The sequence below is a fragment of the Manis pentadactyla genome, chromosome 10 (genome assembly GCF_030020395.1).
Source record: "Manis pentadactyla isolate mManPen7 chromosome 10, mManPen7.hap1, whole genome shotgun sequence".
Lineage (NCBI taxonomy): Eukaryota > Metazoa > Chordata > Mammalia > Pholidota > Manidae > Manis > Manis pentadactyla.
Genome location: NC_080028.1, coordinates 33,782,036 through 34,070,393, shown reverse-complemented (window position 1 = coordinate 34,070,393; position 288,358 = coordinate 33,782,036). Strand labels below are relative to the sequence as shown.

Sequence of the window (288,358 nt, the reverse complement as noted above, 5' to 3'; positions counted from 1 at the left end):
TGCTGTAGGATGCCCTTTTCTTCTGTTGATGGTGCCCTTACCTGTACAGAAGCTCTTAAGCTTGACATAGTCCCATTTGTTCATTTTTCTTTTCTTTCCCTGGAGAGATATGTTCACGAAGAAGTCGCTCTTGTTTATGTCCAAGATATTTTCGCCTGTCTTTCTCTAAGAGGTTTATGGTTCCTTGGCTTACATTCGGGGGTTCGATCAGTTTTGAATATACTTTTGTGTATGGGGTTAGACAATGATCCATGTTTGCTCCTTTTTTGCAGCCATCACCACCGGCTTTGGAGCTGTGACCCAGCCCACCAGCTGTGGGACCATTACATCCGGGTTTGGCAGCACCATCTCAGCGCCCTTCACATCTATGGTGTCAGCAGGCCCCACTGGCAGTGGCGGACTTGGGACAGGCGTGCCTGCCCCCCACAGCAGCCCTACCACCGGGGCACTTGGCTTTGGGTCAGGGCGGAGTGGGAGAACTGGTCCCAAGAACCCCTTTTGGGGAGCCTTAAAACCGAGCTCCCTGGGTGCAGCTGGCCAGAGCACACCAACTGCTTTCCATGTGGCCAGCATGCCTCAGAACACTCCTGGGTTTGGAGGTGAGTTTTGGAATGGGTTCGGTCTGCAGTGCCAGGCGCTGTCTTAAGTGCTGACACAGTCTCCGCTTTCGGAGCCGTATGCTGTGGTGAAGATTTAGACGTTATCACAAAAGTTATCTGTGAACAGATTCAGGTAACAGTGTAACTCATAACCGGAGGAGCTATTTAGGTATTCAGCTGCAGCCTTTCTGGGACAATAGCAAACTGAGACCATGGCCGCAGTTCCAGGTTTGGGAGCAGGGGCAGCGGCGGGCGGTGAGGACTTTACAGGCACAGGAGCAAAGGCCCAAAGGCAGAGATGAGCTTATGTTTTCGTGAGCAGAGAAGAGCCAGGTGTGGCTAGAGGTTATAAAGGAAAGTGGGATAAACTGACATGAAGAGACAGGCAGAAAGGAAGATCATTCACAGCCTTTTGAAATGTTTTTTTTTCTTGGTATCTATCTACAATTACCTTAAGAACATTGTATTTATTTGGCTTCCCTCTTCACCAAGTACCCCGCACAAACCCCATTAGGGTCACTGTCCATCAGCTTAGTAACATGCTGTAGAATCACTGCTTGTCTTCTGTGTGTAGCCTAGCCATCCCCGTGCCGCCCCACATTATACATGCTTATCATAATGCCCCCTTTCTTTTTCCCTGCCTTTACCCTCCCTTCCCACCCGTCTTCCTCAGTCCCTTTCTCTTTGGTGACTGGTAGTCCATTCATGGGTTCTGTGATTCTGCTGCTGTTTTGTTCCTTCAGTTTTTCCTTTGCTCTTATACTCCCGAGATGAGTGAAATCATTTGGTACTTGTCTTTCTCCGCCTCGTTTATTTCACTGAGCATACCCCCCCTAGCTCCAACCATGTTGTTGCAAATGGTAGGATTCATTTTCTTCTTATGGCTGAATTATATTCCATTTGCATACATTCATCTACTGTTGGACACGTAGGTTGTTTCCATTTCTTGGCTGTTGTAAGTAGTGCTGCGATAAACATAGGGGTACATGTGTCTTTTTCAAAATTAGGCTGCTGTATTCTCAGGGTAAATTCCTAGGAGCGCTATTCCTGGGTCAAATGGTATTTCTGTTTTGAGCTTTTTGAGGAACCTCCACATTGCTTTCCACAATGCTTGAACGAATTTACATTCCCACCAACAGTGTAGGAGGGTTCCCCTCTCTCCACAACCTTGCCAACATTTGTTGTGGTTTGTCTTTTCGATGGTGGCGATCCTTACTGGTGTGAGGTGATATCTCACTGTGGTTTTAATTTTCATTTCTCTGATGACAAGTGGTGTGGTGCATCTTTTCATGTATCTGTTGGCCACCTGAATTTCTTCTTTGGAGAACTCCCTGTTCAGCTCCCCTGCCCACATTTTTATTGGAATATTTGCACTGTGTTTGTTGAGGTGTGTTAGCTCTTGATATATTTTGGATGTCAACCCTTTATTGGATCTGTCATTTATGAATATATTCTCCCATGCTGTAGGATGCCCTTTTCTTCTGTTGATGGTGCCCTTACCTGTACAGAAGCTCTTAAGCTTGACATAGTCCCATTTGTTCATTTTTCTTTTCTTTCCCTGGAGAGATATGTTCACGAAGAAGTCGCTCTTGTTTATGTCCAAGATATTTTCGCCTGTCTTTCTCTAAGAGGTTTATGGTTCCTTGGCTTACATTCGGGGGTTCGATCAGTTTTGAATATACTTTTGTGTATGGGGTTAGACAATGATCCATGTTTGCTCCTTTTTTGCAGCCATCACCACCGGCTTTGGAGCTGTGACCCAGCCCACCAGCTGTGGGACCATTACATCCGGGTTTGGCAGCACCATCTCAGCGCCCTTCACATCTATGGTGTCAGCAGGCCCCACTGGCAGTGGCGGACTTGGGACAGGCGTGCCTGCCCCCCACAGCAGCCCTACCACCGGGGCACTTGGCTTTGGGTCAGGGCGGAGTGGGAGAACTGGTCCCAAGAACCCCTTTTGGGGAGCCTTAAAACCGAGCTCCCTGGGTGCAGCTGGCCAGAGCACACCAACTGCTTTCCATGTGGCCAGCATGCCTCAGAACACTCCTGGGTTTGGAGGTGAGTTTTGGAATGGGTTCGGTCTGCAGTGCCAGGCGCTGTCTTAAGTGCTGACACAGTCTCCGCTTTCGGAGCCGTATGCTGTGGTGAAGATTTAGACGTTATCACAAAAGTTATCTGTGAACAGATTCAGGTAACAGTGTAACTCATAACCGGAGGAGCTATTTAGGTATTCAGCTGCAGCCTTTCTGGGACAATAGCAAACTGAGACCATGGCCGCAGTTCCAGGTTTGGGAGCAGGGGCAGCGGCGGGCGGTGAGGACTTTACAGGCACAGGAGCAAAGGCCCAAAGGCAGAGATGAGCTTATGTTTTCGTGAGCAGAGAAGAGCCAGGTGTGGCTAGAGGTTATAAAGGAAAGTGGGATAAACTGACATGAAGAGACAGGCAGAAAGGAAGATCATTCACAGCCTTTTGAAATGTTTTTTTTTCTTGGTATCTATCTACAATTACCTTAAGAACATTGTATTTATTTGGCTTCCCTCTTCACCAAGTACCCCGCACAAACCCCATTAGGGTCACTGTCCATCAGCTTAGTAACATGCTGTAGAATCACTGCTTGTCTTCTGTGTGTAGCCTAGCCATCCCCGTGCCGCCCCACATTATACATGCTTATCATAATGCCCCCTTTCTTTTTCCCTGCCTTTACCCTCCCTTCCCACCCGTCTTCCTCAGTCCCTTTCTCTTTGGTGACTGGTAGTCCATTCATGGGTTCTGTGATTCTGCTGCTGTTTTGTTCCTTCAGTTTTTCCTTTGCTCTTATACTCCCGAGATGAGTGAAATCATTTGGTACTTGTCTTTCTCCGCCTCGTTTATTTCACTGAGCATACCCCCCCTAGCTCCAACCATGTTGTTGCAAATGGTAGGATTCATTTTCTTCTTATGGCTGAATTATATTCCATTTGCATACATTCATCTACTGTTGGACACGTAGGTTGTTTCCATTTCTTGGCTGTTGTAAGTAGTGCTGCGATAAACATAGGGGTACATGTGTCTTTTTCAAAATTAGGCTGCTGTATTCTCAGGGTAAATTCCTAGGAGCGCTATTCCTGGGTCAAATGGTATTTCTGTTTTGAGCTTTTTGAGGAACCTCCACATTGCTTTCCACAATGCTTGAACGAATTTACATTCCCACCAACAGTGTAGGAGGGTTCCCCTCTCTCCACAACCTTGCCAACATTTGTTGTGGTTTGTCTTTTCGATGGTGGCGATCCTTACTGGTGTGAGGTGATATCTCACTGTGGTTTTAATTTTCATTTCTCTGATGACAAGTGGTGTGGTGCATCTTTTCATGTATCTGTTGGCCACCTGAATTTCTTCTTTGGAGAACTCCCTGTTCAGCTCCCCTGCCCACATTTTTATTGGAATATTTGCACTGTGTTTGTTGAGGTGTGTTAGCTCTTGATATATTTTGGATGTCAACCCTTTATTGGATCTGTCATTTATGAATATATTCTCCCATGCTGTAGGATGCCCTTTTCTTCTGTTGATGGTGCCCTTACCTGTACAGAAGCTCTTAAGCTTAACATAGTCCCATTTGTTCATTTTTCCTTTCTTTCCCTGAAGAGATATGTTCACGAAGAAGTCGCTCTTGTTTATGACCAAGATATTTTCGCCTGTCTTTCTCTAAGAGGTTTATGGTTTCTTGGCTTACATTCGGGGGTTCGATCAGTTTTGAACATACTTTTGTGTATGTGGTTAGACAATGATCCATGTTTGCTCCTTTTTTGCAGCCATCACCTCCGGCTTTGGAGCTGTGACTCAGCCCACCAGCTGTGGGACCAGTACATCCGGGTTTGGCAGCACCATCTCAGCGCCCTTCACATCTATGGTGTCAGCAGGCCCCACTGGCAGTGGCGGACTTGGGACAGGCGTGCCTGCCCCCCACAGCAGCCCTACCACCGCGGCACTTGGCTTTGGGTCAGGGCGGAGTGGGAGAACTGGTCCCAAGAACCCCTTTTGGGGAGCCTTAAAACCGAGCTCCCTGGGTGCAGCTGGCCAGAGCACACCAACTGCTTTCCATGTGGCCAGCACGCCTCAGAACACTCCTGGGTTTGGAGGTGAGTTTTGGAATGGGTTCGGTCTGCAGTGCCAGGCGCTGTCTTAAGTGCTGACACAGTCTCCGCTTTCGGAGCCGTATGCTTTGGTGAAGATTTAGACGTTATCACCAAAGTTATCTGTGAACAGCTTCAGGTAGCAGTGTAACTCATCACCGGAGGAGCTATTTAGGTATTCAGCGACAGCCTTTCTGGGACAATAGCAAACTGAGGCCATGGCCGCAGTTCCAGGTTTGGGAGCAGGGGCAGCGGCGGGCGGTGAGGACTTTACAGGCACAGGAGCAAAGGCCCAAAGGCAGAGATGAGCTTATGTTTTCGTGAGCAGAGAAGAGCCAGGTGTGGCTAGAGGTTATAAAGGAAAGTGGGATAAACTGACATGAAGAGACAGGCAGAAAGGAAGATCATTCACAGCCTTTCAAAATGTTTTTTTTTCTTGGTATCTATCTACAATTACCTTAAGAGCATTGTATTTATTTGGCTTCCCTCTTCACCAAGTACCCCGCACAAACCCCATTAGGGTCACTGTCCATCAGCTTAGTAACATGCTGTAGAATCACTGCTTGTCTTCTGTGTGTAGCCTAGCCATCCCCGTGCCGCCCCACATTATACATGCTAGTCATAATGCCCCCTTTCTTTTTCCCTGCCTTTACCCTCCCTTCCCACCCGTCTTCCTCAGTCCCTTTCTCTTTGGTGACTGGTAGTCCATTCTTGGGTTCTGTGATTCTGCTGCTGTTTTGTTCCTTCAGTTTTTCCTTTGCTCTTATACTCCCGAGATGAGTGAAATCATTTGGTACTTGTCTTTCTCCGCCTCGTTTATTTCACTGAGCATACCCCCCCTAGCTCCAACCATGTTGTTGCAAATGGTAGAATTCATTTTCTTCTTATGGCTGAATTATATTCCATTTGCATACATTCATCTACTGTTGGACACGTAGGTTCTTTCCATTTCTTGGCTGTTGTAAGTAGTGCTGCGATAAACATAGGGGTACATGTGTCTTTTTCAAAATTAGGCTGCTGTATTCTCAGGGTAAATTCCTAGGAGCGCTATTCCTGGGTCAAATGGTATTTCTGTTTTGAGCTTTTTGAGGAACCTCCACATTGCTTTCCACAATGCTTGAACGAATTTACATTCCCACCAACAGTGTAGGAGGGTTCCCCTCTCTCCACAACCTTGCCAACATTTGTTGTGGTTTGTCTTTTCGATGGTGGCGATCCTTACTGGTGTGAGGTGATATCTCACTGTGGTTTTAATTTTCATTTCTCTGATGACAAGTGGTGTGGTGCATCTTTTCATGTATCTGTTGGCCACCTGAATTTCTTCTTTGGAGAACTCCCTGTTCAGCTCCCCTGCCCACATTTTTATTGGAATATTTGCACTTTGTTTGTTGAGGTGTGTTAGCTCTTGATATATTTTGGATGTCAACCCTTTATTGGATCTGTCATTTATGAATATATTCTCCCATGCTGTAGGATGCCCTTTTCTTCTGTTGATGGTGCCCTTACCTGTACAGAAGCTCTTAAGCTTGACATAGTCCCATTTGTTCATTTTTCCTTTCTTTCCCTGGAGAGATATGTTCACGAAGAAGTCGCTCTTGTTTATGTCCAAGATATTTTCGCCTGTCTTTCTCTAAGAGGTTTATGGTTTCTTGGCTTACATTTCGGGGGTTCGATCAGTGTTGAATATACTTTTGTGTATGGGGTTAGACAATGATCCATGTTTGCTCCTTTTTTGCAGCCATCACCACCGGCTTTGGAGCTGTGACCCAGCCCACCAGCTGTGGGACCAGTACATCCGGGTTTGGCAGCACCATCTCAGCGCCCTTCACATCTATGGTGTCAGCAGGCCCCACTGGCAGTGGCGGACTTGGGACAGGCGTGCCTGCCCCCCACAGCAGCCCTACCACCGGGGCACTTGGCTTTGGGTCAGGGCGGAGTGGGAGAACTGGTCCCAAGAACCCCTTTTGGGGAGCCTTAAAACCGAGCTCCCTGGGTGCAGCTGGCCAGAGCACACCAACTGCTTTCCATGTGGCCAGCACGCCTCAGAACACTCCTGGGTTTGCAGGTGAGTTTTGGAATGGGTTCGGTCTGCAGTGCCAGGCGCTGTCTTGAGTGCTGACACAGTCTCCGCTTTCGGAGCCGTATGCTGTGGTGAAGATTTAGACGTTATCACCAAAGTTATCTGTGAACAGCTTCAGGTAGCAGTGTAACTCATCACCGGAAGAGCTATTTAGGTATTCAGCGGCAGACTTTCTGGGACAATAGCAAACTGAGGCCATGGCCGCAGTTCCAGGTTTGGGAGCAGGGGCAGCGGCGGGCGGTGAGGACTTTACAGGCACAGGAGCAAAGGCCCAAAGGCAGAGATGAGCTTATGTTTTCGTGAGCAGAGAAGAGCCAGGTGTGGCTAGAGGTTATAAAGGAAAGTGGGATAAACTGACATGAAGAGACAGGCAGAAAGGAAGATCATTCACAGCCTTTTAAAATGTTTTTTTTTCTTGGTATCTATCTACAATTACCTTAAGAACATTGTATTTATTTGGCTTCCCTCTTCACCAAGTACCCCGCACAAACCCCATTAGGGTCACTGTCCATCAGCTTAGTAACATGCTGTAGAATCACTGCTTGTCTTCTGTGTGTAGCCTAGCCATCCCTGTGCCGCCCCACATTATACATGCTTATCATAATGCCCCCTTTCTTTTTCCCTGCCTTTACCCTCCCTTCCCACCCGTCTTCCTCAGTCCCTTTCTCTTTGGTGACTGGTAGTCCATTCATGGGTTCTGTGATTCTGCTGCTGTTTTGTTCCTTCAGTATTTCCTTTGCTCTTATACTCCCGAGATGAGTGAAATCATTTGGTACTTGTCTTTCTCCGCCTCGTTTATTTCACTGAGCATACCCCCCCTAGCTCCAACCATGTTGTTGCAAATGGTAGGATTCATTTTCTTCTTATGGCTGAATTATATTCCATTTGCATACATTCATCTACTGTTGGACACGTAGGTTGTTTCCATTTCTTGGCTGTTGTAAGTAGTGCTGCGATAAACATAGGGGTACATGTGTCTTTTTCAAAATTAGGCTGCTGTATTCTCAGGGTAAATTCCTAGGAGCGCTATTCCTGGGTCAAATGGTATTTCTGTTTTGAGCTTTTTGAGGAACCTCCACATTGCTTTCCACAATGCTTGAACGAATTTACATTCCCACCAACAGTGTAGGAGGGTTCCCCTCTCTCCACAACCTTGCCAACATTTGTTGTGGTTTGTCTTTTCGATGGTAGCGATCCTTACTGGTGTGAGGTGATATCTCACTGTGGTTTTAATTTTCATTTCTCTGATGACAAGTGGTGTGGTGCATCTTTTCATGTATCTGTTGGCCACCTGAATTTCTTCTTTGGAGAACTCCCTGTTCAGCTCCCCTGCCCACATTTTTATTGGAATATTTGCACTGTGTTTGTTGAGGTGTGTTAGCTCTTGATATATTTTGGATGTCAACCCTTTATTGGATCTGTCATTTATGAATATATTCTCCCATGCTGTAGGATGCCCTTTTCTTCTGTTGATGGTGCCCTTACCTGTACAGAAGCTCTTAAGCTTAACATAGTCCCATTTGTTCATTTTTCCTTTCTTTCCCTGAAGAGATATGTTCACGAAGAAGTCGCTCTTGTTTATGACCAAGATATTTTCGCCTGTCTTTCTCTAAGAGGTTTATGGTTTCTTGGCTTACATTCGGGGGTTCGATCAGTTTTGAACATACTTTTGTGTATGTGGTTAGACAATGATCCATGTTTGCTCCTTTTTTGCAGCCATCACCTCCGGCTTTGGAGCTGTGACCCAGCACACCAGCTGTGGGACCAGTACATCCGGGTTTGGCAGCACCATCTCAGCGCCCTTCACATCTATGGTGTCAGCAGGCCCCACTGGCAGTGGCGGACTTGGGACAGGCGTGCCTGCCCCCCACAGCAGCCCTACCACCGGGGCACTTGGCTTTGGGTCAGGGCGGAGTGGGAGAACTGGTCCCAAGAACCCCTTTTGGGGAGCCTTAAAACCGAGCTCCCTGGGTGCAGCTGGCCAGAGCACACCAACTGCTTTCCATGTGGCCAGCACGCCTCAGAACACTCCTGGGTTTGGAGGTGAGTTTTGGAATGGGTTCGGTCTGCAGTGCCAGGCGCTGTCTTAAGTGCTGACACAGTCTCCGCTTTCGGAGCCGTATGCTTTGGTGAAGATTTAGACGTTATCACCAAAGTTATCTGTGAACAGCTTCAGGTAGCAGTGTAACTCATCACCGGAGGAGCTATTTAGGTATTCAGCGGCAGCCTTTCTGGGACAATAGCAAACTGAGGCCATGGCCGCAGTTCCAGGTTTGGGAGCAGGGGCAGCGGCGGGCGGTGAGGACTTTACAGGCACAGGAGCAAAGGCCCAAAGGCAGAGATGAGCTTATGTTTTCGTGAGCAGAGAAGAGCCAGGTGTGGCTAGAGGTTATAAAGGAAAGTGGGATAAACTGACATGAAGAGACAGGCAGAAAGGAAGATCATTCACAGCCTTTCAAAATGTTTTTTTTTCTTGGTATCTATCTACAATTACCTTAAGAGCATTGTATTTATTTGGCTTCCCTCTTCACCAAGTACCCCGCACAAACCCCATTAGGGTCACTGTCCATCAGCTTAGTAACATGCTGTAGAATCACTGCTTGTCTTCTGTGTGTAGCCTAGCCATCCCCGTGCCGCCCCACATTATACATGCTAGTCATAATGCCCCCTTTCTTTTTCCCTGCCTTTACCCTCCCTTCCCACCCGTCTTCCTCAGTCCCTTTCTCTTTGGTGACTGGTAGTCCATTCTTGGGTTCTGTGATTCTGCTGCTGTTTTGTTCCTTCAGTTTTTCCTTTGCTCTTATACTCCCGAGATGAGTGAAATCATTTGGTACTTGTCTTTCTCCGCCTCGTTTATTTCACTGAGCATACCCCCCCTAGCTCCAACCATGTTGTTGCAAATGGTAGGATTCATTTTCTTCTTATGGCTGAATTATATTCCATTTGCATACATTCATCTACTGTTGGACACGTAGGTTGTTTCCATTTCTTGGCTGTTGTAAGTAGTGCTGCGATAAACATAGGGGTACATGTGTCTTTTTCAAAATTAGGCTGCTGTATTCTCAGGGTAAATTCCTAGGAGCGCTATTCCTGGGTCAAATGGTATTTCTGTTTTGAGCTTTTTGAGGAACCTCCACATTGCTTTCCACAATGCTTGAACGAATTTACATTCCCACCAACAGTGTAGGAGGGTTCCCCTCTCTCCACAACCTTGCCAACATTTGTTGTGGTTTGTCTTTTCGATGGTGGCGATCCTTACTGGTGTGAGGTGATATCTCACTGTGGTTTTAATTTTCATTTCTCTGATGACAAGTGGTGTGTTGCATCTTTTCATGTATCTGTTGGCCACCTGAATTTCTTCTTTGGAGAACTCCCTGTTCAGCTCCCCTGCCCACATTTTTATTGGAATATTTGCACTTTGTTTGTTGAGGTGTGTTAGCTCTTGATATATTTTGGATGTCAACCCTTTATTGGATCTGTCATTTATGAGTATATTCTCCCATGCTGTAGGATGCCCTTTTCTTCTGTTGATGGTGCCCTTACCTGTACAGAAGCTCTTAAGCTTGACATAGTCCCATTTGTTCATTTTTCCTTTCTTTCCCTGGAGAGATATGTTCACGAAGAAGTCGCTCTTGTTTATGTCCAAGATATTTTCGCCTGTCTTTCTCTAAGAGGTTTATGGTTTCTTGGCTTACATTCGGGGTTTCGATCAGTGTTGAATATACTTTTGTGTATGGGGTTAGACAATGATCCATGTTTGCTCCTTTTTGGCAGCCATCACCTCCGGCTTTGGAGCTGTGACCCAGCCCACCAGCTGTGGGACCAGTACATCCGGGTTTGGCAGCACCATCTCAGCGCCCTTCACATCTATGGTGTCAGCAGGCCCCACTGGCAGTGGCGGACTTGGGACAGGCGTGCCTGCCCCCCACAGCAGCCCTACCACCGGGGCACTTGGCTTTGGGTCAGGGCGGAGTGGGAGAACTGGTCCCAAGAACCCCTTTTGGGGAGCCTTAAAACCGAGCTCCCTGGGTGCAGCTGGCCAGAGCACACCAACTGCTTTCCATGTGGCCAGCACGCCTCAGAACACTCCTGGGTTTGGAGGTGAGTTTTGGAATGGGTTCGGTCTGCAGTGCCAGGCGCTGTCTTAAGTGCTGACACAGTCTCCGCTTTCGGAGCCGTATGCTGTGGTAAAGATTTAGACGTTATCACCAAAGTTATCTGTGAACAGCTTCAGGTAGCAGTGTAACTCATCACCGGAAGAGCTATTTAGGTATTCAGCGGCAGCCTTTCTGGGACAATAGCAAACTGAGGCCATGGCCGCAGTTCCAGGTTTGGGAGCAGGGGCAGCGGCGGGCGGTGAGGACTTTACAGGCACAGGAGCAAAGGCCCAAAGGCAGAGATGAGCTTATGTTTTCGTGAGCAGAGAAGAGCCAGGTGTGGCTAGAGGTTATAAAGGAAAGTGGGATAAACTGACATGAAGAGACAGGCAGAAAGGAAGATCATTCACAGCCTTTCAAAATGTTTTTTTTTCTTGGTATCTATCTACAATTACCTTAAGAGCATTGTATTTATTTGGCTTCCCTCTTCACCAAGTACCCCGCACAAACCCCATTAGGGTCACTGTCCATCAGCTTAGTAACATGCTGTAGAATCACTGCTTGTCTTCTGTGTGTAGCCTAGCCATCCCCGTGCCGCCCCACATTATACATGCTAGTCATAATGCCCCCTTTCTTTTTCCCTGCCCTTACCCACCCTTCACACCCGTCTTCCTCAGTCCCTTTCTCTTTCGTGACTGTTAGTCCATTCTTGGGTTCTGTGATTCTGCTGCTGTTTTGTTCCTTCAGTTTTTCCTTTGCTCTTATACTCCCGAGATGAGTGAAATCATTTGGTACTTGTCTTTCTCCGCCTCGTTTATTTCACTGAGCATACCCCCCCTAGCTCCAACCATGTTGTTGCAAATGGTAGGATTCATTTTCTTCTTATGGCTGAATTATATTCCATTTGCATACATTCATCCACTGTTGGACACGTAGGTTGTTTCCATTTCTTGGCTGTTGTAAGTAGTGCTGCGATAAACATAGAGGTACATGTGTCTTTTTCAAAATTAGGCTGCTGTATTCTCAGGGTAAATTCCTAGGAGCGCTATTCCTGGGTCAAATGGTATTTCTGTTTTGAGCTTTTTGAGGAACCTCCATATTGCTTTCCACAATGCTTGAACGAATTTACATTCCCACCAACAGTGTAGGAGGGTTCCCCTCTCTCCACAACCTTGCCAACATTTGTTGTGGTTTGTCTTTTCGATGGTGGCGATCCTTACTGGTGTGAGGTGATATCTCACTGTGGTTTTAATTTTCATTTCTCTGATGACAAGTGGTGTGGTGCATCTTTTCATGTGTCTGTTGGCCACCTGAATTTCTTCTTTGGAGAACTCCCTGTTCAGCTCCCCTGCCCACATTTTTATTGGAATATTTGCACTTTGTTTGTTGAGTTGTGTTAGCTCTTGATATATTTTGGATGTCAACCCTTTATTGGATCTGTCATTTATGAATATATTCTCCCATGCTGTAGGATGCCCTTTTCTTCTGTTGATGGTGCCCTTACCTGTACAGAAGCTCTTTAGCTTGACATAGTCCCATTTGTTCATTTTTCCATTCTTTCCCTGGAGAGATATGTTCACGAAGAAGTCGCTCTTGTTTATGTCCAAGATATTTTCGCCTGTCTTTCTCTAAGAGGTTTATGGTTTCTTGGCTTACATTCGGGGGTTCGATCAGTTTTGAATATACTTTCGTTTATGGGGTTAGACAATGATCCAGGTTTGCTCCTTTTTTGCAGCCATCACCTCCGGCTTTGGAGCTGTGACCCAGCACACCAGCTGTGGGACCAGTACATCCGGGTTTGGCAGCACCATCTCAGCGCCCTTCACATCTATGGTGTCAGCAGGCCCCACTGGCAGTGGGAGCTTTGGGACAAGCGTGCCTGCCCCCCACAGCAGCCCTACCACCGGGGCACTTGGCTTTGGGTCAGGGCGGAGTGGGAGAACTGGTCCCAAGAACCCCTTTTGGGGAGCCTTAAAACCGAGCTCCCTGGGTGCAGCTGGCCAGAGCACACCAACTGCTTTCCATGTGGCCAGCACGCCTCAGAACACTCCTGGGTTTGCAGGTGAGATTTGCAATGGGCTCGGTCTGCAGTGCCAGGTGCCTTCTTTAGTGCTGACACAGTCTCCGCTTTCGGAGCCGTATGCTGTGCTGAAGATTTAGATGTTATCACAAAAGTTATCTGTGAATAGTGTCAGGTAGCAGTGTAACTCATAACCGGAGGAGCTATTTAGGTATTCAGCGGTAGCCTTTCTGCGACAATAGGAAACTGAGGCCATGGCCGCAATTTCAGAGTCTGTACGAGGGACCTCAGCTGGGGTTGAAGACTTTGCAGGCACAGGAACATAGGCGCGAAGAAGAGACCAAGTTGTATTTTCATGAGCAGAGAAGAGCCAGTGTGGCTAGAGGTTTTAAATAAGGAGATGGGATAATATGACATTAAGAAACAGGCAGAAAGGGAGATCATTCACGGATTTTTAAAATGGCTGTTTTTGTTTTTTGGTATCAATCTACAATTACCGTAAGAACATTATGTTTATTTGGCCCCGCCCTTCTCCATGTACCCTGCCCAGTCCCCATTAGAGTCACTGCCCATCGGCATAGTAACATGCTGTAGAATCATTGCTTATCTTCTGTGTGTAGCCTAGCCCTCCCCGTGCGCCCGCACATTATACATGCTAATCATAATGACCCCTTTTTTTTTCCCTGCCCTTACCCTCCCTTCCCACCCATCCTCCTCAGTCTCTTTCTCTTTGGTAACTGTTAGACCATTCTCGGGTTCTGTGATTCTGCTGCTGTTTTGTTCCTTCAGTTTTTCCTTTGCTCTTATACTCCCGAGATGAGTGAAATCACTTGGTACTTGTCTTTCTCCGCCTCGTTTATTTCCCTGAGCATAATCCCCCCTAGCTCCAACCATGTTGTTTCAAATGGTAAGATTCATTTTCTTCTTATGGCTGAATTATATTCCATTGTGTATATGTACCAAATCTGTTTTATCCATTTGTCTACTGATGGACACTTAGTTTGTTTCCATTTCTTGGCTGTTTTGAATAGTGATGCGATAACTATAGGGGTGCATCTGTCTTTTTTCAAACTGGGCAACTGTATTCTTAGGGTAAATTCCTTGGTGTGGAATTCCTTGGTCAAATCGTATTTCTATTTTGACCTTTTTGAGGAACCTCCATATTGCTTTTCACAATGGTTGAACGAATTTACATTCCCACCAACAGGGTAGGAGGGTTCCCCTTTCTCCACAACCTCGCCAATATTTGTTGTTGTTTGTGTTTTGTATGGCGGCGATGCTTCCTGGTGTGAGCTGATATCTCATTGTGGTCTTAATTGGCATTTCTCTGTTGACAGGCGATATTACACATGATTTCATGTGTCTACTGGCCATCTGAATTTCTTCTTTGGAAAACTGTTTAACTCCCATGCCCATTTTTTCATTGGATTATTTTCTTTTTGTTGTGCTCTGTTAGCTCATTATATATTTTCTATGTCGAACCTTAATCAGATCTGTCATTTATGAATATATTCTTCCATTCTGTAGGATGTCCTTTTATTCTTTTGATGGTGTTCTTTACTTTACAGAAGCTTTTAAACTTGAAATAGTCCCATTTGTTCCTTTTTCCTTTTTTTTTTCCCTTGCCTGGTGAGGTACGTTCATGAAGAAGTTGCTCATGTTTATGTCCAAGAGATTTTTGCCTGTCTTTGTCTAAGAGTTTTCTGGTTTCATGGATTACATTCAGGTCTTTGATCCATTTCAAATTTACTTTTGTGTATGGGGTTAGACAATGATCCATGTTTCCTTCTTTTTTGCAGCCATCACCTCGGCCTTTGCAGCTATGACTCTGACCACCAGCAGTGGGAGCAGTAGGTCAGTGGTCGGCAGTACTTCTTTATCACCCATCACGTCCAGGGTGTCAGCAGGTCCCGCTGGCAGTGGGGGTTTTGTGATCAGCATGGCTGCCCCCGACAGCAACTCCACCACTGGGTCATTCGGATTTGGGTCAGGATGGAGTCGGAGAACTGGTCTCAAGAACCCTTTCTGGGGCGCCTTGAATCAGAACTCCCTGGGTGCAGCTGGCCAGAGCACACCCACTCCCATCCACGTGGCCAGCACACCTCAGGACACGTCTGGGATTGCAGGTGAGATTTGGAATGGGCTCAGTCTGCTGTGCCAATCGCTGTTTTAAGTGCTGACACAGTCTCTGCTTTTGGAGCTGTACTGTGTGTTGAAGATTTAGATGTTATCACAGAAGTTATCCATAAACAGCACCAGGTAGCAGTGTAACTCAAGACTGAAGGAGCTATTTAGGTAGACAGCGGCAGCCTTTTAGAGACAGTAGAATGCTGAGTCCATGGCCACTGTTCCAGAGTTGGGAGCAGGGACAGTGGCTGGGGTGAGAACCTTGTAGGCACAGGAGCAAAGGCCCAAAGGCAGAGATGAGCTTATGTTTCCATGAGCAGGCAAGAGCCAGGTGTGGCTACAGGTTTAAAAAGGAAAGTGAGATAAAATGACATTAAGAGACAGGCAGAAAGGAAGATCATTCACAGCCTTTAAAAAACACTTTTTTAATTGTTATCAATCTACAATTACCTTAAGAACATTATGTTTATTTGGCTTCCCCCTTCACCAAGTAACCCACACAAACTCCATCAGAGTCACTGTCCATCAGCGTAGTAACATGCTGTAGAATCACTACTTATCTTCTGTGTGTAGCCTAGCCCTCCCCGTGCCCCCATGTTATACATGCTAAGCATAATGCCCCCTTTCTTTTTCTCTGCCCTTATCCCTCTGTTCCCATCCATCCTCCTCAGTTCCTTTCCTTTTGTAACTGTTAGTCCATTCTTGGATTCTGTGATTCTGCTGCTGTTTTGTTCCTTCAGTTTTTCCTTTGTTCTTATACTCCTCAGATGAGTGAAATCATTTGGTACTTGTATTTCTCCACCTGGCTTATTTCACTGAGCACAATACCCTGTAGTTCCATCCATGTTGTTGCAAATGGTAGGTCTTGTTTTCTTATTATGGCTGAATAATATTCCAGTGTGCATATGTATCACATCTTTTTTATCCATTCATCTACTGATGGACACTTAGGTTGTTTCCATTTCTTGGCTGTTGTAAATAGTGCTGTGATAAACATAGGGGTGCATCTGTCTTTTTCAAAATATAGGGGTGCTGTATTCTTAGAGTAAATTCCTAGGAGTGGAATTCCTTGTTCAAATGGTATTTCTATTTTGAGCTTTTTGAGGAACCTCCATTATGCTTTTCACAATGGTTGAACGAATTTACATTCCCACCAACAGTGTAGTAAGGTTCCCCTTTCACCACAACCTCTCCAACATTTGTTGTTGTTTGTCTTTTGGATGGCGGTGATCCTTCCTGTTGTGAGGTGATATCTCATTGTGGTTTTAATTTTCATTTCTCTGATGACAAGTGATGTGGCGCATCTCTTCATTTGTCTATTGGCCATCGAATTTTCTTCTTTGGAGAACTGTCTGTTCAGCTCCCCTCCCCACGTTTTAATTGCATTATTTGCTTTTTGTTTGTTGAGCTGTGTTAGCTCTTTATATATTTTGGATGTCAACTCTTTATCAGATCTGTCATTTATGAATATATTCTCCCATACTGTAGGATGTCCTTTTCTTATGTTGTTGGTGTTCTTTACTGTTCAGAAGCTTTTAAGCTTGATATAGTACCATTTGTTCATTTTTGCTTTTGTTTCCCTTGCCTGGGGAGATAGGTTCATGAAGATGTCACTCATGTTTATGTCCAAGAGATTTTTGCCTGTTTTTGTCTAAGAGTTTTATGGTTTCATGACTTACATTCAGGTGTCTGATCCATTTCAAATTTACTTTTTTGTATGGGGTTAGACAATGATCCATGTTTCCTCTTTTTTTGCAGCCATCACCTCGGCCTTTGCAGCTATGACCCTGACCACCAGCAGCGGGACCAGTACAACAGGGTTTGGCAGCACCATCTCAGTGCCCTCCAGGTCCAGGGTGTGAGAAGGTCCCGCTGGCAGTGGGGGCTTTAGGATGAGCATGGCGGCCCCGCGACAGCAGCTCCACCACTGGGACATTCAGCTTTGGGTTAGGACGGAGTGGGAGAACTGGTCTCAAGAACCCTTTCTGGGGAGCCTTGAATCCGAACTCCCTGGGTGCAGCTGGCCAGAGCACACCCTCTCCCTTCCACGTGGCCAGCCCACCTCAGAACACGTCTGGGTTTGCAGGTGAGATTCGGAATGGGCTTGGGCTGCAGTGCCAGGCACTGTCTTAAGTGCTGATACAGTCTCTGCTTTCGGAGCCGTATGCTGTGGTGAAGATTTAGATGTTACCACAGAAGTTATCTGTGAACAGTGTCAGGCAGCAGTGTAACTCATAAACTGGAGGAGCTATTTAGGTAGACAGTGGCAGCCTTTTTGAGACAATAGCAAACTGAGGCCATGGCCGCGTTTCTGGAGTTGGGACAACGGACAGCGGCTCGGGGTGAGTACGTTACTGGCACAGGAGCAAAAGCCCGAAGGCAGAGATGAGCTTATGTTTTCATGAGTAGAGAAGAGCCAGGTGTGGCGAGAGGTTATAAAGGGAAGTGGAATAAAATGACATTAAAAGACAGGCAGAAAGGAAGATCATTCATGTCCTTTTAAAATGTTTTTTTTTTTTTTTGGTATCTATGTACAATTACCTTAAGAACATTATGTTTATTTGGCTCCCCTCTTCACCAACTACCCCGCACAAACCCCGTTAGAGTCACTGTCCATCAGCATAGTAACATGCTGTAGAATCACTGCTTGTCTTCTCTGTGTAGCTTAGCCCTCCCCATGCCCCCCCGCATTATACATGCTAATCATAATGCCCCCTTTCGTTTTCCCTGCCCTTATCCCTCCCTTCCCACTCATCCTCCTCAGTCCCTTTCCCTTTGGTAACTGTTAGTCCATTCTTGTTTTCTGTGTTTTTGCTGCTGTTTTGTTCCTTCAGTTTTTCCTTTGCTCTTATACTCCCGAGATGAGTGAAATCATTTGGTACTTGTCTTTCTCCGCCTCGTTTATTTCACTGATCATAAGTCCCTTGAGCTCCATCCATGTTGTTGCAAATGGTAGGATTTGTTTTCTTATAGCTGAATTATATTCCATTGTGTATATGTACCAAATCTGTTTTATCCATTTGTCTACTGATGGACACTTAGTTTGTTTCCATTTCTTGGCTGTTTTGAATAGTGATGCAATAAATATAGGGGTGCATCTGTCTTTTTTCAAACTGGGCAACTGTATTCTTAGGGTAAATTCCTTGGTGTGGAATTCCTGGGTCAAATCGTATTTCTATTTTGACCTTTTTGAGGAACCTCCATATTGCTTTTCACAATGGTTGAACGAATTTACATTCCCACCAACAGGGTAGGAGGGTTCCCCTTTCTCCACAACCTCGCCAATATTTGTTGTTGTTTGTGTTTTGTATGGCGGCGATGCTTCCTGGTGTGAGCTGATATCTCATTGTGGTCTTAATTGGCATTTCTCTGTTGACAGGCGATATTACACATGATTTCATGTGTCTACTGGCCATCTGAATTTCTTCTTTGGAAAACTGTTTAACTCCCATGCCCATTTTTTCATTGGATTATTTTCTTTTTGTTGTGCTCTGTTAGCTCATTATATATTTTCTATGTCGAACCTTAATCAGATCTGTCATTTATGAATATATTCTTCCATTCTGTAGGATGTCCTTTTATTCTTTTGATGGTGTTCTTTACTTTACAGAAGCTTTTAAACTTGAAATAGTCCCATTTGTTCCTTTTTCCTTTTTTTTTTCCCTTGCCTGGTGAGGTACGTTCATGAAGAAGTTGCTCATGTTTATGTCCAAGAGATTTTTGCCTGTCTTTGTCTAAGAGTTTTCTGGTTTCATGGATTACATTCAGGTCTTTGATCCATTTCAAATTTACTTTTGTGTATGGGGTTAGACAATGATCCATGTTTCCTTCTTTTTTGCAGCCATCACCTCGGCCTTTGCAGCTATGACTCTGACCACCAGCAGTGGGAGCAGTAGGTCAGTGGTCGGCAGTACTTCTTTATCACCCATCACGTCCAGGGTGTCAGCAGGTCCCGCTGGCAGTGGGGGTTTTGTGATCAGCATGGCTGCCCCCGACAGCAACTCCACCACTGGGTCATTCGGATTTGGGTCAGGATGGAGTCGGAGAACTGGTCTCAAGAACCCTTTCTGGGGCGCCTTGAATCAGAACTCCCTGGGTGCAGCTGGCCAGAGCACACCCACTCCCATCCACGTGGCCAGCACACCTCAGGACACGTCTGGGATTGCAGGTGAGATTTGGAATGGGCTCAGTCTGCTGTGCCAATCGCTGTTTTAAGTGCTGACACAGTCTCTGCTTTTGGAGCTGTACTGTGTGTTGAAGATTTAGATGTTATCACAGAAGTTATCCATAAACAGCACCAGGTAGCAGTGTAACTCAAGACTGAAGGAGCTATTTAGGTAGACAGCGGCAGCCTTTTAGAGACAGTAGAATGCTGAGTCCATGGCCACTGTTCCAGAGTTGGGAGCAGGGACAGTGGCTGGGGTGAGAACCTTGTAGGCACAGGAGCAAAGGCCCAAAGGCAGAGATGAGCTTATGTTTCCATGAGCAGGCAAGAGCCAGGTGTGGCTACAGGTTTAAAAAGGAAAGTGAGATAAAATGACATTAAGAGACAGGCAGAAAGGAAGATCATTCACAGCCTTTAAAAAACACTTTTTTAATTGTTATCAATCTACAATTACCTTAAGAACATTATGTTTATTTGGCTTCCCCCTTCACCAAGTAACCCACACAAACTCCATCAGAGTCACTGTCCATCAGCGTAGTAACATGCTGTAGAATCACTACTTATCTTCTGTGTGTAGCCTAGCCCTCCCCGTGCCCCCATGTTATACATGCTAAGCATAATGCCCCCTTTCTTTTTCTCTGCCCTTATCCCTCTGTTCCCATCCATCCTCCTCAGTTCCTTTCCTTTTGTAACTGTTAGTCCATTCTTGGATTCTGTGATTCTGCTGCTGTTTTGTTCCTTCAGTTTTTCCTTTGTTCTTATACTCCTCAGATGAGTGAAATCATTTGGTACTTGTATTTCTCCACCTGGCTTATTTCACTGAGCACAATACCCTGTAGTTCCATCCATGTTGTTGCAAATGGTAGGTCTTGTTTTCTTATTATGGCTGAATAATATTCCAGTGTGCATATGTATCACATCTTTTTTATCCATTCATCTACTGATGGACACTTAGGTTGTTTCCATTTCTTGGCTGTTGTAAATAGTGCTGTGATAAACATAGGGGTGCATCTGTCTTTTTCAAAATATAGGGGTGCTGTATTCTTAGAGTAAATTCCTAGGAGTGGAATTCCTTGTTCAAATGGTATTTCTATTTTGAGCTTTTTGAGGAACCTCCATTATGCTTTTCACAATGGTTGAACGAATTTACATTCCCACCAACAGTGTAGTAAGGTTCCCCTTTCACCACAACCTCTCCAACATTTGTTGTTGTTTGTCTTTTGGATGGCGGTGATCCTTCCTGTTGTGAGGTGATATCTCATTGTGGTTTTAATTTTCATTTCTCTGATGACAAGTGATGTGGCGCATCTCTTCATTTGTCTATTGGCCATCGAATTTTCTTCTTTGGAGAACTGTCTGTTCAGCTCCCCTCCCCACGTTTTAATTGCATTATTTGCTTTTTGTTTGTTGAGCTGTGTTAGCTCTTTATATATTTTGGATGTCAACTCTTTATCAGATCTGTCATTTATGAATATATTCTCCCATACTGTAGGATGTCCTTTTCTTATGTTGTTGGTGTTCTTTACTGTTCAGAAGCTTTTAAGCTTGATATAGTACCATTTGTTCATTTTTGCTTTTGTTTCCCTTGCCTGGGGAGATAGGTTCATGAAGATGTCACTCATGTTTATGTCCAAGAGATTTTTGCCTGTTTTTGTCTAAGAGTTTTATGGTTTCATGACTTACATTCAGGTGTCTGATCCATTTCAAATTTACTTTTTTGTATGGGGTTAGACAATGATCCATGTTTCCTCTTTTTTTGCAGCCATCACCTCGGCCTTTGCAGCTATGACCCTGACCACCAGCAGCGGGACCAGTACAACAGGGTTTGGCAGCACCATCTCAGTGCCCTCCAGGTCCAGGGTGTGAGAAGGTCCCGCTGGCAGTGGGGGCTTTAGGATGAGCATGGCGGCCCCGCGACAGCAGCTCCACCACTGGGACATTCAGCTTTGGGTTAGGACGGAGTGGGAGAACTGGTCTCAAGAACCCTTTCTGGGGAGCCTTGAATCCGAACTCCCTGGGTGCAGCTGGCCAGAGCACACCCTCTCCCTTCCACGTGGCCAGCCCACCTCAGAACACGTCTGGGTTTGCAGGTGAGATTCGGAATGGGCTTGGGCTGCAGTGCCAGGCACTGTCTTAAGTGCTGATACAGTCTCTGCTTTCGGAGCCGTATGCTGTGGTGAAGATTTAGATGTTACCACAGAAGTTATCTGTGAACAGTGTCAGGCAGCAGTGTAACTCATAAACTGGAGGAGCTATTTAGGTAGACAGTGGCAGCCTTTCTGAGACAATAGCAAACTGAGGCCATGGCCGCGTTTCTGGAGTTGGGACAACGGACAGCGGCTCGGGGTGAGTACGTTACTGGCACAGGAGCAAAAGCCCGAAGGCAGAGATGAGCTTATGTTTTCATGAGTAGAGAAGAGCCAGGTGTGGCGAGAGGTTATAAAGGGAAGTGGAATAAAATGACATTAAAAGACAGGCAGAAAGGAAGATCATTCATGTCCTTTTAAAATGTTTTTTTTTTTTTTTGGTATCTATGTACAATTACCTTAAGAACATTATGTTTATTTGGCTCCCCTCTTCACCAACTACCCCGCACAAACCCCGTTAGAGTCACTGTCCATCAGCATAGTAACATGCTGTAGAATCACTGCTTGTCTTCTCTGTGTAGCTTAGCCCTCCCCATGCCCCCCCGCATTATACATGCTAATCATAATGCCCCCTTTCGTTTTCCCTGCCCTTATCCCTCCCTTCCCACTCATCCTCCTCAGTCCCTTTCCCTTTGGTAACTGTTAGTCCATTCTTGTTTTCTGTGTTTTTGCTGCTGTTTTGTTCCTTCAGTTTTTCCTTTGCTCTTATACTCCCGAGATGAGTGAAATCATTTGGTACTTGTCTTTCTCCGCCTCGTTTATTTCACTGATCATAAGTCCCTTGAGCTCCATCCATGTTGTTGCAAATGGTAGGATTTGTTTTCTTATAGCTGAATTATATTCCATTGTGTATATGTACCAAATCTGTTTTATCCATTTGTCTACTGATGGACACTTAGTTTGTTTCCATTTCTTGGCTGTTTTGAATAGTGATGCAATAAATATAGGGGTGCATCTGTCTTTTTTCAAACTGGGCAACTGTATTCTTAGGGTAAATTCCTTGGTGTGGAATTCCTGGGTCAAATCGTATTTCTATTTTGACCTTTTTGAGGAACCTCCATATTGCTTTTCACAATGGTTGAACGAATTTACATTCCCACCAACAGTGTAGGAGGGTTCCCTTTCTCCACAACCTCGCCAACATTTGTTGTTGTTTGTGTTTTGTATGGCGGTGATCCTTCCTGGTGTGAGCTCATATCTCACTGTGGTCTTAATTGGCATTTCTCTGATGACAAGCGATATGATGCATGATTTCATGTGTCTACTGGCCATCTGAACTTCTTCTTTGGAGAACTGTCTGTTTAGCTCCCATGCCCGTTTTTTTTTTTTTTTTGTAGATATGTATTTTTTATTGACGGGTAGTTGACACAGTATTACATTAGTTTCAGGTGTACAACACAGTGATTCAACATTTATATACATGATAATTCTAGCTGGCAACTATCACCATACAAAGTTGTTACAATATTTTGTCTATATTCCTTATGCTATACATTACATCCCAGTTACTTATTTATTTTACAATTGGAAGTGAGTACATTTTTTTTTTTGAGTGGGCATCTCTCATATTTATTGATCAAATGGTTGTTAACAACAATAAAATTCTGTATAGGGGAGTCAATGTTCAATGCACAATCATTAATCCAACCCAAGCCTAATTTTCATCAGTCTCCAATCTTCTGAAGCATAACAAACAAGTTCTTACATGAAGAACAAATTCTTACATAGTGAATAAGTTACATGGTGAACAGTACAAGGGCAGTCATCACAGGAACTTTCGGTTTTGCTCATGCATTATGAACTATAAACAATCAGTTCAAATATGAATATTCGTTTGATTTTTATACTTGATTTATATGTGGATACCACATTTCTCTCTTTATTATATTTATTTTTAATAAAATGCTGAAGTGGTAGGTAGATGCAAGGTAAAGGTAGAAAACATAGTTTAGTGTTGTAAGAGAGCAAATGTAGATGATCAGGTGTGCCTGTAGACTATGTGTTAATCCAATCTAGACAAGAGCAATAAAACATCCACATATGCAGAAGATTTCTCTCAGAACAGGGGGGGTCCCGTGCCCATTTTTTAATTGGAATATTTGCTTTTTGTTTGTTGAGCTGTGTTAGCTCATTGTATATTTTGGATGTCAACCCTTAATCAGATCTGTCTTTTATGAATATATTCTCCCATACTGTAGGATGTCTTTTTGTTCTGTTGATGGTGTTCTTTACTTTACAGAAGCTTTTAAGCTTGATATAGTCCCATTTGTTCATTTTTGCTTTTGTTTCCCTTGCAATGGGGAGATACGTTCATGAAGAAGTCACTCATGTTTATGTCCAAGAGATTTTTGCCTGTCTTTGTCTAAGAGTTTTCTGGTTTCATGGCTTACATTCAGGTGTTTGATCCATTTCGAATTTACTTTTGTGTATTGGGTTAGACAATGATCCATGTCTCCTCCTTTTTTGCAGCCATCACCTCGGCCTTTGCTGCTATGACCCTGACCACCAGCAGCGGGACCAGTAGCTCAGTGTTTGGCAGTACTACCTTATCGCCCGTCATGTCCAGGGTGTCAGCAGGTCCCGCTGGCAGTGGGGGTTTTGTGGTCGGCATGGTTCCGCCCCACAGGAGCTCCACCACTGGATCATTCGTATTTGGGTCAGAACGGAGTGGTAGAACTGGTCTCAAGAACCCTTTCTGGGGAGCCTTAAAACCGAGCTCCCTGGGTGCAGCTGGCCAGAGCACACCCACTCCCTTCCACGTGGCCAGCACACCTCAGAACACGTCTGGGTTTGCAGGTGAGATTCGGAATGGGCTTGGCCTGCAGTGCCAGGCACTGTCTTAAGTGCTGACACAGTCTCTGCTTTCGAAGCTGTACTCTGTGGTGAAGATTTAGATGTTATCACAGAAGTTATTCATAAACAGCATCAGGTAGCAGTGTAACTCATGACTGGAGGAGCTATTTAATTAGTCAGTGGCAGCCTTTCTGAGACAATAGCAAACTGAGGTCATGGCTGCAGTTCCAGAGTTGGGAGCAGGGACATTGGCTGTGGCTAACTCCGTTGTAGGCACAGGAGCAAAGGCCCGAAGGCAGAGACAATGTTATATTTTCATGAGCAGAGAAGAGCCATGTGTGGCTAGAGGTTTAAACAGGAAAGTGGGATAAAATGACATTAAGAGACAGGCAGAAGTAAGATCATTCATGGCCTTTAAAAAAATTTTTTTTTTGGTATCTATCTACAATTACCTAAAAAACAGTATGTTTACTTGGCTCCCCTTCACCAAGTATCCCGCACAAACCCCATTAACATCACTGTCCATGAGCGTAGTAAGATGCTGTAGAATCACTGCTTGTCTTCTCTGTGTAGCTGAGCCCTCCCCGTGCCCCCCCACATTATGTGTGCTAATCGTAGTGCCCCGTTTCTTTTTCCCTGCCCTCATCCCTCCCTTCCCATCCATCCTCCTTAGTCCCTTTCCTGTTGGTAACTGTTAGTCCATTCTTGGGTTCTGTGATTCTGCTCCTGTTTTATTCCTTCATTTTTTCCTTTGTTCTTATACTCCCGAGATAAGTGAAATCATTTGGTACTTGTCTTTCTCTGCCTGGCTGATTTCACTGAGCATAATACCGTCTAGCTCCATCCATATTGTTGCAAATGGTAGGACTTGTTTTCTTTTTATGGCTGAATTATATTCCATTGTGCATATGTATCACATCTTTTTTATCTATTCATCTACTGATGGACACTTAGGTTGTTTCCATTTCTTGGCTGTTGTAAATAGTGCTGTGGTAAACATAGGGATGCATCTGTCTTTTTCAAACTGGGTTGCTGCATTCTTAGAGTAAATTCCTAGGAGTGGTATTCCTGGGTCTTATGGTGTTTCTATTTTCAGCTTTTTGAAAAACCTCCATATTGCTTTCCACAATGGTTGAATGAATTTACATTCCCACCAACAGTGTAGGAGCGTTTTCCTTTCTCCACAACCTCACCAACATTTGTTGTTGTTTGTCTTTTGGATGGTGGCGAACCTTACTGGTGTGAGCTGATATCTCATTGTGGTTTTAATTTACATTTCTCTGATGACAAACAATGTGGCCCATCTTTTCATGTGTCTATCAGCCATCCGAATTTCTTCTTTGGAGAACTGTCTGTTCAGCTCCTCTCCCCATGTTTTAATTGCATTATTTGCTTTTTGTTTGTTGAGCTGTGTTAGCTCTTTATATATTTTGGATGTCAACCCTTTATCAGATCTGTCATTTATGAATAAATTCTCCTGTACTGTAGGATGTCTTTTTCTTCTGTTGATGGTGTTCTTTACTGTACAGAAGCTTTTAAGGTTGATATAGTACCATTTGTTCATTTTTGCTTTTGTTTCCCTTCCCTGGGGAGGTACGTTCATGAAGAAGTCACTCATGTTTATGTCCAAGAGGTTTTTGCCTGTTTTTGTCTAAGAGTTTTATGGTTTCATGACTTACATTCAGGTGTCTGATCCATTTCAAATTTACTTTTTTGTATGGGGTTAGACAATGATCCATGTTTCCTCCTTTTTTGCAGCCATCACCTCAGACTTTGGAGCTGTGACACAGACCACCAGCAGTGGGACCAGTAATTCAGTGTTTGGCAGCACTACCTCATCGCCCTTCACGTCTGTTGTGTCAGTGGGCCCTTCTCACAGTGGGGGCTTTGGGATGAGCGTGGCTGCCCCCCACAGCAGCTCCACCACTGGGGCGTTCGGCTTTGGGGAGGACAGAGTGGGAGCACTGGTGGCATGACCCCTTTCTGGAGTGGCTTGATTAAGAACTCTCTGGGTGCAGCTGGCCAGAGCACACCCTTTGCCTTCCACGTGGCCAGCATGCCTCAGAACACGTCTGTGTTTGCACATCAGATTTGGAATGGGCTCGCTGCCGGAGTCCAGCTCCAGCTGACGTGTGGGTCACGAAGGAAAGGACAGCGTCAGCGAGTGAGATCAATGAGGAGACAAAACACCCAATTAAAGTTGTAACATCTCCTGACATCAAGCAGCAGGGTCTTTATTTTTGTATCTTTTTACGGTTTACATAATGTTGAACATTTTTTAAAATTATGAATAATACAATCCTTTTTCTGTCAGTTTACGTAATTTCAGCTTATTACCCTTAATTAAATATCATTATTTCTTCTAATAGTAGCCATTTAACATTTAATTTTTAACTTTCCCCTAGTTAATTCATGTAAGCTACATGCTAGGTGCTAAACAGAAAATGGCGTAAGACAGCATGTGGGTTAAGCATGTAGGCTATGATTTTTACTTTAAGCATGTAAGATTATATAGACTTTTAGATATGTGTCTAAGGTATGTGTCTAAGGCTATATAAAGTTTAAGCAGGTTATATAAAATGCAAGCTATATGTCTTTTGGTTATTAAGTGTAGCTATATTATTAATTAAATCCTATCCTACACATGTGGGTTGAAACTTACATCTAAAATCTAGGGATGGTACTCCTATCACCCATTCCTTAACATTCATATGAATACAATAAAAACACCTTATTCTTTTATAATATTCATTCCACAATTTCAGATGTTTACACCTTTCCTCCTGCATCTACAGGCACCAGGGCCTTGCAGTCCTCTTTATCCTTTATATAATAACTCTAAATCTGCACTTACTACCTTACTATTAATATAGTAATATTTTATAAATTTATCATAAACTTTTATATATGGGATATTTGTCAATATAAATTTTATTTTGCTCATAAATTCTTTCTATGAGGGGGTTATCAGAGGTGTCTTCTAATATTATAAGCAACATAAGTGGGGCCCTGGGCAGTGGGGACTATTAATCTTTATTACTTTGCTGTTTCATATAAGTTTCTTGGGAGAATGGGTTTTTCCATGGCCTAGGTTCCTGTAACTCCTTCTCTGCCAATATTCTAAAGAAATCCCAGTTAGTCATGTTTGAATTGTTACAAAGGGGAGGACAAACTGCATCTAGTTTTAAGAGAGGCCTGGGCTGTTCTGCCTCACTTATTTGTGGCAGTATGCCTGGAACAGTTGGTCCCATAACACTGCTTTCATTTCCGGAATTGCTGCTTTGGTCAATATTTTGGGTTATGTTATTTACTAAAGATGAATAAATGTTAAGTACATAAGATTTCCCATATATGAGCCCAATCACCAACATCATAACTGCAAAAATAAGTGCAGGAATTAGCAGGGGCCAGCTATGAGGTTTCCTGTTTCCAGGATTCCTCCTCGTGCCTGGACCTTGTCAAACAGCATGAGCAGCATGGCCTGCACCATCTACCCCTTTTTTTATTTTTTGCAGCTAATTGAAGCATCTTCAATTTCAAATGGGTTATTCATATTCTTTTGCTCAGCAGTTGGATGAAGACTGGGAAAAGGAGTAGAAGGGAGAGTATAATTAATGCTGACATTCTGAAATTTATAAAAAAGGGAAACCAAGCAGTATGGATAGTATACGGTCACAGGGTAGCCAGGAAAGAATTAGCAACTTTAGGAGCTGTGGCTGAGGATACATGAGTTTCACTAATAGCTCTTATCTTTTTGTGTAAATCGGCCATATTTAAAGAAGTATTAGAATTATCACAAATGCCTAATTAATGATTTTTCACACTGTCCCAAGAAGTTTTGGTGGAATTATACAAGTAGGGAGTCATGCAGATTTATTATACTGACTGTAACATTTGGTGATCAAGCGGGTTTTTAAATTTTGGACTTGATTTTCTACATACAGCAGGGTTTTTTCTAAAACATTAATTCATGCCTCAATTTTTAAATTAATCTGCTCTTGTAAATATAAAGCTACTGAAACATTTTTGCTTAAAGTGTCTACGTGGTTGGGTATGTGGATTTCTTGTACTAAAGCAGTAGTGGATAATGCAAATGAGCTGATGAGTGTAATTAATGCAGTGATTCCTAATAATTAAGGCAGCTACAAACTGCTTTGGATGGCTTAAGGCATGATTAATAAACTGAAGAACTTGTATTTCTGGATCATTATACTAGGGCTCTTTTAAAACTACAGGAAGAATAACATAAGAAGGCTGATGTACAAGCATAAAAACAGTAGGACCGTAAATAGGGTCTCTTTAAGGGCATTAACTTTAGACTTTAATTTTTGGTCAATAATCTTTTGAGTGGCTAAAGCCAATGATACATTTTTAGACAACTAATCAGTAAGCGGCAGTATGGGTCTCTTGTACTAGGGCTGCAGCTGAAAAAGAAAGGGAAGTTGCTAAGGTAATGAGTGCAGCAATACCAAGAATGAAAGTTGCCACAAAACGCTTTCCCAAAGTAAGAGAGTGCTGGTACCACGAAGTGCTTGAAGCCCATAATCATTAAACTACATAGAATTTAAAGCAACAGAAATTATCAAATATGGGGGATGGTGCACAATAAAAATGACTTTTGCATTAGTTTTTACAAAAATACAAGTAGAAAGAGTACAGTTATTACAATTTATAATGAATTTATCTATAATTTTGCTAATATTTATAGATATATAATTTTGAAATAGCAAAAAGGCATATAAAGTTAACAAACAGGCTTGAAATTGATAAACAGCTTTTTTTTGTGGGTCTATGCAGTGTTACTGGTCTGACAGAAGCTACAACTCGCCATAATTCAGACTGTAGGAAAGATTTTTCATTTAGTGATATAGTTAATGTGGGTGGGACCGATGCATAGCAATAAACAGAGTTTTACGAGTAATAGGCAAACCCTGAAGGCTATCTACAGCTTCAGCTTTCTCCGTCAGCTTCTTTATTTGGTCTCAGGTCAGAGGGTCACTTCCTTGAGTTGATCTTGCTAATCGCTGCTGGTGCGGGGGAAAACTTGGTCGCAACTGGCGAGCTTTTCAGGAATCTTGCAGAGCGAGGTTCTATAAATGCTGTGCTAGAAGTTCTTCAAGGTTTTTCTTGGGCGGGGACTTTCACTTCGTCTCAGGAAGTTGTGTGGGGGAGGAGGTGGTGGTTGAGACTTGTCTGATGAGTTTGTCTGGTACCCACACGGGTGTATCTGGGTCCTGTTTAAAAATACAAGCATATCCTTTCCCACAGGTTATTAAAATATCAGGCTCTTTCTATTGCCCTGTAAGCAGGTGTTTTTATTTTGCTAAAGGTTTGGAATTAATTGAAGACAAAAAGCCACAAAATCATTTTCTTTAGTTTACTTAATCTTATGTAACCAATACCTGTTCTGCTAAAATCTATTTCTTTACTAATTTAGGAATAATTAGTGACTATAAATGACAGCAAACTTATAAATGACGATGTTTAAAGATTTGATAAGAGCTTACTATAGGACAGTTGACATAAGAAAATTTGGATACTTTTGTAACATAAAACATTTAGTTATAAGGTTTAGCATTATCTTCTTTGACAGTGTTTTCCAGGTAAATATATATTAGATAAATAAGCCAAATGGGCATAATAATTGACACAGAAGAGTTCATTAAATTAGCCAAGGTCATTCAGCTACTATGTGGAGAGCCAAGATTCAAACCCAAGTAGTATGACTCCAGAGTCTTTGCATTAACACTTGACTTTGAAAATGCAATCAGAGGACGTCAAAGACAAAATCACGCCACAGCAGATAAAAAAAAAATTCACAATGAAACTTGAATAGATCTTTGAATGCTTAGAATACTAAGTGAACTAGGAGCAAGAGTTAGGATACCAAGTGCAGGAGGAATAGCAAGACGATTAGAAGCAAGAAAGCCCAGGGTGAGCAGTCCTGGTATTCTTCTGTTAACAATTATAATAACATTTTTGAGCACTAACTGTATACCAAGAACTTTGCTAAGTGCTTTATATGACTTATTTCATCCATACAATAACATACATAGAGGTAGATACTCTTACTTTTCCAAGTAAGGGTAATCAAAGTTCAGAATGTCAAAGTAACTTGTTTAGGGTCAGAACTGAGACACAAACTCTCAACCATCATATCATATTCCAAGAAAATGAACCCACTGGATGATTTATTAGCATTAAACAGGGTTTATAGCCCTCAGAAAAAGATAATCACAATCATATCATCTTCACCTATTTTCATCTAGCTTGGAAAGCAAGCTGATACAATAAGAATTTAGGAACAGGACATACATAGCCCTGGATTGTCTCCACAGGGAGATAATTCCAAGGAAAAATGTCAGCTTGGAGACATTTCATACTCAGAAGGCATTACCTGGCCTGAAAAAAGTAGGCTCAACCACTCAAGTCACTTTACAAAAATGCAGCAGTGTGTTACTTAACTTTGGATCAGACTTGGTTTTCCCATCTTTATAGTCAATCTTAAGTAAGCAATGTTGTTCCAGAGAAGGAAGCCTTTCAAAAGGGACCATATATTCTCCGCAACACAACTCAAATATTTCTAGAGCATATAGACAGGAGAAATAGTAAAAGTTATTTTGACAAAATGCTCAGAGAAAATATTCTAAAACCACCTCATTCAAAGCACTCTTATTCTCTGTTCCTTCAGCTCTTATTTACTCTGCAATTTCACTTAGCATTTATGAAAAAATTAATATGTAATTTCTCATGAAGTATTTTGAGTATGCAGATTTGATCTCAATAGACTCTAAGCTCTTTAAAGATAGAGCCTATGAATTCTAACCAAGAGAGCACAAATAGAACCATTCCTTCAAGACTGTATTTACAACTAATCAGTTATGAACCACTTCCATAAAATTGCCCATGTCCTAGAAATGACTTATTGGCAAGGACAGGGAGAAAAGGGAACCCTCCTACACTGTTGGTGGGAATGTAAATTGGTGCAAACTGTGAAAAGCAATATGGAGGTGCCTCAAAAAAACTAAAAATAGAATACCATACAATCCAGTAATTTCACTTCTAGGAATTTACCCAAAGAAAACAAAAACTCCTGATTCAAAAAGATATATGCTACACAATGGAATATTACGCAGCCATAAGAAAAAAACAGATCCTACCATTCGCAACAACATGGATGGAGCTAGAGGGTATTATGCTCAGAGAAATAAGCCAAGCGGAGAAAGACAAGTACCAAATGATTTCACTCATATGTGGAGTATAAGAACAAAGGAAAACTGAAGGAACAAAACAGCAGCAGAATCACAAAACCCAAAAATGGACTAATAGTTGCCAAAGGGAAAGGGACTGGGGACGATGGGTGGGAAGGGAGGGATAAGGGCGGGGAAAAAGAAAGAGGGCATTATGATTAGCATGTATAATGTGGTGGGGGACACGGGGAGGGCTGCGCAACACAGAGAAGACAAGTAGTGATTTTACAGCATCTTACTACACAGATGGACAGTGACTGTGAAGAGGTATGTGGGGGGGACTTGGTGAAGGGGGGAACCTAGTAAACATAATGTTCTTTCTGTAAATGTAGATTAATGATACCAAAAAAAACCCAGATATATGCATCCCTATGTTTATTGCCACATTATTTACAATAGCCAAGATATGGAAGCAACATAAGTGTCTGTCAATAGATGAATGGATAAAGAAGTGGTACATATACACAATGGAATATTATTCAGCCATCAAAAGGAAATCCTGCCACTTGCAACGATCTGAATGGACCAAGAGGGTACTTTGCTAAATGAAATAAGCCAGGTGGAGAAAGACAACTACCATATGATTTCACTAATTTGTGGAATATGAAAATAAAACAAAATGAACAGAATGGCAGTAGACGCAGACACTGAGAAGTGACTGGTGGTTACCATGGGGGAGGGAATGGGGTGAGAAAGCGATGGGGATAAAAGGGCACAAAAATTGTCAGTCATAATATCAGCTGATCACAAGAATGGTAGTACAGCATGAAAACTTTGGTTACTGATTCTGTAACATCTTCCTATGTTGACAGATAGTAACCTCACTAGCAGTGGTGAGGATTTAATAATGTGGCTAACTGCTGAACCACTGTGTTGTACACTTAAAACCGATAAAAGATTATATATCAACTATGACTTCAATTCAAATGAAAGTCCACCAAGAAAAATTGCCCATATCTTTAGTCAGCTACAAAATTAGACCCTCACTAGGTAGATGTAACTGAAAAAGGAATATTTTTGAGTTATTTGGGATTTAGACCACATGAAAGAAGTAGAATTTTAGTTGGGCTATAAAATTCCTCATTTGACTGACTGCCTTGTGCCAAGTATGAAAACAGACAAAAACCCTTAATTTTGAAAGTTGTGCAATGGTCGTGTACGTTCCACAACTACATTGTGCAATTGTCACAAACATCTGTTTTTTAAGAAAAGAAAATGAAAACAGAAAACCACTTTGTAGTTCATTTTTGTAAATAGATATTCACTTGACCCATAAGAACATAACAAAAATTGGGGATAATATACTACAAAAGGATATACCTCTTTTTAGACAGGGCAGGTGAACAGAGGGAGAGAAAAATTAAGAAAAGTTGCTATAGAAAGAGATCATTAAGATTTTCTTCTCTTTTCCCTTGAGTTTTGGTTACATGACAGTTTGCATGCTTAGAGATCATTGCTGTTTCCTCCAAGAATTAAACAACAGATTTGTTTTCTTTCCCAAATGAATTGAAATTCAACTTTATAGATAATGACCTAAAGAATTAAGAGCTTTATATATGTCGTTTGTGAGATTGCATTTTGAACTTGTATAATGGTGTTTTCTTTGTATTGTTTCTCATTACTCCAAGTGTGTATGAATTGGACCCACAACTGAATTAGGAATTCTTGGAATCACTATTTCTTCCAAAGAAGAGAGTTGCACACAAAATAAGCAATTATTTTGCACACAAAAATAGGAATTCTGCAATTGCTTGTTAAGAAAAGGAGGAATTAACTCACTTATCAGCACAAGAAACATTTGGCAGCTTCTTTATATGATTTAGCCTTTTCTCCTAGGTATACTTCCAGCCATTTCTTCTTGAGGGTCTTTCCATCCTACCTAGGGCTCACCTCAAAAAGAGGTCTAGGGGCCTTCACGCTCATTAACTTGACAAACAAACCTGGGAGTTCAAGCTTCTCCCTGAGCCTGGGACTTCCTGCCGTAGGGTTAGGAGAGGTGGGGGTAGTTTGGGACGCCATTCTCTGCTTTCAGCAACATCTACCTTTTCCTCTGACTCTTCTTCCAACCCAGGAAACTTTAGCCTCTGCAGTGAGAAACTTTACCTGATCCATCTCAAGGTCTTCTAAGTCTCTTGCTTATTGTTATGTCCTTTTCTGTTTCCTTCAGGGTCAAGATTTGAGGCACACAAGTCTAAGTAAAACCCTTTTTCTTTTTTTTCCCATCTTTTCTCTTTCCTGATGCATTAAAGCCAGACTGTCCTAGTGCAGCCTGAATTGAGATGGAGTGGTAAAGAAGACAAAGAATTATCAGCGGAGAATTAGTGTGAGTATGTGTTTGGTGGGGAAATGAAATCCCTTGTAAATAGGAGGAAACAATTGGATAGAGATCAAATTGGATAGAGATTCCCACTAAGGAGATTGGAACATGAAAGTGGATGTTCAAGGTTCCTGGGATGTGCCTAAAAGTGGTCCACTGTGAGGGGAGGGATTCATTCCATTTCTCTCTCTTCCCTTGGATGGTAAAAAAAGTCATACTAAATCTATAATTTAAACTTACTAGACTTCTCATTGTCTTTGTATCCTCCAACCCGCATATGCAAAGCCCCATATGCCAATACAGTCCTATCCTGTTGCAAGACACAGACGTGAAGCCAACACTTTACTCTTCTAGGAGCTTCAGGAGCTGGGGGTCCTCTGCATTTAGTGAGGACTTCTGAAGGAAGGACTGCGCCCACCAGGCAGCAGTTGTTTGAAATCTTGTACTCACCAGATTTATTTTTCAGTTACTTTATGTGAACTGCTTACCTACTATATAGAGTAGCGGATCTCAAAACCTATTGTGCATAAGAATCTGGAGTATGCCTTTAAAATACAGATTTCCAGGCTCTTCCCCCAGGTACTCTGATTCAGCAATTCTGGGTTAGTACCTTATTTAGCATCTGCATTTTTGTCCAAGTTTCATACTATAAACACTGACTTAGAGATTCTATATCAGTTGTTATTTCATTCTATTTTATTACTAAAGTATATTACCCCAAAATAGTTTTATAATGCACATCAGTGCCCACTATATTATAATTATTATATAAATTATTCATTGCTAATGAGATTATAATTGAAATAACAATTTGTGGTACTTAAGCTGTTATGAATTCATGTCAGTTCGTCATTCTTAATTTTTATCTTATTGCTACCAATGACATTAATTTATAACATATATTTTCTACAAAACACCCTAAATTGTCTTCAGAATGACTTTAATCCTATGCAGGGTCTTAATTTCAAATGCTATTGTTCACTTGAAATGATTATTGATCCCATTCACTTAGCTAGTGCTTTACAGGACATTGTTGTGATTAAGAATAATAATTTACCAATGCTTCATCAGCATGGAATTATACCATTGGTTGCAGCATTTCTCAATTATATAAGTAAAAAGATGAATATTCCTGCATTCTGCCAGCAATTTAGCAAGGTCACTTGAATTTTAATGCTATTTTATACAGGAGCATATCTTCAGAGATAAATGCATGTTTCCAAAAATTCTAGAGTCTGAAGTATAAAAAATATATATATACTTTCTAACAGGCCATCATCATCTTTGGGTGGAAATAAAGTAACTGGAGACTACCAGTGTTATATATACCACAAGTAATAGATGAAGATTAATTCTCTAGGAGAAAATTATTTCTAGAAATTTTTCAACTTTTTTTTCTAGGAAATAAAAAACCCTGTATACCCATTAGGTAAGTATTTTGCCCAATAATATTCCTACTAATAATCTGTGGTCAGTAACACTGAAGAATCAACTTTGAAACAAAAATAAAAAAACAATTGAAGCCAATGAAATCCAAGAGCAGAAAAAAATAAACTTTTGTGATAGAAAAATGTCAAATAACATATTTGAAGAACTAGCTGAATAATATGAATCTAAAGCAAATTAGTTTTATGATTGAACTGAGAAAATATTTTATATTACCATATGTCTTCTTCTAAGTCCAAGAAAATGATCATGACATCTGAGTGTGTCCTATACCGATATTTCCCAGACCATGGGATGAGTTTTCAGAATCTATGTGGGAACGGTGAGGCAGTGTTCATCTGCAGCACGGCATTTTAAAGCATAAATAAAGGCCTTGTGAAATATTCAGCTAACTGCTCTATTCAGATTAATAAACCTTCTGAAAATACTGTGTAGCTTAAGTTTAATAAAATATTTGACTCTCAGAATTAGACACCTTGGAACCATGTTGTATATGCAATACTTCTAAAACAGATTTATGCTGTGTTACTTCATTTCTTTCGAAGTTCTCTTGTTCTGTTTTGTTTTTCTTGGCTTGGTTTTGCTTTGCTTTTCAATTTGGACATATATTATTATTATATTCTCACATGACACAATATAGTTTAGATTTTCACATATCTATAAAAGTTTAAGCCTCAAAACCCCTAACAACTATTTATGGGGTCCACTGTATTTTTTTAATATGAGTGTAATTAATTTAGACATAATGGCTCTGTTTTTGGTCACCTCCTATAGATGGCAAAACCTTCCTATGCCTTTTTGTTCTGTGCTTTAAAAGGAGTAATGATAGAAATTCCTTTAGTTGTTTATGGTAATAAATATGACTGATTAGAAATCTATTAAATTATGCTATAGAATGTGGTTTTAAAACTGCAGCACTTTAAAAACACTGGTCTTTATAATAGAATGGTTTCTCTTGAAAGAGTTGTGTACTGTTTGGAAGGTTCAGAGGTTACTATAAGAGTACTGAGCTCACAATTTATATAGTAATATGTATTAGTTTATAGGTCAGGCTTTAAAATTATAAGGTATTTTTCTGTGTCTTCATTAAATACACACATATGCACACATAATTTCATTACAAGTATGCACATGCATATATATATTTGTTTTACACATGCACACAGTACATTTGTGTTACACATATAATACACATGCATACAATAACACTGTTTATAATATCACTTATTTTTAAATAGAAGTTACAACCTCATCTGTGAGAGTTTGTACATTGCTAAAAATATTTTCTTTTGGCAACAATATGCATATTGATTTTTAAATAAATTTATGTGGTCAAAAACATCCCTCTAGTCTTAATTCAATTTATGAAATTTGAACAAAACTCATGTGCATCCATCTTTAGATCTAATTTCATTACTTTAAAAAATATGTGTGTTGTTTTAGCACTTAAGTGTACTAAGGATCATAAATCTCTACTAACAAATTATGGAAATCACATGCATACTTATACAGACCCTGGCAGATAGTAAGATAAGGGATAATTTTGTAAATTTCATGAAACTTTAAAAGAATTAAGAATTTATCCTGCAACTCATTTTGAAATTCTCGTAGGACTCTAAAATTTGTGATCTTCCTACTTGGATAGAATGTCCTACTTTTTCAGATGTGATTTATTTTAACATGAGACAACATAAATAAGAGTTTTTTAAAAGTCATTTATTCTAAAGTATAATTATGACATTTCATATGTTTTTTAATCCAGATATTTATTATTTTATATAGAGACAAGCATAATTGAGCTAGAGCAGGTTTTTTTCCTCACTTGGTTAAAGAATGGGCCCTTTTCAAGAAAAAGCTTCCAAGAATTCCCATGTAGACAAAAATGATGACTTTATTAGTATATTGTAATACTGTAAACTGTTATAAAGGCTTAGAAATCTTGTAGAGGTATAAATTAAAACTCATTAACAAATTAAAAAAAGAAAACTATAAAACCAATAAAATTCATATTAACAGTATATAACTGGATATTAAAGTTTTTACTAAGCATGTAAACTGGCACTTAACCAAAATTCGAGAGGGAAGAAAATCTTAATGATCTCTTCCTATAGCAACTTTTCCTAATTTTTCTCTCCTTCAGCTCACCTGCCCTGTCTAAAAGGAGGTATATCCCTTTGAAGTATATTATCCCCAATTTTTGTTATGTTCTTGTGGGTCGAGTGGATATCTGACTATTTACAAAGGTCAACTGCAAAGTGGTTTTCTGTTTTCATTTTTTCTTAAAAAACAGAAGTTTGTGACAATTGCACAATGTAGCTGTGGAATGTACACTATGATTGCACAACTTTCAAAATTAAGAGCCATTTCTGTCTGTTTTCATACTCAATACAAGGCAGTCAGTCAAATGAGGATTTTTATAGCCCAACTAAAGTTCTACTTCTTTCACGTGGTCTAAATCCCAAATGACTCAAAGATAATCCTTTTTCAGTTACATCTACCTAGTGAGGGTCTAATTTTGTAGCTGACTAAAGACATGGGCAATTTTTGTTTTGGTGGACTTTCTTTTTAATTCAAGTTATAGTTGATACATGATCATATATTGGTTTCAAGTATATAATACAGTAGTTCAACAGTTACCCACATCATTAAGTACCCCCACTAATGCAGTTACTATAGAAGGATGCAGGATCATTGGCTATATTCTCCAGTACTACTATCCCTGTAACCAACTTATATTATGATTGAGAATTTTTGTGCCCCCTTATCCCCCTCACCCTCCCTCCCTACCCACCCCAACCCCTCCCCAATGCTAACCACCAGTCACTTCTTAATGTCTATGAATCTACTGCTATTTTGTTCAACAAAATTTATTTTTAACAGCAGTAGCATGATTTTATTAAATCAATTTTAAAGGGAACTGAGACTTTAGAGTTTCAAAGCATTTATTTTTCAAATGTTTGCCATATATAAATAATACTTATATTTTATGAATTTTTCAGATTTTTCATTACTTAATTGAATAATGTGTCAGTATTCCCTATTCTAATCACCACATATATAGTATTTTAAATTAGTAAGATTTTCTTTAGAAGTATTCTTTCAAAGTTAAACAAGCTAAAAAATATACATATATATATATTATATATGAGCAAATTATTTATCCCCAGCTTTATTGGGATAAAATTGACATACAGTATTTGTGTAAGCTGAAGAGTTGGTGTTGATTTGATACACGCATATATTACAAAACGATTACCACCATAGTGTCTCCAAGCACCTCCACTATGTCACATTATTACCCTTTCTTTTTTGAGATGAGTTTGAAAAACACTCCTTAATGGAAAGACATTTTGTGTTTGTAAGAATAGAACATTATAATCTAGAATCAGTTCTAACAAATCATCTAACCTCTCTGTACCTCAGTTTTTCTATTTCTCTCATGGGTAGAGTGATAGACATCCTACCTTAGCAAAAGGAGACCATCAAGAAGAAAAATGCCTTGAATTCAATGATATAAAGATTCAAAGAAATGTTTTGTGAATTGAAATGTAAATAATGTAATAATGCAGCTATATTAACTGATGTCTGAGATTTTACCAAGAATCAGATTCTGGCTTTCTTTCATGTTCTATCTCATGAAGCACCACTTCTATCAATTCAATTATTATCGAAAAATAATTAGAGTAATCTGAAGAGAAGAAAATTTTTGACCTAGCTCATCATCTTGTTTCAAAGACATCTTGAACAGACAGCAAATAAAACTTATTCATGGAGATATTCTACTAGTCCACAAAAGTTTCCACTGATAAAACACTGTTATTTCCTTCAGTTGCTTAAAAATTGCTTAGGTTCTTCATTTCCAACTGGAAATTCAAGAAAATTTTCTGAGTGGCATGTATTTATCCTGCATTTAAATAAAAAGTCTGAGATCTATTTATAATTGAATAGAAGGGCAAAAATATAATCTTTGCAGTTGCTTCAAATCCTATAACTCTATTTGATTCTCTTTGCCTCTTTGCCCAGGAGATCATATCCTATCTTCTTAATCTTACGATATTTGGTCAATTCCAATCTTTTGAGTTGTAAAGATAATTTTGTACATTAACTTGTCTTGTCCATGATGAGTCCTATGAAAATTCACTCCAAAGCATATTTTAGTTCCCAAGTTTCCAAAACGAAAAGTGAAATATGAAACAAAGAAAAAATTATCCTATCTACTTTTGATTAATAATTAAAATTTATGTTAAGCAAAGAAGAAATTTCATCTTTCCATCACAGTATAACAGGAAAGAGAATTTGTCATTTTGTCCATAACTCTTTCCTCCTGTTGAGTGTCAGTGATCATTTTGAAATATATAATAGCAGAATATGAATGTGAAATATATTTGTGCTATTGGAAAGAGGGAAACATGCTTTCTCTCAACAGCAGAGGGGAACTTTCAGCAGCAATGTGGTTGTAATGGAGAAAAAAGTGCCACATTGATCTGTTAATAACTGCACTGTGCTTCTGTGAAGGTATTTGTGGTTACGTGAAATAATAGAGAAGAAAAATATGAGTGCAAGTCATTAAAAGTTTTAATGTTTAACAAAAATATTTCTTCTTTTTCCCACTCCTTCATTGAAGAAAACTCTTCCTTCTTCAAGATCTCGTGGGCTAGTCATAGAGCCATAAATTCCTAAGTTATTCCTTTGATAAGAATAGATGTTCTTTCCCTGAATCTTCCTTCTGGACTCTCATTTAATACATTGGGGTTTTGGCTCTGCTTTTCTAAAGTATCATTAGAAAATTTTTCTTTTTAATTTTTTATTAACTCTGGATAACATGTCCCAAAGATGGGGACATAGGATTTAATTCTCCCGTGGCCATTAACTTGCTGGGTGGCCTCAGACCTCAGTCTTCTCATCTACCCAGTGTAAATATTAATACATTATCTTCATAAAGACAGGGAGCTGTGGCCAAATCACCTCCCAAGTTCTTTCTAACTTTTTAACCCCAAGTCATTTCTACCTCTGATTTCTGGGTGCTCTGGGATTCTAAGATATTTCCTGACTACATCAAATTGGTTAAGGCCAACTTTTCAGGGGTACATCTACCCTGTTTTTTGTGGGGTGGGGGTAGGGGGTTAATCTGTTTCTGGGATAAAACCTTCCAGAGTCTCCTTTTGGTTCAGTCCTTCTGTGCATGTTTAATCCAGCTGATTCTGTGCTTCGCCTCCCTAAGTCTGGAGCTTTCCTCAAAAGAAGGTTCTATGAGAGGTCATGGTATCATCAGGTATGAGGGTAAGACACATGCAGTATAATAGCTGTAATTAGTGTTCATGGCTCCAAATTAAGAGGGATACAATACATTCCAAACTAATCTGAGCTTTTTATTAGTGCTGAAAGGAGCAGGGGACGGGGGGAACATGAACAAAAGAAATACACGCACTAAGCAAGAGGTTCCAGAACGTTTCAGTCACCATTACAGGCAACAGACGAAGTAGCTTCTTCCCATACCTTTATTTTTTATGTGTATAAACTGGGGGAAATCACTTAGAAATTATATGAAATTAGGAAAATATTTCTGAGATGTACTCTTAGCCACAATATTGTTTTTCTATGAAAAGATCTCTAATCACAGAACAAGATGAGTCAGAAATAGAGAACATCAAATAGATCAGTGTTTATTTTCTCAGGCTGATACATCAAGGAACACTGGGCAGTGTTTACATTCAGGCACATGACCATCGTGTCAATTCTGGTCTTCCATTCGGATAAACGCATTGTTTCTAGGACCTTCATTCTGTACATTCACCTGAGAAGTTTCTGCTCCTTAAACCTGTGGACATGAGCACTCTCTCTCCTCTCTCTCTCTGTCTAGCTCTAGTTCTAGCTCTTTTTCCAGCTTTATCTCTAGTTCTCTCTCTCCCTCTCATACACCACTCACAACACCCCTAAACCATTAGCATTCTTGCGTGTCTCCTTCCTTCCTACCACTTTACTTTTGCTTCTCAATTTCTATTCTACTCTGTCCCAGAGTCTTTCAACTCAAACCTTTTAAAAAGAGTGCACGTTTTCAGGTTTCCCTGCAGAGCCCAGACTGCCTCTTCCTGCCGTCGTCCTCCCTCCCCACCTAGCAACAGGACTCGCAGAGCCAGGTTCTCGGTTTGAGGACAGCCGCTGCTGCTGCTTGCAGGGCACTCAGGCTGCGTTGAGGAAGCTTCTGGTCCCCGGCGGAACAGGGAAGACGGCCACTCCCGTTTTCCCCGGTTCAGGGCCTGGCTCCATCCCTTCCAGCATTCTGACCCTCTTACCTAGCAGAAACCCACAGGGGTCCAGGTGTTCATGCTACCGCGGCTCCCCAGAGGTCTTCCTACTTCCTCTCTGGAAAAACCACCAGTCTTCCCCATCCCCTTCCACTCCTTCCATCTCACTCCTCAGCAGAGTGGGCCCTCCTTGGATCCCAGGCCCTCAGGCTCCCGACTGCTTCCAGCTTCCAGACTGAATCTGATAAAACTTCTTACTTGTGGTATTTGACGATGAGTTGATTATTCATTTTGCATTTTAATACTGACTCAAAGTCTCTTATCCCTAAAAATGATTGTCCAGCAGACCGGGCACTGAGATGATACTGCGGATGAGACAAGCAACAGACAGCACGTCACATGAGAAGATGTTCACATGACACTTAAAAGATTCTTTATTTGTAAGGCCCATTGGCAGGTATGAACTGCATTATCCCGGTATGGAGAAGGTTTTATACGATGTTGCTGGTGCTAGCACGCTCTTGCATAGAATGAGAATTACTACTGGGAAATGTATTGTTATAAGCATGTGAATAATAGACGACTAATACCGGAAACACCTAGATAAAACATCATCTTTACTACTAAGCATTACTAAACTTTTTTAACAAAAGGAAAACAGAGCGAATAAAGCAAATAATGAATTTCTTCCTTTTCAGAATAGGCCCTAGGAAGAAATAAGATAATTAAGTATAATCAAACATCATCTCTAATTCACAGCTCTCCTTTCTTCTGATAGTATAGGCTTGGGGAATAAAAACCAGGAAGGAGTTTTTCTTGCTGTCACTGAAAAGTGGTCATTAATGGTGGAAATTTCAGACACTGTGGTACAAACAGGAGAAATTCGGGGATCAGCAGAATCCTTTATGGAACCTCAAAGACAAGCCATTTAATCATCAGTGTGGCTGAAAATGATTGTCGTGAACCAGGTTTCCCAGGTAGATGAGTTCTGATGGAAGAGGGATTTCCAGCCGCAGCCAAGCAAACCGAGAAAAGGATCACGTGTTGCTTGTAGCTGTAAGGTACGGACAGCGGAAGGCGGCTTCCTCCGCCTGAGAGCCGACGCAAGGATGCAAACCGCTGGGCGTCCTGGTCAGGAAAGCAAGAGGGAGGGCGTCCTCTCCCTCGGTGCCCCAGAGATGAGCACACCTGGACTTGCTGTTCAGAGAAGGGGAGGAGAAATCAAAGGTTTCTGAGGGGGCTTGTTAGACCTAGACCCTCCTGCAGCACAGACCCAGGGCTGGCGGGAGAGGTCTCAGCCCTCCGGCTGCTAGAGGCAGACAGGAGCTCTTTCCTCAAGGGCGCCAGAAGGCTGCCCGCTGCAACTACAGTCACACCCTTTGGAGTTTTTCCATGTTCTCCTGGGTCTGCAATTCCTAGTGTAGAGAGGAGTAATTTAGTTTAAAATCGTGGGGCTTCTCATCGTACAGACTTCCTAGTCACCATGCCGTGTCGCTAACTCCAAAGACTTAATTGGCCTCCCATGGTTGTCTTCCCTCTAAAATATTTGCCTGTTTCTTGCCTTTTGCCCTCTAGAAACTCTGCTGCTTTGTAAACAACCTCTTCTGAAGCCTCCGTCTCTTGAGGATTATGAAAAATACCATACAAGAAAAATCTGAAAGATGAATGGATTAGATTGAGGTGATATGAAATACTGTATGAAAAAAGTCTGGAAGGAATGTATCAGTCAGGGTTTTCCAGAGAAAGAGACCAACAGCATGTGTGTATGTGTAAAAACGTTTATTGTGATGAACTGGCTCGTGAGATCATGGAGATCGGTGAGTCCGGAATCCGCAGTGCGGGCGGGCAGCCCGGAGACTGAGCAGAGCCGCCGGGGCCTCTGACGTCCCAAGGCGGCCCGCGGGCGAGCGCGTTCCTGCTTGAGGAGGCTGCTCTTTTCCATCCAGGCCTCTGGTGGACTCAGTGAGGCCTACTCCCATCACGGAGGGCAATCTGCTTACTCAAAGTTCATCAGTTTAAGCGTTAATCTCATTTACATACACCCTCCAAGTTGACACTTCAAATTAAACATCACAGTAAAAAAAAAAACAAAGAATAGTTGTTTTTAAAAAATATTTCCTCTTATTTCTTTCCTTTCCTCACCTTAATGGGATGTGGCTTTCCCACCATGAAACTGCTTTCTTTGTACTGTCTTCCATGGAGGCAGCCCTTCCTTGTGCACAGCACGGCCGTGGGACTCAGAGCAATGTCGGCATTCTCCTAGCAGTCTAGTGTCACCTCCGGATGACTTTTCTCCCCCTTGCCCAGAAAGCATCTGCCTTCAGGCTCGTGCTAATAGGTAAGGACACCGATTACCTATTCACATCGTTGTCATTTCCCTACTGGTCAATTTCTCATAGTCATCAAGGGCTCTCATACCCAACTTGCAATATTTCCTCTTCAACTCAATCCGGCCATTCCTGCTGTTGAATTCCGTGCCCATGGTGCTGACTCATCCTTAAATAAAGAGTTTCTTCAACTCCTTGCCTCCTAAGGACTTCACCCCTTCCTCTTCAGCAGTGCAACCCACATCCTAGGCCTGACCTGCCCATGAAGCCCTTCAACAGAATTCAGTATCTTCCCTTTATCTGCATTCCTTTGGTCGCCATAGAAACCCCTTTTGTTGTCAAGTCCTAAGTAAAAGCATCCGGTGGGAAGGACACTTAGTCAAAGAGGCTGAAGCAGGTGGGCAATAGAACAGAGCAAGAATGGAGTAAGCAAGGAAATTTCTACAGATGGGGCTGGGATTACCCTCTGTCCAGTCTTCTACTCACCAATCAGTCCTCCTCACTCCCTCCAAAACACCAATCCAGTGTAATTTCCTACACAAAACACTTTAATGGGTTAGTTGGTAAATCCCAAATCTGGGCCATGCACACAAGGATCTTCACAATGAAAATTCTTCCGAGTCTTCCACATTCAGTGTCCTCACACCTACTCTGCTGCCTATTTAGTGAGAGGCTTTCACACCCATAATTGAACAATGCTCTACCAGACCTCATTTCTTTGCACATTGTTCCCTCGTCTGGAAACTCTTCTGTTTTTATGCTTCTGTTCAAATAGTAAACTATTGCTTATCCTTTAAAACTAAGGCACAGGGATCTTCCTAGGACATATCCTTTCTGAATCCCTCCTTCCCAAGCTGAGAAGAAACTCCTTCCAGGTGCTATACTTCCAGTTTATAAATCACTGTATATTGCAGATTAGTTGTTTGTTTCTAAGTCCATCCTCTTTCCCTTATTCTGAGCTTCCTGAGGGAAAGCTTTGTTTACTATTCAGTCCTCAGCACCCTACCTAGTGGAAGAGGCCTGCTTATTTAAGTCTCCTTAGAGCCGCTGACCACCAACGTGGCCCGGGATGCAGATGCTCCTGGACCACTGGCAGATGCTGTCCTGGACTGACCTGCCCTGTTCCTTCTTCCTCTAGTCCACTGGCTATCTGACTTCTATCTCTTTGCTCTATGGCTCATCTCCCATTATGTGTTTAGAGCAGGACAATAGAACTCAGATCTCTAAGCTGCTTAGGGCAGCAGTTCTAAACCTCTGCATCCCAAATGTGTTGAGTCATAGATCAAAAAGAGAGGAAGGGTTGGAGTCAGAGTGAGCCTGCTGGGGATGCAAAATTAATACCACATGCACAATATGCATGGACCTCAACATAACACTGAGGCAAGCAGCCAGACACACACACAAAATGTGCATGTGTAAACTAACCTATGCTGTTAGAAGTTGGGATAGGGGTTCTTTAGGGATGGAGTAAATTGAAAGGATCACTGCGGAAGGAGGGCATCACTGGGTGCTTATTTCTTGATCCATGTGTTCATTTTGTGAAAATGCATATAGCTGTACAGTTACAATCTGTGGAAAACCATTTTATACTTGGAGAATAGGAAAAAATTTAAAGTCTGACAATGCAAAGATTTATCAAGAATGTGCAAAAATGAGAACTTGTTTTCAGAAGTGTAAATTGGCAAACAAATTTGTGGAAAACAATGTGGCATTATCATGTAAGGCTGAACACATGCATATCCTACAACAATTCCTAAACCAGAGGAGTTCTGGCATATCTGTATCAGATAGCATGCAGAAGACTGTTCACAAAAACACTATTCATAAATTTAAAAAGAAAGAAAAAAGAAAAAAGAAATATTGGGGATGACCCACTGTCGGGGAAATAACTAAATAAATGGCAGCATATCCACACTACAACAGCAGCAAAAATAAAAGAGGTATCATCACATCAACAGAGATTATTTTAGAAAAAAATGCTAAATAAAGACAAGTCACAAAAGATTATATATGATTCGATGTTTATAAAACCTCCTAACAAGCCCTCTTACACTGTTATGGGAATGTAAATTGGTGCAACCATTGTGGAAAGCTATATGGAGGTTCCTCAAAAAACTGAAACTAGAAATAACATTTGACCCAGGAATTCCACTCCTAGGAACTCATGTGAAGAAAACAAGATCCCTGTTTGAAAAGACATGTGGATTCCCATGTTTATTGCAGACCTATTTGCAATAGCCAAGATATGGAAGCAACCTAAGTGTCCATTAGTAGATCAATGGATAAAGAAGATGTGGTGCATATACACAATGGAATATTATTCAGCCATTAAAAGAAAAGAAATCCTGCCATTTGCAACAACATGAATGGATCAGAGGGTATTAGGCTCAGTGAAATAAGCCAGGCCGAGAAAGACAAATACCAAATGATTTTCTTCATTTGTGGAGTATAAAAACAAAGAAAAAGAGAAGGAACAAAATAGTAGTAGACTCATAGACACTGAGAAGGGACTAGTATTTACAAAGGGGGAGGGGTTGGGTAGGGCAAAAGGGTTTAAGGGGCACAATAATTCTCAACCACAATATCGGTTGGTCACAGGGTCAGTAGTACAGCACAGAGAATGTAGTTAATGATTCTGTAACATTTTACTACATTAATGGACAGTGACTGCACTGGAGAGGGTGAGGACTTGATAATATGGGTGAAAGTTGAACCACTGTGCTGTATATTTGAAACCAACATAAGATTGTATATCAATGATACTTAAAAAAAATCCTAACTAGCAAGCAAGTATACACGGTGTGATAAAGCTGTCAAAGAGAGCAGATGCGCAGTAAACACACAACCCAGGACAGCGGCACCCTCTGGGAAAAAGGAGGGAGGTGCAGTTGAGGAGGTGCGTCATCAGATTTATCGATGTCCTAATTCCAAGATTAGGAGGTGGGTTATCTTTGTGCTTTGCAACTTGCCTGTATATTCATTTGGATGTACAGATATTAACCAACAAAAATTTATCTGCGAATTCCTGTTCAGCATGAGCACATGCTCTTACCTGATCTCTTTTCTAAACCCTCATTAAATGAAAACTACTGATGATAATAATAACAAAGGCTTAAAACACACAAAGCAAACAAGAAAAGCCATTAGCTAACAAAAGCTCTCTACCCATTTCAGAGGGACCGAAAGTGGGGGAAGGCGCTGCCAATGAAGCTTGGCAGAGGAGGCTGTAGCGAAATGCATGCAGAAAGGCGCAAAGCTGAGGAGACAGCCCTCCAGATCCCCCAGAGGGACTCTCCTCCCTGGGAAACAGCTGTGGGACAGGCAGGAAGGAGAGGTGGCGTGGAAAGCAGAGGTTCCGTGGCCATCTCTGGGTGTAAGAGTCTACTCCACCTCCCTCACCCCAGGTAGAAAATTCCTGGATGGAAAGGCACACGCTCTGGACAAATGCACTGCTGACTCCCCTCCTTGTGAAGGGGGCCCAGGTTTTAGCCCTGGTTTTGGTGGCCACCCGGATCTCCGTTTTTGGTGTCATTGAGATTCTGTAGCAGGAGACATTGGGCTTCTGTGCTTTTCCCAAGGAATGGCTTCAGCTAAGTCTGTTATCACTTGCCCATCTACTGCCGGGCTTTTAAAAGCATGTTGCTATTTTCTCCTCTCAGTCCTTGTGATTTTGCCCTTTTATTTAAATTTCTTTATCATGATAGGGGTTGGGAGAGCAAGGCTACCAAGAAACTCCTGCAAACTAAGTATTTAGTCCCACATTTAACCAAAAGTCTCTATAACTTTTACAACAAGAAAAATAAGAAATATTCTTAAATTGAATTGAGTTGGGGAGATAAAATATATATGTGCTTGTTTAGTGGGCTGCTACAAACAGAAACACAACGGGAACATTAGGGTATAGCTCATATAGCAAGGATAAGAATCATTTCTTGGAATGCATGTGTTACTTAAAAGTATGGTTCTTATTGTGGGTTGTGAATTTCCTTATTTTCAAGTGTGGAAAGCACTTTATTAAGCACACCTTTGATTAGCTCCCAAAAGCCAGAATAGGGCTGCCAGGTACAGAGACCCTGACTGATACCTGGATCATGGAACTAGAAAGAAAACAGCCAGACACACTCTATATTTCTAAATCAGCTGCTAGGTGCTTATGTATCCCTGTGGGAGTGGTGACAGGGTTCTTTGTGACTTTTCAGTATATCCTTTTGTAAAAATATAACCTATTCTCATAAATAAAGAAATACACACATTTATAAAAGGGCATTTTTTTTTGGTTTGATTTCCTACAGGGTGCCAGGCACTGCCTTAGTGTTTTACTGAGCAAACCAACAACCTGCCCTAAGAAAGAAAATTACTCGTTATTAGAAGTCTAAGGTGGGATGGTGAAAAAACAATGTAGTATGTGGTGATCATATGTTCTGGTGATACCCAAAAGCCAGCAGGACGTTTGCTAGTTTTAACTTTATTGAGGCAAATTCAAGTGAGAATCAAATGAGATCATGCAGGATAAAGTATTTTGAAAATGAGGGGAAAAAAGCAATACAATCTGAATGTAAGCTAAAACCTCACAGCTCTGAGGTCCTCCAGGGTGTGGGGAAAATGAGGACTTTCCTTTCACAAATGAGTTAGAGGGAGTATTTACAGGGTTATATTTATTCTTTCATATTTTGGGATGGGATTCTCAACAACCTCAAAGATTGAAATTTTTCCCAAATGTTAGAAATGCTGAAAGGTCGGCACAGCAAGCCGCAGTTTGTTGCTAAGCCTAGCAAGGTTTTCTGTTCATCAGTTTTATCATTGTCCTTCTGGCTGGGTGATCTTAGACAAATGATGCTTTTGCACCTCAGTTTCCTCATTTGTCATTAAACACATACAGACACATAGAATTATAGACATTGAACCAGATTTCTTCCGGTGCTAACCGGAAGTCTGTGGAATTCCCCCACCAGCCTCCATATGTGGGTCCATTTTCTCCTTGAAATCATTAGTCAAGTCATTTCCATGAACCCATCAGATTTTAACCATGATAGCTGTCCTGAGACATGATCCTTCCCACGACTCCCAGATCAAAAGAGAACAATTTCTACTGGAAAGTATTTCAGTCATGGCACACTGTAATGCTCAAATAACATGAGAAAAACTAATCCACATACTTGGTGAGCTTAGAATAGCTAAACTCTGTGCCTGCGGCAGAAGAGGGACCCTCCCTATGCAGGTAAATTGAGATCCTCAACACCACCACGAACTCCTAAATGCTGAGGTTAGAAATGATGCTTGCGTTGGTTTCTTACATTTGTATAAGGCTATGGGAGACTGCTCTTGACCTCATTTTTTAAAAATCTGTCTGCAAATGGGAGAAGAAACTGAATTATAAAAAATATTGGAAGAACATGTTGGAATTTTTAAAAATAATTTTGCACACTGAAGATTCTTCTAAGCAACAAAGGACCCAACATCTTAAAACATTGATGGATTTAACCCTAAAAAATACTGGATGGAAAAGTATGTGTTTATAGATATACAAAATTAAAATACACTTTAAATATTGCACGATTTTAGTTGTCATCTATACCTCAATTCAGCAGAAAAAAAAAAAGACCAGCAACTGATGGGGAGAAATATTAGCAATGTATTAATAAATACACATTTACTATCTAGAAAATATAAATGGCTCTATGAATAAGAATAAACAAACCAACAGAAAAATGGGCAAAAGATACAATGAAAAGATGGAAAGAAGATAAAGAAACAACCAATAAATAACATATGAAAAGATAGGCAGCTTGGTAAAAAAAAATCATGCAAAAATATTTATTATTGGCCATCAAACAAGCAAAATTTTAAAATAGTTAAAATCAAGTGCTGAGAGATGGGGAAATAGGCATTTAGGCAAGATTGGGTTACATTAAATTGCTACTGCTTACGTGGTGGGCAATTAGTGGTTTCAATGAAAACACGCAATTGTTTTCTTAGACCCAGCAGTTCTACTCCTAAGTATTCAAAAGAACAATTCATACACACACACACACACACACACACACACACACACAAATTATACAAGTATATTTATCTCAGCATCCTCCGAAATAACAAAAAATGTATATAATCTAAAAATAATATATGTAGAATATGTTAAATGAATAAATACATTAAAACATAGAAGTAAATATATATTTCAATATATTTGATATATAAACTTTTAATATTTTATTTAATGAATATAAAAACATATTAACCAAGCTATATATATAGCTCAGTAAATTATGGTACATCTTTATTTGCATATGCAGAGTAGTCACAAGGAATGAGGAAGGTGAAAATATACCTACAGGGAAAGAGCCCCAAGGTAGGCTGGGGCTCTCGCAGAAAGCAAGTCCCATTGTACGCACTTGGTATGAATGCACTGACGTTCATGCACGCACACCAAGGGAGAAATCAAAGTGCATAACTGATTAAGGACATACGTGTATTTCTAGAGGAAGTTCTGAATGGAGCCCCACCTCTGGGTAAGGTGGACAGTAGACAATGAGGCACAGGGGAGGTAGAAAGAACATCATCTCTTTAGGTACCTTTGTAATGATGTATATTTACAAGGAAATGTGTTATTTGCATTATTTTTAAATTTGAAGACAATACAGGAAAGGGAAGCAAGGGACGTAAAACTTCTGCTTGTATCAGGCATCAGAGCATCAGGGTCTATCTGGCCCCCTTAAAAATGATTTATCCTTGAGCAGCCTCACTGCCTTCACCTAGACTTCTTTTAAGAGTAGAGCAGAGGGATTCGTAGCCCAGTCTCTAGAACTGGGCTATTGATTTAAATGCCACTCTACTTACCAGATGTACGGTAACTAGATGTCTCTGTACTTCAGTGTCCTCACGTGTAAAGGGAGGGAATATTAATACCTACTCCACAAAGTTCTTATAAAGATTAAATGCAAAATCCCTTGGAGCAATACTGACATACGGCCAACAATTAATGTTAGTTCTTACTGTGAATACCACTGGGCATCGCCTGTAGGTCTGGTTGAGCATAACATGCAATAGCACTGCTCTTTCCTTGCTTAGCATAACAGGTGGAGAAGACTGTTTTGGAAGCCAAATCCAAGTGTGGGTAGGCCCAGGTAGACAGCACAGCCTCTCACCTTATACAGCTTACAGACCTGTTAGGTAAGGTGCTAAGCCAAAGAGCTGTGGCACCTGCAATGCAGCAAAAGGTTTGCCAGTGTATGTGTGACTTCAAGCGCTTTCAGCATAGTTGGATCTCAGTAATTGTATTGACCAACTTGATAGCATATGCTTGGTAGCATATCTACTGGGGCACAAATTCTGGTTCACAAAGCATGTGATTAATTAGACAAAAGCGTTAATCCTCCACTTTCTCATCCAAGAAAAACGTGGACTGGAATGCCTACTTTGCACTGTTAGAAGGGTTAAAAATAATATTTGTGTAGTGCTAAATAGTGCCTGGAACAAAGTAGGTATTGAGGACATGGTAGCTGTTATTATTATGGTCTGAGTCTATCCATCCAAGATGGTTTGTTTTAAAATTTGGAAAACAATTCAACTTCATGAGTATCACAGTTTGTAAAAAAAACCTTATGACTAAATATGTCTAAACATAGGACTAAGAACCAAGAGTTCTTTCTAATTTTGGCTCTGTTGCCAACTTCTTTAATGCCCTTTGAAAAGTTTTGTAATCAAATGCAATACTTATTAATAATAATAAAGTCTGTAGCCAGAGCACATTCCCTTGCAGTACCACTCACTGTGATCATACCTGAATTACAGTTAAAATTCTTAGACTTCTGTCTTGTGTGCTATGAAGACATTAAGCCGTTAACCTTCTCTGGACTTTCACCTATAACCTTTGGTTTGGTGTAGTTCCTCCGGGTGCTCCATGCCTGGGTCTAGCTGGCCTTCCTGGGTCAGCCCACACTTGAAGTGTCTCTTTATTTGACCTGCTTTGCCAAAGATTTCAGAGAGGTTGGACACGGTGATTCTTATTCCAACTGTACACTGGTTCACTTAAAGAAATCGGAATAGTGATTCCTGTCCTGACACCCCAGTTAGTTATTTGCCTTATATTAACTCCAGCTGACTAAACAACTTACCTTTTCCAAATGACTGCAATGACACCCCCACTCCACCCTCCCACCAGGAAATGTGTCCACCCAGTCTGAACTCCCAAGGCATTTCATCTCTAACCACTTGGGGTACGTATGATTTTCTACTCTACATAATAATGACATATCTCCCCTCTCAGTTTATACATTTCTCAAGGGTTTAAAACTCACATGTTGATAGCCTCACAGGCCTAGTAAAATACCTTATAATAAATTATGGTACAAAAATAAGGAAAAAGGTCTCCTGAGATTTCTTACATCTAGAATAATTTAAAAACTCAAGGCCATGATTTTTCAGTTGTTTAAGAAAATACCAATATAATTAGTTAGTACACTGATGGCTTGCTTTTATCCTGATATTATCCTCTTTGCCATAAGAAAACATTTTCTTTCAAAATAACAAGTTCATAAGACTTAACATTTTACTTCATTGTAATGGGTTAGAGAAAAATCTAAAAATAATGTCCTATTTTGTAAAGTCTTGAAAATTTAATAAGTCTTACATGGTATGGATGCCAGTATGTGCATATATAATATAAATATAGGGCTGGCCCTGGGCAATGTTTTAAAATTCACTACAGTCTCATTTAATCTTTTTATAAAGGAACTTTCTTTGAACATGTACCATATATTATCTTACTCAATCTTCACAACAAATAATTCTAAGAGCAGTTCATTCATGCATCTTTCATTCAATTTAATGAACATGTCTTTCTACCTTACCATACTGTTTTAAGTACTATACTTGTTTTAAGTACATTAGGCAGGGAAAAGATACTCCAGGAGTAGGGTGGCGGAAGGTTCTCATCTTCATGGAGGCTATAAAAGAAAGAACAACAAAACATATAGTAGAATATCAAATAGTGATAAATGTTATCCCCTCACCTCCCTGCAAAAACAAAGCTGCGTAAGTCAAAGGATTTGGGAGTCAGAGAGGGAATAGTTATTTTATGTAAAATGAAAGATGTAACTTATTTTATATAAGACTGAAAGGTGTATTTGAAGAGATATTTGAGCAGATGCCTGAATGAAGGAGGGACAAATCATTCAGAGATCGATCATAAAAACTTGCCTTCTAGGCAAGGGAAATGGAAGTGCTAATGGCCTGAGGTGAGAGCATATTAATATAGTCAGGTGAGGCTGGAAAGTTCGCCAGAGGCCACCACCTGCAGGGCCTCTTAGGTGATAGCAAGAATCTTGAGGATTTCTGCTAAATGTGATAAGAAATTGAAAGGTTCAAAGCAAGGAAATGATATAAAGTAGTCCTCCCTGATCTCTGGTTTCACTTTCTGTTGTTTCAGTTACCCACAGTCAACAGCAGTACGGAAACAGAGATCAGATGGTCAGCAGTAGCCTAACTCTATGTCACAATGCCTGTGTCCTTCCCCCACTTCATCTCTTCACATAGGCATTTCATCATCTCACATCATAACAAGAAGAGAGGTGAGTACAGTACACAATGATATTTTGAAAGACCATTCACATAACTTTATTACAGTACATTATTATATCTGTTCCATTTTATAATTAGTGATACTGTTAATCTCTTACTGTGCCTAATTTATAAATTGAACTTTATCATAGGTATGTAAGTATAGAAAAAATATATAGTGTATGTAGGGTTCAATACTATCCATGGTTTCAGACATCCAGTGGGGGTCTTGGAATGTATCCCCAGTAGATAAGGGGGGACTACTGTAATTTTAATGGCTTCTACACAAAACACCTTAGCTACAGGTTGAAAATACAGTGGAGGCTGGGACAAGAGTGGAGGCAGCACCCTGTTTTGTTTATAGCATTTTAGGTATTGAACTTTATTAAATGCTTTTTCTGCATCTATTGAAGTGATCTATATGGTTTTTCTCCTTTAATTTACTTAATTGGAAATTACATTAAAAGACATATCAATGTATTAACCATCCAAACTTATGTGGATAAACTGTATTTGTTCACAATGATTTTTTAATGCACTCAATTCAATTTCCTTCTATTTTCTTCAGGATGTTTGCTATGTTTATATGCGAGGCAGGACCATAACAATCTTTTCTTACCCAGTACTTACCTGATTTTGTTTCAGGATAATACCAGCCTCATAAATTAGTATTTCTCCTCTTTTACTATGTCTAGAATGATTTTTACAAGGTATAAATGATATATTCATTGGAGATTTGACAAAAGTAGCCTATAAAACAGACTGAAGTATTGGGTTGGAGTAAGATATCAGACTTACCTCAGAAAGATAATGCATTTATTTAATGGTTATTAGCCTACTGTTTCTCTTCAGTCTCTTTTGATAATTTATATTTTTCTAAACTATTTTAAATTTTACCTTAATTTTCAAATTTATTCCCATGAAATTTTAAAAATATTTCATCTGTTTTATCTGTATTATGTCTTGTTTTTCATTATAACACCATCATCTCTGGTGCTTATTTTTTGTTATAGGACCTCTAATCTCTCAAACTAGAAATCTAGACATCATGATTCCTCTTTTTTATTACTCCCTGCAGATATTAGCAAATCCATTGATTTTTTCTTCCAAAATGCATATTGAATTCTCTTTCTCTCTATCTCTGTACCCACCACCTTAGTCATTTCTATCTCTCCTGTTCTACTGCAATAGTCTTTTCACTGGTCTCCCTGCTGCAATCTCACACAACCTCACAACTACTCTCACCTCCCCTCTCTCCTCGTCCTAGTACTCACAGCACTTCAGCCACATTTATTTCATCAGTTCTTAGAATATACAAAATTTTATGAATAATTTCAAAATCAACTGTGGCTCATAGCCAAAGCTTCAGATTTGCACTTATTTTATTAAACCCAGGAAAGAAAACATTTTGGATGAAAATCAAACCATCAAATAAATATACTGAATAATTTCCTAGTTTTCATTTCTAGTAAGAAGACACCAATTTTTTTTTCTGGCAGTAATTTTGGGAGTGGTGTCAGTGGAAATACAAATGACCAAAATTAATTCTTTCAAGCGTTTTGGGAATACAAAGAAGTTTGTCCATTCTTTTTATCCATTTACTCAGCAAACATTCATGTATATATTACTCCATGTCAGGAATACTACCAACATTAAGAATATAAAGATGAGCAAAAGATAGTCTCTATTCTTAAAGAGCTCATTATTTAGCAAGATATACACTAAAAATACACTAAAAGCACAGAAAATTAATTGAGTAAAATTCAAATACACAGAGATGCAAGAAAGGAACTACCAGGGAAAGGAGATAGCTGCAACAAAGACTTTTAAAAGAGCATGAAATTCCATTTGACTGATTTATGAGAGTCATGAAGTAGAGTCAAAAGAAAGAAAATCCAAAGGGCATACTGGTGTCTTTATTACCAGGCAAAGTGGCTTGGGCTACATCCTCAGGTAATATGAAATAATGAAAGATGATATTGGGCTATATTCATCCATAGAATTAGGACCGATCTGAATATGGAGAAAGAAAACGAAGGCAGACTCATAGGAAACACTAAATTGATATAGCTAAGAAACAGCAGGGTCAGATTTAGCAGAGGATTGTGAAAAGAGAAAAGAAAATTATTGAATTCTTCCTTTGTTCTAAAGACTAAGCAAAGCACTGCATACTATCCATGCATCACTGACTCCTCACAAGAAGGAGTTAATCCAAGGGGGTAATTAGTAGTATCCTCTGTTTAGAGAGTAGGAATCTGAGGCCCAAAGGGGTTAAATGACTCACCCAAGGTCACTCAGCTCAAAAAAAAATGGAGCCCTGGTGGAAGCAGAACAAAGAGTCTTGGGAACTGATGGGATGTCAGGGTGAAAAAGAGAGATGAGTAAAAGATGAGGCCTCGGTTGTCGGCCTGACTCATACTGGTGGAAAAGTTACCATGAGTGCGCAAGTCAGGAGGAAGAGCTGGTTTGGGTAGCTAATGAGGGATTCTCTGTTGGACCTGAGTTTATGCTACTGGTGAGAGATCTTGATGGACAAGTCAGGTAGTCTGTTAAATATAGGAATCTGGATCTTAGGGGAATGATCAGCACTGCAGATAGAAATTTAGAAGTTCTGAGTTTCTGTTAAGCTGAAGCTAAAGAGTGAGAACAATGAAATACAGGATGCACAGAGCACAAAAAGAACACTGTTAAGTACAATGTGCTTTTGGCTTGGCAAAAAAAAAAGACATTTTCTTTATACTTTCTCTTCCTAAAATAAGGCAACATTTGAACCTCTGGCAATTATCATTTCATAGTAAAGAGAGCCAGTTGCTGTTTCCTGAGGAAACAGTCTATTTCCTATGGGCTGCAGTCCTCAGCACGCCCTGATTTCCCTGTTAGAGGCACAGGGAAGCATGTACGTGTCTCCACTCCATTCCCCTGGCCTCAAAGTCCTCCTTTTGGCCAAGCCTATTTCAGTGGGGCAAGGCCTGTAGACTGATGGAAATCTGTCTGTCCCCAGATCTTTCCCAACTTCAGTGGCTCTGTTTTTCTTTTTTCTTCCAGAACAATTTGTGGATGTTTTTGAAGCACAAGACAGTATTACTTTTAACTTACTCTTTATTTACTTAGATTTCTCCAAGTGTCCATGGGTGTGGGAGTTAAAAGCTCTGTGATCTTTTGCTGAAAATCTGGGTGACATGCTGTGCATGGGGATGGGGGATGGGGGGAATGGTTGCTTCCATGCAGAGTTGCCCCACCACACCCCTGTCCTTAATCCGAGAGGCCAGCACCATCTCAAAGAAGGGAAGGACTGAGAGCAGCACTTGACTGGATTTACTGTTTTGCACCACTTGGAGATCATCATGTCCTGGAGTTTTGTAGTCTCCCTCTTTCCAGAAATTTCTATAAAAATCCTATATATCTGGTACTACAGGACTAGTGCTTTGCTTGATATGAAAGAAAAGAACAACAACAACAAAAATCCCAGTTATCCATCAGTTTCCTTTTCATATTCTTCTTCTTGCCATCTGATAAAATAAAATCTTGACGTAATTAACTGGCAAACCAGCTATTTTGTTGGCAATAGTGGCAAAACAGAATTACTTAGAACCAGTAACTTCTAAAAGTTTCTATGATTCTCAAAGACAAGTCAACAAAGGTAGTCCCTAGGGCATGTAATTCTAGAAATATGCTGTTCAAAACCAGTACTGCTCTTCAGAAACAAAGTACTAGCTGTATAGCCTTGGGCAAAGTTGTAACCCTTCCTAAACTTTCCTTTCCTTATCTGTACATTGAAAAGAATAATGTATCTTCCAGCTGCTGAGGAGAAAGTATTTAGCAGTAAGTGCTCAGCCAATGATAGCTGTGGTCCCAGGAGTAGGCACTACACAAGGGTGAGCAAGTTTGCCCTCAGGAGTTTGCAGGATAGTAGAATAGATGAGTATTTATGTAGGGGAAATCATAAAACAGTAGGCTAACAGCCACACAGGAAGAGCACACAAGTGCTCTGGGGGGATATTGTAATGCCCAGGGTTTGACCGACTGGTGAATAAGGAAAAGTCCCTGCCTCTCTGAGCTCAAGCTAAAAAGGCCAAGTAAGGCATATATACCTAGTAACCACACTTGAAGACACGAGGTATATAAAGTACCTTAGGGAAGACCCATATGTCATAGAGATTTCTGGTAAAGGAAGACTATCTCACCTTATATGTATGGTTTGTGAGCCAACCATACTTCTAAGGAACACTGTCTAAGAAACCTCAAAACTCATGGAAATCATATTGACATGAATCCTCCTCAGTGCACAGGATACAAAGTTCTCAGCCTCTAATAAGAGATAAGTAGCTCCTATTATTCATTGATTGTCCAATTTGTTGTGCCTACGAATAAAATTCCCATTGAAAAGATACTTGAAGCTGGCACTTAATGATTAGATTCTGGTTTTCAGTATTCTCTCTTTTTTTTTTTTTTTTTTTTTTAGGAGAGCGAGGTACAGGCTTTTATTTAGAGATAAAAGTGAAAGGACAGAGCTCCCAGCTCACGCCAGGAGGGGACAAGAGAGTCCCCATTATTCTCTTTTGAGAAACCCTCAAGTGGTAGGAACAATTCAGTCATGGCAAATTAATTTCCATATCATAATGACAAATTCATCTTTTATCAGCTTAACATTACAAAGTAAATCCTGGCATGGGAATTCCAACCAGAAGGGAGTGCTCTTGAAATATTCAAAATCTCTTGAACAGTGGGATTTTTTTTTCTATTTTCTCACCATTGCAGCTGTGCACATCAGTAGAAATAAGTATCACTCAGTGTGGGTAAAGTTGTAATATTTCCAGAATATCTAGCCTGGCTTTAGTGCAGTCTGCATATCAACAGGCATTCCTCAGGGGTGCAAAATAGTTCATCTCCATATCAATGGGTGATTACCTGGGCAACCAAGGGCTTCTCTGAACCTGAGAGGTGAGGGGGAGGGCTTGCTTGCTTCTGCTGGAGTAGGAGAGAGAGAGAGCCCCAGACTGCAGTTTGTAAGCAATAAACGGGTTTTAAACTTTATTTCTCCCTCTGACTGATTTCGGTTTTAGAGGTATTTTGCCCCAGGATATCCTTTCCCCGGAGTTACACTCAGGGTGTCAGGATTTCACAGCATTCGTGAAGGCAAAAACATTGAATGCTCTGAATCTGTTATTTAGTAAAATAATGATGCTTTCCACAACATAGGAATGACCTCAAAATTCATGTTTCCCTTAAAGAGAAATAAAAATTCCTAAATGAAGACCTTATGTACATTTGAAACTTAATCTGTCAAGTTTATTCATTATGGCTGACATAGGCAATATGTATGTTATTACATTGTGCACTTTTTAGTGGAGAGCTGCAGTACAACTAAACAGCAAAACTGTACAATGAATATGTTTTTGGTGTTTTTGATTTGAGTCAGTTCAATTCAGGAAGCCATCTGTCTGTTGCCTGGCCATAATTCTGGTTTTTCACAGCCAACTGGGCAGACAGAAGGATACTTTGAACTCAAGCCAAATATTTTTGGTGATTTATTGACAGTTTTAACAAGTTCAGTCATGTGAAAAGGTGAAACATTTGGTTAAAGAGAAGCTCCTGCATACCTGTTCTGAGCTGAACTGTATCCCCCCACCCAAATGCATACATTGAAGCCCTGACCCCCAGTACCTCAGAATGTAAATGTACTTACAGAAAAGGACTTTAAAGAGACAATTTAGTTAAAATGTGGTCCCTAGGGTGGGCCCTAATCCAATATGACTGATGTCCTTATATGAAGGGAGAATTTGGACGCAGACCCACAGAGAGGAAAGCCCATGTGAGAAGTCCAGGGAGAGAGGCCTCAGAAGAAACCAAACCTCTGACACCTTGATCTTGGACTTTTTTATGTCTTATGAATTTAAAAATTCTCAGAAAAAAAAATCTCAGAAATACCCATCAAATATATATAATATGTTCCATAGACTTCAATATGCATGTGCATGTATTCGCTGGCCTTCAGAACCAAGTAGGGCTTTTGAAACATACTTTTTTAAACTTATAGCTAATAACCGCTTTCCTAAATATTCACAGTTTTTATTACACATATTTCAAAACTGTTAACTCTGGAAATACCCAAAGATATCAGTTTCTAAACATGCATTAAAAAAGGCAGTTTGTGGGAGGGGGGGAAGGGGTGCTCCAACACATACTTTAACCATCTCAAAAGACATATATGACTGGCTCATAAGTATGAGAGGACACTGGTCTCCCATTAAGGAGTGGCAGCAGGCTGTGTCATTGTGAAAACAGACACCTGCCTGCAAGCTCACATTGTGGCAGAATTCATGATCGGCCATTGGAAGCACGTAGTGGACCTTGTGTTAGCATTAACATATGTGAAATGTAAATGAAGTTTAGGTAGGACTTGAGGCCCTTTGCCTCTGGGAGCTTGAAGTAGTGTATATTTAGATTCATTCCAATTCTGTGACCTGGCAAAGTCTGAACCTTCTCTCTAGATTTCATTATCTTTTCAGAGACTTATTTTCTCATGGCGACTCCTACTTCCAAGTCTTGGCCCGTTCTGTTGATGCAGATGTCAAATAGACCTCTGCCCTGCTCTCTGCATTGAAACCATTTCTAGCAAGCATTTCACAAATCCAAATGGATATATGCAGACCACAGAAAGATGAGCAGTGCTGTGGACCGTTTAGCCTTCAGTCTTCTCACTTCTCTCTCAGGCCTTCTCTGTCTTCATTTCCTTCTCCTTTCTTTGAGGAATAAAGTGAATCCTTCTTTGCTTCATGTATAGCAACTTAGCAACTATTTTTATTGCTTAAGGATGTCCTCAAGGCCTCACTGGCCACAGCAATGACTTATAAAAGTATGTCTTCCATACAAATACTCTGCCCCCCCCTAGGAAAGAATCTGTAGGAAGTTAAAATTTCCTCTCTTTATAAAATATGATCTACACATGACTCAAGTATTTTCAGGCTACTGGTTATCTGCCACATACATCAAACTATGTGCCCATATGTGTTTTCAGTGCTGGAATGTAGTAAAGAAGACAAAGTCTCTGCCATCACAAAGCTCATATTCTGTTGAGGAGGTAGAGGCATGATAGATACCAATCACGTATGTGCGCAAATGCATGTACCGCATAGAATAGCTTTTCACAGTAACCACTCCTATGCAGGCAACAAACCCAGGGAGTGGGGTAGGGGAGTGTGTGTGCTGTCTGTCTGTGGCTGCTACAACGTGGCAAGTGGGAAAACCATTTTCAGAGGAGGTGAGATTTCCACTGAGACAAGAATACTGAGGTGAAGGCAGTCAAGTAAAGAAGGTCTTGGAGGGGTACAGTGAGGGCAGAGGAGACCCCTAGTACAAAGATCTGAAGAAGGGAGTGGGAATGCCATGTCACAAGACAGGGGCAGGACCCTGTGGCTGCACAGCAGTGAGTCAGGGAGGGAGGGAGAAGGGCTGACGAGAGGGGGGCAGGGCCAGAACACCAAGAGCCTTCTGGGCCCCTAGCAAAGAGTTCGAGGTGCACTGAAATTATAATGGAAAGCCGCTGGAAGACTTTGAGAGAAGTGACACAATATGATTGTTATTTTTAAAAATATCACTTCAGTTGCTGTGTGGGGAAAAAACAAAAAATGTATACTGGACATTTGCTAAGAGAGTCCATTGCAGGGGCTCTTACCAACACACACACACACACACACACACACACACACACACACACACACACACACTGGCAAAGTCTGAGATGGATAAATTAATTAGTTTGAGTAGTAATTATTTCACTATATTTATATCAAAACATCATGTTGCATCCTTTATATATATACAATTTATTTTTAAAGTTTTAATGAAAAATAAAATTTGACTCAATAAAGAAAAAAGAATATAGGGGCAATAGCAGAATTCAAGAGACCACTCGGGGGCCTGCTGTAGGATCATCTGGTCAGGGATGGTGGCAGCAGAATTAGCAAGAAGTGGTCAATTTGGGTCACGCTTTTGAGGCGGAGCGTATGGAGCTTGATAGACTGTCCTGTGGTAGGAATGAAGGAGGGACCAGACTCAAGAGTGACTCCAGGGTTTTCCTTATGTAACACAGAGTAGCATGATTGTGGTACATCTCACCCTTGGTATAGCAAAGCAGTAGTTCATTTTCTTACTTAGCCTTCAAATATGCAGAAGACACTGCTTGACGCTACCAGAAAATGCATGCTGGACGTGGCTAGGGGCACATATCTGGTTATTAACGTGCAATATAGAGCATATCCTAACATGAGGCTCGTTCCTGGTCTGGGCAAAGGGACTTGCTCCTTGGGTTTTTTATGGAAATACACATTAGTTGAGAATGACTGAATCCATGCTATGAGACAAGAAATGTATACTTAACTAAATATATATATTTACTAAATGGCTACTTAATACACAGACTACCCTGAATGGTACACAGTGGAGCGCGTGTCACAGAGGAAAGCTCAGTCTCTGTTGGGACGCAGATGCTGCCTGTATCCTCTCTCTTTGTGCATCATCCCCATCCTTCTGATTCCTCTTGTGTTTCATGATGTTTCCACCTTATGAAGATCAGGGTCCTTGTTTTCCACCTGTAATGATGTACTTGCTCAACTTGCTCATTAAAAACAGTCCATTGCATTTCTAATGGTGCTTATTTTCTCCCAACTCCTGGCAAAATCACCAATTTCTTATTATTCAGTACTCACATTATTGATGAGTGAAACTATAATCCAAGCCTTTTACTAGGAAAGCAATCCCCATTTTGGTGCCCCACCTGAAAATGGAATTACCACGTAAACTGAAACACTGACGCTTCCTGGCAGCACATCATTACCTGGCCTCAAGCCTCCACTAGGTAACCCTTTCCTGCGCCTTTAGTGTACCTAGTCACATGAAATATATTGAAAGACATTCTCTTTGTATTTAGCTAAAAATTACTCACACACATACACACACAGAGTTCCAATTCCAATTCGGGGGACTCCTAAATGAAAAAGAGAAATGTACACTGAATATGTATAAACTGGATTTCAGCTGAAAGAGCTGTGGTTATAAAGTGACATAATACTTGCAATAAATGTCTAAAAAATCAGCTGTGAACTCACCTGTGCTGTATGCAAAAACTGCAACTCTGACATGCAAATGTGATCTAACTCATCAGAAATGTCCCCAAAAATATACATATCACTGAGTGCAAACACAGGCTCAGAAGTTTTTTTGCTTCAGCATCCATAAAAAATCTCATTATTGCTGCTTGGGCAATTTACCTCAGATTGTGGTTTACGATTCCTGAAGCAGTTAGCAGGTATTCTGCTTTTTTATTACAAGTTTGTATTATTTATTACAAGTTTGTAATTCTTTAAAACGTTCCATTTCACAAGTTTGTAATTCTGAAATGATGTGCACTGTGTTCTCCGAGAATACAAATCGGGCTGACAGTCATCATCCCATATTTAGACTATCCTGCTGGCTTTATACTCTAAATACTGTCTCTTGGATCACACTGGATCTTGAGGTATAACTGAGGCTCCCTGTGACCTGAGTCAGGGCAACCATCCCAAGTTTATTCTTGACTAAAGAGGAGTTTTAAAATTGTATTTTCATATGTATGACAGGGAAACTTCTCTTCAAATACTTTCCACACCTGTTTGCTAGTACCTATAATTAAGTTATGCCATAAATATAACATCATAACATAATACCATGACATTGTCTTGTCATTCTAGAATTTTTGATACTGGCTAAAGTTTGAATCATTCCAGGCCTGACATTTCAGTAATCTGGGAATGAGATCTAATAAAGAAACAGAACCTAGGACTGAGTCGAGGGACAATATCTAGGACAGCAGATGTGTGTGCGCACATGCACATGTGTGTTTATATGTGCTCAGAATTAGGCTGCTATTTCTGTCTCCAAGTCTCAGTCATCCTTTATTTTGCTGCAATTTTTTATTCTTAAAAATGGTAGAATCAAATAAGCCCAATTTTCCTGTAGAAATGATTTGCACAAAGAAGCTGGAGATAGTTTAATCTAATTGCTAATCATACAGGCTACATGATTTCTCAGGAAAGAAGATAAAAACTAACATTGATAGGCACTGGACATGTCAAGAGCATCACAACTATTATCTTAATTTTCCCAACAACCTTAGAAGGTCATTGTTGTTGTTCCCAATTTAGTGAGAAGCAAAGTAGGCAAGGTCACAGGTCTGTTAGCCACACAGGCAGGACTCAAACCTAAATCCTTCTGATGCATCATCTCGTGTAATTTTCACATTCTATACACAAGTGGGGATCTTCCTTTCTTCCTATACAAGTGTATAGTTAGAGCTCATTTTTGAAGGCAGATAGACCTAGGTTCACATCTTTATTCTTAAAAAAGGAAGAGTCAAATGAGCCCAATTTTTCTGAATGGTGTCTTCTCCATCTGTAATTTCCACCACTGGGTCAAATTCAGAATTAATTGCTGGCTTCTCTTAGTGCTTCTGAAATTGAAGGGCTGGGCATTTTGACATTGTGTCAACTGCTATTTTCATTTATGCTAAAGAAAAATATTTCTTTAAAGAAATTATCATGCTTACAGTGTTTCTGTACACAACAGATTTTTATGTAGTTTATATGTATTTTCTCTGTCAAACTGTGCTTCCTTTATGTCAAATGAGCAGGGCAAGATTAAAGTGCTGGCTCTTGAAGGGACGAACTCTTGGGCTGATAGATCATGAAAATATACACTGCCCCTAAAATTATATGCTCTTCATCTAATGATTTTTAAGTAAATGCTTACTTTTAAGTAAATGCTTACTTCCAAAGAATAGGATCATCAATATGACATAATGCAATAATGACTTATACATAGTAGTAACCATATGCACACATAAATACACACATAATTTATAACTCACAATAACCCTATGAGGAAAGTATTATTATTACCATTTTACAGACACATTAACTTGACCAAGTCACACAGCTAGACAGTGGTGGGGACAGCATTACAAATCAGAGACAAAATGAAGACTTATTCAATTGTTGGTGTTCTACATGGAAAAAATATAGATCTCTACCTTAACAAGGCCCAGCTAGATTAAGATATATATGTAAAATATAGAATTTTACACATTAGAAGAAAATATAGAAATAAATTCATAATACTGGTGGTAAGGAAGATTTTCTTTTATAAAAATCAAAAAGAAAAATGATAAAAACACATTTGATAAATTTTACATCAAAATTAAAAGTGTATAGTCAATAAAAACACATAATCAACATTGAAGTAAGAGACACAAAAGACAGAGGTAACCAAATTCATACACAGAATATTTTTGAAACCTTCAAAAATCTACTAGAAAATGAAGAATAAGCCCACAGAAAATGGACAAAGAATATGAACAGATAATAATCGTAAGAGGAAAACCAAATAGACTAACAAAATACTCAGCTATTTGAAAAATGAAAATTCGAACAAGAATCACCATGAAATTATCAAGAATGGTGATGTTAGCAAGGATGCAGGGAAATGGGAACACTATACATTGCTGGAGAAATAAACTGGAACAAGCATTTTGGATATTGCAATATGGCAATAAAACATTAAAATGGAATTCTAAATATAGGCATATATCCTGGAATGGTTCTTGCATTTATGCTCAAGGAAACTGTAGAAAGCTATTCATGTGTATTGGAAAGCATAATAGAATTTATGACAGCATAACACAAAGGAAAAAGAAAGCCACCTAAATATTCATTAGAAATGAATAAATACCATGACTAATATTCATAAAATAGAATTCTATATAAGTTAAGAGAAATAATCTATTTTTATACATTTTATAAGTGACTTTATTTTATACATATATACATATGTATATATTTATCTTTATACATATTTTTATACATATATATATATATATATCATACCTGTTATCAACATGGAAAATTTCAAAACCTACTCCTCTGTGAAAAAAATAATTCATAGGTCAATGCTGACATTATATATTTCAGATATACTTTCTTTAAAAAGATACAAATGCAAAATTTTATTAATTTTTTTATAGCTATAAAAACAAAAATTGTATTAATTAGAAAGTAAACTTTAAAATATTTGAATTAATTAAGGTAATTGGGGCAAAATAGAAAAGACTAAATATTGGATTAATTAGCATAATTTGGGAAACACAGGTATAACAAAGGATTAATTAAATTCAAGCAACATATCTATGAAAACAAAATATTAATTAGGTAATTAATTTGAATGACTAGATTAACAAAAAAATTCTAAAATTTCAGTGGCTTAACCCAATAATTTTTATTTCTTGCTCATATGACAGTCCAGTGCACATTTTCTTGCCATCATATATTCCTTCATGAAGTGATTCAGTGATTCAGACCCCTGCAATTTTTAAAGTCTGACATCCAAAAAAAAATGAACATCTTTTAGGACCTTGCCCACAGAAGGGAAAAGAGATGTAGAGTGAGCACATCTGCTTCTTAAGAGCTTTGGTAAGAAGTGACTTCAATCATTCCACCGAGGAGAAACAGTCACAAGGCTGCTCCTAGAGAGACGAGGAGTTTGGACACGGAGCCACTGCCTGACAGGCACTTCCTCGGCGGCTCTAAGCTGGGAGAAGGAGAGCGAGAGTGTCAGCAAACAGCCGGCCATATGTAACTCTCCGCATCTAGCGTGCTCCTATAAACAGAAGTGCACCAGAAAGTGGGAGAGAAGGTGAACCCAAGAAGGCTTCATCTTAATCTGTATCATTTTGTAGGAAAAAAAATTGATGTATATCAAATGTAGATGGAGGAACAGCTCCAGGAGCTATCATTGTAGACGGCTTTGCTATAACGTTAACGAGGTGTGGTAGAGATGGAGGGATGTGGCTGAGTCTGTTAGAATTCCTCTTTGCACCCCATTGGTTCTGTGTGGCCCATCAAGTATTTTGTTTATCAAACATTTAATCTTTTCATATTCCTGTGAGTTGCTTCCCTTTTCCTTTGAAGTGTCAAGCCTACCCCCTGGTCCAGGATGAAGTAATCTCCTTCTCCCTCACTGTCTTTGGAACCCATGTCTATACGTAATTAAGCTTTGTTTTTTCTACTGTTAGTCTGTCTCATGTGTCAGTTTGATTCTTAGACCAGCTAGAAGAACCTTGAAGGGGTAGAGGAAATTTCCTCCTCCCCAGCAACATTAAAAAAACTAGCTGTATGGGGCTTCCCAGGTTTACCTTCTAACCTTTTCCTCCAATCCTCTTCCTGGACCTCATGAACTTATTCTTGTCTCTCCTCACAGCAGACCCCTCATTATCCCTGAATATGTAATGAATCTGCTCCTCTTTCCTTTGCTGCTGCTGTTTCCCCTTGCCTCTGGCTTTGCCCATCTCCTGAGGCTCTTCATGCAGTATTTTTTTTGAGGGGGGAGGGATGGGGAGTGGTGTCAAAACCACACCCGATTTTGGGCCTTGATGGCTTGCAGCTAAAAAAATCTTCGTGTCACAGTGGCAAATCTTGGGGCAGCCTGCCATTGGTCCCCACAATGTCAAATGCACACTAAGGGATATGGCACACAGAGATGGTAGAGACTGTGGCTGTGTTTTCTAGCTGGACCCAGCTGTGTGAATTTGGGCTTATCATCTCTGATATTTAATATCTGAACTCTAATTTCTCTACTTGTCAAGTGAGGATAAAATGCAGAATCGAGCTTTAACTTAAAGACACTGTAATAACTATCTAGCAAGTATTTACTATATACAACTGTTGTGCTTTGCATGGATTATCCCAGTTTTTAGAAAATACTGTTATACTTTAGATATTACTATCCATATTTTACCATAGAGGAAACTGAGATAAAATGATTTTCAAGTAAGTGGGTAGAGTATGATTAAAACAAAGATCTGTCTAATCCAAAGTCCATGTTTTTAAGCAGTATACATTTATGTCTGGCACATAATACATGTTCAATAAATGTTAGTTAGAAATAATAGTAGTAGTAGCAATAGTTAGTAGTGGTAATTACAGTTTATACATAGGAAAAGGAAATATAGTGGTGAAAATTGTAGTAACAGTAGTAGTAGTCTACAGAGAAATAAACAAAGGGTTTTTTTGTTATTGTTTTCATAGAAAAAATAGCATGATTATATTTGAATTCTACAACACAACTCTGGAGGACGTATATTTCAAAGATGCATTTAGGGAGAAAGTTTCTAGAGCTTCAAAGGCCATTTATTTAGGAGGTTATTTCATTTATTTAGGAGGTTATCTCCCTCTCTCTCTCTATTCCATTTCTATCTCTATCTCTCTATCTCTTCTTGCACATACACCAAGGAAAGGACCCCGTGAAAACATACCATCTGCAAGCAAGTCAGGAAGAGATCTCACCAAAAACAGAATCAACTGAACCCTGGTCTTGAACTCCCAACTAGGAGAAAACAGATGCTGTTATTTAAGCCACCCAGCTTTGGCAGCCCAAGCAGACAAAGATACATACGAAGGAGTTTGGACCTTGTCGTGTAGGTCAAAACCTTCCAAAGTTCAGTTCCTGGACCATCTGCATTGGGATCTCCCAGAGGCTCTTCCAAATACAGATAACCCACATTCGCTGAATCAGACCCTCTCAGAGTGGGGCCTAGGAATCTGCATTTTTACAAATACAAGGAAGGCAGTGAGGACAGAGAAGAGAAAAAAAACACAAAGGAAATAAGAAATGCCCAGGAAATGGTCTTCACTGGCCACTGTCAATGGCTTCCCCAGAAAGTGGGGCTAACCAGCATGAGACTACATTCAAACTGGAAACCAGACCTCTCTTGCCAGATCTGGGGCCAGGGCTTGGATGCAAGGCATGAATGATAAGGGCAAGCCAGGCCAGCAATAGCTCAATAAACCCTCCCCGCAATGGTGGGGGTTCTGCTGATGGTGACTGTTCCCAAGACAGGCATGAAGGGTGGGGCACAAAGGCTGGCCTGGGCCAGGGCCCAGCTGTGGCTGCCTCTCTGTGCTAAGGGTTGGGGTTCTGAGTCAGCCCCTCAGTAAGGGGCAACAGACTTGGGGAAGAGTGAGCAGTCTTGGCTGGTAAAAGGAAGAGAGCCAAGTCCAGATCTTTCTCCTTTAAATGGCCACATCTTCCCTTTGAGAAATGAATAGAGACATGAGGGGGTCTCCTTAAGTCCCAGCCGATCCTCTGTCAGATGGGAATTCCATGAGATGACCCCCCAGTTCTGCGTTGAACTGTGATTTGGCACGATTTGAGTTGAGCAGGAGTCAGTCAGTTCGAGTCTTTGCAGCACTGGTATTCCACAGGGATGTATGTATTCAAGCCCTGTCTCTGGTATTTCCAAACGAGGAGCCCTGGGTCAATTATGCAACTGTTCTGAATGTCAGTTTCTCTTACCTGTAAAATGGGGATTATATATGACCTACCTCATAAGGTTATTGTGAGGACTAAATGAGATTATGCACGGACAGTGTTTACACAGTACCTGGCACATAGTTGACACTTACTGTCAACAGCTATTATTTTTATTGTTTTGTTGTTGATGATATCATTTTCATAGAATAAGGACTTTCAATAAGGCAGATCTCTGCTTATCCAGTGGGTGTGATACTTTCATCAACTTGCTCAAAAATTCTGAATTTCAGTTTCCTTGTTTTACAAATGGAGGTAATGATTCCAACATGGTAGGCTGTTTCTGAAACCAGTGAGATGATGTATAGAAAGGTGCCTTGCACCCAATCCTAGATCCCACCTTTCAGAAAAGCAAAAGTCCCCATGAATCAGGAATGCCTCCAAATACCTCCACAAGCTTCCATTTCTTCCCCTTGAAATGTGCTTTGGAATTCCTAATACGATGGAATGCTCCCTAGGTAAAAATTGCCTTTCTTGGGGACTTTGTTTCTCAATGTCCCTAAAAAGGTGCCGAAAAAGTACCAAGACAACATGCCCCCAGGCTTAACAAGACACCACTTCATGCTTTTCCACAAATCCCATTCCTTTAACACATGGTGTAATGCTTTTGTAATACTTTCAATAAAAAGACAGCCATAGATCCAGAAAATAAATAAATAACACGATGAAACATGCTGAGTTTGGATTCAGTTATTAGCCTTGCACAATATACATTTAAGTGGCAAAAATCTCCACCAATAACCCGGAAACTAGCTCAACTCGGTCTTCTTTCCAGAGAAACAAAAATTCTCAGCCCTTACCACCACCACCACCTAACCACTTGGACTTATGAGTTGAGCTTCTGAGTTGAGCTTGACTACCCTTCCCTACATGGATAAGTCGCCAAAGATGCAGACAGCTCTAGGAATCTGTGGTGCAGAGAAAGAGGGGGAACACTTTCCAGTTGGAACCACTAGGAGTGTTGAAGCTGTCGGCAGCTAAGAAGCTAAAGAAATTAATTTGCCTCTGTGAAATTGGCACCAGATTTCAAAGGTGTTGATGAATCAGCTGTTCCAGACACCTTTGATCTCCAGGAGGGAATCTGTTTATCTATGGATAAGAGTTGCCTCCAGGTAAAAACTACCCAGGCATCCTGCCCATCTTCTTGGGAGATTTTAGGCTGGCAGTGCCCTCACAGCCCCCAACAGAATCAACCCCAGATGTTCAGCAGTCAAGGTAAAAAAATCAGACTGCTCTTAATGTTCTGCAGTCCTGAGGAATGGGGAACACAGAGCAAAGTAAAGACCATGGCTTCAGAGTCACAGACCTGAGTCCAAACTCTGGATCTGCCACTTCTCAGGTGTGCAAATTATTGAACCTTCTTGAATCGCGATCTTCATATCTGTGAAATGGGAGCATTGCCTTTCATTAAACTGTCCTGAATGTCAGTTTCTCTTACCTGTAAAATGGGGATTATATATGACCTACCTCATAAGGTTATTGTGAGGACTAAATGAGATTATGCATGGACAGTGACCTGGCACATAGTTGACACTTACTGTCAACAGCTATTATTTTTATTGTTTTGTTGTTGATATCATTTTCATAGAATAAGGACTTTCAATAAGGCAGATCTCTGCTTATCCAGTGGGTGTGATACTTTCATCAACTTGCTCAAAAATTTACAAATGGAGGTAATGATTCCAACATGGTAGTTTCTCTTACCTGTAAAATGGGGATTATATATGACCTATTTCATAAGGTTATTGTGAGGACTAAATGAGATTATGCATGGACAGTGTTTACACAGTACCTGGCACATAGTTGACACTTACTGTCAACAGCTATTATTTTTATTGTTTTGTTGTTGATGATATCATTTTCATAGAATAAGGACTTTCATAGAATAAGGATTCATCAGACGTGTGTGTGTGTGTGTGTAATGGCCTTAACTCTGGTTCAAAAATCATGCCAGCCCTTTGCTGTGACAGGCAGCATCACATCACAGAGTGGTGCAAAGCAGTAACCCAAAATGAGATTCTCTTCGAAAAATGCCCCTTTTGGTGTTCATGCTCTTTCCAGAGTCAGAGGGAATAACCAGCGATTTGACTGTTGAAGACCTGTTGGAGCTATTGCCAATATAAGGAAATAAGTACAAATGAAAGGGAGTGAATTGGATTAATTAAGGATATTATCACTTGCTCTGTTTAATTACCTCCTAGCAGCCGTTCCCAAACTGCTGTCAGATGCTAGCATGTATGCCCAGAAATAAAAAAAGGAAGGGTCAAATGATCTCAGGAAATGATCCATCTTTGAGATTCACAATTCATATTAACCTGTGAAAGACTCCTTTGAGTCCAGAAGCCAAGAATCCCATTTAAGTTTGTTACCTTGGGAGGCTGGCTCAGGACTCAGGAAAATATAGGCTTTAATCCGAAAGCTGACCCCAGTGTGGTTATCTTGAGCACCTTCCTTTAACCTCTCTGTGCCTCAGTTTCTTCCTCTGTGAAGTGGGGATAATAAGGGTCATGAGGGTCAAATGGATGACACACACAGCATGGGTCCTATGGATAATTAGGGCTTTAAAGATAATGATGATTTTCCAACCTGCATTGACCATATGTTGGGCAAAGTTTGGACAAAGCAGAGCAAATGGGGAGATGTGAAAAGGAGTGCCTTGCGGGTTAAAGAAGAAGCCCCTTAAGAGTCAGGCTTCTTACCTGTTTGTAGCAGAATATTTGGTGAATAAAGTTCAATACCGACGCCTGTCAGATGCTGGGGCATAGGGGAGTAGACTGAATGTGATCATTGCCACTCAGAACTTAGGGTCACGCAAGTTTCTGTTGAGTTCACAGCTCGTGAGTCGCTGCCAGAAGCCACTGGCCACATGTTCTAGGCAGATGAAAGCCCAGCTTCCTTCCCAGGCTCTGAATACCACAGGCGAAAGCCTTGAAGGCCAACACAGACCCCGAGCTAAGAAACAAAAGGGCCGCCAGCAACCTTGTCTCTGAGCTCATCACTCCAGAGGAACTGATGGTAGCCAGCCCCGCAGAGGACAAACAGCTTGCAGGGCACGTGTGTCTGGTCAAAGCTGGAGGCTTCAGCGCTCATTAGCGCTGGGCTCCTGGGAGCCCGCCAGCCCTGGGGTCTCTCATGGAGTTCGCAAGGCCCAGCGCATTGCCAGAAAGCTGCCTCGGATCCCAGCACAGAACGTGGAAATGTGCTACCTCCTTGGCCCCTGACCACTTAATCAGTAAGAACTTAAGAGAGGGAGAGCGGGAGAGAAAGGCAGGACGGCCTGGCAGTCCCCTAACACAGATCTGTTTCTATAAATACCCACTACCCAATGTGGTGGACGGGCGAGGGATGTTTATCCGGACAGGGAAAGGAGCTCTGGGAAGCAAGGACGAAAAAGGAGGGAAAAGAGAAGGAAACCAGCAGGGAGGAAGTTCAGAGGAAAAGGAGGGCAGGGGTGGGCGGGCTCCGCAGCGGGAGTGGGGGACCCACGCCACGGATCTTCCTTTGTGGCTGCAGCTTCGGCCTCCTCGCCCAAAAGACGGAGGACGGCATCCAGGAGTGGCCACCGGCCAGGGGCGTGGAGACACTCGCTCTTGGACCTCTCCTCTCCCGGCGTCAGAACCGCTCAAGTCCAGTGTTTATGCCCGGGCCCTCCCGCACCCCGTCCCCCGGGCCTCCCTCGGGCTTGGTCTCACCGTGTGGGCTGCGGCGGCAGCGTTGCTGGCCCGGAGAGGCGGCAGGGCGATGGGGGAGGGCGGGCCGGTCCCCACTCCGGTCCGAGGGGCCCCGCGCCGAGCCCCGGGGGAAGACTGAAGCTGATGAATGGCGCTGTCCCCTCCTTGGCCTGGGAACCACGCGCGGGAGGAGACAAAAGAGGGTCAGGGGGGCGTCACCCAGGCCCCGTCGCCCCGCCCCGCCCCTCTGGGCAGCAAACCCCGCTCTCCCTACGACAGATCCCCGACTCTAGAAACCGCCGTCCGGGGGGCCGACGCGGCGCCTGGGACGGGGATCCCCAGCGCGCACCCACGGGCGGGGCTCGGGCAGCTGCAAAGTTCAGTAGGGCCCAAGCGAGAGTTCGCGACCCCGCGGGGGAGCCGCGCTGGGCCGGAGCTCGGAGCCCCACGTTGCAGGCCGGGAAAAGGACTGGACTGCAGAGCGCGACGGCCCAGCCAAGCCCGGGCGGGAGGAGGCCCGGCAGGCTCGGAGGGCTCCACTCGGAGAAGCCTCCCGGCCCGCGTGCAACGATGAGCAGAACCGAGGCGAGGGCGCGCCGTCCGCGCCTCGAGGGTGGCCCGGGGGCGAAAGCGCGGCGCGGGGGCCCCGGCCCTCCTTACCCGTCGGGTAGGCGGCGGGAGCGGCGGCCGAAGGTTTCCTGGTTAACATGGCCGCTGGAGGAGAAAATGCATTTCAGGGCTGCAGTCTCCGCCGCCGCCGCCTCGTCGTCCCTTTCGCGGGTCTCCCGCGCCTCCTCGCCGCCTCGCGTCCGCTACAGCCAGACACACACAGTCCGCTGTATCCCCTCGGCCCGGGCTCGCCGCCGCGAGCCCCGCGCTCTCCTCCTCGCCGCCGCCGCCGTCCTCCTCTTCCTCGGGCGGCTGCAGCAACCCCCGGCCCGAGCACATGCATCGCCCTTCCCTGCGCGCCGCTGGCCTCCCTGATTCCCTCACATAGGGCGCGGAGGAGCGGGCTGCGCCGCCAGGACCCACACGCTCGGAGCCTCCTCCCGTGATCGCGGGCGCCCGGGCGCCCGCGCACACTGGCTTTCTCTCCCGCGCGCGCGCGCGCGCGCAGGGCGAGTCCCGGGAGGACAACCCCGCCTCCACTCCGGGCCACCGCGGGTGCAGGCCCCGCCCCCAGATCCCGCCTCCCCCGCCCAGCCACACACTCGAGTGTACACCCCGCCCGCACCAGGTCTCCCACAGAAGTCCCTCCCCGCGGCCCAATCATCTGCATGGCCACCCCTCCACTCCCCGGAAAACTGCAGCCTCTGCTCGCCCTCTGCCTCCCCCACTCACCCCCCACCCGGCATCTGCATCGCCCACCTTGGCTCCCCTACTAACGACCTTTTCCTCCCCAGCCTCCAGCCCCTGCAGGACCCCTCTTTTTCCCTACCGTGTAAACCTACCGCTCCTCTCCTAGCGAAATCACTGCAAGACCCCTCGTCTTCCATGGGCGCCCCCAAACACAAATTATTGCAGCTTTTCGAACCTAATGGCTGCTCACAAACAATACCACCCTCCTCCCTGGTCCCAGTGGCTCATCCACCCCCAATTTATCATCTCAATAACTTAGTTGTGCAAGAATCACCTCGGTAAGTCAAGTCCAGTAGAGGGCCGCAATGTAGCCCGGTGACCCCGAGTGTAGGCGAAGGAGGGAACTGCCTTCCCACTTCCACCTCCACCTCCACCACGCACACCCACCCCGATTTACTGACACCAAGTGACCGCTCTCCAGTCGCTAGGACAAGGGGAGGCAGAGGTGCGTGTGGACTGCTGCTGGGGAAGCTGCTGGCTGCGGGTTTGTCGTGTATGGCCTTTATTATGTTGAGGTACTTGCCCTGTATAGCCATTTTGTTGAGAGTTTTTATCATGAATGGATGTTGAATTTTGTCGAATGCTTTTTCAGCGTCTATGGAGATGTTCATGTGGTTTTTGTCCTTTTTGTTGATGTGGTGGATGATGTTGATGGATTTTCAAATGTTGTACCATCCTTTCATCCCTAAGTTGAGTCCCACTTGGTCATGGTGTATGATCCTCTTCATGTATTTTTGAATTCAGTTTGCTAATATTTTGTTGAGTATTTTTGCATCTATGTTCATGAGGGATATTGGTCTGTAATTTTCTTTTTTGGTGGGGTCTTTGCCTGGTGTTGGTATTAGTGTGATGCTGGCTTCACAGAATGAGTTTGGAGGTATTCCCTCCTTTTCTGTTTTTTGGAAAACTTTAAGGAGAATGGGTATTATGTCTTCTCTATATGTCTGATAAAATTCCACGGTAAATCCATATGGCCCAGGGGTTTTGCTCTTGGGTAGTTTTTTGATAACTGGTGATGAGTTTTTAATCAATATGAGGAAATCTGACTTATCTGTCACACTGAACTAAAATTATTCCAGCTCAGAAGTAAAATGCATTTTACTTTCCCTGCGTAAACTTATCACAGTAGTCATATAAGAAATTTGATAACTTACCATCAAGCTCTCCCCTTTTTTTGGAATTCTAGTTTAAGTGTATAATCTTTCTTCTTCACATTTTTGATAACTTGTAAATTAAAATAAGAAATAAAAACATACATCTACATAGAGAATCTAGGAATTTTAAATTTCTTTATTAACTTCTTAAGTTATAAACCCACTTAATATCTTATTCTAGCTATGCCAAACTATGATAATAAGTGTCTTATGAAAAAAAGTGTGGGGGTGTTCTTTGACCATATACATTAGAAGATGCGGTACATGTCCAGTTTGAGATAATGTTTTACTTTAGACCTTCTCAACATTTAATATGATACTATGAATCATGATTTTCAAGGGGGAAGGATGTTGGAAATGGAGTTTTTTTTTCAGACCACTTGTTAACCTCTCATAGAATTATGTTTCATGAAAACAGTTTAGAAAACTTGACTTTGGTATTTCATATAGAGAACAGATATTGGAAACTAATGGCTTTTCCAAAGGTCTAGAAATTTGAAATTCTGGTATTTACTTAGAGAATGTAACTTAATCATTCAGGAAATATCTTATCACTTTGTAGACTGAGATTTCTGATATTGCCAAAAGGCAAGTCAACATTTTGATGCACAACAACAATCCAGGGAAAAGGAAGTAGAGTCCATCAGAATGCAACTGTCAGACTACCAGGTGTGTACAGGGTTGGCTCTTCTACTCAGATTTGTTCCTTTTTCCTAAATTTACATTAGATATTGGAGTGATTTCATACCTTCAGTCAGAGGATATATCAAATAGAAGCTCCTGTTATTACTGATTGTATAACCTGATTTGAAAAACTTTTTAATTTGAAATACCATTAAGTACTCTTTAATTTGAAATGCCATGAAATTTCATAACACAGAAAAAGCATTTAAATGCCCACAAAATGCATTGTGCTGGCTGCTCATCAAAGTTGAAGTCGGGGAGGGGAAATACCAAATCTCTCATAACAGTATTTTCTCTTGTATTTATATGTAGCTTTTCACACATTCTCACATTATACATTTATTTAGGATTAAAAAAATGTCCACACCAGTCTAATACCAGAATTCTTTTTTACATATGGGAGTTAAAAAAAAAAACAGTGATATTGCAACTGTTAATTAATTAGATGCCAGATTTGGATTTAGAATGTTTGATTCTGATTCTTTTATAAATTTTTGATCATTCATATTAAAGCAAGGCTAGATTTTTGTAGTCTTTCAAGTACCACACTTTTAAATTTTATTTAGTAAGTTGTGATTTTCTAAATCCATGATAAGTTGCACTGGAAAAACTTGAAACTTACCACAAATATTTGTTTATATTAGGCACAGTGATGAAAAGTTGCTGATTGCCAAGTTGCACCAACACATTGTCTCTCTTCAAGTGAGCGAAGCTACTGCGCTTGGTAAGTTGGAGTCAATCACATCCAAACTGCAGAAGGTGGAGGCCTATAATTTGCGCTTAGAGCAGAAACGATGAGAAAGAACAGGCTCTCTGTTATGCCCGTTCCGAGGGGAGAAACAACAAAACATCTGTCCCAAACAATTCAGTCTCTACGACGACAGTTCAGTGGAGCCTTACCCTTGGCACAAGAGGAGAAGTTCTCTAAAACAATGATTCAGTTACAAAATGACAAACTTAAGATAATGCAAGAAATGAAAAATTCTCAGCAAGAACATAGAAATATGGAGAACAAAGCCATGGAAATGGAATTAAAATTAAAGGGGCTGGAAGAGTTAATAAGCACATTAAAGGATGCCAGGGGAGCCCAGAAGGTACATTGTTTTAGTTCAATATTTCCAAAAGTTATGTAATAATTTTAAGTTCTTAACGTGCCTATATGAAAAATACTTAACATACAATAAAAATTCCAATTATAATTTATTAATTTAGATTCCTGAAATTAGGAGTATTGATGATTTGTATGTCTATTTATAAAAATAAAATGAGATTCTTCTAAGTGATAGTTTTAGTAGAAGTGCTTAGATTTTGTAATATCAAAAAATTTTAAATACCGTGTATATTTATTAAATACTAATTATAATTATTCATAAACATAATATTTATCAGTTGAATTCCACCCTTCATAATAAGATTACCCTTCATAATCTGTTCAAAATTACTTATAAGTAATAGGCCCACAGTTATTTTTCAGTATAATTTAATTTTGCCCTCATTTGGTCAGAGTTAAGCGGAAAAGTTACATATTTACATAAGTACCCAATAAATAGATGAAAGTAAATAAATAAATGAAAGTGAATTTTAGTCATCTCCATTCCAACATAAGGATGTTTTAGGCTAAGCCACCACATATCTTAGAAAAGTCTATGAAATTTCTAAATAAACTGCCATGTGGCTCAATTAAGGAGTTTTATTTCTTTATTATAGGATATCCATTAATTTCAATTTAAATCATTTTAATCAATACAGATATATATTATATATGTAGTATTTACATTTGTATATGTAATTTATACATTTTTAGGTAATCAATTGGCATATGAAAATAGAAGAACTTCATCTTCAAGAGCTTAAACTAAATCGAGAATTAATCAAGGATAAAGAAGAAATAAAATATTTGAATAATATAATTTCTGAATATGACCATACAATCAGCAGTCTAGAGGAAGAAATAAAAATTCCAATTATAATTTATTAATTTAGACTCCTGAAATTAGGAGTATTGATGGTTTGTATGCCTATTTATAAAAATAAAATGAGATTCTTCTAAGCGATAGTTTTAGTAGAAGTGCTTAGATTTTGTAATATCAAAAAATTTTGTACAGCAGAACAAGGTTTCATTTAATATTTATTTTGGTGTTTTGTTGCTAAGATTTTAAAGATAAGAACATCATAGTTAAAGATAACTATGTTATTCCTCTTAGTGAATATATTTCCCATTATTATTGTGTTTGAAATATTGTTTCCTATTTTCCAAAGCTTTCTAAAATTGCATAGCTATGTTGTAATAGTAGTATTAAACTTAAAAGGAATAATGCCCAATTTATTTGGTAAGTTAATTTTTATTTCATTATTGGTTATTTGCCTTCTTCCTGTTACAAGTTACTACTGGCTCTCGCTGATGGAGCAGGAGATGGCAGCTCGGTGCAGCATGAAGTCCATGGGCTTTGGAGGCAGATGAAATTCACTCAGCACGATTGCTTGTCTTAGAAATTTTGTTATTCCTTCTCCGAGAGTTAAGGAGGCAAATAGCTAATACTGAAATACCTGTATTTATGCTCGCACTGCCTTCGGGTCTTAGCTCAAATGCCTTACTTACCACAGAGACAGACCTTCATTAGCCACCAAGTGTATTGCTTACTTGTATACTACATACAGGTAAATCCTACCACCAGGATTCTCCAGGTGGGGATTATCTAGCTTCATTTTTCTCTATAGCACTCATCACCCTCTGACAAACTACATACTTAGTCATTTATTTACTGTTTACCCCACACTAGTATATACGTTCCATGGTCAAAGGGATTTGGTTTTGTTCATTGCTTTGTTTTTATTGCCTAGAATAATGCTTGGCACATGGTACATGTCATTAAATATGTTCTGGATGGGCACATGGATGGACTGACAGTCTGACCCCACATGTGCCTACTTCTGCGATCGTAGGCAAATTACTTCCCCTCTCTGAGTTTTCTTCCCTTTTCTTCCTAAAAGGAGAAGAATGATAGTGACCTCAAAGGGTTTGTTCTGTGATTAAAAATAAGAAATGTATGTAAAAGTTCCTGTTATATGCTAGGTGAGTGTCTGTGTATATGAACAAAAAAAGAACCTTCTCTTTTCAGTTTCATGAAGAAAGGCAAATGGCCTGGGATCAAAGAGAAGTTGTGCTGGAACATCAACTAGACATTTTTGACCGTCAGCAAAATGAAATATTAAGTGCAGCACAAAAGGTATTAATTCAGTAGCATGTACTTTTTTAGAAGTCAGATAGAATTTTAATTAATGTTTTTTATATTTCCAATATAAGTGGTGTTTAACCATGTTTTGTCATACTAGTTGTACAAATTAATATTGTTCTTCTAAATGCTGCAACTGCGTTTTTTTAATGTTGTATCTTAATAGTTTGAAGAGGCTACAGGATCAATGCCAGACCCTAGTTTACCCCTTCCAAATCAACTTGAGATTGCTCTAAGAAAAATTAAGGAGAATGTTCGAGTAATCCTAGAAACACGGGCCACTTGTAAATCACTAGAAGAGGTAATTAGAACAATTTGCACTTTGATCAGTGTATTATTGGGTATGTTTGTGGAATTTTCCAAATATTTTTTAACAAGGGTGAAGTGTAGAATGATGAATCTGTTGGTAATTCCATTCTCCTTTTCCACTCTCCGATAATGTTTCTCATAGCCAATGAAGAAAAGCATGTATAGCTAATTTGAATTTACAACCCATTTAATTACTACTTGTCACTTTTGGGCATTCTGATCAGTAGAAGTGACCTTGAAAGGAAACAAAAAGCATTTATTTGTAGTTTTATGATGTATGTTTTATCCTTATATATTTCTATTTTATTTTGAAGTGTATGTTGTATACTCTGAATCAGTTTTCAGTTCATTCATTTTATGGGTGGCTCAAGCATTAGAAGGAGAGCTAGAAATTACTTCTTAGTTTAATAGAGGTCTTAAATTTGGTTAATAGGTGATCAAATCTGTATTAAAGAGAAAATAATATAAACGAAATATTTTCATTTTAGTTTACATCTAAACATATTAATTGTAAATACATTTAAAAGTAACTTTGCAAGTAAAATTGTACATTTGTAATTAATTGAGGAAACTTAGATTTTCTTCAGTAATTGGAGTATTAGTCATTTATATGAGTTGCCCGAGTTACTTAAAATATTTGTCTTAATCCTTTGAACAGTGAGCATTTTTTCTGTTTTGTTTTAATAAACTTCAGATTTTATAGTAATGATTCATTGTCTTGGACCTAACATTTGAATTTTTATACTCAGCTTACCTTTATGGATGGATTGTTCTTCTAGTGTTGTGGACCAAAATAAAAGTCAATGGACCAAAATAAAATGAATGATTTATTATATTTCTTTTCTAAATCCAGCACTATCAGACATTTCTAGTTTTAAAACTACAAGATCTAAATAAATTACCTTAATTCAATTTCATTTTCATCATAACAATGAAGTTTCTAATGTGTGATAATATTATAAATAAATGAAGTACACATGCAGTAACTGAACTGTCACCCGAGTTTAATCAATTTAACCTTATTTTTTACATCATACTTACAATAGCCAAATAATATTTAATGAAGTGAAACTCCTTTTTTTTTGGTTTATAACTACTCTAAAATTCAGATGAAACTTTTTTGAAAGAAGAAAATATACTTAAATCATTTCTTATGATTTATCTTTGCAGAAACTGAAAGAAAAAGAATCTGCTTTATGGTTAGCAGAGCAAAATATTCTATCAAGAGACAAAGTCATCAGTGAACTGAGGCTTCGATTACCAGCCACTGCAGAACGAGAAAAGCTTATAGCCAAACTAGGCATAAAGGAAGTAGAACCAAAATCACAGTATACATTGAAAATTGCTCATCAGACCATTGCAAACATGCAAGCAAGGTTAAATCAAAAGAAAGAAGTGTTAAAGAAGTATCAACATCTTCTGGAAAAAGCCAGAGAGGTATTATGTTATGCTATTTCATTTATTATGTATTTTAGTCAAATGTCAAATATTATTCTGCCTTGAAGTGGTAGTTCATTTCTTACTTTCAAATCATTCTATCTAGGAATTGTTACTTTCATGTGATTGGATTAGAAATCTGTCAGTAAAACTGGCAGTTTGTGTATGTGTATCTTTCTCTTATGGACTGACTAAACCAGGAAAGCCGTCTTGGTGAGACCATATAATTTTGAAAAATATCAAATTGAGTTTATAGGTAAAGACAGGCAAAGATAAGAAGGAAATCTATCACACTAGTCATCAGTGTAAATCAGATTTGCTAGAACTTTGTGGGGGGAAGGGGAAAAAACATTTAAAACATTTTTTAGAAATAAGTTAAAAGACGATTGGTATTATTCTAGTATTAAAAGTAAATCATGATCAAGGTTGTCAACTTGAACATGTGCTAGAGGAAATGCATACTGGTGTAAATGTATACAGGCAGATAATTGTTCCTTTCCAATCATAGGAATCTTGGAAGATTAAAGATAATAAAATATTTAAGATCTTCAGAATGTGACTATATTTAAATCTTAATTTAAGGTAACAGTTTTCATTTGCTGTAAAACAGGAGCAAAGAGAAATTGTTAAGAAGCACGAGGAAGACCTTCATATTCTTCATCATAAACTAGAACTACAGGCTGATAGTTCACTCAGTAAATTCAAACAAACAGCTCAGGTAAGATCTAATAACTTTATTCAATTCTTTATTGATTTTTGAGACCATATAATAGAAAATTTAACACTCTTGGGTATTTTGTTTTTTGTTTTTGTAGTAGAAGCCACCTACCTTTTGTTGCTGGAATAATCTACAAAACACAACTCTTGTCATTCTTTTCCCTATATCTACAACCTTTATTAGCTCACTGCTGCCTACAAAATCATGTACCTTAGCCATGTACTCAGAGGCTTCCAAGATCTGACCCCATTCTACCTTTTCAAATTCTGCTCATTATATGTTTACCTACATCTAACTGCTTTTTCTGTTCTAAATTCAGGTTACATTTGCCTCTTTAAATCCTTGCCTTCTTTATGTGTGAAATGGCCTATCTTTCATCTCCAGACATGCAAACATTAGCATCGTGGAGTTTTAACTCATTAATTCAGTCAACACTTGTTGATCCTCCACTACATTGAGGTACTTTGGGAATACAAAGAATGAGATCTCTGTGTCCTGTCTTCTTTAAGCCTTCATTGCCCATTAAATCAGTAAATTTTAGATTAGATACTATATTTTGATCATTTGAGGGAACCAAATCAAAATGATGGAGTATGTATGGCATTGAATTTTATATGCTCGTGGCTAACTTACTCATATTTTACAGGATTTAATAAAACAGTCTCCTACTCCAGTTCCTACTAACAAGCATTTTATTCGCCTGGCTGAGATGGAACAGATGGTAGCAGAACAAGATGACTCTCTCTCCTCAATTTGATCAAACTAAAAAAAGTATTTCAAGATTTAGAGAGACAAAAAGAAATCACTGAATTAAAAGTCAGAGATTTGAAAATATCAAATTATGGTAAGTATTAGAAATATAAAAATAGACAAATGGTAATAATGATATAATGAGGATAAATGCATACATTTGCTGTGTTGTGCACTGATCTAAAAAGTTGATGTATATTATTTCATTTTATCCTCAGGACTGCTTAAATAGATTTTATTCTCCCCATTTTTCACATAGGTAACTAGGCCACAGAAAGGCTCAGTAAAATGCCTAAGGGCAGGGTTGTAAGCCATGATTTAAACCTAGTCAATCTAACTAAAAAATCAACCTACATTCTTGTCTAGAATTTTGTTTTTAACATATTTAAACTTTTGCTTCATCATCTGTAAAATGGAAATGATGGTACATACCCTGGGTCTTTCAGAGGGGTTATATGAAGGTCAAATGATACTGTATATGAAAAAATACTTTGCAAATTATAAGGCAACATATAAATGTAAAACTATAGTCTACAACTTTTAACAGTTCTGACACACAACAGAGGTTCAACAAATACTTGTTGAATGAAAAATCAACTATTTTTTTATTAACCATGTGCCAGTAAAAATCACAGCAGCCATTCTTTGTATTAGAGATTCTCAACATTGAATTTATCAGAATGCAGATTGTAAACCTAAAGTAGGCTTATAGTTATGTATTATGTAGTCTTTGTAGAACTCTCTCTCTGAGCTTTTATTTCTTATCTGAAAAAATGAGAAAGTGGTACTACTTGACTGTATAATTCCATTCCAGCTCTGAAGCTCTTATTAGAACCTTTAATTATTTACCCAAGATGCCTCAGACAAAATTAACACTATTTTTGCTTTATTAAGAAGCTGCCCCTTCTAAGAAATTACTTTCTAAAAGAAAAGGGGATTAGCAGTAACATACTATCTTTTTAATCTAGTTTTCCCCATTCTGTTTAACTGTATACCTGAGATGTTACTTTTGGTACCGTAAGTTTCTGTCATGTTTTGGAGTATAGAAGTTGCTTGTGCTTTTGAATTTAATTCCTGGAGGTAAAAAAAATCATCTTTTGAAATTGCCTGCTATGTATAATTATTGCCACATGAAATACTTGAGTAGTTGTTTTATACTTCACCAGATCATTTTAGCCTAAAATCATACTTTTATTCTCTGTGTGCACATTGGTATGCATATTGTAATGTGTCTTTGGAAATTATAGATCTGTGTTTTATTTAGTAAAACCTTATATTTTCCAATTGGATGATTAAAGTGACACGTTTTCACTGTAAGCAACAAGTCTCAGAATCTCCATATTGATAACCTTATTAATGTAGTGTCTATATACACAGTGAACTGGATATAATTCAATGTATCAGACTTACTAACTAAAGCTGATAATATATCCATTTCCATATGTATAGAGACATCTATTACTTATAGATAAAATTCTAATGACTTTGGGACCATAAGCAAACTAGTAATTCATGTGACTTCTGCGGGAGTTTACGTTTTGTCTGCATCACGGCCCTATGGGGTGGTAGTTCTCAAGAGGGAGTTTTGCACTCCTCCCCTGGGGACCTCTGGCAATGTCTGGAAACATTTTTGATGGTCACCACTAGGGGGTGCTGCTGGCACATGGGTAGAAGCAAGGGAGGCTGCTAAACCTGTCAGTGCACAGGACAGCCCTCCCCACAAAGAATTATCCAGTCAAAAATGACAATAGTTTTGGGGTTGAGAAACCATGATGTAGAGGAAGTCACGTCTTGCTGGAGGCAGTAGTTAAAGTGCTATGTTTTGTTCATTCTCTGTGTTGTTTGTCTAGAGTCACAAAATTACTTGATGCAATTATTGCCAAAAAATAGGAGACAGAAACTAGAGGGAAAAAAAGTTATTTTATGTAAGTTTAAGAAAGCTAAGTGAATAATGAATTGTTCTTTTGGATTTGGATCAAGACTTAGTTTGGAAGAATATTTAGGACCAAGCATTTGCTCTTCATAAAATTTATATCAGTCAAAGTGTTAATTGGAGGAACCAGTCTATCAGATCCAAATGTTTTCTTCTATTAGGCTCCAAGAAAACCGTGCAGAGGAAGTGAAAAAAGTGAAAGGAGCAGTAGAGGACTTAAGGTGTCTTCTGTCCCAGTCACAAAAGGAGTCACAGAGTTTAAAATCTGAACTTCAGGCTCAAAAAGAAGCAAATCCCAGAGCTCCAACAACCACAATGCGAAATCTGGTAGATCGACTCAAGAGTTAGCCTTGAAAGAGAAACAGCAAAAAGTAAGTAACATTAGAAAACTAACAACATTTTGGAAATAACGTGTGGGAGATGGCTCTTAAGAGAAGACATGAAACAGATGATAGTGTATCTGTCTGCTTTAATGAAAAGTATGAGTCTTACTTCATGCTGTCAAGCGAGGTCTCAAGATAATTAGTTTAAATAGCCCTATTGGTGGTGATTTTAAATGTGTAGTCCAATTTACCTTTTTGTGTTGTCATCAGTCTGATTTGTGGGTTGTCTGTAGGAAATAAGGGAAAATCTTAACTCTATCTTTCCCCTCTTTTCTACTGAGGTCTTACGATACTACGGCTATTTTGAACAATCTGAATAATTGAACAATTTTGAGCAATTTGGGGTATTAAGAGGGAGATAGGACAGTGGGAAGGAAAGATTTAAGAAGCAAGTCACAGAGATAGTTTGATGAGGAGTTTGTCAGTGGCATTTCTGATTTATTAGTTTTTTAAATTTCTCTCAGTGTTAATATACACAATTGTTTTAAGAAGTGCTTCTATTTTCTCTGTGCTGGCTCATGTTTATTGGCAAATTTTAAGCCTTTTCCAATCCTATAACTTTCATTGTCTACTTAAATTCAATTATACTGAGAAATTCTGATAAATAGTTAAACTTGGATATTTGTAAATAAAACATACCTGTTTTCTGAATTGCAAATTGTTTGATTTGATGCTGAGTTACTATTATCAAGATCTTGAACTGTCACATTCAATTTGGAAAGAATTGAGTGCAATTAGTAAAGGAGATTCATTTGAAAGGGTTGGGTGGTTTGTAAGTTACACCTGATTAAGCACATGGTATTTTAGGAAAATAGTTAAAAGTAATAAAGCATGAGTTGTTTTTTTGTATTACATATTGCTCATATAAAATACCAACTTTTTTTTTTTAATGTATGTATGTTGTAATTTTTAGGCACTTAGTCGAGCACTTTTGGAACTCCGGGCAGAAATGACAGTGGCAGCTGAGGAACGTATTATTTTTGCAACTTCTCAGAAAGAGGCAAATCTTAATGTTCAACAAATTGTTGATTGACATACTAAAGAGCTAAAGGTGAGCACAGGCATTACTATAACAAAATTTCTGACAATTACCATGCAGAGAATCCCCTTTGATATGTAATAATTCTGATAATGAATATTCTGATGAATTATTGGTAGAGAGATACACACATATTCACACACTTTTGAACAATAGCTATCTTTATTGAATTTAGGCACTGATTATCACCTTGAAGATTAGCAAAGGATAGGCCATGATAAGCTACTCTTCCTAATAGAATTAAATTTAAGAAACATATATAGGATTTTTACTTATATGTTAAAAAGTGAGATAGATGTGTAGTTTTTTATTTCTTTAGTCTTATCAGAATTTTCTAATTTTTGCTTGCCCATAATGTTAATTAGCTTTCCTTTCCCCCCACCCCAAAATAGTTTATGGAAATCATGTAGCTCTTGACATATTGGTGACTCTAAAGCCTTTTTTTTTGGAAGTTCTTTACTTTTTGGCAATGCATTTTATAATTTTCTAACCTGATCATTAGATTTGGCGATTAAAATGTTTTTTTATAAAACGTGTATTTCATAATGATTTTCAAATTTGTTTACACAAAGTTTCATATATTATGCAGGAAATAAAAAATTTGCTTTCTATATGTTTTATTTTATTTATAATTTTCATTTGCTCTTATTTTCTTTGTACATGCCTTTCAGCACCATTAAACTGTCTAGAGACTGGGTTTTACTTAGATTTTTTAAGTCTTGCATTGTACCCATCAAGCTTATGAGCATAGTTGACAGGAAAACTCTATTTACTTAATAATATGTTAATACAAATAGCCCTTTGTTGATGTCTCTAACACCTTTCTCTTTGCCTGAAATGTCTTCTGTTGAATTCTTCATATTTCTCAGGTCCTTTTTCTTGAAGTTTTTTTCTGACTTCTCCAGGACAATTTATGTTTTTCTTCTAACTACATTATAATACTACTAATTTCCCTTGAGTGTTATTAGTAATGCTTTAGGCCGGTAATAATTTATGCAACAACATATATTTTAAGTGCTATCATTCCCTTCACTTTACTGTATAGGACAACTAACAACTCCTTTCTAGTGGCTTATGTATACTGTTCAGCATTGCAAGTTCTTGTCTTTGAAAAGTAGGTTAGAAACTACTTCAAGTCAGACATTTTGTTTAATGCCACTCTTATGCTTTGTAGTGTGTAAAACATTGCCTTGTACACCGAAATGTACTTGTTTCTTTACTAAAAATTAAATCAGGCATAATGAAACATTTGCTAATTTGGTAAAATTTTGTTTCTGATTATTTGTTGAAGATGAATTGCTTTAGCCTGTTTCTTGTTTTGTTTACTTCAAGTAGACTTGGTTCATTTGAAATGAAGATGGAAAAATATATATAACATGTGCAGTTTTTTCCTTGTGTTCTTAAAAAAATTAGATTGAAACATTCTTGAATTGAAAGTATTAATGGTATATGTTCTGTATTATATTGCTTTTATCCTTGATATTTGAAGATTCATAAATTAAATATTTATCTTTCATTAGTCACAAATTGAAGACTTAAGTGAAAATCTTTTAAAATTGAAAGAAGCCCTTAAAGCAAGTAAAAACAGAGAAAATTCACTGATAATTTGAATGACTTAACCAATGAACTGACAAAAAAACAAAAAGTCTATAATAAAATGCTTACAGAGAAAGATGGAATTGATCAAGAGAATGATGAACTGAAAAGGCAAATTAAGAGACTGACCAGTGGATTACAGGTACTTTTGTGTTTAATTGTGATCATGTCTGATTGAAAATACATAGGTGGTAGTTTATTCCATTTCTTAATTTTATTTATAGTATTTGCTGAAATTAGCTTTTAAGTCACTTTGATTAAGGTAGCTCATTCTTTTTTGACCTCTATTATATTTGTAGCTTCAGAGTAGCATCTTTAAAACGCAGAAGCAGCTATCATGCTATATTTATATATCAATAGTGTCATTTAGGAAGTATGGTTTAGCTGTAGCCTCAGCAAGCTTCTATAACTGGCATATTTATTGTGTATTTTGTTTAATTTTTTTTTTTTACTTAAGGTATAAAAATACATATTATATTTCAGGGCAAACCTGTGATAGATAATAAACAAAGTCTAATTGAAGAACTCCAAAAGAAAATTAAAAATCTAGAAAGTCTACTGGAAAGAAAGGTGGATAAAGTAGAACTAAAACCTATAAAAGAAAAGGTATGTGAGGAAACATATTGATTAATATGTTTAAGGTAGTGAAAGACTAAGTTAAACGTGTAATTGATAAGCAGATAATTTTTGAGGACCTACTACATACTATACCTGGTACTGGATAATGTAGAGAAGTCTAAGATAAATTTCTGTCCTTTAGGAATTCAGTCTACTTGAGGAGGTACCTATAACACAACTGTCATTCAGAGATACTACAGTATGTCCGTGTCCTCTCCCTGACATCACAGCACCTCCAAACCTTCATACCTTACATATCGAACTTCTCCCCAACGTAATTGTTCACATAGATTGGTGCTTTCAATCTTTGAGAAAGAAAGCTGGGCATTTTTAGTCTTCTACCTTGACCCAAATGTGTCCTTTTTTTAAAAAATGTGTCCTTTTTATCCTTCAATAAACTGGTCTGTTATTTCAGGGTAACAAAATGATTTGGAATATATACAGATTTTGCAATAATAATAATCAACCCACTCATTGATTGATTCTATAATGTGAGAAAAAAATTTTCATATAAACAAACTGTTTCTAAAAGATATTGCTGATAAAAATAATCAGCTCCCCAAAACCCTAAAATTAGCTAAACTTCATACAATTAAATTTGTTGTAAATAATAAACAAAATATTTATCTTGTAGTGAATACCAAAAGTGACCTGGAAAATATTGGTGTTAATAGTAATGTTTGCCCCTGAAGAAAATTGCAGTGGAGGATCTATGGTTAAGAAAAGAATTGATCCTAAAATTTACCCATAAAATATTTAATATCTAAAATAAACATGAAATAGAAAAGAAAATTAACTATCTTTAATGGCAATGAAGAATAAACAGATAAAGGGATTAAAATGTCATAATAGACTATATTCAAAATATCCTTTCCCTATGAAAATTGATCAAGGTCAGTATAATTTTGATTAAAATGCTCACATTTATTTAAGTAGAACCCCAACACATTGCTGTCACAGACTTTGCTGGTGAAAATTGCAAGATCACAATGTCCTTACTCTTTTTTTTTTTTTATAGTCAACAACATTTATTATGATTCACTATTTCATACAAACTGTAATGTAGAAAACAGGTTGGTGTGCACTAAAATATTCTTACAATACAGGCTGATTCACGCTGCTCTGTTCTCATGGGGAGCAGGCTCTCCCCCGCGTCAGGCACAGCAGCTGCACTTGTCTGACACCCCGTTGCAGATGCCGCCCTGGGCACAGTTGGCACAACCCGCAGGACAGCAGGAACAGCAGCTCTTCTTGCAGGAGGTGCATTTGCACTCTTTGCATTTGCAGGAGCCAGCACAGGTGCAGGAGCCACCAGTGGGGTGGGAGTAGTTGGGGTCCATTTCGAGCCGAGGTGTCCTTACTCATCCCGATTGCTTTCTTCACTGCCTCCCTAGTCGGACATAGGCCTCATTGTCGGACAGCAATTCCTAACCCGATGGCTATCAGAATACCTCAATAGCGTTGTGGCCTTGCCTGGACTCCTGACTTCTGTACTTCAGTGTATTTCTCCTTAAAATAAAAATAATACCATTTGCATTGCCAACTTCTCAAAATCATTTTGACAGTCAAATGAAATAATGTGAAAGTCTTTTGTAGGCCATCAAATCCATATCACTGTACAGTATTATTACTAATTAGAAAAAAGAACACAAAGAACAATACTAAAATTAAATTCTGTATATAGGAATCTAGTAAGAATATGCAGTTTTTAAGGTGCTGGGCATTTCTAATTTATGAATGTTTCTATACTCAAAGATGCTTTCATATTGAAATTTCACCAACTTTTTTCTCTGTAAACAATATTTGTAGCCTGTCTACATGAGATTTAAAAAAACCCACCCCCAGGCCCTGCATTCCTTTTTCTTATGCTTCTATACTTTTTCCATAGTCTTGATTACTGTCTCACATACTAACATTTACTTATTTACGTATTCATCTTTTGGACAAAATCTTTGACGGCAGGAAACTTACCTGTTTTGTTTATTTTTGTATCCTTAGTGCCTGGCATGTAGTAGATGTTCAGTATTTTTCGAATGAATGAAAAATTTTAAATACAATAACATTTTAATATCTCTATGGAGGAGGCTATTGGTACAGAAAATATGAGAAGAGAACTTCTCTCCATTCCCCTTCTCCCTTTCTCTTCCCCAGTCTATAACAGATCTTTGACATTTGCCTGTTATTTCTTATTGTTCATTTTAAAATTATTTCAGCCTTGCTTCCATCAGTCTTTCTGCAGACGGCAATGTCAGATGAGACAGAATTGCCCACCCCCTGCAAAGCATTCCATGCCACAGAATATTTACTTACATACCTTATGACCCCAATTAATAGTTACATTTCTGGAAGTTCATAAAATTCCTTTTGTATATTTTGGGAAAAAAGAAGTTAATAACTTTCAAACACTTAAGTTTTTATATATTTTTAAAGGCTACTTGTTAGCTGAACTAAATAAATAAGGTCAAAAAGTTGGCCAGAATTGGAGAAGATAGTTTTGATAGGGCAAGTTATTTGAGTTGGGCAAATGACTTTAAGCTCTGGCTTTTAACCCTTTCAGCCCCGACATTGCCTTATTTAGAGTAAATACAGTGTTTCATAATATCCTCTTTCCTATTCCCCATGAAATTCATGGTTAATATAAACATTACATGCATAATTTCAAAAATATTGTTTGAAATAACCTTAATGAAATAAGAGAAAAATAAAAGGAAAATAACTTGTAAAAATAATAAATATACTCATATGTTTTTTCTTATTTCTGCATGAAAATGCTGTGGCATACTACACTAGAAAACACAATGAAGTAGGCATGTGCATGTACCTTTATGCATGATCATGTGAATTCAGAGCTGCAGTGCAGACTGACACGAATGCACGCTGCTGGCAGCTAGTGTGTCACAATGCCATTGCCAGTTGTAATTTCATCTCCAAAATGGTATGCAGTGGTTGGTATGGTTTTTAGCAAAATGATCTCGACAGTCTTTCCTTCTATAAGGCTGTTTCATTCCTTGAAAATGCAGTATATAGTAAGCCATTAAAAAATTGGTTTGTGGAATGAAGATAAGTTATTTGCTCAGATAACTGAACAGACTTTTTAGTTACATGAATGTCCAGGAGAACATTTGAAGGTTCAGCACATGGGACTGTTCTGCGTTATATGGATTTTTCTTGGTGACTTCATCTCAATTACAATGAACTGGGACCACTACACCTACTAATTCCCTTCTCTGCTTTGTTTGTTTAGCACTTACCACCAGCAAACATACCAAAATTAATTTTCTTGTTTTTTGTCTATATTTTACTTCCTTCTGCTCATCCAACCAACAAAAACTAGACTGTAATATCCATGTAGATAGGGGTTTCTGTCTGGTTTATTCATTGCTTCTGTTCCTGGTGCCTAGAGTAGTACCTGACATATGGTTAGTACTAAACAAATATCTGTTGAATAAGAGAAGTAATGCTCATTGAGATTTGAAGGGGCTGTGATGCTATATGGTGACAAAACTGGTTTATCTATACATACCTATTCTTTGTCTGAAGCTTACTTTAGTCATGATCGCCTGTATTAGAACCTTTATTTAGAGATTCCTAAGGGCATTAATGTTAGTGTGATCTGTTCCCCAGAATTTCTTCTATCAAGTTATAAAATACAGAATCCTTAAGCTAAGTTCCATAGCAAAATGAATATATTTACATATTCTCTAGGAAGTGTTGGTTTACCATTGTCTAGTAAATTATAGTTGATAGATTTAAAATGAAAATAATATTGGTAATTTTCTCCCTCCTTTGTTATTGTTTACAGAGTGCTAGAGAAGAATTAATTAGGTGGGAAGAAGGTAAAAAATGGCAAGCCAAAATAGAGGGAATTTGAAACAAGTTAAAAGAGAAAGAGGGGGAAGTCTGTACTCTAACAAAGCAGTTGAATACTTTGAAGGATCTTTTTGCTAAGTGAGTTTATTTAATGTAAGCCTATGTATAAAGTCTTTAATTGACTTGGAAGTTAAATTGTTTTATTATACTTGATAGTATGAGAAATTTCTTAGCTTTAATTATATATTATCTATGATTCATTTTTTTCTTTAAAATGTGTTTTAAATATATCTTAACAACTTATAAATGGAGTTTTGTAAAATTTTGAAATATGTTAGCTCATAGCAAATACAGAAGGACCCAATTTTTTGCATATTGGTCTTGTTGTGAGTAAGCAGCAGTTTAATAAATTGAATATGCCAAACAATGAATGGTGTATTTTCATGATTCTGTCTCACAGAGCTGATAAAGAGAAACTTACTTTACAGAAGAAACTAAAAACAACTGGTATTACTGTTGACCAAGTTATGGGAGTGCGAGCTTTGGAGTCAGAAAAAGAGTTGGAAGAATTAAAAAGAGAAATTTTGACTTAGAAAACGATGTATCGTATATGAGGTAAGCTATTACACGGAAATACGCTATCCATTATAATGAAGGAACTGGTTGACCCATAGAAACTGACATAATCGCATAATCGTGTTAAGTTTGTGGTCTGTTGCTTGTCTTTTGCCGTGGGAGTTGAGATGTTCCTGGGTTTTTGTATACAATTTTGGATTGTATTCTTGAACTTTTGAATATTATGTCACGAGAGGGGTCTTGGTTAAATGCTGTGGGAAATGTAGATATCTTTGTTTTAGCAGAGGGGTGGTCCGGACAGGTTCAGGTCTCAAGTTCTAACTTGCTATCTGAGATCTGTGGTTCCAACATCAGTTCTGTTTTCAAAACCTTGACAGCGCTCTTTGGATCTGGCTGTGCTCCTTCCCGGTGACAGCCGGCGGCACGAGAGCCGCCCTCTGTGTGTTGGCTCAGTTCTCAAGAGTCTTTGGTACTCTGATTAGGATCAGATCCATACATGCTCAGCCCAAGGGTGAGTCCAGAGGTTTGTAACCAACTCCGTAAGGTTCCTTTCTTGAGCTTCTCCCTTTTTGCCGTCTCCCTGATGCTTCGTTTCCCTAGGGCTTCGGCTTTTGGTACTTCGAATCAAATCGGAGCTTTAGTTACCCTATCCCGTGCACTTCAGCAATTGCACACAGCCCTGCAGCCAAGCAAGCAGCAGAGGGCAGAAAGGGGATGTGGGGGCAGTGGGGGGAGCGGCGGCTACTTTTGCTCTGCCTCCTAACGATCACAGCTCTACCAATCAGAGAGGAAAAAAGAAGGGATTTTTGCACTTTGTATTGTAAGTGCCACTTCTCCTTACTCAACTTTATGGATTCCTTGGAGCTCTCTCCCTTGGTGCTAACACTCACTTTCAGATTTCCAGCAGTGCTGTCTGTGTTCAGGCCAAAAAATACCAGAGGACATTCGCCACCTGTTTGCTCATACTTCACATTCTGGTATTCTTTCCTAGTCTAAAATATTTACTCTTCACAGTCCTCAAATAGCTGCTCCATGCATTTGTGAGATACAGGATTGGAAGTGTTCACTCCACTGTACCTAGAACCAGAACCACCTCTCCTCCCCACCATGTTACTTTAGCAGAGCCTCTGAGATTTTGTGTTGTTTTTCTGTCTCTTTACAAGCTATGTCTTTTCTTATAATCACTGTCATGCAATGCAAAATAAAATCAGAACTAGTAACAATAATTAAAACTATTTATAATTTTGTTTCACTCATTTCTTCCAAGATGAATTTAGATTACTTTTTTATAATGTTACTTCCTCTTCTGTGTGCTTATGAAGTTTGGGATCATGTTAATGATTACTGTCAAAGTCTGGTACCTACATATAATGTTGGACATGAAGATATTTACTATTTAAAATTTATCACACTTTTTTCCTTTATATTAATCTTCAAAAATTACCATTAGTGCTTCTCAATTAAAGTCTATATTTGTGTCAGTGTTAATGTAATGTGAGAATATGTAGTTGAATTCCTTTAAAGGAACACTCATGAGCTTCTAAACTACATTCCGTCTCTTTTCCTTCTAAGTCCTTGTTCCTTAAATCCTTCAGAATTTTCCTTGATGAAGAAAGAAGTGATTGAAGAATTTGTCTTTCTTTTGATATCTATTCATAGTTGCTATCTGATCCCAGTAGTGGCTCCTTCCCTTCCTGATTTTTCTTGATCTAAACATATATTGAAAACAAAACTGAACGCTTTGCAATTTTCACAAGGATCAAAATTCTTTAGTTTGCAGTCCTAATGATTTTAGAGGTTTACTTGCTCTTTTTTTCTAATGTGAGTCTATATGGGTTGAAGTATTTGGAGAAGACTTAATAGAAGAGATTGAACTTATCTTCTCTCTCAGTTCAAGTGTAAATTTTTAAACTTTAAGAATCAGATCTAGATGTTAAAGGGAAGAAGGACATTTCCAGAAAGAGAACCCCTAGCAGAGATGTAGAGGCAAGGGTGAATCTTTCATGTGTGGGTAAGAGTGAATTTAATTGCCTCAATAAAGGTAGACTCTGGCATAATTAGGTTGAATAGTGATGTGCAGGGCCTTGTAGGTCACACAGATGACCACAGACTTGAAGTGACAGATTATGTCACCACTAAGAACTTGAACTTTCTGAGAAGCTTGAGAAGCACATGGATTATATGGAATTATTACATGTTTTAAAAACACTGATGTTTAATTCAGATCTTACACAATTCCATACAAATAGATTAGATGCATGTTTTTTCAAAATGTTAATGTAAACCAAAATTTACTTGTTTACTCCTAATTCAAGAGAGTCCTGCAGTGAATCCTCTGTAGAGGGTCATTTTATAATATAAATAGTCATGTCCTATTTTTATAAAGTTTGTAAGTTTTAGAAAATTTAAAATAGAGTGTTAATAAATACATTGTGTTTTCTTTCTTTCCTATATTTTAATATAGTAAAAACAGTGAAATTTGAAGTTTGACTAGTAAAGAGTCTGTGGTTGTTTATTTTCTAGGACTCACCAAGCTCTTCCTCGAGATTCTGTCATAGAAGAAAAACTCCATGCTTTAGAAAAACAGTTTTCAAAGGATGCATATTCTAGGCCTTCAGTAAGTGTACATCTTTTTTTTTTTTTTTTTTTTTCATTTTTAAGCTCAGAAGTAAAATCAACTTCTGCCTTTATCTGGTCACAAACATTTGATCCCTTTCATTAATGTTAATGCAGTAAACTCAACTTTTATTTTTACCAGGTAGTAATATATGTTGACTTCTTTAATTCTTCTTACATAACAACAGTGAATAGTAAACTTGATTGTTTTGCTTTTGCATAAAACTTCATTACAAATGATTTCTGAAGATTTTAAGTGTAGTTATCATAAGTTTTGCTGTGGTAAGAACATAAAATTAGATAAAAAAAGAAAATAGAGCATTGTTCCCATTCAAACGTGACATGTTTCTAGTTTTTCTTTATAAAGAATCATTATGTAGAATTGTTTGGTATGTCTTACTTTAAAACATTGAGCGTGTATATTTTTGTCTTTTTCCTTTTATCTTTTCATATTTCTTTCCTCTGCTTCAAGCAGAATCTGTTATGTAACACAACTCTTTGTACCCTTGCTACCAGTATTATAAATACAGGCATAATGTTTTTCACAAAAAGAACACTTTACATGGAAACAAACAAAACCCATAAGTGTGTTCAGAATTAAAATATGGGAAGGGAATAGATGCCAATGACAACTTATATCATCAGACATCTAGAAATAGTCTCCGTTGTCACAGTAATGAGGAAAAACACAAAGCAGAAGATAGTGTAGGTCCCACTGAGTTAGATAAATCTGAGGCAAGACCAAACAAAAAATCAAGTCCATTTAGGTCAACAAGTGATACTGGGGCAGATTTTAACTCCAAATTTGAAAATGAACCAAATCCTGAAATTGAGAAAATAATCAAGACTTGTAAAAATAACAGGAACATAAGGACAAGGAGGAGAAAGAGCTAGGCAAGAAAGAGAAAGGGAAGGGGACACAGCTGAAGGTGTGAGTCACAACTGCCACGGGGATCGAGAATGACCTCCTGGGCAGGATCACCGTGATTCTACAACAAGCCACACTTGCTGCTGCGGTGACTGGTGGGCTGAGCGGGAGGCACAGGCAGATTCTGAAGCTCACACGCCAGTCCAGCGAAGCAGTGTGAGTGCACGGCAGTCCTTTGCTTCTTTGTTAGCAGAGTCTTCTTACAGCCAGTAGTATATACGTATGGTGCAAATGGAGATAAACTGTGCAGAATTTGTAAAAAGTATGAACTATTGAAACTTCATCTTTTATTAAGCCCTCATATTTGACTAGTTCCTACAAAATTTATGCTTATACATTTCCTTATTCATTTTAGTAGTGTTTTACCCTTGGTACTCACCTAAAAAGTACTAGATTAGATAACAATAACAAAAATAGGGCACGTTAGAGGTGTTGGTTTTGCTAGAGAAATTCCTACCTCATCTATAAAATCTCACTACAGATAAAATTTCAGTGAAAACATGTTGTGATACTGTGGGACATTCTAAAATAAACTGTTCATCTTTTTGCCTTGTAATGGATATCTTATTTATATTGAGAAAAAGGAGCTTGCATGGGTTGCTATCTATGCTGTGTTAGAATATGTACCTAAGTCTAATTTTCACAGTACCCTGATTTACGTGGGAAGCTTGGAGAGTAAGTAAAATCTCTAGTGATCAAGAAGACGCATAGCCAGAATTTAACTGCAGGTCTGACTTAACAGTTCCTCATGGACATTCCATCAATACACTATTTTTGGTCTGTTTACCTTGCAGGACAGAAGAAGACAAGTTTTCCCCAATTCAAATAAAATAGTAGTTATCTTCTTTTTTATTTATCCTTTCTACTTACACATTCCAGTCACCTAAGTCCTAAAAACATCAACTAAAATCAAACATTTAAAAGTTAAGAGAAGGTGGATGAAAGTGACTTAATTCTTATTTCATTTATTTATCCCAGTTCATAGTGTTTTTCACTTGATAATCAGTAATTGAAAATTTGAGACTTTCACCGTGTGTTATTGTTAACACCCATCCACTAAGAATTTAATTTCTACCTTTTAACAGGATTCCACTTATGTACCAGGATTCCACTTATGTAAAATTCTCATAAAATTCATTATTTAAGAATTTTATTCTTATTACTTCATAGGTAGTTTTATTAGAATTCATTTTCCAGAAATTTGGACAATCTCAACTAATACTTCTAGTTTTGTTTGATGAGACTAAGGGGGGACGGATGATCCATATTTACTTACATAATAACGGCACCCATATTTGTGGGAGGAGAACTGTGTTAAAAAAAATACCCTTATGTGAGCTCATCACAATTACGCTCTTCTGTAAGTGATATTTAATATAATTTATGTCGATCCATCAGTAGTACTCAGGTATTTACCATTTTTTTGTTAAATTAGGTAGCTACCATGTACAGAAGAGATGTGGGAAAGACAGAAGAGCTCAGAGACAGGAAATTACAGATTTCCATGTCTGAAGAGATCTTAAAAACTGTTCCTTCTTGTGGCTTCATTTGTAAGATGCAAAAACTGAGGACCTTACAGGTGGCATAGTTTGCTCAGCATTAACCTAATTGTAGAAGAATCGGAATGTATTTTGAGGTGATTTGACAGAATAAGTAGGGACATATTCCTGCGGTTTACAGATACCAGCACATCCTTTTCTTGCTACTGGGTGTGTGCATATGCACACACATTCCCTCAAACACATAGAAATTGGGTGGATGCGTACAGTGCTTCTAACAGTGTTCTGTTACATTCCCTTGAGTCAGAATCAAATAGCCCAGAATATCTTTATTTCTTAATGTCCTATTTTCTAATTTCTTTAATTTTTTTACCTATATCAGAATGTACAATATTTAACCTACTGCTAATTAAAAAGATGTTGTAGAGCATGTATAAAAAGATGTATTTGTTTGATTTTGTATTTTTAAAACTATAATGTCTGGAGTTACTACCCAAGCCAGTAGAGAGAGAAAGGGACGGGGGAGAAAAAACTTAATCTGTGCTGTGTGCTTTCACTAAATTACTTCATCTGTTGTTCATAACAATCTTATGAGGTAGGTGTCTTCTACCCACTTTACAGAAAAAGTAATCAAGCACAGATTTCCCTTTCAAATAACCTATAGTTTAAAATGAGAAATAAAATTGAACATAAATAATAATCTGAATGTTACTGGATTTCAGAAGCGGGAGTGATTATTTTCATTCAAGGAAGGAGGAAAAGCTTTCTGGAGGAAGGGATTGAGGCAGTGATTGTTGCAGGCTTGTGTATTAGTTTACTAGGTCATCATAACAAAGCGCCATAGATACAGTGGTTTAAACAACAGAAATATATTCTCACAGTTCTGAAAGCCAAAAGTCCAGAATCAAGGTACTGGACGGGATTATTTCTTTAACCTCTGAAGGAAGGTTCTAAAGCCTTCTCCTTGGCGTGTAGATGGGCACCTTCTCCCTTTCTCTTCACATTGTCTCCCCTCCAAGCTGCCTCCATGTCCAAGTTTTTCTCTTGCGTAAGAATACCAGGCATACTGGATTAGGACCCACCGTAATCATCTTATTTTAATTTGGTTTAAAATCTTTAAAAAGGCTCTATTTCCAAATAAAGTCACATTGGAGGTACTGGTGGTTAGGACTTCAACATATGAATTTGTGGGTGGAATGTGGGAATGAGGCATAATAAAATCCTAATAGATAAGTCATACTTTATTTTTGGACTGGAAAAGCCACTATAAATCAGTTTAGTCATTATGAGTACATACGGAAGCATTATTTGTGTGGACATTGTTAAGTCCTACTTGACATTGTTTTTTTTCTTTTAGAATTGAGGTTTTATTTGAGGGTCAGTACACAGACATCTAAATTTGTACACAATTCTTAATGTACATACCAAATATCTAGAAAATCATGTAATTATGATTTTTCACTCAACAGTTATTCCAGTGACTTTCCAGCTTAAACTTTGGAGGCAAGTTTTCCTTAATAGGATATCAAGTACCGTATCTTCAAATATTGATATGCTGTTACATCAGTTTCACTAATTCACGACTTCTTATCATATGCACTACGTATGCAGATTTTTAATCTTTCACAGCACATTAACAAGGTTACTAGGAAAACTGGACTGCCAAGACCAAAGATGTTACACAGTGCACACAATTCTCACAGGAGAGCCAAGATCAAGGAGTGGTTTTCTTTAGGAAACCTACCAGAGACAACACAGGAGTAGAAGTAATTTAAAATGTTCAAGATATATTAAATGCACAACTGACTCCAAATTGCCATTTAGTTTATGTTTATATTACAGAATATAAAAACTACCCCCATTATGGAATGTTAAGCTGACACCCAAGACAATCAAAGCCTCCCATATTCAATACCCCACTATTTTCTGGTTGTACTAAAAAATAAACAACCAGCAAATTTCACCTCTTAAAAAAAAGCATTTACACTTAAAAAATGGGATGAAGTGGGATCCCCTCCTTCTTAAAAATGTTTCTAGAGCTACTAAAAAACTTGCCATTTACAAAATAATTGATAAAAATATTCCTCTGGATTGTACAAGAAGGGAGACAGGGACCACTGATAAGACATGGCATATGATAGTAATCTGACTTGGCTCCTTTCTCTCCTGCTTCATCAGAGGCTGGACTCTCATTTTTAGTTTCTCCGTTTTCTGCGGGTAAATCTTCTTTAGCTTCCTGGTCAGCCACTTCGGCCTGCTTTCCCTTTGCTCCCCTTTTCCCTTTTGTTTGCACTTTCTTGTCTGAAGATTTATCCTTTCCTGCCGCCTTTTTTGGCTTCGTTTCCACTTTTTGCAGGAGCAGGTTTAGCTGACAAGCTGGCCGACCTCGTCTTGGGCTCCTCCTTCGCCGCGCCCTCGGCGGAGCTGACCGTCCTCTTGGGCATCGTGGAGGCGCGGCGGGCGCGTGCCGGGTGCCTGCGGGCCGCGGCGCGCCAAGAGCCTTTGCGAAGCTGGGCCGCCTGGCCGCTGCCGCTCCTCCCGCCGCCCGAGCTGCTGCGGCCCGCCGCGCGGGCGGTGGGAGAACCGGCTTGACATTGTTTTCTTTTTAATTTAAACAAACCCCATTACCGTATCTCCCTGCAAGTTTTATATTCTAACTTATTTATTTTGGTTTGAATTTCTCTAGAGCTCTCCAATTTTCTTATATTTTTCTAAGGAAAAATATTCCCGTTTTTAGCATAGTGTTTACTTATCCAGTATGCCTTATGCCATTTTTATTTATTAAGCCTTAAAAATATTCCTAACTTCATTTTCCTGAAGACTTCAGAAATGGAGTCAGAAGATCATGGTCAAAGAGAACAGGACCTTCAAAAAGAAAACCTGAAGCTGTCATGGGAAAATATTGAACTAAAACTTCAGCTTGAACAAGCAAATAAAGATGTGCCAAGATTAAAGGTACATTTTTAATGTTTTTTAGTTAGTAAATGAACTATTCCATAAAATATTTTTCACTAACTAAACTCATCATAAATTTAAATAGTTGCAAAGGATGTACTTGACCTTTTTTCATTACTGACATTTAACAATAAAAATTTCACTCCAATGACATTTGAATTGCCATAGTGGTTTGATACTCATCATCTATGTAAATAAATATAAGAAAAATAATCTCAATAAAAATTCAAACAGGTCCTAAAATTTGTATGGAAATGCAGAACCAAGAATAGTCAAGACTGCTTCAAAAACAATAAAATGATAGGACTTGTTCAATAAGATATGAAAGCCTAAAAAGTGATAGGCTTTAGGACAATGGCTAAACAAACTGACAGGTGGAACACAATGAAAAGCTGAAAAATATCCTTGCAGAGATGAATACTTGATTTGTAACAGGTAGCATGGTTGAGCAACGAGTAGAGGATGGCCATTTCAGTTAAGGAGGGAAAAATGGACTACTCTTATACTGTATCTAAAAACCAATTCTAGGTATATTAAGCCTAATTTTTAAAGGTTTCAGAAGGTAATAAGGACATAAAAAATTATTAAAGAAAGAATGAGTAAATTTGGATATATTAAAATAAATATTTCCATTCATCAAGCACCATTAAAAGGATAAAAAGATAAGCCACAGAATGAAAAGATATTTTCTTATGTGGTGATACGACCCTAATAAAAGATCTGCACTCAATATTTGAAGAAAAATAAATAGAATAAAAAAACAGAGAACCTACCAATTAAAAGCAATGAAATCAAATTGGTAATCAAAAACTACCTAAGAACAAAATTCCAGAACCAGATGGCTTCACAGCTGAATTTTATCAAACCCTTCTTAAAGTATTCCACAAAGTAGAAGAGGAGGGACTACTTCCAAACTCATTCTATGAGGCCAACATCACTCTAATACCAAAACCAGGCAAAGATACCACAAAAAAAGAAAATTACAGACCAATATCCCTGAAGAACATAGATGCAAAAATCCTCAACAAAACATTAGCAAACTGAATTCAAAAATACATCAAAAAGATCATCCATCATGACCAAGTGAGATTTATTCCAGGGATGCAAGGATGGTGCAATATTCAAAAATCAATCAATATCATACATCAATAAAAAAAAGGTCAAAAATCACATATCATGTCAATAGATGCTGAAAAGTCATTTAAAAAATTCAATATTGATTCATGATAACTCTTAACAAAATAGATATGGGGGTACATACCTCAACATGATAAAGGCCATATACAACAAACCCACAGCCAGCATATTTAATGGCTAAAAGCTTTAACCTTTTCCTCTAAGATTGGGAACAAAACAAGGATGCCCACTCTCATCACTTTTATTCAACATACTACTGGAGGTCCTAGCCACAGCAATCAGAAGACACAAAGAGATAAAAGGCATTGAATTTGGTAAGGAAGAAGTTAAACTCACTATTTGCAGACAATATGATGTTGTACATAGAAAACTCTAAAGAATCCACCAAAAACCTACTAGAACTAGTAACTGAATTCGTTGCAGGATACAAAATCACTACACAGAAATCTGTTGCATTCCTATGTACTAATGATGAACTAGCAGAAAGAAAAATCAAGAAAATAACTCCACTTATAATTTCATCAAAAAGCATAAAATACCTAGGAATAAACCTAACCAAGGAGATGAAAGACCTATACCCTGAAAACAAGATGCTCATGAGAAAAATTAAAGAAGACAACATTAAATGGAAATATAGCCCATGCTTATGGATAGGAAGAATTAATATTGTCAAAATGGCCTTTCTGCCTAAAGCAATGTACAGATTCAATGCAATACCCTATCAAAAAACCAACAGCATTCTTCAATGAACTAGAACAAATAGTTCTAAAGTTCATATGGAACCACAAAAGGCCCTGAAGAGCCAAAGCGATCCTGAGAAGGAAGAATAAAGCTGGGGGGATTATGCTCCCGAACTTCAAGCTCTACTACAAAGCCACAGTAATCAAGACAATTTGGTACTGGCACAAGAACAGACCCATAGATCAATGGAACAGAATAGAGAGCCCAGATATAAACCCACCCATATGGTCCATTAATATATGATAAAAGAGCCATAGATATACAATGGGGAAATGACAGCCTCTTTAACAAATGGCATTGGCAAAACTGGACAGCTACATGTTAAGAGAATGAAACTGGATTATTGACTAACTCCATACACAAAAGTAAACTCGAAATGGATCAAAGACCTGAATTAAGTCATGAAACCATAAAACTCATAGAAGAAAACATAGGCAAAAGTCTCTTGAATATAAACATGGGCAGCTTTTTCCTGAACAATTCTCCTCAGGCAAGGGAAACAAAAGCAAAAATGAACAGATGGCACTACATCAAACTAAAATGCTTCTGTACAGCAAAGGGCACCATCAGCAGAACAAAAAGGCTCCTACAATATGGGAGAATATATTCATAAATGATCTACCCCATAAGGGGTTAGCATCCAAAATATATAAAGAACTCAAGTGCCTCAACAACCAAGAAACAAATAACCCCATTAAAAAATGGGCAGAGAATATGAACAGACACTTCTCCAAAGAAGAAATTCAGATGGCCAACAGGCATATGAAAAGATGTTCCACATTGCTAATTATCAGGGAAATGCAAGTTAAAACCACAATGAGATATTGCCTGACACCAGTTAGGATGGCCATCATCCAACAGACAAGAAACAACAAATTCTGATTAGGATGTGGAGAAAGGGGAACCCTCCTACACTGTTGGTATGAATGTAAATGGGTTCAACTGTTGTGGAAATCAATATGGAGGTTCCTCAAAGAACTAAAAATAGAAATACCATTTAACCCAGTAATTCCACTCCTCAGAATGTATCCAAAGAAAACAAGTTCCCTGATCTGAAAAGACATATGCATCCCTATGTTTATCGGTGCACTATTTGCAATAGCCAAGATATGGAAGCAACCTAAGCGTCCATCAGTAGATGAATGGATAAAGAAGAGGTGGTACATACACACAATGGAATACTATTCAGCCATAAGAAAGAAACAAATCCTACCATTTGCAACAACATGGATGGAGCTGGAGGATATTATGCTCAGTGAAATAAGCCATGTAGAGAAAGACAAATACCAAATAACTGCAAAGCAAAACAAAAGGAACAAAATCACAGTAGACTCAGACACTGAGAAGGGCCTAGTCATTACCAAAGGGAAAGGGTTGGGGAGGGCGTGTTGGGAGGGAGAAGGGGATTAAAGGGCAAAATAATTCACAGAGAACCTGATGGAACAGGTTTCTTTGTGTTGGCACTATTGACATTTGGGGCTGGATATTTCTTTGTCGTACGTATTGCAGGATTTTTAGAAGGATCTTTGGCCTCCACCTACAAGATGCCATTAGCATCTTCCCAGACAAAACTACATTTAGCCATTGCCAAATATGTCCTACTGTGGCAGTGGCAAAATCATCTCTGAGAACCACTGTGATAGAAGTAATATAAAGACAATTCCATTTAAAAATGGGCAAGAATCTGAATTGACATTTCTCAAATATATATAAATGGTCAGTAAACTCATAAAATGATGCTCATTGTCATTAATATTATACAAATGTAAGTTAAAACCACAATGAGACACCATTTCATATGCCCTGGGATGATTTAATCAAAAGGATAACAAGTGTTGATAAGGGCGTGGAGAAACTGGAATCTTCATACATTTCAGGTAGGATGATACAGCTTCTTTGGAAAACAGCCTGGCAGTTCCTCAAAAGGCTACATAGAGTCACCATATGTCCAAGCTATTCCACTCCTGGGTGTATACCTCAGAGATGCAAAACATACATCCACACAGAAGCTTGAACACAGATGTTTGTATCTACATTATAGCAGCCCATAAAGTGGAAACAACCAAGTATCACCCTGTGATGAACAGATAAATTGTGGTATATTTGACTATAAAATGGGATGAAGTATTATTATAGATGACAGCATGGATATAGCTTGAAAATACTATGGTAAGTGGAAAAAATCATGTACAAAAGACCACATACTGTATATGATTCCACTTACATGAAATATCCAGAATAGGCAAATCCATAGAAACTAAGTATATTAGTGCTTGTGTAGGGCTGGGGACACTGGGAAGATATGAAGACTAACTGCTGATGGGTTTGGGTTTCTATGAATGTACTAAAACTTTTCAACTGAACACCTGAATGAGTGAATTGTACGCAAATTGTATCTCAATAAAGCTTTTAAAAATGTGACTCACATTTATTGCTTCAAATATTTAGTGCAGCTTTTCTTTGCAACTGATGATAATTATTGGAAAACACTGAGAATGGCTAAAAAGGTTTGTTTAAAACCATGTCTTCCCTTCAGAGTTTCTTATTAGTGCTCTCGTATCACTGATGTATGAGACTTTCCTTCAAGAGTAATACATTCTTTAACAATAGTTCAGAAATAGAAGAAGCAAATTTTTCAACATAAATTCTTAACTACGACAGTGTATTTGAATTCAGAACATTCCAACATGAATACCACTATTTCTAATACCATGTGAATTCATTTTCTGTCACTGCTGTAATAAATTATCACTAAGCAAGTGGATTCAACACCTCAAGTTTATTGTCTTCTAGTTCTATAGCTTAGAAATTCGGTGCAGATTTGTCTGGATTAAAATTAAGGGCTATATTCCTTCTGGAGACTCTGGGAGGGAGTCTGTTTCCTTGCCTTCTCTAGTTTGTAGAGAACGTCTGTATTCTTGGTTCACGCCCCCTTCCTCTACCTTTGGGGTCAGCAATGAGTAGTAAACTCCTTCTGACACTGCATCACTCTGACCTAGCTTCAATTGTTACATCTCTTTTCCTGGCTTTCTTCCTCTGTTTTTCTTATCCACTTTTAAGGACCCTTTTGATTGGGTCTACCTGAATTATCCAGGATAACCTGCTAATTTTAAGATAGCTGCATCCTTAAATACATCTGCATCCTTAATTTCTCTTTCCCACAGAACCTAGTATAGAAACAGGTTCCAGGGATTAGGACATAGACGTGTTTGGGAGCCATTGTTCTGCCTACCACATCATGATTTTCTACTGGTAGAAATGTCATATAAATCAAGATACTGGAGAAAGCCCTACAAGTTCATGGAAGTTTGATTAAGCAGTAAAGGAAGATTTCTTTTTTGGTCAATGTAGTATAGTAAATTTTGACATGTGTGAAGGGTAGGACTTTTTCTTTGTATATTGGAGGAAAGGCTTTTGTGAACTCAGGTCTGTTCTCAAGCAAACCAATTTTAAAGGAAAAATGTGTGGAAATTGAGAATCTGGAATAGGGTTGATTTATTTCAAATTACTGAGATGGCATATCCACCAAAGGCTTCCTATAACCCAGGACCCTGCTAAGATGATCATTGATTTGGGGCAGTGGTTTCTAAACCTGGCTGATTTCATAATTACTTAAAACATTTAAAAAAATAGTATCAGATTTCCAGGCTTTAATGTAGACCTGCTGAATCAGTAGTTCAGAAGCAAAGACCTGAAAGATGTTTTGAATAATTTCTTTAGTTGGTTCTGATAATTAGCCAGATTTGTTAACTACTGGTTTAGAAAACAATGGGAGCTGAGTTAGCAATAACAGAAGACACAACTGTTCTCTAGCTTTTTCTGTTATTTGCAGGTTGGTTTTGAAGGTTGTAGAACATTTAAGTATAATCTAGGACTTTGGCCAATCTGCAGTGTAGCTAATAGAAGAATGTGAAAATATCATTCTTCTTACTTTCAAGAAATCATCCCCCAAGCCACAGAAAATGAGAACTATTGAATTATTTTTCCTTTTTTGGACATACATATTCTACCATTATAAGCTATGCCTTATGTAAATTTGTCTTTTTAAATTTGTTGTAATGCAACTAGTTATTTTTATATCACAGATCTAATGTAAGAATACAGTAATATCACTTAGCATTTATGTAAAAAATTTGGTCTATTAAATTATGGTTATCATTACCATCTAAAGCCTACGAACTAGCAAATTGTTGACATTTTTTGTAAGTTTGTTTAATAACCTTTCCAAAAATAAGGAGACACATTTTTTAAAACAAATTATGTAGCTAATCAGGAGAACAATGGTTGATCATTGAACATGTGCATAATATGTATCTTGAAAAGCCTGAAATGTTGCATTTTCTTCGTAGGTATTAGACTACAGAAAGAAACTCAGCAAGGAACTCCACCCCCAACCCAGAGTCAGGAACCCCTGAAACCTCAGAGGAATATTTCACTACCCATTCACCATCCTTTAGTTATAAAAACTGAGGAAGAAGAGGAGGAAGATGATGAACAAACTGGTTAGTAAGCCTTTTCTCAGATTTACAATGCACATTAAAAGACCTCACAATATTTCATACGTTTGTTTAACTGTTAGAGGTTCATGATATATAAGGCAGATTTGGGTGTGAAAATGATTTCAATTTTATTAAGTATATTAAAATCATTATGTTCTAATTTATTCTATGTCTACACATGCTTATGCTCTTTTGGACTGGAAGGTTTTTGTATAATAGCTGGGAGACAGATCTCATGTTTAAATATGTACAGTTGTTTACAGGGATACTAATAACCTCTTTTATTTATATATAACTGAACATTGATAAAAGTGATTTATGTATCTTTTATTTATATGTAACTAAATATTAACATATCCTTCTGTCTGATATATGCTTACATCTGTCTCATATTTAATCCTGGAAGTTCTAGATATGCATGGAGTATTTTATAGTTTATAAAGGCTACCGTCTGTATTATCCCAAGGAAACCTTGCCAAATTATAAACAGCATTAGAACCCAGGTCTTCTGCAGCCTAGTGCATCCTATTCTTCCCATATCATCAGAAAACTGTGGTGCCAGAGAAACATGCAGAGAAACATGCAGAAAAGTAGACTCTTCCTTCCTGCCCTTGAACACATCCTGTGGGCTCCAGACCACCATAGCCTCTGTGCTCAGTAATACACAGAACTACTCATTCCTTTATGTTACTGCTGTAGCTCCGCATCCCCCAAACCCACATCCTCCTCCAAAGAACATGATCTCAGCGTGTGAGTCTATCCCTCCTGCTTCTCATCTCACACGCATAATGTGTGATTAGGCATTTCATTTCTCTCAACTGATTCTAATACATGAAAAACAGCAATTAGAAACATTTGCCAGTATGCAAATTACTGATTTTAAAGATAAAAAAAAACCCTAGTAATCCATCCATGAAAACAATATTTGGGATTTTTCATTATGGTTTATAAATTTTTAGATTATTTGGCTTTGGAACAATTTAATTAAAAAATATATCCTATAGATGCATCTAGTTTACGGACAATGACCCCTGAAGAAATTGAAGAACCAAGAGCAATAAAGGAGATATGTTATAAATCTGGTAAGAAATCAAACATTTGTGGATTTTTCTAATATTTGATGTGACAGATATGCTAACCATCACTTTTCTTATGGGAGATTAGGTGAATACTACAGATTTTATACTTCTCCAGATATTTCATCATCAAAAAGCCTAACCTCTACAGCAGAAAAAGAATTAGAAAAGCCTTTGGAAAATGGCAGTGAATTGCAAGAAGGTAAGGGATGACAAGGCAGCGCTTCAAGGTGATTTGTGAAGGATACTCAGTCCAATAGGCTGTGAATTATTTAGTAAGATGTACAGTAGAGTTAAATGACAAGACATCAGAATTGAGAGTGAGAATGAAGTGCTTTTCTCAGATGACCTTAACTTTAACATGAAAAGCTGCTATTAATATAATTATGCTTTCCCAGAGATGCCACAGAATGAGGAGCCTTCATAAACATATGGTGACACTACATTCCATGCAGTAATTCTGTAAATAATTTGCTTTTATGATTACATATTTCTTTGGAAGCAATTCTTCCTGTGTAATAGATGTAGAGTTTTCTGGTTTAGAACCCAATCCAGAATAACATGTGGTATTAGAATTTCATTTCTCTTTTATTCTCATTTTAATAGTTTATTTTATAAGAAAATTATCTAGAGATATATAAGAAAAATGGTGAGACTTATTTAATTACCACAGTTCAATTAGCATTTTTTAGTCAGTAGTAGACACAAATAGTTTTTACTCATTTTCTTTTCATGGTATATAAATAAAAACAAAAGAAGTATCACAATTCATTATATGAAAAGCAAATCAAATAGACTAAATGTATTATGTACAAACTATAGTGTTAGAAGGCTTGAATTTTTAAATTGCCATTTGATAAATTATCCACACATGCAAATCAATTTGCTGACTGCTTTCCTGATAATTAAAACATTTGCCTAAAATTTATGTATTTATAAATCTACTTTTTTCATCATATCACCATGCAAACAACACTTGCATTAACTTTTAGGATTTTACTATCATCATGAATTCTATCACAAACTTATGTAAGCATGTAGTCGTTTCCGGGATGATTTTTTCTTTCTTAAAAAACTTCTAGGGGATGGTCTTACAGTTCCAAAAAAATTTAGCCTATGTGAAAAGCAAGGGGAGATGAAAGCATCATTGGATGGAAAACCAAGGACTGACCTTGCTGCTTTTGAAAATGGAGGTGAGTTAATTTATTACTGGCTGATTCTGAATATATCATCATATTAAAAAGTGAGTTTGAATTTTCTCTCTCATAACTAACTTAGTTTCTTCAAAATCTTTTTGACATTTTTATTGCTGGCTTTGAGTAAGCTCCTTGGGGCCAAGAACTGTATATAATCAATTGCTGTAAATGAATCCCTGCAGTAGACTATCTGGTACATGATGTACATGCCATACATATTTGTAGAAAAAATGATTTTATGTTTAAACAACTGAATGGATGAATAGGGACATGTATTTAAAATTTAGAGATGACTGGAAGTTAATATGCTGGAACAATGAGTCAAATTTAACAAGGTAAACTCACACAAGGATGAACATAAAGTCTTACATTTTATTTAGTTTCAAGATATTCATGGCGGGTTTTCTTAAAATTGGGAAAGAGCTGACATGATAGAGATGGTGAAGAAAAAAGTATTTTTTGTTGGCCACAGAGTTTCAAATGAGTCAGTAACATCTGTCAGCTACCAAATAGCTAAGGTAAATTCACACTGAATTATTAGGAGTAGTATAGGAAGATAATGAAATGTGGTAAGTCATTTAAAGTACTCAACAGAGTCTCTGACAAATAGAAAAATGCTCCATAAACGTGAACTATTATTAGAGCAGTTCCACTGATTTCTGCATAGTGTAGTCCATATTCGGTGTCACTTTTAAAGAAGGCTACTTGAAACATATTTTATGTTAGGAAGGGTAAGTTGTATGGTGAAGGATCTGAAAATTTAGTGTATAAGTAATATTTAAAGCAACTATAGATTTTTATTCTGAAAAACAGAAGACCTTTAAGGAACATAAAAAATGACTTTCATATTTCTGAAGATATTATATGGAAGATAAATTATATTTACTGTATCTCTAAAGGGTGGAAGAAGTAGAAATAAAGATTGTTATACATTAAAGGAAAATGTGCTGACTATGAATTTTCTTGCATATTATCTGTATGCAAGTGTACATATTGAATATTCATATTCAAATTTGCACATGTACTAATCTAAACATATATGATATGAATAGAGATGGGGATGGTATCACTGAGAAGTGTTTGACAAAAGTGGGCAAAAGGGATATTGTAGGGGGTGGATAATCTGTGTTGAAAGATGGTTTTGTACAACTTACTGCCATCACTGCCACTGACAGTAAGGTGTTGTCCTAGGAGGTGACTGCCACGTCCAACAGAGGATCATAGTGCTTGGAGTAGACAAAAATAAAGCTTTACCTGAAAAGAAAGAAATCACCATGTCAAAACGCTCAGATACTAAAGGTAATTAATCATTCTATAATTTTAATCCATTTGTAATTTGAATAGACAAGTTATTCATAAAGTTAGACTGCTTTAGAAACCAATACAAGAGGCAAGGTAATAAATAAAAATATATTACTACTAAATGCACTAAATAGGAGTTAAGAGCCCTAAGGTTCCCTGAATCTGTCCCTAATTGTTTGACAATGGGACTTTTTTTTAGCTTATGTCCTTATCTGAAATACTGGACTGTTGGACTCCATACGAGTCTTGCTAGCTCTGCAGTTCTTAGTTCTCTCAAATGGTAATACCAAGTCCTAACTTTAGTTTCTTTTCCAGCTTCAAATACTCAGTATGACTGAATTTTCTTAGAAAGCTTTTTTTTTAATACTGTGAAGAGTATTAATCTCATGACATCCCCATTTATAATTATTACTAGCTTTGGTTTATTACTAATCAAGAGATATAATAATAAAATACATCTTCTATAGTTCTATACTGCTCTTACTATGCTTACAAAATCCGAGCTGGTACCTCTCTGCTGGGCAGCTAGTCACAGACTAAAAGTATACCAGTCCTGTAACTGAATGGCAGGATGGCTTCACATACTCTCCATTCAAATATTAACCAATTTCACCTACTATTTTCTCCACTGTTAAATAAATGTCCTCAAGAATAGATTAAGGCACTTGTGTCCAAATTATTCTTATGGAAAATTACTTGTAAATCTCTCTTCCTCTTTCTCATTCAGAGATGGGAAAGTCTGCCCAAACCATCAAAAGGAAAAATACAAACAAAAACTCTTACTACACCAATAATGATAGCCACAATCCACATGTGGCTGTGTAAATTTAAGCTAATCGAAATGAAGTAAAATTGAAAAGTTCAGCTCTTCAGTTTGCACTAGCCAAATTCCAAGTGTCAGCATCCACATGTGACTAGTGGCAATCACTTCAGAGAGCACAGGTTTAGAATATTTCCATCATTGTAGAAAGCTCTGTTGGATAGCCCAGCTGTAAGGATAGAATATGTGAAAGTCGTTACATTTTAAATATTTCTGGAACTTTAATTTAAATCAGACCATTTGACGTTAAATTGATCATCTTTTAACACTTTGGAGGGATTAAAAATATTGCCAGAAATATATAATTTACATATTGAAGATAATGGCTGTATTTCTGAATTTTTAATGTTTTGTTAATGACAAGCTTTGGGGACTAAATGTGGTAATTAGGGAATTTCATGGATACATGGTAAAAATTAATATACATACATATTTTTTAAAGAGGTGCATCCATCATATGTTTGAAAGTGAAATTCCAACTGAAACACTTCTACTAATATTGACATTTTATTTTCTTAATTTGCTTTGAAAGATAACAAGGACGATCCTGATCCAGAGTGTTCCCTAACTACCCAATTAGTACCTACAATGCATCTGTTAAATGCTACTGAGAATGTCAGTGTGAAGTGCAGAGTGGATCCCTCTTCAAGTGAGACATTAGCTCTATAATTTTTGGCCTTAGATATATATGTATATGTATATATTTGTCTTACCACGGATTTGTTTTGCTTATTTTAAATAGAATTTTTAAAAAGAAAGAAAAAAGGAAGGTTTGGAAATTATTCAGGATTAAGAATTAAAAACCCAATATTCTTCTACTAACTCTGACAATGAATTATGACAGACATCCTAGTAAATTACATTCTTTCCCACTAGTTTACTTTAGGTGTTAACATTAATAATATGCCAGTTTTTCAGAAGATTCATTAGTATAGCACTTTAAATGTAACCCACAGTGGGTTATATTGGCAGGTTTTTATTATGTTCTGGATTATTTTTCTGGATTTGGCTTCTCCTTGCCATTCAGTACTCTGAGCCACTTCTCTTGACATAATTAAGAATAATGAATCTTCCTTCATTTCCTCTCTCTTTTCCTTCTTTCCCCTCTTTCATTTTATTGAACCCCTGTAATATTCTTGGATCCCAGTTAGGAACCGAAGGGAAGGCCCATGATGGTTTACTCCAAGAAGTCCAGCTTACTTGTTAAAAATATAGTTTCCAAATCCTAGGAGTGGGAGCTTGAGAGTAAGGGTGGAGTATGATATTTGGAGAAGAGGCAGTGAACCCCAGCATCACTGAAGGTTTAACACATACGCTGAAGTAGAGAACTAGGGCAAAGACAGATTGATGAGTCCACTGCAGTGAGCTAATGTCACCACACTGAGAACTTGATGTTCATTTCCTCGGCACAGTAGTTACTTGGGAATGTTCATGATCTCCACACAAAGAGATAACAAAGAATGCCCCTCTCTACCATTGTTTAAGATTCTCTGTAAAACTGTACCTTAGAAATTCATGGAAAATTGAGCATGTACATATACTTTTTGATGTAAATAATGCAAGTAAAATATGAATGATATAGTGATCTTAACACATACAGAATCTGACTCTTCAGTTTTGTTTCACCAAACTATCCATACACCCAAATTCTTAAGATCTCAAAACAATAAGGTAAAATTCACTAGAGGTATTTTGCCTTAAGTCAATTTCTTAAGTAGTGTTCAAAATAACAATTCTAAAACTACTCAAAAACAACATTGGGAATGTAATTGTATGTTCTTTTAAAAGAATCCATTCTTTCCTTTGGAGAAAAGTATTTTTTCCTCTAAGGAATACTACTTATTGGAAGTTTTCTCATCAATCAATTTCCAAGATAGTTTTTTTTTGTACTTAAAATAAATCACCCTTTGTTCTACCAAAAAAAAGTGTTAGGGTGATGCATTATTTTTTTTCTCTTGCTTGACATGTCAATGCACAGACATGTAATTATCACCTCCAGTAGTTTTCAGATGAAAGCATCTCTTAAAAAACTGTAAAAATTTTGTGTCTTCTTTAAGTGTATGATGTCCAGCCAGTGAGGAAGCCTGATTTTAAAGGTGTGAAAAAAAGGAAATGGATTTATGATGAACCAAAGAACTCTCCTGGCCCAGGAATGTAGAGAGGTAAAGTTTCTTTTATATTTGGTATTTTGATAATTTGAAAAGAGATTAAATATGAAATGGTATTTTCTACCTGAAAAACTAATCATGACTGTGCGATGTTATTTTAGATGTCAAACCAACTTCAATAAACTTAGTCTTTTTAGCTTATATTGTCTCCCATTATGCTGTTAAGCACTTAAAAATGCAATGTGTTAATTATGGGTTTGAAATCAGCTTGTTTTTTTTCTTTCACTCCCTTCCCCCTTTCTTTTACAGTGGTACAGGCACCAATTTCCCAAAATAAAATGAGGGACCATCGCAATTATAAAAACAGAAATGCTGAAAATGCATCCTATATCCATGCTCAGAGAGATGCTGTCAAACCTGTCTCGTTGAATGCACCTTCTTACAGCAGGCCCATGAATAGTTCCTACATTAAAGGCAATGTTAACAAGGAACCCAAACCCAACCGCTGTCCTGGTGAGGTTCATTACTTACATAATTTACTCATGTCTATAGTTTGCATCACCATGGAATTTCTGGATGGTCCAACTGACCTTCACTGTTACCCACCTTCTCTTCTTTTTCGAGGCCATCACCACCATAACATCTTAGAAAACTAGTGAAGGGATTTCTTCCATGTGTAGAAATACACGATTTAAAGGATATGGAAGAAAACATGTTGGGTGACATCATTTGTTGTGAACCTCCCTAGAGTTTTGTCTCAGAGCACAGCACTCTGTTCCCCCTGGATAGCTTTACTTCACCCTTAACGATTGTTTTCAAATGGTTGACCTTGTCTTGTTCCACTAACTACATTGTTCAATGATCACTTCATGCTAGTGCTTCAGCTTTTCTTGAGAACCTCATGACTACTTTTGGAAAGGGTTAGTTTGGGGGTTAATGGCAATTATTTTTGACAACGTCTCATCTCTTCCACCATACACAGATTGCTTCTAAATCATTGCCATCACATAACAGGCAAAATCACAGTATGTGTCAGGCAGTACAGGCCTCAAGGGAGGAAAGAACCAAATCTCTTTTTCTTCCTGTCTCACATGAATTTTGCTCTTTTAAAGTTGGGTTGCAAAGTCCACTCAGCTCCCTGTGATATCATGCTTGTATTTTCCTGTGTTCACAGTCTACTCAGGGCAGTTCTGAATGTTGTGTACTTTCTGAAATATAAGTAAAAACTCTGCTTCTTTTAGGTCTTTTCTTTTATAATTTAAATAGAAGTTAGTTTTATGTAAATTGTTTTTCTTCTCCTTGTTTTAGAATAGAATGATGTATGGATTTACATATAAAAATAAGGATACCAATAGGTAAAGCAGGCTTTTCATTTTATTTACTAATTTTAAAAAATCAATTTTATTGTTATTTTACTGTGAGCAGACACCTGTGAAGAATACAATGGCCAGCAGAACTGCCTGGTGCCATTATCTAGATTTGTGTGAAGGTGGCTGCACTTACACTCGCTATTGCTTTTGCACCATTTGTGCAAATGTCAACACGGAAAAATCAAAATAAATTCGTAGGATTATTGTGGACCATTATTTGACAATCACAGCTGTGTGGTAATACTTGAAAACACAAATATATCACTGTTAGTTAACTGTTCAAATACAGAGCCATCAGAGGAAAGTAGACATTTAAAGACCAAGTCAATATATAAATGCTTTGGTTTCCCGGGGCAGAGAGTTCACTGTGGCAGAGCGATTATTGCCATCATGGAGTCACTTCGTGGAAGGAAAGGGACTTTGCCTGTACCTTCCAGGTTGTCCTTCCTTCCTTTCTCCTTTTCTTCCTTCTCTGCTTCCTTCCTCCCAGTTTTTAAAAAAGCTTTTTAAAAATTGTAAAATCATGGCAAAGAAAAGCAATGTAATCTTTCCATTACACCGAGATATCATATTCTCGTCTAGCTTAGCCTCATAGGAGAGAGCCTGATATGAGGAACAAGACAGTTAATTAAGAGATGTGTAACCATGTTCATTGAGAACTTAAATGGTCTTTTAATAAACTCATGTCCCTGATGCCTTAGCTTTGAAAGAGTAACTTTAAAATATTCCTGCACTATGATTTTAAAGTTATAAAATATTCAATTCCAGTCTCCTTTTTTCTCAGATAAATATACGTCATATAATGGTTCAGCCTGGCAGAAAAGAATTCCTTTTTCAAAAACATATTCAAAAACTGAAAAGATAAATACAGGTAAATATTTACTAGTGATTTTAATGCATCATATAATTCTGAAAATGAAAGACAAGTTTTTAAGCTCAAACAACTTATTTTAGAAAATTTAGAAAATTTTCACAATGCATATAAACAAGTACTTGTTTAGATATTCTCTCTACTAGCCATCTTACTTTGTATTGTTGTGTTCGTCTTTGTTCATTTTTATGTGTTATCAGAAATCTTTTAATGTACTTCTCTCCTAGGCTATAAGTATAGCAGTTGCAGCAATTTTATAATACGTTAAGATGCATTCTTTGTTGAACTGCAAAGCAAAGATATAAAACCATATGCTGACCCAAAATATTACAGCCTTACTGTGTCCACCATAGACAAATATGGGCTGGTACACACTGAAAGGGCATCAGAGATGAAGTTTCTAGGCCAGGAGGTTCAGAGCGACTGTGGTCTCCCCCTTGTTGTGCTCTGATCTCCAGGAAGGCGTGGGGACCCTGGGAAGAACCTCAGGGTAGAGGCTTGTAGCAGATCTGACCTCAGGTGGTTCTCTGGCTTAAAAGCTTCTTCTACCTTATCCGGGAGCTGGCTCAATGGCTTTGGGAAGCCACACAGGATAAAATGGTTTCAGTTACTTCTCAGAGAAATGAACCTTTCAGAAAAAGCCCTTGATAGGGAGTCCCTACCTAAATCGATAGCCCAGAACTTTCAGAATCATCTGAAATACATAAGCTCTTGTAAGAGCTTCCCAAAATGAGCCAGAACACATCCAGACTAGAGACTATCCTCTTCCCAAGATAAACTGCTGAAATCTTCTAAAGCATTATTTCTCTAAGCTCTTTGAACTTTAACTGTGAGGCAATATGCAAACTTGTATATATATTTATGTACTGGAGTTAATTGTTTTTCATTTTTCCCATCTGTTCCCAAATCCTATTGTTCTGCAAGAGAACTCTGCTTGTAGCACTATTTGACCGAGTATATTTTCTCTTAATTTTGTGTGGGTTTTAACATGTGGTTGCACTTAGTTTAGGGAGGAAGGAGGTGAAAAGTTGACAAAAATCCTGGATGAAACTGCAAATTGCCAAGCCACATCTTTTTCTTCCATGGTTTCCTTGTGGGTGGGATGGTTTTGGAGAATCAAAGGATGTACACCTCACCCCCAGGTCCCAGTGACAGCTCCTGTCCCATCCCAGATAGTTAAACATGAATTACAGAAGGATTTGGGGGAAGGTGTTGTCACTTCAGAGCATGAAACATGTACCGTCCATGTATGGCACAAGAAAGGGAATGTAACGAGGGATGTCAGCTGACAAAGCTGCTCTTTTCTTTCAACCTGGAAATTACAGAGGAGGGAATGGAAAGGCAGCAGGAGAACAGATCACTGTGGGGCCGCTTATTCAGTACTCATCTCCTCCTCGTCTCTTACCACCTCCAGCTCTGCCAGGTGGCTGGCAGGAAGGTCAATAATAGAATTCCTCTTAAGTTTATAAGAATCAGAGCATAAAAAGGAACTGCGTTGCACTTCCCAGATGCAGTCTAGGGAGAAAAGTTTTAGAGAGAGTTTCTCAATACCAGATGGTGGTGGGTTGGAGGGGAGAGCAGGCTGTGTTGAACATGAGAAGCTTCTTAAGATTTCCAAGTTCCAAGCTTGCTTGCATTATATATTCTCGTGAATTTCAAGTGCAAGTGAGTTCCTGGGAGAGAGGAACAGTGGGTCTATGCAAAGTCTCCTGACTGCGACAACAGGAATGGCATCAGAATGATGCCTTTGCGGTTGGAGCCTATTACAGGGGAGAACTCAGCTGGAATCTCAATAGATTGCTCTGCCAAGGAGTTGATTGGAAACCAAGCCATCATCCATTGGTCAAACCCTTGTTACTTGAAGTATGGTCTGAGGGCCACCAGCAATGACATCCCCTGGAAGCTTGCTAGAAATGTAGAATCTCCATCTAAGATCTGCTGCATCAAAATCTGCATTTTAGCCAGACTCCCACATGATTAGAAAGCATACTATAGTTTGAGAGACCCTAGACTACGTCATCTGGGCCTTGATTCACTAGCACATGACCCAGACCTTGTTGACACCCAAGATTGTCGAGATGATACTCTCTTGTAAGCTATCCCACAGCAGCAACCATTCTCCTCTGTCCCAACCCTAGAAATGAGGGGAGCAGCAAGGAGGTGAGAAAGGGAGAAAAACCCTGAGAGAAAAATTTAAATCTCAGTGTGACTGAAATATAAACCTGAAGTAACTAAGAAATCACTGACGTGGACTAAGTTTATGTACAAAGGACTAGATAAGTTTTCTACATCAGGCAGAATGGGGGGACTAAGAGTTAAGACAGATTAAATAGAGTTATAACAAAATAAAGTTAGTTTCCTTGTTTACCTGTGCTTTAGACTGGGAAATTTGGAATGTCTGAACTCTTATCCTTTCCAACTGGGGTCATCACCAGACTAGAGAAACATTAGCTTGAGTTTCCTCCCTTGTACTTCCTGCTAGGTCAGAGAGATGTCAACACTTCCCAGTGGACAGCTGGACTGCTGGAGAAAGGAGGCAGAAAGCACAAGCTACCACTGGTCTGTTCCTCTAAGGAAAATCTGGGAGCCAAGGCCACAGGAGTAGAAATGGGGAAGATGTTGTTGGATGCTCTGAGAATAACGCACTAGGAGAGCAAAATGTGTCTGTGGGAATCTAGGAAAGGAGCTGAAGGTGTGTAGAGGTGTCATTGTCATTGGCAGCCTTTCCTTGACGTCACATGTCCTTTCTGATAGGGACACAGCTGGTGTGACTGGAGGCATCTGTCTCCATTGGATGGAACATCCATTCCGTTTATTCTGGGTGCCCCATGGTGCAGTATTATACACAGTATTTTTTGCTTTCCTTTCCATCCCTCCATCCAAATTCAAAACACAGCAAGCTTCGGAAAGACGTGCAAATAGCTGAATGGCATTTTGAAAATTTATGAATAAAAACAACAAGCTTAGTTTTTGGTTTGCCTTTAGATTTATGGTATGTAATGGCCAAAGACATATAAAATGTTGGTTACACTGAAGAATGCTGAAGAAGAAAATAATTGAAGTATTTCATGTGTTTTGTTACTAGAGGCAAGAAGAAATGGGAGCAAATAAACCTGGAGGTTGAGAGAAGGGAAAAATGAGAAAAGAGAAAAGTGTCAGACATCATCTGATTTACAATCAAAATGAAAATACAAATAAGATGTTCAAGTACTCCATACTATATAGTGGATAGGCAAAGATAATAAAATGCAAATTCTGAAATAAGACGCAGGAAGTACATTGTGCTTTTTCAAAATGCAAATTACAAACAGCTGCCTGTGTATTTATATAGGTCTGGAATTTATTCAATGCCTTGCCACAAACATTTAATAAAATTTAAAATTTTGACAATTAAAATCATTCTTTAATTGTAAACTGATATTGCACAGATTGAGTAGTAAAATTGTGTCTTTGATCTCTGTTTTGCAATATTCTTTTTGGAAGAGACTTCACATTTTCTTTATAGTAGATTTTTAATCCAGGCCCTCAGCAACAATAATAGATAAAATGTAAACAAATTCAATGAAGTCCCACAGTTACAGATTAGGATGAGTATGTTAGAGGAATTCCAACAGAAATTCACTTTGATGTATTGTAGAAAGAGACTAAGATTGGTTTATTATGCAGGGAAGTTGCAGAACAATGTCTTTTAATGGGCAACTACAAAATCTGTCTGCTGAGCTATGCCCTGTTCAAAACTGAAAAATAAACATTTTTCTGCCATGAAAGCAAAAATTATACAGTCATATTGGAGTAAAGGACTTATTATAGAGAAAAAGTGAATTAATAACAGTGTCCCCAAAGTCTTAGTGTGGTTTTAAGACTTTAATAACTCCAGAAGTATAAATGCTTCCAAATACAAAAGAGACATCATTTGAAAACTTTTCATTTCTTTTGTACTTGCTTAGAATTGTGTAATAGATTTTCATTTAATTTTTGAAATTTCGTCTACAGGGTGACTGAAACAAGAATTTAAAAATGTATTCTTCAAACTTAAAAACAAGTGTGAGAATAATACAAGTAATTAACCTTTCAAATGATGTTTTTCTAAGTTTGTAGCATTACACTTCTGAATTTATTAAAGCCCATAATTTCATTAAGACTTTGAGACACCTGTATTTATATTTGCATGCATCTTGAGTTTACTGGTAGCCTCTTTTTCAGTGTATGTGGGGAGCGGTCAATATTTGTAGAAATATTTTATTTTAAAATATTTTATAAGATGTGAGTCCGGCTTGTGAAGTAATAGGCCATGATTTCTGGCTTCTGATGGTGCCCTGTCTACCCACTTTCAAATACATGGGGGTATGATCATTTTGTTTACACAGACAGAAATGAAAACTGTGTCAGAAAAATATCTTGGTGAGATAGATTTGAGAAAGATGTAAGAAAAGAGCTGAGCTGAAAAGCTGTCTAGATGGAGGCTGATAGGGAACATCCTGTAATTCCATTTAACTAACAGACCTGTGTCCTTCTAAAACTTCACCTTGTGATGAAGAAGAAAGGGTTCTAAGAAGGCAAATAAAGATATCTTTCTTGAAGTACTGACTCGGGGTGTATCTTTATTACATGCAAAATGCTGAAGAATCAATGAGGAATGAGAAAAATCTGAAGGAAGGCTTTAATGTCATTCTTTTGAATGTGAACACATATTGCTCCTGAATAAATGAAAATTTTATTGTGATATACTTTGTCTAGGACCAAGTAGACAATGGCAATGACCAATCCTATTCCTATTACAGTTAAGGGAAAAGTCTATTGGTTGAAATGGTGTAAACTAGTAGCCAAGAAGGAAGAAGAAAACAAAACACAAAATAAGTAAAGATAAAGGATGACAAAGATAAGTGGAAAATAAAAAAAATGTAGTAAGCCAGCAAGAAGGTAGGCCTGCTGACTCCTGAACATAAAAGTAGTACATTTAAACTTAAGTTTATGATGGCAATGGTGGGCAGTTGCTCTTCTGACACAGATAAAAGATTTCAAAGAATTTAACTGATATTTTACTCTTTCCAAAATGTAGCAGTAATAAAAATAAGAACAGAAATAGAACTTCTTGGACATTTAGTATATTAGTTTGCTAAGGCTGCCAAAACAAAGCACCACAAACTGAGTGGCTCAAACAGAAATCTATTGTCACAGAGTTCTGGAGGCTAGAAGTCTAAAAGCAAGGTGTGAGCCAGGTCAGTTCCTTCCGAGGGCTGGGAGGGGAAATCTGCGCTAGACCGCTCTTTTCAGCTTCTGGATCACGGTCTTCTTGTGTGATTGCCTCATGTGATCATCTCTTCATATCATCTTCCCTCTGTGAACTTTTGTGTTAAAATTTCCTCTCTTATAAGGACACAAGTCATATTGGATCAGGCCCCACCCTTAGGACCTCATCTTAATTTGATTGCTTTGTACGGATCCAATCTCCATGTAACATCCCATTCTGAGGTACTGGGGGTTAGGACTGCAACATATGAATTTTGTAGGGACACTTTTATGGTTGTGAGTAGATCTTAATTCTAACACTCCAGTCTCCCTAAGCCTTTGAATCCCTTCATCTGCAGTAAACCAAGGCATGTCTGGCATTACTAGCTTGTACACTTTGGTTAGTGAGCAGTATGGTCAACAAACTAGTCCATATTTAGGCCAACCAACCAAACTGTTAAAGCTCTTTATCACTTTGATAGCTGCAACATTAAAATGTAAAATCTCTGCTAAGTGGGCCCCTATCAACAACTTTGGTCTGATCCAACTTTATGTTCCTTTTGCTACTATCCCACATCTTTAATACCTAGTTACACACATTCCAGGACTTTTGTCTGTAAAAATTGGAAAATTCAAATAGTTTTTTGGAATGTAGTGTACCTCCTCATGGGTCATACTTTGTACCTCACCTTTAGTGGTCAGCTGGGACTTGAGTCTACTTGTAGGTCTATAACTACAGTAATAGCAAAAAGCAGTGGAGGGGGTCAGTCCTGAGGGGAATCAGCTGTTGTCTTGCATGGAAACTGCTTCAGGATTAATTTGAGACAGGGGTGGAGGGACTGCTTCTACTCGGGGTGGAGATGTTAATTCTTCTGGCAAAACAGATTCATCAGAATTTAGGAGCTCAAACATTCCCACGCTTCATGAGTAGCTTTCCCCGCATCCCCAGTCTAACTTTAAGAGGGTGTTCCTTCCCAATCAATGCCCTCCCTTCAACAGTAAATAACTTGCGAGCCTGGCATTTAGATTTGTAATGTAATTTAGTCACTCACACGATGAGATTCTGGTTTTGTTTTTCAGCAACCTCAGTTCTTACCTACAGGAGATACAGGCCTTACTACAGGACAGGCACAGAAGCTTTCAGGTCATTTATGTGATGTGTGAGCTAGGAATTCAAATCCTTGCCCTCATCCATTTCTTTCCTCACTATGTTCAGTGACCTTAGGAACAACCAACCAATCTCATTATATTTGTTAGCTTGACAAAAATGCTCAAAGGTATTAAATACACGGTCAACTAGATCATTGATTCTTCTAAGTGTTTAATTATGAGACCCCAATGGCGATATTTTGTGTATTTCTATTGCTGTGGACTATCAATGCTTTATTTACTACTAGAAATAGTCATTAAATCTAATCGGATTAGACAGTCAATTCCAGAAACCCCACAACCAATTCAGAAGACTCATCCTTAGAGCCACTCTCAAAGTCTGATGGAGGAGGCCAGCAGGCTGGAGACTTAGAAAAGAGTTATGTGTTGAGTTCAAAGACAGTCAGCTGGAAACAAGAAAGAGCTGGTCAGTTTGCTTATGGACAGTAATATGGTGTTTGAATGAGAAGCCCTAAAAAGAGCCTTGAGCCCTGTGGATATGCTAACACACATTGCTGCCTCTCCTATACAACTGTATGTGCAAACCAAAGAGGAGTTATTGAAGCCAGGATATGGTCAGCAGAGCAACATCCTGCAGCCAGTCCCAACCGCACTAAGCCCTGGAAACTTTGTTGACTGGATGTGGCCTTGGACATTCTGAGACATGGACCAGCGATGGCTGGCCATTCTGGCACCTTGAGAACAAGGCCTGGAAGTTGGTCTCTGGTGTGGTCTTGGAGTAACAGCAGAGTGGCCCCTAAAGATCACAGTAGTGTACCTAAAAATGCTGGGAGGTGAGAGCATTTTATGGAGAAGTTTTGTCTTATCTTTATGGCCACTACATTTACCTCCAGGAGCCCTATATATTGACCCATCTGTAACTCTCCCAGGGTGAAAGTCTGGTATACTGGACCAGGACGAAATCCCATCCCTGCCACTGTCCTATCACAGGACCACTCTCCAGCATGCATCCTACCTGATGGGCAATACTTGCCTATTCTGGTGTCATTAAGACATTTATCTTATTGCCCTTAAGGTTATTTTCTTCTACAGTCCTTGCAGCTTGGACCCACCCCCTGGCCGCAGCTGCTGCTTGCTGTCCTGCTCAGAGCTCCCTACTAGTTCAGCTGCAGGTCTCCTCCTGTGGAATGGGGGAGCCATGGACTTAATCTGCACAGGACTTTGAACCTAGCTGAATCCTCCGGTTTAAGGATTATCATGATTTATTTCTGTTTTTATTGTATGTTATTGGTCTAGTTACAGTGCTCCAGTTGTCTCACTCTTTTTTCTCCAGTTTTCCAGCTTTTTAGGGGCTGTTATGGAAGACGGGAACTTAGTAGACTGTATGGCAAGAATTCTGGAGGGGTGGGATGAGGGTAAAATTGCTGTATTTCCAGAATCTCTCATCTGACCTTAGTCCATCTCCATATCAATAAGTGTTTACAAGGGGTGGAGAGAAACTGTTCTCTCCTTAGCCATTTCCATATCAGTAGGTGTTTATGAGCAGCGAGTGGCGAGTGTGCCCCTGGATGGAGAGAAACGGGTGAGCAGGAGTAGCTGAAGGAGAGGCGTGAACCAGGCTTCTTGTTGGCAATAAATGGGTTTCCCCCACTTTAGGTTTTCCCTCAACTGATTTTGGCTTCACTGGTTTCACTGGTTTATTCACCCCATGCTGGGAACATTCTTTCCTCCTGTAACTACACAACCTTAATTCCTTTTTGCCATATGACTCACAGGTTCCAGGGATCAGGATGTGAGCATCTTTGTAGAGACATTTTCCTGCCTACCCCAACTACCTTTATTATGCACAATAAAAATAATAGTTGCTACAATCTAGCAGGCACTATAGCACATGACATGACTCATTTAAGCATTACTACTCTGTCCCTGATGTATGGCAGTGGTGGTACTGCAGATTGGTGGAGAAAGGAGAGGCTATTAAATGTTTTGAGAAATTAAGTATCCAGACAGAAAAAACAAAGAAGACTATGGATCCCTAGTCTCGCACAAAAATTTCAGATGAATCAAACAGCTAAGTGTCACAAAGCTTTAAAATGTACAGAAACTGTGTGTTGAGTGTAATCGTAATTCACAGCATATTTAGAAATGTGCCACTGAATGAAGTTTGATAAGCCTGAAGTAACTGCTCTGCTTGTTAATGTTTGGGTAAATGGAGGAAGGCAGGAAGAGAGAAAGGCAAGCATATTCCACTCCTAAAGTCACATCGGACCTCCTAAATATGCTTCCCAAATTAACAATGGCATGTTTGCAGGAAATTAGACACTAGGCCTCTGGTGCTTATCACTATGGCGCTGTGTGTTTCATGGTATTTCTCACTGAACTCATTATTTCTGGATTGTACATAACTTATTTCACAACTATTGTACATTTTTACCTAAATTCTCTTTTCTTAGCTTTACTTGAGGGACCTAAATTGCTTGTTTTCAACTCTAATCTTAGGATATGTCTATGCTACCTTTAAGTTAAGTTTATTAGTGTAGGGACCAAGGGCATGCCATGCCATGATGTGCCATTGTGACATGAAGATTATTTTGAGCTGAAAAACTGTCAAGGCCCAAAAGACTCAGGAAAATCCTTTGGGCATCCCCCTCCACTCCCAATAACAGAACAAGAAGTTGGAGGGAGGAACTCCTCCAGAAGAACCATCACCAGAGAGCTATATTATAATGTAAACTAGGAGTGATAGGAAGGAACGTGACAGAGTCTGTTAAAATTTCTCTCTGGGCCTCATTGGTTCTGGGTGGCCCAAGAGGTATTTTGTTTACCAAACATTTACTTTTTCATAGTCCTCTGAATTGATTCCCCATTCCTTGATGGGCCCAGTCTCAGACCCCAACTGCCTTCTCCTTGGTTCAGGATGACATAAATACCTCATTCTCTTTCACTATCTTTGCAACCCAAGTGTATGGCTTCCCCATGGATAGATAAATAATTGAACTTTATGGAAGTTGTTTTTTTTTCTCCTATTCATGTCTCATGTCAGTTTGATTCTTGGACGAGCTAGAAGAACCTCGAGGGACAGAGGAAATGTCTTCCTCCCCAGCATTAGAGACAGCCTTTCCTTTGAAAATGATTTTTGGCTCCTCTTACCAGAGGCTGCCATTTGAGTTGGAAATGAAAGTTCTAGCTAGACAGTCTCTTTTTACTTAACAATGTCTTTGTCACAAATTGGAGTCTACAGCCTGGCAAAACTAAAAGCCAAACTTCTACTTTGCTCCTGGCGTAAATTCAAAAGGACAATTTGTACCATTTGTAAACTAATCAAAACAGATCATCCACAGTAAGACTGGGATAACCTTTAGTTCCAATTCAATCTGCTTTGAGTTGGTTTTGGATTGTAGTGTTTGTGGAGATAATTGCCCCTATTGCCAACTTGATGTTTATTCTCTTTCACCCATGGAAAAGGTGCCATTGAACAAATTAAGGGGGATTATCATGAAGAGTAGGTAATTGCCAGTAAGTTCAATAAACTCATATGAGCTTTGGAGCCAGAGGGTATTTTTTAGGCTTCTGTTTTTGTCATTCGCCAGTCATGTTACCTAGGAGGAAATGCTTATTCTCTCGGTGCATAAATTTCCTCATTTGTAATAATAGATTCCTGATAGGGTTGTGATAGGCATTCAAGATTATATATGAATTTCCAAAAGTTCTGTCTGGGACAGGAGTGGTTTTTTGATAAATGATACGTATTATTTTTGAAAAATATCATTGATAATTGAAAATAATTTAAAATTGAAATCATAGAAAAATATTATCACCACTTGCTGATCAATGTAACAGAAATAATGTGATCATTCTCTTAAGACTTAACACGCTATTTAATTTGCATGATAGCAACTAAATATAATAAGATCTGGATGTTTCAACCGGGGCATAGGCTAGAAATACAGTTTAAAGTTGTTTTTGAGAACAGACTGATAATGCTCAGACTTACTTGCTCCTTTTCTATGAGATCTCCTGCTGACTAAGGATACACAAATGTTTCCCTTTCTCACACTTTTGGTTCAGAAACAAATCTATTTCCAATATTTTAATAGGAATAAAATATAAGAACAAAGTAAATTTGATGCATTATATCACTGAAAATTAAATAATAAACCACATGATATAGCAGAATTTAAAAGCTTTTTCATTTAAAAAAAAATCATGATTTAATAATTTATATTCCCCAGGCATGTAGCCCTGGGAAATTTCTAGCCCAGGACATCATAGCTCTGCTTAGAGTCTACCAAATTATTTGCATGAGATTTTTCCACAGGGAAATAACTTTAAATATCCTTCCTCCTGACACCCAGAACTTCTCTTTTCCCTCCATAGCTAGTGAGTTATTATGTTTAAAGCATACAAGATTGGTTAATATCAAATAAATTCATATTCAAAATCCAAATTGTGTCATTGAAAAGGTATATTTAAAATTAAACAGAAAACATTATTTAGTTGGTCGATTTTCTGGCCTATCCAAATTATGCTTATGATGCCGGGGTTCTTGTTTGCAGAGCCGAAGAATGAGCTTCACAAACAGTCAAGGTAGGAGAGCAAGGTACAGGCTTTTATTTAGAGATACAGTGAAAGGACAGAGCTCCCAGCTTACGCCAGGAGGTGACTGGAGAGTCCGTAGTGGTGCGTTGTCTAGGGGGTTTTATAGGCAGTTGAGGATTTTTCGAGAACATGAAAAAAACTTAGGGGTGTGGACTTGTTAAGTGGTCCCTGAATATTTAGAATTAACTTAACACGAGCAACTTCCTCTGATGATTTCTCTCTGACATATCACCATCGTGGTCTGGGAGCATATGAAATAAGGCCACCTGCTCAGCCCCACAAGGTGGGCTAAGGGATTGTTTGCTAAGAAGTAAGTTAGGAATCTCTAACGTCTTAACTTCTTGGGTATTAAAATGCAATCTTATCTTCAAGGTGGAATCCTTCCTGCCTTTTACTGTGTTGTTTATGCCTGGACTTACTTGCTAAATTAGTTGCCCAGTTTGCAAAATCACTTCATCAGATCTGAAGGAGGAAAGACAGCACATAGGCCTGGGCCTTTTAGTATGCTAAAGTGAACCTTACCCATGATTATAAATGGTTAGCATAATAAAACATGTGCTACTCTTCTTTATCTGGGGAACATTAACTGATTTCACTGAAGAATGATTCTAGAGCTCAATATTTAACATAGAGTTTTAGCAGGGGGGTTTCTTTGCATGTAGTTACATTGCTCTGACTGCAAATATCCCGCACTGCCCCCTCTGGAGGCCCTCACCCTACTCTGACTACATCCACGGTCTCTGTCTCACTTACTCTATAGGCCTGAATAGTCAAGGGATAGTTACAATTATTGGGAGAAAATAATTCTATTTATGTAAGTATATATATATTTAATAATCTTCAGACTAACATTGCATTACATAATTTGTGAATTTGAATTTCTGGAATTTATAAACATTAATGTGCTATTATATTAACATATGTTAACATATTAATGTGATATATTAAGGGTAATTTTTTTCAGAAGTGCATAAAATTCAGATTCCACACTTTATAAGCCTTTATCTAGTGTGTGTTGATAAATGTGTAACAAATGGTTTCCAGGAAAAAATAGCTGCAGTTTGTAGCATTGCTTAATTCTGTGTAAAAACTCCCAGCATAGCAGATTTAAAGCTACCAAAGCAAAATCACTGAACACAGAACTGGAAACAAATGCATGGAATTGGCTCTCCTGAGCCTGAAAGAGTTCTCCAGTACATCTGCATATTCATAATAACATAATTTCATGTAATCAAATTGAATTTAACTTAAATTGAGTGCCTATTATGAACTAGCTCCTATTCAAGATATTGGGGATATCTCTCTAATTGTGTATTATTTATGTTGTATGTTTTTGTTTATTTATTACCAGTTTTTACCCTAAGTAAAAGCCTCAGGAATGTAAGGATTTTTTCTTTTTAGTTTATTTTTTATTTCTCTGACCATAAAATGATGCCTGACACATAGCAGATAAGAAATAAAGATATGGGGGGCGGAGCCAAGATGGCGGCATGAGTAGGACAGTGGGAATCTCCTCCCAGAAACATATATATTTTTGAAAATACAACAAATACAACTATCCCTAAAAGAGAGACCAGAAGATACAGGACAACAGCCAGACTACATCCACACCTGCGAGAATCCGGCACTTGGCGAAGGGGGTAAGATACAAGCCCCGGCCCGGTGGGACCCGAGCGCCCCTCACCCCAGCTCCCGGCGGGAGGAGTCGGAGCAGGGAGGGAGAGGGAGCCCAGGTCTGCTACACAGCCAGCCCCAGCCATCCGTACCTGAGGGTGGGGTGCTGGATACTAGGGAAACAGGACAGTAAGACCTGTGAGCGGGTCCCCGCAGCCTGCGCCCCTGGGACAAAGAAAAGCAAGTACTTTTTGAAAGTCTTAAAGGGATAGGGACTCCACTGCTGGACGGAAGCATCCCGGGACACTTAGACCAACACCTGGGAATCCCAGGAAACTCTGGGTGCCCTAAACCCCTGGGCAGCAGTTCTGAGACCCCTCACAGTGATAAACAGCACCCCCTGTCCATTCTCCCTCCAGCGCCCCACTATAGCAGAGCAGCAGCCTGAGGCTGCCACACCCACAGCAAGGGAGCTTCCTCCATAGCAGCTGGGCAAGAAACAGACCCAGACTACATGCAACTGCCCAACACAAGCCACTAGGGGGTCGCCATTGTCCCAGTAAAGAAAGGCCAGGAGCAAGTGGAAAAGGTCTTGGCTCTCCCACATGACAGGCAAGTCAATAGCATACCACTGCATCTATCAACATGAAAAGGCAAAAAAATTTGATCCAGACCAGGCTAACCCAGACACCTTCCACATCCTCTCCTGAGAAGGAATCTGGGGAGGTAGATTTACCCAATCTTCCTGAAAAAGAATTCAAAACAAAAGTCATAACCATGCTGATGGACTTGCAGAGAACTATGCAAGAACTAAGGAGGGAGAATACAGAAATAAAACAATCTCTGGAAGGACTTCAAAGCAGAATGGACGAGATGCAAGAGACCATTAATGGGCTAGAAATCAGAGAACAGGAACGCAGAGAACCTGATGCAGAGAGAGATAAAAGGATCTCCAGGAATGAAAGAATATTAAGAGAACTGTGTGACCAATCCAAAACGAACAATATTCGCACCATAGGAGTACCAGAAGAAGAAAAGAGAAAAAAGGGATAGAAGGTGTCTTTGAAGAAATAATTGCTGAAAACTTCCCCAAACTGGGGGAGGAAATAGTTGCTCAGACCACAGAAATGCACAGAACTCCTATGACAAGGGACCCAAGGAGGGCAACACCAAGACACATAATAATTAAAATGGCAAAGATCAAAGATAAGGACAGAGTAGTAAAGGCAGCCAGAGAGAAAAAAAAGGTCACCTACAAAGGAAAACCCATCAGGCTATCATCAGACTTCTCAACAGAAACCGTACAGGCCAGAAGAGAATGGCATGATATATTTAATGCAATGAAACAGAAGGGCCTTGAACCAAGGATACTGTATCCAGCACGATTATCATTTAAATATGAAGGAGGGATTAAACAATTCCCGGACAAGCAAAAGTTGAGGGAATTTGCCTCCCACAAACCACCTCTACAGGGTATCTTAGAGGGACTGCTCTAGATGGGAACACTCCTAAAAAGAGCACAGAACAAAACACCCAACATATGAAGAATGGAGGAGGAGGAATAAGAATGGAGAGAAATAAAGAATCATCAAACAGTGTTTATAATAGCTCAATAAGCGAGTTAAGTTAGACAGTAAGATAGTAAAGAAGCTAACCTTGACCTTTGGTAACCACAAACTTAAAGCCTGCAATGGCAATAAGTACGTAGCATTCAATAATCACCCTAAATGTAAATGGACTGAATGCACCAATCAAAAGACACAGAGAATGGATAAAAAAGACATAGAATGGATAAAAAAGCAAGAACCATCTATATGCTGCTTACAAGAGACTCACCTCAAACCCAAAGACATGCACAGATTAAAAGTCAAGGGATGGAAAAAGGTATTTCATGCAAACAACAGGGAGAAAAAAGCAGGAGTTGCAATACTAGTATCAGACAAAATAGACTTCAAAACAAAGAAAGTAACAAGAGATAAAGAAGGACATTACATAACGATAAAGGGCTCAGTCCAACAAGAGGATATAACCATTATAAATATATATGCCCCCAGCACAGGAGCACGAACATATGTGAAACAAATACTAACAGAATTAAAGGAGGAAATAGAATGCAATGCATTCATTTTGGGAGACTTCAACATGCCACTCACTCCAAAGGACACATCGACCAGACAGAAAATAAGTAAGGACACAGAGGCACTGAACAACACACTAGAACAGATGGACCTAACAGACATCTACAGAACTCTACATCCAAAAGCAACAGGATACACATTCTTCTCAAGTGCACATGGAACATTCTCCAGAATAGACCACATGCTAGGCCACAAAAAGAGCCTCAGTAAATTCAAAAAGACTGAAATCCTACCAACCAACTTTTCAGACCACAAAGCTATAAAACTAGAAATAAATTGTACAAAGAAAGCAAAAAGGCTCACAAACACATGGAGGCTTAACAACATGCTCCTAAATAATCAATGGATCAAGACCAAATTAAAATGGAGATCCAGCAATATATGGAAACAAATGACAGCAACAACACAAAGCCCCGACTACTGTGGGACGCAGCGAAAGCAGTCTTACGAGGAAAGTATATAGCAATCCAGGCATATTTAAAAAAGGAAGAACAATCCCAAATGAATAGTCTAACGTCACAATTATCGAAAGTGGAAAAAGAAGAACAAATGAGGCCTAAGGTCACCAGAAGGAGGGACATAATAAAGATCAGAGAAGAAATAAATAAAATTGAGAAGAATAAAACAATAGAAAAAATCAATGAAACCAAGAGCTGGTTCTTCGAGAGAATAAACAAAATAGATAAGCCTCTAGCCAGACTTATTAAGAGGAAAAGAGAATCAACACACATCAACAGAATCAGAAACAAGAAAGGAAAAATCATGACAGACCCCACAGAAATACAAAGAATTATTAGAGAATACTATGAAAACCTATATGCTAACAAGCTGGGAAACCTAGGAGAAATGGACAACTTCCTAGAAAAATACAACCTTCCACAACTGACCCAAAAAGAAACAGAAAATCTAAACAGGTCAATTACCAGCAAGGAAATTGAAGCAGTAATCAAAAAACTACCCAAGAACAAAACCCCCGGACCAGATGGATTTACCTCGGAATTTTATCAGACATACAGGGAAGACATAATACCCATTCTCCTTAAAGTTTTCCAAGAAATAGAAGAGGAGGGGATACTCCCAAACTCATTCTATAAAGTCAACATCACCCTAATACCAAAACCAGGCAAAGACCCCACCAAAAAAGAAAACTACATACCAATATCCCTGATGAACATAGATGCAAAAATACTCAACAAAATATTAGCAAACCGAATTCAAAAATACATCAAGAGGATCATACACCATGACAAAGTGGGATTCATCCCAGGGATGCAAGGATGGTACAACATTCGAAAATCCATCAACATCATCTACCACATCAACAAAAAGAAGGACAAAAACCACATGATCATCTCCATAGATGCTGAAAAAGCATTTGAGAAAATTCAACATCCATTCATGATAAAAACTCTCAACAAAATGGGCATAGAGGGCAAGTACCTGAACATAATAAAGGCCATATATGATAAACCCACAGCTAACATCATACTGAACAGCAAGAGGCTGAAAGCTTTTCCTCTGAGATCGGGAACAAGACAGATGCCCACGGATGGAGCTAGAGGGCATTATGCTCAGTGAAATAAGCCAGGTGGAGAAAGACAAGTACCAAATGATTTCACTCATATGTGGAGTATAAGAAAAAAGGAAAACTGAAGGAACAAAACAGTAGCAGAATCACAGAACCCAAGAATGGACTAACAGTTACCAAAGGGAAAGGGACTGAGGAGGAAGGGTGGGAAGGGAGGGATAAGGGCAGGGGAAAAAGAAAGGGGGCATTATGATTAGCATGTATAGTGTGGGGGGGGGGCACGGGGAGGGCTGTGCAACACAGAGAAGACAAGTAGTGATTTTACAGCATCTTACTACGCTGATGGACAGTGACTGTGAAGGGGTATGTGGGAGAGACTCGGTGAAGGGGGGAGCCTAGTACACATAATGTCTTTCATGTAATTGTAGATTAATGATACCAAAGTAAAAAAAAATTGAAAAAAAGAAATAAAGATATGTTGAAGTGAAGGACACAATCTCTGTCTTCAATGAGCTTGAAGTCTATCAGGAAAAGAAACAAATGACTTTTCAAGAAGAAAAACAAATTAGAGCATATTATAATTAATAAGCTTTAGAATTTTCTAAAGGTGAAAATTATAATAAATTCCATAATACTATAATTAATAATCTATCTCTGTACCAACAGCTACATTTTTATTGATGTGTTACTTGTTTGTGATTCTGCAAAGAATAATAGCAATAATGCTGACAGTAATAGAAAGCTTTTATACAGTGCTTATTCCATTGTAGGATATACTGAATAAATTACATATATTATTGAATTTAACTCTCATAACAGTCTTTCAAATATGCACTAATTTTACCTTCCACTTCAGAAATGAGAAGAGTGCGCTACTTCCAAATAGTTTAGTAACTTGCTTAAGTCAAAGGCCGTAAGTGTCAAGCTCTATTTTGAACCTGTCTTTCTGATTCTAGAATCTATATTCTTTTTTTTCATCTTTTACTATCAGTGTTTTTAATGGCCAAATATTTGAATAACCTCAATACTCAAGAATAGGGTCAAACAGATGATGTTCTTTCATATGGTGGAATACAATGGCTGCCACTGACAATCATGATATAGACTCTCTATTCTTAACCTCTATTCAGGTTAACATTAATTTCCCTCTTTTTTGTTTTAAAATGGTCTTTGAGAGTTCACATTTTCATTTTCATGCTTTGCAATGTGCAAATGCAAGATTGGCAATTGGAATTTATTTTTTAAAATAAAAGATGCTCTACCATTGACAACAGGGTTCCCACAAAGTGCTTCAAACTGGCCACAGAATTTGAATGAGATCACTACAGATTGTGAAAGGAGGGAGTCATAAATGATACTTTCCTGAGAGCGTTGGGAGCCCACGGGCTCACTATGAGTAGATATTAATGATGCAGACAAGTATTTTAGGGTCTTGTGGTGGAAAATAGGGTAATTAAACATTTCTTATACTAACTACCGCTGATTCTCTTATCTAGTACCTACACAGTTTTTATATGGTAATTTATTCAATGTCTTCATCTGATTTTTGTAATTGTCATGATTCTGCCTTTTAGTAGTGCATGACTTTTGGCAGGTAAGTGGGGATATTAACAATAAAACCTCATATAGTTGAGAGGAGTAAATAAGATGATTCATGTATTTTAAATAATACCTGGTACATGGTAAGCACTTTCTATATATTAGCTTTTATTATTTTTATTCTGAACATTGGAGAGACCTAAGCTAAGGAAGAATAACCTTTCAGCATTTCTTAAGTTAGGTGACAGAATGCTGAAGTATAGTGCTATAGAGCTTGGAATGGGCTGAGGAGTGGGGTGTAGTCCAGGGCACAGTAAAGATCCTAACCCCCAATATTGTATCTTCTCCTAAATATTCCAGTTAGCCAGCAGTTCACAAGTTTCTCTTTTAAAATATACCCTCATTTTGCTTCAGATGTTCAATTACTCTCATTAGTTACCTTTCTTCCTAAATACCCTTTCAAAATTGTCTTATTTCTTATTACAGCATAATCTTTTATAATAGGAAGTGCATTTTATTCATTGCTATGTCTTACAACATTCCATTTAGTAGATTCCTCACTATAGTCGCTGAATCAGAAATTAAGAGGAAGCAAAGGGAATTGATAAATCTATGAGGTGTGTGTTTCTTCTAATCGAACCTACTTTTTAATTATTGCTTTTCCAATTTTACCTTGTATCTGTCAATGTCTTAGTAAAATCCCATTTGAAATGCATTCACAGACTTATTTCATAGATTATACCAATGAAGTTGCTCAGCCTGTTTAAGTTAGGATCACCAGATTTTAGATAACTGAATTATTAAAGTTAAGACTTAAGGTTTGGCCTCCAATGACACAGAAAGGCATCAGATAGCCACTGATGCTCAATTCATTGTTGTTCTTTCATACAACAAATATTTACTTTAGTACTTCCTCAATACCTGTGCCAAAATGTCAGGGACATAGCAGTCAACAAACCAGGAAAAAAAATCCTGCCTTTGTGGGCTTACATTGTACTGGGGAGAGACAGACAATGAGTATGTAGTAAGTCTTGATGATGAATCCTATGGAGAAGGATGAACAAAGTTAAGGTGGAGAGAAGACTGGGGGATAGAACTTGCTATTCCAGTAAGGGAGGAGAGCTCACTGATAGGGAGGTGTTTTGAACAAAGGTCTGAAGGAAGTGAGGGAGTAGCTCATGAAGATGAACCTTGGGGTCAACACATTCCAGAGGGAGGGAACAGCAAATATCGAGAGCCTAAGGAATTGGGGTGCTTGGTGCTGGTAAAGAAAAATTGCACCTGGCAAAGTTAACCAGGCAACGAAAATTTTATTTGACTATTGTAATGGGGAAGAGAGATTCAACTCAACTCCACAAACAAAGGGCTGGAGACGTTTAAGAGCTGGGTTGGTGGGCATCCTAGGTTCTCAAGCTGAGCAGCACTGGTAATTTGAATAACTATTTGCTCTGGGAGGCTATCTTAGTCCCTAAAGGATGTCTAGCAACATCCCAAGCCTCTAACCACTGAATACCAGTAGCACTTCCCCCTGCTCCCCAAATACCACCCCCAAGTTGTGACAATCGAAGATGTCTCCAGATGTGGCCAATGGTTCTCCTCGGAAAAATCACCCCTGGGTGAGAACCACTTTTCTTTGTTATGAGGACTATAGAATTTAGTAAAAGATACAAATATGGGTCCAGAAAATTAAGGAGGCTGCTCTATAATATTTGGTTGTCACAGATCTTAAAAAAGTCTTTTCTTTTTCGATTGTATGGCACAGGAAAGTCAAATCCCATTTTACCTGTACATGGTTAGGTATGCAATCATTTTTTATGATGTTGCTTCAAGGACACCTACTGTAATCAACTGGGGCCAGATGGCTTGGATTCATGAAATGTACTCAACCACATTGATAATATAATAGCTCCTAAATTCACAGAAAAAACTTTTGAAACTGACAGAGTAGAACTGGCTTATAATTATATAAGGGTTCCAGGGCCTAAATAACAAAAGGAAAAAGAAAAGAAGACTTAGGTTGGAGTTGCTAAAATATCTAGTAATGTATTCTTATTTTTGGACTACTCAAAGCAAGAAGAACTAATGGTTACTGGGTTGGTTTCAATTTTGGAAAATCCTTACATAGACTTATGACTGTTTGGGAGACTCTAATAGTCATTTCAGACTGCCGTAACAAAAATAGAAGACTGGGTAGTCTAAAGAAGAAAGTTATTTCTCACACTTCTGGAGGCTGAAAAATGCAAAATCAAGGTGCTGGCCAATTTGGTTCCTGTTGAGTCCTCCATTGCTGGTTTACAGGTGACTGCCTTCTCTTTGTGTGCCCACATGGCCTTTCTTCCCTATGAGAGAAAAATAGCAAGTTCTTTTGTGTCTCTTCTTATAAGGGCATTAATCACACCATGAGGACCCACCTTTATGATCTCATATAACTCTAATAACCTCCTAAAGGCTCCATCTCAAATACCAACACATTGGGGGTTCATGCTTTAACACAATTTGGGAGAATGCAGCATTCTGTCTGTAACAGGGACTCTGGAGGTACTGAGTTAACACTTTGAAGGATGTGGGCAAATGTCCTAGGTGATCTCAAAAAGGCTTTTTCATAAAGAAGTCATTGAACAACAAAGCTCCCTAATTAGACTGAACTGATTTCTTTTCAGGAAGATACTGGGGACATTAAACCAGAGGCTATTACATTCCCTTGGAGCACAGTTCCATCTCCTGAGATTTAATTCCTGCCTAGTAGATGCAGTGATTCTCAGCATTTGATTTTTTTGTGAGATTCAAATCAAAAGGTAAAGATTTATACCTGGAAGTAATAAAATAATTAAAGAAAAACAAAGGGGACAAAAAAAATGTTAAAGTAAGCCTGCTTAAAAGGTTAAACTACATGCTGTCCATCTGGCTATGTTTGCCCTGTGTTTACTGAAAATAATACCCACAGATGGTATACAATATTATGCATCAGAAAAAAAAATTGAACACAGAAAGTAGAGATTATTCAAAGTCCTATGACACAGAAGCAGGAATTGTGAAAGCTTTTGTAGTCAAGCCAGACCAAGATTTATGTAGATGATGTGGATGAAATCTGTCTGCTTAAAGAAAGAGGTGTTAGTGATTGAAATGGTTTTGGGAAGGTCTGAGTTAATATGATTTGTGGGGAAAATATTTTTTTAAATTTAAGGTCATCATTAAAGATGGTGGCATGAGAGGTAAGACAGAGGCTTCCTCCTAAAACCGCATATAATATGAAAATATAATTAATACAACAAACCCTGAGAGAGCAACAGGAAAGAGGACTGCGCCAGACTGCACACACCTGGAGAAAAGAGCGGACCTCACGGAACAGGGTAACTTACCAAAGCTGTGGCCTGGTGGGGTCCAAGCCATTCCGCCACCCCAGCTCACCGGTGGGAGGAAGAGAAATGGAGTGGGGGAGGGACTGGAGGCCTGGGACTGCTGAACACCTAACTCCAGAGATCTGCTCTGGGAGCACAAACCTACATTTCATGGTGCGTTCATGATACTCTCATGATTACGGGGTTGTAAAGGTAAGACAGGCAGAATTCCTGGAGAGACTTGAGATTCCAGCTGCTTGTGGAAAGCAGGGATCCAGATCTGGCTGCTCTCGGAAAAAGCTTATACCTGTGTGCTCGGCCCACTAGTTCAGGCAGTGGAGACAGGCATAGTAGCCTGGAAGCAGGAAACAGCTCTTTCCTCCCCGCAGGCAGCAATACCACTCCCCTGCGACCCCCAACATTGCTTCAGGGGCTGAGCAGCTCCAGAGAGTAGAGCTTCTGGACACTAGAGGGCGCCATATCCAAATATGAAACACCAAAGGAACCTGGTCCAGAGTAAAATTATTAATACAACTCTCGAGAAAGATTTAAATGACATGGACCTCATGACACTTCCTGAAAGGGAGTTCAAAATAAAAATGATTAACATGCTAATGGAGGTATGGAAAAATATTCAAGAACTCAGGAATGAATTCTGGTCAGAGATCCAATCATTCAAGAGCACAATGGAGGGTATTAAAAGCAGATTGGATTTGGTGGAGGAGATAATAAATGAAATAGAAACTAGAGAACAGGAATACAAAGAAGCTGAGGCACAGAGAGAGAAAAGGATCTCTAAGAATGAAAGAATATCGAGAGATCTGTGTGACCAATCCAAATGGAACAATATTCGCATTACAGGGATACCAGAAGAAGAAGAGAGACAGATATGGATAGAAAGCGTCTTTGAGGAGGTAATTGCTGAAAACTTCCCCAATCTGGGGAAGGACATAGTCTGTCAGGCCATGGAGGTGCACAGATCTCCCAACACAAGAAACCCAAGGAAGACAACACCAAGACATATAGTAATTAACATGGTGAAGGTCAAGGATAAGGACAGACTATTAAAAGCAGCCAGAGGGAGAAATAAGATCACATAGAAAGGAAAGCCCATCAGGCTAACATCAGATTTCTCAACAGAATCATTACAGGCCAGAAGGGAGTGACATGATGTATTTAATGTAATGAAGCAGAAGGACCTGGAACCAAGATTACTTTATCTGGCAAGATTATCATTTAAATTTGAAGAAGGGATTAAACAATTTCCAGATAAGCAAAAGCTGAGAGAACTTACCTCCCACAAACCAACTCTACAGTCTTATTTTGGAGGGAATGCTGCAGATGGAAGTGCTCCTATGGTTTAATAGCTGTCACCAGAGGTAATAAAAACACAGTAAAGAAAGTAGAACAGCTAAATACTAAGCAAATGGAAAATTAAATTAACTATACACAAAATCAAACAAGGGACAGACAAACAGCACAGAATAAGATACTTAATATATTAAGAATGGAGGAGGAAAAAAAAGGAGGAGAAAAAGAAAAGAAGCTTTAGATTGTGTTTGTAATAGCATACTAAGTGAGTTAAGTTAGATTCTTAGATAGTAAGGAAGTTAACCTTGAACCTTTGGTAACCACGAATCTGAAGTCTGCAATGGCAATAAGTACATATCTATCAATAATTACTCTAAATGTAAATGGACTGAATGCACCAATCAAAAGACATAGAGTCACTGAATGGATTAAAAAACAAGACCTATCTATATGCTGCCTACGAGAGACTCACTTTAAACCCAAAGACATATACAGATTAAAAGTGAAGGGATGGAAAAAGATATTTCATGCAACTAATAGAGAGAAAAAAGAAGGACTTGCAGTTCTTGTATCAGACAAAATAGACTTCAAAACAAAGAAAGTCACAAGAGACAAAGGACATTACATAATGATAAAGGGGTCAGTCCAACAAGAAGATATAACCATTGTAAATGTCTATGCTCCCAACACAGGAGCACCTACATATGTGAAACAAATACTAAAAGAATTAAAAGGGCAAATAGAATGCAATGCATTCATTCTAGAGACTTCAACACTCACTAACTCTGAAGGACAGATCAACCAGACAGAAAATAAGTAAGGACACAGAGGCACTGAACAACACATTAGAACAGATGGACCTAACAGACATCTACAGAACTCTACATCCAAAAGTAGCAGAATACACATTCTTCTCAAGTGCACATGGAACATTTTCAAGAATAGATCATATACTAGGACACAAAAAGATCCTCAGTGAATTCAAAAACATTGAAATTGTACCAACCAGTTTCTCAAATCACAAAGGTATGAAACTAGAAAAAAATTACACAAAGAAAATGAAAAATCACACAAACACATGGAGGCTTCACAACATGCTCCTAAAAAAACCAATGGATCACTGACCAAATAAAAACAGAGATCAAGCAACATATGGAGACAAATGACAACAATAATTCAACACCACAAAATCTGTGGGACGCAGCGAAGGACGTGCTAATAGGAAAGTATATTGCAATATAGGCCTACCTCAGGAAAGAAGGACAATACCATACATTTAAGCAATCTAAACTCACAATTAATGAAACTAAAAAAAGAAGAACAAATGAGCCCCAAAGTCAGTAGAAGGAGGGACATAATAAAGATTAGAGTATAAATAAATAAAATCAAGGAGAATAAAACAATAGAAAGAATTAATGAAAGTAAGAGCTGGTTCTTCAAGAAAATAAACAAAATAGATGAGCCCCTAGCCAGACTTATCAAGAAAAAAGAGTCTACATGCATAAACAGAAACAGAAATGAGAAAGGAGAAAAACGGGCATTATGATTAGCACACATGATATAGTGGGGGAGGACATGGGAAAAGGCAGTATATACAGAGAAGACAAGTAGTGATTCCATAGCATCTTACTATGCTGATGGACAATAACTGTAATGGGGTATGTGAGGGGGAGTTGATAATAGGGGGAGTCTAGTAAACTAATGTTCAAGTAATTGTACATTAATGATACCAAAATTAAAAATTAAAAAAAGTAGTAGGATAACAGCCAACATACAAAAATCAGTTGTATGTCTATACATTACCAATGAAAAACCTAAAAAGGAAATTACAAAAGCAGTTCATTACAGCAGCAGCAAAGAGACTAAAATAACCAAAGAAGTGAAAGACTTCTACAATGAAAAGTACAAAACACTGCTGAAAGAAATTGAAGACATAAAGACATGAAGACACATCTCACATTCATGGATTGGAAGATGTGATATTGCTAAGATGTCAGTACTACCCAAAGCAATCTAACAGTCAACCCACTCTCAAAATCCCAATGACTTTTTTTCTGTCATTAGGATTTTGAGAGAGTGTAATTCATATGGAATACAAGGGACCATTGAAGAGCCAAGACAATCTTGAGAGACAAAACTGAAGGACTCACACTAACTGAAATCAGAATAGTGTGGTATTGGCATAATGACAAGCAGATAGGCCAGTGGAATGGAACAGAGACCCCAAAAGTAAGCCCTTGCATATGTGGTCAGATGATTTTTGGGTGCCAAGATCACTCGATGGGGAATGACAGTTTTTCCAACAAGTGGTGCCAGGAAAACTGGATATCCACATGCAAAAGAAGGGATCTTTTCCTAACACAATGTACAAAATTAATTCAAATTTGATCAAAGACCTAAATGTAAGACCTCAAATAATATAACCCATAGAAGGAAAAATCGGAGAAAAGCTTCATGACATTGGATTTGGCAATGATTTCTCGGACATGACACCAGAGGCACAGGCAACAAAAGAAAAAACAGATAAATTTGACTTCATGAAAATGAAAATTTTGTGCATCAAAAGGCACTATGCACAGTGTAAAAAAGAAACCCAACAGAATGAGAGAAAATATTTGAAGATCATATGTCTGATAAGGAATTAATATCAAGATTATATGGAGGACTTCTAAAACAGCCCAATTCAAAGTAAAGGACTTGAGTAGTCATTTCTCCAAGGAAGATACACAAATGGAAATAAGCACATGAGAAGATACTCAACATGACCAATCATTAGGGAAATGAAAATCAAAACTACAATAAGATACCACTGCATACCCATTAGAATGGCTACTAAAAAAAAAAAACCCAAACCCCAGCAAGTGTTTATAGGATGTGGAGAAATTGGAGCCCTTGTGTACTCTTAGTGGAAATGTAAAATGCTACAGCTGCTATGGAAAACTGTATGGTGGTTTCTCAAAAAATTAGAAGTGGAATTTATGTATGGAAAATGGAATCCTATATGTTCAGCAATTTCACTTCTGGGTATATACCCAAAAGAATTGAAAACAGGATCTCCAAGAAACAGTTGTACACCCATGTTCATAGCATGTTTAACAGTAGCTAAAATATGATAGCAAAATATAAATTTTTATACAATAGTGTCCCTGGAATAATACAGATTGATGAATGGATGATCAAAATGTGGTCTGTAGATATAATGGAATGTTATTCAGCTTTAGAAAGGAAGAAAACTCTGCGGTATACTACAAAATGGATAAACCTTGAGGACATTATGCTAAATGAAATGAGTCAGTCACGAAAAGACAAATACTGTATGATTCCACTTACGAGGTCCCTAGAGAAGTTAAAATTATAGACAGAAAGTAGAATAGCTGTTAACAGGGGTTGGAGGAAGTGGAGAATGAGAAGTTATTATTTAATGGGTGTGGCGTTTTAATTTTTCAAGATTAAAGTGTTATGGAGTGCTGGATGCACAGCAATATGAATGTATTTAATCCAACTGAACTGTACATTTAAAAATGCTTAAGATGGGAAACTATGTTATGTGTAATTTACTAAAAAAGAAAAAAAACCCCAAAAAACCGTGCAGGAAACATTTTTCTTAATGGGACACTAAATGCATTCTCTGCAGGGTTAGGAACAGATGACAGTAGTACTGTCAGCATCACTACGCAAAATATATTGGAATCCTGGACTGCATGGGAAGAAACAGAAATAAGAATACCTTAAGAAAATGAACATGGGAAGAAATAGAAAAAAGAATGTCTTGAGAAGAAAAACACCTAGCCAGACTTATCAAGAAAAATAGAGGGTCTACACACATAAACAGAATCAGAAATGACAAAGGAGAAATCACTCTGGACACCATAGAAATACAAAGATTATTAGAGAATACTATTAAAAATTATATGCTAACAAACTGGATAACCTAGAAGAAATGGACAACTTTCTAGAAAAACACAACCTTCCAAGGCTGACCAGGGAAGAAACAGAAAATCTGAACAGACCAATTACCAGTAACAAAATTGAACTGGTTATCAAAAAACTACCTAAGAACAAAATCCCTGGTCCAGATGGCTTCACTGCTGAATTTTATGAAACATTCACTGAAGACCTAATACCCATTCTCCTTAAAGTTTTCCAAAAAATAGAAGAGGAGGGAATACTTCCAAACTTATTCTATGAGGCCAGCATCACTCTAATACCAAAACCAGGCAAAGACACCACAAAAAAAGAAAATTACAGACCAATATCCCTGATGAACATAGATGCAAAAACACTCAACAAATTATTAGAAAACCAAATTCAAAAATACATCAAAAAGAACATCCATCATGATCAAGTAGGATTTATTCCAGGGATGCAAGGATGGAACAACATTCGAAAATCCATCAACATCATCTACCATATCAACAAAAAGAAGGACAACAACTACATGATCATCTCCATACATGCGGAAAAGGCATTTGACATAATTCAACATCCATTCATGATAAAAACTCTCAACAAAATGGGTATAGAGGGCAAGTACCTCAACATTATAATAAAGGCCATATATGACAGACCCACAGCCAACATCATACTGAACAGCGAGAGGCTGAAAGCTTTTCCTTTAAGATCAGGAACAAGACAAGGATGCCCACTCTCCCCACTTCTATTCAACATAGTACTGGAGGTCCTAGCCATGGCAATCTGACAACACAAAGAAATAAAAGGCATCCAGATTGGCAAGGAAGAAGTTAAACTGTCACTATTTGCAGATAATATGGTATTGTACATGAAAAACCCTAAATAATCCACTCCAAAACTGCTAGATCTAATATCTGAATTCAGCAAAGTTGCAGGATACAAAATTAACACACAGAAATCTGTGGCTTTCCTATACGCTAACAATGAACTAATAGAAAGAGAAATCAGGAAAATAATTCCATTCACAACTGCATCAAAAAGAATAAAATACTTAGGAATAAACCTAACCAATGAAGTGAAAGACCTTATATAGCCTGAAAACTGTAAGACACTCTTAAGAGAAATTAAAGAGGACACTAACAAATGGAAACTCATCCCATCATCTTGGCTAGGAAGAATTAATATAGTCAAAATGGCCATTGTGCCCAAAGCAATATACAGATTCGATGCAATCTCTATCAAATTACCAACAGCATTCTTCAATGAACTGGAACAAATAGTTCAAAAATTCATATGGGAACACCAAAGACCCCAAATAGCCAAAGCAATCCTGAGAAGGAAGAATAAAGTGGGGGGGAACTCGCTCCCCAACTTCAAGCTCTACTATAAAGCCACAGTAATCAAGACAGTTTGGTACTGGCACAAGAACAGACCCACAGACCAGTGGAACAGAATAGAGACTCCAGACATTAACCCAAACATATATGGCCAATTAATACATGGTAAAGAAGCCATGGATATACAATGGGGAAATGACAGTCTCTTCAACAGATGGTGTGGGCAAAACTGGACAGCTACATGTAAGAGAATGAAACTGGATCACTGTCTAACCCCTTACACAAAAGTAAATTCGAAATGGATCAAAGACCTGAATGTAAGTCATAAAACCTAAAACTCTTAGAAAAAAACATAGGCAAAAATCTCTCGGACATAAACATGAGCGACTTCTTCATGAACATATCTCTCCAGGCAAGGGAAAAAAAAGCAAAAATGAACAAGTGGGAGTATATCAAGCTGAAAAGCTTCTGTACAGCAAAGGACACCATCAATAGAACAAAAAGGTACCCTACGGTATCGGAGAATATATTCATAAATGACAGATCCGATAAAGGGTTGACATCCAAAATATATAAAGACCCCATGCACCTTAACAAAAAGCAAATAAGCCAATTAAAAAATGGTCAGAGGAGCTGAACAGACACTTCTCCAAAGAAGAAATTCAGATGGCCAAAAGACACATGAAAAGATGCTCCACATTGCTTGTCATCAGAGAAATGCAAATTAAAACCACAATGAGATATCACCTCACACCAATAAGGATGGCTACCATCGAAAAGACAAACAATTGTTGGCGAGAAAGGGGAACCCTCCTACACTGCTGGTGGGAATGTAAATTAGTTCAACCATTGTGGAATTCAGTATGGAGGTTCCTCAAAATGCTCAAAATAGACATACCATTTGACCCAGGAATTCCACTTCTAGAAATTTACCCTAAGAGTGCAGCAGCCCAGTTTGAAAGACAGATGCACCCCTATGTTTATCGCAACACTATTTACAATAGCCAAGAAATGGAAGCAACCTAAGTGTCCATCAGTAGATGAATGGATAAAGAAGATGTGGTACATATACAGAATGGAATAGTATTCAGCCATAAGAAGAAAATAAATCCTACCATTTGCAACAACATGGATGGAGCTAGAGGATATTATGCTCAGCGAAATAAGCCAGGTGGAGAAAGACAAGTACCAAATGATTGCACTCATATGTGGAGTATAAAAACAAAGAAAAACTGAAGGAACAAAACAGCAGAAGAATCACAGAACCCAAGAATGGACTAACAGTTACCAAAGGGAAAGGGACTGGGGAGGATGGGTGGGAAGGGAGGGATAAGGGTGGAAAAAGATAGGGGGCCTTACGATTAGCATGTGTAATGTGGGGGGGGGCATAGGAAGGGATGTGCAACACAGAGAAGACATAGTAATTCTATAGCATCTTACTATGCTGATGGACAGTGACTGTAATGGGGCTTCTGGGGGGGACGTGGTGAAGGGGAGAGTCTAGTAAACATAATATTCTTCATGTAATTATAGATTAATGATAACAAAATAAATAAATAAATAAGGTCATTCATCATGACCAAGTGGGATTTATTCCAGGGATGATAGGATGATATAATATTCAAAAATCAATCAACATCATACACCACATCAACAAAAAGGACAAAAATCACACAATCATCTCAACAGATGCTGAAAAAGCATTTGACAAAATTCAACATCAATTCATGATAAAAATTCTTAACAAAATGGGTATAGAGGGCAAGTATGCCAACATAATAAAGGCCATATATGACAAACCACAGCTAATATCATCCTTAACAGTGAAAAGCTGAAAGCTTTTCCTCTAAGATGGGGAAAAAGAGAAGGATGCCCACTCTCGCCACTCTTATTCAACATAGTACTGGAGGTCCTAGCCATTGCAATCAGACAACACAAAGAAATAAAAGGCATCCAAACTGGTAAGGAATAAGTAAAACTGTTACCGTTTGCAGATGGCATGATATTGTACATAGAAAAACCTAAAGAACCCACTGAAAAACTACAAGAAAAACTGAATTTACCAAAGCTTCAGGATGCAAAATTAATACACAGAAATCATTTGTATTCCTATATACTAACAATGTATGAGCAGAAAGAGAAATCAGGAAAACAACTCCATTTACAATTATATCCAAAAGAATAAAATAATGGGAATAAACCTAACCAAGGAGGTGAAAGACATATACCCTGAAAACTATAAGACATTCTCGAGAAAAATTAAAGAAGACACCAACGAATGGAAATACATCCTGGGCTCAGGGATAGAAGAATTAATCTTGTCAAAATAGCTATCATGCCTAAAGCAATCTGCAGATTCAATGCAATCCCTATCAAAATACCAACAGCATTCTTCAATGAACTAGAACAAATAGTTCTAAAATTCATACGGAACCACAAAAGACCCCGAATAGCCAAAGCAATCCTGAGAAGGAAGAATAAAGCAAGGGGTTATGATCCCTGACTGCAAGGTCTACTACAAAGCCACAACAATCCAAACAATTTGGTACTGGCACAAACAGACCCATAGATCAGTGGAATACAATAGAGAGCCCAGATATAAATCTACACATATATGGTCAATTAATATCCAATAAAGGAGCCATGAATATACAATGGAGAAAAGACAGCCTCTTTAGCAAAGTTAGACAGCAGTATGTAAGAGAATGAAACTGGACAAAATGTTGCTCAAGTAATTGTATATTAATGATACCAAAATAAAAACAACAAAAAAAGAGAATGTCATTGGATTACTGTCTAACTCCATACACAAAGTAAACTTGAAATGGATCAAAGACCTGAATGTAAGTCATGAAACCATAAAACTCTTAGAAGAAAGCATAGGCAAAAATCTCTTGAATATTAACATGGACAACTTTTTTCTGAATACATCTCCTCCAGCAAGGGAAACAAAATAAAAAAATGAACAAATGGGACTACATCATACTAAAAAGCTTCTGTACAGCAAAGGTCACCATCAGCAGAAAAAAAAGGCATCCTACAATATGTGAGACTCTATTCGTAAACTACTTATCTGATAAGGGGTTAACATCCAAAATATATAAAGAACTCAGACGCCTCAACACCTAAAAAAATAATAATAACCCTATTAAAAAATGGGCACAGGATCTGAACAGACCCTTCTCCAAGGAATAAATTCTGATGGCCAACAGGCACATGAAAAGAAAAGATGCTCTACATCGCTAATCACCAGGGAAATGCAAATTAAAACCTTAATGAGATATCACCTCATACGAGTTAGGATGGCCAACACCCAACAGACAAGAAACAACAAATGTTGGCGAGGATGCACAGAAAGGGGAACCCTCCTACACTGCTGATGTGAACGTAAATTAGTTCAATTATTGTGGAAAGCAGTATGGGGGTTCCTCAAAAAAATAAAAATAGGAATACCATTTGATCCAGTCATTCCACTCCTAGGAATATACCTGAAGAAAACAAAATCCCTGATTCAAGAAGACATATGCACCTCTATGTTTATTGCTGTATTATTTACAATAGCCAAGGTATGGAAGCAACCTAAGTGTCCATCAGTTGATGAATGGATAAGGAAGAGGTGGTACATATACACAATGGAATATTATTCAGCCATAAAAAGAAAATAATCCTACCATTTGCAACAACATGGATGGAGCTAGAGGGTATTATGCTCAATGAAATAAGCCAGGCAGAGAAAGACAAGTACAAAATGATTTCATTCATTTGTGGCATATAATAACAAAGCAAAACTGAAGGAACAAAATGGCAGCTGACTCACAAACTGCAAGAAGGGACTAGCGGTTACCAAAGGGAAGGGGTTGGGAAGGTTGGGTGAGAAGGGAGGAAGAAAAGGATTAAGGGGCACTATAATTAACACTTACAATATAGGTAGATCACAGGGAAAGCAGTACAGCAGGGAGAATCAATTAGTGACTCTATATCATCTCACTACACTGACAGACAGTGACTGCAATCGGTTGGGGGGCCGGTGAGGACTTGATAATATGGGTCAATGCTGAAACCACAATCTTGTTTATGTGAAACCTTTATAAAATTGTATACAATGATACTTTATAAATGATATATATATATATATATATATATATATATATATATATATATATATAGTTCTGCTCAGCTTGGAAAGCTAGTCTCTGCTACTTAAGGTCATACTCTGTAGATTAACCTGAACTTCTTAAATGATGATCTCAGGAGGGCAAGTCTTAATGCACAAACCCCTTTCAAGTCTCTGCTTAATGCGTATTTTTTACTATCCATCAAGCAAGGCAAACCTAGAATCAATGTGTAAGAGGTCTCAAGAGTCAAGGTAACAAATTTTTCAAGAGTTTCCAAGTATTTTATGAGAGAAAGGGAGAGGGAGCTAGTTCTTATGCATGTCAAGAGCTCAGTTTTGGAGTCATCCTAAGTTATGTCCAAAAGAGCCACTTGTAAGGGCAGAGGCCAGCAAAGGGGAGAGGGTTACATAAAGGCATAGACAGAGGGAAGCACATTCACAGGGGCTATTACTGTACAATGTAGCACATCATTGTTAAATGTTAGTTGCGGGAATGATAGACTGGATGTTTGTATCCTCCCAAAATTCACGTTAAATTCTAATATGCAATGTGATAGTATTTGGAGGTGGTGCCTTTGGTAGATGATTACGTCATGAGAGCACCACCCTCACCAATGGGATGAGTGTCCTTATAAAAGAGGCATGAGAGAGATCCCTTGCTCCTGCCTTGTGAAGATACAACAAAAAGATACCTTTTGTGAACCTGGAACGGGGCTGTCACCAGACACAGATACTATGGATGCTTTCCTTGATCTTGAACTTCCTAGCCTCCAGAACTGTGAGAAATAGATTCCCATTGTTTATAAACTACCTAATCTAGGGTACTTTATAACCACATGAATAGACTAAAACTGGAAACTTCCAGCTCTTTTTCTAGGCATACAAGCATATTCACAACTATTGTGCCAGACGGGGATTTCAACTCTGGGCAAGTTCACTCTGGATTCACTGAGACAGAGCGACGACAACAGAATGTTGGATGTAAAAGGGTTAATACCAAGCTTTATTCTCACAGTGCCAGGTCGAGTGCTAGAATCACATTTGCAAGTGGCAAGTTTGCAATTCCCCTGAGCTTCTGTCTCTGCCAGCCCAACACAGCACTGGGTGGAGCTCTTATAAAGGCTCATTGCCAACACATGTGCAAGCACATGCCTGTGGGCATTGTATGTGTGCAGTGGGCAAGTAGATTAGGGTCCAGTGAGGATCCTGCCCACAGGAACTTGCATTTTCCCTATAGGAAACACATATTCTGAATAGATGGGATGACTGATTATGTTTGCTTAAAAAAGTGAAACGTCACTAAATATGTGCAAAAAATCCAACTGCAATTGAAAATCACTCATGAGCTATATTACAGAGATCCAGAACTTAATATAATTCCTCAACAGAATTGTACTGAGTGCCCACTTTTTCTAATAATCCAACAGTACAATTGTGGAAAAATTAACCTGTAGAAAAACTACATGGATCTGGGATATTTAGCTTGGAAAGTTAAGTCCTCTCAGTTCAATAATTTCATGATTTTAACTATTTTAATAAAAACCTAATATACTTTATTAAAGTTTGTAAAACTTTGGCCTGCAGCATCTGCAAAGTCTGCATTCACAAGGACAACTCATCTTTCAAGTCTTTCAATGTCCACAGCTTGCTGCACACTGATTTCTCTCCCTGAGAACACAGCAAAATGAAACATTTACTACAAATAGTGGATTTTAAATTTCTCATGGCCATGTTTTGTATTAGATGCTGAAGAAGTAGGTTATCATTCACTTTCTTGATAAGGCAGCAAAAAAGTGAATGGAATATAGGTTGACTGGTACAGAAAACAGATGAAGCAATTATAAAAGTCAAGACTTTCCTGTGAAGTAATTTTAGTCAGATAAAACTGCTCATAAAACCGCAGAGAAGAAAGAATGCAAGTTCAGACAAGTGTTCCAGTAGTGAGGCCATTTATAAAATTGTCACATAAATCCTTTCTCTTGGTAAAAACTGACTCATGCAGAAAATTTGATGAAAAAATAATGGCAAGTTTAAGCAATTTTCTGCAAAATTATATAGTGAGTGACTGAACTTGAGGTAAATTTTATTCAGTTAGCTACAAATATACTACAGTGCATTAGGACTTGTACCATAGATAACTTGTATCCTGCTTATCTCCAGTGTGTAGTGTGATATACAAGCTTAAAAATATTAGAATGAGCAAAAGAAGTAAATTTAAGCAAGATTTTGCATTTAGTCATGACTGTAATGACATATGGGTTACAATCTTACCTTCATTAACTATTAGGAAATTACTTGGTTTCTCTGAACCTGTTTTCACTTCAGAAATGAGAATAAAATTTACCATTTGACCAGGTAACCTGAGTTGCTGGGAATATAAGTGTGAGGGGAGCAAGTGTAGAAAAGACCAATAGTGACAAAACAAAACTAGTAAATGAATAAATGGAAAATAATAGCTATAATGAATGGAAAAACAAGGTGCTGCAACAGATTCCAAAACAGTATGGTTTCAAGTTTTATGTTCAGGTCTTTAATCCATTTTGAGTAGATTTTTATGAGTACTGTAAGATAAAGTCCCAGTTTCATTCCTTTGCGTGTGGCCCTCCAACTATGAAAATAAATAAGCAGTTTTAAACATAGTACATGACATTTTATCCCTACCTTCCCCTGCTAAATAAGGAATATGTAATTCAAATTATTGAGTAAACAAAGTTATATAATAAGAATATATTTACTATAGATAGCAAGACTGAAGAAGCACTTTACAAATAGGGTTCCCAGCATGCCTAGGAGACAGCATAACTGTTAAGAACATGTCTTCCAGCCAGAAAGATCTCTGTTCAATTACACCATTTAAGTTTGAGCACAGCATAAACCCACTCCAATCCTCAGTTTCTTAACTTATTTGGAAAATGAGGACAATATAACCACCTTTTACAATGGATTGTTATGAAGATTTAATGGGATAATTTCAGTGTAGTAATCAAAACAGTATGGTATTGGCATAAACACACACACACACACACACACACACACACACACACACACACACACACACGGGTGGAACAGAATAGAAAGCCTGGAAATAAAAGACCAGAATATATTATGAAGAAAGGCTAGTCTTTCTGATCAATGGAAAACTGGAGGGCCACACGCAAAGGAATGAAATGAAACTGGGACTTTATCTTACAGTACTCATAAAAATCTACTCAAAATGGATTAAAGACCTGAACATAAAACTTGAAACCATAAACTCCTACAAGTAAACACAGGGGTAAGCTCCTTGACATTTGTCTTGACTATGATTTTTTGGGTTTGAAACCAAAAGCAAAGGCTACAAAAGCAAAAATAAACCAGTGGGACTATAGCAAACTGAAAAGCTTTGCACAGCAAAGAAAACCACCAAGAAAATGAAAAAGCAACCTACAGAATGGGAGAATGTATTTGCAAATCATCTTTCTGACAAGGGGTTATTACCCAAAATATATAAAGTACTCACACAACTCAGTAACAAAAAACAATCTAATTTAAAAATGAGCCAAGGATCTGAACATTTGTCAAAAGATGTTCAGATATGCATACAGATGGCTAACATGCACCTGAAAAGATGCTCAAAGTCACTAATCACAGGGAAATGCAAATCAAAACCATAATGACATATTTACCTCATACCTGTCAGAACGGCTATTATCAAAAAGATAAGAAATAACAAGTGTTGGTAAGGATGTGGAGAAAGGGTACCCCTCAGACACTGATGGTAGGAATGTAAACTGGTGCAGCCACTCTGGAAAACAGTATGGAGATGTCTCAAAAAATTAAAACCGTAGCTACCACATTACCCAGCAATTCCACTTCTGGTCATAATCTGAAAGAAACGAAATCACTACCTTGAGATATCTGTACCCCATATTCACTGCAGAATTATTTATAACAGACAAGAAATGGAAATAGCCTCAGTATCCGTCAACAGATGAATGTATAAAGAAAATGTGTGTATATACACAATGAAATATTATTCAACCTTAAAAAAGAATGAAATTGTGCCATTTGCAACAACATGGATGGGCCTTGAGGGGATTATGCTAAGTAAAGTAAGTCAGAGAAAGACAAGACTAGTCCTGGGGATGTAATGTACAGCACGGTAAAAAATAATAATGAACGGTACTTGGATATAATCTCTCAGTAAAGGATTAGAAAAAATCACCATAGTTTCAAATCTGATGAATGTCTTTAAAATATACCTCACAAAATCAGTACTGTTTTTATTTTCTACTGAGCTATTTCTTGTTTTACCCAAACACGTGGTCTGGAGATATCTACTATTTCTTTTTATTTTCAAAAGGAATGTCTACTGTCAATTATATTTTTAAATGCTATAAAAAAAAAAAGGGTAAAGATGAGAGGCGCTTGTCCAAACAGTGGAAAATGTTATTTAGATTTCAAATCTACAGCTTAAGGAAGTTACCTAGTGGCATATTATACTCCAGAACGGCTGAGAACAGAGGGATGAACAACACTTGCACAGGAAGAGCTGCAAACACCTGAGCAGGCACTTTCATGTAAGGACACACTTAGTAACCAAGCAAGTTACAGCACAGGACTGGTGACAATTGAGGCCCCTTCGTCTCTCTCCACTCCCAGCAGTTAGCTGGGACAAATTCTAAACTCTTCTCTCTAGAGCCTTCGCTCTATCCTAGCTCCTCAACCTTAAAGTCCTCCAGTTCACGAAGACAATGGTGCTACAAGAAAGGCAGGCGGTATCGGAGAACGAGATGCCCTCTACTCAATGCTTCATTTACCCCAAACCACGATCTTGGCTGCGCGGCCCCCACTCCACTTATGAAGAGGATTCTGACAGCAAAAAAAAGCTAAAACTTCCCCCGCCCCCTTACAGAGGGGACCCCCTGCAGTACCACTTACAAACGTCTAAGGAGAAGACGGGCTTTTCCCACCTCTACACCGGGACCGAGTCCTTCCGCCCACACGGTCCGAGCTTCTCGAAGCCGGGACCGCTCCCCTCAACTCCACCGCCGCCGCTGACCAGCAGTCCCACCTCACCTGGGAGTTGTATCCTAGGAGACGGCTTAGGGAAACCTCAGGAAGAGCGATCCGGCGGGCGGCGCCTTGGGAGTCGCAGTCATCGTCTACCGCACTCAGGTCACCAGCGGAGACGCGCCTGAGCCCTGCGCCTCCCGCCTCCAGCTCCTTCCCCCAGCGCCCCAGTACGGGCGCAGCCCGCCGCACTGCACGCCGGGACGGCCTCCCTCTTCATTCCAGAGACTTCAGCTCCCAGCATGCACAAGCCTCCAGGGAGAAGTGCACTCTGGGATTTGGAGTCCTCATCCGCGCCTTCTACAGTCTTTGCCACAGAGTACAGGGACCCCGCAGGGTTGTCTAAACGTAAAGCATTATCCACTGTCGTGAACTGCAGGCTCAACTTGCATCCGGGGCCTTTTCCCGGCCTTGGCGGGGTGGTAAATGGGGAGGCCTAGCAGCCGCCGCCGGTATCTTTTGCTCTGGACCAGGTGGCGGGATCTAGGGTTCTGTTGTCACCGCGCTAGGGAGCGGTCAGGCTGGGCGGTGGAGCCGGGCTCGGGGGTTGCAGTAGATGAGACACCGCTGCTGGTTGCCAGACTTGGTGTAGGTAGGTGGATGTTGGTGAGCGGGAGCAGCGAGTTCCTTCCCATGCAGGTTCCTTAAGCCTCAGGGCCCGGTGCGACAGTCCAGCTTCCCCGACGCCTTAGTCTTTGGTCTGCAGTCCGTCTGTCTTCTAGCTTCACCTGTGATTTCCCCGGCCCAACTGCCCTCATTTCAATCGGTAATTACCGTCGTTTAAAATTTTACCCTTAGTTCCAGTTTCTCCGAATGAGGGCTCATTTTCAGCCTTCCAAGGATCCCCGGGCTTGGCACCCTTAGATGTTCGCACGCGTCGGTATGGGGACGTGGATGAGGGGACTCAACCTTAGTTCTGACCTAGATTAGTTTTAGAAAAGAATCCGTCGTTGTTTATTTAGCCAGTACAGTATCTGATGGTTTGTGCTAATTGCTGTAATTTTAATGAGGATTATTTACCCACTTACTGTTATGCGGTTAAGGAGCCATAGCTCTTCGCTAACACCATAGATGTAATATGTAAAAACTGCAGATTGCTGTAAAAACAGTAATGTTTTTACCTTGAAAATGCTAATACCTGCCTGTTTTGTTACAGAAGGTAAAGCACAGTGAAATAATTCAAGATGGTCCCTAATATAAACTGGAAAGAAATCATGAAAGTTGACCCAGATGACCTTTCTTGTCAAGAAGAATTGGCAGATAATTTATTCATTTCCTTATCTAAGGTACTTAATTAATAAATAATGCATAGATATATACATACAACTATGATTAATCTTGTCGCTGAAATCACTGAATGATACAGCTCGCTGAAATCACTGAATGATACAGCTGTAAGAGTTTTTATATTTTGCCTAGGTGTTATTTATAAAATGTAAAATGGTTGCTTTTCTGTTTACTTAGGTGGAAGTAAATGAGCTAAAAAATGAAAGTCAAGAAAATGTGATACACGTTTTCAGAATTACTCAGTCACTAATGAAGGTTTGTATGCAGTAGGTTTTAACAATAGCTTTGACTATTAGAGGAAGTTTCATGAATAATAATCTCTTTTAAAGTACTCTGTAATGTCTAAAGCACCACTCAAAAATAAGATATATTCACACATGGATCATGAGTTGTAGTGTGCAGAACATTGCTAGTTTCTGCTCTAAAGTTCTTTAAAGAATGTGTAGGGGAAACAGAATGGCCTTATGTTTAAAAATAACATAAAGAGGTCCTATGTTAGTTATGTTAATGGTAATCTTGAGGTGGAAATGAAAAATACAGATGACTAACTATATAGATTTGTTAGAAAGGGAAGAGGTTAGGTGTGAGAAGACCTAATAAAGGGCAAAGACTGATGAGTAGCTCTAGGTAAGTAGAAGGCAGTGGTAAAATGTTAAGGAGATTGTAGAGCTGGAGGTTATCATAAATGAAAACTGGGAATAGAAAATATGCTTACTCTTTGCTTTTGAGGAGACAGGTGCATAAAGTTTATAGCAGATTGTGGAGAAAACAGAAGTTGGGTATAATTTGGAATAGCCTTTCAAGGGCTTTAAAGGTGTATCTCAGGGTGTCAGCAATAAGGAGCCACTGAAGTTTTCTGAGCAATAGTTGATATATAACAAAAATATACCTTAAGTAGGTAAAACTAGGTGTGTTAACAGGACAAACTGAAGGGACTTGAAGCTATTGCAATACAATGTTATGAAGGAGGTTAGACATAAAATTATAGACTGTAAGTGACAGAACAGAAAAAAGTGGGAAAGTTGCAATACTAAATATAAGATTTGAGGCATAAAGAGGAATCAAAGATGTTTCAAACTGTTAGGAATCTAGAAATTATATCCTTAAGAAAATTGTCTGTTAATTCAACAAATATTTACTAGAAGTCTTCATGTGTGCCATGCTTTGCAGTCGGTAAGTATTGGGATAGCAAATGAAAAAAATACCTATTTTCATTGTTTACCTTCTAGTATAAAGGCATATTGATACAACCCTTTTTTTAGTTGTTTAGATGAAAGCTCAAGAGGTAGAGCTAGCTTTAGAAGAAGTTGAAAAGGCTGGAGAAGAGCAAGCAAAATTTGGTGGGTACCTTGGGAAAAAAAAGTCTATTGTGATGTTTAATAGTGTGTTCCATTTATTCATTAAGAAATAGAAAATTAGGTTTATCTCTGAAATGTATAGCCTCAATTTATTTTGAAAGATATTTCTAGAGCTCCTATTTCCATGTCCCAAGTATAAAATAGTTATTCTCTCTTATGTTGCCATATTACTATAATCATGATGGGATTTACGAAAAGAATAATTTTATTATCTTGTTGATGTTTATTTAAAAGCTTTTTTTAAGATAGATCTGGGCAATTGAAATATTTGTCTTTTCTTTTTAATAGAAAACCAATTAAAAACTAAAGTAATGAAACTGGAAAATGAACTAGAGGTATGTTCTTTTGTATTCCTTAGGATGTATTGTTACTTGTATGATTTTGAATTAATACTTTAAAATTCTATTATTGGCTAGAGAAGTCACAAGCATGATACTGTGCTCATAATTATTTGTGCAGCATGTATTACATGCCTTCATATACCTTAAATTCTAAGGATTGAGCATCCAATTGTGAACAAAATAAAAACATTCAATAATCTCATGGAGTTTACAGTCTAGAGAAGTAGACAGAAGGAATACTAGTAACTGAGGCTAAGTGGAGGCATGCGGAAACTTGAGGACTAGTGACAGAAGGGTGTGGTAACACAAGTAAGAACAAGTAGCTGTTGAGCATGCCAAGAGCCAAAGTGTGAATGCAGTGGTAAGGAACTGAAAACACTGAGATTCTTGAGATTGTGGGAAGCAAACTAATACAAGTGGATTAGCCTTTGGAAGGAGAAAGGACCTTCCTTTGTAATAGGAAGGGAGGAATAATGGATATGTACAGAGCTTTTATGTTTGTAGGTTTAGTGACTGGAAATTGAGAGGCTGTAGAGAAGGTCATCTAAAACATAAAATAAGAGTTGGTAGATGTATGGTCAAATTTTAAGAAGTCGGGTAAAACTTCAAATATCTTGGGAAATGAGCTAGAAATTAGGAGATCTGGAGTCAGACAAGTTTAGTTCAAATCCTGATTATTTCATTAATTCTATGAACTTAGATGATATTTTTGATTCTCTACTGTGTATCCTGCTCTTGTAGGAAAATACCAACTACTATCAATAAGTATTTACTAAATGAATTATGAAGTTGGATCGATTCTGTTAGCCAGGGAGTTGGAGATATTGGTAAGAAAGTAGTGTATCGATGATTATGAAATCTTTACCAAACAGGCAAGAAAATCAAGATTGGAGAGGTAGGGAGAGATTAGAGAGGAGTAAGGGATCATAGGGCCCTGTGAGGTTAGAATGTTGATATTCCAGAAATAATTGAGAGTATGTTTCTGCTGGAACAAGGACCTGCCTGGTGTGGGCATGGCTGTGGGAGGTTTTAGTGAATTCAATTAATTTTGAGAGGTAATGACTGGGAAGTTGGTAGTTTGTGCTACCAGGAGTAGGGAGGGATTGATCTGATGTGAATATCATGTGAGATTCACAGCAGCTGGAATTTTTGCAGGGTAGTGAAGGAATGATAGCCTCGAAGTTTCAGGTTGTGGTAAATCAGTACCTTCTGTTGACCCTGAGGTCTGTGGGATGCAAAAGAACAAACATCTGCCAATTGAAAGGATTCCAAAGCTATCAGTAGACGAAAGGAGCCAAATTGCAGTTAAGGCAAGGAGATGGAGAGGATGATTCAGCAAAAGGGCTGAGGATATAACAATTTTTCCATGGAAGAGGATTTTCGAGAGCACAGTGGAAAGCTTTGAGAAGGAGGGGAAAGTGAAGTTTTAGTTAATGTAGAGGAGTAAAAGAAATGTAGAGGGAAGAAGTGAGTGTGAGAAAGGTTAGATGAGCAACAGATTTGATGTTTCTGACCATGACTACAAATAACAGGTATATGAAGTAAAATGGATTAATCTGCCACAGGATTTTAATGATAATCTTAGTCTGGGCTGTCCAGTATGGTAACACTAACCACTCGTGCCTATTTACTTTTAAATTCATTACAATTACAATTAAAAATTCCATTGTTTAGTTGCACCAGCCGCATTTCAAGTTCTCTTTAGCCACATATAAATCACGGCTACCATACTGAACACTACAAAGAACATTTCCGTTAACCTAGATAGTTCATCACCTGTGTTCTTAGCCTGGTGCCTGTAGTTCAGTGGCTATAACACAGCCTGAGTGATTGATGGTCAGTTCATAGCTCTGGGGGCCTCAGGAAAACCTTAAGAGGTTGTCAACCTGCTAACTAAAGCTTAAATAACCTAAGTTTTAAAAACAGGTCCTTGAGCTAATCATTTTAAACATCTGATGCTGATTATAATATAAATTTTTAAAATTCATTTTATTACCATTAATCTACAATTACATGAAGAACATTATGGTTACTAGACTCCCCCCTTCACCAAGTCCCCCCCAACAAACCCCATTACAGTTACTGTCCATCAGCATAGTAAGATGCTCTAGACTCCTTGTCTTCTCTGTGTTGTACAGCCCTCCCTAAGCACCCCCCACATTATACATGCTAATCGTAAGGCCCCCTTTCTTTTTCCCTGCCCTTATCCCTCCCTTCCCACACATCCTCCCCAGTCCCTTTCCCTTTTGTAACCATTAGTCCATTCTTGGGTTCTGTGATTCTTCTGCTGTTTTGTTCCTTCAGTTTTTCTTTGTTCTTAAACTCCACATATGAGTGAAATCATTTGGTGCTTGTCTTTCTCCGCCTGGCTTATTTCACTGAGCATAATTCCCTCTAGCTCCAACCATGATGTTGCAAATGGTAGGACCTGTTTTTTTCTTATGGCTGAGTAATATTCCATTGTGTATATGTACCACATCTTCTTTATCCATTCATCTACTGATGGACATTTAGGTTGCTTCCATTTCTTGGCTATTGTAAATAGTGCTGCGATAAAAATAGGGGTGCACCTGTCTTTTTCAAACTGGAGTGCTGCATTCTTTTTTTATTTTGATATTTGTTTATTTATTCATTCATTCATTTATTTATTTATTTTGGTATCATTAATCTACAATTACATGAAGGACATTATGTTTACTAGGCTCCCCCCTTCACCAAGTTCCCCCCACATACCTCTTCACAGTCACTGTCCATCAGTGTAGTAAGATGCTGTAAAATCACTACTTGTCTTCCCTGTGTTGCGCAGCCCTCTCCGTGCCCCCACACACACTATACATGCTAATCGTGATGTCCCCTTTCTTTTTCCCCACCCTTATCCCTCCCTTCCCACCCATCCTCCCCAGTCCCTTTCCCTTTTGTAACTATTGGTCCATTCTTGGGTTCTGTGATTCTGCTGCTGTTTTGTTCCTTCAGTTTTTCTTTTTTCTTATACTCCAGAGATGAGTGAAATCATTTGGTATTTCTCTTTCTCCGCTTGGCTTATTTCACTAAACATAATACCCTCTAGCTCCATCCATGTTGTTACAAATTGTAAGATTTCTTTTCTTATGGCTGAATAATATTCCATTGTGAATATGTACCACATCTTCTTTATCCATTCATCTACTGATGGACACTTAGGTTGCTTCCATATCTTGGCTATTGTAAATAGTGCAGCGATAAACATAGGGGTGCATCTGTCTTTTTCAAACTGGAGTGCTGCATTCTTAGGGTAAATTCCTAGAAGTGGAATTCCTGGGTCAAATGGTAAGTCTATTTTGAGCATTTTGAGGAACCTCCATACTGCTTTCCACAATGGCTGAACTAATTTACATTCCCACCAGCAGTGTAGGAGGGTTCCCCTTTCTCTACAACCTCACCAACATTTGTTGTTGTTTGTCTTTTCGATGGTAGCCATCCTTACTGGTGTGAGGTGATATCTCATTGTGGTTTTAATTTGCATTTCTCTGATAACTAGCGATGTGGAGCATCTTTTCCTGTGTCTGTTGGCCATCTGAAATTTCTTCTTTGGAGAAGTGTCTGTTCAGCTCCTCTGCCCATTTTTTAATTGGATTGTTTGCTTTTTGTTTGTTGAGGTGCGTGAGCTCTTTATATATTTTGGATGTCAACCCTTTATCGGATCTGTCATTTATGAATAAATTCTCCCATACTGTAGGGTACCTTTTTTGTTCTATTGATGGTGTCCTTTGCTGTACAGAAGGTTTACAGCTTCATATAGTCCCACTTGTTCATTTTTGCTTATGTTTTCCTTGCCCAGGGAGATATGTTCGTGAAAAAGTCGCTAATGTTTATGTCCAAGAGATTTTTGCCTATGTTTTTTTCTAAGAGTTTTATGGTTTCATGACTTACATTCAGGTCTTTGATCCATTTTGAATTCACTTTTGTGTGTGGGGTTAGACAGTGATCCAGTTTCATTCTCTTACATGTAGCTGTCCAGTTTTGCCAGCATCATCTGTTGAAGAGACTGTCATTTCCCCATTGTATGTCCATGGCTCCTTCATTGAATATTAACTGACCATATGTGTTTGAGTTAATGTCTGGAGTCTCTAATCTATTCCACTGGTCTGTAGCTCTGTTCTTGTGCCAGTACCAAATTGTCTTGATTATTATGGCTTTGTAGTAGAGCTTGAAGATGGGGAGTGAGATTCCCCCCCATTTTATTCTTCTTTCTCAGGATTGCTTTGGCTATTTGGGGTCTTTGGTGTTTCCATATGAATTTTTGAACTATTTGTTTCAGTCCGTTGAAGAATGTTGCTGGTAATTTGATAGGGATTGCATCAAATCTGTATATTGCTTTGGCCGGGTGGCCACTTTGACGATATTAATTCTTCCTAGCTAAGAGCATGGAATGAGTTTCCATTTGTTAGTGTCCTCTTTAATTTCTCTTAAGAGTGTCTTATAGTTTTCAGGGTATATGTCTTTCACTTCTTTAGTTAGGTTGATTCCTAGGTATTTTATTCTTTTTGATACAGTTGTGACTGGAACTGTTTTCCTGATTTCTCTTTCTATTGGTTCATTGTTAGTGTATAGGAAAGCCACAGATTTCTTTTTATTAATTTTGTATCGTGCAACTTTGCTGTATTCCGATATCAGTTCTAGTAGTTTTGGAGTGGAGTCTTCAGGGTTTTTTATGTACAATATCATGTCATCTGCAAATAGTGACAGTTTAACTTCTTCTTTACCAATCTGGATTCCTTGTATTTCTTTGTTTTGTCTAATTGCCATGGCTAGGACCTCCAGTACTATGTTAAATAACAGTGGGGAGAGTGGGCATCCCTGTCTTGTTCCCGATCTCAGAGGAAAAGTTTTCAGCTTCTCGCTGTTCAGTATGATGTTAGCTGTGGGTTTATCATATATGGCCTTTATTATGTTCAGGTACTTGCCCTCCATACCCGTTTTGCTGAGAGTTTTTATCATGAATGGATGTTGAATTTTGTCGAATGCTTTTTCAGCATCTATGGAGATGATCACGTGGTTTTTGTCCTTTTTGTTGATGTGGTGGGTGATGTTGATGGATTTTCGAATGTTGAACCACACTTGCATCCCTGGGATGAATCCCACTTGGTCATGGTGTATGATCCTCTTGATGTATTTTTAAATTCGGTTTGCTAATATTTTGTTGAGTATTTTTGCATCTACGTTCATCAGGGATATTGGTCTGTAGTTTTCTTTTTTGGTGGTGTCTTTGCCTGGTTTTGGTATTGGGGTGATGTTGGCTTTATAGAATGAGTTTGGGAGTATTCCCTCCTCTTCTATTTTTTGGAAAACTTTAAGGAGAATGGGTATTATGTCTTTTCTGTATGTCTGATAAAATCCCGAGGTGAATCCATCTGGCCCGGGGGTTTTGTTCTTGTGTAGTTTTTTTATTACTGTTTCAATTTCTTTGCTCATAATTGGTTTGTTTAACTTTTGTGTTTCTTCCTTGGTCAGTCTTGGAAGGTTGTATTTTTCTAGGAAGTTGTCCATTTCTTCTAGGTTTTCCAGCTTGTTAGCATATAGGTTTTCATAGTAGTCTTTAATAATTCTTTGTATTTCTGTGGAGTCTGTCATGATTTTTCCATTCTCATTTCTGATTCTGTTGATGTGTGTTGATTCTCTTTTTCTCTTAGTAAGTATGGTTAGAGGCTTATCTATTTTGTTTATTTTCTCAAAGAACCAGCTCTTGGTTTCATTGATTTTTTTCTATTGTTTTATTCTTCTCAATTTTGTTTATTTCTTCTCTGATCTTTATTATGTCCCTCCTTCTGCTGACGTTAGGCCTCATTTGTTCTTCTTTTTCCACTTTCGATAATTGTGATGTTAGACTATTCATTTGGAAGTGTTCTTCCTTCTTTCAGTGTGCCTGGATTGCTATATACTTTCCTCTTAAGACTGCTTTTGCTGCGCCCCACAGAAGTTGGGGCTTTGTGTTGTTGTCATTTGTTTCCATATATTCCTTGATCTCTATTTTAATTTGTTCATTGATCCATTGATTATTTAGGAGCATGTTGTTAAGCCTCCATGTGTTTGTGAGCCTTTTTGTTTTCTTTGTAGAATTTATTTCTAGTTTTATACCTTTGTGGTCTGAAAAGTTGGTTGGTAGAATTTCAGTCTTTTGGAATTTATTGAGGTTCTTTTTGTGGCCTAGTATGTCGTCTATTCTGGAGAATGTTCCATGTGCACTTGAGAAGAATGTGTATCCTGTTGCTTTTGGATGTAGAGTTCTATAGATGTCTATTAGGTCCATCTGTTCTACTGTGTTGTTCAGTGCCTCCATGTCCTTACTTATTTTCTGTCCAGTTGATCTATCCTTTGGGGTGAGTGGCGTGTTGAAGTCTCCTAAAATGAATGCATTGCATTCTATTTCCTCCTTTAGTTCTGTTAGTATTTGTTTCACATATGCTGGTGTTCCTGTGTTGGGTGCATATATATTTATAATGGTTATATCCTCTTGTTGGGCTGAGCCCTTTATCATTATGTAATGTCCTTCTTTATCTCTTGTTACTTTCTTTGTTTTGAAGTCTATTTTGTCTGATACTAGTACTGCAACACCTGCTTTCTTCACCCTGTTGTTTGCATGAAATATCTTTTCCCATCCCTTGAGTTTTAGTCTGTGCATATCTTTGGGTTTGAGGTGAGTTTCTTGTAAGCAGCATATAGATGGTCCTTGCTTTTTTATCCATTCTATTTCTAAGTGTCTTTTGATTGGTGCATTCAGTCCATTTATATTTATGGTGACTATTGAAAGATATGTACTTATTGCCATTGCAGGCTTTAGATTCATGGTTACCAAAGGTCAAGGTTAGCTTCTTTGGTATCTTACTGTCTAACGTAACTCACTTATTGAGCTGTTATAAACACTGTCTGGTGATTCTTTATTTCTCTCCCTTCTTATTCTTCCTCCTCCATTCTTTATATGTTGGTTGTTTTATTCTGTGCTCTTTTGTGTTTCCTTTAACTGCTTTTGTGGGTAGTTGATTTTATTTTTTGCCTTTAGTTGGTATTTGGTTGGTCTGCTTTCTTTGCTGTGATTTTATTTTCTCTGGTGACATCTGTTTAGTCTTAGGAGTGCTCCATGTAGAACTCCCTCTAAAATACCCTGTAGAGGTGGTTTAAGGGAGACAAATTCCCTCAACTTTTGCTTGTCTGAGAATTGTGTAATCCCTCCTTCATATTTAAATGATAATCGTGCTGGATACAGTATTCTTGGTTCAAGGCCCTTCTGTTTCATTGCATTAAATATATCATGGCATTCTCTTGTGGCCTGTAATGTTTCTGTTGAGAAGTCTGATGATAGCCCAATGGGTTTTCCTTTGTAGGTGACCTTTTTCCTCTCTCTAGCTGCCTTTAAACCTCTGTCCTTGTCCTTGAGCTTTGCCATTTTAATTATTATGTGTCTTGGTATTGTCCTCCTTGTTTTCCTTCTGTTGGGAGTTCTGTGTACTTCCGTGGTCTGAGCGACTATTTCCTCCCCTAGTTTGGGGAAGTTTTCTGCAATTATTTCTTCAAAGACACTTTCTATCCCGTTTTCTCTCTCTTCTTCTGGTACCCCTGTAATGCAGATATTGTTCCTTTTGGATTGGTCACACAGTTCTCTTAATATTGTTTCATTCCTGGAGATCCTTTTATCTCTCTCTGCGTCAGCTTCTAAGCGTTCCTGTTCTCTGTTTTCTATTCCGTCAATGGCCTCTTGCATCTTATCCATTCTACTTATAAATCCTTCCAGAGATTGTTTCAGTTCTGTAATCTCCCTCTGGACGTCATCCCTTAGCTCTTATACATTTCTCTGAAGCTCTATCAGCATGGTTATGATCTTTATTTTGAATTATTTTTCAGGAAGACTGCTTAGGTCTATCTCCTTCTCAGGGGTTGACTGTGATTTTTGTCTGCCTCAAATTCTGCCTTTTTATGGTGATAGAGATAGTTTGTGGAGCTGTCGCAAGTGTCGGCTGGAGAATGTCCCTTCTTGTTGGTTTGTGGCCTTTCTCTCCTGGGAGAACAGTGACCTCTAGCAGCTTGTGCTGGGCAGCTGCACGCAGATGGGGCTTCTGCTTCTTGCCCGGCCACTATGGCATTTAGCTCTGCAGTTGCTGTGGGCATGGCCTGCCTCAGGCTGCTGCTCCAATATGGCAGAGGCGCGTTGGAGGGGAAACGGCAGGAGGCTGTTTTGTGAGGGGCCTCCGAGGTGTGCTGCTGCCTAGGAGGTTAGGGCACCCGGAGTTCCCCGGGATTCTCAGCTGCTGGGCTAAGTGTCCCGGGACACTTCCGTCCAGCTGTGGGGTCCCTTTCCCTTTAAGACTTTCAAAAAGCACTCACTTTTCTTTGTCCCAGGGTGCCAGCTGCGGGTCCTGCTCACAGGTCTTACTGTCCTGTTTCCCTAGTTTCCAGCACCCCACGCATGCACTGTGTCTGTGCTCTGGTGCAGATGGCTGGGGCTGTCTATTTAGCAGTCCTGGGTTCCCTCTCCCTCCCTTCTCTGACTCCTCTCCTCCCACTGGGAGCTGGGTGAGGGGCGCTCGGGTCCTGCCAGGCCGTGGCTTGTATCTTACTTCCTTCGCGAGGCCCTGGGTTTTCGCAGGTATGGATGTAGTCTGGCTGCTGTCCTGTGTCTTCTGGTCTCTCTTTTAGGAATAGTTGTATTTGTTGTATTTTCAAAAATATATGTGGTTTTGGGAGGAGATTTCCACTGCTGTACTCACACCGCCATCTTGGCTCTGCCCCTGCTTAGGTAATTTTTAATAAATAATGCTAAGCCATAAAATAAGTTAAAAAAGAGTCCATTTTTTCTCCTATGATATCAAATAATTTGAAAGGAAAAAATACAGTGCCTCTGCTGCCTGTGCTCTGAGCACACACACATTTGGTCTGTCTGGAGTAATGGAGCAGTTCAAGGCAGAGAAGTTTCTTCTCATATAGAAACTGGCCTGAAAGTAGAAGACATCTATTCAGACTCATCTATCTCTCACTGAGTCCCAGCTATAGACCAGATACCATGCTTAGCAGTTTTGCACACCTCATTTTTAATCCTAAAAACAGGGCAGTTTTATGGAGATTTGGGGTCAGATGTCATCCATTACATCTAAATGGGAGTAAATCAGAGAGTTTGGCAATACTCTCCTAGACTGTGGACCATGTCTTACAAACAAGAAAACTGAGAGTATTGGATGGTTCTGCCAGATTCCAAGACAGGTTAGACATGCAAGTGACTTACTGAGGGAATAACAGGCATAGGCAGGGACAGCCTCCCGACTTGTTGCAGGTCTGAGGCCTGTGAGAGAAAAGGAGAAGGGAGGGCAGGGGATCAAGTAAGAAGCATCTAAGGAGGCAGCACTGTTCCAAGGAAAGCAGAGTCAGACTTGGTGGGGAGGGGCCCTCAAACCAAAGATGCCTGCAGAAGGAGTCTTGTGCCCCCAGTGGGTCTGCCTTGACCTCTCTCGGCCCTAGGTTACTGGCTGGGAAGAACCTGCAGGAAGCTTGGCTGGGGTGGACCCTGCACCTGGGGATGGGAGGGGGGGCAGCACATATGTCAATCATGGTCCTGCAACAGGATATCTGAGCAGTGTGTTTCCATGGTTGCCACACTGAGGCATTTGAGAATTAAAATGAATTTTCCTGCTCACCCAGCTTGTTTGGGGGTGACCTCATTCATATTCAGGCTCTTTGGATCCATTTTCCATATGTTTCTCACTGTACCAATCAGATCCCTTATTTGGGGTGGTGTGGAATTATGGAATTTTAGGTGATACAAATTTATCTGTGAAATATTTTATTAAAAAAGAAAATCTCTGTTTAAAGTGTTGCAGTCAGCTCACTTACAAGTTGGGGAGTTTTGCCAAGGACCAGGCTGTCCTGTGTAGAACTTATCCAGGTGTCTGGGTAGGAGCATGAGCCGAAAGAAAACGTGACACATTGGAAAAGGAACCAGCCATCTTCGTACCTCAGGCATCTCTCAGATAGATCACACGTTCCATCTCTCAGATAGATCAGACAGCATCCTGCTCTATGAAACATCTTTTCTGCAGGCTGATGCCATAAGACAATAAAGAGAAATATCAGCTTCTAGCTGTGGTAAAGATAGGCTTTTCTGCCACATTCACCTCCTTTTTCTTCCCTGCTAAGGAGGAAGTTTTGTAGCATGATAAGCCATCGAATTTGTGCTGTCAATGATAGCATAAGAAAGGTTTGTTAAACAGATGCCATCCTCTGGGGAATCCATCCATTCTACAATGGATGAGCACCTACTATGTCCCTGGAAGTGGATATACAGTGTTGAGCACAGGGACAGACAAAGCCCGATTGCCGTGAAGTTTTCCCTCTAAGGAAGAAGAAAGACAATAAGCCACAAACAAATAATACTGATAGCATTAATTACTATGAAGACTATAAAACATTACAAGGGTCTCTAGAGTGTGGAGGAGGGTAGTGGTGCTGAACTAACATGGTCAGGGAAGGCTTGACAGTATGGAAATATAAGAATGGAGGCAGCCATGTGAGGATGCAGAGAGAACATTCCAGGCAGAGGGGAACTTGGTAAAGAAGCGCTCAAAGGCAGGAAAATGTGCTTTGCATTTGAAGCAATGGATTGAAGGTCTGTGAGCCTGGAGCCTGGACAGAGGGTGTCATGGGTCAGAGGCTCAGGTGGGGCCTATGCACATAGGACTTTGGAAACCAAAGTAAAGACTGGATTTTATTCTGGGTGCAACTGGAAATCTCTAGAGAGTTTTAACCAGGGAGTAGGGGTAGGAGTTGATTTACTGCTATTGGGGGGAATGCACTGTGCGAAGCAACAATAGAAACAGAGGGGCTGTTTGGCAGAGATTGCCATGGTCTAGAGGGAGATGATGGCAGCAATGGAGAGGGAGGTGAGATGTGATCAGATTCTAAAAGTCTTTGGCCTACTCTGAAAGAAACTTGTAGACACCAACCCCATCTCTGCAGGGTGGAGGCTGAAATAATGGTGTCACCACCCTGACTACATGGAATGTCCCTTGGGATATCAGTAGGATACAGTCTGGACCTGGCATGGGACAAAGGATCTTAATCAAAAAGAGAGAAAGAAGCCCAAAATATGGCCCCCCTTTGACTGCACAGTTGAAGGGAGATCTGATTCAAAAAACAGCCACCTATTAAACTCCACTTTTTGGACTTGGGCTATGGCTGTACACCCCTGGGGACACAGCAGGACACACTGGTGAGGTCAGGATGCCATATAATGCCAAGAATAGCTAAAGATTACCCAGTGCTGACTATGTAGCAGGTGCTAAGTACTTTACCTCTCATGTAGCTCTCATAACAACCCTATGATGACAGATTATTTTCCCTATTTTATAGATGAGGAAACGGAGGCACAGAAAGCCTAAAGCACTGAACCTGATTACTTTTATTCTGATGGCTCTCTTCTGCTCAATATGAGTGCTGTTTCAAAGACTCCAAGGACATCAGACCCTTGCCCAGCAACTCACGGCTCTCCTGCGTTTAAGGGCACCAAGGCCATTCTGAGAATGCTCTTCTAAGACATACAGCCATGTGCTGGTGCAGCCAACATGGAAGTGAACTCTCTCACTGTGGACATTGACAATAAATCCTATCAGAAGGACCCAACAGAATACCCTAGAAGAGGGTACCTAGGCCTCAACAATCAGAAATCACTGGTTCATTAGTGCTACAGTCCAGCTTGAACCAAAGAAATGTTTATTCTAATGGGAAACACTTAGCAACAAATTCATCCAGCAATTATTTATTGTCTTATTAGGTGCTAGCACTGTACTAGACACAGAAAAGGATAGGAAACAAAGCCACCTCCCGTTTCAAGATTTGTACAAGTCAGAAGGAATAACAACAGGTAGACTGGCTAAAGTTCACAAAACAAGAGAATTAACTCAAAATATGTATGCAGACATTTAACCAGAAAATTGCAGAACATAGAAGAGAAATGTGTTAGCTGAAGAGAAATTAGGATCTAGAATCCATGTGGGCTAGGGCAGTCAGGGAGAGAAGAATTTAGGAGATGAATGGGAGAAATTATTGAGGCCACTAGGAGGAATTTTGAGTCCTTTTAAAGATTCCAGACATTTCACTGGAAAAGGTAGCATCTGGCTATATTACTGCCAGAGGCCATTGTCCTCCTGTGAGGCTGAAAGGCCTTGCCATCTGCTGGATGATACTAATGCTAATACAGGAGCCATTTGCTTATTATGACTTCTGCCCAGGAGGGATGGATTTACCCACAAATCTAATAGCACCTGGAATGGAGTAAGATATGTTCTTGGAAATCTCCCAGGCTGAAGTCTGACTGCTCTTAAGAGCTCTTCATGAGATAGTAGGCAAGAGTTGCTTAGGGATCATTTATCAATAATTGGTGTGTTGGGAGAAGTACAAAACTTCTTTGGCAGAAGGAGGTAAACTAGGAAGAATCTGAGAACCCCAGGGCCCTAATTACCCTTCCCTTTCATCCACCCTGCTTTCCCAGACCTACAAAAGGCCTCCGGTCTTCAATGGTGAAAGAGTCACTTCTGAAGGGAGGAGAGAAAAAGAGGGAAGCATTCTGGTAAAGGCCCCACTCTTCTTTCTGAGTTAGAATTTCTTCTCTAGATCGTATTATAGAAGTGGGGACAATGTTTCCAACGGGCTGTGTTAAAATATTTTCTGTGACAGAGAATGGAGGCTCCAGGAGCCCTTTTGCCGTCTCATTGGCAAAGATTATTATTTCCGTGACACTCTGGAAAGACCGGTGCATCTGGGGTGATAGGAAAGGGAGGGCCAGACGTGGTGGAGTGCCCCCTCATGGTTCCAGCCATTTGGAATAACCAGAGCACACCTCTATCTTTCTGATGAATCAAAACTTTTCTCCCAGTAATAATATTGATTCTTTGCTACTGAAATTGCAAATACTTTTATCCCATTTGCTACTAGCTTCTAGTTCTGCTTATGACCGTTTTTACTTACCAACGGATTTTCAAATAGCCAGCTCTACCAGCCTTGGCCTCTATAGTTTCTACCTTTGGGTTGTACATAAAGAAGCCTTCAATATCCAATATTATAAATCTATATTTCTTCTAATTCTTTAGCACTAATCCATTCTTCTTTTGGGGTATGACATAACAATCTAGTTTTATTTTGTTTTTCCACATAATTAACTGATTTTGCCAGGATGACCTGTGGTTTTATCCATTCCTTCAAATACTTGAAATGCATCTTAATCATACACTAAATATTTTATATACTTGGGTGTGGTAGATTGTAGAATCCCAATCCTGACAAATATTTAAGAGCCCCTCTTATGGAACCCCTCTGCAGGAGAACAGAACATATCCTGTGAACTCAGATGTAGCCTTGTAACTTATGTTGGTCAATGAAATGCAAGCAGGTAAGACATGTATCACTTACGAGCAGGTGGGTTAAGAGCCAGTGAGTGGTGGCTCATCATACTTTTCCAGGTTTGTAACAACACCATCAATGTTTCTAGATAGATCCTCCTCCACGTTCCCAGGTCCCAGGATGAAAGCCACATGGACAAGAGCTCAGCTGAACCATATGGATATATAGCTTATGACCCATATGGACACATAAAGGCAAAAAATATACCTTTATCATAGTAAACTCCTGAGATGTGTTACCATAGCAAAACCCAGTCTATCCTGACTAAGATGTGTTTCTGGCCTCTCTCCTATGCCTACTCTTGTGTCAGTTCTTAATTAGCTAGACCTCATCCAACTAAGACTAAAAAGAAGCATCAACTCTCACCTGAAAGTCCTGGGAAACAAATCAAGAAAACAATGCACCCAAACTGCTTCCTCAAAAGTTTTACATGTTGGTTATTTTCTTCCGACATTCAGCATTCCCGAATGCAGAGTGGCAAGCTGTGGGGATTGAAAAGGAAGGATAAATACTTGGTGAAAAGCAGAAGAGTTGCATTAATGCTTGTCCTTTAGGGTGTAGTGTTATCTTCCCCACACTAATATAAGAGCCCTGACAACAGAGTGGGTCCTCATGGGGTTGCCTGTGTCACCATTTCCCCTGTGAGCATCTCTCTCTGTCCATTGCTCCTTTTGGCCTGACTCAAAGCTCCACGTCAAATGGTAATACTGGGTTTGCAGGAGTGGTGTGGGGAAGTGAAGAATGGAATTTACCTTGGGAAGTGCTGAAAGGTCATAAAGCAGGAAGCCATTAAAATTTTGCCAAAATTCTATTTCTTCCAGCCCATGGATGCTGTTTCTTCCTCATGAGTGCCACCATGTCCAGAGGAACTGCTATGTCAGTTATTCTATAAGGCACTGAACTTTTTCAAAGGCGGTGTTGTGTTTAAACACCACTGGGTCTGGAATAATCGGACACCAAAGCCAGGAGGGATTGTCAGGGAAAGGCTTTCTTTACTGTTCTGCTCTGTCTCGAAGTGACTCTGCCTATGCCCAAAAGGGCAGAGTGTGAATCCTTGCACCTGGGAGATGCCACTGAGGCCCTGGCAAAAGTTCAGGTTTGCATTTCTGAGCTTCAAAACCCTCTTCCTAGCCTCAGAGTCAGCCAGTAACTGATGAATTCTAGTCAGAATCATACTCATGTGTGATAAGAATCCTAACCCTGCTCCTCTGCCCAAATCTTGACATTGAATGGCAGCCAGAATTTGACTCTCTTTTGAGCTTGAGGTCAGGGCAAACTGCACTCTTTCCAAAAGCAAACTACTCCAGCCCTGCCCCAACCCCAGTCACCTCCACAGCTCAGCAGGGATTCCCAGACATATAAATCAGAGCTGGCTGAGTTTAGAGGAAGACAGAGAGCTGGAGAGCACCCAGACAGAGAACTCATACCGAGAACAACCAGTTACCAGCAACAAACATTCCAAGCAACACAGAAACAGGAACCTCCTAAGTCTGGTGCAATTAAGAACAGAAGCAGCTGGAAGAACAAAAAAATTGGTAAAGATTCTAACATAAGGCTACATTTTTGCTATACTGAATATTTGCATTTCCTCCAAATTCCTATGTTGAAAACTTAATCCCTAATGTGATGGTATTTAGGTGGGGCCTTTAGAATATGCTCGGGTTATGAGGGCAGGTCCCTCGGGAATGGGATTAGAGCCCTTACCAAAGAGACCTGAGACACCCCCTGGCCCCTTTAACCATGTGAGGGCACGGCAAAGAGACAGCTGTCTGGGACAGGAATCAGCCTTCTCCAGACACCAAATCTACCAGTAGCCACATCTAGACTTTCCAGACCCAAATCCGAGAGAGATAAATGTTTATAAGCCACCCAGTATATGGTATTTTTGTTATAACAGCCTGAACAGACTAAAACAACTCTGAACACTCGAATGAAGAAATGGAGAATTCTCTGCAGCCGTTATAGGAAGCCTTACCATGAGAAGAGGGCACTGAAAAACTGCTGTGGGGACAGGAAGAGCACATCAGGGAATTAGATGATGATGAAAACTACACCCACTGGATGAAATCAAAGACATTCTTGTCACTGCCTCAGTGAGAAGGAATCCAAAGGAACACACTGCACAGGTCAGTGGTTACCCCTGTGGGCATCCTGAAGGAGCTCTTCAGTAAGCTGTGGTCCTCACTTCACAGCTTACTTCCAGCTGTTCTGAATTAATAAAAATGTATTTTCTTTATAAACTCCCAAGGTAGATAATCCCTTCAGGCCTTTCCTAGATAGGTTTACCCTGCTGCCAAGTGAAGTCAAAATTCCAGCATGCAGACTGGACAGCCGGGTTCACCAGCATGCCTTGCAGAATGTGCTGTAACAAGGCTTGGCCCCCTCTGGGTGCACTAGAAGTTGCACTTCATATCCATCAGGCCCTTTCATCCTCACAATGCTCTCATAAGGCAAGTAGGGTACATATTTTACAGAGAAGGAAACTGAGGCACAGTAAAGGCCAGGGTCCAGGTTGGGAAAGAGCAATGCTTTATCCCTGAAATGGACTCTTGGGCCCTTTCTTTTATCCCTGCTGCCCAATTTGCAAACTCTTCCAGAAAAATACTGTGAATATTCATTGTTCAAACAACAAAGGAAGACATGTCTTAGATACTTTTTAGTATGGCTTCCCAGCTTCTTTGGGGTCTACCCTAGGGCCAGAGATGGCTGTCAGCAGCCATTTATAAAACATGAATGCTTACAGCACTCTGGCCCTGGCCTGTGGGTCCAGGGCAATGCTCTATCCAGTGTAGGACCTTTACAACATATTGCAACAAACAAACAAAACCATGAGAAATCCAGACCAAGGGAGCACTGGATTCTGTTAGGGGTAACCCTCTCAAGCAATTCTTTTTGGACGTGGATCATATACTTCAGTATCCATTCAACTTGTTAAAAAATAGAATTTTATTTTCTTTTAATTTTGCCTTGTTGAACACTTTCTGCAACTTGCAGCCAAAGAACCGTAATTAATAGAACATGATTTTACCAGTGTTTCCCTTCTGGGCCTTAAACCTGTCTTTCCACATAACATCTCTTGCTTTATCCAAATGCAGTTTCCTCTTCATTGATCATTTTCTCTGTATGTCTCTAACAATAGCAAAGTTGGGGTACTTCCTGTTTTGGCCACATTTTCCCTGTACTCACCAACTATTGACCCTCTCAGATGACCATGGAGAAAAATTAGAGGCTGGAGAGGAAAACCACACTAAGGTCCTTAAGAGGGATGAGTGGACTGGCAGAAAGCCAGTGGGATTGTGCAATCCCTGTTAAATTAAGAAACTCCCTGTCAAACTGCCTCAGTTCCTCTGCACACTAAGAAGGTATGAACAGTTTGTCTCCAGCGCATCAGAACCAGCTGGTTGACTCACCTGGCAGGTTAGGTGGGGTCAGTATCCTTAAATCGCCTCTCTTTTGAGTAGAGTTTACAGTTCATATAATAGCAGATCAGCAGGCTGTAGGTAAAATAACGCTCAGAGGAAGAGTATTATGAGCTCCAAGCTTGCAAGTGCAGTTATAAAAAAAAAAAAGTCATCTGTTTAAACTTTAATCCCCACCTTTGCTGGAATTAAGGAGACAAGGATGAACTTTTAGCTGCTCTTGCATTTGATATGGCTGAGTGCAGGGCTGTAAATTAGAAAATAACAAATATTGCTGCTAGGTAGCATTTGCAGCCCCCTGGGGCCTTCCTGGGGCTTTATTGACCACTGCACAGGACTATGTGCAAGGCAGCTCGGCCTGGACACCAGTAAAGGGGAGAGATTTGCACAAGTGCCCAGAGGACTTTGCAAGGAGGCCTTCTCATCTCTAGGTAGTGCCAAGCATGGGTAACCAAGAGGGTATTTTATGAGCCTCCAGTGTCTACTTCAGTGTGGCTAAAGGTGCTCTTAATTAGTTTTCTATTCAGAGGCATTAAATTAACTTTACCTAAAAATATTGCTTACTTCATTCAATGAAGGAAAATTGGATTTAGATTTAGAATCTCTGTACAGATGCAAAATTAGCTGTAAAACCTCACATTTTTACCACAGCATATGGGCAAAGCAAAAATGCAAATGACTTTGCAGTTCTTGATTTGAATATAAGTACTATTGTGTCTGACACCAACATACTTTTCCACTTTTTCAGTTCGAAGTTGAGGAGACAGATGGGAGAGGTAAGGAAATTAGAGTCAGAATTGGCCTCCTCTAGGTCGTTAGTCCCCTCAGGTGGGAATGCATCTCATTTAGGATGGGCCAGTGTCAGAGCCAAGCAGATCAAGGTCTTGCTTTTTCAGTCAAATACATGAAGAGAGAGAAAGATCACTGAGCAGGGAGGCCTGAGACTTTGATAAGCCCTTTCTCATGGGTGAGCCTAAAAAATAAAGGATCTCGAGCCTAGATAATGTCTAAATCTCCTTCCAAGTCTAAATCATGCTTATAAATGACCATTTTCTGTATTATTTCTTATTACCCTAAAATTTAGGGAAAAATTTATCTCACAAAACTCTGCACAGAATCCAAACATAATAAACTCTTATTTATCTAAAATCTAAATACCTTGGAAGTTCAAATAATCAGAACAGTTTTTGTGAAACCAGATAATGTTCACAATAATGGTTGCTATGTTGTACAATGTACTAAATTAGCTTCAGAATCATAAAGAAAAGATTAATTGCTGTTCAGTTTGGTTTTATAAAGAGTGTTCTAATTCTCTTCCAGGGAAATTCTCAGGAATGAGAAACAAATCAGAGCAGGTCAGAAAAGATTAAACAGCCTCCATTATTCCACCAGATTCTGTCACCCTCAACAGAGAGGTTGTGGCTGGCATTGATTTTTTTTTTTCTGATAGTAAGTAAATCTCCTTTTGTTTGCACTTGCCTTGTTCCCATCAGTTATTCTTGGCATCCAGAAAATACATACTTTGTATGTATTTGTTTGTTTGTTTGTTTTACCAGAATCAGAATATTGTCAGGCCAGGAACAAGAAGAAAAGAGTCACTGACAGCTTTATTTCTTGGGATCTTGAAGGACTGACCCAACTTAGGTGAAAAGTTTCCTGAAGTCCAAAATGGTATTAGAAGAAACTTGTTTTGTTATTACAATAGAGAGCTAAGTGCAACATTTAAGATGTTTATCTCGTTCTAGAGATTACACAGCTATCCAGTAAAGACACTCAGAGCGTACCACAGGCTAAGCGCTCAGCAGACACTGAGTACGTGCTGATGGGTGAGACGCTTTCCCATGTTCAAAGCCGTACAGTCTCTGGGGATACAGACAAGCCCGCCCTGGGAAGCATCAGTCCCATGTAACTAGAAGCCCCATGGGGCAAAGGACCCAAAGAGAGGCCTCCTGAGTGTTATTTCCATTCAGCGAAAACTTCAGAGAGAATTTAACTTACTTTTTTTTAAAAAAAGCTCTGATCAAGACCATCAGAGTTAGAGCCAGACAGGCTGGGTTCAAATCCCAGTTTAGCCACTTGCTAACCGAGTGACACTGGGCAACTAACTGAACCTCTCTGTGCCTCATTTTTCCCCTTGTAAAAACCTGCTTCCTAGGGTTGTGAAGATTGAAGTACTTAGACCTAACAGGGGTTCTTAATGATCTCAGATGCTTTAGGTTTTAATGTCTCACCCATTTAACGTCACCTTAACAACTTCAGTGCTCTCGCACATGGCAGAGAATATGAAAGCGAACAGCAAACTCTCGGGAGAGTCAGCTTGGTTTCCTAGCCACCCAGCCCGCCCCCCTGCACGGCTCTACCTTCTGCTCTCCCCAGGGTGCTCTGTCTGCCCCTGTCCTCCTGACCACCTTCTCCCCAGGCTCCCACTCTTTCAGTGTCCTGGTCACCATAGACTCCCCCGTGGAGACTCCTTGACCTTAGGTGGTATTCCCTCTCTGGGGTGCTCCTGAGGACACAACTTGCGTTTGCATACTGCTTTGTACTGCATACTTCTTTTAATCTCCTCGTCTTACTGGATTGTAGATTTCTTGAAGGCAAAGCCATGTCTGGCTCATTTTGATAACACCCACAGTTCTGAGCACAGTGGCCTTCACATGGCTGGTCCTGAATTTGTTTCATAAATAAGAATAGAAGTAAAAACACAAAACCTACAAAAACAGTGAAGTAGAGGGTGGGTGCTGGAATCAGACAGCCTTTAATTCTGGCTCTGTCACTATTTGCTGTGGAATCTTGGACAGTAATTCTTTCTGTTCCCCCATCTCCTCATCAATAAAGAGGAGATAATCACGGTACCTCTCTTATAGGGCTGTTGTAGGATTAAATGAGATAATTGTAAAAGGGCCTAGAAGACAACCTGGCATGTAGTGAGGCTCAGTAACTGTTAACCTTAGCTGTTGCTATCACCTCATCAGCTCCCTCATTATAATTAGCGTGGGCTCTTTTGCTTATAGGGAAACATCTCTCCACCTACTAATGATCCCAAAGGAAAAAAGCGTCTTCTAATGCAGCACAGGAACTAAGTTTGGTGTTTTAGAAACATGTCCACTAAACAAACACTTTAAAATGTCAGCACTTCAGAAAAGTTTGCATCTAAGGAACCATTCTGTTACTACAATCTTTGGAGCACCCATCTGAAGGTGTGGTAAGGGACATTTGATGGCAAGTTCTATTTTCCCTCCATACAGCTAGGGCAAAAAGAGGCAGAGAAACATTTGGCTCCAAGCTAATAGAATCAGTGGCATAGCTCATCTGAAAAGTTTATTCATTCTCAAGCTAATAGAAGTAGAGGCATAGCTTATCTCAAAAATCTAGCCATTCGCTAGCCCACATCCAAACACCAACTGCAGAAGCAAATCGCATTTAGCTGTTTCTTTTAAGTGTTACTTTTAGTAAAAGAGTAGATCATGAAACTGAACCTTAAAAAATCCAAATCTACAGACAGTTAAGATGATGTGATTCAAATATTCAGCATTCTGGTGGTCTTGCTTGTTGAGAGAAGGAGCTTCAAGCATTGTATCATTCAGACATTGATTCAGTCAGGAGACGGAAACTGCATGAGACATTTTCACAGAGAAAGTATAAAAACTTGTTAGCTGGATATTGAAAAAGCAAAAAGGCAAAAAGAGAAGACTATCATAGGAGTTGCAGCAGTAGGAAGCACCTACCTCTCCCAGGCCTGGAGGAACAGAGGGAAGGTGCTGGAATTACTACAGTTTAGAATCAGAAGCTCAGAGGTGGAGCCCATGGGGCCCAAATCAGGCATCTTAGTAGGGGCAGCTGTTTGGCTGAGGCTGGTCTCTCTGAGCCTGGAGAAGGGGCTGCCTGACCCTGGGACACAGATCGCTGAGGAAAGGGTATCAGCTGGCTGCTGCTGACCCCCTGCAGGGTGTGACAAGCTGACTCTGAGCCTTAGAACAGCAGCAGCCCGGCTTCAGCTGCTGCTACTGGAATGAAAGGTGACTCTGGGAACAAGACACTTTGCAAGGCTGACCCGACAAGAGCGGGAAACAAATGCAGAGAAGGAAGTCGCTTCTCCCTCCTCCCACCTTCTAGTCTGTGTCTAGCACATGCAATTAGCAGAGGAGGACCAGAAGCAGCTGGCAAAGCAACAAAGGCCTTTGAAGAGCCAAGTTTGGTTGACATCACCAAATATCAGAGGAAAAGGTAGGTTGGGGGCTAAAGGACAATAACTGGCACGAGTGCCTGGAGGAGGGGAAATTTAAAATATTTTGCTGTGCTCTTATCGTTATTTATACCCTATCTAGTAATGTATCTCTTACCCTTTTCTTGGTTCCTTTTTGCATGCTTTTTTAAAAATCATAACTGAGGTAAGAAAACTGTCCTACCAATCCAAACGTGTGTTTTTATTAGACTTTTAGATTAAAATCAGAGGTTTCTTAAAAAAGGGTGACACCAGAGTTTTAACCCGAAAGTCCTACAAAATTATGATTTATCCACTCTACTTTTTTCATAAATGCTGTTTATCTTCAAGAAAAAAACATTTATTAATCTGTAGTTTAAAAAGATTGAAATGTAACACTGAGAACCTAATGGACTCCATAATGTATCAGTAAATAATTGTAATGAACCACTTTAGTAATGGGAGGTGCTAATGGAATCCACACATCACTAGAAAATTCTTAGTGTTTTTGTCATCAATGTCTTCATTTGAATTGTTACAAAGAATGAATTGTCCAAGACATGAAATCCCTAAGCAAACCTATTAAAACTTGATTTTGTTTTCCTCGGAAGTAACTACGAAGTTACATTCAGATTCAATGGAGACAGAATCTGGGAAATTTAGCCGAAGTATAGTACTCCTAAATGAATCGGAGTGCTGTCAATTTAAAAAGCATGTTAGGAGAGCTATTTTATGTCTACCACTGAACATAACTTTGTGAATTAAGGCTAAAACAAAGTATCTAATTCAAGGAGCCAATAGTTTAATTGAAAATATGTTCCTAGCACATCTCAAAGGGTCAGAGTCTGAGACAGATGGCTGATCACCTCGTGGCAGGGGGCATTTGGGCCCAGCTACAGCCCATCTCCCAGTCCCCCTTGCAGCAACCTGTGGCCCTGTGGTTAATTTCTCTCCAGTGGACTCTGAGAGGCATGGGGTGCCTGTGTCACACAACATCCCACACATGCTCCTCCATGTTTCTCCCTTGCCATAGAGAAAATGGCAGAGACAAAGACCAGAGTAATGTTGGAAAGACACATGTTGAGGACAAGAGAGTGACATCATCCTGAGTTTCTATGTGACTGTACAGAACAAAGACAACTCTCTGCCGCCTCCCCCAGTCCCCAGCCTGGAACTTATTCCCTGGATGGCAGTAGGAGAAATAAACCTTGACTACATTTAAGCTAAAGTATTTTGGGTCCACTTCTTATAGGGTTTTAGCTTAATCTAATTAATACATAGTTGAAAACCAATATATTGTATAGAAGAATTTGAATTGTATTAGAGTTCCTAGATGCGATAAAACCTAATCTGGGTGTTAATTAGTAACAATTGCAAATAATTTAGAGATTTAATGTGCCAGGAACTGTGCCAAGAAACAACATGTACTATCTAATTGTCACAATAGCCCTTTACATTATGTGTTATTGAAACTTAATTTTGCCCGTGAAGTAAGTTTAGAACAGCCATGTATACAGCTACAATGGATGGTAGGCCCATAATCTGAACACATCTACCTCTGTCTATGAAGTCGGTGTATGCTGGTGGGGGCTAGTGTAAAGGAAAGGCATGTAGGTGTGTGTTATGGGGCAGGTTGGGGCTGGGTGTGACAATAGCTGTAGGACTTTTCCTTTCCAGTAATATTCTTATAGAAAAAGAGTTCCCTTTGCTCTCCTGTTCTTCAAGCCAGTCTTGACTTCTGAAATCTGAACTGCTCTTTTTTCCATCAATGCTATGGCAATGGGAGAACCCAGAATAAATTATCTAGGTATTTAGAGCTGAAAAAGGAGCCAAAAACCTAGCCCTCACCAACCAGCATGCCCACTCCCAAACAGGAGCCCAGACAATCTGAGGGACCACTAAATAGAGAGCATAGGGCAATTAAATGGATGACCCTTCCTTTGGAGAAGGAACCCCAGAAGGATCACAGGCTGAGAGGCAGGGATTTGGGCCACAGAACAGAAGAAGAAGCCCAGTCAAAGGCAAATAAATAACCATTGTTCAAGATTACCAACTGCTAGCATTGATAATCAAGAGGTAACTGTAAGTCTTCCTTTTTTTGCATCCAGATGGTCCAGGAGGAATTCAAAGCAAATAAATGCATATACGCCTGGGTATGTCTAAATACATTTATTTCCAAGAACTACTAGGTGTTGAGAAACCATGCAGAGTTTTGAATAGAGGAGGTGGACATCAACTGCAGGTATGGACAGTATTTCCAGTGTTGTCTTTGAGCTAACATGTTTAAAGTGTTAGAACTGGTCTTTTTATTTTTAATGGAGGACATTTATAAGTCATTTCTATTGCAAATGGTTCAGTGGCTCAGACTGACATTCAATAGCTAAATGGAGCCTTCTGCTTAGCCAGCTGTACTCCAAGACACCCCCACTTGAAGCCCTTCCCAGAAGCCTGCAGTTCTCTTTAACCAGCAGTGACAGTCAGAAACCAAAGAGGTTAAGGCCCCTCAAACTGCAAGCACCAAATGCTTTCACTTCGGAAGCATAACAGCAACAGAAACAGTGGGTGTCCTAAGTGCTGTTTGCCAAAAATGCTTGTTCCTGCCTTCCAGGCGTGTGATGGGTGGCACTTCCTGGCCCCTGGGTGGCTAAGTGTGGCTGTGTAACTCATTCTGGCCAGTGAGGTAGGCGCACAGGTGATAGTGCTGCCATCAGTCTGGAGCATTTAACTGCTGGGGCAGGACTCTCCAGACTTCTCGTTCCTCTGTCAGAGCAAGTGGCAAGTTTGAGTCAGTGATTACTCCATGAGAGACATGCACCTTGAGCAATAAATAGCTTTTAATTATTTCACACTGCTGGGATTTTGTAGTTATTTCTTACTCTTACAGTTATTTTTGCAGTATGAGCTCACTTTTCCTGATAGGTAACCATAATTAAATCACATTAAGTGCTCACCCACACCTAACTGTAACCAGAACCCTAACTCTAATCCTAACTGTAACACTGAATCCTAAACTTGACTCTAATTGTAACTGACATTCAATAGCTAAATATTCTTACCCTAAACCTAATGCTAACCTTAACTGTAACTCTAACCTTAAAGGTCACCCATAACCTGGGGCCCAAACCAGAAATCCTGATCCTGAAACCCCAAAATCCTAAAACCGAACCCAAAGACTTACATCTGAACCTGAACCACAACCCTAACCATGACCCCTTACCCTGAATTGAGCCCCTGAACCCGAACCTGAACCACTGAACACTAATCCAAGCCCTAACCCTGAACCCTGAACCTAAACTGTTGAATCTCACCTGGACCCCTGACCCAGACCTTTAGGAATCCAAAGGAACAACCATGTCCTGTTCAAGCCCGGTTGACTATGGTAAAGCAATGCAGCAGAATCATCATTTCATTCTTTAGATCTGCTCTTTTGGTGCATGACTTTCTTGTTAGCCTGACCTTTATGCTCATGATTTCCTTGAGGGACACTGGTATCCACAGAAAGGAAATGGTTCTTGTCAACGAATCTCTATTCCTACAGGATTGGGCTAGAAGCCTGGTAAATTGAACTCTTTTTTCACTTGTGTGGATAAAATGAGACTTCCTGTGGCCAGGATTCTCACCTGGCCGTGGCTGACTGGCTCACTGCACACCTGTGGGCAATACATGGCTGTTGACTCTATGAAAAGAGCTCTTCCCAGTGCTCTGGGCATGACACAGTGGCAGGGCTGCAAGGCTGCAGGAGAGCAGAGCAGAGGCTGGAGTGGTGGCAGCACTGAGGACAGAGGCCCAGAGGATGGCTGTGCAGGATGACTGTGCAGAGAGGCCTGGAGGATGGCTGTGCGGGACAGCTGTGTAGACAGAGGTGCCCAGAGACCGGCTTGCTGCATGCAGACTCGCTCTGCGTGAAGAGGATTTTAGTGACTGACCTGCCACCTGGAAACAAAGTTGGGTATAACCCTTTCAACCCAAAGAGCGTTTTGCTGTCAATTTCTTTGGTCACATTGAATCCATAGCAAACATGCCCGGGGCTGAAACCCATTGGCAAGACAACTTGTGACTGTGGTTCTTCTTTTAACCCCAACCCTAATCCTAACACTCACCATAACCCTAAACCTAAAACCTAGCCCGAACTCTAACGGTAACCATATCCTTGCCTTACACTCAGAACAAAAACTAAACCTACCACTACCCCTACTCCTAATTCCTCAACCTTACCCCCACCTTCACCCACATATAACCATAACCCTAAATCTAAATAAAAAACTTATCGTAACCTTAAACCCAAAACCTAACTCTTATCATAACCATGTTCTCAAACTATACCTCAAAACAAATCCTAAACTTACCCGTACCCTCCACCTTCACCATTACTCTCATCTTCACCTATACTTACCCTAAATATGACTGTAACCATAAACCTACCCTAAACCTAACCATAACCCTAAAAATAGTCATTCACCCTCACCCCTCACCCTCACCTTCACCCACACCTTACCATAACCTGAAACCTAAACCTAACCCCAACCCTAAAACTGAACCTGAAACCTAACTGTAACCATAGCCATATCCTCACGCTACACTTAATCCTAAACCTAATCCTACCCCAACTCTAGCTCTAAGACTAAACCCTCACCCTCACTCACACAGAACCATAACCATTAACCTAACTCTATTGCTAACCCTTACCTTATACCCAAATCCTAACTCTATGCCTAACCATAACTTCATCCTACACCAAACCCTACACCAAACCCTAACCCTAACTCGACACATACCCTTACCTCCTCATCCTCACCCTCATAATTACCCACACACAACCGTAATCCTAAACCTAACTCTAGCCCTAACCGTAACAATAAACACTAACACTAACCTTCAATGTAAACATATCCTCAAACTATACCTAACCCTCAATGTACACCTAATTCTAACCCTAAATCCTAACCCTTCTCTCATCCACACCTCACTCTTAGGCTGACGATAATCTTAACCCTACACATAACCCTAACCCCTCACCCTAACTAAAACCAAAACTATAACTTCATCCTAAACCTTACCCTAAACCTAATCGTGAATGTAATCCTAATCCAGGCCCCAAACCAGACACCCTGAAACTGAAAACCCAAAGTCCTGAAGCCAAACACAAACCCTAATCCTGACTCTTTACCCTCAACCAAGCCCCTGAAGTGGATCCTGAAACCCTGAACCTGAACCCAAACCCTTACATTTGAACATGAACCCAAAACCTAACTCTGACCCATTACCCTGAACCCAAACCAGAACCCCTGAATGTGAATCTGAACCCAAACCCTGAACCCTGAATATTAACTACTGACCCCCACCCGAATCCCTGACCGGTCCTATAGGAATCCAAAGAAATAACCCTGTTTTGTTCAAGCCCCAGTTGCATATGCTAAAGGACTGCAGCACAATCAACATTTATTTCCAACGATCTGCACTTTAGGCATGTGGCTTTCTTGTTAGTCTGACCTTTATGCACATGATTTCCTTGAGGGACACTGAGGAAATGATTCCTGTAGAATGAAGCTCTGCTCCTGAAGGACTGGGCTAGAAGCATGTTGAATTGCACTGTTTTTGTTTTCTGACTGTAATCATAAACGCACCCTACACTTAACCCTAAACCTAACCATAAACCTACCTTTCACCATAACCCCAATCCTAAACCCGAATCTTAACTCTAATGGTAACCATATCATTCCACTACACCCAAGAGGAAACCTAACATTACCCCTAGCCCTACTGCCAATTCCTTACCCTTCCCTCACCTTCACCTACACGTAACCATAATCCGAAACCTAAACTGAACCCTTAACCTAACATTAAGCCCAAAACCTAACTCTAACCACAACCATGTTCTCACCCTACACCTAACAGACACTAACCATACCTGTAATCCCCCACCCTCACCATCACTCTCATCTTCACCACTCCCCATAACCATGACCCTAATCCTAAATACGGCCTTGACCCTAACATTAAACAATACCTTAAGTCCTACTATAACCTGTAATAACTAATCCTCACCCTACACCTAACCCTATCCCTAACCCTGTACACTCACCTTTGCAGCTCAAGCTCACCCTAACATTCACCCACACCTTACTGTAACCCTAAACCTAAACCTAACTCAAACCCTAACACTTAACCCAAAGCCTAACTATATCCATAATCATATTGTAACCCTACACTTAACCCTACATCAAAACCTAATCCTAACCATGGCCACCAAACATAAACCCACAGCTTATCATAACCCTAAATCTAAATCTAACCCAAACCCAAACACTGAATGCAAAGCCTAACTCTATCCATAACCATATCCTCACCCAAAACTTAATCCTAAACCTAACCCTGGCCACTAAATCTAAACCCTCATCCTCACCCTCACCTTCACCCACACTTAACTGTAATTTTAAACCTAATACTAATGCTGACCCGCACCCTTAATCCAAATCCTAACTCTAACCCAAATCAAACCTTCATCCTTACCCTAACTCTTCACCTAACATTAACCCTAACACTACACATACCCCTAAACCCTCACGCTCACCCATATCTTCACCCACACCTAACCATAATAGTAAACGTATCTGTAGTCCTAATGCTAACATTAAATCCTAACCCTTTTACCATAAAGATATCCTCACCTTACACTACACCTAAACCTAACCCAAACCCTAACTTTAGCCACTAACACTCACCCTTCACCCTCACCGTCACTTTCACACACACCTAACTGTAAGCCAAATTCTAAAGCTGATCCTAACCTAATTCTGAATCCTAAGCTGCATGCTAACTGCGACCATATCCTCACCCTACACCTAAAGCTAACCTTAACCCTAATGCTGACCCTAAGGCTAACCCCTCACCCCCACCCACACTCAGTTGGATCTAGAAACTGAAACCTATGTCCAATGCTAACCCTTAGTATAAAGCCTAATCCTAACTCTAACGCTAACCATAGCTCATCCTAAACCTATCCCTAACCCTACCCTTACCCCTAACCTCTCAACCTCACCTTAACCTTCATCCACAGCTAACCATCATCCTAAACCTGAACTGAGCTCTAACCCTAACACTAAGACCTTACTCTAAGTCTAACTGTAGCCATCAACCCATCCTACACTTAATCCTAAACCTAACTATAACATTAAAACCCTGGACACTCACCCTCACCTCACCTTCAACCTTACTGTGACCTGAAACCTAAACCTAACCCTTACCCTAACACTGAAACTGAAACATAACTGTAACCATAACCATATCCTCATCCTACAGTTAACCCTAAACCTAATCCTAATCCTAACTCTGGCCACTAAAACTAAACACTCACATTCAGCCTCACATTTACCCATGCCTAACTGTAATCCTAAACCTTAACCTAACCCCAAACTTAATACTGACCCTAAACCTAAGTCTAACCATAACCATATCCACAGCCTACACCTAACTCTAACTCTAAAACTAAACCTAGTCCCAGCACTAAACCCTCACACTCACTCACACGGAACTTTAACACTTAATCTAACTCTATTGCTAACCCAAACCCTAAACCCAATCCCTAAGTCTTTCCCTAATCATAACTTCATCCTAAAACTAACCCTAACACTAACCACATCTTCCCCCACACAAAATGTAACCCTAACCCTCAATAGAGCCCTAACTCTAACAATACAAACTAACCCTAACTTTAAATGTAACAGTATTCTCAAACTATACCTAACCCTCCACCAAAGCCTAACTCTAACCCTAAAAACTAACCCTTCCCTCACCCACACCTCACTCTTAGGCTATAGATAAATTTAACCCTACAATTAATCCTAACCCCTCACCCTAACTCAAAGTGAAACTATAACTTCACCCTAAGCCTTACCCTAAACCTAATCCTGAATTGAATCCTAATCTGTGCCCCAAACCTGAGACCTAGAAACTGATAAACCAAAGCCCTGAACCCAAACCCAAACCCTAACCCAGAACTGAGCCCCTGAAATGGATCCTGAAGCCCTGAACCCAAACTGAAATATGTACACTTCAACACAATCCCCAACAGTAACACTGACCTCTTACCCTGAACTGACACCCTGAACCCTAACCTTAACCCCTGAATGTGAATCTGAACCCTAACCCTGAACAATAACTGTGGACTCTCACCCGAACCCCTGACCCAGAACTGTAGGAATCCAAAGAAACAACCATGTCTTGTTCAAGCCCCAGTTGCATATGCTAAAGGACTGCAGCAGAATCAACATTTATTTCCAAAGATCTGCTCTTTAGGTGCATAGCTTTCTTGTTAGTCTGACCTTTATACACATGATTTCCTTGAGAGTCACTGGTATCGAGGAAATGAGTCCTGTGGAATGAATCTCTGTTCCTGCAGGACTGGGCTAGAAGCATGGTGAATTGCATTGCTTTTGTTTTCTGACAGTGCTTCTTCTTCTAACCCTAACCCTAACCCTTGCCACCTACCCTAACCCCTCACCCTCACCTTTACCCATACCTAACTTCAACCTTAAGCCTAATCCATACCCTAACCCTAACACTGAACACTAAACCTACCTCTAAGAGTAACCATAATCTCACCCTCCAGCTAATGTTTATCCTAACAGTAACGCTAACCCTTTTCCTCCTAACCTTCACTCTCTCCCTTAGTCACAGAGAACCAGAACCCTAAACTTTACTCTATCCCTAACCCTCACCATGACCTTAAAGCTGTCTGTCACCCCAACAGTAGCTTTAACCTAAACCTAACTCTACACTGACCATACCTGTAACCTTTCCCCAACCCCCACCACATCACTCTCACCTTCAACCATCCCTAATCGTAAACCGCAACCTAAATCTAGCCATAACCCTTACATTAAACGAATCCTAAATCTAAACTTAGCCATATCCTCACCATACACCTAACCCTAACTAATCCTAGCCCCTAACCCTTCTCTTACCCATACCTCACTGTTAGTCAAAAGCAAAAGTGAATCCTACACCTAACGCTAGCCCTAATTCTACCCATACCCCTACATTCTCACCCTCACTCTCATCTTCACCCACAACTAACTGTAATCCTAAACCTAGATCTAGCCCTAACCCTAATATTAAACCCTAACCCTAACTCTAACCATAACCCTGGCCACTAACTCACACTCACCTTCACCCACTCCTAACTGTAACCCTTAACTTAAGCCTTACTCTAACCCTATCATGAAACCCTACATGTAACTCTAATCTTAACCATATGCCACCATTAAATTTAACTCTTGTTTGCATTTCATGGCAATTATTTTATAAGGAGAAAAAAATTGGCATTTGAAATAATTGCATCCCAGATTGTCACTACTTGAGTTGCCAAGTTGCATGAATTTTAACAAAGTTATGTGAAACAAATAACATTGAATCATGTAGTCTGCATTTTCTGCAAGATTTGGGTCTACATTCTTGATCCTGGGCTCCCTGAGTTAGAGTCATACCTTGAATGAAAAAACAGAAACTGGAAATGTTACCTATTTAGCAGGCTTCACATTAGATTAAATAGATTTTACTCCCTGTTCCCTGGTAGTTATATATAATTAAAAAGCACCGAGGAATGTGCGTAAAAGCACAATGAAGTAGTAATCATGTGAACAGTGGTTTATTTTAACTCACTGCTTAGGGGAAGCTGCTTTTATTCAGATCAATTTGTGAAAAGGCCGATGAGAACATGACAGTGAGAGAGAAGGGAGCATGTTCTTTCAAATTGCTCTGCTGAGAAAACACAATTAATGAAACACATCTAATTGCACAAATGCTTCAGAAGGCATTATTACGGAGTACACTTTAAAGGTTGTGCTCCTATGTAATGGCTTCCTCTTGGGGGGAAACCCATCCTATTCAATAAAACACTTTATTGAAGTCAGATTCACTCAGATCGCTGTTATAAAAGAAGACTGAGGTGAGGAGCTCTAACCGTTGGGAGCTGGACCCGGGTGTCATGTTAGTGCCGGGCTGCTCCTCACTGGAGCTTATGCTCCAGAACAAAGACAAGAATGGAGATGCTGACTCTTCGAATCAAGTCACTGATTTGTTAAAAAGCAATGTACTGGGCATCCACTGTGTTAAGATGCTGCCCTTGGTGCTCTGGACACAAAGCATAAGCTCATTAACACTTGCTGGGCATTCATTGTGTTGGGCACCACCTCATTGAATCTCACACCCACTCTGTGGGATCAGGGCTGTTACTGCTATGCTTAGACCAGGTAGGAAATAGGCTTATGTAACACATACAGAATGCTGGATCATGATTTAAGTGTTAAGAAGGAAAATAAGACAACGGAAGGAGGGTAGGAAGAGCTGGGGCTGCATCACTGCAGTAAAGAGGGTGGCTAGGAAATGTCACTAGAAAGGAGGAAGAAAGCCATGGAACCCTCTAGGGAGGGCACTCTAAGCAGAGAGAGGAGCATATGCAGAGGACTTGAGGTGGAAGGATGTGGAAGGGCTGGCAGGAAGGCTGTGTGGCTAGGAGAGAGATGGAAGGAGCAGGGGGTCCATCCGAGAGGCAGGGGGCCAGAGCACGGGGACCCGGGTAGGTCACTGAGGGACTGTGGACTTTAAGTGACAGGGACAGTCCTTGAAGCTGTATGAGCAGAGGAGGGTGATAATGTGACAGCAATAGAACCACTCTAGCTGCTGTGTTGAGAATAGTTGGGATCCTGGTTAGGATGAGGCAGTCCGTGGGGGAGAAGGTGACATGGTCTGGCCCCGGGCCTCAACAGCGGAATGTAAAGATAAGGCCAGATTCTGGATATACTGTATTTTAATGGTAGAACAAGAGGATCTGTGACAGCTCCGATGGGGAGGGGAAGGGGGAGTGGCGTTGGGCTCTGCAGGTCTGTGGCCAGGCTCCAGAGGCACAGAGCGGGTCGTCCTTTACTAAGGAGGGGACAACTGGGGCCACTTCGGAAGCCCAGTTTGAGACATTTAAGTCTGAAATACTCAGGTGACCAAGTGGAGATGTCAAAGAGGCTAACAGTCCTGAGCTAAAGAGATGAACAGAGCTGGCAACATACTTTGGAGCAACATTATCATAAGCACAGAATTTACAGTCAGCGAATGAGGGAGGCCACCAGGGAGATGGCTGTGAGGGAAGCAGATGCCCAAAGACTGAGTTCTGGGCTGCGCCAACCTTCCAAGGTTGAAGATGATGAAGAACCAACAAAGGGGGTCTGAGAGCAGCCACAGAAGCAGGAAGAAAACTGGAGTCCAGACCTTTGATCTGGGGGTCTGCTAGGCTGGAGAAAATAGCATTATTCCAGCTTTGCCTACTTCCATGGTGTTTTGGAATAAAATGAGATGATAAATATGAAATTCTTTATAAAAATGATGCAGCCTTCTATGTTTCTAAAATTCTCAAGGACTTCCCAAGGGTGCATGAAATGAAGCGTATTGACTTTTAAAAATAAGTGTACACACATTTATTATATTGATTTAAGATATATTAATTTAAATAAATCAATCAACCAAAATTATGAGGTAGACCTCTAGGAGTAATAATACATTTAAAAACACAGAAAATTATAAAACCCACCAAGGTTCTTAAACATTGCTGAGGCTCCCTGCATCCTCCAGCCATTTGATCCGTCTTTCAGTGGCTGTGGCAGCTTGAAGAGAAAAATACTTGCCTTTTATGGTACCAGTACCACTTCGGGATTTAACTTCCCATCCCTCTACCAGAGGCTACACAGCTGTCTCTGGACGGTTAGATCCCAAGAAATAAGGCTGTGTCCACATATGTCCTAAAGATAGTGACATCCTAACCCTAATGACTCTTAACCTTGTATGGCGTCTATATACATTCCAGACCTGTTTTTAGGATTGTAATATTTGTGTTTATTGAACTTAGAGCTTATAATGAGTCTGAGTCTTCAGGTAATGGTAATGACAGAAGCAAAAATGCTAGAAATGCCCCATAAGGCAGTTGTCTAGTGCACAGAGAACTTGGAATCAGACTGTCAAGTTCAGATCCTAAGTGGGCACCTATAAAATAGAAATAAGCCTGGGACCTCCCTGCTAGTCTTGTGAGGATTCAGTGAGTTAATATTTGTAAAGCTCTTAGGATGGTGTCTGGCACTTGATGAGTGCTACACAAGGGCCCATTCCATAAGAGGAAATACTCCACACGCACCCACGGTGTGCACGATGTTGGCCTAAGCATGGGAGATACAACAGAGAACAGGACAAACCCGTACAGGGTGGTGGGGGTCTGGAGAGCAAACGAGGAAACAAACACATGGGATAATTCTAGTGTGTGTGAAGCAGTCAACAGAGATACGGTACAGAGAGTGGCTAGGAGTGGAGGGCAGTGAGGAAGGCCTCTGTGAAGGGGGAGTCTGAACCAAGGCCTGGGCACTGCAGAGGCACCAGGCATGTGAGGAGCCAGAGGCAGAGGGTTCCCAGCAGAGAAAACCACAGCAGCAAAGGTGAGGCAGCCAGGAAGGCAAAATACCAACCTGAGCTCAGAAAATGAACCATCTCATTAAATGTGGGAAAGGCATATGAGTGAGACATGCAGGGCCCAATTAAGTCATTCAGGAATCGGGCGGGAACATATCCATGGGGGAGCCTTTCACACCTCTGGTCACAACTCTGAGAATGTATTGATGAAGCATGGATCAAGCTTAATGCTACAAGGTAAGGACGTTTAAATTCTAATGTGACTGACAGGCACATTTTCACAGCAGGACTGAGGACTTTGCCTCCTCCTTCACCCACCCGTCCATCCCCTTATTAACATGTAAATACAATCTTTTTCTGTGTTCTTTGAACCAAGGCTGGACAAGGGACAAGGTAACTTTCCCCTAGTATAAAATGGCCTTTCTGGATGTCTTATTTTGCCCACCCAACTCTGCTGCTAGAATAACCTGGCCCAATCTCTTCTGTCTGAGATTATCCTCAAATTTTAAGTTGATAGCCACCTGGGATCAGGCTTTCTGCCTCAGCCCCCGCGGCCTTTTGGCCTGCACAGCCTGATGGCAGAGCTTTGCCTTTCTGCTGTCCCCAGCCTTTTGCTTTGTTGCACTTTTGACAGCTATGGACCTTGCGGAGAAGACAAACAGGTTTAGTGACCAGTTTGGTCCCAGCGGACCTGCACAGCGGGAACTCACCTCTACCCTGCGATCTAGGGCAGTGCCTGCCTGGGCACAAGGAAGTCAGCCAGGTTCCCAGAGAGCCCAAAGGCCTCCAGTCCAAGCAGATCTGTCAGTCTGCTCACTGAGGGAGCAAAGCTGGCTCCCCCACCATAATTACAGGGTGACTGACTTATCATTCTGAACTTGGGTGCATGGCAAGGGTAGTGTTATTTGTGCCAGTTTCTAGTATTGGGCCAAAAGATGAAATACCATGCTAGTCTGATTGGTTCCAAGAATCCATCTGCACAAACAGAGCTCCTGTATATGCCAATGTGTGTTTGAAGATTATGCCACGTGGCTCAGTGTCTTTGGCAAAGCCCTTTCAAAAGGAAATTACAAATCTTCATATATTCAGAGCCATTTAATAACTGGCAAGCTACTGCCAGCCACCAAAGCTGCTGTCAAATCTACAGAAATATCTTAAAGGATCCATCCTTGTCAGGTTAGTTTTATACCTAAATAAACATACTACAAATGACAGATGCTACATTTTCTCTAAAGGAAAGAAACATTCATTTATCTCTAGCCCTGGCCCATGTCACTGTAAACATGCTAAACCCCAGATCGGAAAAGAATACTTTGTAAAGATTGTGGAAGGCAGTGTGAGACTCTGCCCCAGAAATGGACTGTGGATGGCAGAGGCAGAGATTAGAATTATAGCTCCTCCATCTGACAGCTTCATGTCCTCCAGCAAGTTTCATAACCTCTACAAACCTCAGTTACTCATCTGTGCAATGGGAATTGTACGTTTTTACAGTGAGTGAGTCACCTGCTGTACAAGAGAGGCAGTCAATAAACCAATGTTTCTCAGACTGGCAGGGGTCTCATGAGGAATCCTCTAGATTTGGAAATTCTCTATGAAGCAGTTTTACATTTATGTTTACCTTTCAATCATAATCTTAAAATCAATATAGCCATATTCTAGGTAGTTTGAAAGATCCATTTGGATTAAATTTTAGGGCTCAATTTGGAATCTGAGTTTATGTGTACATTGGCCCAAATGATACTGCTTGAATGGTCATGAGCTAGAGAGAACAGGAGAAAAATAGAGCTGATATAAAGGAAGCAAACATGCCAAGTGAAGGTCCATGGTGTCTGCAGGTTGTGTGCATGTGGTCCTAAGAGTTCAGAAGAGAGAGAAGTGGGAGAACTAAGGGCATGCACGGTACCTGCCCTACAGGCACCAGGAAGGCCACATGCTTGCACCATAGCTGTGAGCCACAATTAAACTCACAGAACAGTGTTTGTCACGTTTAATTAATACCATTATTTTGAATCTTATTTGTTTTAATTAATACTATTATTTTGAATATTATTGGTTTTATAATTTTGTTTCTAACATGTAAAATTGTTTTAATGTCCTGGTAGTTTGCACTAATAAAGAAGTTCACACCTGGTTTTAGGCTTTACATATTTAAGTAAAAATAGAAACAATTGTTATCAACAGTGGATGTTCATTCAAACTTTTTTCCCCCATAGAATGGTTTCAAAGATTCTTCAATCTTCAGAAACCCAGCAATAATTAGTCACTGTTAAAATAATTATGAAGGAAATAAAGAAACTGATGTAAGAAATAAACAGCCTTATGTTATTTTAAGTGCAAAAACAGACTCTATATATTACATAGATATTATGGATAATATTGTGTGGAAAAAATTATGTCCAGGAAAAACAACAACATAACAGGATATTCTAAATAATAATTGTTAGGTGATAAAATTATGAGCAATGTATTTTTTCTACTTTAAAACATTTTGTCTTTCATAGAAATGATTTTCATAATTCTGAAACACGCCTTCAATGGGAGGAGCGCCTCCAGGGTGAGGATGTACCCTGAAACTAACACAGGCTGATTCCAGACCGGCCACTGAAGGGCAGGTAGGGAGACCGGCGCTTCCCAGCATTTCCACCCCAAGCCCCAGCCCCTGGTTCCAACAGATTCTTGTACTGCTCACTAAATACCTCCTTGGTAGCTCCAACAGGTGTGATTTACAGGGCAAGTTTCTCTCTTAAAACACGTTTCCAGGAACTCCAATTCTTTGTAGTACTGCTAAGTTCCAGGAACAGTCTGTGCAGGCGTGAAGGTGGTCTCCCCCGAGGCTTCTCCCTTGGCACGTCCTCTCTGCCCACTCCTTTTCCCACTATGGGGAGATAGGTGTCTACTGGTTTCCTTGTCTTTCTAGCCCCGCTTTTTCTCACCTCTGCCTTCTTTCTGGTGTTCTTCCCCAAGCGGTAGTCATTGCACCACGCCCAGCCAGACGGTTGGTGGCTGCGCTTCCCAGTTCCGTTCCTCCCTTATACTTAACTTTGGAGAGCGTGGTGGGAATTCCTACTTAACGCCAGCTGTACTCTAAGTGCCTAACGCTAGTTACAGTGGGCACACACACGAACACTGTTAAAATACTCAGGCTGCCCCAAAGCACACACATCAGTGTATTTGGAGTTGAGTGCTGGCATTGGTGATTCTAATGTCCAGCTGAGGTTGGGAGCCATCAAATCCGTGGCCCAGACCTGAGGCAATACCGTCAAAGTCTGAGAACACACACTCGGAACCAACTGCCCGAAACTGAAACCTGGCTCCGCCATGGACCTGCTAGCTGCATAACCTCCAGCAATTTAATTGATCCCTTTGACCCTCCGTTCCCTTACTCTCAAGGCGGAGAGGACACTGCTGGTGATATCTACCTCCTAGGGCTGAGGTGGGGATTAAATACTAGCACACCTATGAAGGACTTAGGGCAGGCCAGCATGCATTCAGGCTGGTTCCTCTTACTGATGATTATTATCACTCATCATCTTATAGGCACCTGGCTCAGGGGCACCCAGGTGGCAGCTCCAGGAATGAAGGAACAGGAGTTTTGGTCTTGGGGAAGAGTTGAATCTGCTCTGTTGGATGGAAGTCTGTAGACAGAGGTTGTAAGGTCCTCCTTTTCCTCTGAAACAAGATTTTATGGAAGTTCCTGTCCTGAACAGACGTTTGCTGGTCTCCAGTCCCCACCAGGCACTGCAGCTAAGGACACTTGGGAAGTCGTGTACATCAGCCACACTTGTGTGGACCTCTCCTAAGCAGCCCCATGGAGCTTTAAGCAGTGCCTGACAGGAGGAGCTTTTCATGTAAGCACAAAACCCCATTTCTGCAGCCTTCTCACAGGTGGACCTGATTTCCAAAGGACCTGCAGCCCCCAGAGGCCTTCGACGACCCCCCTCTCCCTCCCCCAGCCCCAGGCTTGTGGGAACCGGGGTGTGTGGCCTGTCAGGATAGGGTTCATTCCCCCTCTGGTTTGCTAACTCTTGCCTTTGAACAAAAGCCCTCCCGCCTGCATGTGCAGCACACCTGCGTGTCTTTGTTTTGATGTGACAGTGTTGATTTAGCATCAGGCCCAGCAGGGGTTGTGGTTACGGCTCTGTGATAAGGGCCTCTGAGCAGCTTTGCGGACTGGAGGAAAATGCCAAGTCGGGTAATGAAAACTGAACCGCCCCGCTCTGTGGCTTAAAAATATCTTTACCAAAATTATGAAAGCACCCCAAAAACAAAACAAAGTAGAAACCATCCCTCTGTCTTGCAGAAGTTTTCCTTCCCCGCCTCGATCCCCAGAAAGCAGTGGGGCCTGTTGGAACAGGTACTCAACTCGCGGTGAGTACGGTTTCCACTGGCGCTTCCCGCACTACCTGCACTCCGCCCCCGCCGCAATGCACTGCCGTCTGTGATCCCTTCCATACGCCCTCGCCTTGCCTATCATGTTGGTGAATCACTGGATTGATGCATACGTAGCCAGTTACGAAGCACCAACTATGCATCGGGTACTGTGGGAAACGGGAGAAGAGAGACGGAAGCAGGCCAGGCACTGTCCCTGGGCGCAAATGTGTGAACAAATAGGTACAACCAGAGGTTTGGTAAATACATGCTGATAACGACGTGCGTCTAGGGGAAAACTGATTTTCACAAATGAGGACCAGTAGTATTTTGTAAAGAAGGTGACTCTGAAATTGAATGTTGAGTGATGACTAGGTGCTTGCCAAGGCTGGGTGGGGTGGAAAGGGTGATGTACAAAGTTTCAACAAAGGCTAAGCTGCAGAGCCTGGTGGGTGAGGAATGGCAGACACTTCCGGGCGCCAGAAACCTAGGTTGTGAGAGGTGTGTGTGTACCAGAGAGAGGCCAGGAGAGAGGAATGCTGTTGGATACCAGAAGAGGTGAAAAGGGAGTAGGGGCCACATCCAAGATGTATGATCTAAAGGAGTTTAGAGCTCCCTACGAACAGAGGAGCCAACGACAACGACCTGTAAGCACAACCCAGTCAGATCTAAGCCACTGGAAAGTTCATGCAAAATAGTTAGTTATACAAATGGCTAGAGATTAGAATAGGTGCTTTGTTTTATTTGCCACCTTCTTTTTTTTTACCTTGTTAGGTAAGAAATCTGCAAGCAGTTGTATAATCCTGTTCTCTTGCTTACTTCTTAAGTGACAGTACTTAAGTTTCAGGACATAAATTTACAAGTTGTTGCTTTGATTTTCAGCCTCCTCTGTGGACCTTCCATTTAGTGCAGATTGAGAAAATGTCATATCCTAAAAGCTTTCAAGATTAATTCCATTGTACTCTTACCACTCCCTTACTCTCCTTCCTGCATCATGCATTTTTCTTCTTTTTTTGTGTACCTTGATTATCATCTGGCAAGCAGAGATTATATCATGAACATTTTATAACCCCATAGTGCCAGCATAGAAGAGGCTATTAATAGCTGAATGACTTAAAACAATATCCCCTCATGCAGTTGCACATGCCTGGCACAGAACAGGTGCATAATTAGAAGAAAGCACATAAGCTATGGAATCAGAAAGTGTAGGGATTTAACCCTGGCTAGGTCACTTGATCATTAGTGGTCCTGGGCAAGTCGTTTCACTCTGAGCCTCAATTTCTCCATTTGTAAAATGGAGCTAATAACATTGTTAAAAGATTTTTTTAAAAAAGATAAAATCATGACTCTCATACAGATATAAAATGAACACATTCTAAAGATTTTATCTAACAGATTAATGTTAAATTGTTTCACAGGAGAAATAAAGGAAGCACAAATTTATATGACATTCAGGAATGTGGAAATGAGTTTACAAATAGAAACTGACTTTTTCTAATGGGGCAGTGAGTGAGAGGAGAAGCCACTTTAATTCCATCCAGTCAGAATATATTTGGGTATCCATAGACCAGAATCTATGCACTGCTATCAGTTATCCGTAACCCACAGAGTAGCATTAAAAGCTGTGAAAGGCTCAGAGTCCCCCCTTAGAAGCAGAATCAGGTAACTTGTAAGAGAACAGCAAGGGAACCTGAATGACTGCTGCCATGGTGCTCGTGTGAAAGTCAGTGGGCCTCGGCTCCCACCAATGTAAAATGATAGTGGTTGAACACGGCTCTGCCATGACCCCTTCCCACTGGAGGCCAGCGTGAGTTCTGTTAAAAGTGGGCATTTGCTTTACCCTGGTTCGAAGTCCTTATTCGAACACAGCTCTCACTGATGAAAACTGGATTTCCACTGTGCCTACTATGACTTTCCAGAAGCACTTTCTTCAAGGGACCAACACCAAGCGATGATGGCACCACTGTTGCTGGCAGTTCAGTTCCTGTGGGAAGCAGACTAGACAGTTTCCTGAACTCACTCCATGTGAAATGATGAGGAAGCACAGATGGAAGCAGAGCTCAGTAGAGTATGTGTGTGCACATGTGTGTGATTAAATAGTGGTAATCAAAACAGTCAACTTAGACGTTCCTTGCATATAGCCAAAATAGTTTTCTGCTGGTAAAAAAGGATGGGATAGGTATAAAAGTTGGGTGTAGTTTGGAACTGTCTCTGCTTTTAGTGTTTTGGATCCCAAAGTGGCTCCACTTGTCTATGTCTTTCCTTTTTCAAAGCCTTTCATTTAAAAATGGTAATAAGGAATCATACAATTTGTACTGAACAGTTGACATATAATAAAGATTGGGTATCTGCACCCAGTTGAGGAATTGAAGTCAAAAGGGTCTGAAATGGTGAAGTCATCCAACAGAAGCTCATTTCTCCCCAAAGTCTGTAGCCATGTACAAAATAAGCAGTTTTAGAGATACTCTGTGTGTGCACTGGTCCTCAGGGTAGGGATCCCAGGTCGCTTCAGGCCTCGGTCCAGACCACATCCCTGTGGTCTCCCATTGCACAACAGAAGCCGACTTTGGCCCATTTAAGGAAAAGAGGGATTTAGTGGCAGGAAATGGAATGGAAGAGGAAACAGAGTTACTCTGGGATCCAGAGAGCAGGAACTAATTCCTAGTGAGCATGATTTCTCGTGGCTCTCAGTGATTTTCCCCCTGCCGTAAGCAAGATTTTCTGAGGAATTCTTTGGCCTAGATTAGCCCCTCAATGGCTACAGGAAGTGAAGCTTATTGACTGGTAGTGCCACCAAAACAGAGCACTATTCAGGGGTGATCAAGGCCCTCAAGGGAGTCCTGATATTACCGAGAGAGGAGGGAATGATGCCGGCAAGCTAAAACCACAAATGTCCACTAAACACACCCACTCGTGGAAGTCTGTATATCATGTGAGTGGGGAAGTCATGGAACCTTATCATGGATCTCAGCTTTAAAAACTGGGTTCTAAAAACCCCTGAGTCTGTCCACTCTGTGGACAATTGTAGGAAGGCAATATTGAAATGCCTTCCTAAACATACTCTATTTCCTGAAAGTATGCTTGCTGTTCGAGGACCTAGAATTAAGGAAAAATTGGAGAACCTGATAGAAAAAATGAGAATGAAGATACCAAAAAGTGTCAAGAAGCAAATAAAGGAGCTGGGAACAGTCCAACTTTTCCCAGGCCTTATCCTCGATTATGTCATCTCCATGTAAAGACGTATCTACTCTTCCACCACGTGATCCACCTGACATGCGTGGGGTCCAGTGACATTACAGCAACTGAAGTCCCAGGGAGGATGATCCAGAGAGACCTGTTATATACAGACTGAAGCCGTCGGGTAGTGAGACTGTAGAACCACGCCTCTTGGCTTGACTTCTGATCTCCCTGAGGCGGGTACAGCACCAGAGAGACCCGTGACAGAGCGCAAGCATCTCCCCCATCTCAGCAGGATGTGGTCTGGACCGAGGCCTGAAGCGGCCTGGGATCCCTACCCTGAGGACCAGCGCACACACAGAGTATCTCTAAAACTTCTTATTTTGTACATGGCTACAAGCTTTGGGGAGAAATGAGCTTCTGTTGGATGACTTCACCATTTCAGACCCTTTTAACTCAATTTCTCAATTGGGTGCAGATACCCTCTAAGGCCCCCTGTGAGTTTTGCCCCTGCCCACTTCCCCAGATGCATCTCAAGCTCCTCTTGCTCTTAATTCTAATCTTTAGCTACATTGGCCTCCTTTCCAACTCTCATCCTTCCTCAGACCTCAAGGCTTCATCATACATTATATGCCCGGCTGATGTGCCCCTCCCCAGCTCTGGCTGATTTCAACTTATTTCTCAGTTCCAGCCTGAACTGTATTCCCCACAGGAATCATCACTGTTCCAAATTAGATCAGGCCCTTACCTGTCAGCCCATACTTGTTTTTCATGGCACTTACCATACTGGTAAATTATCTGTGTGCTGACCTAGTATATCCCTGTCTCCCAAGCCTGATAAACTCTGGAAGGGTACAGGCCAAATCTGTCTCATTCACTTCTAGAAACCCAGAGACAGGCACATGGTAGGTCGTCATTAAATAGACTGAGAGGAGCTATCAAGAACAAAAAGAAGAAATCAGCTAAGGTATTAAATTTAGAGCATGATGTACATGCTAACAAGTGTAGAGGTAGAAACAGATGTAAAACATAAAGTAGAATTGCAGAATATTTTCCATTCTTTCAACCTCAGAAGTGAAGGGAGCCAAGAAAACATAAGGATTGTCGCCAAAGGAGTTAAGGTTTTAGTTAAAGCTAAAAGTTCACGTACAACATTTGGTTGCCCTGGCAACAGAACGAGCATCTTATGATAATGATATTATAATATGAAAGCAAATACAAATAAATTAACAACTTACCAGAAAAGGAGCAGCAAATGGTCTAGTTAGCTTCACCTTTGGGGATAATATGAAGTGAAGTCCTGGAAGGGGCTCCATGCTGCAAAGGACGCTGTCCAAAGCTTGAGTTATGTATAGAGGAACAAGTCATAGAATTTAACAAACCAATTTTAAAATCTATATGAGGAAGCACATAAGGCTATGATCAAACTAAGATGGTTTTAAATAACAGAACAAGATATGATACTTGCCCTGTATGTCAGTTACATTTTAGCACAATTATGTTGTGGAAACTATGATTACAAAACCTCAGTGATTTAGTTTATTATAAAACAGTAAACATTTATTTTGGCCCATTAGTTCATGAGATGGCCAGGCAGTTTTGGTGCTCTAAGCCACGTGAGGCTATTTTGGCTGGGTTCTCTCACAAGGGCAGCTGGCGAGCTGCTGGCACTGATTGGTCTAAGATGGTCTCAGCTTGGATTGACTCTACCCTGCATCATGTATCCTCTCATCCTTCAGCACCTGAGTGAGCTTATTATCATCATAAGGCAGAATTCCAAAAGAGGGAGTGAAAGCATGGAGGGTCTCTGGAAGCCTAGGTTTGGAACTGGCACACTGTTACATTTACCACATTTTATTGGCCAAAACAAGTAGCAGGCCAGTCGGGATCCAAGGGTGGAGAAATAGACTTAACTTCTTGATCCAATGAGCTGTAAAGTTGTATTGCAAATGGCATGGATTCAAGGAGCTCATTAATTATACCCATCAGTGCAATTAGCCTACCATACCAGAAGTCAACTTATTATAAAGCTACAGATAGTAACTAATTCAGTATGCTCTTGGTGTAGATATAAACAGAATAATGATAAAGTATTATGATCCAAAAGGGACTTGTATAATACTAACATATCATGACAGAGGTAGCAGCAAAGATTATCTATGGGGGAAATGATAGACTATTCAACAAATGGTGCTATGACCATATGCTATCTAATGGGGTAAAATGGATCGTTACCTCACATCATATACAAAAATCGACTCCAAGTTTATTAAAGATATAAATGTAAGAAGCAAAACTTTAGAACTTTTAGAAGAAAAGAGGAGAGTATCTCTGCAACTTGAGTGTTGAGAAAGATTTCTTAAACAAACACAGAAAGTTCAAATCATAATAAAAATGTAGATAACTTTGCTTATATTATAATTTATAACTAATATGCAAAGAAATCTCCAAAAAGTGAAAAGTAAATCCCTAGCCTTCGGGAAGATATTTACAAAGCAAAAAGTTGAGTAAAGATTAGTATTGAGAACTAATAAAGAACTTACAAAGTCTGAGAAAAAGATAAACAAATCAGTAGAAAAAAATAAATGAAAATTAATATGCAAAGGAAGAGGCAATTCACAGAGGAGGTAACCTGAATGGCCAATCAGCGTGTAATAAAACCAGTGATCACATTAGTAAATGGCCAAGTGCAAATTAAAACTATAATTAAATATTTCTAACCATTAATTTGGCATGGATGATGTAGTCTGAAAACAAGAGTTAATGTGGAGCCACTGGAACTCTCATACACAGTGAGTAGGAATTGAACTCAGCATAACTACTCTAGATACCAACTTAGCAATACATATTTTGTAAAACCAAACATGCATATACACAACAACCCAACTCTTCTACATATGTGCTAAAGAAAGCTTCTCATACTTTTCTCACTTCAGGCATGAGACTATTTATTGCAGGATTATTTGTAATAGTAAAATGGGAAAAAAATAAGAGGATGCACAAATATATATCGGCATATTCTTACAATGGAACACCATGTTATAGTAAAAGTGAATGAACTAGAGGTAATATATTAACATGGAAAAAGTTCACACACATAATGCTGAAGAAAAACGCAAGTTGCAGGAAGGTATATACAATGATACCAAGTTTAAAGACATGTTAAACCACGTCATATTGTTTAAGAATGCATACATATGTAATAAAAGCATAAAGCTGTGCATGTGAATAATATTTAAGAAATTCAGGATAGTAGTGGTAGCTACCTCTAGAGAGCAGGTGAGGTTATAAAGAAGAGAATTTCATGGGAAAGTTACACAGGAGGTCCCAACTGTATGCATACTGCTACATTTCTTAAGCTGGGTGATGTTAACATGAGTGTTTTTTATATTATTCTCCATATACTATTTGTATGCCCAGTATTTAACTTAAAAAATTAGTAATATTTGAGAGTCTTGCTATGAAAGAGAAAAAGAGGTGATGGGATTGGACAAAGAACTTAACTAACATAAGGATGTTAACTGCTATGTAGACTCATCTATAGGCCTCTTTGCTCCAGCTGCTCTCTCTGGCCCACAGAACTTGTTCTGTAACATTAGAGATAAACAGCAGCAAAAAGATTCCATAATTAAATAAGTTTGAATAGTGCTGGGTTAAACCAAGTGAAATAGAATTCTTTTCTGCAAAATTTGTCAGAGTATTTAAAATGCTGAGGGATGCCATGAATCTCTGAGTAGGAAATAGAGTAAGCAGCCTTTCTCCCAGTTGGGTAACCCTGGAACCATTTCTTCATGCAGCATGTCAGGCTGACAGGTTTCCATGAAATACATTTTTGGAAATGTACCCCCAAAAGTTTCATTTTCCTGCCCTCTGCTTCTATCCCCATGTCTCAGTCTGCCCAGAAATTCCAGTTCCTTTTCAATAATTGTGTCCTTGTCATTTCATTTCTGCTGCTCTGCAGCTCTCCCATGCCTTTGTCTCCCTTTCATGGCATTGTGGAAACAACACTCAATTTGAAATCCTGGCCCCAGTGCTTTTTAGCTGGGGTACCCTGGTTTCGGTGCCTTAGTTTCTATCTACAAAACAGAGGGAATAATAAAATCCCTACCCTTAAGAGCTGTGAGAATTGAGTTCATGCATATAAGATGCTTGATCTTTTTTCGAACTTGTTAAGTGTTGACTGTTATTTGTATTATGGGGGAGAATAATCATTTAGTCTCTTAAGAGACTACTTGGGTAGAGACAATGTTAGTTACTAGGGCTGCCATAACAGCATCGCAAACTGAGTAGCTTAAACAACAAAAAACTATTGTCTCCCAGTTTTGGAGCCTCCCTCCTAGTTTCTGGGCACTGTCTTGGCACTCCTTGGATCTGCTGCATCACCCTGACCCCGTCTTCATCCTCATATGGTGTTCTCCACCTGGGCATGTCTCTGTATTTCCCCCTTTGAGAAGGACACCAGTCATAGGGAATCAGGGGCCCACCCTGCTCCAGGCTGACTTCATCTTAACTAATGCCATTTGCAAGGATCCTTTTTCCAAATGTGGTTACATTCAGAGACAGTGGAGGTTAGGAATTCGACATATGAATTTTTCGGGGGACACAATTCAACCCCCAACAAAGACCAATTAAAAACTTCTATGAAAGTGTGCTGCATTCTTGTTACAAAATGTACAATTCTGTGTTTATCACAAATTCTACATTGTACAGCACCTAGTAACCTACTTCACTGCACACACAGCCAGAACTTGGCATGGCATAGCTTAGACAGTTTTGGGGGACTATGTTAACAGAGCTCCTCCAGGGACTCTTTAAAGTGAATGCCCTGTTCACTTATAAATCTATGCCCAGTAATTGATTGCTTTACCTCTGCTGACAGAGAAGATTCTGTTAAGAGTTATTAGATACGTAGGGTTTGTGTATAACAGGAGCTATAGCACTATACAGAGAAATTAAATAATTCTTGGAGTCAGGGACTTGAGGAAATTTCCCACATTAGCTGGGCTGTTCCATGCTTAAACTGAACAGAGAATCCAGCTTTTCTTATGTGCAGGATTGCATTATGCCCACTGGTCCTAAATACATGTGCCTTCTTAATGGACTACTCAAAATATTTTTCCCCAAGAAGATTCAGAATGACATTGGTCACCTTGAAGCTAGAAAGGCTGTTCAAGTCAAAATGACCTTATTAAACTGAGGCAGCACAGCATGATGGCAAATAGCATGAATTCTGAAGTCTAACTATCTGGGTTTCTGTCTCAGATCTGACTGTAAGATCTTGGGCAAGAGCCTTCAACGTCCTTCATCAAATAAGCAAATAACCACACTCACCTGACAGGGCTGGTATGAGGATTAAATGAGATGATCCATGAAATAGAACAGGGTCTGGAACATAGACTGTGTTCAATAAATGTTAGTGGCCATTACTCTCAATGTTATCACATAACCTTAGAAAAATCCCCTTGAGATAACCTTTCCCTTTTAAAATGTGAAAAGTAAAAATAATACCAACCAACACAACCACTTTCATTTTGGTATATTAACTTACAGTTCCTAGACCCTGGGAGTGTGAATATAATCTTGTATTGTTCTATATTAACGTAAGCAGTTTCTGTGTTCTTACACAGTTGCTCTAAATGGCTTTACGAGACTCAATTGCATTGATACACCAAATATTACCTAATAGTTCTCCTATGGTTTAATATTTAGAGTTTTTGTTTTGTTATTTTAGGTACCACTGACTAATATCACTTTATGCAAACCAATGAATTTTTTCTCATTAGGACAAATTAACCAGGACAGTCTCCCTGAAACCTCAGCCTAAAGGTCTTTGCTTCAGTTTAACCATCCATATCGTTTTGACTTAAATTACCATCCTCACAATCTATGCCTCTGCCTCTCTGTTCCCTAAGCTCTGGTTATGAAAAAGCCAAACCAGCATTCCTGTTTCTTATTCTTCCTCTGCAGTTTCTAGGCTTCCTGTACTGTTCCTTGCTGTGTCATGTCACCCCAGACCTGCTCATCCTTCTCCCACCCTCTTCAAGGAGCTCACATCCTCTTCCAGGGACATAGAACAGGAGGAACACAAACAAGATCAGGGTCATCTGGCAAACTCTGTGCTCGCTTTCTAGGACTGGGCATGTTCTCGGAGCCCAAAAGGGAAACAATATGATTCCTTCTAAAGCATTTTTCCTCCTGTTCTTTGCCAAAGTTCTACTCATCTTTCAACAACCAACTCAAATTCATCAAACTCTAGGCATAGCTCATTGCTCCATCTTTACTGCTCCCAGAGCACTTGCTACATATCTTGGTATTCTTGGTAATTTATAGTGATTGTACCTTGTAGATGCTCAAAAATGCTTCAAAACAGGGATTGCACATTGTAGATGAGAAGTCAGTTGTGGATGGATCTGTGTATGAGAAGTTAAAGAAAAGGCTTAAGTTGCCAATTTTGACAGGATTGGATAGGAGGACAGTGGTGGTGAAGAACAAGGACTTTGGAATAGACCTTGATTTGAATATTAATACAGTATGCTAACTGGGAAACTTGGGAAATGTAAGCCAACCTCTGAGTCTCAGTCTCCTCACCTGCAAAATAGGATGATTTCTGTCAGCAACTTTCCTGAAGGATTAAGAGGTGGATTAAATGGGTTAATAGATATAAAGCACATAAGCACATGGTTTAAGTGTAGCAAAAAAATTGGCCCAAAGTATTGCTCCCACCAGTGGATTTTGTCCCTGGACCCCAGACTCCCACCTCTTAAAATATAAATAGAAGCAGCACCATTAGCTTACCAGGAGGACTGAGTAACGAGTGTTTTCAGTGAGTTTCTGGCATTAGTATCAGTGGGTATATTCTGCTCTGGTCTCACACTCACTCTTGTTTCTTGCTCCCTCTTAGGGGATGCTCATTTAACTAAGGCTGCTAACTGCATGCTTATCTGGCCCTGCTCCAACTCTGGTCCATCCCCAGGCCTTTAACACAGCTGCTTTGTTGCCTGAGATCCATCTCATTTTTTTTGTCTTTTCTTTGAGCTTAAGGTTTTTTCTGCACAGTCCCTTTCGGGGTGTGAATTCAATGTGCCATCTGGAAGGATCGACCTATCAAGTCACCAACAACCATAACTCATTGATCATAACCAATAACTTCAACTAATCTAATAAAACATTATTGGCCCCAAAGAAAGAGTCCTCACCAAGTAGAACTGTTATGAACAGAGGAGGAGGAAGCACAGGGGAGAAAATAGAGATGTGGACGGCCTTCCCTAAATGTAGTCCTGAACAGCAAGAGGGTGTAGACTATGGGCATCTCTCAGGAAAGGAAGGGTATGTACAAATGGGGGAAGGGAAGACAGAGGAAGAATGGTAATCACTTCAGGTTTTGCCAGGCATCAACCTTCCTGTGCCCAGCAACACTCATTTGCTAGGTTGGTGAATGGGCTGCAGGTTCTGAGGAAAGCCAAAGTCACAGGGTCAGATCAAGGTCGCAGGCCTTGGTAGCATGGGCCAGTGCCTGCTAATGACATGCATTGTTATTACAGGCTATCTGACCATCCAAAGGCAAGTGAGGTATGCTCACTGGCCCTAGGGAAGGCTCTTTAAAAACTCAAAGCTTTGCATTTGATTAAGAACCATCAGATAAAGAGGGAGTATTAACGTGTAGAAGGCTGCTAAGGGATAAAACTGAAGCAATGCCAAAGAATTTAATCTAAAAGCAGACACAAAATAAAATCATAACTCTGCTTGGCCCAGATGCCTGAAGCATCTTGAAAGGTGGCATAATTCTGCACCTGAATAATGTTAATCTTGAGTTTGAAAAGAGAGTGAATATAGACAATTCTGAGACTGCTGAAAATCACTTCTTATTACACTTAGGTACTTTAGTAAATCAAACATTTATTAGGAAATTACAAAGTAGACAACATAGTACAAGAAAATAATGATGAAAACAACAGCTAATCTTTACAGCTGACACAAGGCTCTCATATGACAGAGGACACTCATGTTACATGTGTGCAACATGGTACATGGCACAATTTTCTCCTTTAAGGAGCTTACATTCCAGTAACAAAAGAAAGGCATGTACACAATACATTATATAATACACGTTGGATGATGGTAAGAACTATAAGAAAGGTAATAAATTATGATTGTCAGGGAGTAGGCTGCATAAAGGAAGTATAATTTAAAATATACTTTGAACTTTTGATAGGTGGAGGTGTGAGACAGGCACAAAGAAAACATCATGTACAAGGGCAGGAAGTGGAAATTTGCAGCATGTGTTCGAAGAACGGTAGGGAATTCAGGAAGAGTAGGTTGTGGCGGACATCTGTTACTTTTTCTTACTCAATCCCTTCTCTGCATTATGGAAACTCTTCCTTTTGGGGAAACCCATGTACTCTTAAAATCTGCAGACCAACCCGCTCTGCAGAGTCTGTGATCATCACTTGACCCATCATTACCTTCCATTTCCCTGGATGTAGTAATTGCTTCAAAATAGGTACATGACATAAGTTATCCAATGTCCCAAGACTAAATTCTAAGAATTTCTTGGAATTTTAAGAGTCTCTTTCCATGAGAGTGGTAGCTGTAAAGGAGGATGAAAACTTGAACTTTCTAATGGTCCCTCTGAGGAGAGTGCCTGCCCTAGAGAAAGGTCACCTCATTTACACACGTTGGATCCTGTCATGTCTAAAGAAATCTCTCATTTGACTTTTCAGATAGAGAAGACAGCACATTCCCTATTCGTTTACCCAGTTTACATGGTTTTTCACCTGTAACCACAAGAATCATAGTGCATAGCTGAGGACAGATCAGAGAGATCTTTGAGTGTCCTTGACTTCATTCTCTGGTCAACAATATGTCACAGGATGTTTCAGAAAGTGATGGATTTTTGCAATTCCATACCCAAAACAGTGTTTTGAGGAAGTGTTGTAGACAGGGAAACTAGGTAAGCCACTTTTACAAAGGCAGAAAGCCAGGAGTAAGAATTGTTGGCTTTTCTGAATTCTCTTTGTAAGTCCTACAGAATCATCATTGCCACCTTCTCCGAAACCTAGTTTCCTAAGCATTTTTGTAAGCACCTGCGTATGCATTACCTCACTTGATACTCATGCCAACCCTATGAGAAAGGTCCAGTTATTATGATTTAACATGACACCAACTCTACGAGGATGGTCTGGCTATTATCGCCACTCTGCGGAATATAAAATTGAGGCATGAGGAGGTTAACAAATCCCCACTGATCCAAAACTAACCACACGGCAAAACTAGGATTTGGACTTTGGAAGTCAGGTTCTAGAGCCTGTCCTCAAAGAAGACAACTGTCCACACCATGAAGTCTCGCCTGCCACAAATTCTCCTCTCTAGTGGCCTGTCCTCTCTTCCTGCTAGCCTCAAGGTCCATATTTAGAATCACTTCTTTGACCTAGAAAAGGAAGCTGCAGGTGTTGTTTCTAGAATGCCATCAAACTGTTACTTGAGTAGGAGAACAGGATGCTGGCCTTTTCCCATTAAAACATCAACAGAGTCTTAAAGGGCACGGGTAAGTTTTGAAGAACAAAATGTGTGGATGAGTTCAGATATTGGGGCACTACCTGAGGAAATGTCAAGTTTCTCTGGTGTTAGCAGAAGGTCTTCTGGTGTGCAGGTGAAGAAAGAGGGGCCATGCAGAAAGTCTTTGCCTCCTCACAAAAATCCTCTCGCTAAAAATGCTGATTTCTGTGAAAATTCCCCAAAGCACATTCCTGCAAAGCCAGGCTCACATCCGTAACTGGCCCTGGCCTGCATTATTTCAATCCGTCCCTGGCTACAAGGAGATGAAGCTATGCCTCCCAAGTACTGCCACTGTCAAGTATTTCTCTCTGCCAGACCTTCCCACGGCCCCAGACGGTCTAGTTCTTCCTCCCTTGTCATTTCCTAAGGGGGTGGAAGAGAGGAAAGAGTTAGAAAAGAGGCAAGAAGCACAGAATTTGCCAATCCCAGCCCTGGTCCTCACACAACACGTCAAGCAGGGCTGGTCTCAAAGAGACCACAGGTTGGTGATTGGTTGAGACTCAGCCCCATGCCGGTGCCCCCATGCCTGCCCACCTTCCCTCCCACCTCAGGTTACCAGGTGCTCTCACTGCCTTGATCTATGTGATGGAGCACCCATGGAAGGCATGCCCTTCTGGGTCACCGGGGTGATGGCATTGAAGGGAGCACTGGGGGTAGAATTCAAAGGAGGAGGCAGCAAGCTTCTGGCATCATCCATTTATTCACTTGTTAAACAAACATTTATTCAGAACCTATAATACACTAGGGGCTTTTCTTGATGCTGGGGATAGATGGTGAACCACTGTCTTCGTGCAATTTTATTCTGGCGGGGAAGACAAGCGACAAACTAAGCCACGAATATACAAGCTAGTGTTAGATGGCAAAAGGTGCTATGAAGAAAAAAAGTCTGGATACAGGTAGTTAGAGAGTTTAGACTTATAATTTAGGAAGAGTTGTCAGGGAAGCCCACACTGATAAGGGGGCAAAAAACGTGACTGGGGGCCAAGTGAAAGTCAGAGGGAAGATCATAGCAGGCTGAAGCAAAGGGAGAGGCAGAACCGTTTTCCTGGTGAAGCAGACGCCTGCAGCCGGAGCCCGGTGACCAAGCAGTCACTGGGGATAAAGCTACAGAGGGAGCCAGGGGTACGTGAGAACTTGGTCGTGTATTCTCAGGGTGATAGGAAGCCCTTGAGGATTTTGCCTACAAGGGTGGTATGATGTGCTTCCAGGGGTGCTTGAGGTGCAAAGAATGTAGGAAGGCAAGTGAGGAGGCAGGAAGACCAGTTGGGAGGCTCTGCGGAGGTCCAGGTGAGAGAGGAAGGTGGCCTCGGCCAGGGTGATGATGGTAGAGGTGGGGAGAAGTCAAGTTGGAGATACATTTTGAGTTAGAGCCTCAAATCTCATTCTGTGGTTGTGCAGTGGAAACCTCTGGTGGCTGTGTTATTTGCCTTGGCTCACCTCTGCCTTCAGCCATGGCTGCGATAGTTCCCAGGAGCTCCCTCTCACCTGCGGCTACTTCTCCAGGACCGGAGGAGCCCTTTTGGCCTGGAAGCGGCCCACACGGAGTGCAGCCTGGGGGCATTATTACACCAGAGCAACCTCAACTAACAGGGGACTGGAGTCATATAAATGCCCCAGCCACTTGTCTTTCAAGTGGAAGATTGTAGAACACATTCCATATACTTCTCAGAAGTTAAGCCTGCATTAGTGACATTGAACATGTCCCTCCACATTAAATTGTTCTCTATTCCTCGCTTTTCCTGCTCTCTCACTCCAGCATCCTAGGATCACCTCCCAAATAAGTTACTTTGACTCAGTTTCTTGCTTCAGTCTCTGCTTTGGGGAAACTCACACTAATATAGGGAACTTGCCCACTCCAACCATCACTCACCTGCTACTAAGCCCTGGTGCTCAGCAGTCCTAGTTTTCTCTCCAGGCCCTAGGCTCTTGAGGGAAACATCCAGGATATTCAATCTTGTAGGCTGGTTTCTAATCTTCTTCTTTAGGGTCTCTGATGTTTACAACCAGAAACAGCTTTTTCTCAACTTCTCCAAAACATCTGTCATCCATCCCCATTCAAAGGTCAACATCTACAGTCCAGCTCATAGAAATTCAACTGAAAAAAACTGCACATTATAGGGAAAAACAATCAGGGACTTTTCCAGTTAAGAGAATACGGGATACTATAAAGAAGACACAGTCTCATATACATAAGTGACTTTGTAATGTTCCTGAATGGACACATTGCCAAGTTTATAAATGATAAAAGGACAAGGATATGGCTGAGTAATAATTTGACAGAGAGATAATATGCTTAAATGAGACTTGGCAAGAATCACTTAAAGTGCTTTGGCTGGTAGGTTCTGAATGTTCTTTATTAGAAATGACTATAGATTAAAGAGATATGAGACAAGTGAGTAATGCAAAGCAGAAGAAATCCTTAAATCAAAATAGCCATTTTAATAACTATGCTTTAAATAAATTCCCCCTCTGAAATCTTCTAATGTTTAACAGTTGCAAATAAATATGACACCAGGAGAAGCTAATGAAAAAGTTTAATAATGTAGGAAACAAAAGAGCAAAAAGGAAACTGAAACAACCCATTTTCAGTCCCCACAGGATTTCAAGTTCTCTCCTTTTGCCCTCCTGCTCATGTTGTAGCCTAACACCCTGTGGGCTGGGCAACCTCCTGGCTAAGAATTAGGGTGCCAGCCAGACTGGGTTAGAATCTCACCTCTGTCATGTTTCATCTTTGTGTGTCTAGGCAAGTAACTTAACCTTCTAAGCCTCAGTGTTCATGTCTGTACCATGGTACTAAACCAACTGATAGTGTTGTTGCAAGAATTAATTGGGCTAATACGTTTCCAGGCAATGTGCCCAGGCAGGTTTACCAGCTGACGTCAGTTTAGATCAGTCACTACCAATGCTCCAATTAGTTGATAAACTTTGAAAATCATTCCTGACTTGGCTTGTGCATTATTCAGCCACAAAGAATCCACAGGATGTAAACGTTTACATAAGAAATCAGTATGGCAACACATATCAAAGGCCCTTAAACTGGTAATACTTTATCCCACTCCTGGGAATTTATTAAAAACACAACAAGCTGAAGACCCACCACTACTTGCAGAGGTGTGATCTATGAAGGCAAAACACTATGAGCAGTGTCAAAATCCAACAACAGGAAAAAGTTAAAGTTGTTGTCATTCTTTTCTTCAGTGAAAATTATATACTAGTAAAATTATAATTATGAAAAACAGAAACCCATAGAAATGTGGAGTGCTTATAATATAATGTTCAGTCAAAAATGGTAGCAGAGAAAATTATGAATACATTCTGATATAATCTGTACGTTACATGTGGACAGGAATGACAGAATTTGCAAGAATAACTGTGGCATTACTAATTTACTTTCTTTTTTCAAAACCATTTAGTATGTTTGTTACAATATTTTAACAATTAAGGCTGGGGGTGAGTGAAAAAAGTGGCCCTCCCTTCCTCAAACCACAAGCTCAGAGACAAGGAATAATACACATAAAGCATGGGCCAGAGTTCTCTTTCTCCCAGATACATCATTAATCATGGGGAGCTTTTATGCAAATTAGGAAAAGGATACCCTCTCCAAAAATTGCAGTCATTTTTGTATCAAGCTCTGTTCAGAGCTTTACCATCCTCCATTGAAGGCTGAGGAAACAAGATTCTTCTAGGAATATGTTGGCAGGATTGCCAAAGGGGAAACTACTGTAGACCCTGAGAGTTATTATTTTAGGTAGTTCGCAGATGAGAATTAGAACAATGGCAGCTGAATAAAGAAATCTGAGTGGTATAGAAGCCAAATTGTATGTATAATAGGAACTAGAACTCTTTCCCCTTGATACCAGCAAGGTGTGTACTTTCTAAGCATTCCTCTTCTGCCTTCTGAAGATTATATTTAGACCAAGCCAAGAAAAATATTACATCCAAGTTCCCACAAAAAACTTGAGATGTGAGTCCCAGATGTAGAAGAAAGTGAGTTTGCCAAACCAAACATCTACACCTTTTTCAGAGGCAGCCCCAATCTGGGCCTCTGGTGAGGGACGAAGATGTGTTCCCACGGTGCTGTGGGAGGCAGAGATTGGGAGTTTGGGTCCATCACAGCTGAGGCCCTGGCTCATGCCTTTCATTTCCATATGCATCACAGGGGCAGAGGAGGGACCCCAGGCACCCCACAAGATGGGTTGTGTCCTTCAAAGGAGACTGAAAATGCATGAGAAGTTCAGGAGCACATAAAACAGTTCTATAAAAAGAGAGCTTTTACAATCAGCTCCTGCAGTCAGGACCGAGATTTTAGAGCCATGCTCCCCAAATGCTCCAACAGTAGGGCCATTCCTGTGTACTGACTTCTCAGTTGTTCCTGCCCCTGGTGAAGAATAAGGGAGAAAGTTCTTCCTCCCTGTCTTGCCAATGGGTTTCAGCCCCAGGCAAGTTCGCTATGGATTCAGTGTGACCAAAGAAAATGACAGCAAAACATTCTTGGGGTGAAAGGGTTATACCCAACTTTATTTCCAGGTGGCAGGTCAGTCCCTAGAATCCCATTCACTCAGAGTGAGTCTGCATGCAGCAAGTCGGTCTCTGCCTCTGGGCCCCTCTGTCCTCACAGCCGTCCTCTGGGCCTCTCTGCCTGCACAGTGGTCCTGTGCAGCCATCCTCCAGGCCTCTCTGCACAGTCCTCCAGCACAGCCATCCTCTGGGCGTCTGTCCTAGGCACTGCCACCCCTCCAGCCTCTCCTCTGCTCTCCTGCAGCCTTGCAGCCTTGCCGCCATGTCTCACCCAGAGCACTGGGTGGAGCTCTTTTTATAGAGTCAACAGCCATATAGTGCCCACAGGTGTGCAGTGAGCTAGTCAACCAGGGCCAGGTGAGAATCCTGGCCACAGGAACTCTCATTTTATCCACACTCCCTACCTTGGCTCCTTTACATCCTGGCCGTGTCACACTTTGCTGGCAGGTTTGCCTGAACACATGCACCTGCATGAGAGGTTTGCATGAAGTTGCTGTGGGCCTGAGGCAAACATGCAATGTCCACGGGTTCAGCACAGATCCCTATGTCTCAAATGTCCTTCTTACATCTCCTGCTGGAGTGTATGACCCCTACTGAACCTGAAGGTGTGATTTCTCTTGGGTGACCCAGAGTTCATGCCTGGCAAAGCCCCTTGAGCTTCAAAGCAGGGCGCTGCAGCCCTGGGGAGTGGCTGCCTTCACCAGGGAGCAGCTTTCAGAAACCAGCAATTCCAGATCCTGCAGACTTCCCTCTGGCCTGCACACCTGCAGTGTGGTCCCTGGTGGCACAGTATGCACTAACAGGGAGGGCCTCTCCTGCCTGGACAGTCCTGCCAAACCTACCCAGTGCCCCAAACAGAGGGGATGGCATCAAGGGCTGGGCTGTGTGATAGGACAGCAGCTATAGGACACATCTCCCAAACCTGGTGAGTCCGTTGTCTTGGTAACACATACTTTACATTTTCTGGATTAATTCCACCTTCATGTTACGGTGTGGTAAACAGAAGGAAGTCATCAGGAAGGTGTTAATATCAATGTCACTGTGCGCGTCACTCTGCCCCAGAGCAACAGCAGCCTGTTCAGATGCCTAAGGATATCGAGAAATTGGTGGGGAGGTGCCAGAGACAGAAGCCTAGCGGTTCCTTTTCCTGGTTGTGCAGCAGGCAGCTTACTGTCTTGGCAGCTCTCCAGCTCTGCTGCCTTTGTTGAGGGCTGTAGGTACACAGACTCTACGCTGCCTGCTCATTCAGAGCACGTTTGCACTCTGCTTTGAAGGGGACAGCCATAAACAAAGCACTCGTGGGGAGTCCAGGGCAGGTGCCATCATGATCACAGCGCTGTCTCTCAAGGAGGGAACCATATTCTGAGACGTGCTTGTGGCTGGCGGTTTGACTTTGAATCTGTCAGCTACCTGGCCAAAAGGTTTTATTCTGCATAACCCCCAACTATGGCAGAGCCAAATGAGCCTGTTTCAAAATGGAAAGGACTCCCTGCCCCTCTGATAAGCAGCTGGAGAAGGTACGCCAGTGATGGTTTGGGGAAGCTGTATTGTTCTATTCCTCTTGCCTTCTACTTCCTCTGCCTGGGAGAACATCCCCCATCCTCACAGCCAAGTCCAACTCTCCCCATAAGACTGAGATCATATCCCTTCACTTAATATATGTGGCTTAAGCACCCACTTTGTATGCTGTTACTGAACTACCAGTTTCCTAGGGAAGATGACAATTACAGGAGTGATGTGTGTACAGCTGGAGGATGTGACTGCTACAAGAGGAACTTCATTTGGGCGGGGGTGTGGGGTCACAAAAGGAGGTCACCTCTTCCCCAAATTCTTTCTGGCTTTCCCCAGGCTCCTTTACTGCTGCACTCTCAAGTCTTCTCGAGGGCACATACCCCATCAGCTCCCTGCACGGTATTTCTCCATGATGCCTCCCCCCAACGCCACCATCCCTGCCATTTCAGTAAGAGGTCTTTAAGTTCATGGATTGTCTATTAATCAGTTACCTGGGAAATGCTCAGTGATTGAAATAAATAAATCTCCATGAAAGCAACTGTTGTCTACCTGACCCCAAGTATGATCAATGAACCTTTAAAAATCTCTGGGCAATCTCAAAAGTGACAGCATAGTTTGTTATTTGGAATGGAAGCATGCAAATGAGCACGGCCAAGCAGAAGCTGAATGAGGCAGCTCGTGCAGGGGCCAGTGAGTGGAGGCAATGAGGTGAGTGAAAGAAAGTGGTGAGCAGCTGCTAAATCAGAGGGTAAGCCAGCTAGGATGGACACCAGCCTAAAGGCAAATTTCACCCAAGTATTCCTGGATCCTTGACATCTGATCTACTAGAAATGTATGGAAGTTATGCCAGACATGCCAGAAAGACATTTTAAATCTTATTAACCTCTTTGTACAGAACTCAAAATGCTACATCTTGATAGTAATTAGCCAACCTACTACAATAATAAAATGATCACTTGAGAATGCCCTAAAACAGGGCTTCTCAGATGTGAATGTGTGTTCGTTACCGGAGTATCTTGTTAAAACTCAGATTTTGACAGAGTAGTGGGGTGAGGCAGAGATTCTGTACTTCAAATAAGTTTTCAGGTTCTATTGGTCCACAGGCCTCACTTTGAGTAGCCAGTTCTAAAAGATCAGAAAGAGTAAGTTGTAATTTTGACAAAACATACTTCTATTCTTCTTTTTGCATTTTTAATCCTTACTGAAATGTTTCTAATTATAGAATGAATAGACAGTCATTATGGTGGGTTTGGAAACTATAAAATGTATATTGAAAAAATAAATCACCTTCAATCTCATCATCCAGAGATAACCTGCATAAACAGGATATTTTTTAATCAAAGAATAGTTCACATACATACACTGTATTTGTTTCAGATGTACAATATAGTGACTCTGCATTTGTATAATACATCATGAAATAATCACCACAATAAGTCATTGTCATCTGCCACCATATGAAGTTGTTACAATATTATTGACCATATTCCCTATGCTGTACATTACATCCCCATGTCTTATTTATTTTATAACTGGAAGACCATACCTCTTAGTCAGTGTCACATATTTCACCCATCCACCCCACCCCATCTTCCCTCTGGTAACCATCAGTTTGTTCTCTGTATCTCTGAGTCTGTTTCTGTTTTGTTTTATTTGTTCATTTGCTTTGTTTTTTAGATTCTGCAAAGAAATGAAGTCAAATGCCATTTGTCTTTGTCTGGTTTATTTCACTTAGTATAATACCCTTTAGGTCCATCCATGTTGTCACAAATGGCAAGATTTCATTCTTTTTTATGGCTGAGTAATAGTTCATTGTATATATGTATGTACCACCTCTTCTTTATCCATTTGTCTATTGATGGACACTCCAGTTGCTTCCATATCTTGGCTATTGCAAAAAATGCTACAATTAACATAGGGGAGCATATGTCTTTTTTAATTCAAGCTTTCATTTTCTTTGGATAAATACCTATAAATGGGATTGCTGGATCATATGGCATCCTATTTTTAATTTTTGGAGGAATTTCCATACTGTTTCCATAGCGGCTGCAACATTTTACATCCCCATTAACAGTGCATGAGGGTTCCCTTTTCTCCACATCCTCACCAACACTTGTTATTTCTTGTCTTAGTGATGACAGCCATTCTAACAGGTGTGAGGTGCTATCTCACTGTGGCTTTGATTTGGGCATTTATTTCCCTGATGATCAGTGATGCGGAGCATCCTTTCATGTGTCCGTTGGCCATTTGTATGTCTTTGGAAAAATGTCTGTCCAGGTCCAAATATATGTGAGTTCTTTTTGATGTTAACCCCTTATCAGATAAATCATCTGTGAATATCTTCTCCCATTCAGTAGGTTGCTTTTTTATGTTGTTGATGATTTTCTTCACTGTGCAAAACCTATTTGGTTTTATGTAGTCTCATTTTTTTTATGGATTCCTTCTAATCTTTTCTTGTTGTTTTTACATCATACCATAAATATTTTTATCTTGATTTTTTTTGTCTTTTTAAATTATGGACATTTCACATACTATGTTATTTGAAAACATATTTTATATCAGGAAGCCAATCAGTGAACATTTCACTAAGGGTACAGCAGTTGAAGAGTCTCTGCCCTTGTTTATTAGTGAGAGAAAACAATCTGGTATACAATCTGATAATAAATAAGATTGAATAGATAAAACTCTCATTTTTAAATGACTGCATTACATTCCGTTGTATAGCTGATCTTAATATTGTTACCCAATCTTTCCTTAAGATATCTAGGTTATTTCCTTTCTTTTGCTATTTTTTACACATATGTATAATAATATATGTGTATAATATTTTGTTATATATAATGTGTGGACTATGTGGAAATCTTCGTGGCTCAATTTTCACACATACTCGTCATTTCCTTCAGATAAATTCCTGTAAGTGGAATTTCTGAGTCATTGAATGTGTACAATTTTTTAAGCTTTTGATACATGTTGCCAAGTGGAACCCCAGCAATGTTGTACAATACACACTCCTACCAGCAATTCAGAGGGTGTCTCAAATGCTGCACCACATCTTTTCCAGTATTAGTTGTGTTTATATTTTTCAAGATATTTTTGCATAACTTCCCTTTATATTTATGAGGTTAAGCATTTTCACATGTATATAAGCCATTTGATCTATTATTTTGTGAAGCGTCTATTTCCTTTGCCCATTTTGCCTTTGAAGTTTTGTCTTTTTCCCCTTAGAGTAACTGCTCTCTATATATTGAAGATATTAACCCTTTGCTATACATTTTGCAAGTACTTTTCTGGTTTCTTGTTTGTCTTTTCATTTTGTTTCTGTTTTTTAAGCCCTGTGTTACTGAGAAGTATATTGTTTAATCTCCAGTTGTTAGAGGATCTTCCAGCTACTGATTTCTAGTTCAATTTCACTGTAGTCTGAGAGCAGGCATTGCATGATTTGTGTTCTTTTACATTTGTTAGGGTGTATTTTATGGCCCAGAATGTCATCTGTCCTGAATGTTCCATATGAGCTTGAGAGGAATGCGCATTCAGCAGTCGTTGGATGAAGCAGTCTGTAGATGTCCTTTCTGTCCTGCCGATTGATGGTGGTGTTGAGTTCCATTAAGTCCCTACTGATTTTCTGTCCATTTCTGATAGAGGGGTGTTGAAGTCTTCAACTCTGATAGGGGCTTCATCGGTCTCTCCTGGCAGTTCCATCAGGATTTGCTTCACATAGTTTGACACTTGTGTTAAAAGGCACATACATATTAACGATGATTGTTTCTTGAAGAATTGACTCCTTTATCACTGTGTAATGTCCTTCTTGATTACTGATAACTTTCCTTGCTTTGAAATCTGCTCTTGGAAATCAACACAGCTACTCCTGCTTTCCTTTGATTAGTGTCCGCATGGTATGTTTTCCTCCATCCACATACTTTTAATATATACGTAACTTTATATTTAAAGTCTTTATATCTCTTATAGAAACATTTAGCTGACTTGTTTTTTGATCCACCCTGACAATCTCTGTCTTTTAATTGGTGCATTTAATTGGTGATGTTCAAAGTGATTATTGATACAGTTGGACTAGTATCTGCCATATTTGTTACAATTTTCTACTTGGTCCCTGTTCTTTGTTCCTATTTTTGTTTTTACTCTTTTTCTGCCTTTTGTGGTTTTAATTATTTTATTTGATTCCATTTTTTCTCCTTTCTTAGGATATCAATTGTTCTTACATTTCTACCTTTTTCAGTGGTTGTCTTAGAATTTGTAATATATACTTACAACTAATCCCAATCCACTTTCAAGTAACACTATATTACTTTATAGTGTTACTTGTAATACCGGTAGTGTACTGTCATAACAAAGCAATTCTGGTATTGTACTTGTAATAACAAAACAATCCTAATCCCTCGCTCCTGTCCTGCATATCTTTGTGGCCATTTGCTTCACTTATAAATATAAGTATGCAGAAGTATATATATATATAATCAGACACACTGTTGCTATTATTATTTGGAACAGTTACGTTAGATCAATTAAGAATAAGAGAAACAACTGTTTTTGTTTTACCTTCACTTAGTCCTCCTTTGATGTTCTTCCTGTCTTTAGGTGGATCTGAGTTTCTGACCTTTATTATTTCCCTTCTCTGGACAACTTTTAACATTTATTGCAAAGCAGGTCTACTTGTGAGAAATTCCCTCAATTTTTGTTTGGGAAAGTATTTCTCCTTTATTTTTGAAGGATAATTGCACAGGATACAGAATTCTAAGTGACATTCTTTCTCTTAAAACTAAACATTTCCCTCCACTCTCTGCTTGCCTGAATGGTTTCTGAGCAGATGACAGATATAATTCTTACCTTTGTTCCTCTCACACGTAAGGTGGTGCTTTTCTCTGGCTTCCTTCAAGGTGTTTTCTTCATGTTTGATTTTCTGTAGTTGGAAAAGGATATGCCTAGGGGCTGGGTGGTGTTGTTTTGGACATATTGTTTGGTGTTCTGTGGGCTTTTTGGGTGTGGTTTGGTGTCTGCCCTTAATTCAGAGTGATTGTCAGTCAGTGTTATTCTGAATGTTTCTGCTCCTCTCTCCTCGTTGAGGTATTTCCATTATGCATGTGTTACACCTTTTGTTGTTGTCCCACAGTCCTTGGACATTCTGTTGTGGTTTTTTTCCATCTTTATTCTCCTTGCTTTTCAGTTTTGAAGGTGTCTGTTGACAAACTCAAGCAGCGATTCCACAGATACATCCAGGCTAGTAACAAGCCCGTCAAAGGCACCTTCATTTCGGTCACAGTGTTTTCCATCTCTAGCATTTCTTCTCAGTTCTTTCTCAGGAGCTCCATCTCTCTGCTTACCTCGCCCATCTGTGCTTGCATGCTGTCTGCGTTAGAGCTCCTAGCATATTAATCAGAGCTGTTTAAAGTTCCCTGTCTGATAATTCCCACATCCCTGCCATGTCTGGTTCTGAGGCTTGCTCTGTCTCTTCCAATGGTGTTTTTTTGCCAGTGGTATGCCCTGTAATATTTCCCCTGGTAGCTGGACGTGATAGACTGGGTACATTGAGCTGCTGTAAATAAGCCTTTGGTCATGTGGCTGTGAGGTGGGGTGGGGCGGGGAAGCATTCTGGAGTCCTAGGATTAGGTCTCGGTCTCTCAGCGAGCCTGTGCCTCTGGACTGTGACCTTCCAAAGCGCCTCTCAGCTTTTTTGCCCCTCAGGTGGGCAGGATGGTTAGATTGGGCTGGAGCTGGTATTTCCCTCCCTCCATGTCAGGTAGCTCCAGAAATACACTCAGCATGTTAGGCTCTGGTTGATGAGTCTCCCCTGAGGGCAGGCCTTGTGAAGAAGAACAGAGCATGCTGACTTGTTTCAAAATGGCTCTGTGCATCTAGGCAAGTGCCTCCCCTTCCTCTCGCTCTGCTGGAGGCAAGTGAGGTTTTTCTCCCGTGTTTACTGTGAGAGCCTGGCCAAGTTTCTGGAGGTTAATCTCACAAAACTGTGGGGTCCTCCTGGAGTTTTTAACTGTCAGGGTTGTCCATGCTGAGCTGCCAGCAATTCATCAGCTGCAGTGTAGAAGTTCTTACTTCAGCACTAGTTTCCATGGCGCTTCTGCTCATGGTTCTTTGCTCGGTAAGTCGTGACTCCCTGAGTTAGTCTGTCTTGTTTCTTGAATCTTGGGGCACAAGTAAGTCAAAGCTATTAATCTTGTCCATTGTGAATTTTTTGTTTTTATATTTCAAATAGCCTTGCCCACAAAAGATGAGAAAAATATGGGTATGTTTCTAGTTTTGTAAAACATCTTATATGTATGTGGGAAGGTTAGAAGGCAGTGTTGTAAGGATATTTCCCTCTTCTATGGTGCAGTAGGCTCCTCACCAGGAAACTGGGGATGGAAGCACTGAAGGCTAACATCTTCCAGGATAGTAATATGAGTTGAGAGGTCAGCTCCCTTTGTGCCGTTAGCATGCACACTACGACTCAGGAAGGATTTGATGGGTCTTGGTATGTAGATCAGAACAATACACCCAAAGATGTCCACATCTTAATCCCTGAAATTGTAAATGTTACAGGGACTTCCATGGCAAAGGGACTTTGCAGATGTGATTAAAGATCTTGACAGAGGGAGATTATCCTAGTGGACTCAAAATATTCACACAGGTCTTTCTAAGAGGGAGACAGAAGGGCTAGAATCAGAGAAGGCAATGAACCATGTAAACACAGGTCAGAGAAAGAGAAATTTGAAAACACCATGCTGCTGACTTTCAAGACAGAGGAGGGGGTCATAAGCCAAGGAACACAGGTGGCCTCTGGGAGCTGGAGAAGTCTAGGAAATGAGTCCTCCCTGGAGCCCCCGAAGGAATGCAGCCCTGCTGACACCTTGATACTAGGACTCTGGCCTCCAGAGCTGTAAGATAAAATCTGTGTTGTTTAACCCACTGAGCCTGTACTAATTTGTTACAGCCACAGTAGGAAACCAATACAGGTTTGTCAGAATACAAATCAAGTACAAGCTGAGCCCCTGCAGCAGTTCCTGACTATTGATTCCCAGCCTGTGTCCAATCCCACTGGCTACTGCCAGGGCATAGGGTCACCATCAGGGCATGGTCTCAGACCACAGAGGTCAAACCCAGAAAGAGCTGGTTGGAGTGACTTGCCTAAAAGTAAAAATGTGGGAACTTGAGGATTTTGGTTCTTCTCCCTTGATTAGCCTAGAACATTCCTATTGAGTCATCAGAGTTTCTCATCTGATTAGTTTCTAATAGGGACAAAAATCACACTAACTTTTAGGCATATTGTGAGGATTCAATGACTTTACATACATGTGTGGCCCTGAGGCATTGCCTCACACATAAAAGCCTTCAGTAGACATTAGCTGTTATTTGTATCAGTGTTCTCCAGAGAAATAGAATCAGTAGGGCATGGGTGTGTATTGTATATAGAGAGATTTATTTTAAGGGATGGGCTGACACCATTGTGGGGCTAGCAAATCTGAAATCTTCAGGGAGGCCAACAGGCTGGAGACCCAAGGAAGAACTGAACTTGCAGTCTTGCGTTCAAAGGCAGAACTTCTCCCTGAGGGTCATCTGTCTTTTCCTCTTAAGGCCTTTCAGTGATTGTATGAGGCCCACCTACATTATGGGGAGTGACCTGCTTTACTCAAAGTCGGATGACTTAAGTGTTAATCATATCTGTAAAGTATCTTCATAGCAGCATTTTAACCCTGGTGGGGGGAAATCCTGGGGCAAAATACCTTTGAAACCAAACTCAAAGAGAGAAATAAAGTGGGAGAAACCTGTTTATTGCTTACCAACAGTCATCCACTTCTGCTCACTTGTGTCTCTCATGATCCGGCTGTAGAAAAAGGGACCCCAGCCAACATCTCCAGTCCAGATATGCCCTGGCTTCTCCTTGTAATTGCCTATTGTTATGGAGTTGGACTACTTCTCACAAGCCCTTGGAAAGACCTATTGATACAGAGATGCACTAAGGCCAGGTGAGAGATTCTGGAAATATTACAGTTTCACCCACAAGCATCTAAACTAGTGTTGGACCAAACATCTCAGAACTGTAGCCTAGCCAAGGTGATACACCAAAGTAACTGTCTCACTGTTATTTCCTATATTGTACTGGCTAAAACTTCCAAGAAAACATAAAATAGTAACAGTGTGCAACTAAAAAGCCTGATGTGAACACGGGACTTCCTCCCCCTACCTTTGGTAAAGGAAAGAGCTTTATTGCAAGACAGCCAAGCAAGGAGATGGGAGGCTAGCTCAAATCTTCCTGCTCAGTAGCAAGAGAGGCTTTTTAAGGAGCATGAGGGTGTGGGATTGGATGAGGGCTGGGAAATTCCTACTCAGGTTTCTCCATCCCACAGTGATGGTCACATCCTCTGATAATCAGTTACATGCTGATTTGGGACATGTTTTCTGTTGTTGATGGCCAGTTCCCTTTTATGTCTGGGCTGCAACAACTAATGGCACCCTCCACTCCCAAGACCTCTGTCCCCAAGTCCCTGAGGGGACATTTTTAGTTCCATTATCTGGAGAATTTTTTTCTAGAACATCTAAAAGGTCAATGATTGGGCAAATGAATCTATCCTGAGCATGCTCTAGATGGCTCCACCAGTTTCACCAGTACCTAGTGGATTTCTGTGGAAGGTCTGAGGGAGGCTTGGAAGCACCTTGCTGTTCTCTGGAAAATAAGAACTGCCTGTGACTATTACCCTGTAAGGCCCAGCTTCAGCTGGACAGCCTTACTCTATTTCCAGTTCCAAAGGGAATGCTCGGTCTTAAGTATCTCTATTAAGGACTATCAAAGAATTATTCTCTAGCCCCACTTTGGTATATTTTTAGACATAAATGGGTGCCATCTGCTAAGATATTTTTCTCTTTTGACTTATTGAGATGTTTTATTTATAGACTTCCTATTAGAAAACAATTCCTTGCATTCCTTGCAAACTTGGTCAGATTATCATCATCTTTTCAAATGCTGCTGAATTTAATTTCTTTGTATTTCAGTTCAATTTTAATTGGTATTCCTAAGTCAGTGTCAGCTGTGTCTGAAGGGTGTCATTTGTAATTGGGGAATCGGGTCTGGTTTTGTGATGCTTAACTTTGGTTTTAGAGTTTTAGTATTGCTTATTCATAAGAGTGAATTAGTAAATATTCTGTGTTTGTACCATGTAGAAATTCTTGAAGCATGAGACTAAACATGTTCTTATTGGCAAGATATACAAACTGTCTCATCACAGAAGTAACTGGTGACTCCTTCCCTTAAATTTAGTTCCATCAGCTCAATGTTAACACTATATCAATTCAATATTATGCCACAAAAAATACATACATTTCCCTCACAGAAGTGGTCTTTCTGTTTACTCTGACTTTTGAGCCTCCTAACTACTTTCTCTAAGGCTCTGTAAACCTCTGCCTTCATTTCTTAATTTTTCCTTAGTAGAAATTGCCAACTGTTAAGAGGGGCCATTGTCTAAACCCAGGTCTCTGAGTCATCCTGCTTCAGGAATCAACCCTATATTCTTTGAGAAACCCTAGCTTTCCTCTTTAAAAGCATCATTGTCTGGGGCTTCTTCCATAGGGAGGCCAGCCAAGGCCAATTTGGTTTATACTTGCATGTGGTTTCCTACAAAACAAACTCAAACAAAAGTGCAAAATATGTGTGGCCACTCCTGGCTGAAGAAAAAATGTCAAGGTTTGGCCTGGGGGGTCTTAGTGAGGGCAGGGCAGAGCTCACAGCTTTGCTTCCAGGGCCTGAGCTGCCACTTTGAGCTCTGAGTGGCTTCTCCTTAGGAAAGAGGCCAACACTGAGGGCAGTAAGCTCTGAAGCAGAGCTTGAAATCCTGCCCTACCACCCTGCGTGCTGCCCCTCTGCAGCAGATGGCCGATGATCTGGGCGGTCCCCAGAATCAAGGGAGGCTGAGAGCCAAGTGCAACATTGGTCCAATACTCACCGAAGCCACATTTAACTTTCATCATGCTTTCTGGTGATGGGATTTTTTAATTAGTTACACAACTGAAAATTATTTTCATAAGCCAGCATCATTCGGAGTTCTGGGTATGCTAGTGATCCACAGATGTCAATAGATGTTTCAAGAGGAGGGGAAAAAAAAACAAGTTTTTCAAATGAATCTGGGAAAGGCTTGGTTAAATAAAATTCAAAGGATTTCTTTACAATCCCACAGAGCCTTTGGTATATTGATGTCCTTCGTGACCTCAAACTTTTTTTCACAATATCCATATTAACAGTTACGAGTTACACTGTTGTTGAGTAGAATGTATTTTGTGGACCATTATCTGAAGTAATCCGTCATTATCACCTACACTTACTGAGTCCTTTCTAGGCACTGAGTACAGTGTTGAGGATTTTACAAGCTGTATCTCAGTCCCTGCAACATCTCTAGGAGGTGTGCATTGTCTTCATTGCCAGGGACTATACCGAGTGTATTGCTGCATTTGCTCCCATTTCAGGATCCTATCTTGTGTACGCAGCCTTGTGCTGCCTCTATAGCTTCCACATTTCTCAGTCTAGTACCCAGCCATCCACCTGAACAGTTCTATACAGCCTTCTATACATAAAGATGAGAAGTTTACAATATGATTTTGCATATCAAAGGAGGATGGGCAAATAGCAGAACTAACCTAGAGTGACCATCTTACTCAGCGAGAAGCATGACAGCGTGTTTTATGGGAAGCATGCCCAGTTCAAAAATTTCCCATCTCAAGAAATCCCAGAATGAAAATCGCCAGACCTAGAAGATGTAGTTGGATGAACCCTACTCCTGTTACCTCCTCTCTTAAGGTGTCCCTTCATCCTCTCCATGCAAAAAGGTTAGGACTTTTCCACACCTATGAGTTAGCTATTTTACATAAAAACCACCCCCAATGCAAGGCTCAAAATAACCACTTGTTATATGTTAGGAGTCTCCAGGTTGGCTGGGGAGCTCTGCTTTGGGCTCCACTGATTTGAGCTGGGCCAGTGCCAGCGTCTGCAGTCGTCAGGAGGCCGGCTGGTCTAGGATGGCCTGAGCTGGACGGCTCGCCTCTGCGCCACGTGGCCTCTCATCCTCCAGCAGGCTGCTCTGGGTTTGTTCTCATGGTAATTGCAGGGGTTGAAGAGAGGAAAGAAAGTGACCCCCACCATGTAAGCACTTTAGAAGTCTCTGGCTGTGGCACATTTGCTACCATTCCATTGACTAAGGTAAATTTCATGATAAACTCAGGGTTAGAATTGGAGGGAACAGCACAATTATGGGGGAAAGATTATGTAGGTACTCTCAAGCATCAAAAACATCCCTTGACTTGAATTTGAATCATATGGTGAATAGAATTTAATACAGGCCAAGTTAGAGCTAAAAAGAACCATACTAAACCAGGCTCTTCAGTGACTCCCAATTCCAGATCTCACCCAAAACCCAGTTCAGAATATTGGAAGCCCTTTGTACAAATTTCATCAACTAAAAGAATGCAGTACTGAAAGAGACCAGGATATGCCTCTCCCAAAATATACCACTTTGGCATAAGAATTATTTTAAGCTGAACACATTTAAAATTCAATAGATGCAGAAAGAAGGCTTCTTGGAGCTTTCCTTAATATGGCTAAAAGCAGACATTTCTGGGAAACCAGGCTACCATAAATTCCCTTTTTGGAGTGAGTCTGTTTCCAGAAGAGAAAACAAGAGCAAGCCTACCATAAATCCCCTCTCTAGGGCAGTTTTATGGCCCTGAAGGAGACGGAAAAGGCCACTCATACCTGTAAAAGCAAACATCACAAACTTTCTGATCTTACTTGTTTTCTTTCTTTCTTTCTTTTTTTTTTTTTAGGAGCAAGGTACAGGCTTTTATTTAGAGATACAGTAAAAGGACAGAGCTCCCAGCTCACACCAGGAGGGGACAAGAGAGTCCCACTTACTTGTTTTCTTAAAACTCATTTGTCTTTCCTTTAAAAAAACAAAAACACAAACAAAACCTGTTCAACCTTCCCAAAGGAGTCTTTTCTTCCCTCTCTCTTCCCTTACTGTTAGATAAATAAGCCCCAAATCCTAAACTCCTTTAACACACCAATGAGCACTCCTGAGCACGTCTGCCCTGTATGTGTAAATAAACTTTTTCTCCTGTTAATCTGTCTTTTGTCCATATAATTTTCAGAACTCAGTCAATATAAGAGAGTAGAAGAAATGCTTCCTCCTACCATACAGGAACCATCTCTAGGAACTACCCAGGTCAGGAGTCATGCTCTAAGAATACCCTTACTATATAAGCCGTTTTGAGTTGGAGTCTTGTTCCTTACAGCCAATAGCATCCATCTGAGTTGCCTATTGAAAAAATAAAGAGATATCAAAGAAATAAGACAAAATGTACATTTGGGGGAAGAGGTCAGGGCAGGAGATAGAGATTTGGAGATCATTGGTATATAGATGTTATTTAAAACTGCCTGTCTGGATGAAGTCACATTGGAAGGAATGCAATAGGAGCAGAGAAGAGGTTCCCTGTGTGCAGTTTTAATATTTAGAGGCTGAGCAAGGGAAAAGAAGACATCAAAGGAGATTCAAAGTAACCAGTAAAGTAGGAGGAAAATAAGAGAATGTGGTATTATAGAAGCCCAAAGGGGAAAGAAAGGATGTCAAGAGAAAGAAGAGTAGATTCTCTCGGATACTTCTAGAAGTTCCGCTCTAAAGCTCTTTCCCCTGAGGAGCTTCATCTGTTCCAGAACCAGCACCCTTGCCCTCTATGCTCCAAGTTTCTTGAACTTTCTTTTCCTGTGCTACATCTCCAGGCCATGCTCTCCTTGCTCTGTGGCTTCGCCTACATGGCACCCTCCGGCCTCCCTCCATCTCCCCTCTCTGTTTCCTGCTGCTCATCCTGGTCTCAGCTAAGACATGGCTTCTCCGGATCTGGCTGAGGGGACCTTTCCACATTATTCAAAGAACTCTGCACTTCTCCCATTGTATCTGTCTGTTTGGGCTGCCGTAACAGAATACTATAGACTGACGAGCTTAAACACATTTATTGTCTCACAGTTCCAGAGGATAGAAGCCCGACATCAAAGTGCTACCACAGCTGGTTTCCAGTGAGGATTCTCCCCTTACCTTACAGTCGGCTGCCTTCTCACTGCATCTTCCCCTGCCTCCTCTCTGTGTATGTGTGCAGAGAGAGTGTTCTGGTGTCCCTTCTTATAAGGACACCTGTCCTATGGGATTATGGCCCAACCCTAAATGACCTTCTTTAACGTTAATCACCTTTTTAAATGTCCTTTTTTGAATGCCCTGTCACACTGTGGGTGAGGGCTTCAATATGAACATCTTAGAGTGTGATTCTTGACCTGGGTAGCTTATAGCCATGGTAGTTTATCAGAGGAAAAAGCATTTCCTCTACCCTCTTGGACTGGGTAACTGAGTCCTATAATTATACTGACAAAAGACAGATTTAGGGAGAAAAAGTTTATTTACATGACCATTCTGTCCATAGCGTTCATCAGAGCACTTACTGGTTGATAACTTCTCTATTCCCTATGTGACTAAATTCTGTGAGATCAACCCCAGCAGTGTATGTACTTTTATTATTCATTCAGCACAGGGCAGAGTGCCTCGAGGTGCTGAAAAAACATTTATGGACTAGATAACTGAGACACTGAATGCTGGTCCACCTCTGCTCTGCCATCTGGCCAACCCACATAGTTAGCCAAGGCAGTACCCTAAATGGGATTTCTCCAGGATTGTCCCATTTTCGATGGTCAGTGAAATCTCGCCCATTTAAAATAAATGGAGGGAAGCTTAGAATAAGTTATTGAGAAATCACAGAATTTTAAAGGAAGCTTTGGTACTTTCAAGCAGCCCCTAAAAAGTCTCTGCTGTACCTGAAACCCTGCCTTGGAATTTGCTCACTAATTGTTTGCCTTCACAGAAATGATGTTAAAGTTGTTTAAAATGTGATGAAAACCCTTTCTTTAGTAAATGAAGCAATCAACCTTCAGGGTGTATATTATCCCTTTGTTTAGTAAATTTTACTTGCTACATACAGATAGGGCAAAAGTCAATTTTATTCTGGCCTCCAGAAAAATATAAGCTCCTGTTCAGGATTCTGAAGACCCCCAAATTCTATGAAAGATAAAAGTGGATGAGAAAAGGGGGCTATGGAGGGGCTCAGAGTTGCATTCTTTCAAAACTCTGTCTTTTGCTATATAATATCAAAGCAGTGAGTTTGATTAATAGCTATTAGGATCCTATCTTTAGAAACAGGAAGTCAGCAGTGACATATATATTCTTTTCCTTCCTCTCTTGAAGATTACACACACATTTTTTTAAAGATACAAAAATGATTTAGAAATATAGAGAGAAATCTCCTTTTTTTAGGCATTTCATTTCTGTTTTTTCCTAAACTCTAAAATGTGTTAAGGGGAAAAAAATCTATGTTAGCTTTCCAACTGTTCATTTGTGTCAACCCTTCAGGGGTGCCTTACCTGTTTTTCTTAAATAGAGGGTGATAGTTAAAGGCTGTCTCTGGGATATAAATGTCTGGTTGCTGCATTTCAAGCAATAGGATAAAGAGGAGGAGGTCAGCTCCCTGAGAATTCCAGCTTTCTCTCTGTGGGGCTGGATTAGGACTCTTACCCTGGGGTTGCCCCAGTGAGGCCTGTGACCCGGGACAAGCTGATGCAGCCTGTACTGACAGTAACACGTGAACAGATACACCCAGGCCTGGTCCTCCTCCCAAGCCCAGGCAGCATCAAGTGGAAAAATTATTTTAAGAGGCAGACAATACCTCTGGCTTCAAGAATCATTGCAAACAGCCAATTTCTTAAATAAGTGTATCATGTAACAGGGAAGGGTCAGATGCTGGGAAAGACATATTAAACTTGGATAATTATTTAAGCACAGCCCCAAACCAACAATACTTTGACTCCTTTGGCCCTCGACATAAATGCAAATGTGTGGATATTTCTGTTATATCAGTGAGTTCTTGTGATGTTATACATAGGAAGAAGTATGGCCTAGAGATTGGCAGACATTGCCTTGAATCAGCAACACCCAAAAGGGAAGAGGACAGTGGGCATGTGTGCCAGGGGCTCATGTGGCCTCTTTCTTTGATAGATTGGTAATGGTCCCCAGAGGATAACTCCTGGCAAAGGTCACCTCATAACAAATTTGTCTCTTTGGCTACCAGGCAATTCTCTAAAGTAGCTGAAGCCTGCAGGCTCTGAGTTATAAAAAGAGGCTTTAATTTTATCACAATACAGGGTTTGAAGGTAGGCATGATGCCATGTGTGAAATGAGAGAAGGCTTTGGAGGATGCAGTGGGAAGGGTCATGTATACCGGTGAAGGCTGTATCTTAAATGCTTGTCCATTCTTGGCAAGGTCCACGCTGGCCACATAAAAGGATTATGGGCCTCTGTCCAACAGAGTCTGCAATGACAAGACCTACTCTCTGGTCCAGGCTACAACCCACTAACAAAATTGCCTTTCCTTGCCCTGCATAATGGGATAAGGAAGACCTCAGCCCTCCTCAGGCGCCCAGGGGCTGGCAGAAGAGCATCTATGCGCACATGTGCATGCACACACCAGCCTTCCGAGTGCGCCGCCCTGGTAAGAACAGCAATACTTGCTCTCCTCTAGCCCAGGACCTTCCCTTCCTTCTCACTGGGTCCACAGATGAGGAGCTTATTAAGTTTATTTTGATTTTGTTCAGAGTATTTTGATTTATCAGCTATGGAGAGGAGCCTGCTCAGTTAGCATCCCCTTCTGAACTAGGAGATTAGTGTTTAGCTAAAGTGTATTCATCAATGTCTCTCGGACTGACTTTCATATTTTCGCTGATTTTGGCCTCAATTTTTTCATCTGTAGAGTGGGATTACAATGATCTACTCACAGAATTATTAGGCTTGAAAGAGAGGATATGATAGTGCTATGTAAAGTAGACAGAAAAAAGGAACAGCCATTAAGAAGATCCATTGCTGGCTAAATTTATTCATATAGCTATAAAAATGGGATTCTAGGATCATGCATTCTTAGCCATTTTCTCACTGTGTGAACTTTAGCAAGTTAACTTCTTAGAGCCTTAATTTTCTTACCTATTAGATGAGGCAAACAATATCTATTCTCATGAAGCTGTTGCAAGAATTAAAAACATACTCTTACACTGAGCATGGTGCCTGATACATAGTGTGTGCCTTTAAAATAGTAGTTATGGCTGTTGTGTTAGCCTGGAAGACACTTAGACAAATGAAACAGTTCTTTGTTCCCTGGCTAAAGTGCTCTTTCCCACTTCAGAATTGAATCCTGACCTCAGTTACAGTTGTGAGTGTGCAGGGGTGTGGCTAATGAGACCGATGTCAGGGGAGTGCAAATAAATATTTCATGGACTGTGCTTAGAACACTTTGCTTAATTTATCGAAGGGTTAGTATCCCTTCCTACACTGAAAAAGCAAAGGCACAAAGAAACTTAAAAAACAAAGAAAGCAAGCCAAAACAACTAATTAAGCTTCTTGGCACACAGTTTGCTAAGTTTTCTATCAATTTAGCCAGAGGTTGGGGTCTTTATTGAACTGATAGGAGAATGGAAAATATTATATCTTAGGCCTACCAAATAATAAACTGTAACTTTCAACCTTGAAATCTGATACAGGAAAAAATATTCTAAAGCCTGTCAATAAATAAGATAGCTTTCAGAGACATGGTATGGTCTGTTGAGAGAGCAAAAGAAAAAAAAATCAGAAAGAAGTGCCCAAGATAAAGGGGAATAGGCTTCCATAAGGTAAAAATTCCACCTGAACACCTGGGGAAGACAGGCATGTCATACATTCGCAACCATAAGCTCATGTGAGGGTACCTTCTCTTGTCACTCTCCTCACAGAAGGAACCTGAGACGGAGCACCCACACAGGTACCTCGATAAAAAGAGTGATGTCCATTTTTTCTGTCACCAAGTGCCCAAAAGAAACTCATGGGTCCTGAAAGGAGAGTCAGTTGCGGCTGGGCTGGCACTGGATTCAGTTATATCCTCCAGAGGGAAAAAGGGCCAGTTTTGAGGTGGAATAGCAGAAACCCAGGAGGCAGGAGTTAGAGTTGCAATAGACTAAAAAAAATCTCTGTGTGTCTTACCCATTCCCTATGGACAGAGTCTCTTTTTCTCTCATACCCACCACAAGGTGACATCCACTCACTCTTGCCAGGACAGTCCTACTTGCGTGACATTTTTGTGAGCACAGGTAGCATGACACTGAGGGACAAAACCTACTGATCAGTTGGTCATCAGCTGTAATTTGTCTAGGGCTGGGGTGCTGCAAAGCTTTGTCCAGGAACCCAGGGGATCTAACGGCCAGTTCAGGGGTTTCTACTTTAACAGTCCTGAACAGAGCTTTCTTACTTGTCACTTTGCAAGCAAGCACATGGAGAAGACCAGAAACACTGAGAGATGCAAACAGATCTCCCCTCCCACGCCAACCCGGGTTGCTCTGAATCCTGTGTACAGAATAGCTTGGAGACCACGTGCAAGTCTGAAAGTGGTGTGAGATCACATCACATACGGGATGCTCACAGCGGGTTCTGAAAGTGGGAGCAGGGAGACAGATCATGTATTTGCAATCCTTGAGCCACAGTCCTATTAAATAGACACACAAAACAATCACAAATGTGTAACACAAGTACTGTCACCTAAGAACCAGTAACACCTGCACCATGTTGGTCTTTGTGTATCAGCTGCTCCTTGAAATATGTCCTTGCCCTGCCTCCAAAAAGATATTGCCTGTAGGACTTTCTCATGCTTCTGCATGAGTTTGAGTGTCTGCACGTACTGGCTTGGGTGGTGTAGCCGTTGCTGCTATAATTTTCCATCTTTCTCTGAGTATTTGTATTTGCATAAACTTGCCTGAATTATACTGCTGGGCTGAAGAAATATCTTTGGCTGGTTAGGAAAATTAGCAACTCTGTTTTAGTATCTCACACTTTGAGCTTAATATCTTTCATTTAGGTTCACGTGGCTCGACTTACTTGCTCAACCCTCACCCAGTGAGGTCTGCTAATGCAAGTCCCTACCTGTGCTCCTTTTTGCATCCATTTCTCAAGGTAGTAATTTTTCCTCAGCACTTGCTCCCTTGAAGTACGTCTACAGTCTTTCGGTCCTTAAGACCACGAGCTGCACAAACAACGGCTTGGTCAAAGACCTCACCGTTCAGAGAGCGTTGGCCCAGACGCCGTAAGCACGGCCGCCCCTCTACCCTCAGGACCTCTCTGTGCGTCATCGCTCCTGTGGAGCCTCCCAGCAGGGCTTCCCCGTGAACGCCCCAAAAGACTAGCGGCTAGGCAGACAACCAATAAGTCCTTAAGAAACTGACCCACTTCACAAACCTCTTCCTTCCTGATTATAACTGCTACCTCTGCAGAAAAGCCCCTTTGAGACTTCAAGTCCTTTGTCTCCCTCTGGGCAGATAGCAGAGAGCAGCTTCAGTCACCTGTGAGGAGGCAAAGAGGAGACGAGGGATCCGACAGCGATGGAAATACTTCCTCTGGTGCCCAAACCGTGCCCGCTCCCCATCAGCTGTGCCTGTCCACGCTGTCAGGGGCCAACCCCAGGCTGCCCCTCGGGCACAGGAGGCCCAGAAGCAGCACAAACCCTTCTTCACGGCGGGGAGCTTGTTAGCTTGAAGGGGGACAAGTAAAAGTAAAGTCATTTTGTGACAATGACCTGTTCCAATTATAGGTCTGGCTGCTTAAATACATCCCTTCACACTTTCTGCATGTCTTGTTTTACTTATAAAAACTGACAGCAAACGTATGATGGTCCCATCACTGCCACCAAAATAAATAAATGATTTGTGGAAATTCATGAACACAGAATAGATTATCAGGTAAAAACTTAAGAGTACACTTGGAAGCTGTCAGGGAGGGGAGCTCCTAGTTACTCACATAAAATTCAGATTGATAAACCATTATAAGAACTGAAGAGAGAGATGGGTGACTAATCTGGCTCAGGGAAAAAGGAAGATGTATTTCTTACATTAAATGGATTTGCCTTCCGGTCTTCATGTGGGAAAAATAGTATTTTGCTTTTCTATCATTTTTCAGCCTCTTACGACAAGTACAGTCTCAAATTCCCATGATTGGATTAAACCACTATAAATAGACCTCAGAAAATCTACTCTTTTAGACCCTGGCATTTAGATTCAGGAATTTCCCCTCTCCTTACTGATATTTAAAAAAAAGAAAAAGTCTCTGCTATGCTTTTTTGGTCTGTGAGTTAGTTTCTCTTTCACTTGATTTCTATGCCAAGTGACAAAAAGTCTGCAGGAGGAGGAAGGAGGCAGGACTGTGTAAAGTTCATTAATGAGATCAGAAGCCCTGGGGTAAATGCCTGTGCGAGATCCTCAGAGCCAGTCAGTAATTTCGGGCACCAGCAGGCAGCAAACATAAATCTGATAATCTTGAGAAAATCCTATTCTAACAACGAGTCGATTTCAGTTCATTTACAGTGTGTTTAGTTGCGGCTCAATCCTATATCTTATTCAAACACAAATAAATATGTAATGCTTACCACACCTCTAAGAGATGGGCTCACGTAGCTCCTGCCCCCTCAGAGGAGGTGGCTGTGGACTTGTTGGAAAGACAACTTGCCTTAAATTATGCTGATGGCTGCTTGGACACATTGTTCATATGGGAAAGAATAAAATAAAAACACCAGCTCATCGTAACCTGGTTTTAATGGGCTTCAATCCGACTTGAAGGGGAGAGTGGGATCCACAAGAGCTACAGCTGTTAGACCACAATCCATACCCTGGAACTTGAATTTTAATAAAGGGGGCTTCGCCATTTCTCTAAATTGGCAGTGAACATTATTTTTCCTTTTAGGGATTAAGTTTTTAACTGCTGCCATTTAGTCTAATGGCAATTTAGTCTGTGCTGCAATCTTAGCCTAAGAAACTCTGAAGTTGACATTCACACTATGTGCAGAGATAGAATCCCGTCCCATTATTCCTATATCCAAGATCTCAGTGAGAGCATTTAATACTTCTCATTGGCACTAATTTGTTGCTATTTAAAGCTTAAGCTAAATCAATAGTTGTCAGTAGTTGTATGCTGGATTGTAAACTCCCTGCAGGCAAAATATCATTCACAGTGTACAAGCTAGAGGTGTTTGTTTTTGATGAGGATGATGACTGGGATGTCTTCACTGGCTTTCCAGTTACTCCTAGCAAAAGCTTTAAAAGAATTGCCATGATACGATTTTTAATTTCCAGAGGACTTAACTGTTTCTTAATTTCAACAAATAATAGCAGAAAAACCATCAAAGCCAGAGAATGGGACAAGCCCTGGATTCAGCAATAAAGACAGGAAGGTATTTCATGGGGACGATACAAGCGATTCCCACTAGAGCCAAAGATGGATATGAAGAATGCATTAAGTGGAGTTGTGTAATGAAGCTAAATGCCAGGCTAAGCTGTGGGGTGGAGTATAAAAATTCTCTTTTGTGTCTGAAATGAAGGTAAGTCTAGGGTGAGAATGTACATCAAGTTGTGTTCTTCTTTAGAGTACTCCAGGATTGGGAAAGAAGTGTGGATGCAGATGCAGAAGGCAGAAAACTAGACCCTCTGGCCCCAAACAGCCTCAGAAGTGTTGTTGGAACACTAGGGCCCTGTAAAGTCCATGGAACTTTAAGCATTGATGTCATTGCTTCCAAGGTCTACTCACGTCACAGCTGGGGCCACAAGGGACTGCGCATGCTCTAAATACAAAAGGGCTGCCCTCTGACTGGCATATTCAGATCAGGTCCACCCCAGGCCCACTGGTAGCATAGCAGGCAGTGGAAGTCGATAAGCCTCTGAATTTAGATCTTTTTATGTCCAGTCTGTCCTTTAATCCCAAGTGACTTGAAGAAACTGCGTAGTAGATTCTCTTGGCAAGTTTTGCTGAACAGAAAGCATAAGCCAAGCAAAATAAACAATGGCCTCCCTCTTAGGAACCTTTCTTTGTTTTTAAGTATTGACTTCAAAGACTCCAAAGTACCCTTTTCTCACTCCGAATCCTCCTCCAACCACAGTGGTTGCCTGTCTACAGAAAGAACCCAGAAGCAGTGGTTGGGAAATGAATAAGATGCCTGCCATTACAGGGTGGTGCTCACTCACTCCCCATAGTTCGGGAAGCCTTGGTTACTCAAAAGTTCTTATGTATCTTGTGGATTGTATTTCTGTCCCCAGTAATAGCTTTCAAGACCCTCTACTTTGTCCCTAAGTAATGAAGAGTCATTATCCCACGCTCATGCCCATCACCATCACTGGGGTCTGCTTTGAAGTCTTGGTACCTCATCCCAGTGATAGCATTTTAGGGATTAAACATTCTCAAATTTACTTAGAAATGTCACTTTTACCAGGCACTCAAAAAGCTTGTCAAGGAGGTCTAACCTTTAACAAATGCAGTCACCTTTGCCTAGGAAACGAACAAGAAATAATACTCCTACAGCTAAAACATCAACTGGAAATTTTTTTTCTTAACTAGAAAAATCTTGTCTATAACACATAACATAAGGCATTTAACTACCTTAGAATATTTCTAAAAAGAATGTGTTAATGCTAGAATGGTTATAAATATTGTGCAATCCCTTCATTTCTTGGAGAAACTGAGGCACAAAGAGGCTAAGTGACTTGCTCAAGGAAATTATACTCCAAAATTCCTCTTATAATATTAATAAAAACAGAAACTCGAATCCCTACCTACACTTTATCAACAAGCCTGTTACTATTGTCTGACTCTTGTCACAGTGTGGAAACCACCCTGCAATCCAGACCTTTCTGCTGAGGATGCTGTTCCTCTCCTTAATTTAGGTCTGACGGTTGGTGGAGTGGGTAGAGACTGCCCATGCAGTGGTCACAATGGGGGGATTTTCCTGCTGTATAAAGAGAACTTGTAGACCTAAGAAGGATTCCTCCCAGATCAAGCTTTCCTGGAAAATTCCACTTTAATCCATAATCAGAAAGAAAAACTGGAGGCAGGCCCAGTCTGCAAGTATAGCAGTCTTCACCACTTCTCAGCTTGCTCACCCTGCATCTGGAAGGAGATAGCGTAGAGTCAGCTAACAGACTTAGTCTTGCTTAAAACAGCTCCTGTTTCAGCCATTGTGATTTCCTGATTCTTCCAGGACTTGGGGAGGGCGTCAGGGAGGAGAAAAGAGACTGAAGTGTCAGGCATGAAATTATTCTGGGGACACTGACCACATGGAGAAGAAAGCAGAGGACCACCCCCACCACCCGACTCCCAGAGCCCCACAGGAGCTCTCTGGCTTCCTCATTTAATATCCTCCACCCAAAGAAATTCCCGCAGAGGCACCACACCCCCAATTATCTCTGTTTTCCTTGCATTTCCAACAACTACACAGAAGTAAGAAAAGGCTTTCATTGCAAGTGTGGAAGATAAGATCTTGAAATATTAATCGTTGTGTTTTCTTTCTTCCCAGCATTTTCTGACCTTCCCCCTAGTAGGCAGAAGTATCTACTCTGCTGGCAGAAGCATTAGCGTTGTTATGTCTGGAAGACTGAAAGAAAGGAAAGGTTATTGTTCAGAATTTTTATTTCCATTCAAGGCAGATCAGAGAGTTTATGTTAAAACAAACACTTGCAGGTGGCTAATGGCAGGAGGCCTCCGTCAAGAGCATGCATCCCTCCTCACCTCACTGGTTATCCACTGGGTGGGAGCCTCCCATCTTCCTATGACATGTTCCCACACATCACCCCAGGTGATCCTCCTATGACCTGGGAAATTGCTGAGCCCTTCTGAACTGCCCAAGGTGGAAGGCCCTTTGTCCATAGGCCAACAACACTTAAAAAGCTGGAGTCTTTGACCTCCAGAAAGTGGTGGAATAAAGGAAAAGACCTAGCAGTAGTATGTGAGTGGACTTGGGGTTGGCATGGGTAATTTGCCCCATAACACAGCAAACAATGGTGTTTCTCAACAAGGTATTTTGAGACAAGAGAATAAGGATAATACATTTCCCCAAATACTCTATACTTTCTCAAATATATCTATTCTTTATGATAGATCCTATTTTAAGCAAATATAGGAAACTACATTTTCAACAGGAATTTGAAAGTTCCCCCAAGTAAAATAAAAACCTACCCAGATGGTTTAAGACCCAGCTCCTAAATAGGCTGATGTACAAGGAATGGTCTCCTGGGTCACTCAAATAAAAGCATAAGAACCAAAACTGATTCTTTAAGGAGTCCAGTCAAAGACCAGCAGCCCTGGGTCTTAACTTCCTCTTCAGGGCATGGAGGTCCTGCCAGCTTGTCTCCCACAGGGAGCTGGCGCTGTCACCCCTTCCCAGGTCCCCCTTTCAGGAACCCCAAGAGGCAGTATGCTTTTGGAAAGCTTTGCCAATGGCAAGAGAACAGCCTTCCTTCTACTCATCTTCCCTTTAAGTTTAGCTTATTAGACTGAGACTGAGTTTAAAGCATAATAATTTAATATTTGTTGAAGAATGAAATCCTCTTCTTTTTCTAATCTGTGACTATTTCTGAGTAATAAAAATTTCATGTTTCAGCTGGTAATAGCCATTTTTATCTTCAAAATAACAAGTAATCAGTGTAAAAAATAAAGGTGCAGGAAAGGGTAAAGAAAAAAAATCCCAAATCCCAGTAGTAGAGAAAAACTAATACTAATCACCATTAGTGTTTGAATGTATATGATTTTAGTTGTACTTTTTTTGTTTACAAAATTAAAAATTATTAATCTGATTTTCTCTATATTTTGGATATTATCCTATGGGAATGAAATTAATCATCACTGTTCTTAAGAGGTACAGAGTACTGCAATGTATAAATTTGCTTTAATGGACATTACAAAACATTTTTGCTAACACAAATAATGCTATAATGAACTTCCTGTACATACATCCGTGCCCACTTGCCCAGTTATTTCATTATGATAAATTCCTGTAAGCAAACTTTGCTAGATCAAGTCATATACATTTTTTTCAAGGCCTTTGATGCATATTGCCAAAAGCCCCTCCCCTTGAACACTTCTCATTTACAACCTCACTAGTTCAGAAGAGTGCATTTCTTCCTCATACTCTCACAGATACCAAGTATAAGCCTTTTGAAAATTTTCACCCATTTGAGAAAGATATTGGTGCCTCCCTATTGTTTTATTTTCTTTGATTTTTAACAAAGTTGAGTATATTTTCATATGCTAATAAATATTTGTATTTTTTCTTTTTTGAATGGATGGTTTCTGTGCCCATTTTCTCATTTTTTTAACTTTATACCTTTTTATTGAAGCATACTTGATATATACAATATATTAGTTTCAGGTGTACAGCAAAGTGATTCAACAATTATCTACATTATGAAAAGCTCACCATGATAAGTCTAGTTACCTTCTGTTGCTATAAAGTTCTTACAGCATTATTGACTATGCTGTATTTTTTATCACTTTGACTTATTTTATAACTAGAAATTTGTACCTCTACCTCCTTCACCTAATTCACCCATTCCCCTCAACCCCTCCCCTATGGCAACCACCAGGCTATTCTCTGTGTTTATGAATCTATTTGTTTTCCTTGTTCTTGTGTCTTAGATTCCACGTATAAGTGAAATCAATTGCTACTTGTCTTTCTCTGACTTATTTTATTTAGCGTAATACCCACTAGGTCCATCCAGGCTGTTTCAAGTGGCAAGATTTCATTCTTTTGTATGGCCGAGTAATATTCCACTGTATATATATCACATCATTATTCATCTATCAGTGACTTTTACATTGCTCCCATATCTTGGCTATTGTAAATAAGGCTGCAGTGAACATAGGATGCATATGCCTTTCTGAATTTGTGTTTTTGTTTTCTTCAGGTAAATATCCAGAAGTGGAATTGCTGGGTCATATGTAATTTCTATTTTTTAAATTATTGCAGAAACTCCATACTGTTTTCTATAGTGGCTGCACCAATTTACATTCCCATCAACAGTACATGAGGGTTCCCTTTTCTCCATGTTCTTGCCAGAACTAATATTTCTTGTCTTTTTGATACTAGCCATTCTGACTGGAATGAAGTAATATCTCATTGTGGTTTTGATTTGTATTTCTCTAATGGTTAGTGTCGTTGAGCACCTTTTCATGTGCCTGTTGTCCATTTGTAGGTTGTCTTTGAAAAAATGTCTGTTCAGGTCCTCTGCCTACTTTTAATCAGATTCTTTTTTAGTGTTGAGTTGTATGAGTTCTTTACATATTTTGGACATGGATTCCTTGTCAGATATACCATTTGCAAATATATTCTCCCATTCAGTAGGTAGCCTTTTCATTTTGTTGATGGTTTCTTTTGCTGTGCAGAACTTTTTAGTTTGATGTAGTCCCACTTGTTTATTCTTGCTTTGTTTCCCTTGTCCAGGGATACCTAGTCAGAGAAAAAACTGCTAATGCCAATGTTCAAGAATTTGTTTACTGTCTATGTTTTCTTTTAGTTTTCATTCTTATATTTAGATCTTTAATCCATTTTGAGTTTATTTTTGTATATGTTGTAAGACAGTGGTCCAGTTTTGTTCTTTTGAAGGTAGCTATCCAATTTTCCCACACCATTTATTGAACAGACTGTCTTTTCCCTGTGTGTATTAATGTCTCCTTTGTCATATTTTAATTGACCATATAAACATAAGCTTATTTATGGGCTCTCTACTCCTCTGTTCCATTGATTTCTATGCCCTTTTTTCAGTTGTCAGTACCATGCTGTTTTGATTACTATAGATTTGTAGTTTAGTTTGAAACCAGGGAGCAGGATACCTTGATCTTTGTTCTTCTTAAAATTGCCTTGGCTATTCAGGGTCTTTTGTGATTCTTTTTTTTTTTTTTTTTTATTGAAGGGTAGTTGACACACAGTATTACATTAGTTTCAGGTGTACAACACAGTGATTCAACATTTATATACATGATAATTCTAGGTACCAGCTATCACCATACCAAGTTGTTACAATATTTTGACTATATTCCTTATGCTATACATTACATCCCGGTTACTTATTTATTTTACAATTGGAAGTGTGTTTATATATATATATATATATTTTGTGTGTGTGTGTGTGTGTGTGAGGGCATCTCTCATATTTATTGATCAAATGGTTGTTAACAACAATAAAATTCTGTATAGGGGAGTCAATGCTCAATGCACAATCATTAATCCACCCCAAGCCTAATTTTCATCAGTCTCCAATCTTCTGATGCATAACGAACAAGTTCTTACATGGAGTACAAATTCTTACACAGTGAATAAGTTACATGGTGAACATTACAAGGGCAGTCATCACAGAAGCTTTCGGTTTTGTTCATGCATTATGAACTATAAACAGTCAGTTCAAATATGAATATTCATTTGATTTTTAAACTTGATTTATATGTGGATACCACATTTCTCTCTGTATTATTATTATTTTTAATAAAATGCTGAAGTGGTAGGTAGATACAAGATAAAGGTAGAAAACAGAGTTTAGTGTTGTAAGAGAGCAAATGTAGATGATCAGGTGTGTGCCTGTAGACTACGTGTTAATCCGAGCTAGACAAGGGCACTAAAACATCCATGTATGCAGAAGATTTCTCTCAGAACATGAGGGGGGAGGTTCTAAGCCTCACCTCTGCTGATCCCCATTTTCTCACCTGATGGCCCCCTGCGACTGTGCCTGTCTTAGGTTGTTCCTCCCTTGAGGAATCTTACCCGTCTCTGGCTAACCAGTCATCTTCCGGGGCCATACAGGGAAATGTTAAGTTGGTAAGTGAGAGAGAAGCCTTATTGTTTGAAAAGGTTAGCTTTTTACTTCTTTGCATATTTATGCCCTGTGGCTTCTATGCCCAGCATTTGTCTTGAGGTGTCTTTACCACTTGGAAGAATTAAAATACTCGGTAAATTCGACATGTGGCACGAGTTCTATTTAAAGGTTGTAATTAGGTAGGAAGAAGAAAAGCTATAGAGGTAGCAGGCAGAAGAAAACCTGGGAAGATTGATTATTTCTTTGACATATCTTCTTGTAGAGTAACTTCAGCATGGATAGGTTTTAAACTACTAATTAAATTGTGCACACACATTAACGTAATAGGAGTATAGTTACATAACCAAAGCATACCTGTAATTACCAGCCATCTCCAGTGAAACCAAGAAAACCAGTTAGGCACCTTAGGCATTTGTGAAAACTTATCTATGATATGGTGGATATTGTCCAACTGAACTTGAACAGTCTGAGAGAATTCAGATAAATTAAAACAACCCATTCCTGGGGAGTGTTCACATCCCATATGTTCTTTTAACAGTAAATAGTCTGTGGTTGTAGGATTTTGGAGTGCTACAATTTGCACTTCTCCTAATTCTTGGTTGAGTTCCAACAGTATAGATCCAGTCAAATTTGTTGTTTTACTGTATGCACAGGCCAGCTTAGATATCTCCTTCTTCATTCCCATGGCAAGTCCAGGAACTGGTGGGATGAGTGCATCTACAGCTGTAGCAGTGCGTGGATCTTTGTTGGGGTTTTTTTTTTTTGCTGATCATCTTCTGTCATGAGTCTTCCCGAGAGTGCTGATGTTGGAAGTTCTTTTTCATATCGTATCTTAGTTCATTTTTGGGGTAGCCAAATTAGGCTTTGATCCTCTGTATAAACACAAACAGACCCTTTGCCTACACTTTTATATGCCCTTTATATCATTGTGTAGAACTCATTGGAGGTCACCACACAGGAACTGTTTTTTTTTTATCATTAATCTACACTTACATGACGAATACTTTGTTTACTAGGCTCTCCCCTATACCAGGTCCCCCCTATATACTCCTTTACAGTCACTGTCCATCAGTGTAGCAAAATGTTGTAGAATCACTACTTGTCTTGTCTGTGTTGTACAGCCCTCCCCTTTCTCCCACCCCCCTATGGATGTTAATCTTAATACCCCTCTTTTTCTCCCCCCCTTATACCTCCCTACCCACCCATCCTCCCCAGTCCCTTTCCCTTTGGTACCTGTTAGTCCATTCTTGAGTTCTGTGATTCTGCTGCTGTTTTGTTCCTTCAGTTTTTCCTTTGTTCTTATACTCCACAGATGAGTGAGATCATTTGGTATTTCTCTTTCTCCGCTTGGCTTGTTTCACTGAGCATAATACCCTCCAGCTCCATCCATGTTGCTGCAAATGATTGGATTTGCCCTTTTCTTATGGCTGAGTAGTATTCCATTGTGTATATGTACCACATCTTCTTTATCCATTCATCTATCGATGGACATTTAGGTTGCTTCCAATTCTTGGCTATTGTAAATAGTGCTGCAATAAATAGGGGTGCATCTGTCTTTCTCAAACTTGATTGCTGTGTTCTTAGGGTAAATTCCTAGGAGTGGAATTCCTGGGTCAAATGGTAAGTCTGTTTTGAGCATTTTGATGAACCTCCATACTGCTTTCCACAATGGTTGAACTAATTTACATTCCCACCAGCAGTGTAGGAGGGTTCCCCTTTCTCCACAGCCTCACCAACATTTGTTGTTGTTTGTCTTTTGGATGGCAGCCATCCTTACTGGTGTGAGGTGATACCTCATTGTAGTTTTAATTTGCATTTCTCTGATAATTAGCGATGTGGAGCATCTTTTCATGTGTCTGTTGGCCATCTGTATTTCTTTTTTGGAGAACTGTCTGTTCAGTTCCTCTGCCCATTTTTTAATTGGGTTATTTGTTTTTTGTTTGTTGAGGTGTGTGAGCTCTTTATATATTCTGGACGTCAAGCCTTTATCGGATGTGTCATTTTCAAATATATTCTCCCATACTGTAGGGTTCCTTTTTGTTCTATTGATGGTGTCTTTTGCTGTACAGAAGCTTTTCAGCTTAATATAGTCCCACTTGTTCATTTTTGCTGTTGTTTTCCTTGCCCGGGGTGATATGTTCAAGAAGAGGTCACTCATGTTTATGTCTAAGAGGTTTTTGCCTATGTTTTCTTCCAAGTTTAATGGTTTCGTGACTTACATTCAGGTCTTTGATCCATTTTCAGTTTACTTTTGTATATGGGGTTAGACAATGGTCCAGTTTCATTCTCCTACATGTAGCTGTCCAGTTTTGCCAGCACCATCTGTTGAAGAGACTGTCATTTCACCATTGTGTGTCCATGGCTCCTTTATCAAATATTAATTGACCATATATGTCTGGGTTAATGTCTGGATTGTCTAGTCTGTTCCATTGGTCTGTGGCTCTGTTCTTGTGCCAGTACCAAATTGTCTTGATTACTATGGCTTTATAATAGAGCTTGAAGTTGGGGAGTGAGATCCCACCTACTTTATTCTTCTTTCTCAGGATTGCTTTGGCTATTCGGGGTCTTTGGTGTTTCCATATGAATTTTTGAATTATTTGTTCCAGTTCATTGAAGAATGTTGCTGGTAGTTTCATAGGGATTGCATCAAATCTGTATATTGCTTTGGGCAGGATGGCCATTTTGACGATATTAATTCTTCCTAGCCACGAGCATGGGATGAGTTTCCATCTGTTAGTGTCCCCTTTAATTTCTCTTAAGAGTGACTTGTAGTTTTCAGAGTATAAGTCTTTCACTTCTTTGGTTAGGTTTATTCCTAGGTATTTTATTTTTTTTGATGCAATTGTGAATGGAGTTGTTTTCCTGATTTCTCTTTCTGTTGATTCATTGTTGGTGTATAGGAAAGCCACAGATTTCTGTGTGTTGATTTTGTATCCTGCAACTTTGCTGTATTCCAATATCAGTTCTAGTATTTCTGGGGTGGAGTCTTTAGGGTTTTTTATGTACAGTATCATGTCATCTGCAAATAGTGACAGTTTAACTTCTTCTTTACCAATCTGGATTCCGTGTATTTTTTTGTTTTGTCTGATTGCCGTGGCTAGGACCTCCAGTTCTATGTTAAATAACAGTGGGGAGAGTGGGCATCCCTGTCTAGTTCCCGATCTCAGTGGAAATGCTTTCAGCTTCTCACTGTTCAATATAATGTTGGCTGTGGGTTTTTCATAGATGGCCTTTATTATGTTGAGGTACTTGCCCTCTATTCCCATTTTGCTGAGAGTTTTTATCATGAATGGATGTTGAACTTTGTCAAATGCTTTTTCAGCATCTATGGAGATGATCATGTGGTTTTTGTCTTTCTTTTTGTTGATGTGGTGGATGATGTTGATGGACTTTTGAATGCTGTACCATCCTTGCATCCCTGGGATGAATCCCACTTGGTCATGGTGTATGATCCTTTTGATGTATTTTTGAATTTGGTTGGCTAAAATTTTGTTGAGTATTTTTGCGTCTATGTTCATCAGGGATATTGGTCTGTAGTTTTCTTTTTTGGTGGTGTCTTTTTCTGGTTTTGGTATTAGGGTGATATTAGCTTCATAGAATGAGTTTGGGAGTATCCCCTCCTCTTCTATTTCTTGGAAAACTTTAAGGAGAATGGGTATTATGTCTCCCCTGTATGTCTGATAAAATTCCGAGGTAAATCCATCTGGCCCGGGGTTTTGTTCTTTGGTAGTTTTTTGATTACCGCTTCAATTTCGTTGCTGGTAATTGGTCTGTTTAGATTTTCTGTTTCTTTTTGGGTCAATGTTGGAAGGTTGTATTTTTCTAGGAAGTTGTCCATTTCTCCTAGGTTTCCCAGCTTGTTAGCATATAGGTTTTCATAGTAGTCTCTAATAATTCTTTGTATTTCTGCGGGGTCCGTCGTGATTTTTCCTTTCTCGTTTCTGATACTGTTGATTTGTGTTGACTCTCTTTTCCTCTTAATAAGTCTGGCTAGAGGCTTATCTATTTTGTTTATTTTCTCGAAGAACCAGCTCTTTGTTTCATTGATTTTTGCTTTTGTTTTATTCTTCTCAATTTTATTTATTTCTTCTCTGATCTTTATTATGTCCCTCCTTCTGCTGACCTTAGGCCTCATTTGTTCTTCTTTTTCCAATTTTGATAATTGTGACATTAGACCATTCATTTGGGCTTGTTCTTCCTTTTTTAAATATGCTTGGATTGCTATATATGTTCCTCTTAAGACTGCTTTTGCTGTGTCCCACAGAAGTTGGGGCTTAGTGTTGTTGTTGTCATTTGTTTCCATATATTGCTGGATCTCCATTTTGATTTGGTCATTGATCCATTGATTATTTAGGAGCGTGTTGTTTAGCCTCCATGTGTTTGTGAGCCTTTTTGCTTTCTTTGAACAGTTTATTTATAGTTTAATGCCTTTGTGGTCTGAAAAGTTGGTTGGTAGGGTTTCAATCTTTTGGAATTTACTGAGGCTCTTTTTGTGTCCTAGTATGTGGTCTATTCTGGAGAATGTTCCATGTGCACTTGAGAAGAATGTGTATCCTGTTGCTTTTGGATGTAGAGTTCTGTAGATGTCTATTAGGTCCATCTGTTCTAGTGTGTTGTTCAGTGCCTCTGTGTCCTTACTTATTTTCTGTCTGGTGGATCTGTCCTTTGGAGTGGGTGGTGTGTTGAAGTCTCCTAGAATGAATGCATTGCATTCTATTTCCTCCTTTAGTTCTGTTAGTATTTGTTTCAGGTATGTTGGTGCTCCTGTATTGGGTGCATATATATTTATAATGATTATATCCTCTTGATGGACTGAGCCCTTTATCATTATGTAATGTCCTTCTTTGTCTTTTGTTACTTTCTTTATTTTGAAGTCTGTTTTGTCTGATACCAGAATTGCAACACCTGCTTTCTTCTCTCTGTTGTTTGCTTGAAATATCTTTTTCCATCCCTTGACTTTAAGTCTGTGCATGTCTTTGGGTTTGAGGTGAGTCTCTTGTAAGCAGCATATGGATGGATCTTGCTTTTTTATCCATTCTATTACTCTGTGTCTTTTGATTGGTGCATTCCGTCCATTTACATTTAGGGTGATTATTGGAAGGTATGAATTTATTGCCATTGCAGGCTTTAAGTTTGTGGTTACCAAAGGTTTAGCGTTAGCTTCTTTACTATCTTACTGTCTAACTTAACTTGCTTGTTGAGCTATTATAAACACGGTCTGATGATTCTTTATTTCTCTCTCTTCTTATTCCTCCTCCTCCCTTCTTCATATGTTGGGTGTTTTGTTCTGTGGTCTTTTTAGGAGTGCTCCCATCTAGAGCAGTCCCTGTAGGATGCCCTGTAGAGTGGTTTGTGGGAGGCAAATTCCCTCAACTTTTGCTTGTCTGGGAATTGTTTAATCCCTCCTTCATATTTAAATGATATTCGTGCTGGATACAGTAGTCTTGGTTCGAGGCCCTTCTGTTTCATTGCATTAAGTATATCATGCCATTCTCTTCTGGCCTGTAGAGTTTCTGTTGAGAAGTCTGATGATAGCCTGATGGGTTTTCCTTTGTAGGTAACCTTTTTTTTCTCTCTGGCTGCCTTTAATACTTTGTCCTTGTCTTTGATCTTTGCCATTTTAATAATTATCTGTCTTGGTGTTGCCCTCCTTGGATCCCTTGTCATGGGCGTTCTGTGTACCTCTGTGGTCTGAGAGGCCATTTCTTCCCCTAGTTTGGGGAAGTTTTCAGCAATTATTTCTTCAAAGACATTTTCTATCCCCTGTCTCTCTCTACTTCTTCTGGTATACCTATAATTCGTATATTGTTCCTTTTCGATTGGTCACTCAGCTCTCTTAAAATTCTTTCATTCCTGGAGATACTTTTATCTCTCTCTGCATCAGCTTCTCTGCGTTCCTGTTCTCTGTTTTCTAGTCCATTAATGGTCTCTTGCATCTCGTCCATTCTGTTTTGAAGTCCTTCCAGAGCTTGTTTTATTTCTGAATTCTCCTTCCTTAGTTCTTGCATATTTCTCTGCAAGTCCATCAGCATTGTTATGACTTTTGTTTTGAATTCTTTTTCAGGAAGATTGGCTAAATCTATCTCCCCAGGTTCCTTCTCAGGGGAAGATGTAGCAGATGCTGAATCTGTCTGGGTTAGTCTTGTCTGGATCATATTTTTTTGCCTTTTCATGTTGACAGGTGCTATTGACTGTCAGCTGGGAGGGCCAAACTTTTCACTTGCTATTGGCCTTTCTTTACTTGGACAACTGCGACCCCTAGTGGCTTGTGTTGGGTAATTGCGTGTAGAGTGGGTCTTTGTGTCTTGCCTGGCCGGAAGGGAGGAATTTCCCTTTCTGTGGGCGGAATTTGTCTCAGGCTGCTTCTCTGCTTTCGCAGCGCCCGGTGGGGTAATGGATGGGGGGGCTGTTTGGCTGTTTACCTCCGTGAGGGGTCTCAGAGCTGTTGCCCAGGGGGTTAGTGCACCCAGTTTTCCCTGTAATTTCCAGCTGCTGTACTATGACCTGTGTTGTTTCCGTCAAGCTGTTAAGTCCCTGTCCCTTTAAGACTTTCAAAAAGCCCCCGCTTTTCTTTGTCACAGGGGCATCAGCTTCGGCACCCACTCAGAGGTCTTACTGCCCTGTTCCCCCAGTATCCAGGGCCCCCTGGGCATGTAATGTGTCTGCGCTCTGGCCCGGATGGCTGGGGCTGGGTGTTCAGCAGCCCTGGGCTCCGTCTCCCTCCCGCTCTGCCTATTCATCTCCCGCCAGGAGCTGGGGGGAGGGGCGCTCGGGTTCCGCAGGGCCGGGGCTTGTATCTTACCCCTTTCACCAGTCGCTGGGTTCTCACTGGTGTAGCTGCAGTCTGGCCACTGTCCTGCATCTTCTGGTCTCTCTTTTAGGACTAGTTGTGTTTGTTGTATTTTCAAAAGTATATATGTTTTTGGGAGGAGATTCCCACTGTCCTACTCACGCCGCCATGTTGGCTCCGCCCCCTCTTTTGTGATTCTATACAAATTTTAGGGTTATTTGCTCTAGTTTCTATGGAAAATGCCATTGATACTTTAATAGGCATTGCGTTGTCTGTAGATTTCTTTGGGTACTATGGAAATTTTAATAATATTGATTCTCCCAAACCATTAGCAAGGAATATCTTTCAATTCCTGTCTTCTTCAATTTCTTTCATTAATATCTTATAGTTTACAGAATACAGGTCTTTCACCTTCTTGGTTAAATTTATTCCTTGGTTCTTTATTCTTTTTGATGAAATTGTAAAGGAATTGTTTCCTGAACCTCTCTTTCTGCTAGCTCATTGTTGGTATACAGAAATGCAGCAGATTTCTGTATATTGATTTTAAATCCTGCAACTTTACTGAATTCATTTATTAGTTCTAATAGTTTGTGTGATTTGGTGTAGTCTTTGATGCTTTATATATATCATGTCATCTATAAATAGTGACAGTTTTACTTCTTTACCAAATTTGATGTCTTTGATTTCTTGTCTGATTGCTGTGGCTAGGACTTATGGTACTATGTTGAATAAAAGTGGTGAGAGTGGGCATCCTTGCCTTGTTTCTGTTCTTAGAGGAAAAGCTTTCAGCTTTTCACCATTGAGTATGATGTTAGTGTGGGTTTGTCACATATGACATTTTTATATTAAGCTATGTTCCTTCTGTAGCTACTTTGTTGAAAGTTTTTATCATGAATTGATAGTGAATTTTCACAAATGCCTTTTCTGTATCTATGGAGATGATCATATGGTTTTTATCCTTTGTTTTGTTAGTGTGGTATATCAAAATGATTTGCAGATATTAACCTATCCTTTCATTCCTGGAATAAATCCCCCTGATCATGGTGAATGATGCCTTTAATGTATTTTTAAATTCAGCTTACTAATATTTTGTTCAGGAATTTTGCATTTGTGTTCATCAGGGATATTAGTCTGTAATTTCTTTCTCTTTTGTGGTAGTGTCTTTGTCTGGTTTTAGAATCAAGGTAATGCTAAACTCATAGAATGAATTTGGAAATATTCCATCCTCTTCAGTTTTTTGGAATGATTTAAGGATAGATACTCATCTTTAAATGTTTGGTAAAATTCACCTGTAAAGCATCCTGGTCCTGAATTTTGTTGGGAGTGTTTGAATTACTACTTCAGTTTTGTTAGTAAGTAATCAGCCTTTTTAGAATTTCTATTTCCTCCTGGTTCAGTCTTGGAAGATTGCATGTTTCTAGAAATTATCCATTTTTTCTAGTTGTCCAGTTTGTTGGCATATAATTTTTCATTGTGCTCTCATAGTTCTTTTTATGTCTGTAGTGTCAGTAATAACTTCTCTTTTATTTATAAATCTGAGTTTTCCATTTTTTTTGAGAGTCTAACTAAAGGTTTAACAAATTTGTTTGTCTTCTTAAAGAACCATCTCTTAATTTCATTGATCTTTTCTATTGTTGTTGTTGTTGTTTTTTTGTCTCTATTTCATTTATTTCCACTCTGAATTTTATTATTTCCTTCCTTCTATTTTGGCATTTGTTCCTCTTTTTCTAGTTCCTTTTTCTAGGGGTAAGGTTAGATTGTTTAATTGAGATCTTTGTTTCCCCAGGTAGGCCTGTATTTATAAACTTTCCCCTTAGAACTGATTTTGCTGCATCCCAAAGACTTTGAAACATTTTGAGTACATTTTCACTAGTCTCTTGGTATTTTCTTAAATTTCCTCTTTGATTTCTTCATTGACCCATTCATTGTTTGGTTGCATATATTGCCTCCATGCGTTGGTGTTTTTTCCAGTTTTTTCCTTGTGATCCAAGGTTTATACCATCATAATTGGAAAAGGTGCTTGATATACTTTCAGTCTTCTTAAATTGAGACCTGTGTTTTGGCCTAAGTAATCTATCCTGAAGAATGTTTTATGTGCACTTGAAAGGAATGTGTATTCTGCTTCAGGGATGGAATAGTCTGTATATATCTGTTAAGTCCATATGGTCTAATCTGTCATTCAAAGCCACTGTTGCTTTATTGATTTTCTGTCTGGATGATCTGTCCATTGATGTAAGTGGTTTGTTAAAGGACCCTGCTGTTATTGTATTGCTCTCAATACCTCCCTTTATATGTTAGTATTTACTTTATATATTTAGGTGCTCCTCTTTTGGGTGCATAGATACTTACAATTGTTATATTTTCTTGCTGGATTGAATGCTTTCTCATTGTGTAATGTGTTTCTTTGTCTCTTGTTATAGCCTTTGTTTTAAAGCCTACTTTGTATAATATAAAATACTACTACCCCAGCTTTATTATTTCATTTCCATTTATATGGAATATCTTTTTCTATCCCTTCACTTTCAGACTGTGCGTGTCTTAGATTTAAAGTGAGTCACGTGTAGGCAGTATATAGACGGGTCTTATTTTTTTTTTTAATCCACTTAGTCACCCTATGTCTTTTGATTGGAGCAGGTAGTCCATTTACATTTAGAGTAATTACTGATAGGTATATACTTATTGCCATTTTGTTAAGTGTTTTCTGATTGTTTTGTATTCTTTTCTGATCTTTGTTTCTTGTTCTCTTCCTTTGTATGAAATGACTTTATTGTTATGCATAGATTCCTTTCTCTTTAATTTTTGTGTATCATATTTTTGATTAGTGGTTACCATGAGGTTTACCTATGACTTCCTCCATATATAATAGTCTATGTTAAGTTGATGGTTTCTTAAGTTCAAACATGTTCTAAAAACAGTACATCTTTATTTCCCCCCCTCCATGTCTTATATCTATTTGTGTTGTGTTATACTTTTTTGTTTAGTAATTCTCTTTATTAATTTTTAGATTAAGGTTAATTTTACTACTCTTATCTTTCCACCTTGTTATTAGCTTTTAAGTAATTAATCTACTACATTTACTATATGTTTGCTTTTACCAGTAAAATTTTTTCCTTTTGTAATTTTCTTGTTTCTATTTACGGCATCTCTTTTCCTCTTTAAGAAGTCCCTTTAACTTTTCTGGTAAGGCCAGTTTAATGGTGGTGAACTCCTTTAACTTATGCTTAATTGGAAAACTTTCATCTTTCTTTACATTCTAAATGAAAGAAAGCTTAGTAGAGTATTCTTGGCTATAGGGTTTTTTCCTTTCAGTCCTTTGAATATATCATGCCACTCCCTTCCACTTTAAATTTTCTGTTGAAAAATCAGCTGATAGTCTTATGAGGTTTCCCTTATACATAAATTGTTGCTTTTCTCTTGCTGTTTTAAGATTTTTCTCTTTCTCTTTAATCTTTGATATTGTAACTAGTACATGTCTTGCTGTGAACCTCCTTGAGTTCATCTTGTTTGGGACTCTGTGGTTTCTGCACCTGAATGTCTTTTTCCTTCCTCAGATTAGGAAACTCTTCAGCTATTATTTCTGCAAGTAAGTTTTCTGCCTCTTTTTCTCATTTCTCCTTTCCTGGGACTTCTATAATGCAAATGTTAGTACATGTGATGTTGCTGCAGAGGTCACTTCACCTGTCTTCATTATTAAAATTCTTTTTTCTTTTTGCTCTGTAGCTTGAGTGCTCCCGTTACACTGCCTTTCCGATTGCTGCTCCACTCCTCCGCAGCCTCTGTTACTTCTGTCTAGTGTATTTTTCATTTCAGTTATTGTTATTTCATATTCAGTTCTGATTGTTTTTCAAATTTTCTATCTCTTTGTTGAAGTCCTCCCTGAGTTCATCCACTCTGAAGTTAGGGGTATATCTTTGTAATCATTAATCTGAACTCTTTATCAGGTGAATTGCTTAACTCTGTTTCGTTTAGTTCATTTTATGCAGTTTTGTCTTGATATTTCATTTGGATCATATTCCTTATCACCTCTTTTTTTTTTTTTTACTCTCTGTGTTTGTTGCTATGAGTTAGGTGAAACACCTCTTCTCCCAGTCTTGAAGGAGTGGACCTCCCCTGGGTAGACTGTGTGTGTCTGGTGGCTTTGGCTAGCTGGAAACCAGGTGAGTATAGGGTGGGGGAGTCCCAGTGTGTGCCAGGGTGGGGGCACTTTGTAGGGCTGGGGGTTGGAGGGTTGTGGTACAGGTGTCTTCCACTGTGCATAGTGTGGGGCACTTTGATGGCACTGCCAGATCTCAGGTAGGTGCTTTGTGTTTGGGTGGAGAGTTGCCTCACGGGTTCTCTGAGCTGCTGTGGGAATCCAGACCTTGATTCCCTCTGTGCTGTCAATGTGTGAAGAGGAATATAAAGAATGGAACTCCCCATACCTCTGATCCCAGAAAGAGTTCCAGCAGCAGTTCCCCACCACTTGGCACATTGCAGAGTTACTAAGTTGAATTCCTTTACTTACAATCTAATTGACATTTAAACCATGTGTTTTTCTGTGTCCCAGTGCAGGCAAATCTGTGTGAAGATCCCTCAGTAATATCTATCCCTACTGCAGGTTGCCTTGTTAGGGAAGGGTTTTCCCACCATTACCATGTCTCCATCTCTTCTGCCATTTTTCAAGTGGTCTCTTCAGCCCTCACTGTGCAGACGGTGTTGTGCAATCAGTAGGTGTACATGTGATATGTATGTGGGAGGAAGTGGATTCAGGGTCTTTTTTATGCCACCATCTTGGACTTCTCTGACGCCTATTTTTCTATTCAAATATTCATATTTTCCTTCCTGATTTTAGCAACTCATTACATAAAAAGATGACATTTTCTAGGCTGTATTTCAGGGAACTTCATTGCCCTGTGAGATAATAATAGGTGTGCTGAGAAGTGTGAAAGACTTCTGTGGTCATATTTAACACATCATTTCCTAAACTTAATTGACCATCAAAACTTTGTTTTTCCACACAACACCCATTGGCATCATTCAGAACACTGGTGTTCTAGGCAATAATATTTGAGAAATTGTTTTCTTTAAATGATACTAATGGTTTAATCTGTTATGTATGTAGCATGGTTTTTCCCCATTCATCATTTGTCCTTTACATGATTTTTTTTCCATCTAGTTTTTAATTCACATACTCAGATCTCTCAGTGTTCTCCTTTGCAGTTTAGTGATTTAGAAATATGGACCCTAAAGTCACACTTGTTTGGTTCGAATCCCGGCACCACCACTTGTTGGGACCTTGGGAAAATTACCTAACCTTTCTGTGCTTCCATTTTATCATCTGGAAAATGAGAGAAATGAATTGTAAATACCTATCAAGTTGTGAAGGTTAAATTATTTAATATAGGTAAAACATAGAATTATGTTTGACACAGAGTGTCAGAGGATGACAACAATGGTGATGATGGGTTGCTTTTTAGATGATATGGAAAGTCTTTTCCTATATCTATGTTGCAAAATAAAAAACCTCGTATTTTCTTCTAAGATTTTTATAGAAATTGATTTTGCTATTAATTACAGAGCAAAGAGTCTACTTTTTCCTCACTGGTTAGCCAGATTTTTCCAACACCATTTAATGATCAATACTCCCTTTATCATATACTATCACTTTCTCCTTCTGGATTTTTCTCTTCTGCTCAGCCTATTCTGATACCAAGACCCCTCCTTCCTATTCCTTTTCAGAAAAGTTACAGCTGTGTTTGCCTGAATCAAGAGCATGTGTTGGATTTTCCCCAAGAGATACATGGTCAGGGTGAGGGACCTTGAAAATGGAAAATGGTTTCCTACAATGCAGATGGGAAATATAGATCCCACAGACTTTCGAATTAGACTGTTACTGTGCCTGTTGGTGCTCACATGCTGCTGAGGCCTAGTTGGGGTTACAGCCTGGGGATTCCTTTAGGAATGTTTGAACTCTAATAGTGTTCAATGTATCAGAGAAAAATGAATATCCTCAAGCACCATCTGATCCTTCTCCTTTCTGTTGCAGCAGCCAAATGACCTCAAAATCACTAGAAAAAATGCAAGGGGGAAGGGATATCCACCTGACCCAGCCCAGGCCGTGGGAGGAGAGCCAAGCAGTCGCAGTTGAGAGGAAGCTGTGGTACTTCAAAGAGGCTTCACAGAGGTGGAACCAGAGCAGCTCTGAGGATATTTCACTCAAAGCTGAGGGAAAGCCAGAGTTCTCAGAATTGCCTATAGGGCCCAACACAGCCTTCATCTTATCTGTACCCCATCACCTCTTATTCACCCTGTTCCTAACAGCCTCTTTGCTGTTCCTCAAACATGCTGCCATCTCAGGGCATTTTCATATGTTGATTCCCCTAGAATGTTCTCCCAGTACTCAGACTAATTGTTTCCAAGTCAGTTGAAGGACTTTGCTCACATGTCAACTTATAGGCAAGGCCATTCCTGCCCATTCTACTTAAGGCTGTGCCAGCCCTCCTTACCCCTCCCTAGCTTCACATGTCTCTGGAGCATGGATCACTGCCTGACAAGCTATTTTACATACTTTTTGTTTATTGTGTCTCTTGTCACCCTAAAGTATGAGTCACTTAAGAGTTTGTACTCTATTTTGCACTGATATTTCTTAACATCTGGAACAGTGCCTGGCATACTTAGGACTCTACAGTTGTTTGTAGATGAGCAAATGAGTGTAGCATTGTCACTTGCATTCTGCTTTAGGATGTGTCTAGGCCTGTGAACAATAAAATGTTCTCTCAGAACAGAGCTGCCTGATTGACTCCGGATTTTTAAGCCAGCCTCTGCAAACCAGGTATTTCTAAAGTAAGGGGAAAGCCTGCATCCCCTGAAAGTGATAGCAGGCATAGTCTTGCAGTGACTTCCCTCATTAGATGTCCTAACTTCATACCTGAGGCTGCCACAAAGCCAGGCTAATGAAATGCAAGCTAAAACCAGAGTAAGATACCACTGCACACCCACCAGGGTGGCTAAAATGAAAACACAGGAAGTTGTGAGTGTGGTGAGGATGGGGAGGAAGAAACCCTCATACAATTTGAAAAACCGCAGCATATAGCAAAAGCACATCCCACGGCCCAGCGTTTCTACGCCTATGTAGACCCAACAGGAATGCCAAAACACAGGTAATACAGTGTTTATAGTCTGTTTGTAATGGCCAAATCTGAAGCAAGAACTGGAGCAAAATAGTAAAATGGATTTTTCATAAATATGGTATGTTCACATGGTAGAATACTCCACAGTACATGAAATTCATAATCTACCACCCCAAGCATGATATGGATAAGCTGCACAAACATAAATGCTGAGCAAAAGTCAGACACAAAGAGTATATAGTGTGTATTTCTATCTAGATAAGATTATAACAAGGTAACATGACTCTATTTTGCTAGAAGTCTAGAGAGACTAGAAAGGAACATGAGAAGTGCTTTGGGCTTCTGATAATATGCTTTTTGATCTGGGTGCCTGTTACATGGGAATATTCAGCTTTTGAAAATTCATCAAGCTGGATTATTTATGTTGACTTTATGTAAAATTTTCTAACTAGGTTTGTGCATTAGAACCACTAGTTGGAGATGCAGGGCACTCATTTGCCAAAGAGACTTGTTCCTCCAAGTTGATACTATTTCAGAAGCCCTGCTCCAGCACCTGGGGTGGGTGGGGGGATGGGAGGGGGTCAGGCGGGCACCTTCCAGTCATGGCCAGAGCATACGTCTGTGATGCTACAACACTGAAAAAGGGCAGGGAGCAGATGTAGACAGAAGAAGGCTGGTAGAAAGCCTCAGGCAGCTGGTGTCTGAGATCACTTGGGGCTTCAAGGCAAACACTGCCTGCTGTCAGGTGAAGATTTTCCAGCCAGCCTCGGAGGGTGTCAGCAGCCATAGTACTGTGCAGGTCAAATTTCTAAGCAGATATCCAGGGAAGGAGAATGACCTCTGCTTATAAACTGAATCTGGAAACCTTGTTATAGAAAGCAGTAGGGGAAAAAAAAGACACAGAAAGATAGATAGGGCAGGTCTTAAGATACTTCTGAGGAGCAAGCTGCAGCAGGAGCTCCGGCTGACATGCCAGAGGCGGAACCCCTTATTTCCTTCAATTAACAAAACTAAACAGGAAATGAAGGACAAGAACATACAGGAACTACAAGGCCCCACGAGGGTGCCGGAGCCCATGTGGAAGGGGACTCCTCCCACACCAGACCTGCAGGTTTTGGTGTTCAAAGTGTGAAAGGCTCCGGCAAGGTTTTAAGGGTCCTGCTTCCAACATTGGGGTGTAGGGGTGGAAGGCAGTACCTAAAGAAAGAGAAAGACCATCCCATAATATGCTATTGCTCTGGAAAGGAAGGAAACAGACAAAAGTCTATAGTTGAGAGAGAACCCCTCTTTAGTTCTCCAAGGACCGGGGCCACTTGAAGAAGGTCGGAAACAATGAATCGGCCAAGGATTTGCATTGTTTCCAGCCCTCCAGGAGCAGGCTCTTGCTCTGAAAAACTCCAGCCCTCACCTCCCAGGATAGGCAAAGGCCCGGCAGAAGCAGCTACCAGGAGAAAGGAGACTTGAAGCTCAGTGGTGCTAGTTAGGGAGTTTTAAGGATGACAGCTGAGAGCCGGCACCTGTGCCACCATCCTGGCTTTGGGTTCTGCAGCCCCCATGTGGAAGCCCCCCCATCCATCCTGTGTGTAAGAGTCAGGGAGGAAGTGGGAGTGAGCGGTGGGAGTTGAAGAAGAGAGCACAGCAAACTCAGGAGACTTGCAGGCAGTGGCTGGATGCATCAGGCCAGCTCTAGCATGCTCGCTGTGCGTGTCCAGATGTGTAGGCAGCATATGGGGTGGTTAGTATGGCTATCCTTATGCAAGCGCTGTGGGCAGAAAGCTGCACTAACACAAAGAGAAAATATTCCAGCACTGGCTTGTCCCTTTTTCTCTCTTGAGAGTGTCCCAAACAGGTCCTCCAGAGGATGGAAAGTGTTGGTTTTGTCTCTGAGGAGATGCAGATGAGACTCAAGAGGACTTGCCAAGCCAGCAGTCTAGTGTGTGCCCTCCGCGAGTGCGATGGGCACTGTTCATGGGCTGAGGGCAACCTAGAATAGAGTTGCAAACAAAAAGAAAGGAAAGATGAATTAGGTTTTATTAATATTATTCATATTTCAGCTAACAGAATCACTAACTTTCCTCTTGAAAAGAATCTATGATTCTATGAATCTGTCTCCTGTCATAGGTTACCTAGTATTATGGATGGAATGTTTGTGTCCCAGCAAAATTCATATGTTGAAACCCTACTGCACAATGTGGTATTAGAAGGTGAGGCCTCTGGAAAGTAATTAGCTGAGGTCGTGAGGACAGAGCCTCGTGAGTGGGGTCGGCGCCCTTAGAAGAGCCACAGGAGAGCTCACTGCTCTCTGCCACGTGAGGAGGCAGTGAAAGCTGGCAGTCTGCACCTCACAGAAGGACTCACCAGAGCCCAGCCGTGCTGGCACACCGATCTCAGACTCTGGCCGCCAGGATTGCGAGGAATAAATTTCTGTTGTTTATAAGCCACCCAGACTATTGTACTTGTTAGAGCGGCCCAGCTGGGCTAAGACACCCTAGTTGGCTTTGACCCAGAGAAATGCTCCTAAAGACAAACATTGAGAAATTCCTTGCACAAATTTTACTGTGAGAAATGGTCTTTTTGTTTTTAAATTTGTGAAAAACTGGAAACTCTAAATAACCCACATGGAGTGGTTTAATCAAACCTCTCTATATAATAAATTATGCATCCATTACAATGATATAGAAGAACATGTGATAATATTAAAAAGTCTATAATAAGGAACTAACAGAAAAAAACAAATTCTCAAACATGTACAGCAGACATTTAAAATGTGTGCAGACATGCACACATACAATGTATGTAGAGTGCATACTGAGGAGTCCAAAAAAATCAACAAGATGTTAACAATCTAAAGAGGTTGGATTTCTGATTAACTTCATACTTTTAACTTTAATTTTCTATTCAACAAGGAACATATATTATCTGGGTAATAAGAAAAAAACCTCCCAGGATTGGTTATATATAAAATAAACAATTCCAAGCTCTGGAATTGAGAGACCAGTGGGGGAGTTTTGAGGCCAAGGATTCTTTGAGGACACTGTCAGCACAGCTATGGAAGAAAAGCATGGGGCCCAGAACTGCCCCACTGAGGCCCTCATCTAAGATGACTCAGGTCCTTGTCTGAGATTCCTGTTCACCCAGCTCTATGGTGCTTGCTTATCGGATAAGGCCTGAGTCAGAGATGGAGAGGGTGTTTGCCTCTGATGTCTGTGTGGTGGAAGAAATAACACCGAAACCTTATAAATTCACAGTCTCAATCCAATGGGTACCCTAGCAAAGTAGCAGTTCTGTTAAAGGAAGAGGGTCCCTAGAACAGAACAGAGCATTTGATGTGGGCTGGGTAAGAATCACACAGTGAGATCTGTGGTCATTGGCACAGAAATATATACAGTTCATCTTGAAAAATCTCACCCCCTCCCCAGAAGTATCTAATAGACTTTATGAATCCATTTTTTCTACTCAGTATAGTCAGCCAATGTGTAATAAATAAGTGCTGAAGGTCACACTTATTGGACTTGGAAGTGATGCACATCTCCTCATTTGAATAGTTGATTTAATATTGTTATTTCTACCCTGTATCATTGGGTTAGAGCTCAAGTCTAATGAAGCCTCAGGAGCTGGTTTTATTCCCATATATGGTTGTTATCTTAAGACAGAATTTTCTCCACTGCCACAAAACTCTTCTTCTAAGCCCTTAATCTGGATATGTCACAAGGTGCCTATATAACACAAGGACATCATAATTCCTGGGAAGTTATGGGAGCAAACGCTTCGCGTCCCGAGGAATGCTGCTTCGTGACAACCTTCTGGCTGAGATCAGCAGGCAAACGTTATGTCTGCAACATCACAGAAGCATCTTCAAACTGAGGGACATCAAGCAACATATTAAAAGTAAAAGGGAAACAACAAACAAATCCTTGTCCCACTGAGACAGTAGGCCTCCATTCCTATAAACAGGAAACCATTGGCCATTTGGTACAGGGGTAGCCAGAGGAGGCCCGGAGTGAAGCTTTGTTTGGCAAAAATGATGCAGAACAGGGGCTTGCCAGACAGAGCCAGAAGAAAGAAGACAGGCAATGGGCAGACCCAGAAGATGACACCAGCAGGAAAGGGGAAATTTTTCTGCCCTTCCTTAGAATAGTACTGTTGTCAGGCAGCTGCGTCTGAGGAGGTCGCTCGCTCTGCTCTAGGGGAAACCTCGACCTGGGTGGTGGAGGGTTCTTGACTCTGGGAAAAAATTCTCAAACAGGTCTGATGAGTGTAGGCAAGGAAGGAATTCATTAAAGCAAGAGCAGTAGTGCTTGGCTGCGACTATGCAGGCTGTACAGAGCCAGAAGAGCAGAGGGAGGAAAGGAAAGTTGATTAAACTCCTGCTTGGCACAGGGCAGATCTCTTCCCAATTCCCGAAGCCAGGGTCACCTGGCATCTGTGTCCACTTGAATCTGCCCAGCATGGGAACTAAACCCCTACCTACCACCCCAGGATTTGGAGGAGCCATAGAGCATTGGATGGAGTGAGTTTATATTTTGAGAATTTCCCAAAACAAAGAAAGGTTTTTTGGGAGGCTACTAAAGACATGATCTTACAGCTGCCGTCCTGTCCAAGTCACCCAGGTGACAGAAGCCTGAAGCCCAAATCAGAGACCTCAGCAGCCCTTCCCTATTTTTCTGAAGTAGGACAGCAAGTGAAAACTTCTGCTTAAATTCTAGAAAATGGAATGAAATAGCAAAGTTACAAAGATGCTTACCACTGGAAGAGCACAGAGACCAAACACAGTAAGTTGAGCAGTGAGAAGTCTTTATTTAAGGCAAAGTACACACTTGAAGAAAGGGGAGTGCAGGCAGCCTTAGAGAGGAGGTGTGCTTGAGGGCTTAGGATTCTGTCTTTTAAGGTTTTCAAGAATGGGATAACGGGCTAGAGGCATAGGCTTGACGTGGTGTCTCATGATGTGTATCTCCAGTAAGAGACATTATGTCACTATCCACAGTCAGTCCTCTAGATATTCTATAAGATAAACTTAACACAAGAAATTCATTGATCCTGTTCTTCTCCAAGATAGTGGTTACCCTCAAGCAGTGGGGACATATCATTTAGAACTGCTTACCCTGCCTTAACATAGGGTCGATTATTGGTTGATTACCATAAAATATGGTATCTTTATAAATAGGAGGAATCTTACCTCCTAACTCCCTGGTTTTTAAAATGGAATCTTAGCCTTAAGATGGAGTCCCTCCTGTTCTTTCTATACTATTTGTATCTTTGCATTTTTATCATAGGCAGGAAAAATTAATCACGATGCTTGTCCCATGTGCCTGCTCTACCTCAGTAGCATTCCTCTTTCTCTCCTGTGTTCCCCATACCTCTTGTTTTATTCTATCAAAGTACTTGTCACCCCATGTCATTCTGGCCTATTTGTCTACGTCCCTTTGTATCAAGCTTCATGTGGGCTGGAGCCATGTGTCCTTGTCCATAATGGTGAATAGGCTGGTATCCCCAAGCCTGACATACTGTAGGCTCCTAGTAGATGCTTAATAAACGTGTCATCAGTATGAGAAAATGAATGATGTATGCAAAGATTTACCATGAAGAAGAAATGAGCAGCATATCCTAATGAAGATGGGCATGGCACACAACATGGGGAAGATCAAAGTCAGCCCCTTGGATGGACTCAGGGGCAGGTTTTAAACAAGGAGGCAGGAAGACCTGTGCCATTAATTGTCAAAGAGACAAAAGAGCCTCTTGAGTTGGCCTAAAAATCTTGTATATTTGCAACACTCACCTTGTTTGATGTGAGTTGCAGAGTATTTTCTTCTGTTCCTTATACTATATAATGGGGAAAAATGATTGCTGTGTGTATCAAATACTCCCAGGGCTGATGGGCATGTAAACAGGGAAAAGAATGGAGAGGGGCCCTGTAAAACCATTTCCTTTACCCGTCTGGGGGAATTTACATAAAAATGTCCTCATGGGGTGTTCCATTGCCAGTTGACAGCTCTTAACATCTAGTAAATAATTTTCCTATCTGAAGCCTGCTTCTCTTTGTTATGTATCACTGGTTTGTATAGAGAGTTTTCCCAGTCTGCATTCTTGAGCAAGCCCATCAGGGCAAAACAAACTCATATACACCGGTATCCCTCCTTAAATGGACATTACATCAGGCCCATTGTTAAGTTCCCAGATTGAGGTCCGTGTCTGAAGATAAATGGCCAAGATTTCTAATAGTAGTAGTAGTTAAGGGGAATAACTGTGTAATAATTTTGGCTTCAGTAAGCATTGTAGGCATAGATCTCAGCAAAGGTTTTAGAGGCTTAGCCAGAAATAGGGGTGACTGAGGAAAAGCAGGGCCTTGAGACCAGCTATACAATCTGTGTTATTGTCTTAACGGGAGAGAGCCCTGCAGGAGGAGGACAATCAGCAGGCAAGTCCATTGTCCCCCTTTTGCATGTTCTTAAATCTGTGGGCACCCATTAGTGACATGGTGTAGAGAGAAGAAAACTGGCTTGGGAATCTGGACATTTAGCTGTTCTCAATTTCAGCAAAGCGATCGTTGGCTTCTGAGCGAGTGAGACGGGAGCTTTTGGGACCGTCCTTGGTGTTTCCCTAAAGCGGAATGCGCTGCCCCCACCCACCTGCAGCAGAATCTTGTCCTCAGGTTTCAGCTGAAATGCACCTCCTCAGAGTCCTCCCCAGATACCCCCGTCCTCTATCATGTCACTCCTTCTATTTTGCTCAGTATATAAAGCCGTCTTACACATGTACTTGTTTTACTGACTGTGTCCTTTCCACACAAAAGCTGCATAAAAGCAGGGACCCTGTCTCTTGTGTTCACTGCTTTAGTATAAGCACTTAGAACAGCACCTGGCACATCTTGGTCCTCAACCACTGTGTACTAAACTTAAGAAGGAAGGAGTGAGTAGCTGAATATGAGGTTAAAGATGGCAGTGGGAAAAACGCCTCCTGGTACTAATAGTGTAGGTCTCTTCTCTTGAAGAGGAGGTGTGTATTTCCTAAAGGCAGGGGAACAGGGGACAAAGTGGGTATTTCCATCACAGGAAAAGCCCTTTATTCCCAGCATTTCCTCCCCAGTGTGCATTTCTGCCTGTGGTAGACACACCAGAAGGCAGCAGTGAGGCTGTAGGGGGAGGGTAGGCAATACAGAATTAATAAACTAAGTTATCACTGGGATTTAAAGCCAGTGTTTATATACAGCTCCCAGAAGGCAGAAGATGGCTTTGTCTCACCATTTGCGTGCAGTGAGAAATGTAATGAAAGTAACCGAGAATCTCTGGGAGCGCCCTCAGTTCTCTTGAACAACTGCCGTCCATGGGAAAGTGCTCAGGGAGAGGACACCAGCAGGCATGGACAGCTTGCATCTGGCTGTTTTCCATCTCTCCCTGCAGCTCAGGATTCCAAGCAGCAATGGACCCTCATTCACAGTGCGCATCCCCCAGACGTGTCCCCCCAGCGGCGGTAGGTGTCTGCCTCTGTCTGGAGGCAGCCAGCCCCAGCCTGGTTCCATCTGGTACCCTTGTCCAGCAGAATGACTGAGGGTGTCGACCGTAGCTGTTGAACAGTATGAAGCTAAGGCCTTGTTTACATGATGACCTTTATTTATATAGGATGCAATGTTCTAACGAGAGGCAGGAAAGACATGCCAGGGACCATAACCCTCCCAGACTTTTGTTTTAGTACATTATGCAGTTTACAATGCTTTCACATGAATCATCTCATTTTATTTTATCCCTCATCACTGTACTTAATGTAAAAAAAGAGCAGGTGTTTTCCTTTATCATTTTATGGAGGTTATAAGAGTTATTTTATAAAGTTATAAGAAGTCAGTGACTTGCTCCAGGTAAGAGAACTGAGAACACCCAGGTCTCCTCATCTCCAAAGGCAGTATTAAAATGCACATTTCTAGGGAAAGAACCCAGGCAGACAGCCTCTTTTGTTACAACCAAATTGTCTCTCTGTCAATGACTAGCCAGGCTCAGCACAGTCCCTGGCACCTGGCGATTATTGAATGGTGGAAGGAAAGAAGAAAAGAAGGAAGTTCTGTTTTAGGGGATGACATTGGCTACACAGTGCACCCAAATGCTCCTTAGGAGAATGATATTATAGCCGGGACCCCCTGCTGTTGATCATCTGAACATATGAACATAGAATTTTGGAACTGATGGGCCCTGGCGATCACAAAAGCTGTGCAGTTCTGTGTGCCTAGTTGTTTATGCCCCACTGCAGCCAGGTGTCTGCCCCCATCATCAGCTGATCTGAATTCACATTCCTATGTACAAACATTTAAAGCAAATAACTTCCTGGACTAAATGTACACATAAAAGTGTGTTTAAATGAATCAGTCTTCTTTTGGAAGTTAAAAGGGGTGGGAGGGGAACAGCTGACATGCTATGGGACCAGTGGCAAAGCGGATCATCTCTCTGATCTTCTGAGAATTTCCAAGTTGAAACACCACGGGGAGGTGATTCCTTCCCTTGGGATACAGGCTGCCTCTGACCCTTAGAGGTGTTAGTTTTGAATCTCAATCTCCCTCTCCTTCTCTTCCTCTTTCCCTTCCTCCCCCATCCCTCTCCCCCTCTCTTCCTCTCCTTTCCTCCTTCTGTCCCTCGTTTCCTCCCACCCTTTCTGCCTGTAAATGACTTACTCAAAAATAAAATTGTGGCTGAGGAGATAGGAGAGGCTGGAATGTTTCCCAGCCTGCATTTCAAAAGAGACATCTTATTATTTTAACATTAGGAGTTCACCATTAGGTCTATGGAATAACCTTCTTCCTTTTCTTTTGCCTTCCATTACATGTTAATTCCCTCATTCATGTAGGTTGGTAGTGCTGTCAAGGAGCTCTAGCCAAGTAAGAAGGAGCAGGCACAGGGCAAAAGTGCAGGAATGAGGCTAAAGGGTGGAGAGAGAAAATGCAAAGGGCCTCATGTACTGGTCCAAGGAGTTTGCCCTCAGTCCTTGGATCATTATTTCCTGAACTTGGGTATGAAAAACTATGGATCAACTGAAAGGAAGAATTTATTAAATGTTCTTGGTATTGACAACTTCTTTTTATTGCAACATTACTTAAATATATTCCAACATAACCCAGGTATAACTTCCCAATGTTTACAGCCATTATAAACAATAAAACCAAAACAAACTTACAAGGTAAAATCCAATCTAATGTAATTTAATGAAATTCACTTAATGCAATGGATGTTCTTGTTCAACTGACACCAAATGGTTTCTGGCATGTGAACATGACACTTGCTAAAAGCATGTGCACTATTTTAAATTCAGCGTGCCTATGACCGTGTGCTAAGTAATGACTCAACTTTCCCACTCCTTTCTAGTCAGACTAGCATGGAACTGCCATCAAAAGAAACTATGTGGTGTCATATGACCACAACACCCCTATGTGTCGAGTTCATCCCTGTTCCTTTCTCCGTAGCTTGGGACAATAAAATAGGGCTACTTGGCCCCAGGTTACAAGTGGTCATCAAATGACCTCGAAGATGCATATACTCAAATTACAAACTGTCCTTGAAGTTAAAAATGGGGTTTTTTAAATGCCCAAGAGGTCCTGTCATCCCCGAGAGTGCACTGCTGAAGACCATAGCCTGAAGTTTAAGCAAGTATTACATAGGTCCTTGGGGCCCACTTCTGACAGCTTTTGAGCAAGGAAGTGACAAGATCAGATTTCCATCTTAGAGCAATTACCCGGGGGCAGCAATGATGCTACATTAGGGGACAGAGAAAACAGGGAGTAAGGAGGTCAGTTGGGAGACAACTCTGATAATTTAGGTGAATGATGATAAACGACCTAACAGGGAAGGGTGAGTGGTGAACAGAGAAGGAGAATGAGCCAGAAATACCTGTGAAAGGCAGAACCTGCAGAACTCATAGGCTGATCAGACGTGACAGGGGAAGGAGAAGAGGGGTTTCCAGCCTGGGTGATGCTCTTAAGCCTGGATGGGAACAGAAGGAAGCCGAGGTTAGTTTCACAAATGGCCACTTTGGGGAGGCTGTGAAACTGGGAGAAGACAGACAAATATACTGGGTTAGAAACGAGGAGAAAAAGCTTCTAGGTGAGGCTGGGAAGCAAGCATGGCCAAGCGGTCCCTGGCCTACAAACTACGATTCGGTGTCCATACACATCTCAGCACGAGCTCTGCCACTCCCAAATACAATGTTTTCCAGCCTCCTGTTTGCTACCCAAAGTTCCACCTCAGATGATCATAGCTGCAATAGTCTAACTTAATACTCTGCTACTTTTTAAAGTACAAGATCTGAAGAGACTGACATTCTGTGATTGATGACCCGGATGGAATGATGTGGTGGACGGTGGAATCGGCAGTCACTCAGACCGTGGCTTCAGTTTTGCTCTGCCACTTACTAGGTATAAAATGTCGTCAAGTCACTTATCCTCTCTGTCTTCCTTTTCATAAGCTGGAGCTATAGAACCTTCTATCAGAAGCTGGTTAGCACTAAATAAAATAATGCACTGTGGTGTCTACCACAGTGTCCGCAACATCTTGGTTAATAAATCATTCCCATTCTCCTAATACAATGGACAAAACTAGACGTCCTGGGTTTAAACCATGCCCTACCACATTCTAATGATATAAGTAAACTAACCTCTCTGTAACATGGAGGAATAATGATTCTAGTGCAAGGATTTATTGAAGTAACTCACTGAGTCATGCACACCAAACTCTGAGTACCACGTGTCTTGCACAAAGGGTGCACTAACTTTAGCTCTTATTGTCATAGTTACTCCTTCCTCTCTTCTGATGGTTAAGTTTGAGATTCGTTCTTGCTTGTCATTTTGATGAGAGAGGAGGGAGAAACTTTGTGGCACTGGGCACCTAAGCCAGGGGGTGTAAACCTCCATGGGCAGATGGAGAAAAGGCAAGTTGACAGCCTCATAGGCATTTGTTGCCTATTTCTCAAATTTTGTCCAAGATGAGCCGGGGTCTGTCATGCCCCGGGGAGGGAGACAGAGTGGCTGCAGCGCAAAGCCCTGTGATGAAATGGAAAGCCTGCCCTCGGATGCTTGGCCAGGAAGGCAGCCATGTGGATATAGGTGCTGTGAGTTCTTAATGAGCTATGACAACGCTTATTGTTCTCAATGGACTTTATTTTTCACTTATCAGTGGTATGTGGCATTCACTTAAATGTCGCAGTTATGCTGGATTTTACCCCAAATGTTAAGAGTGGCAAAGAATCTTCAAACTAACTTGTATTTCCTATGAGCTAAGTGCAGCGAAGTTAAAGCTGGAGAAGCTGATCTGCAGGAGCACAGGCCAGTGAGCAAATTTTCCTGGTCTATCCAGCATTATCATTACAAGTTCCTGCCCCTAATCAACCAAGGCCATGAGCAAACTGGTTCTTTTAAAAATTTCATGACAGAAACCGCTGTGCATTTTTCTCTCTGGACTCTCTCACTTGGAATGCAAATACCGCCTGGCTCGTCCAAGCTTTTGCTCACAGCGACTTTAGGCCTGAGCACAGAGCCATGTTCCTGGTGATTTGCTGCCTCCATCAGGATCAGGGAAGAATAGTTTAAAATACATTTCAATTTGCTGAATCCTGAGAGGATCAAGAGGCTTCTGGGTCAAAATGGAGCAGAGGGGTCTATTAGAGATAGATACATTATTTATTTGGGTACAAATTTTAATCAAACTTTTCCCCAAGTAAAAGAAGAAAGAAAAAATTGCAGAGGACTAATGTAGAAAGTGCTCCGTATTTGGGGGCAGGGCAGATATCTGCCACCTGTATGTGTGAGGCAGGGCAAGTCACTTAGCCCCCGAGGTCAAAGGCCTCTGCCATAAAGTCATGACAGCACTGCCAACCTACAGGCTGCTTACGAAACCTGTCATTATCTGTCCCCTACTCCTGCCTCAGTTCTAGTCACTTCCTGCTGGCATAGTCCTCTCAGGTCCAATCAGGCCTCTCAGGGCTCCCTCTTGCCTCTGGCCCTTACTCAAGTTAAGACTCATCTGCCTGACACAGTCCCCCGACCCCATCCCCATTTCCAGGCTGAAGTGACTCATCCTACACACCTCCCTGTAGAAGCCACTTCCTCCAGGAAGTCTTCTTTGACATTCATCTCCCGCAGTTAAAGCCTAGGTTGTGTGTAACCTTCTGTGAGTCCAGAGCACCTGTGCATGTCCTGACAAAGCACTTATGCCACTGCCCTGGTGACTTGCCAGGCCATCCCCCTGGACTGTGAACTCTGTGTAAGCAGAGATCATGTCTTCTAGTGGCACAGTATCTTCAGGGCTTAGTACAAGGCCGCATACATATGAAGTATCCATTATATACTTGTAAAGTAAATGAAGATGGCTAAATGTCATTCTGTTGCTATTTGTATGGTCCTCAGAATAGTGCAGTTATGCTCACAAGAAGCTATGCACATGTTCTATTGAGCCAGGTGCTTGAGGATTGTAAAATGTTTGCATTCTTTGGGACTTCTTTCTTATTAACAGAGGATAACAACTCTAATAAACCTTTGGCTAACACCAATAGTCAGAAGGCTATGACCAGGCTGACGATAGACACGTACTCATTCATCAGCAAACACTGAGCCCAAAGCAGGGATACGGCAGTGAATTAGATCAAAACTCCTGACCCTGGGGAGCTACTGGTTATGGTTGCACACACATACCCAATAAACAAACAGCTCAAGTACAGAATGTGTCCCCTCATGATGAGTGAGGTGGGGAAAACAGCACAAGGAAGGTGCACAGAATCGCAGGGCAGGGGAATGATCAGGGTAAGCGGCCCTGAGAAGGCGGCAGTGGGGTTAGAGCTTGAAGGAGGTGAGGGAGCCTGCGCCTCCCGTGTGGGTACCTGGGAGAAGACTGTCCCAGCCAGTACAGAAGCCTGGTGAAAGCACAGCTGGGGAGCCCAGCGGGGCTGGTGTGGAGTGAGCGAGAGGGAGAAGGAAAGGTGGTGTCACAGACAGAAGGTGGAAGGCAAGGAGGGGGAATTTGGTCAAGCCACGCATTTTGAAAATGTAAACATAACCCTAAAAAAAGATATGCTAATGTTTCCCTCACTTCACAGTCAGGCCTGGTTTTGTCTCCCCTCCACACACACACGTGCATTAACAAAGTGTGTTGTGGCTTCTTTTTTGTGGAACAGTTAATATTATGAACAGCCCTGAGGGAAGGCTGTGTGTGCCCTGGGGTGACAGCCTCCTCTCTGGCTTCTCCCCTCTAAGCTCCTTGCTGCACATCCCTTGTGTGGCTCTTCCCACACTGCCATAAAATGACTTGTCTCCTTGCCTGCCTGCCACCCAGTTATGAGTGCCTTAGGGCCCGAGCTTCACTCACTTCAGTAACTCCTTCAGTATAAAACACAAAGTAGGAGCTCAGTAATGGCCTTCTCACTTACATGGGACTCCATTCGTAACTGGTTGTTTAACACTGGGCAATAGCTGCTCTCTTCTTTAGCAGTCCTCAGGATATCAAAACTTAAAAGAAAATCTTTAATCCACAACTACTCTTAAGAATAAAAGTATAAATAACACAATGAATCGCTTCCACAAGCTACACACACATTATTTTAACGTGGTAATATTGTGTAATGGGGGTCACAGACTTTGGATCAATGAATTGACTGAAATGTTGCAAATTGAAGTAGGAACACAGAAGTAATCTGATTATATTTCACAATAGCCGATTACACTTCCAGACATTAGCTGATTCTCTCGATTAACTGCAGACGTAAGCACAGACAACAGAACACAGTGCGTGCCAGCTTGGTGAGGGCACGGCGGCATCATGAGTGTAGACCTGCGGCTCCCTGGGGTCAGACAGACCCCAGCTCCACTTCCAGCTCTGTTAGTTATTAGCTGGGTAACCTTGGGCAGGTTACTTATCCTCCCTGGTCCTCAGTTTCCTCAAAATAGCACCATCCTCATTGGGTTCTTAATTGTCATGATGTAATCAATGGAAAGCATCCAGCATAATTCCTAACAGAGCTTCCACATGATGTTATTTACTGTAATGGACAGAATAAGCCAGCATTACCTATTTTATCATGTCTCTCACTTTCACTTCACTTCCTTCATTTTCATAATGGCAACTCTTTTTTAAAAAATCTATGTTATGGAGCACTACAGACTAAAGCCCACACTAACCGTTAAGTGAACAGGTCCATAATGCCTTATCTGCAACTCTAAAATACAGAAAGGTGTAAAAAGTTGGCAGTTTTTTCACAACTTCTGTGAAAGTAAAATTTGAGCTGACCTAAATCATGTGGCACTAAACCCTCACCAGGACTCCTGAGAAAATGTAGTCTTTACTTATTGCATTTGACTGTGACTATTCACAGTCTTGCTGCAGAAATATTAATGTTGCTTATGAGGTATGGCCCCAGATTCTGTTGGGGTGTTGCACAGTATCCTGGTGCATTGTCTGTATTGCTTTCCTAAACTCCAAAAACGTCTGAATTCTGGAATACGTCTGGGCACCAGGGTAACAGATAAGAACCTGTGCACCTGCAGACCGTCACACTAATGGGCAGACACTGTGTCCTGCTTATGGGTTAGGATTGACAAAGGTCCTCATTTATGCTGACTGACTTTGGTGGCCCAGATGCCCATTTACAGGAAAGTCAGAAGTCTAACTTCTGAGCAGCCAACTTCCTCCAAACACGAGGGGGGGAGAATGCCTTTCTGAAGGAAGGAGGTTTCTTTTAGACATGTCTAATCAGAACTATTATTGTCTTGACAGTGGCTGCTGTTTTCCCAGGAAGCGTTGGACACCAGAATGGAACCTGATTCTCACCAGCTGCAGGAACCACACCTAGTTTTCCAGTCATGATCCTTGACAACTCGCATCACAACAGGAGTTAAAAAGGCCTGGTTGTGTCTCACATTTAACAAGTGTAAAAGTTCACAAGCTCACCTGGCATTTATAACCAGCATTTACCCAATTGTCTGAACGGGTAATGGATCACCTCAGTGGCATCACAACTGACTGTGGTTATATTTCATGGGAAGGCAGAGTAGTTATCTTAGGGGAACTAAGAGCTGTGAACGAGGAGACTGCACCCTTGGGAGGTCTAAAACTTCAAGGTCATGGCCCAGGGTATGCCTGAGGCAGAGAGGCTGGGGGTTTGGGCGGGAGAGTGTGTCAGTGACTGGCAGCTTCCACAGGCACTGTGGTTTTTAGATGATTTCATTGAAATGCTTTCAGACAAGGACCTCATCCCAGGTAGCCACAATTCCCACCATCTCCTAGTATTTCTTATTACCTTAGGTCTGAGCTAATTGGAGAATTTTAAATACCTATGCCCTTTAGCCTGGGCCAATATTTTCTTTGGGGTGGTGGGGGAGGGTAATATGTGCTATAAAGGAATTTATTGGGACAGTTAGAAAGATCTGAATAATATCTGCAGAGTAAATAACACTATTATAATAAGGTTAATTTGCTGATTTTGATCACTGCACTGTGATTATAAAGAATATAGTCTTATTTTTAAGAAATGTACACTAAAGTATATGAGGGTAAAAAGATAAAGGTAAAACTCCAGACCTACAAAATTAGAATCTCTGGAAGTGAGGTCCAAGATAGGCATTTTTAGGAAATGGTCCAGGGAGTCACAGGCACACTGAAATTTGAGAACTAACGACCTCTATGTCCCTGCTACTTGAAGTGTATTCTGTTCACCAGAGCTCTGGCCTCACCTGGGAGGTGATTAGAAATACAGATCTCCGGCCCCACACAGACTGACTACATCCATACCTGCACTTTTAATATTATCTCCAAGGGGTTCTTTTGCACCTTAGTTTGAGAGGCTGTGCTCTGGATCACCCATGAACAGATGCACATGTAAAGGTGCATGACACTTATTTACCAAAGAAAGAAAAAGGCTTTTCTTTGCTGTTCTCCCTGGTTGCCTACAAAGGCCAGGAAGAAGGGAGAATGAAAAGAAGGGTGGCCTCAGCACACAAAGCTATCGTTTATAATTACTGCTACTCGCCATTCAGCTTGAATGCAAACTTCCTGCTCACACACAAATGTTACTGAAGTCCATCAGGGCAGGACTCCATGTTCCCCCTTCCAGATCCATTGCCTGGGTGGGACACATTGCCCCCAGACAGACACACCAGATGCTGCCCTAGATCAACACTTAGAGCTGCCATGGCAGTTTGTACCACAGAGCTGGACCCGCAAGCTTAGACAGATAGACGGTGCCATTCCTGATTTCAAAGACTGAGCATTTCAGTAAAAGCATCTTAAGAAGTGGAACTAGATTGTCCTATCTCTTACACGCACACACACACACACAGTCTCTTCTTACCTCAAAATATGGGTAGCAAAACTGAACTTGCAGTACTGAGGATGAGGCATCTGGAGTCACCGTGAAGCATCCTTTCCCAAAGAGCATCCCCAAGACACTAGCCTAGTAGATGCTCCTGGCAAAAGGGACTCCATAACTAAATAAGTGTTGGAAATGCTCTATTTTCTGCTTCCCTTCTTGGTGAAGATGCACGTTAGCATATTAAATGCTCTGAGAAGTCCCACGTCAAAGGAAAAAAAAAGTTCGTCTAGCACATTTTCCCAAATATATCCTTAAGGACCCCTTTTATATCCAGTTCTTTTAATATTTTCTGAAACTAATGTTTTAAGGAAAAAACTAAGGAAACAGTGTAGTGGAGAATTTATACACAAAGAAAGAACTCAACTAGTTTCATAAATGGACAGTGAAAAGAAGAAAGAATGGCAGTTGTAAAGCACATCTAAAAACACTGACAGGGCCTCAGGAGGACTTGGGAAATGGACTTCCGTTCCCTGCCAGGAAACCACTTTGGGACAGAGACTCTTTTGGAACCAAACTAAAAAGAAGCAATATTCCTGTGTGCATTAGAGTGGGGCATCAGGATGATTAGGAAGCTACTGGAAGAGTCATCTTTGGTCCTCCCTGTTCCTTCAACCCCATATCCATTCTACCTCAAAATCCTACTTTACTCCGTCAATTTCCCACTTCTTACATATCCTCTGGCCCCACCCTGGCCTAAGTGACCTGGACTACTGTAATAGTCTGTTAATGAGTCTCCCTATTTTCACTATTACCCTGCTAATGTATTGTCTACACTGCTTAAACCCTTCTAAGAGCTGCCCGCTGCCAAGAAGGAAGCAGGAAGATAACACAGGCCTGGCCTGGCCATTCCCAGCTAGCTCACCTTGTTTGCTCTCCCAGGCATGCTCATGCTCCAGCTATGCTGGTCATCTGGGATCTCCCTATCTGGAAGTCTCCTTCCCATCTCAGTTTTTCCTATTCATCTTTCAGATCACTACAAAAAATTCATTTCCTTCAGAAGACTTCCTTGATTTGACAGTTCAAGTCAGGGCTACTCAAAGTGCCAGCCACGGCCCAGGACCAGTCCACAAGTTGTCCACAGTGAGGTAAGTGCAGGAATTGAGAAATAAGCATTTAGAAATTTTCATAGTATTTTAATATTGCCATGACTGCCACACACATGATCAGTTAACTAATCTTGTTGAACAAGGTAAAGACCAGTCCTGGCATTATCAAACTCACGTGGTTAGTCACATGTGACAGCAGTTGTATACTAGTATCAGTCTGCAGTAGACTGGAGAGAACAACTGGTCTTGAGCACAGAGTTTGAGAAGCTCTGGTCTAGGTCACACTGCCAGGTGGCACACTCACAGTGCCAGACCCCTCCTTCCTCTCAAAGCATTTATCACAGCTGGTCATTTGTGTATATTTTTGTGCTTTTTTTTGGTCTGTCTCCTATACAGGCTCCTAGTTTTAAGACTGTGTGTGTGTGTGTGTGTGTGTGTGTGTGTGTGTATGTAAGAATGGGCGGCAGGCTGGTTGTGGCTCAGTGTTGTACCCCCAGGCCCAGGACAGTAGCTGGCGCATAGTTGTGCCCGGTACATAAATAAGGGGAGAGAGTAAGCCTTGTTGGTTTTAACTGTGTCAGGTCAGTGCCATTCTTCATACCAGCTGAGTCACCTATGGCTTCTATATGAGGACGGGATAGTGGCAGGGGGAGGTATTGAGAGGAAGATAAGGGAATGATTATTCTGTTTCATGAACTCAACCAGAGCCTTTCGGATTGCATTCCAATGGCATAATGGATGTAACTGATAAGAGGACAGTGTTGTCTTAAAGAGTACAAGGGAACATTTTTGTCTTTGGTGACTCAGATCTATAACCTTCTACTGTCACACACATGGGTGTTTTGTTTGATATTTGTATTTCAGTCTAATTAAATAACATCAGAAAATAGCACTGCCTGTACAGGAACAGAGCTGGGCACAGGCCAGCTGTCCGCGCCGGCGTAGCTCCTCACACAGCTCTCCCCTCCATGCCTTTGTTCTCAGCTGCTGTGCTGATAAAATGGAGAGAAAGAGAGACTGTGCTGGTCTGACTCTGATGGCTCCACTTCTGGCAGCCGCTGGACCTCACAGCATAATTTCCTCCCTGGTGGGTTATCAGAATCAAACACCCCTAACTAATCAGGATTTCCAAGAATGCAGCTATCTAGTCTCATTTAAGAGACTTATTCCCAAAGAGCTCTAATAGGATATTTGGATTCTTGGCCCCCTCAGTTGTTAGCTCAAACAGGCATCAGAGGCAGCTGGAATCTTGAACTTTTTCCGGGAAAGAGAAGAAATTTTAACATAAAAGAGCCATGAATGGCATCAGACAGTTTTAGCCCCAAAACTAAGAAAGGTACCTAATCTCCCTGGGCTTTTCCTTCCTCATATGTTAAGAAAAGGATCTGACCGATGACCTCTCCATTTTCTCCAGCTATCAAATTCTCTGACTATCGTCTCTGAGGTCTTCTAGATCTAAAACTCTGAGACTGAATCATTCATTTTCCTCTAGGCCACAAGCTTCAAGAACTCTAAGGAGGTCTGTGTCTGTTCCCTTGCCTCAATTTGGTATTGAAAAAGGTGGCAAAGGTTATATTTAGATAAAGTACTTCCAATTTCCTACTTGGTGAGCTTTAAACTTTTTCTGCCAAGACTATAATACAACTCATGCCTCATACCATGGAACATGGAACAAATCTGTTTACAAAAATTCCATGACTCACAAAAAAAAAAAAAGAAAGAAAGAAAGGAAGAAAGAAAGAAAGAAAGGAAGGAAGGAGGGAAGGAAGGAAGGAAGGAAGGTAGGAAGGAAGGAAGGAAGGAGGGAAGGAAGGAAGGAAGGAAGGAAGGAAGGAGGGAAGGAAGGAAGGAAGGAAGGAAGGAAGGAAGGAAGGAAGGAAGGAAGGAAGGAAGGAAGGAAGGAAGGAAGGAAGGAAGAAAGAAAGAAAGAAAGGAAGAAAAAAATCAAAACCATGACTTGGAGGTCTAACTCTAGCTTCATAAATGGTAAGTAGATATACTGATATTATTCCCCAAAACAGCATGCCTGGGGAAAAAGTTTCAGGATCAAATGCATTTCTGGAATATTGTACTTGATACACTCTCATTAATGTATCACCTTGTAAAAGGGCATATTAGATCTTGCCAAGCCCTGCGCTTAAAGAAAGCCTACTCAACTTTGCCTGCCTTCACATTTCTGCACTGATGACTATTGGTTAAGAAGGGTTATCAGGAGTTTACAAAGTCATTAGCAAAGCAGAGCAGAAAGCAGTGTTTAGGTTGTAAAGTCAGAGTGGAGAAATAAAATTTAAAAACAATTTCATTGATAACACTGTCAAAAATAGATTTCTGTGTAAAACCTCTATACTAAAAACTAGAAAATGTGGATGAGAGAAATTAAGGGAGGCCTGTGTCAATGGGGAGGTACCATTATGATGGACTGAAGACATCAGTTCACCACAGAGTAATCCACGGATTTGACACAATCTTAATCACAGTCCTGTTAGGTTTCTTTTTTTACAATCTGATTCTAAAATAGAAATGGAAATGCAAAGGATCTAGAATGTTCAGAGTAATCTTGTAAAAGAAGGACTTACCCTACCTGATTTCAGGACTGACTGTATGTAAAGCTATAGCAATCAAGACAATGTAATACTGGCATGAGAATTAAGAAACAAATTGCTGGAACTGAGCAGACAGCCGAGACAGAGATCAAAGAAACACTGGGTCTTAGACAAAGGTGCCAAGGCAATCCAAAGGGGGAGGGAAACTTTGTAACCAAGGGTACTGAAACAACCAGACATCCGTATGGAAAAAGATGAGCCTCAACCCCCACCTCACTCCAGATGTAAATATTAATTTGAAGTATATCATAATCATTAAAATCAAAACTATAAAGCCTTTAGAAGAACATAAAAGAGAATACTTCCCTGGCTTGGGGGCAGGCAAAGGTTTCATAGGACATGGAAAGCAATAATCATAAAAAAATGATAAATTAGACTTAATCAAAAATGTAAACTTTTGCTATTCAAAAGACACTTTAAGGAAATGAATAAGGAAGCCACAGACTGGGAGAATATATATTTGCAAAACACATTCCTTAACAAGTGTCAAAGATATATGAAGAATTCCAACAATTTAATAATAAAAAGACAATTCAGTTTCGAAATGGGCCTAAGTGTTTGGGGCAGTACTACTCTTTTTTAAGGAATATTCAGAATCAGACCTGAGGGGGCCTATAATCTCAGAGTACAACTGGGCAGGGAAGGCAGGCAGTGGATCTAGGTGAAGGAACATGAGAAGAAGCAGATAATTTGTTGTCAAAGTAAGGACATTTAAAAAAAATACTGAACTCTTAAGTTAATGACATACATGTTGACATCTTTAGGGAGATGTATGCAGGGTACCTGCAATTTGTTTTGAAACATGACACACACAAAAAAAGAAAGATGGATGATTACACACAAGATAAAACAAGCATTGTGTATTATTAACAGTAGAACCCAGGTGGATCACAGTAAAGTTCTTTTAACTTCACTATATGAAATTTTCTATCATAAAAAGTTGAAAAAAATGTACAAAAAGTTTGAAAAAGCCTTTCATAAAGCCAGAAAGAACATTAAAAAGTGCTTAACATCATTAGATACCACAGAGATCCAAGTTAAAGCCAGAATGATACCACGGTGCACCCACCTGCATGCTAAAGATGAAACAGACTAACTTTGCAAACTGTCACTGAAGATGCAGCCCAACTAGAACTCTCATGCATTATGGGGAGTGTAAAATGTTAAACAGCTGCTTTAGAAAAGGTCTGCAGATTTTCATAAAACTAAACAACAAACACCTAGCAATTCCTCTCCCATATAGAGAAATAAATACTTGTACAAGAATATTCATAGCAGCTCTATTCCTAACAGCCCCAAACCAGAGACCATCAGGTGGCCACTAAAAGGAAAATGGATAAACAAATTGTGATGTACCATGGACTACTACTAAGCAATAAAAAATGAAGTGCCGATACATCATAAAATGAATCTCAAAAACATTATGCCAAGTGCAAATAGCCTTACACAAAAGAGTCCATACTGTATGATTCCATTTACATGAAATGCTAGAAAAGATAACTCTGGGGTGAACAAAAGCACAACCGTGGTTGTCTCTGAGGGGTTGAGGTGAAGACTGGGAAGGGGCATGAAGTTTCTGGGCTGACAGCAGTGTTCTCTATCTTGATTGACAAAGGTTTGGGATGTATACATGTATGCAAAAACACATCTAATGGTGTGCTTTTAGATTTTTGCACTTCATTACATGCACACAGTATATATATTTTGCCTTAAAAAATGTAAACTGCTATTGAGCTTTATGCAACGATGCACATTCTGAAGTGTTTAGAGGTGAAGCGTACTGATGTCCACTTTTTTTTTGAAGTACACGAAAAACTTGATGCATTTATAAATGGATACAGGTTGTATACAGAATAAATGAAGTGTAGAAAAATGTCAATTATAGAGTCTGGGTGTTTATTATGAGTATGTAGTGTACAAGTCTCTCAACTTTCAGTATGGTTGAGTTTTTTCAAAGTAAGATGTTGGTGAAAAAAACCCAGAAAACCCAGGACATCATCTGATTTCTGTAATTGGAGAGTAATATGTCATCCTATTTTTGTTAATTTTAAATGTTAAGATTGACATGCACACTTGGAAACAGGTGCTCTGTTCTGCACAGGAAGCAAATGCAACAATTTCTTCTTTCAAAGTTACTATGCTCTACTTATTTTCAATTATGGGGAAAGAGAAATAGAAACATATGGCTCTAATTGCAGAAAAACTATGCCCTCTTGTCATTTCAAGTAGAACATTCAGAGAAGGTTAAATTACAAAATAGTATCTGAAAAACAGAGAACACTATTTTATATAACAAAATGTACTGGAACTGAGAAGATCCACATTATGGTAATCACAAATACAGGTTTAACACCCACGGCAAGACTGTTAACTGTTTTACAGCTTAGCGTGACCACTAACAACGGTCTACAGCTGGATGAAAGCCATTTCAGGGTGCGGTGTGAGAAGCAGGAGTGCTGGAAGGGAGAGCCCCACATACAGGGCTGAGGAGGTGGGAACAGGGACAGGGAAAGATGGGGAGAATGTGGGTAAGAAGGTAGGGAGAATAACACACACAACCACAGAGTCCCAAGAGTGAGTAATGTATAGCAAAGAGCTCGTGGTTCAGTAAGGCTGGGGTGTGGGGTGCAGAATGGTACAAGAGAAGACTGGACAGCTAGGCAAGATTAGAAACATAAAAGGACAAAAGTCCGAAAGTGTTGGATTCTATTTTAAAGGCAATGTGGAGTCACTCCTCAGTGGGCAGGGTGTCATGCCTAAATATACACAGTAGGAAGACCTCCCATCAGTCATGTGGAGTGGATGAAGATCAGGCCCACCAGCAGCCCCTGCAGTTCCCCAGGTTGGCAAAGGTGGAAGAGGAACAAGAGATCAAAAGTCGTCTTCCTATGTGGTTTCTCAGGTCATCCTTACAGTTACTGTGAGATCTATGCTCAACTGGCAGTGCTGACTAAATTTCAGAGCAATATATCAACACTTAAATAATATAAACTTATAAACTGCTAATGCTAGATACATTCCCATCTTAAAGGAAAGATCAGCAATTCTTCATGAGAGCTGCACTTCCAGGAGCCAAGAGAGCATCAAGTCTGACCTTTGTTAGCCTGGGAACAAATGCTACGATCTCAAACCTGAAACTTGAAGACAAAGGAAGACATCATTTGAAATACTATATTTATTTGTCTCCAGTTTTTCTCTTTTCTTCTTTCTCACACAGAGTCCACCCTACCCTCAATTAAAAATGATTTAAGAACAGGAAAAATGCTCATAATCAAGCACCTTTGGAGTCTTAAAGATCTGGGTTCAGACAAGCCCCAACCTGCCACTTCCAGCCCTGTAACTTCTGGTAAGTTTCCAAGCTTCATTCCTACTAGTTCCGTACTTGCAGAGTGGGAGACAGAACTCTTACCTATCTTGCGAGACTGCGGGGAGGATGAGATGGGGTAATACAGGTACAGCACCCTGTGAAGTGCCCACCACATAACTAGCCATCTGTAAGCATGGGCACCCACTGTTCTTCCTCAGACCTATGCTTTCTAGTGAAAGCAACTGAGAGAAAGAGGATAGAAGTTTGTTTCTTCAAGTGCAATATAAATTCATGGTAACTATTTGGAAAAATGGCTTTCACATGTGGCCTTTATCTATCAATAAAGAGCACTACTGAAAGGTCAACTCCCTCATTAGGAAGAATATAGCTCAGGCTTAGATCCAGGCCAAATTGATAGACAATGCTAAAATACTGGGAAATGTATTGGTGACAGAAGTCAAGGCTGTAATGACTACTGATTTCCCTATAATTCTTACTTGGGAAGTTGAACCATCTCTTTAAAAAGTCATTTTAAATGTTCTTACCTGACCTGCTTCCAAATGAGTCCCAAGAAAATCTACCCAAAATACAAAAGTATGGAAAAAGTACGTTATGAAATATGTTACCTGTTTCACTAAAAAAAAAAAATAATGTGCAGGGAATAATAGTGAAAAAAAGCAGAAAGATGAGAGCAGTGGGGGAAAAGAACAGAAGGTAAAGTAGATTCTGAGTATCATTCTTACATAGTTCTGACTTCTGGATGATGGTGATTTTTTCCCCTTATTTAAAAGATAAAATTAAATCAATAAAGATGGGGAACAAATAAAAATTGAATACAAAGGGAAACAAATGAACCTAACTCCGCATCTAACTGATAATGTCACAAAAGAAAGAATTAATCCAAGAAACTTCAAGTCAGGATTGCACACCCTCAATGGGATATAGTCTCAGGATTAAACAAACTGCAAAGCATCTTGAACTTAAGAGGTTTGTTGTTAATAGTACTGTTGGAGTGTAATCCTGAAAGTGCTTTATATTTTGTAGAGCTGAGCAAATGAATGAACATTCTGATGTTCTGGGATTCAGGGCTTTCATTTTGGAGAAAAAAAATATACAAATAACAAGTGGAGGAAGGAGAGGAAAAAGCCTATGGTGTTAGATTGAAATTAGATTTAAGAATTTTTATTCTTCCACCTGTAGTTTTAATGTAATACACATACATTAAATGCACATGCGCTACGTGTACAATTCGCTGAATGGTCACAAACCTCACACACCCACGCAAGCAGCATCAGGAAAACAAACATTTCTCCTTTTGCTTCTCCTCCTGTCCCTTCTCCCCCAACAAGGGTGGCTACTATCTTAATTTCTACCACTAGAGTAGTCCTGCCTGTTTGGGTGCTTTGTATAAATGGACTCATGTAGTCTGTAGTCTTTTGTGACAAGCTGCCTTTGCTCAATGTTATTTTTGTGATATTCACGTGTATTCTTACATGTAGCTGCCGTCTGTTCCTTCTGACTGTGTCCCGCTGTGTGACACACCACAATTTATTTAACCATTTTACTGTGGGTGGGTATTTGGGTGGCTGCTGGTCTTCCCCTATTACAAGTAGTGCTGTTATGAGCATTCCAGTAGACTGAACCATATAAAATTGCAGGCAGTGCCTAAAAAATGGCAATTTCATATAATCCAAATTAATACATCATCTCTGATGAACAATTTGCATACATTTCTGTTGAGTAAAATCTAGGGGAGGAATTACTGATACTTAGAATTATGCACAACAGTTTCCTAAAATGATTATACTGGTTTACATACCCACCAATTGTTCCATATCCTTGGCATACCTGGTGTTTTCTTTTAGCCATTCTAGCGGGCGTGGGACAGTATCTCACCGTGGTTGGCACGTACACTGCTCTAATGACTGATGAACACACACCCAAGTCCATACATGTGCGCTCCATTTGGATCTCCGCTTCCGTGAAGTGCACATCAAGGCTTTTGTCCAAGTATTTAATTAATACTGGCTTGTAGGAGTCTTTTAGTTATTCTGGTGGAGAAACTTTAATGAATACATGTGTTAAGAATGATCTCTTCCCATTGTGTGGGCTGTCTTTTCTCTCTCAATGACCTTCTGGTGCGCAGGAGTTAGTAACCAGAACACAGTGCCATCTACGGGGCTCTTCCTCTGTGGTGACGCTGTCGGCCCGCTCACACCGCGGCTGTGCAGAGGTTCTCCTCTAAAACCTTTACTGCTTTTCATAGTTGGATTTTTGTGTGTGTGGTAGGAATTCCAGACAAATTTCTTTCCAGTGGATATAAAACTAATCCAGAACCATTTATGAAAAAGACCATCTTTTCCCCATTGTACACACCTTGTCACCTTTGTAATGAGTTAGGTGACTGAATATACTGTCTCTTTCTAGTTTCTCTAGTCTGTTTCACTGGTCAGAATGTTTATCTGTCTAAACTGCTGTAGTTGTAGTAGGTCCTGATCTCTGGTAAGGTGAATCCTCTGGGCCTGTCTCTCTTCTTCAACACTGCACGGTTATTTCTGGCTGGAATTCTTTAAAACACAAAACAAAACTTTCCAGCTTTGCCTAACTTAAAAGGTCTAGAAACAATGACACTGAAGCAACAAGCGCACACCTCCCTCTCAGATCTGGGTTTCTAAAAACTATTCCTCACTAAGAGAAGCCCAGGATCCTTAGGGAAAGGGTCAATTCTAGGACTGGGACAATGAAAAGTATAAGGAGATCCTGAAATATCCCAGCCAGAAGGTAGGCAAGTGCTCAAAAAGTAAGGGGGATAGGTCAAAGGGACACAAAACCCACCCTGAGTGGGCTCTCTCACTGACCAAGTTTGAGACAATCTATGTACCAAAAATAATGACAGTAATGGATAGCACCTTTCCAATTCTAAACAATAAATAATCTATGAGTTCATAGTATTACTTCCCTTAGAAAAGAAGGTCTTTCTTTTCAGAAGAATACCCGCTAATAGAGAAGGAATATCAGAATTAGGAAATCATTAATTTCAAGTATCTTTATAATAATTTATTTAGGCAAGAATCATCATTAAACCATGGGTGAAAGATGGTTGGGAAACAGTCTCAAAGTACTATCCCACACATTACTTTGTAATTAACTGTTAATTACAAGGAGCAAAGGGCACATTTACGTAGGAGAAACAGGAGGTGAGGGGGTACACGACCTAAACTAAGTGGTCAAGCCGAGTGTCACCAAAAAGGGAACAAACTGTGGTGCATTTCCTAATGAGGACATTGTGTCCACTGAGGACACAATGTCAACCTATGTAATATTCCCAGTGAAATGTTTAACCTAAACTGGTAACAATGACCCAACCAGACAATTCCAAATTGAGGGCCACTTTGCAAAAGAGCTGGCCTGGACTTTTCAAAAATGACAAGTCATGAAAAATATAAACAAAAAAAAATGGTTGTGAATGTAAAATGGTGCAGCCACTCTGGGAGATGGTTTGACAGTTTCTTATAAAACTAAACACAGTCTTACCATATAATCCGGCAATCAAGCACCTCACTGTTTCCCCAGAGCTGAAAACTTACGTCTACACAAAAACATGCACACAAGTGTTTATGGCCACTTTCTCCCTAACTGCCAAAATTTAGAAGCAACTGAGATGTCCTTCAGCAGGGGAATGAATGACTGTGCACATTCAGACAACAGAATATTATTCAGTGCTAAAAAGAAATGAGCTAAGCTATCATTTCCGTGAAAATACATGGAAAAATCTTAAATGCACATTTCTAAGTAAAAGAAAGCCAATCTGAAAAGGCTACATATTGTGATTCAAATTATATAGCATTCTGGAAAAGGCAAAACCATGGCGACAAAAGAATCACCAGCGGTTGCTGGGCTGGGAGAGGGCATCAAAGAGAGGAGAGATGAACATGCTGAGCACAGAGGGTTTTCAGGGCAGTGAAAATACTCTGCATATTATAATGATGGGCATATGTCCTTATAGATATGCCCAAGCCCGCAGAATGTACACCACCAAGAGTGAACCCCAAAGTGAATTACCGACTTTGGGTGATTCTGATACGTCAGTGCAGGTGCGTCCTTGGTTAACAGGCTATCACTCTGCTGAGTGATGTTGATAATGGGGAAGGCAGGGTATATGGGAGATCTCTCTGTAATTTCCTCTCAATTTGGTTGTAAACCTAAAACCGCTCTGAGAAAATAAAGCCTTAAAAAAGGTACAGAACAGTTCTGGATTAGAGGAGATTAAGGGATATGTCAAATCTAATAAATAATACTTGATTAGATCCTGATACAATGAAGGATATTACTGGGAAAAGTGGAGAATATGAATATGGGCTCTATATTAAATAAGCTACTGCATCAATGCTCATTTCTTTGAGGGAAATAAGTATATTGTGCTATATAGGAGAATGTTTTTATTCTTTGAATATGCATGCCTGATATTTCTAGGTATGCCTGCAACTTACTCATAAATGGTTCTTAAATAAAAGTTAATAAAGTGCTCTAAGTTCAGGAGTTAAGAAGAACATGTAAAAAGATTATCACCCTTCTGTAAGAAATTAGAAGAGGAACATGTCTATTTATATTTTTCCACACAAAAGATTGATACATAGAATGAATAAAAGTAGATTTTTACTTTAGTCTTTAAATGTCAAATACCTTATTGTGAAATAAATTGCCATTAACAGGATGATCTATTATTGGGCTCTCAATTTTACTGGCAAATCTGAAGGTATATTTTCTTAAAAGGTTGAAAAGAACAAAATGATTATCGGACCTCTTCCACTAGAGGAATTTAAAATATTCCTTAATTCATTTAGCTGAGTGCTTTCAGAAGTACTAGGCTAGGACAGACACAAAACTGACTGAAGTTCTCTGCTCTACACAACGAAGGTGCTTGGTTGTGAAGTCACTCTTCCTTGCCTGTCAGCGTCTGGGAAGAGTGTAAAGGGAATTAGGACACGAGAAGAGAACACTGAACATGTCTGAGATATTTCTTTACTTGTGTTAGTGCCCACATGAATAAGCTTCATCTAGTACCATTACACATATTGGTTAAACTTAAACAGGAGGCAACTTGACAGATTCAACAAAGCTGAAAGTGACAGTAGAATTAATCTTCAATAGGTTTTAAAGTAGAAGTGATCTGCTCAAGTAAACTTTTAACATTTTAAATTTTAGCTTTATATGTGGTTATGTTTATACCTTGTAAAACTATGTTCTTGATACACAAGTTAAAAGCAAGAGTCTATCTTAAAAATACCTTGAACTATCTTTGTTCCAAATAAAACTTATCTTTCCTATTGTAATAGTACTCTTCATAACCTTAGGGTAGCCTTAGAGCCAACTGTATCTTTAGAACTTGATTCCTTTTTAGCTGCTTGTCCTTGCATTACTTAATCTCTTTGACCCTCAGTTTATAAGTCTTATAAAATGGAAACAACTAAAACCTACCTCATTAGGTGAAATGCCTTTACCTGTTCAGGGAAGAAAACCTCTCTCTGCCAGCAGAACGTAGTACTTTAACTTGGCTACTGGCCAAGTTGGACCCAGGCCTACTGTGTGGGCAAGGCGGGAGAGTAGTAATATGCAGAAACACCTGGAAAAATCCAAAAAGTGTCCTGTTTGTAGGTGGATTTTTAAAAGTATGTACTGATTGGTTATATCATAGATGGAAATGAGAATAAAAGTGGTTTATTTTTGTGAGAAGACACAGGGTAACTAGGAAGGTCAGAATGTGTTAGGCATTTAATTACATGATTGTATTTCCTTGACAGGGAACTTTATAAAACCTATACCTTAAAAATAGCTTAAAAATAAAAATTCTATTGGAAAAGATTCTGCATTAGCATATTTTAACCAGTTAACACATTAATTCAAACAGGATGTTTTCAAACATTTGGGCCAAAAAAAAGAAACTGTATATATAGAGACTTACTTGACAAAAAAACCAATAGCTGAAGTGCACGGTATCAGAAATATACTGATGATTCCAATTTTTTTTTGAAGTTAGAGGAGGACTTTAGCTATTATATTTTGTTTTTGTTTTTAATTTTTTATTAAGGTATAATTTATATACACTCCTACGAAGGTTTCACATGAAAAAACAAGGTGGTTACTACATTTACCCATATTATCAAGTTCCACCCATACCCCAAAGCAGTCACTGTCCATCAGTGCAGCAAGTTGCCAGAGATACACTGGGTGCCTTCTCTGTGCTACACTGTTCTCCCCGTGACCCCCCACACCATGTGTACTAAAAATAATACCCCTCAGTCCCCTTCTCCCTCCCTCCCCACCCGCCCTCCCACACCCCTCCCCTTTGGTAACCACTAGTTCATTCTTGGACTCTGAGTCTGCTGCGATTTTTTTCCTTCAGTTTTGCTTCATTGTTATACTCCACAAATGAGGGAAATCATTTGGCATTTGTCTTTCTCTGCCTGGCTAATTTCACTGAGCATAATGTCCTCCAGCTCCATCCATGTTGTTGCAAATGGTAGGATTTGTTTCTTTCTTATGGCTGAATAGTATTCCATTGTATATATGTACCACATCTTCTTTATCCATTCATCTACAGATGGACATTTAGGTTGCTTCCATATCTTGGCTATTGTTAAAAATGCTGCGATAAACATAGGGGTACATATGTCTTTTTGAATCTGAGAAGTTGTATTATTTGGGTATATTCCAAGGAGTGGGATTCCAGGGTCCAATGGTATTTCTATATTTAGTTTTTTGAGGAACCTCCATACTGCGTTCCACAATGGTTGAACTAGCTTACATTCCCACCAGCAGTGTAGGAGGGTTCCCCTTTCTCCACATCCTTGCCAGCATTTGTTGTTCTTAGTCTTTTTGATTCTGGCCATCCTTACTGGTGTGAGGTGATATCTCATTGTGGTTTTAATTTGCATTTCCCTGATGATTTAGTGATATGGAGCATCTTTTCATATGTCTGTTGGCCATCTGCATTTCTTCTTTGGAGAACTGTCTCTTCATATCCTCTGCCCATTTGTTAATCAGTTTATTTGCTTTTTGGGTGTTGAGGTGTGTAACTTCTTTATATATTTTGAATGTTAACCCCTTGTTAGATATGTCATTTACAAATATATTCTCCCATACTGTAGGATGCCATTTTGTTTTGTTGGTGATGTTCTTTACCATACAAAACCTTTTTAGTTTGACGTAATCCCATGAGTTCATTTTTGCTTTTGTTTCCTGTTCTCGAGGGGATGGGTTCAGGAAGAAGTTGCTCATGCTTATATTCAGGAGATGTTTGTCCATGTTGTCTTCTAAGAGTTTTATGGTTTCATGACTTACATTCAAGTCTTTAATCCATTTCTAGTTTACTTTTGTGTATGGTGTTAAACAATAATCCAGTTTCATTCTCTTGCATGTAGCTGTCCAGTTTTGCCAACACCAGCTGTTGAAGAGGCTGTCATTTCCTCATTGTACGTCCATGCCTCCTTTATCATATATTAATTGACCATATATGCTTGGTCTTATATCTGGGCTCTCTAGTCTGTTCCATTGGTCTATGGTTCTGTTCTTGTGCCAGTACCAAATTGTCTTAATTACTGTGGCTTTGTAGTAGAGCTTGAAGTTGGGGAGCATAATTCCCCCTGCTTTATTCTTCCTTCTCAGGATTGCTTTGGCTATTTGAGGTCTTTTGTGGTTCCATATGAATTTAGGACAATTTTCTCTAGTTCATTGAAGAATGCTGTTGGTATTTTGATAGGAATTGCATTGAATCTATAGATTGGTTGAGCCAGGATGGCCATTTTGACAATATTAATTCTTCCTATCCATGAGCACAGGATGTGTTTCCATTTATTGGTATCTTCTTTAATTTCTCTCATGAGTGTCTTGTAGTTTTCAGAGTATAGGACTTTCCCTTCCTTGGTTAGGTTTATTCCTAGGTATTTTATTCTTTTTGATGCAATTGTGAATGGACTTGTTTTCCTGATTTCTCTCTCTGCTAGTTCATTGTTAGTGTATAGGAATGCCACAGATTTCTGTGCATTAATTTTGTATCCTGCAACTTTGCTGAATTCAGATATTAGATCTAGTAGTTTTGGAGTGGATTCTTTAGGGTTTTTTATGTACAGTATCATGTCATCTGCAAACAGGGACAGTTTAACTTCTTCCTTGACAATCTGGATGCCTTGTATTTCTTTGTGTTGTCTGATTGCTGTGGCTAGGACCTCCAGTGCTACGTTGAATAGAAGTGGGGAGAGTGGGCATCCTTGTCTTGTTCCCGAGCTTAAAGGAAAAGCTTTCAGCTTCTTGCTGTTAAGTATAATGTTGGCTGTGGGTTTGTCATATATGGCCTGTATTATGTTGAGCTACTTGCCCTCTATACCCATTTTATTGAGAGTTTTTATCATGAATGGATGTTGAATTTTGTCAAATGCTTTTTCAGCATCTATGGAGATGATCATGTAGTTTTTGTCCTTCTTTTTATTGATATGGTGAATGATGTTGATGGATTTTTGAATGTTGTACCATCCTTGCATCTGTGGAATAAATCTTACTTGATCATGATGGATGATCTTTTTGATGTATTTTTGCATTTGGTTTGCTAATATTTTTTTTAGTATTTTTGCATCTATGTTCATCAGGGATATTGGTCTATAATTTCTTTTTTTGCAGTGTCTTTGCCTGGTTTTGGCATTAGAGTGATGCTAGCCTCATAGAATGAGTCAGGAAGTATTCCCTCCTCTTCCAGTTTTTGGAAACTTCAAGGAGAATGTGTATTAGGTCTTTACTAAATGTTTGATAAAATTCATCAGTGAAGCCATGTGGTCCAGGGGTTTTGTTCTTAGGTAGGTTTTTGATTACCAGTTCAATTTCATTGCTGCTAATTGGTCTGTTCAGACTTTAAGTTTCTTTGTTGGTCAGCTTTGGAAGGTTGTATTTTTCTAGAAAGTTGTCCATTTCTTCTAGGTTATCCAGTTTGTTAGTACATCATTTTTCATAGTATTCTCTAATAATTCTTTGTATTTCTATGGTGTCCATAGTGATTTTTCCTTTCTTATTTCTGATTCTGTTTATGTGTGTATACTCTCTTATTTTCTTGATAAGTCTGGCTAAGAGTTTATCTTTTGTTTACTTTCTTGAAGAACCAGTTCTTGCTTTCATTGATTCTTTCTATTGTTTTATTCTTCTCAATTTTACTTATTTCTGCTCTAATCTTTATTATGTCCCTCCATCTATTGACTTTGGGCCTCATTTGTTGTTCTTTTTCTAGTTTCATTAATTGTGAGTTTAAAGTGCTTATATGGGATTGTTCTTCTTTCTGGAGGTAGGCCTATATTGCAATATACCTTCCTCTTAGCACAGCCTTGGCTGTGTCCCACAGATTTTGTGGTGTTGAATTATTGTTGTCATTTGTCTCCATATATTGCTTGATCTCTGTTTTTATTTGGCCATTGATCCATTGGTTATTTAGGAGCATGTTGTGAAGCCTCCATGTGTTTGTGTGATTTTTCATTTTCTTTGTGTAATTTATTTCTAGTTTCATAGCTTTGTGATATGAGAAACTGGTTGGTACAATTTCAATATTTTTTAATTTACTAAGGCTCTTTTTGTGGCCTAGTATATGATCTATTCTTGAAAATGTTCCATGTGCACTTGAGAAGAATGTGTATTCTGTTGCTTTTGGGTGTAGAGTTCTGTAGATGTCTGTTAGGTCCATCTGTTCTATTGTGTTGTTCAGTGCCTCTGTCTCCTTACTTATCTTCTGTCTGGTTAATCTGTCCTGCAGAGTGAGTGGATTGTTGAAGTCTCCTAGAATGAATGCATTGCATTCTATTTCCCCTTTTAATTCTGTTAGTATTAGTTTCACATATGTGGATGCTCCTGTGTTGGGAGCATAGATATTTATAATGGTTATATCTTCTTGTTGGATTGACCCCTTTATCATTATGTAATGTCCTGCTTTGTCTCTTGTGACTTTCTTTGTTTTGAAGTCTATTTTGTCTGATACAAGTACTGCAACTCCTGCTTTTTCTCTCTGTTAGTTGCATGAAATGTCTTTTTCCATCTCTTCACTTTTAGTCGGTGTATGTCTTCGGGGTTTAAAGTGAGTCTCTTGTAGGCAGCATAGTAATCTTGGTTCCAGGCCCTTCTGCTTCATTGCATTAAATACATCATGCCACTCCCTTCTGGCCCATAAGGTTTCTGCTGAGAAGTCTGATGATAGCCTGATGGGATTTCCTTTGTATGTGATCTTATTTCTCTCTCTGGCTGCTTTTAATAGTCTGTCCTTATCCTTGATCTTTGCCAATTTTTTACTATATGTCTTGGTGTTGTCTTCCTTGGGTCCCTTCTGTTGGGAGATCTGTGGATCTCCATGGCCTGAGAGACTATCTCCTTCCCAAGATTGGGGAAGTTTTCAGCAACTACCTCCTCAAAGACACTTTGTATCCCTTTCTCTCTCTCTTCTTCTTCTGGTATCCCTATAATGCAAATATTGTTCCGTTTGGACTTATCACACAGTTCTCTCAATATTCTTTCATTCTTAGAGATCCTTTTTTCTCTCTGTGCTTCAGCTTCTTTGTATTCCTCTTCTCTAGTTTTTCTTCATTTATCGTCCCCTCCACCATATCTAACCTGCTTTTAATACCCTCCATTGTGCTCTTCAATGATTGGATCTCCAACCAGAATTCATTCCTGAATTCTTGGATATCTTTCCATATCTCCATTAGCATGTTGATGATTTTTATTTTGAACTCCCTTTCAGGAAGATTCATAAGGTCCATGTCATTTAAATCTTTCTCCAGAGTTGTATTAATTTTACTCTGGACCAGGTTCCTTTGGTGTTTCATATTTGTCTATGGCGCCCTCTAGTGTCCAGAAGCTCTACTCTGGAGCTGCTCAGCCCTTGAAGCAATGTTGGGGGTTGCAGGTACCAGTATTGGTGCCTGGGGGGAGGAAAGAACTGTTTCCTGCTTCCTGGCTGCTATGCCTGTCTCCACTGCCTGAACCAGTGGGCCAAGCACACAGGTATAAGCTTTTGTCCCAGAGCAGCCAGATATGGATCCCTGCTTTCCACGGTGGCTAGAATCTCAGTCTCTCCAGGAATTCTGCCTGTATTAGTTTTCCAACCCCGTAATCACACGAGTATCATGAAAGCACCATGAAATGTAGGTTTGTGCTCCCAGAGCAGATCTCCAGAGCTAGGTATTCAGCAGTCCCAGGCCTTCCACTCCCTCCCTGTTCTGTTTCTCTTACTCCCACCAGTGAGCTGTGATGGGGGAAGGGCTTGGGTCCCGCCAGGCCACAGCTTTGGTATGTTACCCTGTTCCATGAGGTCTGCTCTTTTCTCCATGTGTATGCAGTCTGGCACTGTTCTCTTCCCTGTTGCTCTTTCAGATTAATTGTACCAACTATATTTTCTAATTGTATATGGTTTTAGGAGGAAGCCTCTGTCTCTCCTCTCATGCCGCCATTTTTAATCCAAATCAATTACAATATTTAAAAACATAATTAGTCTTTTTACTTTTCGTATTCAAGAGTGTCTTATTTATTTGGTTTCCATTCATTATTACCAACAGGTCACCCAGACCAACTAAGAGTGAGAACCAGCCCTGACAATTCTGTACCAGAGCTGCATACCTGCCCCAGGCTGCTCTTCTGGGTCTCTGCAGCCACTTTTGACACATAAGCCTCATTTTCCCCACCTACTACTAGTGACTGCCATCTATATTCTTGTCTCCTAACCCATCGGGCTTCTCAGTGACCAGGAGACAGTCACCCAAGCACACAGGTGGGCAACAAGGGTGACCATGTGAACCGAGGTGGTCCTTCAACCACTGGGCCCAGGGGTAAAGCGGGAAGTAGGGTCCAGGGGAGCCAGACCACAGATGCTGTGATCAGACTGCATATCTACAACTCCCAGGTGACCTCAGTCTGTACTAATCTCCTCCATTTATATTCTACTGTTTACACCACTCAAAACTCTTTATTTATGTAAATTCTCCTTTAAAGATCTGTTCCTCAACAAGGGATGAAAAACTGATGTGCTGTGAAGATTCAACCTGACACTTACTTTGTTCTAAGTAGAATCTCCTGATAACAGAACAGAACCATGTGTTACCAAATCACTCTGAGAATCCCATTATGTAACATGGCATTATTATTATTATTTGGTATCATTAATCTACAATTACATGAGGAACATTATGTTTACTAGACTCCCCCATCACCAAGTCCTCCCCACAAAATCCATTACAGTCACTGTCCATCAGCGTAGTAAGATGCTGTAGAATCACTACTTGTCTTCTCTGTGTTGCACAGCCCTCCCCATGCCCCCCCCACAATATACATGCTAATAATAATGCCCCCTTTCTCCCCCCCTTATCCCTCCCTGCCCACCCATCCTCCCCAGTTCCTTTCCCTTTGGTACCTGTTAGTCCATTCTTGGGTTCTCTGATTCTGCTGCTGTTTTGTTCCTTCAGTTTTTCTTTGTTCTTATACTCCACATATGAGTGAAATCATTTGATACTTGTCTTTCTCCGCCTTGCTTATTTCACTGAGCATAATACCCTCTTGCTCCATCCATGTTGTTGCAAATGGTAGGATTTGTTTTCTTCTTACAGCTGAACAATATTCCATTGTGTATGTGTACCACATCTTCTTTATCCATTCATATACTGATGGACATTTAGGTTCCTTCCATTTCTTGGCTATTGTAAGTAGTGCTGCAATAAACAGGGGTGCATCTGTCTTTTTCAAACTGGGCTGCTGCATTCTTAGGGTAAATTCCTAGGAGTGGAATTCCTGGGTCAAACGGTATTTCTATTTTGAGCTTTTTGAGGAACCTCCATACTGCTTTCCACAATGGTTGAACTAATTTACATTTCCACCAGCAGTGTAGGAGGGTTCCCTTTCTCCACAACCTCGCCAACATTTGTTGTTGTTTGTCTTTTGGATGGTAGCGATCCTTACTGGTGTG

At 40.1% G+C, this 288,358-nt stretch overlaps 4 protein-coding genes, 2 long non-coding RNA genes and 2 pseudogenes across 19 annotated transcripts; 5 read left to right on the top strand and 3 right to left on the bottom strand.

The window, feature by feature from the left end:
- Nucleotides 1–14,540: 14,540 nt before the first annotated feature.
- Nucleotides 14,541–26,504, top strand: LOC130678979 (nuclear envelope pore membrane protein POM 121C-like). The gene is made up of 5 exons (XM_057486571.1): nucleotides 14,541–15,032; nucleotides 16,792–17,119; nucleotides 18,875–19,201; nucleotides 23,815–24,141; nucleotides 25,897–26,504. Exons 3-5 carry the CDS (start codon nucleotides 18,898–18,900, stop codon nucleotides 26,112–26,114), a joined length of 849 nt encoding a protein of 282 aa, XP_057342554.1. The 5' UTR covers nucleotides 14,541–15,032; nucleotides 16,792–17,119; nucleotides 18,875–18,897; the 3' UTR covers nucleotides 26,115–26,504.
- Nucleotides 26,505–61,651: 35,147 nt separating this feature from the next.
- LOC130678992 (dual specificity tyrosine-phosphorylation-regulated kinase 2-like) lies at nucleotides 61,652–73,454 on the bottom strand. Of its 3 annotated transcripts, none has more exons than XM_057486588.1 (3): nucleotides 73,009–73,454; nucleotides 72,370–72,518; nucleotides 61,652–65,968 (listed from the first exon to the last, which is right to left on the bottom strand). In XM_057486588.1, the coding sequence occupies exons 1-3, from the start codon at nucleotides 73,055–73,057 to the stop codon at nucleotides 65,795–65,797; spliced, it is 372 nt and encodes a 123-aa protein (XP_057342571.1). In that variant the 5' UTR covers nucleotides 73,058–73,454; the 3' UTR covers nucleotides 61,652–65,794. The 3 variants fall into 3 exon arrangements, with proteins under 3 accessions (XP_057342571.1, XP_057342572.1, XP_057342573.1); XM_057486589.1 differs by having other exon boundaries at nucleotides 61,652–65,899; nucleotides 73,009–73,452; XM_057486590.1 differs by lacking the exon at nucleotides 61,652–65,968 and adding an exon at nucleotides 70,830–71,159.
- A 1,662-nt stretch (nucleotides 73,455–75,116) lies between these two features.
- On the top strand, nucleotides 75,117–108,616 carry LOC130679250 (centrosomal protein of 290 kDa-like; annotated as a pseudogene).
- Nucleotides 87,080–152,064, bottom strand: LOC130678995 (metallothionein-1A-like). 3 transcript variants are annotated; one of them, XM_057486599.1, is made up of 4 exons: nucleotides 151,893–152,064; nucleotides 135,042–135,161; nucleotides 109,749–109,848; nucleotides 87,080–89,070 (listed from the first exon to the last, which is right to left on the bottom strand). In XM_057486599.1, exon 4 carries the CDS (start codon nucleotides 88,899–88,901, stop codon nucleotides 88,716–88,718), a length of 186 nt encoding a protein of 61 aa, XP_057342582.1. In that variant the 5' UTR covers nucleotides 88,902–89,070; nucleotides 109,749–109,848; nucleotides 135,042–135,161; nucleotides 151,893–152,064; the 3' UTR covers nucleotides 87,080–88,715. The 3 variants fall into 3 exon arrangements, with proteins under 3 accessions (XP_057342582.1, XP_057342583.1, XP_057342581.1); XM_057486600.1 differs by lacking the exon at nucleotides 135,042–135,161; XM_057486598.1 differs by lacking the exons at nucleotides 109,749–109,848; nucleotides 135,042–135,161.
- LOC130678987 (non-histone chromosomal protein HMG-14-like) lies at nucleotides 94,587–99,861 on the bottom strand (annotated as a pseudogene).
- Nucleotides 109,771–115,949, top strand: LOC130679009 (uncharacterized). Of its 2 annotated transcripts, XR_008992008.1 has the most exons (4): nucleotides 109,775–109,893; nucleotides 111,249–111,365; nucleotides 112,774–112,878; nucleotides 113,134–115,949. It is a non-coding gene; the product is annotated as an uncharacterized LOC130679009 (long non-coding RNA). The 2 variants fall into 2 exon arrangements; XR_008992007.1 differs by lacking the exon at nucleotides 111,249–111,365 and having other exon boundaries at nucleotides 109,771–109,893; nucleotides 113,134–113,836.
- Nucleotides 152,065–152,283: 219 nt separating the features above from the next.
- LOC130678990 (centrosomal protein of 290 kDa-like) lies at nucleotides 152,284–167,970 on the top strand. 7 transcript variants are annotated; one of them, XR_008991974.1, is made up of 6 exons: nucleotides 152,304–152,478; nucleotides 153,043–153,172; nucleotides 153,351–153,428; nucleotides 154,436–154,513; nucleotides 154,820–154,866; nucleotides 166,243–167,970. XR_008991974.1 is itself a non-coding variant. In XM_057486581.1 (6 exons), the coding sequence occupies exons 2-6, from the start codon at nucleotides 153,071–153,073 to the stop codon at nucleotides 166,321–166,323; spliced, it is 378 nt and encodes a 125-aa protein (XP_057342564.1). In that variant the 5' UTR covers nucleotides 152,310–152,478; nucleotides 153,043–153,070; the 3' UTR covers nucleotides 166,324–167,970. The 7 variants fall into 7 exon arrangements, 3 of the variants coding, with proteins under 3 accessions (XP_057342564.1, XP_057342565.1, XP_057342566.1); XM_057486581.1 differs by having other exon boundaries at nucleotides 152,310–152,478; nucleotides 154,444–154,513; XM_057486582.1 differs by lacking the exon at nucleotides 152,304–152,478 and adding an exon at nucleotides 152,494–152,652 and having other exon boundaries at nucleotides 154,444–154,513.
- Nucleotides 167,971–173,250: 5,280 nt separating this feature from the next.
- Nucleotides 173,251–251,590, top strand: LOC130679005 (uncharacterized). 3 transcript variants are annotated; one of them, XR_008992000.1, is made up of 7 exons: nucleotides 173,251–173,351; nucleotides 173,453–175,931; nucleotides 176,942–178,150; nucleotides 190,854–190,964; nucleotides 191,890–192,200; nucleotides 249,057–249,145; nucleotides 251,014–251,590. It is a non-coding gene; the product is annotated as an uncharacterized LOC130679005 (long non-coding RNA). The 3 variants fall into 3 exon arrangements; XR_008991999.1 differs by lacking the exons at nucleotides 173,251–173,351; nucleotides 173,453–175,931 and having other exon boundaries at nucleotides 175,943–178,150; XR_008992001.1 differs by lacking the exons at nucleotides 173,251–173,351; nucleotides 173,453–175,931; nucleotides 249,057–249,145; nucleotides 251,014–251,590 and adding an exon at nucleotides 219,276–219,324 and having other exon boundaries at nucleotides 175,943–178,150.
- Nucleotides 251,591–288,358: the final 36,768 nt, after the last annotated feature.

What these genes read in the sequence shown, in the direction of transcription:
- LOC130678979 (XM_057486571.1), top strand. Translation starts at nt 18,898, where the DNA reads ATGACTCTGACCACCAGCAGTGGGAGCAGTAGGTCAGTGGTCGGCAGT. An exon ending in GGACACGTCTGGGATTGCAG is followed by an intron (nt 19,202 to 23,814) that starts GTGAGATTTGGA and finishes CCTTTTTTGCAG; the next exon opens with CCATCACCTCGGCCTTTGCT. An exon ending in GAACACGTCTGGGTTTGCAG is followed by an intron (nt 24,142 to 25,896) that starts GTGAGATTCGGA and finishes CCTTTTTTGCAG; the next exon opens with CCATCACCTCAGACTTTGGA.
- LOC130678990 (XM_057486581.1), top strand. Translation starts at nt 153,071, where the DNA reads ATGGTCCCTAATATAAACTGGAAAGAAATCATGAAAGTTGACCCAGAT. An exon ending in TATTCATTTCCTTATCTAAG is followed by an intron (nt 153,173 to 153,350) that starts GTACTTAATTAA and finishes CTGTTTACTTAG; the next exon opens with GTGGAAGTAAATGAGCTAAA. An exon ending in TTACTCAGTCACTAATGAAG is followed by an intron (nt 153,429 to 154,443) that starts GTTTGTATGCAG and finishes TTAGTTGTTTAG; the next exon opens with ATGAAAGCTCAAGAGGTAGA.
- LOC130678992 (XM_057486588.1), bottom strand. Translation starts at nt 73,057, where the DNA reads ATGTTAACCAGGAAACCTTCGGCCGCCGCTCCCGCCGCCTACCCGACG. An exon ending in TCCCGCCGCCTACCCGACGG is followed by an intron (nt 72,519 to 73,008) that starts GTAAGGAGGGCC and finishes CGTGGTTCCCAG; the next exon opens with GCCAAGGAGGGGACAGCGCC. An exon ending in CTGCCGCCGCAGCCCACACG is followed by an intron (nt 65,969 to 72,369) that starts GTGAGACCAAGC and finishes TTCTGTTTATAG; the next exon opens with GAGCACGCTAGATGCGGAGA.
- LOC130678995 (XM_057486599.1), bottom strand. Translation starts at nt 88,901, where the DNA reads ATGGACCCCAACTACTCCCACCCCACTGGTGGCTCCTGCACCTGTGCT.